We start from the raw sequence: 288,358 nt of genomic DNA on the forward strand, positions 1-288,358 counted from the left end.
TCATTAGTGATGTCATCAGTGATGTCACTGACCATGTCGTGAGTGATATAATTTGTGACGTCATCAGCAGTGCATTGCAGGGGCGCGAGTTATAGTTAGCTGATCTAACTATAAAAGCGGAATTTCTAGGGTTTTGTAAGAGGGAAATGTCCAGCTAACTATAACGCCCCTGAAACCTTTGGTTTTTTCAGTGAATTTCTAAGGTTTTTTAAATGCCAATTCCTAACTATAACGCCCCTGAAACCTATGGTTTTTTCAGTGAATTTCAAAGGTTTTTTAAATGCTAATTCCTATCTATAACGTATCTCTGAAGATATCATGAAAAGCATTCTTTTTTAGAAGTTGGGTGCACATTAGTTTTGTGGAAAAGCATCTTTGTGATTGGTTAAGAAAAAGCAGTTTCAACGTGGAGTACATATCAAAGGATAAAATTTGCTCAGATCAACCACACCTGCTACTTGCATTTGAAAGGCACTGTTCGAACTTCAATCGTCAACTTTTAACCTGCACGTGTCGTTAAATATTCAAGAAAATGTTACCAAAAAATATATTTAAGTTCTAAAAAATGGATGAACTTTTAACCTGCACGTGTTGTAGAATATTCTAGAAAGTGTGTTGATAGAATACGTTGCACTTCTGACTTCTATGTGTTGTTCAATATTAAAAAAACTGTTCACATGGAAAATTAAAAAGAAACCAATAGAGAAGTTTTGAAACCTAAAAGAACCAAGGAACTATTCTAATTTATTCTTTACATGTATTTATGTGTGCAGCAACAAAATTATAGACACAACAGCACTAGGAAGAGGAAGAAGCAGGGAGTTGGGGGAGGGGGGGTGATGGGCAGAATAGCACACATGCACAATTAAGTACAACACACATATAGACTAACAATGACCAGAATGAAACACACCAACAAGTAGCACAAGTCACACAACCCGCCAATATCACACCACTGAACGAGCATAGAAGTGAAAACCACGCTGCATTCATACAGGATGTGTACAAAGGCCAGTCGTTGGTGTTGTGGGATGTGTGCGACCGTGGTCATCATGGATGAGATGCCCAGCATGTGGCACATGGTCGAGTTCACTGTGTGTTATGTTGCCAAACGGCTGCACCTCCCTCCCAAGAGCCAGCACACTTTTGTACGGTGCGCTGTTGTATCTCGTGCACTCGTACAGCACACCATTGTAATGCCTATTTGCGCATGTCCTGCTACATTCCAACTACAACATCACAGTGCTGTTTGGAGGTGGTGCATGCCAGTTTACAACATCAACTGCTGCGGCTCTTGTAGCAGGCCACACCAGAACACAGAGACACACGTACCGCACTTCCTGTACACGGACATGTCCGAGACACCCCGTTCCCCTTGCCAGATAAGCACACCCCTGCACTGACCTGTGAACCCCAGACCAGCACACGCCAGTTGTGCATGCAGGAGGATGCGTGCGTAGCTACACATCCAGGCTCACTGCCAACGCTGAGGTGACAGCACACTGAGATGTTGCAGGGCTCGTGCCTATCATGCTAAGACAATGACCACAGGGACACACTTACTAAGATGTGGGTTTGGGGGGCATTGGCGGTCCTGGAGTTGTTGAGATGAGTCTTCTGGCCCTCATGGGTATCCCTGTATCATGCTCATTGACTCTATGGTACCTGTGGGTGTTCTGGTGTGGTTCTTGGCTGTGTTCCCTTTCATGGTGCAGGTAGTTGTCCTGCTTAACACCAGCAGAAAGCAGGTGTAAAATCCCTGGTGCTAACGTTTCTTATCGCCGGAATTTGTTTTGCATTGCAATTGGTGTGAAAGTTGTGATGTGATTTTTTTCGTGTGCAGAACAATATACGAACTGAGCAGTGTATCTTATCAAGATCCAGCACCTGACGCACTATTCCCAATCAATATAAATACAATGAGATTTCCTAATAGATTTTGTGTGTACACTGTAAGTGCAGCCAATACCTCAGTGCAATTCAATACAGGATTTTAGTATTTAAAATAAATCGGAAAGGTGCACCTCGTGTTTTTTTGCACGGGAACGGCTACTCTCCATTTCATTATCAGCACTTTAACGGAACTAAAGTTGAGATAAATCTAACACACTATTCAGAAGTTGGTACAAACTGCAGATATCACCAGTATTCCAGCGATAAGTCCCCCAAAATTTAACACCATGGTGGACTCCATCAAATAACAGTAATAAGAACAAGAAAGAGTCACACAGCAGTTAAGAGAACAACCAAAAACGTTGTTATTTTTGTTTTCAAACTTTATTTTTTAAAATAATAAATATATAAACGAAAAACTATTTTCAAACTTTATTTTTTTATTAACATATATATGAACAATAAACTAATAAACAAAATGTAACAACAATAATAAAAAACAACAAGGCGGAACACTACTGTGGGGACAATGGATGTCGACGACAGACCTGGAAAATAAGAAACATTGTTAAAAAAAACAACATGGTATTCTCAACAAAATACCACAAGAAACAAATCACAGATATATAAAATGCATACAGCTAACAAAATTTTATTAGTTTAACTTACAAAAACTGTAAATGTTGCCGCTTTAAAATATTTACCGACTCTGAAGAAAATGTTTTGCAGAAGGCACCACACAAACAAAGTTTTTCTTCAGTGGTGAGGACATTTTTTACTTTTTCCAAGGTGCAAACAAAGACCAATGCCACCTTCGTCACTCGCAAGATTTGCCAAAGATTTCTATTACGAGGAGATCCTAACAAAAAATACTCGTGCCGCACAGCAAGTATGATGAAACACCTAAGGACCCTTCATCCAAACAATCTTGCACGAGAAGAGTGCAAACAGATGAGAAACACTCCTGTTCTGTATCTGTAAAAAAGAATCACAAATAAATGTATATTAATAACTTTCAAATTTATACTATTCCATTACTGTACAAACACATTTTATATAAAAACTGACTATGAAACTATAGCCCTGAACCACAAGTGTGACGATCGTTAAAACACTACATGCATAGTGCATACTACTTTGAAGCAGTTCATGCCCTAAAGCCTACCTCACTAAAAGACTACATGCTAACTGACTAAATGATTACAGTACTATAAGGAGACACACTGGGTGAGTAACAGGGTGTTTGCTAGAAGAGTATGAATACTAACTAGGGAATAGAAGGTGTGAAACACAACTGTGTAGGTGATTAGAGGACTGCATCCATACTGCATAGGCATTTAAAGCAGTCCATGTGCTAAGGCCTGGCTCACTGCATGACTACTTGGGTACTGACTGAATGATTATCGTACAGCAAGGAGAGTGCCTAGCTGAATTTATAAGTGCTAGGCATTTCGCACAGGGAATAGATTAGTACTTGGTACTGAATGGGTCACTACAGGAGTGCAAAGGCAGTGACAAGTGCTGGACTGTATGGATACTGACTAGGAAATTGAAAGTGTGAAAGACAAGTGTCTAGGTGGTTAGAATACTGCATGCATAGTGCATAGGGGTTTGAAGCAGTCCATGTGCTAAGGCCTGGCTCAGTGTATGAATACTTAGACACGGACTGAATGATTAGAGTACTGCAAATATAGTATCTTGGTGAATTTATAAGTGTTTGGGTTTTAGCACAGTGAATGGATTAGTACATGGTGCTGAATGGGTCACTAGAGGACTGCAAAGAGAGTCACAGGGTATTTCCTGGAAGTGCATGGATACTGACTAGGGAATTGAAGGTGTGAAAGACAATTGTGTAGGTGGTTAGAGGACTGCATACATAGAGGATAAGGGTTTGAAGCAGTCCATATACTAAGGCCTGGGTCACTGGATGAGTACTTGGGTACTGACTGAATGATTAGAGTACTGCAAGGAGAGTGCCTGGGTGAATTTATTAGGGTTTGGCGCTGTGAATGGATTAGTACATGATGCTGAATGGGTCACTAGAGGAGTGCAACGGCAGTGACAGGGTGTTTGCTGGAAGTGAATGGATACTGACTGGGGAATTGAAGGTGTGAAAGACAAGTGTGTAGGTGGTTAGAGGACTGCATGCATAGTGGATATGGGTTTGATGTAGTCCATGTGCTAAGACCTGGCTCAGTGCATGAATACTTAGGCAGTGACTGAATCATTAGAGCACTGGAAAGAGAGTGTCTAGGTGAATTTATAAGTGTTTGAGTTTTGGCACAGTCAATGGATTAGTACATGCTGTTGAATGGGTCTCTAGAGGACTGCAAAGGAAGTGACAGGATGTTTCCTGGAAGTGTATGGATACTGACTAGGGAATTGAAGGTGTAAAAGACAAGTGTATAGTATGTCAGAACACTTATTTGAAGCAATCTATTTGGTACTTAGAAACTGACTAAATAATCAGACTACTTCTAGGACAGTGCTTAGGTAAATCTTTTAAATTTTCAGTTCTGCCACAGTGAACTGAATAGTACATGGTACTGCACCTTAGTGTCAAACCCTGACTCATTTTATCAATGCATAAGCAAAGACTAGCTTCTAATGCTACTAAAACTTGGACAACATGAGAGGTTTTAAATTAGTTATCTGTCAGCAAATACACGATGTTACCAAATGCTTCTCTCACAGTGGTTCTCAAATGCACACAGACTCACAGTGTAATTCTAGACAACAACCACTATACCTAGGAGTTTACCAAAAATCATTCACTACTGTGGAAGTGGTAAGCGAACTGCACACAATCTTCATATTTCAGGACTGCCCTTTTGTGTCAAAGACTGACTCATTTAATCAAAGCATAAGGAAAGACTGGCTTCTAATGCTACTAAAACTTGACAACATGACAGGTTTTAAAACAGTTATCTGTCAGAAAATACACGATGTTACCCAAATGCTTCTCTCACAATTCTTACCCAAATGCACACAGACTCACAGTGTGATTTTAGACAAGCAACACTATCCTAGGAGTTTACCAAAACTCATTCACTAGTCTGGAAGAGTTAATGGTACTGCACACAATCTACATATTTAAGTACAGCACATCAGTGTCAAAGCATGACTCATTTAATCAACATATAAGCAAAGACTGGATTCTAATGCTACTAAAACTTCTCAACATGACAGATGTTAAAACAGTTATCTGTCAGCAAATACATGATGTTACCAAATGATTCTCTCACAGTGATCCCAAATACACACTAACTCACAGTATGATTCTAGACAAGCACCACTATCCCTATGAGCTTACCAAAACTCATTCACTACAGTGCAAGTGGTAAGGGAACTGCACACAATCTACATATTTCACAACTGCAATTTACTGTCAATGCCTGACTCATAATGAAAGCATAAGCCATAACTGTCTTCTAATGCTACTAAAACTTGACAACATGACATGTTTTACAACACTTATCAGTCAGCAAATACACGATATTACCAAATGCTTCTCTCACAGTGGTTTCCAAATACACACAGACTCACTGTGTGATTCTAGACAAACAACACTATCCCTTGCACTATATCAAAACACATTTCTTCATCTAGAAGTAGTACTACATTTTAGTATAGAAACATAACATAACTCATTTCACAAATTCATAAACAATGACTGGTTTCTAATTCTACCAAAATATAAAAACTGCACAGTTATCTGTCTACACACATGAAAAACACAAATGCCAATCACAGAATGGTTTCTACATGCACACACATTGTAGAGAAAAAAAGTACTCCCTACACTTTAGCAGGAAAAATGCATTAGTCTGATTAAAATCAAAATAGTCCACATACAACCCCTCACAATTAAATAACTCATCTTTCAAGTTCTTTTGTAGATTAAGAAGTATATCAATCACTCACCATATTTTCTTTCACACAATCTCTGCACTGTGCACCTCTCAGCAAAAGCAAAGAATGAAAAAGTTTCCCTTTCATTTTCCACACATATACATGTAAACATCAAGTCACAATCCTTCGCACATCAACTCAAAAGTAAACACACATTTCTATTGGTTAAACATTTCAACCCTTTCCAACTGAAATACATTTCAACCCTTCCCCCAATCTGCCTTATGCCTGTTACCATAGAAACAGGTCATGGAACACTGCACTGAGCTCACAGGTCACAAGTTCAGCACACAATGTTCCTACACAAGACAGGAAGTGTGCTTGAATTTTCAACATATCAGCTTATCATATATAATGTTCCTTACAATCTGTTTTTGTTAACCAATAACAATCATACCTTTAACCCGTTCCCCGCTCATGACGGAACCACTCCGTCAAGAGCCGTGTGCTCATGACGGAGTGGTTCCGTCATGCTGCGGCCGTTGGCGGCCGCTCCTCCCACGCGGCGCTAATTCCCCGCCTGTGCGGGCGACTAGCGCAAGTGGGTGGAGTCATGACGGAACCACTCCGTCATGAGCACAGCTCGCCCGTGACTCATGACAGCGTGGTTCCGTCATGAGCATAGCGGCGCCGCAAACCCCCCAAACCCCCGCAGCGCTGCGGCGGAATTTGCGCCGCAGCGAAGGGGTTAAAAAACAAAAATATACACCCTACCTTTCAGTGTAGAAAGTTGTTATACAACCAATGATTTCTTTTTGTTTTCAAAAAACGTTGCCGTGGATCCGCGCACCCATCGCGAGAGAATCCGTGCATCCAACGCGATAGGATGAGCGCACCGTGCATGCATTTTTTTAAAAGGGGGCCACAGGGGGTCCTTCTGGGACCCCCTAAGCAGATCTAGAGGGTCAGAGTATTTCCACTCTGCCCCCTTTATATCTTTTACACACTTTTTCCCCTTCCATCTTCAGCCTCGCTTCTACCGAGGCAGAAAATGGCAGCCAACAGTTCCTGGTTTTGAATGTAGAGAGACGCTCAACAGCCAATTAGCATTCAGCGCGTGATCGGGAGGGTGCGCTCTCCGTTCGGGGAGGGTGCGCTTACGGTGCGGGTACGGTCCGCGGATCCTCCCCGGCCATAGATATCACTAACTTTTTTACCCTAATTTTCTCAGGTACTACTGAACAGATTCACAACAAATATGCATAAGGCATGAGTCCGAACTGAGGACTACCTCTTTGCCAAATTTGGTGTCATTCCGTTCAGCTGTTCGGGCTGTAGCTGCGACAACAGATCCTATGGGAAATTGCATGGGGAAAACGCGTTTTGGGACCCCCCTTTTTTCTCGGCCCCCGCTTCACGAATCACCACAAAACTTTCAGGGTAGGAGCGGAGCGGAGCTGGCCAAAAGTTTGGAGAATTTCACAAAGATTCGTCATTTGGCGCCAAAGATATTCCCAATAGAATGTTGCGGATTACCTATGGAAAATAGGTCCTAACTATAACTATCTACTGGCGACCGCCAGTAGATAATATATATATATCAAAAACCATCACTGAGATAAGACCAATAAAAATCAAATCTTCTTAGTTCATTTCTTTTTGTTGTTATTTATTTTTCTTAAGCTGTCAAAACATAGCTGCAATCTGTACAAAGCCAACACGTGTTTTGCGCTCCACTGCGCTTCTTCAGGGCTTTTATAGTCTCTTGATTTTGCTATTCTTTATTCATCTTCTAAAGTTAGCACTTGTACTTCCACAAAAAGAATTCTTATAACGATTTTAATCTCCAAGTTCTAAGTTCATCATTGTCAGTATTTCTTAATTTATTAAGTTCCCCTTAATAAGGTCTCCATTCAGGCTGGAAGCCTTCCCGTCCTTCTCCTTCGAAATCCTAGCGCGTTTTGACTGCTTAAGAAAAATAAATAACAACAAAAAGAAATGAACTAAGAAGATTTGATTTTTATTGATGTCTTATCTCAGTGATGGTTTTTGATAACTAATATAAAAAATACTGGTGGGGACCAGTATCTGAGATACGTGAAGCACCGGGCAATTTTCTTGTTACCCACAGTGTGCTGTGTATATATATATATATATATTCACTGAAAAAAACATAGGTTTCAAGGGCGTTATAGTTAGCTGTACATTTCGCTCGTACAAAACCATAGAAATTCCCCCGTTATAGTTAGTTCAGCTAACTATAACTCATGCGCCCGCAATCTACTGCTGATGACGTCACATATTACATCACTCATGACATGGTCAGTGACATCACTCATGACATCACTCATGACATCTCAAATGACATCACTGATGACATCATCCAGTGAATGTGTTTTTTTCTGAAAATTAAATATGTTTTATATATGTATATCTGAAGGTCGATGGAAGAATAAATGGGTATATAAGTGTCTAAATTGATTGTTTTTTATGAAAAATCGATTGTATAACTGACTGATTAAGTGTATCTTAGTGAATACATGGGTTAGTGAGTAATGGTTTTATATATAAATATCTATCAGTCTCTCAATTTGTGTATAAGTGGCTGCATGGGTTGGTGAGTAGCTACATGTGTGTCTAAATGGGTTATTATTTGTTTTTTCGAGTATCAGTATCAGTGTCTGAGTGTCTGTATGGTTCAGTGGAGGGTATTACTCAGAGCATACATGCATGAATGAGTGAGTCACTATTTGTATGTGTTGAAGACTGTATGAGTGCAGGACTGTAAGGGTGGATGAGTGTGTGTATGGGTGTGTTAGTGAGTGAATGTTTCAATAGTGTCTATATTAGTAACTACATATATTTTAAACTAGTATATGTGAGTATTGGTGTATATAAGTGAGTATATGTGAGAGTTAGAGATTGCAAGAGGTCCTGTATAAATAAGTATGTGTTTCTATAGGTGATTGTTTAAAATAGTAAGTATGTGTACGTTTCTGCAGAAGTAAGTGCGGTGGTGTGTGTATAACTGTATTTCAAGTAAATGTTTGTTTGATTCTTTATTAGCATGGGTGACTATGTGTGTGAGTAAATCTATGGATGAGTGGCGTGGTATACCAGGATGTATAGGTGTACGAGTACATATGATGAGTGAGTACATATATGAGTGAATATATAGGACTGTTGGTGAATGAGTGCATGTGTATGTAGATCTTAGAATTACTGAACTGGTTGTTGTAACTGGTTTTGGTATGTCCATTGTTTTGAAGATTTTAGTTTCTATTTTTGTATGTGTGTATCAAAGGTTATATTAGGGTAAGAGGAGGTCTGCCACTCTATCACAAGGATGATGTCATCAGTGATGTCATTTGAGATGTCATCAGTGATATCATGAGTGATGTCACTGACCATGTCATGAGTTATGTAATATGTGAAGTCATCAGCAGTGGATTGCGGGCGCGCGAGTTGAACTAACTATAAACAGGGGAATTTCTATGGTTTTGTACGAGCAAAATGTCCAGCTAACTATAACGCCCCTGAAACCTATGGTTTTTTCATTGAATTTCTAAGGATTTTTAAATGATAATTCCTAACTATAACGTGCCATGAATACGTATTTACCTGCGCGATTGCTATGCGATCCATACGCGACTTCAAGCGCACACATGATGCATACGTTGTACATTACGTCACGCTTGCGTGCTTCCACGTGACATCATATAAGTATTTGACGCGGTGGGTGTGCGATTCCCGTGAAATAGTTTAATGTCAAAAAAGATATATATGTATTTAATATAAATATTAAGGCAAGACATAATCTAAGCTACTCATAAAAATAATGTATTTTTACTATTAATAAACTTATATTTCTTTTAAATGCAATTTAGCGACGTCGCGCTCGGTGCGTGCTGCCTATGCGCACGGTGCGCGGATCCTATGTGACCTGAAAAAAAGAGATTTGATTGGTTCATTAGACTTCCTGTTCTAACTATTGAAAGACCCCATTCATTTCAATCATTCTTCTCAGACCTTCTTTGGAGGAGCATCTCTGTGCTTAGAAGAACTTTTTCTTGGCTGAGTGGACACTTAGTTCAAACTTTTTGACACAAACAATGGCTTCAGGGCAGCAGTCATCACCCCCATCTCAACATTCATCAGAAGATGAATTTTTGGCTGAACCACCACGCCCAGAAAGGTATACTTCTGTTGTGTGGACATTTTTTACGTTCCCAGAGGGACAAACTAAGACAAATGCCACCAAAGTGACATGTAAAATCTGTCAGAGAGTACTGTCACGTGGTGATCCCACAAAGAAGTACTCATGTGGTACAGCCAGTATGATGAAGCATCTCAAAACTTTGCATCCGGTGAACCTGGCATGTGAAGAGTGCCAAAGAATCTGAGTTCTACCTGGACCTTCACAACCAAGTATTTCTAGGACGACTCCCTCAGAAGTACACCTGGATATACGTCCCAAATTCGCAACACTGAAAGTGCACTGCATAAAGTGCAACAAAAAGTGCTATGGAGAGAATTCTATTGATTTAATTTGCCGGTTGCAAGAGAACCATCGGTGTCAGAGGTTTTTTTTATTGTTTTGTTCCTCCAGTTCTGTTTTTTTCATTTTTGAAGAAAAAACAAAAAAATCTAAAAATTGTACAGAAAATCAAAAAAAAAATATAAAACAAAAAAGAAGAAAAAAAATTCTTGTCAGAACCAACCTCTCTGGTTTAAAAAAAGAGCTATATTTGTATGATAGTGTGTGAAAGTTTAGATGAATGTATGTGTAGTGCATAATTGACTGAACGAATGCATTAGTAGTGTATGGTGAATGTATAAGTGCAGAACTATGAGGAAGTGCTGCAGCATCACACAGTAAGCTCTTTAATTGCAGTGTGCTGTGGTACTTCCAAAGCACAGGGATGCAACATATGCACATAAATATGTTGCAAGTCTATGCTTCTCTCTGCACAGCTACTTAAACTGCAGGCATGTGGTGACACAGGAACCCTTGCACCATGGTGCAAGGATATCTGTGTCATGTGGAGTTTGTTTTTGTGCCGAAAGACACACCTTCCTGCACAAAAACTTTCAGTAAAGGCATTTTTCTCCATCAATGTATGGTGAGCAATGTAGTATGTATTGAAAGATAAAAAATGAGGAGAAACTAAAACAATTCTCCTTGTTGTGCCTTGCTACACCAATTGGAGGATGGTGCAGCATTCACACACATGTCCAGATTTATGATTTCTGATAAATCTGGAGATGTGTCTTGTTCTATGAGTGTTCTGTGCAATCACGCACAGCAACACCTATAGAACGCCCTTTCAACGCAAAGTGGTGTGTATGATGAGGTCGTATTTACATGGAGAAGAAAAGGTACACAGAGTACCTTTTCCTCTCTTTGTAAATATGAAAGAGTGTCTTGCGCTATAACTATGTTACAAAAAGTGACATATTTCTGTTTGGAAAATTGCTTGCGAATGATAGGAGGTAAGCACAGAGTTTTGTCTGCAAAGATGCTCAAAGAAGAATGATTGCGGTCCTTCAATAGGTACAATGGGAAATATTATGAACCAATCAAATCTGTTTTTTTGCAGGTCACATGATATCCTATGACAGGGAGATTCCAAAACTACATAGGTATGAACAGGGTGTTTTGAAAAATGTATTCAAAAGTTGTAGCTTCTAGCAGATCTGCTTGCATAGTATATAAATAAATTAACTTGTACTCGGGTTAATGACTAGGCCAATTCTTACCTATGTGACTTACAAATAGAGTAATTTCAATACTGCAAAGAGAGAAGAAGATACATTTATAAGTACTTAGGTTTTGGCAAAGTTATAGGACATGTTTATAGAGTGGTAAAGGGAAGGGATGGGGCCTGATGAGACTTGTGCAAACTCACTCTTTGACGTTGTTGGAGGGAGGACCACCGGGGAGTCGGAGGGACTACTCCGGCACCTTCCTACCGCTAAGTTATAGCCGAGCGCCGCTGAGAAGCCTCCTCAGAGAGGTCCTTCTCCTATAATCGTACTAGGCTCAGTAACACCACCACACAGGACTCTGTATCAGTTGCTTATCTTGGTTCTTTATATAAACAAGGAGCACGGTCAATCTGTACAGTGGGATCGAGAGATCCAGTAAGAGTCTCAATGTCTCGAAAGGAATAGGGTAGCGGGACAGTCTCAGTACCAACCAGGTACGGGGGAGGGGTCTCTGCGCCAGACCTTGGATGCTGTCTCAGAGCAGCTCGGACGTGGAGAGCCGCGACGGCGTCAGCAGGGCTCGGGTGGTAGTTCCGCTTGGGACGAGCCGCGACACAGTCAGCAGGGCTCCGGTGGTAGGTCCGCTTCGGTCGAGCCGCGACGAGGTCAGCTGGGCTCTGATGGCAAGTTCAACAAGGTCGGGCCGCGACGGTGTCAGCAGGGCCCCAAAGGTTCGTGAAGGTCTTGTAAGCCTGATGGAGCCGCGACGTCGTCAGCAGGGCTCAGCCGGTAGTTTCAGGCAGAGTCTTTCTCTGTAGGGTCAGCCGCGATCCGATCAGCAGGGCTCTTGACTCCAGGATACAACTGTCCTCTTGTTGTCGAGTCGCCCCAGATATAGGTCGTGAGCCCCTTTGATGTCCGGACCCTTGCGCCCAGGAGGGTGGAGAGGCCGGGTAGGGCGCGGCCAGACGCCCAGCAGGAGAGGCGCCAGGCCCCAGAGAGCTGTGGGGCGGTCGCACCTAGGTGTGGAAGGACGGTTGGGGGTCCCATCGATACTGCCCTCCGCCGGGAGTGGAAAGGGCTCACGTGGTATTCCCCGGGCCAGGGGTGGGCGCCTCGATGTCGGGCCTCGCTGGGACCGAGGTCGGGTAGAGCAGGGTCACGGAGGTGGTCACGTGGAGTGACGTGTAGTCCAAGATGGAGGAGCCCCGAGGTGCATGGGACCTCGTGCAGCTGAGCGAGGGGGAACAGGACCGCGCCACGAGGCCGGCTCCAACACACGTCCCCCCCAGCTGAAGGCAGGGAGAGTCACCCATCTCCTTGGGTGTTCTCCTCGCCGAGTCGGAAGAATCGGGACAGGCCGTCAGCATTGGCGTGGTCGTTGCCGGGCCGGTGCTCCACGGTGAAGTCCATCCCTTGCAACGAGATGGACCATCGCAACAGTTTGGGGTTCTCGCCCCGCATTTGCATGAGCCACCGCAAGGGCCGGTGGTCAGTCTGGACCCTGAAGTGGGTGCCGAAGAGGTAGGGCCGGAGCTTCTTGAGAGCCCATACCACAGCGAAGGCCTCCCGCTCGATGGTGCTCCACCTCTGTTCTCGTGGCAGCAGTCGGCGGCTGATAAAGGCCACAGGTCGGTCGAGGCCCTCGGTGTCCATCTGGGAGAGGACCGCCCCGACCCTGTACTCGGATGCGTCGGTCTGCACCACAAATTCCTTGCTGTAGTCAGGGGCCTGTAGCACCGGGGCAGCACACATGGCCGCCTTGAGGGCTTCAAAAGCGGTCTGGCAGCGGGGCGTCCAGTGCACCTCCTTGGGCTGTTTCTTGGAAGTGAGCTCCGTAAGGGGGCCCACAATGCTGCCATAATCCTTAATGAATCGCCGGTAGTAGCCTGTGAGGCCTAAGAAGGCCCGGACAGCGGTCTGTGTTGCGGGGGGCTCCCATTCAACTGGAGGGGCGCTACCTGGCCACTCCCCACCTGGTGGCCCAGATAGGTCACAGATCCTTGACCGATCTGGCATTTGCTGGCCTTAATTGTGAGCCCGGCTCTTTGGAGAGCGGCCAGGACTTTGCCGAGGTGTCCCAAGTGCGCGGCCCAATGGTCGCTGAAGACTGCAATGTCGTCGAGATAGGCCGCGCTGATGGTCTCTAGTCCGGCCAGGACCTTGTTTACCAGCCTCTGAAAGGTTGCTGGGGCGTTCTTCATACCGAAGGGCATCACCCGAAAGTGGTAGTGCCCATCGGGGGTGGAAAAGGCGGATCGTTCCTGGGCGCCGGGAGTGAGCTTGATCTGCCAGTACCCAGCGGTGAGATCAAAGGTGCTTAGGTAGCGGGCGGCCCCTAAGCGATCGATCAGCTCATCTGCCCGGGGCAGTGGGTGGGCGTCGGTCTTGGTGACTGCGTTCAGGCCCCAGTAGTCTACACAAAATCGGAGTTCCGGAGAAGTACCGGGGGCGGCGGCCTTCGGCACCAAGACCACCGGGCTGGCCCACGGGCTGTCGGAGGGCTCAATGACTCCGAGGGCGAGCATCTTGGCGACCTCGGTCTGTATGCAGGCCCGGACTCGGTCGGGTACCCTGTAGGCGCGATGTCGCACAGGGGGGCTGTCCCCGGTATCCACGTCGTGTACGCACCAGGGGGTCACCCCGGGCGTGAGAGAGAAGAGGGCAGCGAAGGGTTGCAGCAGCCTCCGGCAGTCATGGCACTGTTCCGGGGTCAGCGTGTCGGAGAGGTGGACTCCCTCTAAGGAACCGTCTTGGCTCGAGGACCCCAGGAGGTCGGGCAGGGGCTCAGAGTCGCTTTCGCCCCCATCATCAGTAGCCAGCAGCAGGCTTAGTTCAGTTCGGGCAAAGTGGGGCTTGAGCCGGTTGGCGTGCAGGACCCGGAGGGGGTTCCTCGGGGACACCATGTCGACTAGGTAGGTGACGGGGCTCTTCCTCTCAACCACCTTGAAGGGCCCGGTACACTTGTCCTGCAGGGCGCAGGGGTCCACGGGTGACATGACCCAGACTTGCTGGCCTGGCTCAAACTCGATGGTCGAGGCGTTTGCGTCATACCAGCGCTTCATGTCTTCTTGGCTGGCTTCAAGGTTGGCTTCTGCCAGGGCCCGGAAATTCCGAGTCTGGTTCCGCAAGGTCAGGAGGTACCGGTAGACGTCGGGAGGGGCATCTTGGACTTGCGCCTCCCAGACCTCCTTGACCAGGCTGAGGGGCCTTTGGACGGGGTGCCCATACAATAGTTCGAAGGGGCTGAAGCCCAGGGATTTCTGTGGTACCTCTCGATAGGCGAACAGGAGGCAGGGCAGCAGGACATCCCACCTCCTCCGCAGGGGCTCTTCCAGACCTTGGATCATTCCTTTTAGGGTCCTGTTGAACCGCTCGACCAGTCCGTTCCCCTGGGGGTGGTAAGGGGTAGTGAATCTGTAGGTGACCCCACATTGTTGCCAGAGGGATTTCATGTACTTTGAAATAAAGTTCGTACCCCTGTCGCTCACCACTTCTTGGGGGAACCCCACCCTGGAGAAGATGCCCATCAGGGCCCGGCCCACCACTGGAGCTGTCACAGTGCGGAGTGGGATGGCCTCGGGGTATCGGGTGGCGTGGTCGACCAGTACCAGGATGAAGCGGTGTCCTAGGGCGGTTCGGGGGTCGAGGGGCCCCACGATGTCGATCCCCACTCGTTCGAATGGGGTGTGGACGGCTGGAAATGGTTGGAGGGGTGCTTTAACTCGACCCCTAGACTTCCCGCTAGCCTGGCAGGTCTGGCAGGACCGGCAGTGGTGGTCCACGTCTCTCCGCATTCGTGGCCAATAGAAATGGGTCACTAGACGGCTGTAAGTCTTGTCCCTCCCGAGGTGTCCGGCGAGGGGCACGTCATGCGCCAGGTTCAGGAGGAACTCCCGGAACCGGAGGGGAACCACCAACACCCGGCCGGCTCCCAGCTCGGCGACTTTCTGCTCGCTGTATAGTAAGTCATTGTCCCAATAGACCCAGTGGGTTCCCGTGGGGTCCCCCGAGGCCTGGGCGGCCGCTTGCTGTCGGGCCCCCTCGAGGGACGGGCAGGCCTTCTGTTCCTGCTGTAACTGTTCACGGGTGGGGCCCCCATCGTGGCGCCACTGAGCAAGCTCGGGGATCTCGCTGAGGGAGGCGGCCTCGTCGGGAGACAGTTCGGACGGCCCGGCCTCATCGTCGGGTTCCTCCGTGCTGGAGGGGGGTGATAGTTCTGGGCCCGTAGGCTGGTCGGTGGCCGCGGCAGCAGCGGGTTGGGCGGTCATGGACTGGGTGGTGGCGCAGGCCCACTCAGGCAGCCCTAGCATCCCCAGATGCTCTCGGCATTCCACTTGGGCCCAGGGGGAGCTCTCGAGGTCATTCCCCAGGAGGCAGTCCACGGGGGCGTCGTCACGGACAGTCACTTTTAGGGTGCCGGACACCCCTCCCCACTCAAAGGGGATCCTGGCCATCTGGCACATACTTTCGGTGTTGTCCGCGGTCCGGACAGGGCATAGGACATGTGGCAGGATTTGTTCGGGGGTCACTAGGTGGCAGCGGACGGAGGTCACGCTAGCCCCAGTGTCCCGGAGGGCTTCGGCCCGTCGTCCGTTGATGGTGACCCACTGCTGGTACTTCTGGGTGTTGCTTGGGATGCCCGCTCGGGGCACCATTTCTCGGGAGCCCAGGCAGACGAGCAACATGGCAGCTGGTTCCCACTCGGGGGACCCGTCCTCGCGGTTTTCCTCCTCTTCTTCTCCTTCCCCCAGGGCAGCGGCGGCTATTTGTCGGGAAGGGGGCGCAGCGGTCCCGTTTCGTCGGTTCACGGGGCAGGCCGGGTCGCTCGCATAGTGGTCGGTCTGCTGGCAGCCGAAGCAGGTCACTGGTGGTCGGGGTCCTGGCCGGGCGATGGGGGTCCCCCTTCGGCCCAGGGTCGGGGACGTGTGGTTGGAGGCTTGGCCTCGTGGCGGGCTTCTGGGCGGTCCGGTCGGGAAGTCTCGGCTGCGGTGGGACCCCCCTCCTCCGCCCCGCTGGCGAGAGGGTCCCATGGTACTCCGTTGGTAGTCCCCCACGGGGTTCCGCGGGACCCTGGTGTTGACCCATCGGTCTGCTTCGGCGGCGAGCTTCCGGGGCTCGGTCAACTTACTGTCCAGGAGGTGTTGCCTTAGTTCTACAAAGCAGTTGTTGGCGAGGTGCTCCCAGACAATGAGGTCGAACAGCTCATTGTACGAGGTGACCTTGCTCCCTTTTATCCACCCTTCAAAAGCCCGGCTGAAGAAGTCCACGTACTCGACCCAGGTGGTACCGGGGAGCTTCTTGCAGTCCCGGAAGCGCTGCCGGTACATCTCGGCTGATAGTCCGTAGCGGGTGAGTAGGGCTTCCTTCATGTGATCGTAGGAGGTCATCACTGTGTCGGGGAGCTGCAGCAGGGTATCACGGCCCTCGCTGAGGAACCTCCCCCATAGACCGGCACCCCAATCCTTCCGGGGTACCCGATGGGAGATCATGGCTACCTCGTAGGCTCGGAACCACTGCTGGATGTCGTCGTTCTTGTAGTACTCTTTGACGACATCCTTGGGGATATGAACCTTTGGCTCGGTTAGTGGCAGGGCGTCCCGGGCCCCGGGGGTGCTGGTCTCCCCCGTTTTGGATTTCAGTTCGATTTCTTTGAGGCTCCTCTCGTGCTCGAGGGTTAGCTGTCTCTCTTCGAGCTCTCGATGCCGTTTCTTCTCCTCGATTTCCTCTTGCAGCCGTAGTTGCTCCAGGGCTATCTTCTTCTCCGCTAGCTGGAGCTCGCCATCCAGCCGGAGTCGTGCGAGGTCCATTTCGTGTGCCCGGACCCTCTCCCATTCTCGTATTTCTTCGTGGGATAGGCGGGCTTCGGGGATGCCTTGCCCCCATCTGTCGGGGTCGTGGTCGGCAGGTTTTCGTCCCGGGCCGAGGTCCCTTCGGTGCGGGGTGGAGTGGCCTCGGCTTCGTCCCAGGCTTTCTGCATTTCTTCCTTGGTGCCCAATCCTGTGGTTGGGATCCCTTTGTCTTTGCAGAATTGTTTTAGTTCTTTGTGGGAGTATTCCTCCAGTTTTTCCAGCTGGAAGGTTGCGGCCACGGTTGCTTCTTGTCCGTCCATGGTTAGGTAGTGGGTGCGTTACTTGCTTGTACGATTGCGTCTGGCTCGGATCCCGTCGCTGGCCACCAAATGTTGGAGGGAGGACCACCGGGGAGTCGGAGGGACTACTCCGGCACCTTCCTACCGCTAAGTTATAGCCGAGCACCGCTGAGAAGCCTCATCAGAGAGGTCCTTCTCCTATAATAGTACTAGGCTCAGTAACACCACCACACAGGACTCTGTATCAGTTGCTTATCTTGGTTCTTTATATAAACAAGGAGCACGGTCAATCTGTACAGTGGGATCGAGAGATCCAGTAAGAGTCTCAATGTCTCGAAAGGAATAGGGTAGCGGGACAGTCTCAGTACCAACCAGGTACAGGGGAGGGGTCTCTGCGCCAGACCTTGGATGCTGTCTCAGAGCAGCTCGGACGTGGAGAGCCGCGACGGCGTCAGCAGGGCTCGGGTGGTAGTTCCGCTTGGGTCGAGCCGCGACACAGTCAGCAGGGCTCCGGTGGTAGGTCCGCTTCGGTCGAGCCGCGACGAGGTCAGCTGGGCTCTGATGGCAAGTTCAACAAGGTCGGGCCGCGACGGCGTCAGCAGGGCCCCAAAGGTTCGTGAAGGTCTTGTAAGCACGATGGAGCCGCGACGTCGTCAGCAGGGCTCAGCAGGTAGTTTCAGGCAGAGTCTTTCTCCGTAGGGTCAGCCGCGATCCGATCAGCAGGGCTCTTGACTCCAGGATACAACTGTCCTCTTGTTGTCGAGTCGCCCCAGATATAGGTCGTGAGCCCCTTTGATGTCCGGTCCCTTGCGCCCGGGAGAGCGGAGAGGCCGGGTAGGGCACGGCCAGACGCCCAGCAGGAGAGGCGCCAGGCCCCAGAGAGCTGTGGGGCGGTCGCACCTAGGTGTGGAAGGACGGTTGGGGGTCCCATCGATACTGCCCTCCGCCGGGAGTGGAAAGGGCTCACGTGGTATCCCCCGGGCCAGGGGTGGGCGCCTCAATGTCGGGCCTCGCTGGGACCGAGGTCGGGTAGAGCAGGGTCACGGAGGTGGTCACGTGGAGTGACGTGTAGTCCAAGATGGAGGAGCCCCGAGGTGCATGGGACCTCGTGCAGCTGACGAGGGGGAACAGGACCACGCCACGAGGCCGGCTCCAACAGACGTGTTTTAAGTTGTGGAATTTAGTTTCTTTTAATCATGATATTCCCTTGGCCCTACTAACCCACCATGTCTCTGTATTGAACACCATACAGCTGCATTGCACAGAGGTGCTCTGAAACCATGTCCCATTTTATACCTCTCTGCAATGCAAGTCTTTGGCATTTTCTGTGCATATCTGGTGGGTTAGTTGGCCCCAGGGACACACAGTATTCATGTTAACTTTATCCTGTAATGTAAAACACCCACAGAGCATCTTTCCACACATATCTACTCCGTCCATCCCCCCCTTCTTCACTAGTGTGCAAACACAGCCCATTGTGCATAGTAATACTTAGTTCAACTTACCTTCACAGTAATAGAAATAAAAAATGGTACACATTTTTTTCAGTTGTTTTTTATAATGTGAATTGTGCTAAATTGCTTATTTTAGAATTAGGGTCTGTGAAAGAAAATAAAAAATAGTTATAACATGTATTAATACATTTTTAACAACACAGCATCATTTAAACATTTTACAAAGTAATTTGTTTACCTTTTTTTGCTGTTCTCAGAATATATTCAATTTCACTAGAAATAGTGATTTCAATCGTACTCATCACATAACAGCGGGTAAAAAAACCAATCAAAAAGATTGTTTAAAAAAAAAAACAACAATCTATCCTCCATAAAATACCAGAAAATACCAATCACACATATATAAAATGCTTACTGCTAAGAAAATTGTATAACTTAACTTTATAAACACTGTAAATGTTGTCGCTTTAAGACAATGTGTAAGAAAAAGTCCATTATTCAAACATTTACCTTTCATGAGGCCAAATGGTATTTTTACACTCCTTTTTATGTAAATTGTCCAATGGTAATCCTATTAAATTATAATATTAAATTTCTCAGAGGCTGAATTATCTTCCTAAAACTTTGACTTTAAAAATATTAGGTAGGAATTTGGTAATTCACTAGGCAAACGTTGTTTGAAAATCAACTGGGCATCATTACAAAGTGTCCAGCCTTTGTCACATTTTAGATAGGCAGTGTAATGTCCAGTTGTTGTGGAAGGACCATCATGGCAAATTATAGCCGCTGCTACAAAAGTCCTTCCTGATATTGATAGTTGAGTTGCTACAAAATGTTTTATTAAAGTGTCCAATATTCTTCCATCAGCTGTACAACGTTGCATCATTAAAATGATATATTGTCCATATCTTTGTAAAAATAATGTTGATAACATTTCTGATTTACATTGGCTACACTCCATGTTTTGATTTACAGCTTTAATTTATTGAAAGACACTGATTTACAGTCCGGTAATGTTAAATATCGAATTCTTTCAGTGTCTACATTAGAGCTAGATGTCTTCATACAATTTTCACAATGATGTTCCCATTTATAACAAGGGCCAAAAATATTTTCTATTTCTATACCTTCATTTTCTAAAACAGTAAGCATATACATTAGAAATTCCTGAGCATCTTGTTGGATATTTTGCGTAAATTGTGTAGAACCAGAACATACATCCAAAAGACTCCGAACATCAGAAACAGTTTGTATCAGTTCTCAATTTTTCATAAACAGAATGCAACAAGGAACAAAATCTTTTTTCCCGATTCTCCATAATTTCCTGTTGCAAACCTTCAAGAAAAAAACAACATTGACCACTACATTAGCATAGCAATTGACACCTGAACTACTTTCAAACTGATAACCAACAATCTCTTCAACAGTGTCCATTTTCTTTTTGCTTGCAATGACAACATTATCTTGTTTTTTTCCCTTCTCTACACCATCAGTACAGATATTGTCATACCTTCTTTTTCGACCAACCACACGCTTTTCAAATACAGGATATTGACCTAAATTGGGAGCATACGCTCTTCTTAAGATACTCTTTTACACAGTTTGCATCTGCAGTAACCTTTGTGTCATCAAAATCAATCAAAAACAAACCAGATAATGTTCTGACTCGCGACAAAGCAACATATGCCATACCCTCTTTAAACACGGTAGATCCAATGTTCACCAATGCACTGTCTACACTTAATCCTTGAGATTTATGAAGAGTCACAACGTATGCCAGAGAAAATTGAAATTGTTTCCTATGGACATATAAATCTTTAACATGCAAAAAACAAACTGAATAACTTCTTCAATCTGATCAAATTTAATTTTTAAAAATTCAAATCCATCTTTTTTCTGATAATTAAAAAAATCCACAACTTTCACCATTGCTCCATCAACTAAACCTTTTTCTACATCCAAATTATGCCTTAAAATTACCCGACAGTTTATACATGCATATAGATTCTTTTTTAAACCAGCCATTCTAGATATGTTTTTTTCTAAAGAATCCAATTTTGTTTTCAATTTTCCCGTCAAAATAATAGTGATTCCTTCATGCTCTATTTTATTGATGGCTTCCATTTTTATAATTTCTTCATTTCCAGTTTCAAAAGTTGTTAGTTGAATATAGAACATTCGCGCAGTGTTGGCATTAAGCAGATTACAGATTTATTTTCTGCAATTTTCATGTATATTTTCTCAGGAACTACATTTTCATTTTGAAACAAATTGGAAAGTAATCGACTCTGCAAAGCTTGTTTGCCATGTCAGTAGTCCAATTCCTATATCTTGAAGAATACTTCCATATTCAGCATCATTTGCCTGTCGCATCTTTTTCGTCAGTTCTTTGTATTCAAAATATGACCAAATGTTCACATTTCCAACACTACCCAGAGACTTTCTGGTGTCTTCATGCACAAGTGTTTTAAATACTGGTTGTCCTTTTCAGTTGCAGTAGATCTCCAAAAACTATGATGTGTTTTCCTCCAAATAATACGTCATACTCTGTTTTAAGAATTTGCTGCATTCTTAAATGCACAAAGGCAAGCTTTACGTTTGAGACCATGCTTACCTCATCAATAATGAGAAGTTTAATTTTCTTCAGGATTCTTGAAACTTCACAACAAGCTTCTCCAGATAGCTTGTGGTATTCCAATTTGTTCTCATGCTCTACTGGTAGCATTAGTAAACGATGTAAAGTAATTCCTTTAATGTTATGTGCTGCCAACCCAGTTGGAGCAGTGACAACACAAGACAAATGTGAATACAGTTGTTTTCTGTAGATAACTTGTAATTACTTTAATTAGGAAACTTTTTCCTATTCCAGCATAACCACTCACATACATTCGGATCAGTTGAAATGATGTGCATGAGCACTCTTTCTTTTCATGAAGTAATCCATGGTCAATCTGTTGCGTCACTTGCTGATATATTTGTTTCTGTTCAACATTTAGTTATTCTTCCAAGTTTGCTAAGTCCATTACATCTTCTTGAGCTTGATGCATTGCTGTTTCCACCTCATTCGTGGCAATTGCTGCTTCATTTTCAACAATTGGTTGTCCTAGGGATCTTGACTCAGCGCAGCAGAACTTTGACTGTCTTGAGAACTGTCTCTAGCAATCTCAGCTGCAATTGTAGCTCCTTGATCAATTGCATCATTCAACATTTTCACATAATTTGCAAAAGCACTGCATTGTATGCTATCTTTACAAGCATTAAATGAATCTTCATAGCTCTGAAAATCTCCAAGAAATTCCATTTCTGAACGCCATGGTTTGAACAGTTGCAAAAGGGCTAAATAGTAAAATTCCCTTTTATCAGCAGTGTCGCAACTTAGCTTCCTGTGAATAATCAAATTTCCATTCCTTTGTTTCACCAAACATCCTTCGTAACCAATGACTTATTATTTTCCATCATTGATGTTCTCTGTAGTATTCCGTTTAAAAGTGTAGTTTTGCAGCACTTCATAGAGACACATGTTCTCAAGAAGATGACTTCTGTTTGGGTAATATGTGTACTTTCTGGTTCTTTTTCTGCTAAATATTCAATTTCTTGAACAGATTTCAGTACCCAATTTTGCATTGCTGCAAGACCTAGACTCACCCAAATGATTTTTCTACTTTTGGAGTATAGACTTTCAGATGATAACCGACTAGAGCATTCATATGCTCCAATTTCTCGATAAGATAACATCTTCAAACTGAAACTGTATAATTTTTAACTTAGAGTCTCCACGTGAGAAATCTCTTCCCACATTTCTTTCAATTCTGTCTTTTCTGATTTAGTAATGTAGGACCTTACATATCGAGTAACAGCAATGGAATTGTTCGCAACATACTGAATATCCATGTTAGCATTCCACATGGATAAAATAACTGGATTGTAGTCATTTATGTATTTTGACTCTTCGCTTCTTCTTAAGTTGTAGGTATTTTTCGGAGACTTTCTTGTGATGGTATGTCGCATAGCTGACATAAAACTGTTCATTCTTCCTTTGGATAATACAGGACGTTGTACTGCTCGATTTTCCCGGCCTTCCGGTGTTGCAGAGCAATCCATATGACTTCAGTCTCTTTCCATCCGAGTCTAAGGACTGGAGTAGTGAGTAGGGCCTATCTATTAGACACTTGTGACACCATCCCGTGCTCCTACCCTTAGCTCAGGGCCTATATACATAGCCTAGGGAATAGATTCGTTAGCCTTGAGGATAATTTGCCCTATAGTGAGGTTGTTTCATGGAGCTGTGTTGAATTCAGGCCTGGTAGGCCTCAAACGGGAGAGACTCCATCTTTCTTTCTGCTCCGGCAGCCCGGGACCTTTCCAGAGGGAGGGGGATGTTTTAGTTATGAGGTGTTATTCGCTTGGAGAGAACCGGTTCAGGCCGGCCCTTATCGAAGGATTGTATTTTTCTTCATGCCGAAGACACTACATCAGGCCGGCCGGCTGGGAAAGTGTCCTTGGTACGGGGAGGTACAGGAATTTGGTGGGCGGCAGGTTTCGAGCTGGAAATTTCCATGAGGGAATGCACTTCTATATTAGTGAAAGTCTGAGTGAGATAAGAGCACTTGCTTCTAGACCATAGGCGGCATCTGGCCGTTAGCAGAAGAGCTATTACTTATTCCAGGGAAGACTGATGATGAACTTGAATCCAAAGAGGAGAGGGTAGCCGATAAGGACGAGGTTCCAGTGACTCGGAGAGGGAGAAGGGAGCAGACCCACAACTGCAGAGGGGTGACTTCCAGGCTAAGCCGAGGCATAGACGAGAAGGGAACCTAGATGACCATTGAGTACAGGCGACGTACCCTCAAGGTGAAGTCGATCCCTTTTTCTTTGAAGTGTATAACTTAATCTTTTACTTTCCTTGCAGGTTATATATGTATGATGTGTTCCGTAAATGTGCATGTGGCATTTAAATAAAGTATTTAGCTTATTGTACGTTAGCATGTGTTGTGTACTTTTGTATAGGAGGATAGCCTATTCTTTAGTCAGAGTTTCCTTAAAATGAACAGAGGTTAATCCTGGTCAGGTAAGTGGTAACTGGATGAGGGGGAAAACAAGCCCCTCAAACTAGAGAACAGGTTGTGCTCAACTAATAGTCTTTGTGTGATCTGATATATGGTAACCCCGATTCCCCTGTTGTGTACCGCAGTAACAATAGGATGAGCTCGTGCTAAGGCTGCCGGGTAGGTAGGAGATTCTGGGTCTGACTAAGGCCGCGAGATCGTGTGTGTCGCTGCCGAATGGGTAGGAGATTCTGGGTCTGACTGAGACCGCGAGACTTTGTGTGTCGCTGCCGAATGGGTAGGAGATTCTGGACCTGACTGAGGTCGCGAGATCGTGTGTGTGTGTCGCTGCCGAATGGGTAGGAGATTCTGGGTCTGACTGAGACCGCGAGACTTTGTGTGTCGCTGCCGAATGGGTAGGAGATTCTGGGTCTGACTGAGACCGCGAGACTTTGTGTGTCGCTGCCGAATGGGTAGGAGATTCTGGACCTGACTGAGGTCGCGAGATCGTGTGTGTGTGTCGCTGCCGAATGGGTAGGAGATTCTGGGTCTGACTGAGACCGCGAGACTTTGTGTGTCGCTGCCGAATGGGTAGGAGATTCTGGGTCTGCCTAAGGCCGCGAGACTGTGGTTGCTGAGATTGCGAGGCTGTGAGGTATATAATAGGAATTCCCTGTCCTTAGGTGGTACGTATATATGTGGTTATTTGGGTGTAAAAAGACCCTAGGGAGGGGGTAACGTTCTGTTTTGGGTCAGAAGGGCTCTGTAGAGCGGGTTCCACCCGATCCGAAAACCCAAGCAGAACATTTGGCGTCACGAACTGTTTACGTAACCTGTGTGCGTTGTGGTTGTCTTGTGTTTGCTTTCGGCGTGTGCGTGATTTTCTTTTTTTTTTTGTATATTTGCGTGTATACTTTTTCTTTCTCTTTCTTTCTCTCTTCCTTTCTTTTCGCTGCGTTTCTTTTTCTTTCTTTTTCGCGATGTTTTCTAGGAAATCGAAATCTACACTTAAATTGTCCGTTGATATTCCCGGATGGGATTCAACGCCTTATGGTGCCTTGGCCCGAGAGTGGGCTGATTCTACTGGTCTGAGTGAAAATTGGAATTCTTCTTTGGAGTCGGCGGAACCGGCTGACGTGATTACTTGTTTGCAGACGGCACCTGTCTTGAAGGGTGAGGAGGTTCCCGCTTTGGGGCGCAGAGGTTGGGTTATTCTGTCTGCGTATCGGATTCTGCATGAGCGGTTGCTGAAATTGCAGATCTCTCTTAAGGATGTGGAGGCACACTTTGTTGAGATTGAGAATTCTAATACTTTATTGCGGTGTCAAAATAAGTTGCTTTCTGACAAACTTGACACTTACCAAACGGTTGCCGAAAGGGCGGCTGTGCGGATTGCTCGTTATAAGTACAAAAACAGGCGTGGTTGAGTTTCGACGCGTAAGGTGCGTCTGGTCGTGGCGAAAGCTGGACTAGATTGGAACCCTGATGAATGGGATGGTAATATCTGGGACTCGACTACGTCTTGTTCCTCGGGTGAGGAGTCTGTCAAGCACGAGTCTTCTCGTTCCCGTCATGAATGTAAGTCTGCTTCTTGCACCTCTGATGGTGCACCCCGTGATTACGCTCGCTCTTCGGGCGGCATCGATGCTTCTTACACTGATTGTCCCTCTACTAGTACTGCTCGAGCTCCTTGTGATGCTCGTCCCGTGGTCTCTGCGCATACGGTTTTTCGTCGGAAGTTGCAGCAGTCTCCCAATGCTCCGCAGGGTATTTCTTTAGACTGTTTAGAAGATTTTACCCAACAAGAAATTAGTGACATTTTGCTGCGCTTTCGGCAGCGGACTGGTGAGGCTTTGCTCACATGGATGGTGCGCCTTTATGAACTAGGCGCTGCTGGTATTATTTTGGATACTGGCGATTGTTTGAAGTTTTGTTCTTTGAGTTTGGATTCTACTGTACAAGATCATTTTCGTAACTATAATGGTGGTGGTCAGATTTCTTTGCTCCAATTGGCGACTGAGGGTTGTAATTTGAAGTATCCTACTGAATCTGACTGGCCTGTCAATGACAAGCCGTGGTATACCTTGCGTGATGCTGCGCAACGTCTTAAGGAGGAAGTGATGAAAACGGCTATTTTTCTGGGCACTGCTGACAGATTGCTTGATGGGATGTTGACTTCTTCTGTGCGGAATCGTATCATTCGCTCTTCTCCTGTTGCCTACAAGCAGGTCATGATGACTTTGTTGATTAACCAGACTGGTAATGTACTATCTACGGTGTTGGAGTCGGTACGCCAACTCGGTGAGTTGGGTGAGTGGTTTAAACCTGAACGTCAGTCCCGGCCTGACACCCGTACTCCTGGTGAATATAAATTTACTAGACGTGATATCTTTACTGGTCTTTTGGCTGATGGTGTGCGTCGGGAGGACATTGATGGTGAGACTACTGCTCGTTTGTGGGAGATGTTTCGCAAACGGGGCTTAGATCGGAAGGAGGGTGCCCGGCGTGTTCGAACGACTGAGTGTGATCGTGGTTGTTCTGATGATAGCGGTGATGATGATCGCCGTCGGCGCTCTGATCGTCGTGATGATCGGCGTCCTGTACGTGATCTGTCCCCCCGTCGTGAGCGGGACAGGGAGAGAGAGGGGGAAAAGGAAAGGGGGAGAAATGATCATGCTTACAGCGGACGTAGAGATGATAGGGATCAATCCCCTGAGCTGAGAAGGAGGGAGGATAGATATAGTTTGGCCGATCGAAACTCGCAGTGCAATGCAGAGGACAGGAATCCATTTCGTAATAGAGATGGATATGAACAGGAAGTACCGATACCTAAAAAACGTGAGAGTCTTTATCCTGATTTGTCCTGGTACACAGAATGCAGTAAGAATGACTAGGAAATAGGTCAAGCTCCGGTACACAGATGGGCTCACAGAGATAATAGACCCTATGTAGATTTTGATATTTTTTGGAGACATCGTAATATCCAAAGGGCCCGAGCATTAGTTGATACAGGAGCGGAGGCCACTCTTATTCATGGAAAATCAAAGAAATTTGCAGGGCAGCCTTTCACTATTACCGGATTAGGAGCAAAGGAAACCCCTGCAGTTCAAACTTTGCTTGAAATGAGAATAGGTAGAATCCCTAGAAAGGAATATTTTGTATTAGTGGTGCCACTTCTAGAATTCATAATTGGAATTGATATTTTGAAGGGAATGACATTGCATCTTGATGATGGGTGTTACCAATTTGGAACGACGCATTATATCTCGTCCAGACCTATACGGGTTGGTCGTTTAAGGATGCCCCCCATACAAGTTCCCCAGGCGACCAAAGTGGTTTGTCAGAAGCAGTATCGTATTCCGGGTGGTCATGAAGAGATTAGTACCACCATTCAGGAGTTGGTTGATGCAGGCGTTATAACTCCAGTTACTTCTGCTTGGAATAATCCTGTTTGGCCGGTGCGTAAAAGTGATAATTCTTGGCGCATGACTGTTGATTATCGAGAATTGAACAAACACACGCCCTCTTTGACTGCTGCAGTACCGGATGTTATCACCCTGATTGAAAGAATCCAAACACATCCAGGTACATGGTATGCGTCCATCGATATTGCTAATGCTTTCTTTTCTATTCCAATTGCCCCTGAGTGTCAGGAACAGTTCAGTTTTACGTGGAACGGGCGTCAGATGACGTTCAGAAGTCTTCCTCAGGGCTATGTGCATAGCCCTACGATCTGTCACCGGCTGGTGGCAGAACACTTGACTGAGGTACCAGTTCATCCCAAAATTCAGATATGTCATTATATTGATGATGTTTTGATCCAAGGCGAAACACAAGAGGATGTTCAGACACAATTAGATAGAGTCATTGAGTGTCTGCGTGGGAAAGGTTGGGAGATCAATCCGGACAAATTACAAGGTCCGTCCCAAGCTGTAAAATTTTTAGGTATTAATTGGCATGAGGGACACCGCGAGGTGATCCCTCAAGTTAAACAGAAGATTCTTGATTTTTCGGTTCCGAGGAATAGGAAGGAAGCCCAGAGCTTCATTGGTTTATTTGGTTTTTGGTGCCAGCATATTCCTCATTTGAGTCAAATATTGGCCCCGTTGTACCGTGTTACACGTAAAAAGAATGCATTTGAATGGGGTAAGCAACAACAAGATGCATTTAGTCTAGCGAAAGAGGCAATTCAACATGCTATGGATCTTTGGCCTGTACGTGATGGTGATGTGGATTTGAATGTGTCTGTGCAAGGTCCTTATGCAAACTGGAGTCTGTGGCAGAAACAAGGCAGGTGCAAAGTACCATTAGGGTTTTGGACCAAAAAGCTACCTGATGCTGGTGAGCGTTATACACCCTTTGAGAAACAGCTACTTGCTTGTTATTGGGCTTTGGTGGATACCGAGCAATTAACATTGGGACATGACATATTCTTGCGTCCTGAAATTCCTATTATGCAGTGGGTTTTGAGTTCACCAAAAACTCATCGAATTGGGCATGCTCAGGAGGCGAGTGTGATTAAATGGAAATGGTACATACAAGACAGGGCACGTGTGGGTCCGAAAGGAGTTGCGTCTTTACATGAGCAAGTGGCGCAAGCACCATCGACTGAGACTGAGAGTGAGTGTTCTGTACCTTTAGAACAGGAGTCTCCTGTCAAGTGGGGTAAACCTTTTGATGATTTGTCCGTCGAGGACAGGAACCATGTGTGGTTCACAGATGGGTCAGCAAAATTTATTGGAACTACACGGCACTGGAAGGCGGTGTCTTATAATCCGATCACACAGAAACTGTTGAGCACAACTGGTGAAGGGAAGAGTAGTCAGTTCGCAGAGCTCTATGCCGTTTATCAAGTTTTGAAACAGGAGTTACCTGGTGTATGCCATATTTTCACCGACTCCTGGTCCACTGCCAATGGACTGGCCGTTTGGTTACCGACCTGGCACTCCCATAATTGGAGGTTACACTCCAAAGAGTTATGGGGAAAAGAGTTATGGCAAGAGATTTGGGAAATGCTCCCACAGAGTACTGTTACCATCTTCCATGTGGATGCTCACACCCCCATAGATTCTCTTGACAAATTTTTTCATAACATTGCAGATGATAAATCTAAAATTGCTGAGGCAGTGGTGGACAGACAAGATCCTGATATTGCGGGATTGGCGAAATGGGCACACCAGAAGGCAGGACACTTTGGAGAGAAGGCCACTAGCAGGTGGGCTGCTGATAGAGGAATTTATATTCCCCTGGACCTAATCAAAAATGTTATTCTACATTGTCCCGTCTGTCAGCATATCAGACAGCGTAAAGTACCCCAAATTGTTAGAGGTCATTTACATCGCGGGAAATTGCCCGCTCAAATCTGGCAGATTGATTACATCGGACCCCTTCCCATGAGCAGAAATTGTCAATATGTTTGCACAATTGTCGATACATATAGTGGTTTGCTGGTAGCTTTTCCATGTAAGCAAGCCACCCAATTGAATACCATTAAAACATTAGAATTGATTATGATGTATTATGGTGTGCCATTCCAAATTCAATCTGATAATGCATCCCATTTTCGTGGAAGATTGGTACAGGAATTCTGTGTGGAAAACAATATTGAGTGGATCTTTCATATACCTTACTTCCCGCAGGCCTCGGGCTTGGTGGAGAGATTGAATGGCCTGTTAAAGGATCAGCTACGTAAATTAACAGATGACAAGTATAAAAATTGGCGAGACTTTTTACCCCAAGCACTATTAATCCTGAATAATCGTCCTTTTTTAAATGCTGAATCTCCACTTATGCGTTTGTTCCCCCCAAAGGTTGAGACTATGTCTAATGTAATTAATGAAACTGTGATGTATTGGGAAATTACTTCCGGAGCTCTGGCTCCATGCAGAGCGACCCCAGGGTCGGCAGGCTTAGATTTGCATGCTATGGATGACACCGTTCTGGAAAGCAAAAATCGGGTCATCATTGCTACCGGTGTTGGTATTCATATACCACCGGGGAATTTTGGATTGATCGCCCCCAGATCGGGGCTGGCTGTAAAAGGCATCCAGGTACTTGGAGGGGTAATTGACAGCGACTATCAGGGAGAGATTAAGGTACTTCTGCTAAATAGCAGTGAGAATGACTTGCTGATACACCGCACCGACCGAGTGGCTCAATTACTCATTATGCCTGTTTTCAGTGGTGAAATAATGAAAGGCACTGCCCCAACTCTGCTAACTGTACGAGGCCAGAAAGGCTTTGGCTCTACGGATAACCCTGGAGCCAAGATTTGGGTGCAATCGCCTAAGAATCCCCCTGAACAAGCAGAGGTTATTGCCACCGGTCAGGATAACACCATTTTGGTTATGAGGCCAGGGAAAGATAGCTGGGAAGCTGTCCCAGCTGATAAATGTTATTTACGAGAATGATTAATGCCTGTGTTTGGTTCTTTTTCAGATCATTCTTTGGATTGTTGCTGCAGGATGTGTCGGTACTGGACACCGTTCGGTCTACTTCGGAGAGAGAGAAGGGATCCCATTAACCCGGGATGAATTGGGAACCAGAGTGTTGCGTTCCTTCAATGCGTGGGACTCGTCATCGAACTTTTGGACACTGCTGGCGAAAAGAGTAACTGATGCCCCTCACTTCTGTTTGACACCGATGAGATCTGTGCACGATATCTTAGCGACGTGCCTAGTTGCTGTCCCCGCTTCGCTGGAGACGTTAATAAGCATCTTTAACGTTTCAAAGGCTCGTCCGAATATTATTCTGGGTGATTTTGCTACCCATGCATATTGTCCTTTATGTACTGAACTGCCGAATGAGCAACTTCCCATCCAATCCCAAATAACTACGTATAACATTACACAAGGTGATATATGCTTTTTCCTCACATGTAATCCTAATGCAATTTCTGAATGTCTACGTCTCAAGTTAAAAGGCGCCACTGTTCTCACATCTCATGAACGAACTCTGTGTTTCCAGAGGACACCGACCACATGTGTTTCCGTCCAGAACAATATGACTTGCAATAGTTTGGTAGTTACTCCCAGTCACTATCGTGCAATATTGCTACCTGCCGGATGGCTTTTCTCATGTGGTAATACTTCCTGGCCCTATGTCCCTGCGAACATTTCCGGAGGCCCGTGTGCCATTACTAGACTCAGTTTACTTATGTTCTCATCACATCCAAATGCCAACTCTCGTGTGCTCCGAGATACAACTACGTTACAGGAGGATTGTGACTCATCTTTGCATTTATATTCCAAGTCTGAATACCTTAGTCTAGCTGTTTCAATTATTGGTGTCCCTGCTTTGGCGGTTTATAATGCTAAATCCATTGGGAAAATGGCTTGCTGGATGGTCAAATCTATTAATCATACTTCTACAGTCTTGTCTGACTTGCTATTAGACGCCCAGGGTGAACGTAGGGCCATTTTGCAAAATAGAGCAGCCATTGATTATCTTTTGCTTAAACATGGACATGGTTGTTCAGATTTCGAAGGTCTCTGCTGTTTTAACTTATCTGATCATACACAATCCATTCGTGCACACATAGATAAATTGCATGACCTAACTAATGAAGTTAGGAAACACATTGATCAGAGCTGGTTTGACTGGCTCTTTAACTGGTTGCCAGACATGAATATGCTACGCCACACATTAGGTGGCATTTTGATTGCTCTTGTTGTTTTAATTTCTATCTGTTGTTTTATTCAGTGTATCCCTTCACTGCTTCAATTCTGCACATCTGGTACTAGACATAGATCAGTTAGTATTGTTTCATATTATTCTTCCACAGATGTTAGTTCCACTTAGTATATATATATAATAGACTGAAGTCAAGGGTGGAATGTACTGCTCGATTTTCCCGGCCTTCCGGTGTTGCAGAGCAATCCATATGACTTCAGTCTCTTTCCATCCGAGTCTAAGGACTGGAGTAGTGAGTAGGGCCTATCTATTAGACACTTGTGACACCATCCCGTGCTCCTACCCTTAGCTCAGGGCCTATATACATAGCCTAGGGAATAGATTCGTTAGCCTTGAGGATAATTTGCCCTATAGTGAGGTTGTTTCATGGAGCTGTGTTGAATTCAGGCCTGGTAGGCCTCAAACGGGAGAGACTCCATCTTTCTTTCTGCTCCGGCAGCCCGGGACCTTTCCAGAGGGAGGGGGATGTTTTAGTTATGAGGTGTTATTCGCTTGGAGAGAACCGGTTCAGGCCGGCCCTTATCGAAGGATTGTATTTTTCTTCATGCCGAAGACACTACATCAGGCCGGCCGGCTGGGAAAGTGTCCTTGGTACGGGGAGGTACAGGAATTTGGTGGGCGGCAGGTTTCGAGCTGGAAATTTCCATGAGGGAATGCACTTCTATATTAGTGAAAGTCTGAGTGAGATAAGAGCACTTGCTTCTAGACCATAGGCGGCATCTGGCCGTTAGCAGAAGAGCTATTACTTATTCCAGGGAAGACTGATGATGAACTTGAATCCAAAGAGGAGAGGGTAGCCGATAAGGACGAGGTTCCAGTGACTCGGAGAGGGAGAAGGGAGCAGACCCACAACTGCAGAGGGGTGACTTCCAGGCTAAGCCGAGGCATAGACGAGAAGGGAACCTAGATGATCATTGAGTACAGGCGACGTACCCTCAAGGTGAAGTCGATCCCTTTTTCTTTGAAGTGTATAACTTAATCTTTTACTTTCCTTGCAGGTTATATATGTATGATGTGTTCCGTAAATGTGCATGTGGCATTTAAATAAAGTATTTAGCTTATTGTACGTTAGCATGTGTTGTGTACTTTTGTATAGGAGGATAGCCTATTCTTTAGTCAGAGTTTCCTTAAAATGAACAGAGGTTAATCCTGGTCAGGTAAGTGGTAACTGGATGAGGGGGAAAACAAGCCCCTCGAACTAGAGAACAGGTTGTGCTCAACTAATAGTCTTTGTGTGATCTGATATATGGTAACCCCGATTCCCCTGTTGTGTACCGCAGTAACAATAGGATGAGCTCGTGCTAAGGCTGCCGGGTAGGTAGGAGATTCTGGGTCTGACTGAGGCCGCGAGATCGTGTGTGTCGCTGCCGAATGGGTAGGAGATTCTGGGTCTGACTGAGACCGCGAGACTTTGTGTGTCGCTGCCGAATGGGTAGGAGATTCTGGACCTGACTGAGGTCGCGAGATCGTGTGTGTGTGTCGCTGCCGAATGGGTAGGAGATTCTGGGTCTGACTGAGACCGCGAGACTTTGTGTGTCGCTGCCGAATGGGTAGGAGATTCTGGGTCTGACTGAGACCGCGAGACTTTGTGTGTCGCTGCCGAATGGGTAGGAGATTCTGGACCTGACTGAGGTCGCGAGATCGTGTGTGTGTGTCGCTGCCGAATGGGTAGGAGATTCTGGGTCTGACTGAGACCGCGAGACTTTGTGTGTCGCTGCCGAATGGGTAGGAGATTCTGGGTCTGCCTAAGGCCGCGAGACTGTGGTTGCTGAGATTGCGAGGCTGTGAGGTATATAATAGGAATTCCCTGTCCTTAGGTGGTACGTATATATGTGGTTATTTGGGTGTAAAAAGACCCTAGGGAGGGGGTAACGTTCTGTTTTGGGTCAGAAGGGCTCTGTAGAGCGGGTTCCACCCGATCCGAAAACCCAAGCAGAACAGACGTGGAAATGCAAAACGACATTTGGTATAGAACTTATCCTTAGACTTGTACTTTCGTTGACAGTATTTTCCACATCTATGGCTTTGGAATCGTAAGACTTGTTGTTTTAAGTTTTTATCTTCTGTGCTTTTGGGTACAGCACATGTGGCATATTCTTCAATGAAAGAAAAAATAGTATAATCTGAATCTGTTGCAAATTTGGGGGCGTCCTTGATCCATAACAACATATGTATATGAGGAGCACCTCTTGCTTGATACTCCTTTCTCCAAAAGAAATCCACAACTTCTCCAAGATGAGTTTTTTTTATTGTAGATAAAAGACATCATAGCTTCAAATCTATGATTGAAATATCTACATACATTAACAGGATCCAAAGAGCACAATTCTCCAGGTGTCTTGTATTCAATATTTTTTATATTGGAATTTGCCTCTTGAAGAAATTCAAGTAAATCATCCCAAGCATTCTCAGAACAGCTTAGTGTAACAAACCATGTAGGAGTTCCCAAGTTCCGTAGCATACATTTCAGTTCTCCATGACGATGGTACCAATATTCATTAGTCCCACGCTGACATGCCATCAGATTAATCAACTGGGATTCTATATGATCATCTCTCTGATGCACTTTATCCATAAAATCCTTTGCAGATATATTTTGCAGATGCACTCCAGTTTTTAAAATGTGATTTACTGCATATGAAAGTCCAGACAAGTCACTTTCAAACAGAAAATGAAACATATAAGGGATACATTGTCGAAATCTTGGATCTTCTGCATATAATCTTGTTGTCCGATATTCAGATGCAGGAATCTGCACAGGACGTTCATCATATCGTCCACCTTTTCCTGTTGGAAACAACTGCGGGAAACAACGAGCTTCCAAGGTCTCTTCCTATACACTCATGGGACTTCCTTTTGCTTTTTTCATTTGGAATAACTCAATCGTATTCCCCATCGCTTCTTTGGAATGAAGTGGATGTACACTGTAATGTTCATAGATTTCTCCATATCTGGACATGTCCATATTTTCAATTTGTCCACTTGATGTTTCAGTATCTTCTGTTAAATCTATTTCTTCTTCTCCTACAAACACATTTCTATAGTACTCATTATTTGTTATCAGATACAATGTTGCCTTTTGCACTTTTCTAACATCCACTAACTCTTGCCAGATTTTCTTATTCTTAGTAGCAACACCATTAACTATAATAACTAGTGGTTCATTTTCTGCACGGTCTACACCAATAGTTTCAATGTTTTTCTTTAAATCTAACAGTAGGGGAGGAGCCAAGATGGCGACCGGAGCAGACGCTTGAGCGCCCGGCTCCGTCGGCCCTTGGCCTCGGACTATCATCCTGATTCCTATCCTCGCCGATTCTCGAGGTGAAACGTGTGCGACGACGCGCTGTCCACGCCGCCGCTTCCCCGAAGTCTCAGCCCGCCCGGATGCCGGAGTTCTTGGTGCTTTTGTTCTCCGCACTGGACCCCTGCTCCATTGTGGCCTTTGCCGGCCCCCTGGAAGCTCCGCAGTCACCGGACCCGCTAGCGCAAACCCGAGCCCCGCGGTCCCGATCTCACCTCACACCACGGACTGTCGCCAGATGAGCCGGGGGAGGGACGGCCGGACACCTCCTGCACCCTGCGCCTGATGGGCTGGGGCTGTAGGGTAAGCCCCGGTGCGGCGGGTCTCCTGCCCCGATCTGTGGACCGCGCTGTGGGAGGCTGCAGACCCCCTTCTTCTATTGCCTAGTCGGCTGCAAAGAGAACCCGAGGGAAGGGAGGCGACTGTTGGCTTTCCCTGTTGCGGCGCAGACCTGAGGGGAACTGACTCCTTGCTACGACCCCCCCCCTGGCCATTGTACCGTCCGGCGGTAAAACATGGCGTTGTTTGCCTGCTCGCGGCTGGGGGGTGATACTCCGGTCTCGCCCGCTTCGCCCTCCCTCCACCAGACACCAGCTCCACAGTGCCGTCCCGGACTGCTGCCGATGTGGGGGCGCAGCTTCCGCTGACATGCGGCTCCGTTCTGGCTGTCCTGCGGGACTTTCGTCTACAAATGTGTGCTCGCTTGCAGGCGCTGAGTGAGCAGTTTGACTCCATGCTGTCGGCTGCGGGTCGTGAGCGCTCCGTTTGTCATCAACACGGCGTGGGTCTGCCAGTGCTTTTGTCCTCTTGCGGGGACGCAACGGCTGTGTATGATCGTGCTACACTGGTGCCTGCATCTGGCTTTCCCGGCACCCAGGATCAATTGCTCTCCAGCTCAACAGCGGATACTTTGTTTCCCCGTTCATTGCTGCCTGCTTCATTGTTGCCTGCCTCACCGCGTCTGCAAGAGTATCCAGCTGAGCAACACCTAACATCCTCGAGGAATCGTTCACGGTGGCCTACTGCTTCTTTTCTGCCGAACTCCTGTACTTTACATGCCAGGTCTGGACTTTATGTGGTGCACAAAGGGACCTCTATAGATGTTCGGCGGCCATTTTGTGATTCTACTTCACCATCTTCTCCCAAGCGGCCATATTGTCTTTGTCTGCACGGGATGCGGGGCCATCACGTAGGGGCTGGCTTAATCTCAAGCCCGCGATCGGGCCAGGGCTAGACTGATTTATATCGCCATGGTTTCGCGGATGGGCTGGACTGGGACTGGAACTGTATGTATATGTTGTGCGCACTCGTCGCGATCTGTCTTCCTTCATTTACATTGTTGTGACACGTCATTTTCACACGACCGCTTTTGGCGTAGTGGGTTCTCAGTGTGTGGAAGCCATAGCTGGCCGATGGTTTAGGGCGCTCTGATGTTACGTAGGCTCCTCCCCACTTTCTTCTTTTTGGGAGTTTAGATTAGAATGGTCCTATCCTTTTCTCACTCCCTTTATCATAGGTGTACTGTTTTCTTATTTTTCTTTACTCTATTCTTACTCTCTTTCTTGTCTATATTTCGGGTTTATTGGGCGACAGGCACTATGCTGGGGGGGGGGCAGGCCGTAGCCTCCGCATTGGTGTAGGGTGGGGGGGTAATTCACTGTTTCTAATTAGTTCTATGGGCCTTTTTTCTTTTATGTTTCTGCGCTATACTTGTTTCGATTCGGGGTCCGGGTGTGGGGTTGACTGAGTGGGGGCGGCACTGGAGGGGTGCGTAATTGCTCATGTGACTATCCTGTTATATAACTGCATCGCCTCACTGCCTGAGATTTTACTTCCATTGCTGTTTTAATGATGCTGCTGCTCTCCCGTGTGGTGAAGCTATCTTGCGGACTCGAATCTCCTTGGTTCTTATTCTTCACTGACTTTTTCCCTGATAAAATTATTTTGAAAACTTTAAAATTAACCTTCACTTCTCCTCCCCCTGGTGTCAAGGATCTCTCCAGTGTATAATTCATAACTCGTTGCTAATCTTGACCGTTGAAGCACAGGGGCCGTAATGTTTGTATCAGTGCTTAACCGTATCGTGGCCGGCCTGAAGGTTGTAGGCCCGTATTTGTTCTTTTAATATGCACGAATAAAGGTTTTTAAAAAAAAAAAAAAAAAAAAAAATCTAACAGTAAATACACAACTCTTCCTTTTAATCCTCTTTGTAAATCTGATGGAGGCAATTTACCCATTTTAGGCTCCATACGAACAATAGCCTGAAATGGGTGCACTCATTGAATGAGAATAAACTCATAGGTATTTAAATCAATCAGCTCTGGAGGAATAGCAACCAACTCTAGATTATTATTAGGGGTGGGCGGTATTTGCGAAATCCACTTTCGCAAATTATCGCGAAAATGTTAAAAATTATCGCAAACACGCGGAAATATCGCGAAGATGCAGAAGTTTTTTTCCCGCATGTTCGCGAGATTACCCATGTGGTTGCTCGCGGGCGCGGCCATCTTGTTTTCAGTTGTCTCGCGGTGCATGATCACGAGAAGAAAGACGTGATCGCGCGACTCATGACGTCACTGCGGGCGCGAACTGTCGCGAGACAGCGCAAATGGCTAAAAACAATACAACATCTCATGGAGAACGCGACCGGATCAAGTAAACTTGTCGGCGAACGCAGGGAGTCAGGTAAGGCGATCGCGCGCGCGCGAGAATGTATTATTTTACAGCGCAAGCAAGAACCAAATTATCGCTAAGCTGCGGAATGCGGAAATTTTGACATTTTCGCACTTTCCGCGGAACGCGAAAATGTCAAATTATCGCAATTTCCACGAACTGAACGAAATTTTAGCCCAGGCCTAATTATTATGAACAGCTCTAGCAGGCATTTTATTCTCATCTAATTTGTTATAACAATATTTGCAAATACCATGGTCAGAACCCAAATCAAAATCCTCTTCCAACAAATAAGTTACAAATTCCTTCCACTTATCATTATTTTCTGTTCACTTTTTAAATACAGATTGACACTCCTAGTCTGATTTTTATAGTGAGTTCGCCGACAACAAATACAAGAAAAATTTGGTCTTTCACCTGAAATCACCTTAAACTTTGTGATTTGATCTCCAAAAAATGTTGTAATAGTGGGTTCTACATTGTCTTCAACATTTTGTTCTATTAATGTGTCAGTTTCTGCACTCTCTTGTTGAGGACCAAAGTAACAAAACTCAATATCATCACAAACCTTCTTCACATCTGATACTGACCCACGCAAAAGAGCACTGTTCAACTCATTTAACTTAAGTGCTGGACTTTTTGCATAATACAATCTTCTCACTAACTTCCGCATTTGAGTATGATGTACTGCCAACATCCTGAAATGGTGAAAAACACTTTGACAAACTTTCCTCGAAAGACAAGCCAGAGAATGACCTTGCAGACCAGTATTTTTTCTCACTCTGCAAGGGTCTAGTCCTTGCAACACCTCAATCTTTTGTTTAACACTTTTTTTACTATTTGAGCGTAAGAAATCACATAATTTATCAATAGATTCTTGTTGTACACTACAAATACTACTGCAATCCCAAGTGTACACTGGGTCTTTAGGACGTCTCCCTAGAACTTCATCAGCTATCATTTCTTCTGCATTTCTGGGAACCATTTTCTCTTTGTCAATTGGACAACCATTTCTAACCTCATAAGTTCGACCACTGGTATCAACTGCATACAACAAATCATTGGTCTGTAAATAACTCTCTTCATTAAAGAAAGGCTCAGAACTGGAGGGACCATCTCACAGGGATAGCCAGGACGGGTTCCCCAGCGGTCTACAGCGCCAGGACGCCTCAGGGCAGCAGTGCGCTTTACAAGACACATACATTTACATTTACATTTACTTGAACTAGGTTTCCATTCCCCTAAGAAAACATCACAAAAATTACTTCTGTTAATTACTCTTTTCCTTTTCCTTTTTTGCCTTCATTAAATGGATTGGTTTATTTAGTGATCGAATTCTGTTTAATACTAAAATGAATAGTTTCCTTTTTACTTCAAAAGCCTTTTCAACAATGGTTTCAATATGCTTCTTCTTTTTATAAAATAGAGCTCTCTTTTTATATTTCTTCTTAACTTTCAGCAAATTATGTACTACTCTCTTGTAAAATAATTTTTTGCGTATTTCTTTATACTTGTTTTGTCTTTTTTTACCATACTTCGTCTCCTTTGACTGTCCATTTGCTTTTTTTCTTTTCCTATTATTTTGAGTATTTTTTCTAGTTGAAGCATTCTCAGTGGTTTCAGCATTCTGTACATTCTGTCTGGTCCTACAAACATTTTTAATAAATTGCTTTGTGATCTTACCAGAAGATTTTTTTTTTGTAGCCACATTAAGGTGCCGATTCGGATCCTGGAAAAATTTCCCCCGTCCGAATTGAATCTGGACTTTTTACCGTCCGAATCGTACAAGAAGCGTACAAACTGCCAAGTACGATTCGCATGGGAAAAACTCCATACGAATCACATCCGGAAAAGTCCCCCACACGTCCTCGGGTCGGAAATTGTGTCCGACACAACCCCAGACGATTTACCGTACGAATCGGAAAAATGAAGTCCGACCGCGCAAGTACGATCACTCCCGTCCTTTCGATTTCACAACTGTATTAAAAAACACCGTACGGACCGAACTCCCATAGCAAGCATGGAGACACGTGCCCGCATACGCGCCAAACACCCCACCACAGACCCCGCATGTACGCGCAAAACTCCCCCCGGCCGCGGATGTACGCGCCGAACACCCACCAGTGTATGCACGGAGCGTACTCCCACCCATGTATGCATGGAGCGTACCAACTCCCCACCTGTGTATGTACGGACCGTACCCACACCCGTGTATGTACGGACCGTACGCCCACCCGTGTATGTACGGACCGTACCCCCACCCCACCCGTGTATGTACGGACCGTACCCACACCCGTGTATGTACGGACCGTACCCCCACCCCACCCATGTATGTATGGACCGTACCCCCACCCATGTATGTACGGACCGTACCCCCACCCGTGTATGTACAGACCGTACCCCCACCCCACCCGTGTATGTACGGACCATACCCCCACCCTTGTATGTACGGACCGTACCCCTACCCCACCAGTGTAGGTACGGACCGTACCCCCACCCGTGTATGTACGGACCGTACCCCCACCCCACCAGTGTATGTATGGACCGTACCCCCACCCGTGTATGTACAGACCGTACCCCCACCCCACCCGTGTATGTACGGACTGTACCCCCACCCGTGTATGTACGGACCATACCCCCACCCCACCAGTGTAGGTACGGACCGTACCCCCACCCGTGTATGTACGGACCGTACCCCCACCCCACCAGTGTATGTACGGACCGTACCCCCACCCCACCAGTGTATGTACGGACCGTATCCCCACCCCACCAGTGTATGTACGGACCGTACCCCCACCGTGTATGTACGGACCGTACCCCCACCCCACCCGTGTGTGTATGGACCGTACCCCCACCCGTGTAGGTACGGACCGTATCCCCACCCGTGTATGTACGGACTGTACCCCCACCCCACCCGTGTATGTACGGACCGTACCCCCACCCCACCCGTGTATGCATGGAGCGTACCCCCACCCATGTATGCATGGAGCGTACCAACTCCCCACCCGTGTATGTATGGACCGTACCCACACCCGTGTATGTATGGACCGTACCCCCACCCGTGTATGTACGGACCGTACCCCCACCCCACCCGTGTATGTACGGACCGTACCCCCACCCGTGTATATACGGACCGTACCCCCACCCCACCCGTGTATATACGGACCGTACCCCCACCCGTGTATGCATGGAGCGTACCAACACCCCACCCATGTATGTACAGACCGTACCCCCACCCGTGTATGTACGGACCGTACCCCCACCCCACCCGTGTATGTACGGACCGTACCCCCACCCCACCCGTGTATGTACGGACCGTACCCCCACCCCACCCGTGTATGTACGGACCATACCCCTACCCCACCCGTGTATGCATGGAGCGTACCCCCACCCATGTATGCATGGAGCGTAGCAACTCCCCACCCGTGTATGTACGGACCCTACACCCAGCCCCCCTTGTATGTACCGTGCAAAACACCACCACCGATGGACGGTGCGGACCAGCACCCTGCCCGTGTTCGTACGCACCCTACCCCAGGCCCACACACCAGCACCCTCACCCAACATCGGGCATGTACGAGTCGTACTAACTAGCAAAGGACAGCACTGTACAACAACATGGCCCATGTACGCACCGTACAGAGGCTAAAAACACTCCTACTGAACCAGAACTAACCAAAAAAACACAAGGACAGTCAATCCGAGGCACACAACACCACAAAACATATCCAACAAGGCCAAATACAACCTATACACTGACCTGCAACTGACAAACAGAGAAACAGAGGCCCAAACCACTACCACTCCTTATAACACACCCACCCAAAGTTCAAACACAGCCACACCCACAAATAGAGCAATAAAAAGGCCCAACACACACGAACCATGATCCTTTGCAACAGATCCACTGCTGCCAGACCCCAGAGACAACGCACTGCACCATACTTCAACCATCAATACACCTTACACTTGCACTCCTTCACACAACCACCATCACAAACACACCCTCATCACATTCACACACACACACCTGCACACCCACAACCATCCACACCCACACCCATCCACACCCCCACCCCCACAACCATCCACACCCACACCCCACACCATGCCCACCAACAAGAATCCAAAGTTCACAAAGGACGAGCTGGAGTCCTTTGTCGACGAAATCATCAGAGTCGAGCCACAGCTCTTTGGAACATTGGTCAGACGGACCAGCATATCAGAAAAAACTGCCATGTGGGAGAGGATAGTCAATTCCGTGAATGCTGTTGGGGCCACCAGAAGGACCAGGCATGAGTGCCAAGCCAGGTGGTACGATCTGCGTAGGACAGTCCGCCGCAAAATGACGGACGAGCACAACCAGGCCAACATCACTGGAGGAGGGCCGCCCTGCAGACCGGTACACTACCATCCCTGGGAGGAGAAGGTGATGGCCACGCTACCGCCGTTGGTAGTAGACGGACTAGAAGGAGTCCGAGAGCCTGGTGAGTACACAAACAACTCACCTCACATGGGGGGAACGCCATATACAACCCAAATGCCAATCATGCACGCAACCCCTCTAAAGCCAGCACCGGACACAACCACACTCCAAAAACACACACATGCCACTAGCGCCTCCATGCCCCATGCCCCAAGCAAGGCCATGCCAAGTCACAGGCCACACAAAACACCAACACAAGACAGGATGTCCCCGATGCCGGGAGGGTGGGCCTCTAAACTAACATAGAGCAACTCTGAAGCACACAATAATGCCCTCAGCCCATATGGCTTAGGGCACAGCCATACCAACAGTGTGTCCCCACACAGTACTGTTTTGCCAGCTAATGGTGGCCGCGTTGCAGGACGACATGGGTATCAAGGCACAATTTGCACATAACAGCAGCCAATGAAGATGCAGCACACTGAAAGAGTGTCAGCACACACCACCACAGCAGCAGCGCAGACTCAGACACTACGCCCAATGGGTGCCGGCAGAGAAGAAACAAACCCACATGAACAAGCCAATGGTCTTTGCAAGACCTGCAAACTGTGTGTGCCCAGGAAGCTGGACTGAGGTGACAGAGGGTGACACACAGAGGGAGGGAGAGGGGCAGAGAGAGGGACAGAGACAGAGGTGGACACAGGGAGACAGACAGAGGGAGGGAGGAGGCTCACAGAGGGAGGGAGAAGGGGAGACAGAGGGAGACGGACAGTGGGAGGAGGCTCACAGAGGGAGGGAGAAAGGGAGACGGACAGAGGGAGGAGGCTGACAGAGGGAGGGAGATAGAGGGAGACGGACAGTGGGAGGAGGCTGACAGAGGGAGGGAGAAAGGGAGATAGAGGGAGACAGACAGTGGGAGGAGGCTGACAGAGGGAGGGAGAAAGGGAGATAGAGGGAGACGGACAGTGGGAGGAGGCTGACAGAGGGAGGGAGAAAGGGAGACGGACAGAGGGAGGAGGCTGACAGAGGGAGGGAGAAAGGGAGACGGACAGAGGGAGGAGGCTGATAGAGGGAAGGAGAAAGGGAGACAGACAGAGGGAGGAGGCTGATAGAGGGAGGGAGAAAGGGAGACGGACAGAGGGAGGAGGCTGACAGAGGGAGGGAGAAAGGGAGACAGAGGGAGACCAAATCACCCTTGGGTGGTGTGGCCATGTCCGCTCGTCCGCTAGTCTGATTTTTATAGTGAGTTCGCCGACAACAAATACAAGAAAAATTTGGTCTTTCACCTGAAATCACCTTAAACTTTGTGATTTGATCTTCAAAAAATGTTGTAATAGTGGGTTCTACATTGTCTTCAACATTTTGTTCTATTAATGTGTCAGTTTCTGCACTCTCTTGTTGAGGACCAAAGTAACAAAACTCAATATCATCACAAACCTTCTTCACATCTGATACTGACCCACGCAAAAGAGCACTGTTCAACTCATTTAACTTAAGTGCTGGACTTTTTGCATAATACAATCTTCTCACTAACTTCCGCATTTGAGTATGATGTACTGCCAACATCCTGAAATGGTGAAAAACACTTTGACAAACTTTCCTCGAAAGACAAGCCAGAGAATGACCTTGCAGACCAGTATTTTTTCTCACTCTGCAAGGGTCTAGTCCTTGCAACACCTCAATCTTTTGTTTAACACTTTTTTTACTATTTGAGCGTAAGAAATCACATAATTTATCAATAGATTCTTGTTGTACACTACAAATACTACTGCAATCCCAAGTGTACACTGGGTCTTTAGGACGTCTCCCTAGAACTTCATCAGCTATCATTTCTTCTGCATTTCTGGGAACCATTTTCTCTTTGTCAATTGGACAACCATTTCTAACCTCATAAGTTCGACCACTGGTATCAACTGCATACAACAAATCATTGGTCTGTAAATAACTCTCTTCATTAAAGAAAGGCTCAGAACTTGAACTAGGTTTCCATTCCCCTAAGAAAACATCACAAAAATTACTTCTGTTAATTACTCTTTTCCTTTTCCTTTTTTGCCTTCATTAAATGGATTGGTTTATTTAGTGATCGAATTCTGTTTAATACTAAAATGAATAGTTTCCTTTTTACTTCAAAAGCCTTTTCAACAATGGTTTCAATATGCTTCTTCTTTTTATAAAATAGAGCTCTCTTTTTATATTTCTTCTTAACTTTCAGCAAATTATGTACTACTCTCTTGTAAAATAATTTTTTGCGTATTTCTTTATACTTGTTTTGTCTTTTTTTACCATACTTCGTCTCCTTTGACTGTCCATTTGCTTTTTTTCTTTTCCTATTATTTTGAGTATTTTTTCTAGTTGAAGCATTCTCAGTGGTTTCAGCATTCTGTACATTCTGTCTGGTCCTACAAACATTTTTAATAAATTGCTTTGTGATCTTACCAGAAGATTTTTTTTTTGTAGCCACATTAAGGTACCGATTCGGATCCTGGAAAAATTTCCCCCGTCCGAATTGAATCTGGACTTTTTACCGTCCGAATCGTACAAGAAGCGTACAAACTGCCAAGTACGATTCGCATGGGAAAAACTCCATACGAATCACATCCGGAAAAGTCCCCCACACGTCCTCGGGTCGGAAATTGTGTCCGACACAACCCCAGACGATTTACCGTACGAATCGGAAAAATGAAGTCCGACCGCGCAAGTACGATCACTCCCGTCCTTTCGATTTCACAACTGTATTAAAAAACACCGTACGCCGAACTCCCATAGCAAGCATGGAGACACGTGCCCGCATACGCGCCAAACACCCCACCACAGACCCCGCATGTACGCGCAAAACTCCCCCCGGCCGCGGATGTACGCGCCGAACACCCACCAGTGTATGCACGGAGCGTACTCCCACCCATGTATGCATGGAGCGTACCAACTCCCCACCTGTGTATGTACGGACCGTACCCACACCCGTGTATGTACGGACTGTACGCCCACCCGTGTATGTACGGACCGTACCCCCACCCCACCCGTGTATGTACGGACCGTACCCACACCCGTGTATGTACGGACCGTACCCCCACCCCACCCATGTATGTATGGACCGTACCCCCACCCATGTATGTACGGACCGTACCCCCACCCGTGTATGTACAGACCGTACCCCCACCCCACCCGTGTATGTACGGACCATACCCCCACCCTTGTATGTACGGATCGTACCCCTACCCCACCAGTGTAGGTACGGACCGTACCCCCACCCGTGTATGTACGGACCGTACCCCCACCCCACCAGTGTATGTATGGACCGTACCCCCACCCGTGTATGTACAGACCGTACCCCCACCCCACCCGTGTATGTACGGACTGTACCCCCACCCGTGTATGTACGGACCATACCCCCACCCCACCAGTGTAGGTACGGACCGTACCCCCACCCGTGTATGTACGGACCGTACCCCCACCCCACCAGTGTATGTACGGACCGTACCCCCACCCCACCAGTGTATGTACGGACCGTATCCCCACCCCACCAGTGTATGTACGGACCGTACCCCCACCATGTATGTACGGACCGTACCCCCACCCCACCCGTGTGTGTATGGACCGTACCCCCACCCGTGTAGGTACGGACCGTATCCCCACCCGTGTATGTACGGACTGTACCCCCACCCCACCCGTGTATGTACGGACCGTACCCCCACCCCACCCGTGTATGCATGGAGCGTACCCCCACCCATGTATGCATGGAGCGTACCAACTCCCCACCCGTGTATGTACGGACCGTACCCACACCCGTGTATGTACGGACCGTACCCCCACCCGTGTATGTACGGACCGTACCCCCACCCGTGTATGTACGGACCGTACCCCCACCCGTGTATGTACGGACCGTACCCCCACCCCACCCGTGTATGTACGGACCGTACCCCCACCCGTGTATGCATGGAGCGTACCAACACCCCACCCGTGTATGTACAGACCGTACCCCCACCCGTGTATGTACGGACCGTACCCCCACCCCACCCGTGTATGTACGGACCGTACCCCCACCCCACCCGTGTATGTACGGACCGTACCCCCACCCCACCCGTGTATGTACGGACCATACCCCTACCCCACCCGTGTATGCATGGAGCGTACCCCCACCCATGTATGCATGGAGCGTAGCAACTCCCCACCCGTGTATGTACGGACCCTACACCCAGCCCCCCTTGTATGTACCGTGCAAAACACCACCACTGATGGACGGTGCGGACCAGCACCCTGCCCGTGTTCGTACGCACCCTACCCCAGGCCCACACACCAGCACCCTCACCCAACATCGGGCATGTACGAGTCGTACTAACTAGCAAAGGACAGCACTGTACAACAACATGGCCCATGTACGCACCGTACAGAGGCTAAAAACACTCCTACTGAACCAGAACTAACCAAAAAAACACAAGGACAGTCAATCCGAGGCACACAACACCACAAAACATATCCAACAAGGCCAAATACAACCTATACACTGACCTGCAACTGACAAACAGAGAAACAGAGGCCCAAACCACTACCACTCCTTATAACACACCCACCCAAAGTTCAAACACAGCCACACCCACAAATAGAGCAATAAAAAGGCCCAACACACACGAACCATGATCCTTTGCAACAGATCCACTGCTGCCAGACCCCGGAGACAACGCACTGCACCATACTTCAACCATCAATACACCTTACACTTGCACTCCTTCACACAACCACCATCACAAACACACCCTCATCACATTCACACACACACACCTGCACACCCACAACCATCCACACCCACACCCATCCACACCCCCACCCCCACAACCATCCACACCCACACCCCACACCATGCCCACCAACAAGAATCCAAAGTTCACAAAGGACGAGCTGGAGTCCTTTGTCGACGAAATCATCAGAGTCGAGCCACAGCTCTTTGGAACATTGGTCAGACGGACCAGCATATCAGAAAAAACTGCCATGTGGGAGAGGATAGTCAATTCCGTGAATGCTGTTGGGGCCACCAGAAGGACCAGGCATGAGTGCCAAGCCAGGTGGTACGATCTGCGTAGGACGGTCCGCCGCAAAATGACGGACGAGCACAACCAGGCCAACATCACTGGAGGAGGGCCGCCCCGCAGACCGGTACACTACCATCCCTGGGAGGAGAAGGTGATGGCCACGCTACCGCCGTTGGTAGTAGACGGACTAGAAGGAGTCCGAGAGCCTGGTGAGTACACAAACAACTCACCTCACATGGGGGGAACGCCATATACAACCCAAATGCCAATCATGCACGCAACCCCCCTAAAGCCAGCACCGGACACAACCACACTCCAAAAACACACACATGCCACTAGCGCCTCCATGCCCCATGCCCCAAGCAAGGCCATGCCAAGTCACAGGCCACACAAAACACCAACACAAGACAGGATGTCCCCGATGCCGGGAGGGTGGGCCTCTAAACTAACATAGAGCAACTCTGAAGCACACAATAATGCCCTCAGCCCATATGGCTTAGGGCACAGCCATACCAACAGTGTGTCCCCACACAGTACTGTTTTGCCAGCTAATGGTGGCCGCGTTGCAGGACGACATGGGTATCAAGGCACAATTTGCACATAACAGCAGCCAATGAAGATGCAGCACACTGAAAGAGTGTCAGCACACACCACCACAGCAGCAGCGCAGACTCAGACACTACGCCCAATGGGTGCCGGCAGAGAAGAAACAAACCCACATGAACAAGCCAATGGTCTTTGCAAGACCTGCAAACTGTGTGTGCCCAGGAAGCTGGACTGAGGTGACAGAGGGTGACACACAGAGGGAGGGAGAGGGGCAGAGAGAGGGACAGAGACAGAGGTGGACACAGGGAGACAGACAGAGGGAGGGAGGAGGCTCACAGAGGGAGGGAGAAGGGGAGACAGAGGGAGACGGACAGTGGGAGGAGGCTCACAGAGGGAGGGAGAAAGGGAGACGGACAGAGGGAGGAGGCTCACAGAGGGAGGGAGATAGAGGGAGACGGACAGTGGGAGGAGGCTGACAGAGGGAGGGAGAAAGGGAGATAGAGGGAGACAGACAGTGGGAGGAGGCTGACAGAGGGAGGGAGAAAGGGAGATAGAGGGAGACGGACAGTGGGAGGAGGCTGACAGAGGCAGGGAGAAAGGGAGACGGACAGAGGGAGGAGGCTGACAGAGGGAGGGAGAAAGGGAGACAGACAGAGGGAGGAGGCTGATAGAGGGAGGGAGAAAGGGAGACGGACAGAGGGAGGAGGCTGACAGAGGGAGGGAGAAAGGGAGACAGAGGGAGACCAAATCACCCTTGGGTGGTGTGGCCATGTCCGCTCGTTAGCAGGTGGACTGTGTGCATGTAGACAAGGTTTGGCAGTGCCTTAACCCCCCCTTCAACCTTTGATAAACACTAGGCCATGTGTCAATCTGTGCACGAGTACCTCCGTGCTGCAGGCACAAACAGAACCTTACACCCAGTATACCTACCCATTGTGTTCGTCAGAACCCTGTAACAAATTGTTAAGTTACCTACCTGCATTCTCAAATAGCATGGAATAAACACCATTTGGCCACGTACAGTGCAACACGTAAGGCGGCTCTGCATGGCTTGCTACGCCCGCTCACTACACTGCTGACTGCGTTCACAAAAGATGCATCAACTAAGACTGTGTCACACATAGGTAAAGTGTTGAAAGCTGTGGCCAAGGGACATACCCATGCACAAGTGCACTGTGTGAGGAATGCTAGCCAAATCCAACCACCCAGAGGAACTGTGCCAAATCAAAAATTAATGAAACATGGATGTCGCATGTAACACAATTAACACTGTCTCTCTCACACACAGGTCAACGTCATCGATCTCCCCCCAACACTGGGGGGAAGACTCACGGGACCAGGCTCTGTGTGAAGAGGACCCCACCAGCAGCGATGACTCTCACCACTCCGTGGATGACCCAGACCAACCTGGCCCCTCTGGTGTCCAACCACCTGCAGCACCTGCGTCAGGTACAACTGTGCCAACCACCACCCCCATTCCTGCCACATCCCAGGAGACACCCAGGAGCCCTGCCCGCACACAACAACGCAGCCAGTCTGTCCAGGAGGGACAAGGTTCTCCGGGCACCCAGGAGGAGGCAGGCGACACCGCAAATGCCATCCCTCAGGGGTCCCGGAGACCCAATGTGCCCACAACGGCAGGCCAGGTGCAAGTGGGCAGGGGTGGTGGGAGTGGAGGACGGTGGAGGCGCGAACCTGACCAGTTGGCTCAGGACCCGACTATGGCACACGTCAGAACCATCCTGGACGCATACCGGCGTGACTCCAGAGGCATCGCCCGGTAGTGGGGACCCTCAATGAGATGAAGGCCCTGCAGGTTGCGCATCATGCCAGGATGGAGGCAAGACTTGCAGAGCTCTTGGCGGTGCACAGGGACGTGAGCCAATCCCTCCATCAGATCGCCCAAAGCCTGGCAAACCCTCCCTGTGCCACCAGGCGTAGAGCAGCACCAGGCACAAGGAGGGAGGAGGAGGAGGATACATCTGATGGAGCGTCCCTTGCATCGTCAAGGCAGGTGTCTGAGGGTCCCCGCAGGAAGGTGGGTCGTCCACGAAAAAGACCGTGAGAGTCAGCGGAACATCACCATCTCCCAGGTCACCTGGCCTGGCACCTGGCCCAACAGCAGCACAGCAGAAAAGGACATTCTCTGCCACATGGCCTTGCTGGTCACTGTCTGACCAATGTTGACAAAGACTGTGGCACAGACTCTAATGACTGTCAATGGCAAGGACACCAACTCCCCCTGTGAACTTTGGATTCTAAAACTCCCGCCAAGCACCTCTTGTCACCCCCCCAAACACGTACCCCAGCACTAATAAAATTCATCACAATCACAAGATGATGGCGTCATTTAGCATTATTCCACTACATGTCTGTGTTGTAAAGTCAAACCATGCCTGATTACTGAATTAACTCCACACATCCATACCCTGGGGTCTGAGTCTGGCACAGGACACACATGGGTCACAACGTACCATCCAAGACAGACATGGAGCACCATACTCACCCGTGATGGGCCCAACCAGCTGAGGGGGTGCCCGCACAACTGTGCCCACAGACGTATTTAGAAGAGCAACAGTCATGCGCAGAGGTCAGGGATCATGTGGAGTGTCCTGGGGTGGGAGTCCCAGGTATGTGTAGACACATGGCAGAACCATGTCCTGCATGCTTGAGTCAGGTGGATGTGGAGAATGGTGGGCCAGCCAAGGTTGGATGCATGGAGATGGCACAATTGGGTGTTGGATCACAGTGCCACAAGGTTGTGTTGTGGGTGTGGGCTGCATCCTGAGTGTGTGCGTGGATTGAGAAGGTCATCCTGCAGCTGGCAGTGATCCACTCACCCCATCTCTGTTGGACGTTGATGTGGCCTGGTCGCCGGATGTAGTAGCAGAGCTGTGCAGATGCACCCTGGATGTGGACATGGGATTTCTAACGCACATGTCCGTAGAGTGCAGGGTAGGAGTAGACACGGATGTCATAGTTGACCTGGGGGATGGTCTCCCTCTTGCCTTGAGGTGGATGGAACTGGGGATCTTGTGCATAATGCAGAGTGTGCTGCCGCATGAGGCACAGATGCTGCTGATCAGCATAGCACATGTCAGCAAGCAATCCATGATGAACACCAGCTCGTTTGCGTGGACACTGGGTGCCCTTGCAGCAGGGCCTGCAGCAGCATGCGCCATGTCAAGGAAACAATGCCACAAGTAGCACACAAAGACAAGGATCTCAGGAAGGAACCATGCAAAAGGTGTATGTCAAGGAAGGAATGTCTGTTTCAACATGGCACACACACACACAATGGATTCACATGTGGCACAGTGGCCGTCGTGGAGACTGACATGCCACAAAACCTACACAGCCATGGACATCATGCACAATACAGAATCTAATCCCTGACAAACAGCTTGCATCTTGCTACTCTACACATAGACTCATATGCTCCATCTCTGAGAACAATGCCAGACATGCCGCATGCACAGTGGCAACAGACCACCATTGACAGAGATGAGGCACCTTGAAGGCAGAGGGACACCTTTATTACTCATGTGTGTCAGAATGCTAATGCAACTCTGTCAACACATACACAGGTCATGTGGATGAACAGGTGGGACCAACACTGGCACCCCCCTTACCACCACATATGCTGGAAATCCATGGCACTGGCACACAAGTGACGGATTACAGCGAAACACCCCCTGCTGCTCACGGAGAGCCTGCTATACACCATTGAGCCCCTAATGGGGAATTCACACACCATGTCAACCCTGTGCAACCCGTATGTTTCCGAGGCCAGTGTTACACACATTGATGGCTCCATCACAATCCCATTACAGATGACTGTCACCAAGTCTGACCATCAATTCAGGTGAATTCTGCTCCAGGTCATGTGCCCCATGGTGAATCTACATGTATGTGAAGTATCCGAACATGAACAAGAGCAGTGCACACACATTCAAAACAAATACCACTCCCAAAAAGCCGTGCTGCATCCCTTACCCGAAGGAGATTTTCAAACTTGTCCGTGCATGTCACGCTGATTCAGCACATGTTGCTGTGTTCATGAGGAATAGCAGGAGCACAACAATGCCACCAGCAGACAGCATGCGCAAGTACCTGTGGATGGGAGACACACCAGAAGTCAACCAAAAGAAGCACATCCGCATGCATGTGCATGTACTCGACACGTATTAGGTTGTCAACATGCGAGGTGACAATTATGACTCTGGAACAACAATATTCTATTGCACCATCACTCGAGTGACACATCCAAACACCTCAGACTCACTTGGAAGACATGCAGATGGACACACACATTGCAACACATGCCACACACAGCCAAATGCGTGCACACTCAGAGACTGGAACTCACCACTAAGCAAAGAAGTCACGTATGAGCCGACTCCGCATGTCCTCTACCGCCTCCTCCTCCTCCACATCACTTGCCTCGTGCCCAAGCCCTTCATCCTCCACGGTGGATGGTCCTGCACATCTGGATCCAGGATGAGCGGCACAGCTTTCTCCACTGCCATGTTGTGCAGCATGCAGCACACGAGGAATATCTTGCAGACCTTCACCGGTGCATATGGGAGTGCGCCACCGGTCTTGTGGAGGCAACGGAATCGGCTCTTCAGGAGGCCAAACGTCCTCTCTATCACTCGCCTGGTCCGCCCATGGGCGTTGTTGTAGCGGTGATCAGCAGCCGTGCTGGGGTTGCGGAGAGGCGTGATCAGCCATGGCATGTTGGGATAGCCAGCGTCCCCTACATGGAAACATCATGGACAAGAGTGGGTCAGGATAAGCAGTAAGACAGGAAGATGATGTTAAATACAGGACTGCCAGAGTATACCCACCAACAATACATGCCCGTTCGTTGCGCAGCTGCAGCATCATTTCAGGCACCCTGCTACGCCTCATGATGTACGCATCGTGTGCTGATCCTGGGAAACGAGCACAGACATGTGAAATCACCATGTTGGCAAGACACACCGCAAGGGCATTAATGGAGTGGTAAAGCTTGCGGTTACGGAAGGCTACCTCCTGTGCCTGTGGTGGTACCAAAGCCACATGTGTTCCATCTATGGACCCAATGACATGGGGTATCCCTCCCAGGGCATAGAACTCACGCTTGACAGCTGTCAACTGCTCAGGAGTTGGGAATTTAATGAACTCCTCAAGGTGCTCCAACATGGCCTCCAAAAAATCATGCAGAACACGGCTTAACATGGTTTGGGACATCCCACCGACATGGGCAATGGTATGTTGAAAGGTACCCGTGGCCAAGAAATGTAGGGCTGCCATCACCTTCATCTTGGGTGTCAGTGCACCAGGATACCTGTGTAGCGGTTGGAGGTGTGCTGCCAGCCGTGTCGTCAAGTCCACAATCAAACATTGGGGGAAGCGGTAGCGGCGTATACAGTCATTTTCCCGCATGTCAGCCAAGTCCGGAATTGCTCGAGGGAGAGGCGGAGCCCTGCAGTGAATTAGAAGGGACAACGAAGAGTGAGTACAGTACACCACCAATGTCAATGTACTGAGCACATGGTCAACAGGCAATACACATATGCTACATACAGAGTCAGGTCTGTGCAATATGCCCTGGACACGTATTCCAGCCATGTGACACTCCTACCAAGAGACAGCTCCAAACGTTGATTCTCAACCTCATTATGCCATGCCATGAAACTAGCTGTGGGCCAGTGTAAGTGAGCAGGCAGACGCATGACAGGAGTTACAGACAACCAAATATGTGCAGAGGAACGATGTTTATTGTACAGACAGGTTGCGGAACACTAGAGGCACAGGTCACATGTAATAGAAAAAGGACAGACCACACACCTTGCCATGAAGGATTACATGTCTAGAATGATCACACATACATTGAGAGTATGCAGATATGTCCTTGTTTTGAAACTCCGTGTCGATGCATACATACACACCTTACGTCGGATTCCACATGTGGCCTGGTATGCGTAACACTGTGCCATGGCCATCTACACACAGACACATGTTGGTTGCAGCAACTGCAGATGCATTTGACCAAACAGCTACAGCAAGCTAATGGGAACACACGACACATACATGACATAGTCACATCGTGCAACGCGGGTAGTCACATGTCAGGTGTGAAAACCCCTGTAGCTGGCATCAGGGGACAGTTGCGTGTGTTGTTGACTGTGCCATGGCAGTGATGCTTTTCACAAGTGTTCTGTACTACATGCACACATGTCAAAGGAGTGAAGGGGATGTCTGGCACATAGTCCACCATCACACATGACATCTGTACACATATCATCATACATCTATTGCCTTCACAACTCAGGAGTAATGTGCCACATTACAGCCTGACACACCTGTGCCCCACACATGTAGTACTGCACAGACAATGCCTTGATGTCCAGCCTTGGACAAGTATGGCAGCTCTATTCCTTTCTGTGTGCTGCCTGTCACCACTGTCAGGTGTGAAATGCACCGTACATGTGCTCTGAGGGTGTGTGTATGTTCCCCATCACTATGGGAGTGCTGCCGTAGGCCAACCCATAGTGATACGGAGCGTACACGCGTGTGTACGGGGCGTATCACTATGGGTACGCATACGCGAGCAAACCCATAGTGAAACGGCTCGTACACGCGCGTGTACGGGCCGTTTCACTATGGGTTTGCTCGCGTATGCGTACCCATAGTGATACGCCCCGTACACACGAGTGTATGGGCCGTTTCACTATGGGTTTGCTCGCGTATGCGTACCCATAGTGATACGTCCCGTACACACGCGTGTACGGGCCGTTTCACTATGGGTTTGCTCGCGTATGCGTACCCATAGTGATACGCGCCGTACACACACGTGTACGGGCCGTTTCACTATGGGTTTGCTCGTGTATGCGTACTCATAGTGATACGCCTCATACACGCGCGTGTACGGGCCGTTTCTATGCATTTGGGGTGCCCTAGGGCCCTGGAACTCACCGTACCAGTGTGTGAATGTCCAAATTACATAGGGGACACAAGAGGGACAAGTATAAAGCCCTACATGCATGCTGGTTGTCATGGAGACCGAGTTTAAAGTTTGAATTTTTTTCATCAGGTGGCCAGCTAAAGTCGGTTTGAAAGAATCTACTTTGTTGCAAAGTGGTTGTTGAGTTGACATCATGCTCAATAAAAAAAAAGCAAAGCCACTGACTGTGGTAGGTTAAAAGGGATTGGAGGAAACATAGGATGCAAATGTGAGTGACAAATCACTCTTTACTCTTGTGAATGAAACAGGGCAGCAAGGCAGATATAAGGCAGCCAGGTCCCACGAGAGAGCACTTGCCTGCATATCGTTTGATTCCACAATACTGCTGCTGCTCATGAATCCTCTGGCACCATGTCCAGGTCCGTGGAGAGGGCCCAGCCTTTCACCCATGAGGAGAACCAAGCCCTGCTGGATGTGATCCTCTCACAGTACACCATGCTGTATGGTCGACCAGGGGTTCAGGTGAGTGCTGAGTCCACTAGCAAAGACTGTGCCCCTTTTTTGTGACTGTGACTTCTGCCATTGTGTCCAGGTGTAACACACATGCAATGTACTGTAGGGTGGGTCCAGGGTGGGGGAATGCCTAATGTCTCCCAGCCAGAGCATGCTGTGGTGCATGTCTGCTCTCCTCACTTGCATTGTGTGTACTGTGACAATCACTGCATGTGGCATTACACATTCTGCCTGTCTAATCCTCCTGGGAATGTTGTTACTTCAGTCCTTATGTGAATCTGTGGTCCCCCCAGTGTGACAGGTGGCAGTACCCACAGATGTGTGTTTGTTTAGTGTACCTGCGCTGAGAGTGTACAAATGATGTGTTTGTCCCCTGGACATTGGTGTGTGTGTGTAAGTCCCCTGTCATGTGGGTGAGTGCATATGTGGAGTGTAGCACCCCAGCTGCATGAGGGATGGATATACCCTGCCCATCTGATGTGAGCAGGGAGCAGTGCTGTGTGTCTGCTGTGATGGGCCAGCCCCACACCTGTGACACCCCCCAGTCTAGTGGCACATGTGCAGAGTGAGGTGTGTAGCTGCAGTCGGCAATGGCAGGTGATTGTCCTGTGGCTGTATGTGTCTGTGTACTCTGCTGAGGGCGCCTCAGTGGCCTGTGGCATGTGACTGCTTTGAGGTGCTGCACATAATCCTGGTGTCGCTTGTGATGCACAGTGTGAGCCTGGATGATTGATTGTGTCGTACCCCTCATGCCACCTGTGTACTCTACAATGCCACCTAGTGCATTTTGCCTTCCACAGAGGAAAATGTCCCTATGACACAGGTGTAATGAGTTTGATGCATTCTATGCCCTGTTAAAACCAGCCAAATTGTCCTAATGTGTGTCTCTGTGACATGTCGCAGGTGTATTGATGTTGTCTCACTTTTTCATCCTCACAGGTAGGCGCCTGTGCCAAGGAGCAGATCTGGAAGGACGCCGTCCGTGCCGTGAGGAAGATGGAGGGTCGGAAGCGGCGCCTAGCCCAGGTGAGGAAACGCTGGCAGGATATCCGGTGCTGGACGTGGAGGATCACACGGGTCCTGCTGGGGGACTCACCTGTGAGCCAAAAGAACCATGGGCGCTGCCGCCTGACCCACATCCACAAGCGTGTGCTGGCAGTCGTCTTCCCTGACATGGACAGGCGCTTACGGGAAAAGCAGCAGCAGGAAGGGGGTAGGTACATGTGTGTTTGTTGTGTGTCACCAGCATTTGTAAGTGCACAGTTGCATGGATACACTGCCAGGGTTTACATGTGCAGTGCAGTTCCTGGTCCCCAAAGTGTAGCGGTGCTGTCCTTCGTCCCTTCCCGTCCTTGCCATGTGTACCCTGATCTGTGTGTAGTCACACTTGCACAAGGTTATCTAGGCTGCCAGTTTATCGATGTGCCCAATGCTTGCAGCTTCATGTGTGGGGGTGGTGTGTAACAGGTTTTGGGACCTTGCCTGTGCCCTGTCCAGTTCAGTACTTGTGGGGTCCATGTCAGTTGTCACTGATGCTGAGTCCAGACATAGGAGTGTGTCTCAAAAGTGTATTGCTTTACAGCATGCATGTCCTATTTTGTGGCCTGTGACATGATGTGCATGAGTGTGAGATATGCAGAGTGCAGGGATGGTGGCTTGTGTTGCAGTCATTACCATTCAGGACCATGGAGTAGTGTGGCCACTACTGTCCCCTGGGACATCTTTTCCTAGGTATCATGTGTGTAATCCAAAAATGTCGACAATCTGTGTCTACAGCATAGGTTGTGCTCTGTGCCATTGTACCCTGGCACCATTTGTATTTACGTAAACTCTGCTACATGTGTCCACTGTACAGGCTGACCAAATGTCCCTTGTTCATACTCACGGGGGCCAGTGCCTGTGTGTCTTGGTAAAATGATCTGATGATGGCCATTTGTAGATGATGTATTTGTACCGGCGCACCAGGGGTATTTTGTGTCCAATCAGGATTTCTTGCAGGCCATGTGTTTTTATTCCAGACTAAGAGATGTAAGTGCTTCCTTTGTCTCAAAAAATTGTCTCATGTAGGGGGTGGTTGGTGCAGGCAAAGCCTACATGTCTAAACCTGAAGTCTCCTTGCTAGGTCTGGCCAGTGTGTGATGTTTGTCTGGACATACACTCAAGGTGCAGTGACCCATTAATGTTGGGCATATTTTTAAGTATTACCTTTGCAGCATGTGCCTACAGTTAATAGACATGGTTCCTGCTCATCCCTTTTTACGCCAACGCTGTGTGCTGCAGATGCTGTGCTGGATTGTCCCCAGTGCCTGGCTCCTCTGTCCAAATCCATATCATGTTATTTGCTTTTGTGTCATGCTCTCCATAGTTGGTCAGTGGCATGGTGGGTCAACCAACTGTGTGTTGCAGGGCCTACATATGTACCTTGTATTGTAGATGTTACGCATGTTGCTTTTCAGGCTATGCACTGTGACCTATGTGGATTTGACTCATGTGACATATGTATACAGGTGTCTGATTATTTCCTGTCTCTTCACCTTGCCCACAGCATCGTCGGGGGACACCGAGGGAGACACTGGCACGGACCGTGAGGAGGGAGCGAGCACCAGTGCCAGCAGTGCAGAGTTGTCTGGCACATCGAGTGGCACGGAGGCCGACGGGAGTGCAGCGGAGGACCTGTCCAGTCAAACCACCACCGACTATGATGCAGACGGGTCCGAGGCTGAGCACTCCGAGGAGGCGGAGGCTGGTCCCACAGCTGACACCAGCACTCCATCACTACCCGCCCCCTCCATTCCGATCACCGGCCTCCCGCTTGCTCGTGTCCCTTCCTGCCATGCTCGGTCACCACGTGTCTCCTTCTTGCCAGGCACCGCACCCCTTGCCCCTGTCTCCACTGCTGCCACCAATGCCGAGTCTGTGGACATCCTGCGGCAGTTGCGGGTTGGTCAGACTGCGACGCTTAATGTCCTCCATGGCCACAGCCGAGTGCTCAACCAGATGGAGGCATACTTGGAGGGCATTTCAGCCGCGCAGTCTGACCAACGCAACTTGCTGAGGTCCATAGACTCGACACTGACTGCAGCAGTGGGTCTCCTGCAGCGCTACGTCCCACCCCCTACTCCTGCCCCATCCACACTTCGCACTCCCATGCCTGTCCCACATACACCCAGACGTCAGCATGCACGCACCCCACCAGACACAGGCACCACACCAGCAGGGCAGGGCAAGCGCACACCTCCTGGCACGCACACACAGGGTGAGGTAGGCACACCCACTGGGTCGGGGGGCAAACGTAAGTCACGCAGCCAGAGTGGGAGTCCGCATTCCGCCAAATCCACTCCCTCCAAATCCACTCCCCTCAGCTCTCCTGGCTACGAATCCAGCAAAGATTCCTTCATGGCCGCTCTGTCCCTGAGCCCAACAGTGACACCACCCCGCAAGCGGGCAAAGGTGTCCCCGGTCAGGGTAGTTGAGTGCCCCCCCCTGTCCACACCCTCCCCCAGTAGCGCTGCGACCCATCCCTCTGCCCCCCCCTCCTTGGGGCCTGTGGTTCCTTCGGGTGCAGGGGAGATTCTGGGGGACCTTGCTGACGTGTGCAGCGCCATCCTCACCACCTCCTTTGGCGCCGCCCCACCCCCTGTGGTGGAGTCCTCCGTCCCTGCACCCACAACGCCTACCCTTGCCCCTCCTGTCCCTGCGGTGCCTGGTCCTTCCCCCCCACACGATGCCTTCCCCTGTGGAAGACAGGGTGGTCTGAACTGTGCAGGCAAGCTAGGGGACACGCATCCCACTGTGTCCCCCATCCAGCTGTGACTTATGGACTGCCCTATGGGCTTTGTAAATATTGAACTTTATCCAAACAAACATTTTTTGATCATGCTGAATAAAGCAATTTATTTTCCTTAGAACACTACTGCTTTTCTGGTATTGCTGTTGGTGGGGCTGCTACATGATTTTGGGTGGTGATCATGTGTTGGGTGTGTGGGAAATGTAGTAGTGTGCTGGTCATAGGGGGGACCCTGGTATCTGTGTGCCATCACAAGGTGTTAGCTAAGTTTCTTTGTTCATGTAAGCAGTTACTGCATGGTGAAATTGTCCCAAGGTGTGTTCCTTCCTCTGTGTACCCTCACATCTTCCCTGCAGGGTGTTTCCAATATGTTGTGCTGAGCTGTGTCTACATTAGCTGGGTGTGTGACGGACCCCTTCAACTTTGGCCATGCATGCAGAGCGATGTCTCCACCTGCATCATTCGTGGCATCCTTGGTGATCACTGTACTTGTGTATGTAGTCTGTTGACATGACTTCATGTGGACATGTTCCCTTTTAGGCAGTATGCATGTGTGTACTCCCAGCCTTGCACACATGTGTTACATGTACTGCAGGGTCTTTGTGCACCTGACTGACAATTGTGGCCATTGGATCTGTGGGTACTCCACCCTTTTTCTTTCCATGGGCACTGCTGGGGGCCTCTGCACCCACCCCTCCTGTGTCTGGCCACTGCTTGGGGGACTCTGCACCCACCCCTCCTGTGTCTGGGCACTGCTGGGAGGACTCTGCACCCACCCCTCCTGTGTCTGGGAACTGCTGGGGGGACTCTGCACCCACCCCTCCTGTGTCTGGGCACTGCTGGGAGTGATAGGCACCCACCCCTCCTGTGTCTGGGCACTGCTGGGAGGACTCTGCACCCACCCCTCCTGTGTCTGGGCACTGCTGGGAGTGATAGGCACCCACCCCTCCTGTGTCTGGGCACTGCTGAAAGTGATAGGCACCCACCCCTCCTGTGTCTGGGCACTGCTGGGAGTGATAGGCACCCACCCCTGGGCACTGCTGGGAGTGATAGGCACCCACCCCTCCTGTGTCTGGGCACTGCTGGGAGTGATAGGCACCCACCCCTCCTATGTCTGGGCACTGCTGGGAGGACTCTGCACCCACCCCTCCTGTGTCTGGGCACTGCTGGGCGTGATAGGCACCCACCCCTCCTGTGTCTGGGCACTGCTGGGAGTGATAGGCACCCACCCCTCCTATGTCTGGGCACTGCTGGGAGGACTCTGCACCCATCCCTCCTGTATCTGGGCACTGTTGTGGGGACTCTGCACCCACCCCTCCTGTGTCTGGGCACTGCTGGGAGGACTCTGCACCCCGCCCCCTCCTGTGTCTGGGCACTGCTGGGGGGACTCTGCACCCACCCCTCCTGTGTCTGGGCACTGCTGGGAGTGATAGGTACCCACCACTTCTGTGTCTGGGCACTGCTGGGAGGACTCTGCACCCACCCCTCCTGTGTCTGGGCACTGCTGGGAGTGATAGGCACCCACCCCTCCTGTGTCTGGGCACTTCTGGGAGTAATAGGCACCCACCCCTCCTGTGTCTGGGCACTGCTGGGAGTGATAGGCACCCACCCCTCCTATGTCTGGGCACTGCTGGGAGGACTCTGCACCCACCCCTCCTGTGTCTGGGCACTGCTGGGAGTGATAGGCACCCACCCCTCCTGTGTCTGGGCACTGCTGGGAGTGATAGGCACCCACCCCTCCTGTGTCTGGGCACTGCTGGCAGGACTCTGCACCCACCCCTCCTGTGTCTGGGCACTGCTGGGAGGACTCTGCACCCACCCCTCCTGTGTCTGGGCACTGCTGGGGGGACTCTGCACCCACCCCTCCTGTGTCTGGGCACTGCTGGGAGTGATAGGCACCCTCCCCTCCTGTGTCTGGGCACTGCTGGGGGGACTCTGCACCCACCCCTCCTGTGTCTGGGCACTGCTGGGAGTGATAGGCACCCACCCCTCCTGTGTCTGGGAACTGCTGGGAGGACTCTGCACCCACCCCTCCTGTGTCTGGCCATGTACGATCCATTCATACATGGGTGGGGGTACAGTCCGTACATACACTGTTGGGGTGGGGGTGCGCTCCATACATACACTGTTGGGGTGGGGGGTACGCTCCATACATACACTGTTGGGGTGGGGGTACGCTCCATACGTACGCGGGTGTGGGTACGGTCCGTACATACACGGGTGGGGGTATGCTCAGAACATACGTGGGTCTGGGTACGCTCCATGCATACACAGGTGGGGGTATGGTCCGTACATACACTGTTGGGGTGGGGGTATGCTCCATACATACACTGTTGGGGTGGGGGTATGCGTGGGGGTACGCTCCATACATACACTGTTGGGGTGGGGGTACGCTCCATACATACACTGTTGGGGTGGGGGTACGCTCCATACGTACGCGGGTGTGGGTACGGTCTGTACATACACGGGTGGGGGTACGCTCCAAACATACGCGGGTCTGGATACGCTCCATGCATACACGGGTGGGGGTACGGTCCGTACATACACTGTTGGGGTGGGGGTACGCTCCATACATACACTGTTGGGGTGGGGGTACGCTCCATACGTACGCGGGTGTGGGTATGCTCCATGCATACACGGGTGGGGGTACGGTCCGTACATACACTGTTGGGGTAGGGGTACGCTCCATACATACACTGTTGGGGTGGGGGTACGCTCCATATGTACGCGGGTGTGGGTACGGTCCATACATACACTGTTGGGGTGGGGGTACGCTCCATACATACACTGTTGGGGTGGAGGTACGCTCCATACGTACGCGGATGTGGGTACGGTCCATACATACACTGTTGGGGTGGGGGTATGCTCCATACATACACTGTTGGGGTGGGGGTACGCTCCATACGTATGCGGGTGTGGGTACGGTCCGTACATTCACGGGTGGGGTGTTGGTACGTGCCGTACATACATGGGTGGGGGTACGGCCCGTACCCAGGCCTTTAGAACGTGGGTACGGCCCGTATCGCCATTATTGGGGTGACGTAGGGGTGGGCGTGGTACGACTCGTACCCACGCTCTTAAGGCGTGGGTACGGTACATACCGGACTTGTTGTGTTGCCGGTTCGCGTCTACATCCACTTCCGTTGCTGGACACGCCCCCACCCCCTCGAAGTGACCAGGCCCTGAAGGTCAGGTATGTCCAGGGCATGTATGATTTGTGACTTGGGTGGGGGTTTTGTGTCCTGCCCCGGCCCCCCCCTTTGCCCCTGGGTGTTGTTCTGACCTTCTGCGGCATCTGCGTCGGTTCCTGTAGAGCAGGTGGACTGCTATGAGGGCTGGGATGACACGTAGGTTCGGGTCCATGGCTGTCCGTCGCGTACAGGTGGTCCTTGTGCGCGTCGTCCTGATTTCCCGGCAGTTTTTGGCAGTCGGAAAATATAATCCGTGTGGGGTGACGTCGGTGCGGATCGTACTTCCTGGTTCGTGATACGCAGCCTGAATGCATCCCGACGTCACGCCGGCGCTTTCCCGGATCACATTTGTATGGATATTTTCGTCGGTCGGGGTTTTGTACAATTCGTACGGAAATAGTTTTTCCATACGAATCGTACTTGCAATATTGTAATGTTTTCTGACCGGGTACGCGTCGGACGGAGAAAACGCTCCGACCGACGGGTCGTTCCCGGTTTTTCTAGGATCCGAATTGGCACCTATGTTGTTTATCTAATACTTGTGGTTGATTTTTCTTCAAGTAACTGTCCTTTTTCTGTTCTTTTCTTTTTCTTACTTTGTCCGGCATGATTACTTTATTTTAATGGTGATAAACAGTATCTGTAAAAAATAATCATAAACAAATGTGTATTAATATCTTTATAAATTATACTTTTCTATTACTTTTGTCAGTCAAAAAGCTTTATTATCGGTTAAAAACCATAAAAGCGAAAAATACATAATTACATAAGACAACCAATTGATCACCAATGAGCAGCAATACTAAGTGTACATGATTAAACAATACACCTTGAACAATAAATAGTATTTAAAATAATAAAAACAGATAAAAACAGGCCACTCAAAGTAAATGCAGAAGGGTACTGACAGTTAAACAGTTAGTGCAGCTTTCTCCTTAAGTTTGGCTCCTCTAGAGCACCACATACAGAACAAGAATCTGGAGGTCGCAAACACAGTCAACTGGGTAGAGTCATATTTCAGCAATCTAAACACAATCCTGTAATCCCTGAAGCCCCTGGACTTGCATAACTGTAAGATCCATTTGCCTCTAGCCGTGGAGTATGAAGGGGCAGAAGAGCATAACGTGCAGATCTGTCTCTTCATCTTATTCACACCCCGGACATAGGCTAGATGCATAATGAGCCATTGACCACTTGTTTGTTACTGCCCTCACTGGGAGAGATCCATGCCTAAATTGGACATACAATTTCTTCGCCAGTGGGGGCTGAATGTCGTCCAATAGTTTCTCAAATTGGTACCTATCCTTGACTTCGAGAAAGCTACTGGACAACCTACCAAACGATGGTCTCAGTGCCGTCTGTTCCAAACGGAAATAGTTGAGTGCTTTGACCAGCGCCCTCTTGGGAGTCGTAACAGAGTGCGGGGGCAAGCCACAGATCTCCCTTCCCCAGGGCCAGGCATAGATCTTTAACATGCTTTAACCAAGGGATTAGAGTCAATAGATGACTAAGTTCCTCCTGATAACTTAAAAGCTCAGATGTGGACCAGAGTCTCCTCCAGTACAATAGAGGACAGTTAGGGATAACTTCAGGTATGGGGACCAGACCTAAGTCAAGGCGTAGCGGGATCAGCGGTGTGCTCTGTGGGAGTCTCAGCAGACGCCTTATGAAACTATTCTCAGAGATCGAGAGCGAGGAGGCATTGGCGTGGCCCCATAGCTCTACACCGTAGGGCGCCCCACCTCTTGCTTGTGCTTTATAGATTTCTACAGGAGGTTCCCCAATTTTGGATGTGCACTCATTATGTACCTTTAGAATACCTCCCGCTGCTTGGGCCAGCTTCATATTTGCCTTGGCTATATGGGTCCCCCATTCCATCTTGTCATTCAGTGTTACCCCTAAATATTCAAAAGTAGAGACTCTTTCAAGGACTGTGCCATCCATGTAGGGAAGGGGACAGTTGGGCAATTTAGAGTTAAAAACCATAAATTTGGTTTTGGACAGGTTGATCTCCAGGTTTCTTATTCGCAAAAGGAGCAGAAAGCCTCCAATGTTCGCTAAATACCCGTTGAAGATTTTGATAACAAAAGGGTATCGTCAGCCAACATCAGGGCTGGTATCTTTCGGGCTGCCAAGCTGGGAGTCTCTAAATCCCGCCCGTCCCAAAGATGTTTGATCAACCCATTAATAAAAAGCGAGAAGAGCGTGGGTGCCAACACGCACCCCTGCCTCACTCCCTTTTCCACAGGAAAGGCGGCCGAAAGCTCCCCATTCCTCCCGTACCTCACTCTTGCAAAAGTGCCCTGATGTAGACGTTTAAATAATTGGCACAAATAGGCTGGAACACCCATCTCGAGCAGAATGGTCCATAGCTTCTCCCTCTGGACCAGGTCAAATGCAGATCGAAGATCTACAAAGATCAAATACAAACTGCCAGCCCCCAAAGTCACCGTCTTCCAGTATACCATCTGTAATCTAAACAGTTGGTCAATGGTGGAAACTTTGGCACGAAAACCTGCTTGTACGGAGGTCAGGATGTGATGATCGTCTATCCAACACTGCAACCTTGATAGAAGAATGCAGGCCATTAATTTCTGGAAGACGTCAATAAGACTGATGGGGCGGTAGTTGACCGGGTCTAGGGGGGATGCCTTTTTATGGATGGGAATAATCTCCATGCCCAGCCAAGTTAGAGGAATTTCCATACCCAGGAGTATGGTGTTAAAATATAGGCACATGTAAGGGACCCAAACCTTCTGCTCACTCAGAAACAGGTCTCCCGGTATGCGGTCCAGTCCGGGGGCTTTCCCTGTGGCCAGACTTTAAGGGCTCCCTGAGTTTCCTGCAGGGTTACTGGATAGTAATCCGGGTCAGTAGTGACCTTTGTGTCTGGAGCAGGTGTGACTGAGTCTGTTGGGGTCACAGTATTAATATGTGCGAAGAGGGGTTTAAAGTGCGCTATCCACACATCTTTACTCAAATTAGGTGTAATAGCACTCGACCCCTCGGACGAACCCGATCTAACCAGGTTCCAAAATGCCCTGAAATCACGTCCATCTTGGGCATCTTTTATGTTATCCCATCTACGGGCCTCCCATTCGGATTTGGACTCCGCTATAATGCTTTTGTAAGCGAGTCTAGCCCCTCTTATACTCTCAACTGTGCCAGTTTTAACCTCTCTAACAAGGGCGCTTTTTGCCTCCCTACAGGATTTGTTAAACCACTGCTCCTGGATTCTTGTCCGGGCCCTCCCGTGAGCTGGGATATAGAAATAATCAGCTAGGGAGGTGAATAAATTAGAGTGGATGAGCTCAAACGCCCGAAAGTAGGAGCACTCATAAGTAACCAGCAAAAAGGAATCCTCTGCAAAGGACGAGGCAACTAGTTGGTAGAGTTCAGATACTTTATCCGATGCCAATGCAAACTTAGCCCATTTAATACGTCTGCCTCCTGCCACAGTGATTACATTGGGGTTTGGGTAAGGATCGTACTCCCCCACTCCAAGTTTACTGCCCAATGCTGAATGAAGTTCTAGAGACAGGAGATTGTGGTCACTATCCACTCTCTCAATTACAGTGAAGGTCTTAATTTGGGACCACAATTCAACATTGACCATAATATAGTCAATGGTCGTAGTTTTGCCCGCTCTATTGTATTACTATGCAAACACATTTTATATAAATACTGACTAAGAAATTATAGGCCTGAAGCACAAGTGTAAAGGTGAATAGACCACTACATGCATAGTGCATAGCAGCTTGAAGCACTCCATGTCCTAAAGCCTGGTTCACTGCATGAGTACATACATACTGACTGTATGATTACAGTACTATAAGGAGACACACTAGGTGAATTCATAATTGGTTGAGTTTTACTTTAGTGAATGTTTTACTACATGGTATTGAAAGAGTCACTATGGGATTTCAACAGCAGTCACACTGTGTTTGCTGGAGTGTATGTATAGTAACTGGGGAATTGTAGGCCTGAAGCACAAGTGTGACATTGGTTACACCACTACATGCATAGTGCATACTAGTTTGAAGCAGTTCATGCCCTAAAGCCCGCCTCACTGCATGAGTACATGCTTACTGACTGAATGATTACAGTACTATAAGGAGAGACACTGGGTGAATTCATAGTTGGTTGAGTTTTACTTTACTGAATGAATTACTACATGGTACTGAAAGAGTCACTATGGGTTTGCAACAGCAGTCACAGTGTGTTTGCTGGAGTGTATGCATAGTGACTGGGGAATTGTAGGCCTTAAGCACTAGTGTGAAAGTGGTTAGACCACTAAATGCATAGTGGATAGGTATTTGAAGCAGTCTTTGTGCAAAGGCATGGTTCACTGCAAGAGTACCTGGGTACTGACTGAAACATTAGAGTACTGCAAGGAGAATGCCTGGATGAATCTTTTAAGGGTTTCGGTTTTCGCGCAGTGAATAGATTAGTACATGGTGCTGAATGGGTCACTAGAAGAGTACAAGGGGAGTGACAGGGTGTTTGCTGGAAGTGTATGGATACTGACTGGGCAATTGAAGGTGTGAAAGACAATTGTGTAGGTGGTTAGAGGCCTGCATGCATAGTGGATAGGCGTTGGAATCAATCCATGTGGTAAGGCCTGGCTCACCCCATGAGTACTTGGGTACTGATTGAATGATTAGAGTACTGCAAGGAGAGTACCTGGGTGAATTTATAAGTGTTTGGGTTTTGGCGCAGTGAATGGATTACTACATGGTGCTGAATGGGTCACTGGAGGAGTGTAAGGAGAGTGACACGGTGTTTATTGGAGTGTATAGATACTGACTGGGAAATTGAAGGTGTGAAAGACAAGTGTGTAGGTGGTTAGAGGCCTGCATGCATAGTGGATAGACGTTTGAAGCAGTGCATGTGCTAAGGCCTGGTTCACTGCATGAGTACCCAGGTACTGACTGAATCATTAGAGTACTGCAAGGAGAGTGCCTGGATAAATCTTTTAAGTTTTGGGGTTTTGGATCAGTGAATAGATCAGTACATGGTGCTGGATGAGTCACTGGAGGTGTGCAAGGGGAGTGACAGGGTGTTTATTAGAGTATATAGATACTGACTGGGCAATTGAAGGTGTGAAAGACAAGTGTGTAGGTGGTTAGAAGCCTGCATGCATAGTGAATAGGCATTTGAAGCAGTCCTTGTGCAAAGGGCTGGCTCACTGCATGAGTACTTGGGTACTGAGTGAATGATCAGACTAGGGCAAGGGGAGTGCCTCGATGAATTTATAAGTGGTTGGGTTTTGGCGCAGTGAATGGATTAGTACATGGTGCTGAATAGGTCACTAGAGAAGTGCAAGGGGAGTGACAGGATGATTATTGGAGTGTATAGATACTGACTGGGGAATTGAAGGTGTGAAAGACAAGTGTGTAGGTGGTTACAGGACTGCATGCATAGTGGAGAGACGATTGAAGCAGTCCATGTGCTAAGGCCTGGTTCACTGCATGAGTACCTGGGTACTGACTGAATCATTAGAGTACTGCAAGGAGAGAGCATGGATGAATCTTTTAAGTCTTTGGGTTTTGGCGCAGTGAATAGATTAGTACATGGTGCTGGATGAGTCACTGGAGGTGTGCAAGGGGAGTGACAGGGTGTTTATTGGAGTATCTAGATACTGACTGGGCAATTGAAGGTGTGAAAGACAAGTGTGTAGGTGGTTAAAGGCATGCATGCATAGTGGATAGCCATTTGAATCAATCCATGTGCTAAGGCCTGGGTCACTGCATGAGTACTTGGGTACTGACTGAATGATTAGAGTTTTATAAGCAGTTATGTGTATGCAAAGACATAAAGTACCAAAAGTTCCTAAATGCATACAGACTCTCAGTGTGAATCTAGACAACAAACACTATCCCTTGCATATTACCAAAACACATTTTCTTGTCTGGAATGGGTAAACGGAGTGCACACAATCCACATATTGTACTACTGCACATTATTGTAGAACCCTGACTCATTTTACAAATACATAAGCAATGACTGGTTTCTAATTCTACCAAAGTATGAGAACAGGATAGGTTTTTAAGCAGTTATGTGTCTGCAAACACATGAAATACCCAAATCCTTCTCTCAGTACAGTTCCTAAATGCACACAGACTCACAGATTCTAGAAAACAAACAGTATCCCTTGGATTTTACAAAAACACATTTACTATTCTTGAAGAGGTAATGAGACTGCACACATTCCACATATTTTACTACTGCTCATTAGTGTATAAGCCTGACTCATTTTACAAACACATAAACAATAAATGGTTTCTATTTCTACCAAAATGGAAGAACAGAATAGGCTTTTAAGCACGTATGTGTCTGCAAAAACATGAAATACCCAAATGCTTCTCTCACATTGGTTCCCAAATGCACACAGACTCACAGTGTGGTTCTAGACAAACAACACTATTCCTTGTACTTTACCAAAACACATTCACTAGTGTGGAAGGGGTAAAGTAACTGTACAGATTCTACATATTTCAATACTGCACACTACTGTGAAAGCCTAACTCATTTTGTGAATGCATAAGCAATGACTGGCTTCTAATGCTAATAAAACTTGACAACATGATAGATTTTGAAACAGTTACCTCTCCGCAAATACTTGATGTAACCAAATGCTTCTCTCAGAATGTTTGCCCAAATACACACAGACTCACCGTGTGATTCTAGACAAGCAACACTATCCCTTGCATTTTACCAAAACACATTTAGTAGTCTACAAGACGTAAGGTGACTGCACACACTGCACAAAATCTTCTATACACATTAGTACCAAAATGTTTCTCTCAAAATGATTCCTAAATGCACACAGACTCACTGTGTGATTCTATACAAACAACACTATCCCTTGCATTTTACCAAAACACATTTCATAATCTAGGAGGAGTACTCGATTTTAGTGTAGAAACTTGACTCATTTTGCAAATATATAAACAATGACTGGTTTCTAATTCTACCAAAACATGAAAACAGCATAGTTATCTGTCTGCAAACACATGAAAAACACAAATGCTTATCACAGAATGGTTTCTAAATGCACACACACTGACAATAAGATTCTAGACAAAAAAGTTCTCCCTGCACTTTAGCAGGAGAAACACATTAGTCTGATTAAAATCACAATGGACCACATACATCGCCTCAAAATTAAATAACTCACCTTTCAAGTTGTTTTGTAGATTAAGAAGTATGTCAGTCACACACCTGATTTTCTTATACATAATCTCTGCACTGTGCACCTGTCAGCAAAACCAAAGGATAGCAAAGTTTCCCTCTCATTTTGCACACATATACATGTAAACATCAAATCACATTCCTTCCCACATTAATTCAAAAGCTAACACACATTTCTATTGGTTACACATTTCAACCCTTTCCAAATGACATAAATTTGAACCCTACCCCCAATCTGCCTTCTGCCTGTTACCATAGAAACAGTTCATGGAACACTTAACTGAGCACACAGGTCACAAGTTCAGCACACAATGTTGCTAATCAAAACAGCAAGTTTACTTTTCACTATATCAGCTTATCCTATATGATGTTCCTTTCAATCAGTTTTTGTCAACCAATAAGAATCATGCGTTTAAAAAACAGAAACATGCACCCTAGTTTTCAGTGTAGAATGTTGTCAAACAACCAATCATTTCTTTTCTTTTTTCAAAACTGCATCTTATTCACCATTTTAGAAAAATCTTACTTTTCAAACTGCCATTTCATTTACAGAGACCATCTGAGTGCATCCAGACCTCCCTTCAAAATGCTTAGAGTTTGGATTTTGGGACACAGCTATATTTTCTGGAGCCAAAAGGTATGCAGAAAACAAAGGCATTCACAAAGACCTAGGTTTGCCAAATGTAGACATTAAATGGATTGGACAGAGAGGGTTAAAGTGGCACCCACTGATGCCATTAGTAAAATCCTTTTTGCATCTCCAACACCCTGACCTCATAATTGTGCACTGTGGTGGCAATGACCTAGGCACTTTGACTGGGGTAGGTCTGGAAATGCTTATCAAGGACACCTTTGTAGAATTGATTTCACTTTTCCCCCAAACTGCCTTTGTCTATTCTAACATATGCCAAAGGCAGAAATGGAACTGGTCCAATCATTTTTGTCCACAGATTGAGAAAGCTAGGAAACATGTGAATAAATCTGTTTACGCTTTTCTCCGAGACTATAGAATGGGGTCCATTTACAACAAAAATCTGCATTTTAATATGCAAGGCATCTATCTATAGGAGAGATGGTGTACATTTTACTGATGAGGGTAACAGAGTCTTCTTTAACAACTTTAGACTCTGTATAGGTACTTACTTATAAGTACCAAAATCTCTCAATGAACACAACGGCTCTTTTTAGAGCCACTCAAGATCAAAACACATAAGCTTGATGATTATCTCAAAAATATTTCATTTTTTTGCTTGGAGTCGAGTACCCAACGCGTTAGGAATCACGCACCCTACACAAGGGGAATCGTGCACCCAACGCGTACACACCAAGCGGAATCGTGCCCCCAACGCGATAGGAGTCGTGCACCCAATGCCTGCACACCAGGGGGATGTGCTGAGCACGCGCTGGATGCGCAATTTCTAATTCAACTGTAAAAAATAGCACCTATCAGTAATTTCTATTATCCCGGGGACCCCATCCCCCGGGGCGTATAAAATACGTTGTGGACTGTGGGGGGAGCCCCCAAGGTCCCAGCCGGCTCCCCGCGTCCTTCGGGAGCCGGCATTGCTTTTCCACATGGGGAGCAGCTAACATGCAGCTCCCTGTGTGGAAAAGCAATATGCTTTGGATTTTGAAAGAGAGAGCAGGTTTCCCTGCTCTCCCTTTCAAAATCCAAACGAAGTTTGCTATGGGAGGGTGGTAAACTCCCGCCCTCTCATAGCAAACAACAGTGTCCTGGGGTGGGCACCCCAGGACACTGCAGGAGCCGGCCCTGGGGGATGCCGGTCCCCAGGGCCCTCGAGGGCTCCAGGAGGGGGCCACACAGCCCCCCTCCCTCAATACATAAAGCCCCAGCGGGTGGTTGTCCCCGGGGCTTGGGGCGTTGAGCCCCCCCACAAATTATACTGGGAGGGGCTTTCGAGCCCCTCCCAATTATATTGTAACCCCAGGGGGGGGTGGCGGTCCCCGGGGCTGGGGAGCCCCTCTGGCCCCCCTTTAAATTTTAAAATGTTGCCCCGGGATTTGGCCCCCCGGGGGCTAATTATAAACAAAGCTCCGTTTTATTTATTTATTTTATTACGGCAGGATCCGCGCACCCTGCGCGCACTTTGCGATTATTTTAAAAACAAAAAAACAAATTGGGGGCCCTGGGAGTCCTTCTGTGACCCCCCTAAGCAGGACTAGAGGGTCAGGGTATTTCTACCCTGCCCCCTCAATATGTTTTAAACACTTATTCCACAGACTTCTTCAGCCTCGCTTCTACCGAGGCACAAAATGGCTGCCAAAAGTTCCTGGTTTTGAATGTTGACAACCACTTGACAGCCAATTAGCATTCAGCGCGTGATTGGGAGGGTGCGCGCAGGGTGCACAGAGGGTGCGCTCAGGGCGCAGATCCTCCGAGGCCATAGATATATATGTACTTTTAACTGCAATTTTCTCAGGAACTACTCAACAGATTGACACCAGTTAAGCAAAAGACACAAGTCTGTCTACCTCTTTGCCATATTTGGTGTAATTCCGTTCAGCAGTTCGGGCTGTAGCTGTGGCTAAAGGTCCTATGGGAAATTGCATGGGGAAAACATGTTTTGGGACATCCCTTTTTTCTCGGCCCTCGCTTGACGAATCACCCAGAGACTTTAAGGATATGATCGGACCGGAGCTGGGCAAAAGTTATGAAAATTTCGCGAAGATTCGTCATTTGGCGCCAAAGTTATTGGGAAAAAAATGTTGCGGATTTCCTATGGAAAATAGGTCCCAACTATAACTACCTACTGGCAACCGCCAGTAGGTAACATATGTGTGTATATATATATATATATATATATTCCGGCAAGTGACCTCCTCCCACGGTCGCTGTCACGAAATGAGGCACACTCTGGCAACGTAATTTAAATAAATTTAATAGTCATACGTGAAAAATGGACAGACGCGTTTCGGCTGCACGCCTTCCTCAATGTCACATTTTTTGTTTTCAAAACAGTTTTTTTATATAGACAAACAAAATTCAATAAACAATAAAGAAAGAGAGAGGACTGGCAGTTCATGAACACAGAAAAGGGTCAATGCTAACAATACTATGTGATTGCGGTGGCCATGATGGAATGTCAAAAAAACCTTTAACACCTTCGCTGCCAGGCCTTTACCCCTCCTGTGCCAAGCATTTTTTTGTTATTTGGGGTAGTGCGCGCTTAGGCCCCTGTAACTTTTTGACCACATTAGGTATCCACGCCAAATTTGCGTCCTTTTCTTCCAACATCATGGGGATTCTAAAGGTACTCAGGGTTTGTGAATTTCCCTGGAGGGGTCACAGAAATGAGCCAAAATACAGCAACATTTTGTTTTTTTTTCGGAAAAATTGGAAAAACGGGCTGTAAATGAAAGCATCTGGGTTTTTCCCTGCAAATGTTATCAAAAAAGGGTTTGTGGGGTTGAAATCACCATTTTCTCAGCTTTTCGGGGATACCAGACTTTTGTCAGAAACCCAACATTTTTTACACAGTTTTGAACTTTTTCTGGGACATAGCCTATTTTTGCTATTTTTTGTGCTTTTGAACTCCTTCCAGTTAATGGCAGAAATGGGTACAAAAGCAATAATAGATCCTGGAAAGCTATACATTTTCGAGAAGAAGACAAAATTCTGAATTCAGCAAGGGGTCATTTGTGTAGATCCATCAAGGTTTTTTTATAGAAACAAACAGTTAAATATAGGATAAATTGAAAATTAGTTGAAAAAACAGCCTTTTGTGTCAACGTTTTCACCTGTAACTTCCTCTAATTATGACAGCTCTTTGACAGAAATATACCGTTACATCCGCTGGAAATTACTGGTTGTGGGGATATATAGGACTTGTAGGTTCACCAAGAACCCGACGAGCCCAGAGCCAAAAACTGAGCAGCAACTTGCAATGTTTTTTTATTATGTACCGGGTATATAGTAATTATTCTGTAAAAATGTGAACATGGAAAAATCGGTATGAAAGACACCTATGTATTTCTGAAATGGGAACAAAATATAGAGTTTAGAAACAGTAGATATTTGCACATTTCTGAAATTTTTTAGAATGACTTATTTTTTACACAATGTCTTTCATTTGGAAGGCAGAAATGCATTGAAAGTCAATAGATAAAAACAGTTTCTTTACAAATCTGAATTACCCTAAGTCTCCCGATAAAAATGCTACCTCACTTGTGTGGGTAGGCATAGTGCCCGTGACAGGAAAAGGCGCAAAACGCAACGTGGTCACAATTCAATATCGCTGTGAAAATTGACCCTTTTTTAGCAAAGTGCCTAGCTCTAGTTTTTTAACCCTAGCTCTGCGGGCACCTTGGGAAACCTAGCAAACCTATACATTTTTGAAAACTAGACACCCAGGGAAATCCAGGATGGGGTAACTTGACTGCCTCCCACCAGGGTCTGTTACCCAGAATCCCTTGCAAACCTAAAATATTGTCAAAAAAAACACATTTTCCCCACATTTCTGTCGTGGAAAGTTCCGAAATCTGCGTGGATCCACAAATTTCCACCCACCCCGCGTTCCCCAAAGTCTTACGAGAAAAACAGTACCTCACTTGTGTGGGTCAGCCTAGTGCCCGCGACAGGAAACGGCGCAAAACGCAACGTGGTCACATCTCAATTTCGCAGTGAAAAATGACCCTTTTTTGGCAAAATGACTAGCTGTAGTTTTTGAACCCTAGCTCTGTGGGCACCTTGGGAAAGCTAGCAGACCTATACATTTTTGAAAACTAGACACCCAGGGGAATCCAGGATGGGGTGACTTGACTGCCTCCCACCAGGGTCTGTTACCCAGAATCCCTTGCAAACCTAAAAAATTGTCAAAAAAAACCACATTTTCCCCACATTTCTGTAGTGGAAAGTTCCAGAATCTGCGTGGATCCACAAATTTCCACCCCCCCCGTTCCCCAAAGTCTTACGAGAAAAACGGTACCTCACTTGTGTGGGTCGGCCTAGTGCCCGCCACAGGAAACGGCACAAAATGCAACGTGGTCACACCTCAATTTCGCAGTGAAAAATGACCCTTTTTTTGGCAAAATGACTAGCTGTAGGTTCTGTTACCCAGAATCCTTTGCAAACCTAAAAAATTGTCAAAAAAACACATTTTCCCCAAATTTCTGTGGTGGAAAGTTCCGGAATCTGCGTGGATCCACAAATTTCCATGCACCCCGCGTTCCCCAAAGTCTTACGAGAAAAACGGTACCTCACTTGTGTGGTTCGGCCTAGTGCCCGCGACACGTAGCGTCGCAAAACGCATCGTGGTCACACCTCAATTTCGCAGTGAAAAATTACCCTTTTTTGGCAAAATGACTAGCTGTAGTTATTGAACCCTAGCTCTGCGGGCACCTTGGGAAACCTAGCAAACCTATACATTTTTTAAAACTAGACACCCAGGGAAATCCAGGATGGGGTGACTTGACTGCCTCCCACTAGGGTCTGTTACCCAGAATCCCTTGCAAACCTAAAAAATTGTCCAAAAAACATTTTCCCCACATTTCTGTGGTGGAAAGTTCCGGAATCTGCGTAGATCCACAAATTTCCACCCACCCCACGTTCCCCAAAGTCTTACGAGAAAAACGGTATCTCACTTGTGGGGTTCGGCCTAGTGCCCGCGACAGGAAACGTCGCAAAACGCATCGTGGTCACACTTCAATTTCGCAGTGAAAAATGACCCTTTTTTGGCAAAATGACTAGCTGTAGTTTTTTAACCCTAGCTCTGCGGGCACCTTGGGAAACCTAGCAAACCTATACATTTTTGAAAACTAGACACCCAGGGGAATCCAGGATGGGGTGACTTGACTGCCTCCCACCAGGGTCTGTTACCCAGAATCCCTTGCAAACCTAAAAAATTGTCAAAAAAAACCACATTTTCCCCACATTTCTGTAGTGGAAAGTTCCAGAATCTGCGTGGATCCACAAATTTCCACCCCCCCCGTTCCCCAAAGTCTTACGAGAAAAACGGTACCTCACTTGTGTGGGTCGGCCTAGTGCCCGCCACAGGAAACGGCACAAAATGCAACGTGGTCACACCTCAATTTCGCAGTGAAAAATGACCCTTTTTTTGGCAAAATGACTAGCTGTAGGTTCTGTTACCCAGAATCCTTTGCAAACCTAAAAAATTGTCAAAAAAACACATTTTCCCCAAATTTCTGTGGTGGAAAGTTCCGGAATCTGCGTGGATCCACAAATTTCCATGCACCCCGCGTTCCCCAAAGTCTTACGAGAAAAACGGTACCTCACTTGTGTGGTTCGGCCTAGTGCCCGCGACACGTAGCGTCGCAAAACGCATCGTGGTCACACCTCAATTTCGCAGTGAAAAATTACCCTTTTTTGGCAAAATGACTAGCTGTAGTTATTGAACCCTAGCTCTGCGGGCACCTTGGGAAACCTAGCAAACCTATACATTTTTTAAAACTAGACACCCAGGGAAATCCAGGATGGGGTGACTTGACTGCCTCCCACTAGGGTCTGTTACCCAGAATCCCTTGCAAACCTAAAAAATTGTCAAAAAAACATTTTCCCCACATTTCTGTGGTGGAAAGTTCCGGAATCTGCGTAGATCCACAAATTTCCACCCACCCCACGTTCCCCAAAGTCTTACGAGAAAAACGGTATCTCACTTGTGGGGTTCGGCCTAGTGCCCGCGACAGGAAACGTCGCAAAACGCATCGTGGTCACACTTCAATTTCGCAGTGAAAAATGACCCTTTTTTGGCAAAATGACTAGCTGTAGTTTTTTAACCCTAGCTCTGCGGGCACCTTGGGAAACCTAGCAAACCTATACATTTTTGAAAACTAGACACCCAGGGGAATCCAGGATGGGGTGACTTGACTGCCTCCCACCAGGGTCTGTTACCCAGAATCCCTTGCAAACCTAAAAAATTTTCAAAAAAAAGCCCATTTTCCCCAAATTTCTGTGGTGGAAAGTTCCGGAATCTGCGTGGATCCACAAATTTCCACCCACCCCGCGATCCCCAAGTCTTACGAGAAAAACTGTACCTCACTTGTGTGGGTCAGCCTAGTGCCCACGACAGGAAATGTCGCAAACGCATGGTGGTCACACCTCAATTTCGCAGTGAAAAATGACCCTTTTTTGGCAAAATGACTAGCTGTAGTTTTTGAACCCTAGCTCTGCTGGCACCTTGGGAAACCTAGCAAACCTATACATTTTTGAAAACTGGGTAAGGAAACGTTGGGGGATCCACGCAAACCATACCTTCCTGGAAGCCCCCGGGTGTCTAGTTTTCAGAAATGTATGGGTTTGGTAGGTTTCCCTAGATGGCGGCAGAGCACCGGGCCAAAAACCCAGGTGACCCCCCTTGCAAAACCAGGTGGTTTTGAGATAGGCAAATTTGAAGTTACCTCACTACGTTTTGGGCCCTTGCCTGTTGCGGGAACTTGGGCCTCCCACACAAGTGAGGCACCATTTTTACCGGGAGACCCAGGGGAACGCTGGGAGGTGGGAAATTTGAGTGAGCCCGGTGATGCCACAACTTTCCCACACAAAAATGTGTGAAAAAAGTGATTTTTTTCAGCTAAAATTGAGGTTTGCAGGGGATTCTGGGTAAGGAAACGTTGGTGGATCCATGCAAGCCATACCTCCCTGGAAGCCCCCGGGTGTCTAGTTTTCAGAAATGTATGGGTTTTGTAGGTTTCCCTAGATGGCCGCCGAGCACAGGCCAGAAAGACAGTTGACCCCCTTGCAAAACCAGATCATTTTGACATTGTTTGTTTCTACAGAGTGAGAATTTCGGCACAATATTGCAAGGAAAATGTGACAGACATTTTGAGGTTTGCAGGACATTGTGGATAAAGTAACTTTTTGGAATTCAAAAGAGACATCACCATGAACTCCCGTGGGTTTACGACAATATCTACAGTTGGTGGGTTATTCTTACATGGAACATACACCTTGGCAGAGAAACTAAAAAGACAAAGATTCCTGCACAGCCATCTATTCCTCAAACGCACACACATACTGGTTGGATTTGGCACGAGGGTGAGTGATGGTTCAGTATATACAATTGTATTAGCAAGTGATTTCACAAAAATGAAATGCACTATTAATAATTGAAAGGGCGAGAAACTGAACTATTGACTCACAGCTCGTGAGCTGTAAAGCCACGACAAGGCACCAACCTCTTTACAGGCCATTCATACACCTTTCATACGTGTGAGACATACAAAACCATTCACACCGCCAGCCGCGGGCCCATCACATAACAAAACTCACACCAGCACACAGCGCCATTCAAGGGCCCATCACTTTTACACGCCCACATTCCTGACACAGCAACTACACAAGCTGATGGATTGCGTGGAGTGGTACTCAACTAGCAGTGTGTGTAGTGACCAGCAGCAAGTCACTACTCACACACCGCCAGCCATCCATCATTCCACGCACACTGCCAACCAAGTGCCAGTCCACACACACCGCCAACACATTTAGGATTTTTTTTAGACAAAAATAAAAACACAAACAAATCGCAAATCGATATAAATCTACAAACACAAAATCAGAAACTAAATACATTGCACTAACGCCAACCTTGAACAGAATCAAATTTTTCAAAGAATACAGACCAGGCAGTTCACTTTACCACTCATGAATGCTCCCAAAAATTATTTTGCGTGTGGTACGCTCTAAAACAAGCAGGGACACACAGCCCAGGTTTAGAAGGACAGTCGGGGCAGTACATACGAATCTCCTTCCGCGTACCTCTTCGCCAACAGACTCTGCATCTCCTAGTGAGAAAATCTTTTGCCGGTGTGGGAGGGATGAAATCAGGAAAGTGGTGATCTTTCAATCGAACCACATCCTCCACCACTCTAAATCTAGGAACACTTGCATGTTCCACAACAACAAGGCTAGCTATCACAGAGTGCTGAAACTGAAGAAATGTCAAGTTTGACGCAGGAGAACACTCCTTGAACACAATAAAAGCATTGAAATTTGCTAATTCGAAGAAATGGATGGCCAACTTCTTATACCAAACATAAGCCTTCCGAATAGCAGAGTAAGGTTCCAACCTCTGATCTACTCTGTCAACACCACCCTTGTGCTTATTGTAGTCTAGAATGCACACAGGTTTGCGCACTTCAGCAACCTGACCCCAAACAGCCACAGGTGAAGTACTCTCATCATGGATGGTAGTCAGCATGTACACATCCCTCCTGTCCACAAATTTTACAGCTAGTAGTTCATCACTACGCAAGGAACTGCACTGCCCCCTCTGAAGTTTTTTGCAAACAAGCTCTTACGGATAACCTTTACGGTTAGAGCAGATTGTGCCACATGCAAAAGTGTCCACTTTATACAATTCCTTAAATAATTGCACAGCAGTATAGAAGTTATCAAGGTACAAATGGTGGCCTCTGTTAAGCAGTCTTCTAGCAAGATCCCAAACAATTTTCTCTGAAACTCTAAAAGTGGACGGACAACCTGGGGGGTCAATAGTAGAATCTCTACCAGTGTACACACGAAAATTAAAAACATATCCTGTCCTACTCTCAGACAACATATACAGCTTAATTCCATAGCATGCCCTCTTGCTAGGGATGTACTGCCTAAAAACCAAACGGCCCTTGAGCAAGACCACAGACTCATCAATAGATATTTCTTTCCCTGGAGTATAGATCTCAGAAAATCGATCTACAAAGTGATCAAGAACGGGCCGAATCTTAAAAAGACGGTCACAGTCAGGGTGATCTCGTGGCAACGCCATAGAATTATCAACAAAATGCAGCATACGTAGCAAAAGTAAATACCGATTACGAGTCATAACTGCAGGAAATATGGCAGTTGCCAACAATGGGCTAGTAGACCAATATGAAGCCAAGGTTGGCTTCCTTACCACACCCATCAATAAAGTCAAACCCAAAAACTTCTTAACCTCTTCCAGATATGTGGGAGTCCACCGGGTAGCTCTAGACTGGGGCCTCAGTTTGTCGCTGTTGTCCCTCAAAAACTGTTCAGCATACAAATTCATCTGCTCAACAATCTCACCCAAAAATACATCATCCATAAACAACTGAAAAAACTGTATAGGCAAAAAGTGTTCACAATCCACTGTACACCCTGCATCACCGCTAAAGGCAGGCAACACCGGCTGCACCATGTTTGGATCAACCCAAAGTCCAGCACTTCCAGTAGGAAGCCTAGCAGCCTCAGACTGCAATCCAGATGCCTCTTGCACCGTTGGCACAGCAGTTTCCTCCTATAAGACAGGCACTTCATCCGCACTGAGAGTTGCTTCATCCACACCAAGAGTACCTTCATCTGCTCTGAGAGTACCTTCATCATCTGATGATTCCATGTTGAGAGAAAACTCACTGCCAGAATCTTCCCCTCCCTCCTCTCCCTCACACGCACTGTCAGTCTCATAATCATGCTCAGAGGAAGATTCAAGAAGCATACCAACCACCTGTTGAGCAGTCATTCTACAGCTAGCCATATTGCTTACTAATAAAGGTAACTTGTCAAACAAGTCAACAACAACAAACACTTTGTAAGATAAGTAATAAACAAAAATCTCCTTTATCAAAAACTCATATATACTCCAAAACAATACCACTCACTTGCCAGAGGCAGCTAAACTACTCACCACCACCTACTCTGTACAGACACAGTATGGATCAACAATATCCCACTAAAAAAGAAAGAGAAAAGCAATTACACATAAGACTATGTAAAACACATTGCAAAGAATTTCATGCTCAAACCACTAACTAAATATGCCGCCATTATGACATCACTTACAAACAAATTCATTCAGACATTTCAATATTACTCATTTGGAGTAAATACAAAAAAAAAAAATTCTTACCAAAACAATGCAACTACACAAAACTGCAGAACAACCACTGTTGAAACTGGAATCAGGAATCAAAAGCTTTAGACTAGAATAAAAAGGAGAAAAAAACTTTATTGTCACATATGCATATAATGCTCTAGACCATCACATACTGAGCAAAATGTATTACTTGAACCTCCCACTTTCAAGAAGGAAAGATCGATGGCCCAATCCTTTACAAGCAACGCGGCGAGAATCTGGAACTCAGCCTCAGCTCCGAACCACCCCCTCCCTCTTCCCAGTCCTTCAAAAATGACCTCAAAGTTCTCCTCCTGCAAAGACACTTCCAAACTTAATTCACACCCTCTCTATTGTCTGAAGGAAGTCTTTACATTATAGGAAATTCTGTTCTCCATGCCCGTAGAAGTGCCTTCCCAGTGTGTTCCTGTGTTTTGAGTGTCTGCCATTTATTGCACTTTTATACCTCTACTTGTACTTTGTACTCTTTTGTAACTTGCACACATGTCACTTTTCCTCTTGTAATGTATTGTTTGCTACCTCTTGTATTTTGTTTGCTTTTGATATATGCACAATTACCACCATTGCCTCATGTAACATAACGTTTGCTCTTGTTTTCAGAGTGTCTGCCATTTATTGCAGTATTTTACCTCATGTGACATCCATCAGAGAGCTGCGTGAATAATTACCTGGTAATCCCCTCAGCACAATGCAAACACCCACCCAAAATAGGTACCCAGTGAGGTCACACCGTTCGCATCGCCCTAACCTGCTCAAGGTTCATGTGACCTCAGTGACAGTCACAGCGACTGGATCACTGTTGCTCTAGGGTGTGCTGCTTCGTAGGCCTGCCCGCAAGACTGGAGATGAACTTCAGTATGGCTTGTGGTGGACAGGCCTTCAAGGTTAACCCACAATTGACACCACTAGGGTACACCTGCTTGTGCTAAGACATCAAGCCTTCTAAGGTCTAGTGGGGCCTTCTACGGTCTAGCATGGGAATGTGCTCCCTCAGTACAGTGGTGTGGTGGACTGGTCATGAATGCGGAACACGGTTCCCCAGTTCCAAATTCCACAGCTCTGGCCATAGTGCCACATCCCACTGAACACCATACTTGCCCACTGAGAGAAACTCACACTGCCTTCAGCTATAACCTAATTGTGCCCGCTATAAACACTTGGATGTGGCTCAATTCAAATTATGCTCTTGATAAGAGTAATATGCTGCCTAAAAAAAAACAACCACTCATAGGGAATGCAAAGCATGTGAAATGTAAGCAGAAACAACATGGTTACCTAAACGATCTCTCACTAACTATTCAGAAATCAGCGAGTGGTTTCACCTGAAAAGTTATGGACATGACTAGAGGGCCCTGAAGGGAACCGTTTCACTGTCCATTGCTTACATCCTTACAAAACCTAAGCAGTATGGTATACAAAGACCACATCCATAAACACAGAGCCATGGTACACATTGTGTTTTCCAATCCACCCATCAACCAGGTATTGCAGTACCTCCAGGAATGGTATACTCTCCCAACCTGGAAACAACAATGCTCTTCAAAGAAAGACGAGAAAATGAAAGTAGCACTTCACTGGCAAACCCTCTGTCTTGCTATTATTTAGGTATTTAATTCTCATATAAGATATTCTATTTCTCTACATGCTGCTGCACTTTGGATTTGAAAAATGAAAAAGAAGGGCATTCCTCGGCATTTTTGGATCCATTTCACAGGGAAGCAACTAGAAAGACGAGCGTTTTTCAAATTTGGATCCATTTCACAGGGAAGCAACAACAGGCACACACGAACGAAGCCGAGCCTCTGGCATGCCTGGGCCTTCCATAGTGCCCCCACCCTAACACAAACCCACCGATGCAAAAATCCCCCCTCCCCAGCCCCAAAACTCACCTTTACTCTCCGACACGCAGGAAGCAAATGGCTTCCTGCGCCTCGGAGAGCAAAGGGGAAACCTCCAATGACGCAGGGGGGCGGGGGGAGGCAGGGGAAGGTCTTCCCCTGCCTTCCCAGTAAAAAAAAAAAAGATCGACCACTCACGGGGCTTCCCCCGTGGGTGGGTGCTATGACAAGCTGGACTCGTCATGGGCACAGCGCGACTGTGCTCCATGACGAGTCCAGCTCGTCATGGGCACAGAAGGGGTTAAGACATGTGAACTGCATAATATATCAATAATGTTTGTTTTACCATAATTCATATTTCATGATGCGTTCATCAATCTTAGGTAAATAATCTCAAAACATCTATATACAAATCAATTAATTGTAACTTCATCAATTGTTTTGTTCTCAATATCTAATTCATAATGTCTACAATCATGCCCTTGATGGGCTTCTCATTCATCAAGGTACTTAATAATCATCATTGTTCAATTAATTATGCCCTGAATGGGCCCCATCGCCAGATAATTCTCTCTTATCTATCTTCCTTATTCTTCATTCTATGTGGAGCCAGAGCTCTTCCTCATTATTTAACCCTTTCGGGGTCTTAGTTAGCAACTCTACAATGTATCGCAATTCGAGTTTTCTTAGTTTCTTGGTTCTGTTCCCCCCACTTTCACTCTTGGGAACGTGATCTAGACAAAAGAATCGCAGCAAATTGGCATTAGACTCATGTTTCTCCTCAAAATGCCGTGCAACAGGGTATGCTGCATCATGATTTTGTAATAGCACGCATGTGCTCAGGGATCCTTTTTTTAGTAGGATGAATCGTACTTCCTACATATCTCCTGTTGCACGGACATAGCAAACAATAAACTGTATAGTCAGAATTACAGTTCATGAGTTTGCCAATCTTTCGTCTAGTCTTCCTTCCTGGTATGCTGTAATCTTTCACTTTGGGACTATTCTTGCATGCCTTGCAATTCATGCATTGAAAAAATCCCGTAATCAAATCCTTTCTCTTGGGGGCTTTCGTAAAATGGCTCCTTACTAGCTGATCTTTCAATGCTGGCCCTCTCCTGTATGTTATCAATGGGGTCTGTGGAATGATTGGTCCTATAACATGATCTGATTTCAAAATCTTACAGTTTCTCCTGAAGATTTGAAACATTTCTGTGGATCCTGTTGTGTATTCGGTTATCATCGTCACATTCCCCTGGGGTTCTAAAACAGGAACTTTACTCCCCCCAATTTCTAACAGGAGATGATTCCTTTCTACCTCTCTGATCTTCTTATTGGCATTAATGAGGGTCTCTTTTCTGTATCCTCTTTTTAGGAACCTATTGAAAGCATTGCTACTTTCCTTATTCAAGTCCTCATCAAGTGAGCAATTACGTTTCAATCTTACAAGCTCCCCATACGGTACTCCACTGATGACACTTTTGGGATGAAAACTATTGGCGTGTAGTTTGTTCTACAAGCCCTTTGTTCCCTTTTACATATACCATTAAGTCAAGATAAGGTACACTGGTTTGGCTCATAAATTCTGTGAATCTCAGATTCATATCATTCTTGTTGAGCTCTTCTATGTATGCTATGGCCTCTTCCATTGACCCTCTCCAAATGATGAAGAGGTCGTCAATGTACCGAGACCAGAGAACCACTTTTTCCAGTCAAACTTCATTTTTGCCTGCCCAGGCCACGTGCTTCTCCCACCAGCCAACGAATAAATTCGCATAACTGGGGGCGAAGCACGTGCCCATCGCAGTTCCCTGTTGGTGGTGGTATATTTCTCCTGAAATAGAAAGAAGTTATTATAGAGACAATATGCAATCAATTCTTTAAGCATGATGTTATGTTAAAGATATTTCACATTTCTCTTTTTTAGAAAGAACGCCACTGCTTTGAGTCCCTTCTGAAGCTGTATACTCGTATAAAGACACGTTATATCGAGAGTTACCAATAACATATCCGGTTCCCAATCGATATTTGCAATAATAAGTCCTTTGTGTCTCTTACATAAGAGCTAAGATCAGTTACCAAAGGTTTTAAAAAAACAGTCAATATATATTGAAGTGTTTTCCAATAGACTGTTTTTTGAAGAGACAATTGGTCTCCCTGGCGGATTTGTAGTACTCTTATGAACTTTAGGGAGAAAATAAAGCGTAGGTAACTCTGGTGATTCACAGAAAATAAATTTGAAATCTTCTTCACCCAATGTTCCCTTTTCCGTCCATTTCTTGGCAAGTTGATGAAAGTCTTGTATGCTTTTCTCATACATCGTATATGTTGAGATCTTATAACAGCTTGTGTCCGAGAGTAATCTTCTTGCTTCCTTGAGGTAGATTGATTAGTCCATTATTATGACATTTCCCCCTTTGTCAGAGGATTTGATTATAAGATTGTTATCTTCACTTAGATTAGTTATTAGTTTTCTGTGATAGCTTGTTAAATTGTCCTTAGTCAGATTGGGAACCCTAGCTTGTAATTTCTTCAGGTCCTCTATTACCAGGTCGTGAATTGTGTCTATTGCATCATGGGATGACTGTGGGATGAAGCGTGATTTTTTTCTGAGGGTGATTACAGCACCTTTTTGTGTAATCCCCATTTCTTCCAGGAAATCGATAGTCTCACTAGGATCATCCTGATAGCTACTCATTCCTGTTTCCGCATCCCTCAATACCTGGAGGGCACTTAGTTCCATTCCTGTAAGTGATTCTCTTTCTTTCAAAGTGCCAGTTGTTTCCTTTTACTTCTGTGGATGTAAAGTATGTATTTTCAAAAGTTTTAATTTGCGTATATATTTATACAGGTCAATCCGCACATTTGGGTATTCAAATTGTGTCGTTGGGCAGAAGCTAAGACGTAGCTCTAAGATTTTGGTTTCTTCTTTAGTGATTTGCCTGCTGGAAATATTAATCACTGTTTTCTTCTCTGGTATTATTTCTGATTCCGTTTCCCCCCTCCCCCCACTTGCTCCTTGTTCTCCGTCCAATCAGTGAGGTGTCTTTTCCCCTTCCTTCCCCGTCGGGTTTTTCGTTTCTTCTCTCTGGGGGGTGGGTTCTTGCTGGTGGGCGCTGTCTTGCTTCTCTCATTAACTGGTACTCGTGAAAAAAAGTGGTTGTAGATGTTGTTTCAATATTACTCTCCTTTCTTCTTGTTACTTGCTCACCTTCAGAAGCTTCAATTACAGACTCAGATGTATCGCGTGATGACACTTCACTAATTTTTTGCTGTAACAGTTGTTTTCTGGGGGCATCGTATTTCCTAGCAAATGTTAGGATTCTCCCAGACTCGTAGTCATTTTCATCTCTCAAAATTTTTTTTGTTTACGATGTCTAATAATGCTCTCATAATCTATTTGCCGTTTTTTCATTCGTTGTTGCTGTTCCTCTCTTAGTTTTCCATCTTTGTCTAGTGTAATCAATGCTTCCAGTTCCTTAATTTCATCCAGTAATTTTTGTCCATCACTCCAGGCGTATTTTATTAAAATTTTAACCCTGCCCTTTGCTGACTCGGCCGTGTATTCAGCCCATTCCTGTAGTAGCAATGGGTCCGGATGTTCATAGGATGGTGTTGTGTATATACGCAGGCCCATAGGAATGCGATCACAGTCAAGATACCTCTGCAAAGAGGTAGCCTCCCACCATTTTCTTGTTTCCTTTTTGTACGTCTTGTCTAATTTATTGAAGAGGGTTTTAAGATTGCTACTTGTCGCTCCACCTCCCGATGTTCCTTTCGGATCGGGATCCAAATTCCATTTATTTCTCGTGAGGAGCCCTTCTGCTGCCTCTTCCCTCTCTCGATCTGTAAACATTCCTATATTGTCATCAAAACCGTGTGACTGTCTATTACATATGTATCCTTTTGCCTACGTGCCTGCCGCTTTTGCGTTTAGATTCAGGAAAGTCACCGACTGCTTTAGGACTCGCGCACTCTACGCGAGGGGAATCATGCACCCAATGCGTACACACCAGGCACTTCAAGCGGAATCGTGCAACCAACGCGATAGGAGCCGTGCACCCAACGCGTGCATACCAGGAGGGGCGCGCTGAGCACCGCGCTGGATGCGCAACTCCTAATTTTACCTTAAAAAAATAAAAAGCACCTATCACTAATTTCTATTATCCCGGGGGCTTATAAAATACGTTGTGGACCGTGGGGGGATCCCCAATGCCCCCATGGTCCCAGTCGGCGCCCCGCATCCTTCGGGAGCCAGAATTGCTTTTCCACATGGGGAGCAGCTAACATGCAGCGCCCCGTGTGGAAAAGCAATATGCTTTGGATTTTGAAAGAGAGAGCAGGTTTCCCTGCTCTCTCTTTCAAAATCCAAACAAAGTTTGCTATGGGAGGGCAGGAGACTCCCGCCCTCTCATAGCAAACAACAGTGTCCCTGGGCACCCCAGGACACTGCAGGAGCCGGCCCTTGGGGGGTGGCGGTCCCCAGGGCCCTCGAGGGCTCCAGGAGGGGGGCCACACAGCCCCCCTCCCTCAATACATAAAGCCCCAGGGGGTGGTGGTCCCCGGGGCCTGGGGGGGCCATCGAACCCCCCTCATATTATACTGGGAGGGGCTTTCGAGCCCCTCCCTATTTATATTGTAACCCCAGGGGGTGGTGGTCCCCAGGTCTGGGGAGCCCCTCTGGCCCCCCTTTAAATTTTAAAATTTTGCCCCCGGGGGCTAATTATAAACAAAGCTCCATTTTATTTTTTAATTTTTTTTTTTATGTCAGGATCCGCGCACCCTGCGCGCACTTTGCGATTATTTTAAACACAAAAAACAAATTGGGGGGCCCTGGGAGTCCTTCTGTGATCCCCCATAGCAGGTCTAGAGGGTCAGGGTATTTCTACCCTGCCCCCTTTATATGTTTTAAACACTTATTCCACAGACTTCTTCAGCCTCGCTTCTACCGAGGCAAAAAATGGCTGCCAACAGTTTCTGGTTTTGAATGTTGACAACCACTTGACAGCCAATTAGCATTCAGCGCGTGATCGGGAGTGTGCGTGCAGGGTGCACAGAGGGTGCGCTCAGGGTGCGCATAGGGTGCGCGGATCCTTCGAGGCCATAGATATATATGTACTTTTAACTGTAATTTTCTCAGGAACTACTCAACAGATTGACACCATTTAAGCAAAAGACACGAGTCTGAACTGAGGACTACCTGTTTGCCAAATTGCGTGTAATTCCGTTCAGCAGTTCGGGCTGAAGCTGCGGCTAAATGTCCTATGGGAAATTGCATGGGGAAAACACGTTTTGGGACACCCCTTTTTTCTCGGCCCTCGCTTGACGAATCACCCCGAGACTTTAAGGATAGGAACGGACCGGAGCTGACCAAAAGTTTTGAAAATTTCGCGAAGGTTCGTGAATCGGCGCCAAAGTTATTGGGAATAAAATGTTGCGGATTTCCTATGGAAAATAGGTCCTAACTATAACTACCTACTGGCGACCACCAGTAGGTAATATATGTGTGTGTATATATATTACCTACTGGCGGTCGCCAGTAGGTAGATATAGTTAGGACCTATTATCCATAGGATATCTGCAACATTCTCTTTGGAATAACGTTGGTGCCGATTGACGAATCTTCGCGAAATTTTCCAAACTTTTGGCCAGCTCTGGTCCGCTCTTATCCTGAAATTTTCACGGTGATTGGTCAAGCGGGGGCCGAGAAAAAAGGGGGGTCCCAAAACGCATTTTCCCCATGCATTTTCCCATAGGACCGGTTGACGCAGCTACAGCCCAAACTGCTTAACGGAATTACACAAAATTTGGCAAAGAGGTAGTGCTCAGTTCAGACTCGTGCATTTTGCTTAAATGGTGTAAATCCGTTCAGTAGTTCCTGAGAAAATTAGAGTTTAAAAGATAGATATGGCCTGGGAGGATCCGTGCACCCCCCCTGCACCCAGCGCGCACCCTGCCGTGCATGAGCTGTATTCTAATTGCCTGTCAACACTCCAGATCAGGAAGTGTAGGCAGCCATCTTGTGCCTCGGTAGAACCGAGGCACAAGAAACCTAAGAACCACCCTGACACCCTACACCTGATCAGGGGGTCCCACATGGATTTTAAAAAACAATCGGTGAGATTCGCTCACCCAGCGCGAATTTCGGCTAAATCCCGGGGGCATAATTAAAACACTGCCCGGGGACCGCCACCCCCCGGGGCTCCAAGATTGTATATGCGGGGGGGCTCATGGCCCACTGCAGCCCCGGGGACCACCACCCTCCGGGGCTTCGTTATCATAGGTGGGGGGCTCGCAGCTCCCACCCTGTCATTGCAAACTGCTTTGCTTCATTGAAGCGAGAGCAGGTGCATTTGCAGAGGGGGAAATAATTTCCCTTGGATACTGGGGGTGTCTGAGGGCCAACTAGCCCACCAGAAACCTCCAGTATGCGCCAGGGGGCTGAGTTGCAGAGAGGTGTAATGAGGCCACGCCCCTATTTACACCTCTCTGCAATGCAGCTCCGTGGCGCTTACTGGAGGTCAGAAAAACCAGTTTAAGAAAGGGTCTGAGGGATCACACAACCAACCTGGACAAGTCCCCCTACTGACAATGTCTCAACACGAAAGTCCAGAGGTAGAAAACTACACAAACACAAAACAAAACCAAATGGGCTCAAAGTGCCTGAATGTAACTAAACTAAAGCCAAGCTAACAAAGTCCTTACAAAGAGGACATAATCCCATCACCCACCGTGGTGGTATGCTTCATCATATGGGATCTCCTCTCAACCAAACCTGGTTTGTCTGAGGAGCTACTACTCCCAGTGTAAAGCTACGGGAGGAGCTTGCGGATGTTTTAATCTACGCTGATGGAATGTGATCTCCTAAAGATCGATGAAGCTGTCCTAAGTGAGGTGAATATAAGCAGTGCAGTGTAAAGAAAGTGAGTTAAAATTGACTACAGGAACACAAAGGACTTTAATAAGGAATATCCCTGTGCCAACGTTAAAAACAAGGTAATAGCGCGGACTGGCCCAATGACCAAATGCACTAACAAAAACCAGAAGACGGTCTACATGTTTCAGCCTATACCGATCAAAAATTTTGGATCTAGGCTTTCATCAGGACCATTATAACAAAAACTACTGCACCTACACCGAAGCGCAAGAAGCAACAACTTGTACTAGTGTTTAAATGGAAACAGGCCGATACACCAACCTTGTACTGCAGGATCAAGTTCAATAGTTTAAAGTATCCTGCCAGTCACAGAGGTAAGTACCTGTGTAAATAAAACAAAAAACAAACAAATCAATCAATGGCTAAGCAGTGTAATACAAACAAGGCACAGGCCCACATGAACTCATCAAGTCGGACTGTAATGTCTCAGTCTTACCCGTAATTAAATCGGGACTACGCCTGCCGCTCCTGGTAACAACTCAGGGCGTGAGACAACGCTCTGTGAAAAAAATGGATAAAAACAGCGTACAGTATAGTGAGCAAAAGCCAACAAACATATACCACACCAATAGGCCAGTGGTTATTAATGCTTAAGAAAGATCTAATGGATGGTGTGTCCATCTCCTTTCAGCCGGAAAAGATTATTAATGATTTTGCAGGTTAGATCCCACTGTAAGAGGCCAAAGAATAAAGCCCTTAACAAACAATCATCTGGATATCGGCAGGACCTATCATGCCTGTACTCAGGAGCCACTCTCAAAAAGAGCGTATTACCCAGGCCTTAAAATTTCGTCAATGTGTACTCATCCCATTGACATATTGCAAAGTAAAGCAAAATGTACCTATCGTTTGCTAGAGAGGGATGTCAACGCACTGTGGGAGCAACCTGATGGCTTCCAAATTGCATCAAAGGTGAAAACTTGCAGACCCCGAAATAGTAGTGATCATCCGGGCAAAGTACGAGTAATGCCAATGCTACAACAGTTAAGGTGTGTGTTACTATTAATACGACAGGGGATGCGTTGCCGTAATCCTCGTGTACAAATTACCCACGAGACAATTTTTTTTTTGACAAACGGACCGCCACCCCAACAAAGGAACGGTAACCCTAAGAGCGGTACAAGGGGATTATCCAATCAAAACAAGGTTCATTGTGGGGGTCAGTTCGCTACTGCGCATGGAACCTACGAAAACTGACCACGGCAAGGAATGCAGGAGCAAGCATCAATAGAGAGTCTCCTACCTTTCCGGCGCTGCCCCGGGCCTCCTTCCTGAATGCTAGTGGCGGCCCCGGACGACTGCCGCTTCTGTGTTTAAAAACAGCAGCTCGGACTCGACGCGTCAATGCGCGCTGTCACGTGTCGACCAAAGGTGTATGAATGATGACGTAGCTGCCTGACCTAGCAGTCTGGGTAATGTAGTTCTGTGTCCAAAAACGCGATGTGGAGAGTCCGGTAGTGACTCCGATGCAGAGGAAAAAGTAAACATCGTGTCCCCACATAAAGAATGGTCAACAAAACATCACCAAACCTTGCAAAGGCATAATTCGACAACACCCCGAATGTGGGCACTTGAACATAATGCTCAAAATAAATTACAAAACGGTGTCATAAAATGGAAAATGCAAAGACACACGACAACTCATGGCCAATGGATCACTGCATCCAAAATACTGGTCCGATCCACACATACCACAAAGTAATGTAAAGGAGACCCCTGCTTTTGGCTCCAGAAAAATGGGCAGTGTAAAGCAGACGCGATGTGGAGAGTTCAGCAGTGACTACAATGCTGCTCGCAGAATAAATATCGTGCCCCTACAAGAAAGTTGCCGGCAAGATATAGTCAAACCCCATAAAGGCACAATGCGACAACATCTCAAATGTAGGCAGACGAACATCATGCTCAAAATAAATTGCAATCCGGTGTCAGAAAAAGAAAATGTAAAGACACACGACAGCTCATGGCTGATGGATCACTGTATCCAATACACACAAATCACAAACCCGTGCAAAGGAGACCACAGCTTACGGCTCCAACAAATGGGCAGTGTGAAACATGAGTGAACCATCTAGGCGGACACAGGCCATATAGCCACCATCATTCTACAGAGCCGACCAAGGTATAGAGTCATTGAGGCCATGACGGTCAGTCTGAAGCTTGAACACCCACCGTTGCTCTATCTTAAAAATAAATTTCGCCACATCTACAACGTGCGTGGGAATAAAGGGTTGTTCTAGAACAGTCCAGAAAAGCTGATCAGGGCCATGGTTGTTATCAAGAAAATGGTTGGTCAGTCTCGTAGAGGCTTTCTTACAGCGAATGGTACTTTTATGTTCCATAATACGCTGTTTGACTTTGCGTGTAGTCATCCCTACATATTGCTTCTTACAGGGGCAAGTAATCAAATAGACCACCTTCTCACTGTTGCAATTGGTGTGGCGGAGCTGTTTCCACGGTTTCGGAAGTCCAATGTCAATCTCATTGGTGTGTTTGGTCTGGCACACACCACACAGCCCCCACAGGGATAGTGTCCCTTAACCGGTGGGAGGCCCCATAGAGATCCTGACAGAGTTGGTGGTGTACTACGTGGTCTGGTATGAACCACGGCATCGCGTAAGTTAGTGCCTCTTTTAAATGAAAACAGAGGAAAAGGTAATTTTCCATCACCACTGTGCAGAATCCGCCAGTGCTTCCGCACAATATTCTGAATGCGATTGGAGGATGTACTAAAGGTGTTCACAAATGTCAATCTGTCCTGAGGTGTTTTAGGAACAGAGACCTCCAACAGAGCGTCACGATTATTATTGACCGCTCGTTTGTAGGATTGCTTGATTAGCCTAGTGGGATAATTCCTAAACTTCAAGTTCTGCGAAAGAACTTTGGCATGTTTGGTAAAGGCTTCGTTTGTGGAACAATTGCGTCTCAGTCGCAGAAACTGGCCAAAAGGCAGGCCAGTCCTCAATCCCTTGGGATGGAAACTATCGAATTTCAGTAAGGAATTCCTTGCCATGGGCTTGGTATACAATTCACTGGCTAAGCCCCCTCCTGTAGGAAAAATCCACAGATCCAAAAAGGCCAAGCCCAATTTACTGAATTCTACAGTAAAATTCAAAAAGACGTTTTGGTCATTGAGCCAGTTGTGAAAAGCTGTGAGGGAGACCTCATCTCCGCTCCATATGACCAAAACGTCGTCAATGTATCGTTTCCATACTTTGATGGAATCCAAAAAAGGGTTGGTAGGTGAGAGAACATGGTTCTGTTCAAACAAATGGACATACAAGTTGGCCAGGCTGGGGGCAAAAACACTGCCCATCGAAGTACCGAATATTTGCAGGTAGAACCGGTCTTCGAACTTAAAAAAGTTCTCTGTCATTGCCAGCCTGGCACACTCCATTATGAAAGGAACCGGGGAACTCAATGGCTCCGTGATGTTGTCCAACAATACTCTAATTGCTTCGAGAGTATCCACTTGAGGAATACATGTGTATAATGACTCTACGTCAAAACTGACTAGATAGTCAGTCTCATTGTTGAAATCAATGCCAGGGAGGATATCCTTAGTATCTTGCAAAAACGTGGGCATAGTTCTCACCAAAGGTCTTAAAAACACATCAACAAAGGTGGACAAGGGCTCCAACAGTGAACCAGTACCCGAAATAATGGGTCTGCCAGGTGGTGGACGCTGTTCTTTATGCACCTTAGGCAAGGTGTAAAAATAAGGAGTGACAGGGTGAGTAGTCACCAAATAGTCAGCCTCTCGATTAGAAATCCAACCTTCGAGTTTGGCTTCAGAAGCCAACTCACCAATTTCTCTTTGGAGTCTCTCTGTAGGGTCAGAACTTAACAGTCTATAGAAGCTTTCATTGTTAAGCTGTCGTAAACATTCTGCCCGATAATCTATCGTGTTGAGGATGATGATAGCACCGCCTTTATCGGCGGGCTTGATGATAATAGACGGATTTTTAGATAGAGAATCAACCGCCTTTTTATCGATGTTAGAAAGATTGTGATAGTAGTTATTTGCACTCATGTCAATCTTAGAGACTTCTGAAGAAACTGCTGCCTCAAACGCTAGGACCAATGGGGGTACAGAATTAGCAGGTGGCAAAAAAGTAGATTTATTCCGTAACCCGCCGTCAGCACTCTCTTCCAATTGAGAGACAGTGTCTCAGATCATGTCTTTGAAAAAGAACCGTAGTTTAATCTTACGGAAAAATCTGGCTAATTCGCACTGAATTAGAAAAGGATCACCTGAGTTAGTAGGTACAAAACCAAGCCCCTTATTTAAAACATTAGTCTCAGGGGGGGGTCAGAGCATAAGAGCTCCAGTTAACAATCAGTTGTTGCTGGGTCCTGCTTCTTGCGGTCCCTTCGTCATACTGCGAAGGCTCCGCGGAGAGGGCGGTGGGCTGAAGTGGACTCGTGTTTGACCCTGCTGTCATTTCCTTCTGCCCCTGGTTCTGCCGCGACCCTGTCCTAAAAAAGGCTGTTGTTGGAACAATTGGGGGGACGGGTTGAAGGGCATCATTTGTGGATGGAATGGAACATTAGGGAATTGCCACAGAGCTGGATTCCACCATTGTGTATGTGGATTTCCCTGCCAATTTCGTCGATAGCCATGTCTGCCGCTCCCTCGATTATGTACTGTTGGATGTTCAGTGATATCGGAGTCACTGGACCAATCATCCTACCCAGATGTGGAATAATTAGAGCCATACTTCCTGCCCTTTCTTTATATTCAGGGGCGACATAATTTTCTTGAGTATATGGATAAATTCTCTCAAGAGAAAATTTCACCAAATCCTTTTTAAACTTCTCAATTTTAGAAGCCAAGATGGAATCTTTCAGATCTTTGTTGGTTTTGTTGGTTTCGTCTAGATTCTTTTTGTAGACTGAGTTGGAGAGGGTAGTTTTGATCTGACCTTTTAACAGTTGAATCTCGATCAAGACATTGTCAGCTATGCGCTTCGCCGTGCTGATGATCAAAATCAACCAGTCCCGCGTACAGCGCCAGGCTATGAGGGACCAGTCTTTGAGGAACACTTTGTCCTGTAGAAAAAGGAGCGGGGTATTGGTCACTATAAGCCCAGTGGGTGCACAGTTAGCCCGAAGATACTCCGTCATTATGGCGCCATGAATCCCTGTGCGAATCCATGATTTTTTCAGGATGAGGAGTTTAGTCCACTCATCCGTCCCTCCACTTATTACAGAGCTGTTAGAATCAAGAATGGAGGGAGTATTCGACAGAATAAGTCTTGCCGTTTCCTCGTCAAAGGCCAAGCCCGTAAACTCAGCCATGGTGTGGAATACGAACACTACACCAACGCACAATTAACAATACAAATACAATAATCACTAAAGCGTAAGGAAAACACAGCAACACTTTTGCGTGTCAGAAAAATATGTATGTGCTACGACCCGCAGCCACAAAGCTGCTCAAAACATCAGAAAAACCAGTTTAAGAAAGGGTCTGAGGGATCACACAACCAACCTGGACAAGTCCCCCTACTGACAATGTCTCAACACGAAAGTCCAGAGGTAGAAAACTACACAAACACAAAACAAAACCAAATGGGCTCAAAGTGCCTGAATGTAACTAAACTAAAGCCAAGCTAACAAAGTCCTTACAAAGAGGACATAATCCCATCACCCACCGTGGTGGCATGCTTCATCATATGGGATGTCCTCTCAACCAAATCTGGTTTGGCTGAGGTACCTGGTGGCCTAGTAGGCCGCTAGGGGACCTCAGGATTCAAGGGGAATTAATCCTCCAACTTAAAACATGCCACGGGGTGCGTTTGCACAGTAGTGAAGATAGGGGGTAGGGCCTGAGGTGATACTGTGCAAACACGCCCTGTGGCGCGTTTTAAGTTGGGGAATTCATTCCTCTTCAATCGAGAGGTCCCCTAGGGGCCAACTAGCCCACCAGGTACCTACAGTAAGCGCCACGGAGTTGCGTTGCAGAGTGTTGTAAAAAGGGGTGTGGCCTCTGAACACCTCTCTGCAATGCAGCTCCCTGGCGTATACTGGAGGTACCTGGTGGACAAGTTGGCTGCCAGGAGACCTCAGGATTCAAGGGGACTTAATTCCCCAACTTAAAACACGCCACAGGGCGTGTTGTTTGCACATGTCACCTCAGGCCCGGCCTCCTTCCTTTACCATTGTACAAATATTCCTCTAAAATCAGCCGAACTACGAATTCCGATTTACTGACCTGTTATCAGGAGAGAATCCAGGGCTGCATCTTTTAGACCAGCACTGAACCTGAAAAGTAATTCTAAGCGTACTTACCAGTAACTTGTATTTCCTTCCATAGGAATCCATTGTGCGGTTTTCAGCAGAAAAGTTTCTAAGTGTCCATTTTTGAAACGTACAAATATTCCTCTAAAATCAGCCGAACTACGAATTCCGATTTACTCACCTGTTATCAGGAGAGAACCCAGGGCTGCATCTTTTAGCCCAGCACTGACCCTGAAAAGTACTTCTAAGCGTACTTACCAGTAACTTGTATTTCTTTCCATAGGAATCCATTGTGTGGTTTTGAGCAGAAAAGTTTCTAAGTGTCCATTTTTGAAACGTACAAATATTCCTCTAAAATCAGCAGAACTACGAATTCAGATTTACTCACCTGTTATCAGGAGAGAATCCAGGGCTGCATCTTTTAGACCAGCACTGACCCTGAAAAGTAATTCTAAGCATACTTACCAGTAACTTGTATTCCTTCCATAGGAATCCATTGTGTGCTTTTAAGTAGAAAAGTTTCTATCTATTTTCACAAACTAAAAATATTCCTAAAAAATCGTCTGTATGACTTAAATACATTCTTTCAACTGTTTACAGGAGATTCACCTGTGCTGGATCCAGGATCCACCACTGAGTAAGGAAAAGTAACGATAACACTACTTACCTGCTAAGTGAATTTTCTGCCATAGGATAACATTGGTGATTCTTTGTGAAACATCTTCTAAGTGTCAACTTTTAAAATACAATAATAATCCTTAAAAATCACTACTGTAACCAAAACGCTTTTACTCAACTGTTTACAGGAGATGTCCAAGGACTGAATCTAGCATCCAGTCCTCTGGTTAGAAAAGTAATCCATAAAGTAACTAATTGCATTTGACTAGAAATTCACATTGAGCTCAATGTTGCTTTGTGTTTGAAATTGTGTTGCCCATTGCAACAACTGTAACTACTGTACTTAAAAGTCTATTTCCTATTTTCAAAGCATTTAAACTAAAGTAATTCATTCTGAGAAAGTATATTTTGTATTGTAATGTATAATGTAATTTAAAAAAGAAAATATCTAAAAATAAACTGTTTAAACAATGTAGTAAATCAGTATCAGTATAACAATTAATACATTAAAAATTGTCATTTACAAAACCTTTGAAATTCACTGAAAAAAACATAGGTTTCAGGCCTGATATAGTTAGGAATTAGCATTTAAAAAACCTTTGAAATTCACTGAAAAAAACAATAGGTTTTAGGGGTGTTATAGTTAGCTGGACATTTCACTCGAACAAAACCATTGAAATTCCTCCGATATAGTTAGTTGTACTAACTAGATCTCGCGCGCCCGCAATCCACTGCTGATGATGTCACATATTACATCATTCAAGACATGGTCAGTGACATCACTGATGACATCTCAAATGACATCACTGATGACATCATCCATGTGACAATCAGATACACCTCATCATACACTAGTATAACCTTTCATCACTCACTATAAAATAGAGAGTGCCAGATTTAAAACCATTGACACACCAATACAAGTTTCTCAACACCCACTCAGTCATTCCTAGATCTATACACACATCTAATCACTTTCCTATAGTTTCACTCATACAGGCTGTCAATGATCAATAGAACACTATCAAATATACTTATACACCTATATCGACATTACACACCAGCACACATCATAATCACTTGTGAAGTCATCCTACTCACTTATGCAAACAATGGATCATACTTACTTTTACTTAGCTATACACTTATAAAAACACCACTTCATCTATTCATATAGATAATAGCTCATACTTGGTGTGATCACTATTACAACTATACAGTTATCCATACAGTCACTCATACAATCACTGTGTCTTCTGTATACTTATTTATATACAACAACTGACACATACACTAGCTTTTATTTTTCTAGTTTGTTGGACATGTACCTTTGAGACATATATATGCTCATCGCACACCCATAAAGATATTCACTCACCCAAACAACTGTTATAACATGTAGTTTTAACTTCATATACCTACTGAATCAACTATTCACACATCTATGGGCAGTCACACCCTCCCCACCGAACCACACACTCATTCACTCTCCCATACAAATAGTCAGTTAACTAATCAATAAATGATATAGACTTTCACGTAGCTAGTAACCAACTAGTGCAGCAGTTTACATAACAACTGACAAAGTGATACAGATATTCCCACAGTTTCGTCGCTATCCAATATATTTAGTGAGACACTATAAATTAGTCAAGTAAACAGTCAATCGCACTGCTACTAAATCCTCCATCCAGATATTTATGTATCCACTCATTCTTCAATGCAAATTGCTATATATATATCTATATATATATATATATATATATATATATATATATATATATATATATCTATATATATATATTATCTACTGGCGGTCGCCAGTAGATAGTTATAGTTAGGATCGTGTTTCCATAGGAAATCCGCAACATTCTATTTTGAATAACTTTGGCGCCGATTGACGAATCCTCGCGAAATTTTCAAAATAGGTGGGGCGCTCCGCTCCGCTCCTTCCATGAAAGTCTCGGGGGGATTCGTCAAGCGGGGGCTGAGAAAAAGGGGGAGTCCCAAAACACGTTTTCCCCATGCATTTTTCCATAGGACCTTTAGTCCAAGCTACAGCCCGAACGGCTGAACAGAATTACTTGAAATTTGGCAGAGAGGTAGTCCTGAGGTCAGGGATGTGCCTTTTGCAGGTGTAAATCTGTTCAGTATTTCCTGAGAAAATAGCATTTCAATCAATATATATATCTAAAGGCGCGCACCGTGCGCGTACGGTAATCCTTACCGTACGCGCACGCTGACGTCCGCGAGCGCGATTCTGATTGGTTGTTAGATCTTAGTAAACATTTGAATTGGTCGAAACCAGGAAGTGTCGGCCGCCATTTTGTCTCTCGCAGTCTAAGGGGGTGAAAAACAAAGGTGGAGAACGTGAAAAGGGAGCCGGGTGGACAGTTCTTGACCCCCTAGCCTTGGTCAGGGGGTCCCAGAAGGACCCCCAAGGGCAAAAAGTTATTTTAATTTTTTGTACGAAAAATCGCGGAGTGCGCGTAGCGTACGCGCACGGTAGAAATGGAAAAATTCCACGAACTACGTAACGAGGGCACGCGGTGCGCATAGCGCACCGCGCGCCCACCGTAGGGGCACGGTTAAAAACCTTAAAAAAAATAAATGAATAAATAAATACATAACTTAGCATTTAAAAAAACGTACAAATTCACAGAAAATACCATAGGTTTCACACACGTTATAGTTAGGAATTAGCATTTAAAAAACCTTGCAAATAAATTCACTTAAAAAACCTTAGGTTTCACACATGTTATAGTTAGCTGGGCATTTCACTCATGAAAAACCATTGAAATTCCCCCATTATAGTTAGTGCAGGCAACTATAACTCACGCGACCGCAATCCTCTGCTGATGACGTCAGATATTACATCACTGATGACATATGTGTCTTTATGAAAAAAAAATATTTGTAATATATGTATAGCTAAAAATTAATGGAAGAAGACATGGGTAAATAAGTGTCTAAATACAGTATTAGCATCAGCAGAGGATTGCGGTCACGTGAGTTATAGTTGCCTGCACTAACTATAACGGGGGAATTTCAATGGTTTTTCACGAGTGAAATGCCCAGCTAACTATAACATGTGTGAAACCTATGGTTTTTAAGTGAATTTGCAAGGTTTTTTAAATGCTAATTCCTAACTATAACGTGTGTGAAACCTATGGTTTTTTCAGTGAATATATATATATATATATATATATATATATATATATATATATATATATATATATATATATATATATATATTATCTACTGGCGGTCGCCAGTAGATAGTTATAGTTAGGACCACGTTTCCATAGGAAATCCGCAACATTCTATTTGGAATAACTTTGGCGCCGGTCGACGAATCCTCGCAAAATTTTCAAAATAGTTGGGGCGCTATGCTCCGCTCCTACCCTGAAAGTCTTGGGGCGATTCGTCAAGCGGGGGCTGAGAAAAAAGGGGGGTCCCAAAACGCGTTTTTCCCATGCATTTTTCCATAGGACCTTTAGACACAGCTACAGACCGAACGGCTGAACAGAGTTACTTGAAATTTGGCAGAGAGGTAGTCTACAGGTCAAGGAAGTGCCTTTTGTAGGTTTGGTGTAAATCTGTTCAGTAGATCCTGAGAAAATGGCCTTTAAATTAATATATATATCTGTGGCAGCTTACTGTGCGCTTACCGTGCGCTTACGGTAAGCTAACCGTACGCATACGGTGATGTGCGCGAGGGCGATTCTGATTGGCTGTTACATCTTAGTAAACATTCGAATCGGTCGAAACCAGGAAGCGGCGGCCGCCATTTTCTATCTCGCACTCTGAGGGGGAGGAGGAAAAACAAAGGCAAAAAATATATAAAGGGGCTGTTAAGACTGCTCCCAACCACCTAGCCATGATGAAGGTGTCCCCTATGAACCCCCAAGGAAAAAAATTCAATTTTAAATTTTTTTAGAAAAATCGCCGATTACGCTTACCGTACGCGTACGGTAAAAAAATATATAAAAAAAAAAATTATCCACACTCTCCACACCCCGTGTACAAATGTTGCCCGAATGGCAACATTTGTGCATGGCATATAATAATCGTTAAAAAATCAAACCTTTCACAACGATGCGCATAATATGTCCTCCATGTGCGCACGGTGCGCGAAGCGCATCGTGCGTACATGGCCCATCCAGCGTAACGTGGGCACGCTGTTGAAAGCTTGAAATAAACACTGCTCTTTAGATGGGCTCTACACATATTTGTAGTGGTCAATAAAGACGAGCCAGAGGTGATTTGTACTCGTTGTCCAAGAAGGCCCGTTTTCCATAGATAAACAAAGATATGTTCATCAGCACTGAACCTCATATGTGGCATAGTGTGTTTAAGACAGCAGCAATTTGGATGTCTGCAGGAATAGAGATTTTTTACAAGTTGAAAATCTCGGATAACTCATTTAGTCCAACCACTGATAAAATATCAGACAAATATCTTGGACAACGAGTACAAATCACCTCTGGCTCGTCTTTATTGACCACTACAAATATGTGTAGAGCCCATCTAAAGAGCAGTGTTTATTTCAAGCTTTCAACATCATAAAGCTGTGCGCATCGTCAACCATTGGCGCTCAATAAAGCTTCTTTGGTTGTTTTCAAAATACTAAATACTATTGTTTAAAGGAAAGAACACAGGCAAATTCGGCGCTCTTATAATCACCTGCGCCAGTTTCAAAAGACCGGCCCGATTTTCAAAAGTAAATCCAACCCGGGTTTTTCCACCGCCACAAACGATAAAAAACGTGGCCAAACTACATGTCCCATAAACCCCTCTAGAACCGCCCTGTAATAGTTTGCCTCGATATGATTATAAAATGGCCGCTACCATCGTACACAAACACCCGTCATGGTGCACGGTTCACGTCGGCTCCAAGGGCGCTCACTTTACGAGATTGATCAGGTATTCTGGCATTAGAGACTGTGCAGGAGAGTACGAGTGAGCGTGTGTTTATAGCATCAAATGACACGGACTACAATGGTTTAATGTCTGTGTTCTTAATTGTTGTGCAGATTTCGGCTGGTGAATTATTTCGACTTGCAACTCCTGACTTGAGCTTTCCTACATCGCCCAGGATAAAATAAGGGGCCACAGACGTTTAAATAAGACAACACATACACCTGCTAGTAAGTTTGTTTTATTCTTTAGCCACCAGATACCGGGGTAGAAGTAGGTTTCCCTTCTCTACTCCTTGTTCTAAAAAACGGTTTTTTCTACTCTGCTGTTCACAGATTCTTGTATTGGACGTTCTTCTACCATCCAATCAGAGCCTTTTTTGCGTCATTTCAAATTCTAGGTAAGGCTCGTTTTTGAAGTTTAGCGGCCTGTAAATAGTTTGTTTGAGGGGTCACTTGGTCCAACTCAGCGCTGTTTGTTTCTTTGTCTCCCAGATAGCTTTGGTCCTGATGAGAATCCCCGGTGAAGGGATTCGAAACGCGTTGACCTACTCTGACCTGTCTTCGCCTTCAGTCAAATAACTGCCAAACAAATCTAAAAAATAGATGCTTTTGAAATAGTGCAAATGTTTTTCACTTATGGTTTTTTGTACATATAAGTGTAAATTGACTGTTGTCCATTGTCTGAATGTCTGAGGTATGCTAGCTGTGTGGTGATTCGTATGTGTATATGTAATGTTATGTAAATATTTGAAATGCTTCTTAATGTTTGTTCTTATTGTTGTAGATATGGTTGAATTATTCTAAATATTACCGTGCAAAATAATAAGAAAAATTGCATAAAATTTCTTTTGATTAAAATCAACCAATAAATGGTTAAAATGGATTTGATTTAATCGGTTCATTTGTCAAAACTTTTTCCAAGTCTAATACTGTATTTAGACACTTATTTGCCCATGTCTTCTTCCATTAAATTTTAGCTATACATATATTACAAATATTTTTTTTTCATAAAGACACATATGTCATCAGCAGAGGATTGCGGTCGCGTGAGTTATAGTTGCCTGCACTAACTATAACGGGGGAATTTCATTGGTTTTTTATCAGTAAAATGTCCAGCTAACTATAACATGTGTGAAACCTATGGTTTTTTCAGTGAATATATATATATATATATATATATATATATTCCCCCGTTATAGTTAGTGCAGGCAACTATAACTCACGCGACCGCAATCCTCTGCTGATGCTAATACTGTATTTAGACACTTATTTGCCCATGTCTTCTTCCATAAATTTTTAGCTATACATATATTACAAATATTTTTTTTTCATAAAGACACATATGTCATCAGCAGAAGATTGCGGTCGCGTGAGTTATAGTTGCCTGCACTAACTATAACGGGGGAATTTCATTGGTTTTTATCAGTAAAATTTCCGCTAACTATAACATGTGTGAAACCTATGGTTTTTTCAGTGAATTTGCAAGGTTTTTTAAATGCTAATTCCTAACTATAACGTGTGTGAAACCTATGGTTTTTTCAGTGAATTTGTACGTTTTTTTAAATGCTAAGTTACTTTACGCCATTCGTGGCGTGCGCGCCCACTTAACGCAGTTCGTTCCATGCGTGCACAGTGAGCACGCGGTGCGCTTCGCGCACCGCGCGCCCACTTTACGCAGTTAGTGCCGTGCACGCACGGTGGGCACGCGGTGCGCTACGTGCACCGCGTGCCCACGTTACGCTAGATGGGCCATGTACGCACGATGCGCTTCGCGCACCGTGCGCACATGGAGGAAATATGATGCACTTCATTTTGAAAGGTAATATTTTAATTTTTCATAACTGTAATAAGCCATGCACAAATGGTGCGCTTCGGGCACCATTTGCACATGGGGTGGGGAGAGTGTGGATACATTTTTTTTAAAAATATTTTTTAACCGTACGCGTATGGTAAGCGTAATCGGCGAAATTATCGAAAAAATTGAAATTCCGTTTTTGGCCTTGGGGGATCTTTGGGGACTCCCTCAACATGGCTAGGTGCTTTGGAGCTGTCCAAACAGCCCCTTTACATGTTTTTGTCCTTTGTTTTTTAATCCACACTCTGAGTGTGAGAGAGAAAATGGCGGCCGCCGCTTCCTGGTTTCGGCCAATTCGAATGTTTACTAAGATCTAAGAGCCAATCAGAATCGCGCTTGCGCACGTCACCGTACGCGTACGGTAAGGGCACCGTAAGCGCACCGTAAGCTGGCTCAGATATATATATTGATTTAAAGGCTATTTTCTCAGAATCTACTGAACAGATTTACACCAAACCTACAAAAGGCACTTCCTTGACCTGAGGACTACCTCTCTGCCAAATTTCAAGTAATTCTGTTCAGCCGTTCGGGCTGTAGCTGTGTCTAAAGGTCCTATGGAAAAATGCATGGGAAAAACGCGTTTTGGGACCCCCCTTTTATCTCAGCCCCCGCTTGACGAATCCCCCCGAGACTTTTAGGGTAGGAGCGGAGCGTAGCGCCCCACCTATTTTGAAAAATTCGCGAGGATTCCCTGACCGGCGCAAAAGTTATTCAAAATAGAATGTTGCGGATTTCCTATGGAAACGTGGTCCTAACTATAACTACCTACTGGCGACCGCCAGTAGGTAATATATATATATATATCATACATATTTAAATAACGAACCAAACCACATTCTCGGGATGATGTCATCAGTGATGTCATCAGTGATGTCATTTGAGATGTCATCAGTGATGTCACTGACCATGTCATGAATGATGTAATATGTGACATCATCAGCAGTGGATTGCGGGCGCGCGAGATGTAGTTAGTACAACTAACTATATCGGAGGAATTTCAATGATTTTGTTTGAGTGAAATGTTCAGCTAACTATAACACCCCTAAAACCTATTATTTTTTCCGTGAATTTCTAAGGTTTTTTAAATGCTAATTCCCAACTATATCAGGCCTGAAACCTATTGTTTTTTCAGTTAATATATATATATATATATATATATATATATATATATATATATATTAATTTAAAAAACCATAGGTTTCACACATGTTATGGTTAGGTGGACATTTCACTCGTAGAAAAACAATGAAATTCCCCTGTTATAGTTAGTTCAGATAACTATAACTCACGCGCCCACAATCCACTGCTCATGACGTCACATATTACATCACTCATGACATGGTCATTGGCATCACTCATGACATCACTGATGACATCATCCTTGTGATAGAGTGGTGGTCGCGCGAGTTATAGTTATGTGAACTAACTATAAAGGGGGAATTTCATTGGTTTTTTACGAGTGAAATGTCCACCTAACTATAACATGTGTGAAACCTATGTTTTTTTAAGTGAATTTGCAAGGTTTTTTAAATGCTAATTCCTAACTATAACATGTGTGAAACCTATGTTTTTTTTAAGTGAATTTGTACGGTTTTTTAAATGCTAAGTTATGTATGTATTATTTATTTATTTATTTAAAGTTTTTTCACCGTGCCCGCACTGTGCGCGCACCTCGCGATTTAAACAGAAAAAAAAAAAGTTTTTTCACCCTTCGGGGTCCTTTAGGGACCCCCTGACAAAGGCTAGGGGGTCAGGAACTCTCTACCCTGCCCCCTTTTCACGTTTGCCACCTCTCTTTTTCACTCTCGCACCCAAAACAAACAAAATGGCGGCCGACACTTCCTGATTTCGACCGATTCGAATGTTGACTGACATGTAACCACCAATCAGAATTACGCTTGCGCATGTTAGGGTGCGCGGCTTTAGATATTTATGTGCTTTTATCTGCAATTTTCTCAGGAAATACTCAACAGATTGACTCCATACATGCAAAAGGCACATGCCTGACCTGAGGACTACCTCTCTGCCAAATTTCAGGTAATTCTGTTCAGCCGTTCGGGCTGTACCTTCGACTAAAGGTCCTATGGGAAAATGCATGGGGAAAACGTGTTTTGGGACCCCCCTTTTTTCTCAGCCCCCGCTTGACGAATCACCCCCGAGACTTTCAGGGTAGGAGCTGAGCGGAGTGCCCCATTAGTTTTGAAAATTTTGCAAGGATTCGTCAACCGGCGCCAAAGTTATTCAAAATAGAATTTTCAGATTTCCTATGGAAACACGGTCCTAACTATAACTATCTACTGGCGACCGCCAGTAGATAATATATATATATTCTTCACCAAACGCCCGAAAGCATTGAGAACACACTCAACAGTAAATGACAATCTGGTTTACTCTTGCAACAACCAACTACAGCACTCCAGAAGTTACTTTCTTTATTTGCCTGACGCGTTTCGAGGCAAACGCCTCTTACTCATAGGCTGCTTCAGTCACATATGAATCATAGAGGGCTCTTTTTTATCCATTTCCAGTATGCCGACCCCCAGTGGGCCTCACTTCATGCTTGTTAGTCCTTCACTGCATTCTGGGACTTGTAGTCAGGAAAGAGCAAGAAATCAAACTTTAGCAGGGTCCATGGAAACATCCGCATATCTTAAGAAATGTTTTGCTCCCTTGGTAGTGTCCAGTGTGCTGAGGCGGGAAGACTAATGCTGCTTACTGTGCTGCACCACCGGCCTGAACACAGTTCCAAGCCACGGCCTCTCCTAACTGCGGTGATGGTGCCCTCCTCCATGGCAGGGCAGCTTTGTCCATCAATTCTTCACCAAATGCCCGAAAGCATTGAGGACACACTCAACAGTAAACCACCATCCGGTTTATTCTTGCAACAACCCACTACAGCACACCAGAAGTTACTTTCTTTATTCGCCTGACACGTTTTGAGGTCAACTCCTCTTACTCATAGGCTGCTTCAGTCACAGATGAATCATGGAGGGCTCTTTTTTATCCATTTCCGGCATGCCGACCCCCAGTGGGTCTCGCTTCATGCTTGTTAGTCCTTCACTGCATGCTGGGACTTGTAGTCCTGAAAGACTAAGAAATCAAACCTTTAGCAGGTTCCATGGAAACATCTGCATATATTAAGAAATGTTTTGCTCCCTTGGTCGGGTCCAGAGTGCTGAGGCGGGCAGACTAATGCCACTTACTGTTAGGCACCACCGGCCTGGACACAGTTTCAAGCCGCAGCCTCTCCTCACTGCGGAGATGGTGCGACCTCCACGGCAGGGCAGTCGTGTCCATCAATTCTTCACCAAACGCCCAGAAGCATTGAGGACACACTCAATAGTAAACCACCATCCTGTTTGTTCTTACAGCAGACCACTACTGCACTACAGAAGTTACTTTCTTTATTCACCTGACGCATTTCAAGGCCAACTCCTCTTACTCATAGGCTGCTTCAGTCACAGATGAATCATAGAGGGCTCTTTTTTATCCATTTCCGGCATGCCGACCCCCAGTGGGTCTCGGTTCGTGCTTGTTAGTCCTTCACTGCATGCCGGGACTTGTAGTACTGAATATATTATATTTTTATATTTACAGGTATTATGAACTTGTAATGGGTGGCTTTCCTGACGAAGGCACTTCTGTGCCGAAATGCACTCAGATACAATTAGGTTCATAGCCACTGATTGTTGCCAAAAGAAATTTGTTTGTCAGCCTCTTATTGTTGCTAGCCATTTATGATTATATCATTGCCATGTAGACAGATCTGATTCTTAGGATGAAATATGCATTATAAATAAGAAAACAGAAGATATTTTCCTGTTTTTTTGTAACTGTCTATGTCCATGCAAGTGTTGTCTTGATTGCACAGCATGATGTTAGAGTGAATGTCGATACGACTGTAGTACGCATGTGGATTTTTTTACCATCAACTTTTATTGTATCGCTTTAATAAAACGTATATTTGTATTTGTTTGAAGTATGGTGTTTCGTCACTTCACCCTTATTTATGAATTATTGTCATGTTCTGATGATATTTGAGTTGCCCAAGGTTTTAGCAATTTCATGCTAGAGGGAAGTACGCCAGCTATGCATAAATGCAACAAAACTGTTCTAAATCTCATGCCTATCTTGAGCTCTTTCTTTAATTCAATACAGTGGGCCCGATTCACAGAACAAACTTAAGACAAAATCCTAAACTTAGTACCATTTTGGTATTCACAGAATGCACTTACTACTTCTGGTATTCACAGAATGAACTTACTACTTTTGCGATTCACAGAATAAACGTACTACTTTTGCTATTCACAGAATGGATTTAAGACTACTAACTTTACGTCCGCACTCGGGCCGGAAATTCCGGCCCGGAGGCGGAGCTTCCGGCCCAGAGGTGGAGATTTTAAATCTCCGCCACTGGCCGGAATCCCCACCTCGGGGCCGGAAGCTCCGCCTCCGGCCCGGAAGCCCCGCCTCTGGGCCGGAAGCTCCGCCTCCGGGCCGGAATTTCTGGCCCGAGTGCGGACGTAAAGTTAGTAGTCTTAAATCCATTCTGTGAATAGCAAAAGTAGTAAGTTTATTCTGTGAATCGCAAAAGTAGTCAGTTCATTCTGTGAATACCAGAAGTAGTAAGTGCATTCTGTGAATACCAAAATGGTACTAAGTTTAGGATTTTGTCTTAAGTTTGTTCTGTGAATCGGGCCCAGTATCTTTAATTTAAGCAAGTATTTGCTTCTGAAAGTGCCTCCACTTGTCAGCACTCATAAGTCACTTATGTACCATACAGAAACTGGAGTCAATGCATGTTAAATTAATGGAATGGTATATAACCAATGGACAGGTACTGTTCTACTCGCTGTAAAATGTTTCAATGCTTTGTCAGTGGTCAGTGAGACCTATATCAATGCAATTTCAATTTCAATGTTATAACAAGACTGATTTTCATAGTTATCTCTGAGCAGCGAGACAGATTTTTGAGAACTATTTTGATATGTGGTTTTAAATATAATTGTAATCTGTATTTGTTTATTGAACTGCTTTCCTAGGTGAAGAATTTTTTTAGCAAGGGAACCAAAGAAGCAGAATCCAAGGTAGGAGATAATTGTGATATTTAAAGGATTAGGAAACACCATGCCTATTTTGCACATTATTTGCACAAAAAGGGCTTGATAGGAGGATTGTCTGAATATGTAATGTAAAACGGATGTCATGTCATACAAGTATTAATGAAATTCAAGTCATAGATTTACAACTACACCTCTCCAACTCCTGGAAGCACATGATCGTCAGTACAAAAAGCAGCAACTTCTTAGGAGAACCAAAGCAAGGACTAACAGCCTCCCCTAAAACAGCAATACACAAAAACATGCATCCCTCCCACAACCCTCTGATGAAAACCTCATCCCATGTTCCAAAAGGGTTCAATCATATGATGTAGCCCATAGTCAGGGATAAGTAAAGAATGTAAGAGCCCTGGTCAAGATAGAGCTCACCTGCAGCATCTCCCCAGCACGACACCGGTCCCCATTAGTTGTCCTATCACCCAATCAAAGGGTTATACTAGTTTCAGGTGCCCCCGGTATCTCTGTCAGTATCAACATGCAAAGGTAGGAGTGTGGCTCACAGACATTGGGTTGATAGTCTCACTTCTTCTGTCCCCAATGTCCATGGTAGGGACCTCTTAGACCTGACCCTCCGGTCATCAGAACTATTCCCATATTGTGTCATAGAGTTCAATCTGGCCATTTTGTCTCTAAATTATGCATTTGCGATCTGTGTTTTTCACCTGTTCCACAAGTCATTCCATCTCAGTAGGAAGGACTGGCTGCCTCCATTGGTAATACACCATTTAGCTTCTGCCAATCCAGTAGAAAGCCAAAGCTCCCTGTCATTGGATGGAATGACAGAGCTGTCCCTGTCATGTAGGAGGACAGGACAAGCAGACTGGCGGACCGCTACATCTTCTGATCTAGTCAAGAGAATCCAGTAGCTCTATAGTTGTGGGCATTCCCAAAGGATATGCACCATCACAAAAACCCTCCCCACATCACCAGCAGGTGTCAGACGGTAGCAGTCCAGCCCTGTATGATTTAGCAGGGGACCAATGCCAGTTATGTAAAGGTTTGAAACACACAAATATCAGTCTGACTTCACAGAGTAGGGTGCCATGGTCACGCATTGGGCAAATCTCAAGCCTTAGGAGATTAAGGGCCACATTTATCAAAAATCCATTTTACACTTTCAAAATAGCAAATTTTAGGTAAGTGCTGTTTAAGAAATACAAAGTGGTATGTAAGAAAATAGCGATTACCTATTAACGATTCCTACAGAGTCGCAATCCAAATTAGGCAATCACTATTAGGTAATACCACTCCATTTATTCCTAATGACCTAAAGGTTTATAGGTGTGAATGGTTTTGCATTACCTAATTTGCGATTGCCTAATTGGTAAACGCAAATTAGGTAATGCAAAAGCAAGGGAGCCTGGAAGACTGAGGCTCCCCTGAAGCAACCTCCCTCCGAAAAATGAAATGTGTACATGTAAAGCAAACACAGCTAGATGTATATGAGGCAAGTAAGGTGCTCTGCTCAGTTGATCTGTGACTTTGGAGATTTATAGAGCCACTGTATCTTGTGGATTAACTCTGGCTGCAGGCCTAAACTGGACATGACTTTAAAAGGTAAGGGGCACTCAACACTGTCAATGCAAGGCCTTTTCATGACATGTCAACTATCTCCAAATCTGAGTCCTTGGAGTCCAAAAGAAGGTAAGCCAGGTGGAGCAGGATTTTGGTGGAGGCGACAGAACAGCTACAGTCCTCCCTCATAGGCCCTGCCAAAATCTAAATTCTGAGGGCAACCTGCCAAGCCACCTGCTTGGAAGACCGCCAAAAAACGATGATGAGACTAGTATCGCCAAGACGTAAATCAGGCCCTAAGGGTCAACAAGTGTGACATCATGTCAGGTTCCGTTTAGAACCTCACTGTAAATTCTATGTGGAACCTCTTCATTACTGTGTTCTATGTTTGCCAGTTTATGATTTGCTGTTGATGGCTGAGGTGAATAAACCTGACCTGCCTCCTACCTCATTGTTCCTGTGAAGTTCATTTATACAGTAGACACCACATTTATTTGGCGACGAGGGAGGACCTCGTCTCACCTCAACATCCAGCGGTGGATGCCATCTCCCCCTCTTTTCATCGTTTTCATCGTGCGGTGATTATCCTCCTCCTCCAATGGCTGTCTATTGAGAAGAAGAGAAGGTGCCTATACTTTTCCCGCGCCTGTCTTTGGATTCTTCGATTTTCGTTTTTCGGCTCCGTATTATCTGGTGAGGAGGTTTGAGGGGAGAGTGGTGGAACTCATTTGCGTTCCACCGGCATCGTAATTCAAAGGCCTGGTTGAGGCCTGGTGCGCATCTGCGTTCCAGAGAGGGAGAACTCGATGTGCCCGCTTGTGTCATTACGTTCAGGCGCCATCTTGTACGGTTGGGAAGCTGCCTTGCTGCGTCTAGATGTGTGGAGGCCATTTTGTCTCTTTGGGTAGGATTTAATTCCCGTTTGTAGTCCTCGCGATATTCTACTGAACTGTCCTGTGTCTATGGCTTGTTCCTCATTCTCTGCAAAATATTTCCTCAAACCAGTATATTCGGTGACTGGCACAACAGTGGTTTTCGCCAGCATTGGAGGGTTAGCATTACGACGGTGACTGGCACACATTTGAGTACATTTTATTTTACGGTCAATTTTGTGCCAGCAATAGTTCATCGGTGATTGGCACACCTTAATGATTTCTTTTGCGTAGTAAGTTTTCTTCTTCATTGTGTGCTTTGAGGAGTCCTTCTTTTCTTCAGTGTGACATAGTTCGTCATTTATCAAGGGTGAAAAGACAAAACTAGTATCTCATTTGTTATCCTTGCTTCATAATAACATATTATAGTTTAGCTGAAGTTTACTTTGATTGAACCCACTGTTTTTATCCATCATTTCTTTTGGTGAAAAAGGGCACTTACTTGTCTGGGGTTGATGTTGTAATACCATGCAGAACGTATTTCAACCACCTTTCTTTCTTGACAAGTCCAGGCTAACCAAATATGCAACGGCAAAAGTGGAAGAAGATATTTGTGAATTATGCAAGAGTCTGTGGGACAAATCTAAGTGCTGAACAGAAACATTCCTTACTCTTACACTGTCTTGGGGGAGCATTTACCTGAGCTCAGTGCTGTTGACCAGAGAACTTTAAATGAATGCGAAATCAGTATACTACAGCTGGATCGGTACTATCTCCCTCGTTTGAGCACAATAATGGAGAGATATCATTTTGGTCATCATGAGCAAAAGAAGGATGAATCTGTCGAGGAGGTTGTCTTAGCCTTAAGAAAGCTTGCCTCTTCTTGCAAGTTTGGCGGTGCTGTGGAGGAAAGAATCAGGGATCAATTTGTTTTGAAATGTGCTTATGACAAAATTAGAAAGGAATTGTGGTTGAAAGATGAGCCTCCTTTAGATGAAGTTTTAATGATTGGCAAACAGGTTGAACACATGATGAAATGTGTTGAGTTCTGTTAAAAGTAAATGTAATGCTACAAGCACGAGTGTTGAAGAGGTTGTATGTCTGGTTAAAAACCAAACTCCTGTGGTCAGAGATAGAGACAAATCTTCGCTTGTTGCTGTGGGTGCCCCTTCTCTTGACAAAAAACCCACCTGTTTTAGATGTGGCAGGATAGGACATGTGGCAAATGCTTCTTTCTGCCCAGCTTTACGTGTCATTTGCAGTACCTGTGGTAGGAGGGGTCACTTTGCTAGATGTTGCAAAAGCAAAGAGGGTAGATCAACCTTTGGCCAAAGACCAACCTATAGTTAAGGAAATAATCTGTCAGGTTGATGAGTAGAAGTCTATACTGTATTAGATGTGCATCTCCTACAGAGCCTGCAATGGCACCCTGTGGAGAGGAGAATTTCGTTCAAAGCCTTGTGCCTGGTGCATAAGGCACTTCATGGTACTGGCCCTCTTTACTTTCAAGAACTATTTACCTGGTACACCCCCAGTAGAACACTGAGGTCCAGCACAGAACACAAGGATCAGATCCCGAGAATTAAGCAATTAAAATGGGGCGGGAGAACTGTGAGATTTCAAGGGGGAAAGTTATGGAATTCCCTCCCTCCGGCCCTTCGCTCCCAACAAAAGCTGCAGCTGTTCAGAAAGCAGCTGAAGACCGGTTGTTCTAGCCCTAACGCCTGATGGCTCACTTTCCTGGTTGCTGTTCTGCCATGTAGATTTTGTCCGCCCAGCGCTAAGACACCCTCGGGTATTGCGCGCTTTACAAACTCAATTCAATTCAATTCACATCCTTTTCATGTAGTTGCTATTGAGGGTGTCCAACTTAAGTTAAAGTTGGATTTATGCTCACACCTCACCATGATTAGCGAAGACATTTTACGACAGTATTTTAGTGCAAAAGTCACGCTTATGAGAAATGATGTTTCTCCTCTGGGTTATGGTGGGGTACCCATTAGAATACTGGGATACTTTTTGGCTTCCATTGAATTGTGTGGACGTATGACTGCTGGCAAAGTTTATGTGGCCAAGCGTGGGGATGCACTCTTAGGGTGGCCCCATCAACGTTTGCTTGGTGTTCGTCTCAATCCCAATGCGGTTCCACAAGTTCAAGTTCAAGAGGTGGATGACTCTGTCTCTTTCTTAGCTGAACAATTTGCTGATGTTTTTGGTGACAAACTTGGATGTCTCAAGGGGTACAAACATCACATTAGATTGAGAGAAGGTGCTGTCCATGTGGTTGTGAAAGTCCGAAGAATTCCATTGAATGAACAGGCAGGTGTTCAGAAAGAGATTGAGCGGTTAGTCGATATGGGGGTCATTGAGCCTGTTGAAGAAACAGAATGGTTGGCTTCCATAGTCATTGCCAAGAAGGCTAGTGGTGAATTATGCCTCTGCATTGATTTACGCTTGCTCAATAAAGAAGTAATTGTGGACAGATTACCCCTGCCCAATATCGATGAGATGGTTAGCACCCTGATAGGTGCTAGGTACTTCACTACCCTTGATCCGACATTAGCTTATCATCAGGTGGAGCTGGATGAACCTTCGCAGGATTTGACAGGTTTTGTGACTCCTATGGGAACTTATAAGTTTCTTAGGATGCCATTTGGGATTGTCTCCGATACGTCGGTTTTTCAACGTATAATGTAAAAAATTCTTAAAGAGGTTTCAGGTGTGAGGTGCTACCAAGATGATTTATTGATCTACGGCAGCACCAAGGCTGAACACTATTCTAGAGTATGTGCAGAATTGAAACATCTCAGAAAGGCTGGTTTGACTCTCAAAAAGGAGAAATGCAAATTTGCTGTAGAACAAGTGAATTATTTAGGACTTTGTATCTCTGGACAGGGTGTCTTTACTAAGAAGGAACTAGTTGATTCCATTGTGAAAATCAGTGAGCTCGCCAATAAAAAGGAGTTGTGGTCTTTCTCAGGAATGGTCGAATTTACAGTAAGTTCATACCAGGGTATGCGGACAAGACTCAAAATCGTAGGAGACTCACCGGTAATAGTGTGGTGTTTGATTGGTGTTGTGAGTGTGCAAGAGAGTTTGTATCCATTAAGGAGGAATTAAAGAAAGCGCCCTTCTTACAAGCATTTGTGCCTGGTGAGATGACTCAAATATTGACTGATACAAGTGCAAAGGGCTTAGGTGCAGTATTATTTCAAAAAAATGGTGGTGTTGAATGCTTGATTGCTTGTGCGTCCAGGTGTCTGAGGGGCTCGGAACTTAATTAGTCAGTTATTGAGTAAAGAGTCTTTGCCCATCTTTTGGGCACTCAGGAAGTTTAGAAACTTGATATGGGGTACCAAAGTGAAGGTTTTATCAGACCATAAACCCCTCAAGGAGGTGTTCTCTAAAAAAGGTCTTGATTCCATTTCTTCTAGAATTAAGAAGTGGGTCATTTCTCTTCAGGAATTTGATTTCGAGGTTGATTATATTCCTGGAGTTGTCAATAAATCTGCCGATTGTCTTTCCCGGTTAGTTGATGTTAAGTAGCTTGACACAGATGAAGACATTTTGGATGATGATGTTTTCATTGTTTGTGAAATCACTTCTGGTGCAATTGGTGAGTCTGTGTGGAAAGATGAAATTGAGAATGATCAGGAAATTAAAAAAGTTATGGATATGCTTTTAAATAACAAGCGTCTCGATAAGCCTTGGTCTCTGATTTGTGAGGAATTGTCTGTTGTTGATGGTGTGCTTGTCCGGGGCACTAAACTCGTCCCTCCGCTAGGTATACAGAGCAAACTTCTGAGTCTTGCCCACACAGGTCACCTTGGTATAGTTAAGTCTAATGAGTACGTGAAACTGCAATTTTGGTGGCCTGGCATGGATTTGGAGATTGAGAGGATGATCCTTGATTGTGTGGAGTGTTGTGTCAGTGATAAAAGTTTGAAAACAAAGCAGATACCTATGGTCTGTAGAAAATGACCTGTTCATCGCTGGGATGAAATAGCTATTGACATTGTTGGTCCTTTGCATGGTGTGAGTGATACTCCCTATTTGATAGTTGTTTTGGATCTGTACTCCAGGTGGATTGAAGTGAGTGCTGTCAGAGACATTTTGACTGGTTGTGTCATTAAGTTCTTAGAGGAAATATTTAAGCGAGAAAGTTTTCCTAAAAGTATTCTCTCTGATAATGGGCCACAGTTTTGTTCTAACGTGTTTCAGTGTTTTTAAAAAGACTTTGGCATTACTCATAAGAGATGTGCTGTGTACCACCCAGAAACTAACGGAGCTGTGGAAAGGGTGAATAAGACCCTCAAAGAGAGCTTACAATTAGCCAGGGTTAATGGCTTGTACTGGAAAGTTGTTCTTCAAGACAGGATTGCTGTTTATCGCATGTTCCCACACTTGACTACGGGAAGAACTTCCTTTGAGTTGTTCAAGGGTAGGACATTTAACTCAAAACTGTGCCCAGGGTGGACGAGGTTAAACAAAGGTTTGGTTGACAATCAGATAGGTCATTGGAGAAGCTGAGAGCTTGATAAGCAGTTTAATAGAAAAGTGTACTTTGATGTGAAGAAATGTGCTAAAAAAAATTATGTGAGGGTGGGTGACCATGTGAAGATCATAACTCTAAGACTGAAGATGGAAGGATTTGGAATAAGAGCCGGGTGGTTTTTGGTTTATCCCAATTTCTCTCAAGCTGAGAGCCTCAGAGGTAGTACTGGCTCTTATCCCTCATCGCCAGGTGCTGTTCCCTCTCTCACAAGGTCTTCTATTTGCCTTCCAATGTTAGAGAGGAGTCAGAGGGTGCGTAGACTTCCTGTGTATATGAAAGATTATGTCTGACAAGCTTAATTCTATGCTCTGTTCTCTCTGGTTCTTTAAGTTTTCTTTTTCTTTTTGCCTCTATTTACTCTTTTCTTCTTTTTCTTCTTCATTTCCACGCTTTTGTTGTAAAGAGAGAAGATGTGTGACATCATGTCAGGTTCTGTGTAGAACCTCACTGTAAATTCTATGTGGAACCTCTTCATTACTGTGTTCTATGTTTGCCAGTTGATGATTTGCTGTTGATGGATGAGGTGAATAAACTTGACCTGCCTCCTACCTTATTGCTCCTGTGATGTTCATTTACACAGAAGACACCACAACAAGCATCTGCTGGCTACTGCTATGTGTGTGTTCTGTAGCGTTTGGTGTTATTTTCTTGTCACACACCCCATCCTCGGGCGCATTCTGGATGCGAGTGTGCATTTTGAACTAAGAAAATAGCACAAAATGCTGTATTTGCGTCTCATGTAACTGCACATATTTATGAGTCATTTTACAGTAATTAAAAGTAATCAGGGCTAGAGAGAAGTACTCCAGTAATGCCCACTCGCAATAAAAACTACTTTTCGTCTCATGCCGGTCTGTCTTGAGTCTCTTTTAGATTTTTACTAAAATATTGATTAATTTCAGCAAGTATTTGCTTCTGAAAGAGCACCCTCTAGTCATCACACATAAGACACTAATGCACCAAGAAGAAACTGGAGTGAATGTATGGAAAATGCATGGAATGGCTTCTTTTAGCATGCTAGACTATATAACCAAAGGACAGGTAAAGTGCTACTTGTCGTAAAGTGCTTCAATGCCTTGTCAGTGATAGTAAGACCTATTTGAATGCAATTTCAATTTCAATGATTATACATTGATAACAAGACTGATTTTTGGTAGTTATCTCTCAGCAAGGAGACATATTTTTGAGAAGTATTTTGATATGTGCTTTTAAATATAATTTTAATCTGTTTGTTTATTGAACTGCTCACCTAGGAACCAGAATCCTTGAACAAGGTAGCCAATGTAGCAGTAGCCAAGGTAAGACATCTTTGTGATCTTTAAAGGATTCTGAAAGACTGTGCATATTTTGCGCAATATTTGCCAAGGAGGACTTGATAGGAGGATTGTCTGGATACATAATGTAAAATGGATGTGGTGTCATACAAGTAGTAATGAAATCCTAGGCATAGAATTACAGCTCAGCCTTCCCAACTCCTGGAAGCACATGATGGTCAGTACAAAAGACAGCAACTTCTTAGGAGAACCAAAGAAACGACAAACAGCCTCTCCTAAATCAGAAATACAGAAAAACAGGCCTCCCTGTCACAACCCCATAATGTAACCCTCATCTCATGTTTCAACAGGGTTTAATCATATGATGTAGCCTGTAATTAGGGATAAGTAAAGTATGTAACATTCTCAGTCAATATAGAGCTCACTTTCAGCATCATAGGTGGCATACAATGATTACAGGTCACATCAAGGTCTCCTATTGCCCAATCTAAGGGTCAGACAATGTACCAGTGCCCTTGGTATCCCTGTCAGTATGAAAAAGCAAAGGTAGGTATGCGGCTCACCGACATTGGGTTGATTTTTCCACTTCTTGTGTCCCAAAGGTTGATGGTGGGGACCTCCTAGACCTGACCCTCTGTTTATCAGAAGTGAGCCCATCTTGTTTCATAGAGGTCCATCTGGTCATTCAGTCTAAAGTATGCACTTGCGATCTGCGTTTTTCGCCAGATCCTCAAGTCTTCCAATCTCAGTAGGAAGGACTGGCTGCCTCCACTGGTATACAATGCACTGTTTAGCTGCTGCCAATCCAATAAAAAGCCAATGCTCCCTGTGGTTGGACGGGACAACGGAGATGGCGGACCACTACATCTTATGATCTTGTCAGGACGATTCAGACCTCTTTCCAGTAGTCGGACAGTTGTGGGCATTCGCCAAGGATGTGCACGGTCACAACAATCCTCCACTCATCACCAGCAGATGCCAGACGGTAACAGTCCAGCCCTGTATGATTTAGCAGGGGACTAATGCCAGTTTTGTAAAGATTTTAAATACACAAATAACAGTCTGACTTCACAGAGTTGGGTGCTATGGTCAGGCATTAGCAAATCTCAAGCCTTAGGAGAGTAAGGGCCACATTTATCAAAAATCCATTTTGCAAATCCAAAATAGCAAATTTTAGGTAAGTGCTGTTTAAGGAATGCAAAATGGCATGTAAGAAAATAGCGTGTACCTATTAACGATTCCTACAGAGTCGTAATCCGAATCAGGTAATCACTATTAGGTAATACCACTCCATTCGTTCCTATTGGCTTAAAGGCTCATAGGTGTGCATGGTTTTGCATTACCTAATTTACGATTGCCTAATTGGTAAATGCAAACTAGGTAATGCAAAAGCAAGGGTGCCTGGAAGTCTGTGGCCCCCGTGAAGCACCCCGCAAAACAAATGTGTACATATAAAGCAAACACATTCAGATGTACATAAGGCAAGTAAGGTGCTCTGCTCAGTTGATCTGTGCCTTTGGAGATTTATATATCCACTGTATCGTGTGGATTAACTCTGCTCCCAGGGCGAAACTGGACATGACTTTAAAAAGTAAGGGGCACTCAACGCTGTCAATACAAGGCCTCTTCTTGACATGTCAACTGTCTCCAAATCAGAGTCCTTGGAATCCAAGAGAAGATAAGCCAGGTGGAGCAAGATTTTGGTGGAGGCGGCAGAACAGCTACAGTCCTCCCTCGTAGGCCCCGCCAAAATCCTAAATACAGAGGGCAGACTGCCAAGCCACCTGCTTGGAAGACCGGCCAAAAAACGATGATGAGACTAGTATCGCCAAGACCTAAATCAGGCCCTGAGGGTCAACAAGTGTTAGACCTGGCACCATTGGTGTGAGTCTCCCTTCCATTTTTTTCGCTGTGCCTCCTCTGTTGGCAACATTGTTGCACCCTTGACTGAGCTGACTTCCAAGAAGCAGCCAAAGATTGTGAACTGGACTGACACCTGTCAAAAAGCTTTGGTTGCCCTCAAGACTGCCATGTGTACAGCGCCCGTACTCCAGGCACCCAACTTTGCTAAAGATTTTATTGTCCAGACAGACGCTCCAGAGCATGGGGTGGGGGCTGTTCTGTCAAAGATCAATGAGGAGGGACTAGACCAACCTTTAGCCTTCATCAGTAGGAGGCTACTGCCACAGGAACAGAGGTGGTGTGCAATTGAGCGGGAAGCATTTGCTGTGGTCTGGGCGTTGAATTAGCTGAGACCATACCTGTTTGGGACTCACTTCCAGGTTCAGACAGACCACAGGCCCCTCAGATGGTTGATGCAAATGAGGGGGGAGAATCCCAAGTTGTTGAGGTGGTCCATTTCCCTACAGGGTTTGGACTTTACGGTGGAACACCGCCCTGGTACAGAGCACACCAATGCGGAGGGTCTGTCCAGGTTTTTCCACCTTAGTGATGAGAACTTCGCAGGAGATGGGTAGTTCTCCCCACATTTCAGCTGGGGAGGACAAGTGTTAGACCTGGCACCATTGGCGTGAGTCTCCCTTCCATTTTTTCCGCTTTGCCTCCTCTGTTTTTATGGAGGTAGATGCTCTGGGCGCTGCGATACTGCCATTCAGTGCCGCAGCGCGGATGCTCTCTGTATAAAGATGACATATGAATTGGTGTACCTCTGATTGGCTTATTTGGTCTACCTGTTTGTCCCTAGTAATGTGGCCTGTGTGTGCCCAGGGCTGGTAAACCAAATGCTGCTGGTGGGCCTGCAGCGCTGATTTGCGCCACCCACAGAGGCAGCCTGTAAAGTATGTCTCAGACCTGCCACTGCAGTGTCTGTGTGCAGTCTAGAACTGCCATCTTGGCTGTGAAGTGCACCCACTTCCCAGCCCCTGAACCTTCCCTTGGCATCATGTAAGCCACCCCTATGGTAGGGTGAATTGTATGTGTAAGGTAGGACATGCTCTAATGTGTGTAACATGTCCTGGTAGTGAATTACACCCAATTTCGTTTTTCACTACTGTAAGGCAACCTGTTCTCGATAGGCCGGAATGGGAGGTTTGGATATTACATTTTATATTCCTAACTGACCCATAGAACATGGTAGAAAAACGAATTTAGTATGCCTGAGCTCAGAATATTAAAATACATTTTAGTGAAGTTTATTTTTATATTCTGTGTTTGGAAATACCACTTTTAAAAAATAGGTATTTTCTTGCCTAAGCCTTCCAGTGTGCTCTGCTGTTATGTGTATTGGCTGTCTGGTTTTGGAGGGACAGGCCAGGCTGAGTCAGACCTGGGTTGAATAGAGAGATCTGCCTTGGAGTGAGGGGAGGGGTAGCTACTGCACTTGAATAGGGCTGTGCCTGGCAAGGTGAATGCTGGCTCCACCTCCCACTGTGCGTCTGATGGCAGACCCCCTCTTTCTGAAAGGAAGGATGCAGCCTGGTACACAAAGTGCTCCAGGGCTGGGCAGAACTGGTTCTGGCTGGGTTCAGTGACTTGTCGCTTCTGAGAACAAAGACTTTTGGGGTATAAATATCCGTGCTGAAACCCCTACAAAAGGGAATTGCCACTGGATCTCAAGACCAACTTCCCTTCATGGAACTGGAGAAAGCTGCAGGAGAGGACTGTCCTGGTGTTGTCTGCTGTTCCCTGGATTGGCCTGCAGTAGTTTTTATTGGACTGGAAAAAGGGGGGAAAAGGAGCTGTAAGAGGACTTTTTAATCTTGAACCTGCAATCACCCAAGGGCTAGAGAGAGAACTAACCCCCTGACTGAAGTCTCCGGACCAGTAGACTTCATTTTTGTCGCTAAGGCCTGTTAGCGAGCCGCCGCAGCCGAGGAGCGTCAGGAAAATCATCGCATCGCTGCCGCGGAGAGCTCGCTAGCCTGATCATCTCCCCGCACATTTGCGGGCCTAAAAATCATCGCTACAGCCGCGGAGCGTCAGGAAAATCGTCGCCTCGCTGACGCTGAGGGCTCGCAGGCATGATCATCGCCCTGCCCGGTTGGAGTCCCAAAATTGTCACTAACCCCCGTTAGTGAGCAGCCGCGACCAAGTGCGTGAGGAAAAACATCGCTAACCCGCCAGAGCGGCATTTTTTGTGGATTATTTGACAACATCTCAGAACTGTGAGTAAAAAGGGTCGCAGAGACCATTGCCCTGAACTGAGCTTTGCATTCCCCATTGGATCTATTTTTGCAGCGTCCAGAGAGAATTATTTTTGTACAGTATTGCGGTATCCTCGTTATTTGGTTTTGTGATAAGCCTCTATATAAAGATAACTATTTTCGATACCTACCTGGGATGTGTCCCTTTGTAGTGTTCCTCACTGTATTACTGTGTATGGTCATAAACACTTAACACGCTGCCTCTGAGATTAACCTAACTGCTCATGCTACGTTACCACAGGGTGGAGCAGGGGTTGTCAAAGGGGTGCAGCCCTTCACTCTGACTTAGAAAGCAGGGTCCCTGCTTGGACAGTGGCCATCTACTGCCAACCAGAGACCCCCATTTCTAACAACAAGCATCTGCTGGCTACTGCTATGTGTGTGTTCTGTAGCGTTCGGTGTTATTTTCTGGGCACACACCCCATCCTCGGGCATATTCTGTATGCGAGTATGCATTTTGAACTAAGAAAATAGCACTAAATGCTGTATTTGCTTCTCACGTAACTGCACATATTTACAAATAATTTTACAGCAATTAAAAGTAATCAAGGCTAGAGAGAAGTACTCTACTTATACCCACTCGCAATAAAAACTACTTTTAGTCTCATGCCTGTGTGGCCTGAGCACTTTTTGATTTTCACTACAGTATTGATTAATTTCAGAGAGTAATTGCTTCTGAAAGAGCCCCCTCTAATCATCACACATAAGACACTAATGCACCATAAAGAAACTGAAGTGAATGTATGGAAAATGCGTGGAATGGCTTCTTTTAGCATGCCAGACTATATAACCAAAGGACAGGTACTGTGCTACTTGCCGTAAAGTGTTTCAATGCCGCCTTGTCAGTGATGGTAAGACCTATTTAAATGCAATTTAAATTTCAATGTTTGTATATTTATAACACAACTGATTTTTGGTAGTCATCTCTGAGCAAGGAGACAGATTTTTGAGAAGTATTTTGATGTGTACTTTTAAATATAATTTTAATCTGTTTGTATATTGAACTGCTCCCCTAGAAACCAGAATCATCCGTGAACAAGGTAGCCAATGTATCAGTAGCCAAGGTAAGACATCATTGTGATCTTTAAAGGATTATGAAAGACTGTGAATATTTTGCACAATATTTGCCAAGGAGGGCTTGATAGTAGGATTGTCTGAATACATTATGTAAAATGGATGTGGTGTCATACAAGTAGTAATGAAATCCTAGGCATAGAATGACAGCTCAGCCTTCCCAACCCCTGGAAGCACATGATGGTCAGTACAAAAGACAGCAACTTCTTGGGAGAACCAAAAAAACAACCAACATCCTCTCCTAAATCAGAAATACAGAAAAACATGCCTCCCTCTCACAACCCTGTAATGCAACCCTCATACCATGTTTCAACAGGGTTAAATCATATGATGTAGCCTGTAATTAGGGATAAGTAAAGTATGTAACAGCCCCAGTCAATATAGAGCTAAATTGCAGCATCTTCCCAGCAGTGGCTGGTGTCGTAGGTGGAAAACAATGATTACAGGTCACCACTAGGTCTCCTATCACCCAATATAAGGGTCAGACAAAGTACAAGTACCCTTGGTATCCCTGTCAGTATGAAAGAGCAAATGTAGGTGTGCGGCTCACTGACATTGGGTTGATATTTCCACTTCTTGTGTCCCAAAGGTTGATGGTGGGGACCTCCTAGACCAGACCCTCTGTTTATCGGAAAGGAACCACTCTTGTTTCATAGAGGTCCATCTGGTCATTCAGTCTGTAAAGTATGCACTTGCGATCTCCATTTTTTGCCAGATCCTCAAGTCATCCAATCTCAGTAGGAAGGACTGGCTGCCTCCACTGGTATACGATGCACTGCTTAGCTGCTGCCAATCCAATAAAAAGCCAATGCTCCCTGTGCTTGGACGGGACAATGGAGATGACGGACCACTACATATTTTGATATTGTCAGGATAATCCAGACATCTTTCCAGTAGCCGGACAGTTGTGGGCAGTCCCAAAGGATGTGCATGATCACAACAATCCTCCCCACATCACCAGCAGGTGTCAGACGGTAGCAGTCCAGCCCTGTATGATTTAGCAGGGGACCAATGCCAGTTATGTGAAGGTTTGAAACACACAAATATCAGTCTGACTTCACAGAGTAGGATGCCATGGTCACGCATTGGGCAAATCTCGAGCCTTATGAGAGTAAGGGCCACATTTATCAAAAATCCATTTTGCACTTCCAAAATAGCAAATTTTAGGTAAGCGCTGTTTAATGAATGCAAAATGGTATGTAAGAAAATAGCGATTACCTATTAATGATTCATACAGATTCGCAATCTGAATTAGGCAATCACTATTAGGTAATACCACTCCATTCGTTTCCTATTGGCTTAAAGGCTCATAGGTGTGAATGGTTTTGCATTACATAATTTACGATTGCCTAATTGGTAAATGCAAATTAGAAAATGCAAAAGCAAGGGTGCCTGAGTCTGTTGCCCCTGTGAAGCACCCCGCAAAAAAAATGTGTACATGTAAAGCAAACACATGCAGATGTACATAAGGCAAGTAATGTGCTCTGCTCAGTTGATCTGTTCCTTTGGAGATTTATAGAGCCACTGTATCTTGTGGATTAACTTTGGCCCCAGGGCGAAACTGGACATGACTTTAAAAAATAAGGGTCACTCAACGCTGTCAATGCAAAGCCTGTTCTTGACATGTCAACTGTCTCCAAATCTGAGTCCTTGGAATTCAAGAGAAGGTAAGCCAGGCGGAGCAAGATTTTGGTGGAGTCGGCAGAACAGCAACAGTCCTCCCTCGTAGGCCCCGCCAAAATCTAAATACAAAGGGCAGACTGCCAAGTCGCCTGCTTGGAAGACCACCAAGCAAACAATGATGAGACTAGTATCCCCAACATCTAAATCAGGCCCGAAGGGTCAAAAAGCATCTGCTGGCTACTGCTATGTGTGTGTTCTGTAGCGTTCGGTGTTATTTTCTGGGAACTCACCCCATCCTCTGGCACATTCTGGATGCGAGTGTGCATTTTAAACTAAGAAAATAGCACTAAATGCTGTATTTGCTTCTCATGTAACTGCACATTATTATGAGTAATTTTACAGTAATTAACAGTAATCAGTGCTAGAGAGAAGTACTCCAGTTATGCCCACTCGCAATAAAACTACTTTTAGTCTCATGCCTGTCTGGCTTGAGCTCTTTTTCATTTTCACTACAGTATCGATTAATTTCAGCAAGTATTTGCTTCTGAAAGAGCCCCCTCTAATCATCACACATAAGACACTAATGCACCCTAAAGAAACTGAAGTGAATGTATGGAAAAAGCGTGGTATGGCTTCTTTTAGCATGCCAGACTATATAACCAAAGGACAGGTACTGTGCTACTTGCCATAAAGTGTTTCAATGCCTTGTCAGTGATGGTAAGACCTATTTGAATGCAATTTCAATTCCAATGTTTGTACATTTATAACAAGACTGATTTTTGGTAGTCATCTCTGAGCAAGGAGACAGATTTTTTAGAAGTATTTTGATATGTGCTTTTAAATAATTTTAATCTGTTTGTTTTTTGAACTGCTCTCCTAGGAACCAGAATCCTTAAACAAGGTAGCCGATGTAGAATTAGTCACGGTAAGACATCATTGTGATCTTTAAAGGATTATGAAAGACTGTGCATATTTTGCACAATATTTGCCAAGGAGGGCTTGATAGTAGGAGTGTCTGAATACATTATGTAAAATGGATGTGGTGTCATACAAGTAGTAATGAAATCCTAGGCATAGAATGACAGCTCAACCTTCCCAACTCCTGGAAGCACATGATGGTCAGTACAAAAGACAGCAACTTCTTAGGAGAACCAAAGAAATGACAAACATCCTCTCCTAAATCAGAAATACAGAAAAACATGCCTCCCTCTCACAACCCTGTAATGCAACCCTTATCCCATGTTTCAACAGGGTTTAATCATATGACGTAGCGTGTAATTAGGGATAAGTAAAATATGTAACAGCCCCAGTCAATACAGAGCTCACTTAAAGCATCTTCCCAGCAGTAGGCTGGTGTCATAGGTGGCAACCAATGATTGCAGGTCACCACTAGGTGTCCTATCACCCAATCTAAGGGTCAGACACAGTACCAGTGCCCTTGGTATCCCTGTCAGTATGATAAAGCAAAGGTAGTTGTGCGGATCACAGACATTGGGTTGATATTTCCACTTTTTGTGTCCCAAAGGTGAACGGTGGGACCTCCTTGACCTGACCCTCTGTTTATCGGAAGGGAGCCCATCTTGTTTCATAGAGGTCCATCTGGTCATTCAGTCTGCAAAGTATGCACTTGCGATATATGATTTTTGCCAGATCCTCAAGTGATCCAATCTCAGTAGGAAGGACTGGCTGCCTCCACTGGTATACAATGCACTGTTTAGCCTCTGCCAGTCTAATAAAAAGCCAATGCTCCCTGTGCTTGGACGGGACGATGAAGATGACGGACCACTACATCTTATGATCTTGTCCGGACAATCCAGACCTCTTTCCAGTAGCCGGACGGTTGTGGGTATTCCCAAAGGATGTGCACGGTCACAACAATCCTCCCCACAACACCAGCAGATGCTAGACGGTAACAGTCCAGCCCTGTATGATTTAGCAGGGGACCAATGCCAGTTATGTAAAGGTTTGAAATACAGAAATATCAGTCTAACTTCACAGAGTAGGATGCCATGGTCACGCATTGGGCAAATCTCGAGCCTTATGAGAGTAAGGGCCACATTTATCAAAAATCCATTTTGCACTTCCAAAATAGCAAATTTTAGTTAAGCGCTGTTTAAGGAATGCAAAATGGTATGTAAGAAAATAGCAATTACCCATTTACTTTTCCAGTCGCAATCCGAATTAGGCAATTACTATTAGGTAATATCACTCCATTTGTTCCTAATGGCCTAAAGGCTCGCTCATAGGTGTGAATGGTTTTGCATTACCTAATTTGCGATTGCCTAATTGGTCAACGCAAATTAGGTAATGCAAAAGCAAGGGTGCCTGGAAGACTGAGGCTCCCCTGAAGCAACCCACCAAACAAATATGCACATGTAAAGCCAAAACATGCAGATGTACATAAGGCAAGTAATGTGCTCTGCTCAGTTGATCTGTGCCTTTGGAGATTTATAGAGCCACTGTATCTTGTAGATTAACTCTGGCCCCAGGCCGAAACTGGACATGACTTTAAAAAGTAAGGGGCGCTCAATGCTGTCAATGCAAGGCCCTTTCGTGACATGTCAACTGTCTCCAAATGTGAGTCCTTGGAATCCCAGAGAAGGTAAGATAGCTGGGGCAAGATTTTGGTGGAGGCGCCAGAACAGCTACAGTCCTGCCTCATAGGCCCTGCCAAAATCCTAACTACAGAGGGCAGACTGCCAAGCCGCCAGTTTGGAATACCGCCAAAAAAGCGACGATGAGACTAGTATCGCCAAGACCTAAATCAGACCCTAAGAGTCAAGAAGCATCTGCTGGCTACTGCTATGTGTGTGCTGTAGCATTTGGTGTTATTGTATGGACACACAATGCATCCTCAGGCACATTCTGGAGGTGAGTGTACATTTTGAACTAAAAAAATAGCGCTAAATGCTGTATTTGCTTTTCATGTAACTGCACATAATTACAAGTAATTTTACAGTAATTAAAAGTATTAGATATAGAGAGAAGTACTCCAGTTATGCCCACACGGAAAAAAAACTACTCTAAATCTCATGCCTGTCTGTCTTGAGCTCTTTTTTGTATTCACTTATGTATCTATTAATTTCGGCAAGTATTTACTTCTGAAAGAGCCCCCTCTAATCATCACACATAAGACACTCAGAGACAAGTGATCCTCCACTTTCTGCCTGACAGACCCGTAGCGCGGCTGTGCTCAGTGGCCACATACCTTGGGGTGCGTATATTGGCTCAGATTGAGCGTATACCTACGCTGAACTATGAGCCCTTGTTAGAAGCCACAGCTAAACGACTTAAGACTTGGCATAAGCTCCCAATCGGAATTGTAGGCAGGTGCAACATCATAAAAATGAAGATACTTCCCAAGTTTTTATGTCTATTCCGATCAATTCCTCTCATTGTCTCTAATGCTTTTTTTTTAGAAAGCTAGAAGTTATGCCAGGCAGCTTTATCTGGGGATACAAAAAAGCCTGAAGGGCATTAAATTTACTGAAACTCCCGTATAATCAAGGTGGACTTGGTTTATGGATTTTAAAACGTATTTTTGAGTTGCATTTCCGGGACGTCTCAGTAGCCTTCTAGATATCGAAAATAAAAAACTTCTCTCACCGGTTACTGTTGGGATCTGAATGTCAAATGTTCTTATACAATACTAATAATCCCAACTACTTCAAAAGGGTTAGGTTTAAGACTATTAGAGATTGCGTATATATGGCGCGCCATGGTTGCTAAATGTTCTCTGTCACTGTTTCACGACAAACTCCCATTATGGGGTAACCCCATGCTGCTGGCTGTATTTCATGACACTGTGGTTAGGCGTTGGGCTAGGCATGGGATTCAACATCTGGGAGATTTGTATGATAGCAAGGGCTTCAGTATATTTGAGAACCTGGAGCTTCTCTTCAATCTCCCTGGCCAAATGCTTTTTAAGTCTCTTCAAATTAGGGACTATTTTGTGAAGCATCTAGCTTCAGCGGCAGTGTTTAGGTCAGAGATAGGGAATTGCTTACACAGAAAAATCTAAGTCAACAGTTAGTGATATGTATCTGTGCCTTAGTAATTGTAGACAGAATGATTGTGAGAAACTGGCTGCACTGCACGATGCACTAGGATTATGGGGATAAATATAACACCCGTAAATATTAATCGGGCATTAGAAACTTTAGATGGGTCAATCCATTCTGTTAATTTAAGATTACAGCAATTTCGAACAATGTGTATGCTCTACTACACCCCAGAGAAGATTGCTAGCTGGGCTCAGCAGGGCCAAAGAGGAGATCGGAAATAATGCCCCAAATGTGGGATACATGCTGCAGGCCTAGTATACATGTATGCTACCTGCCCAGAGCTAGAACCCTTTTGGCAGAAGATAGCTCAGGTGATGAGAGAACGATTAGGGGTAGATTCCCCACCCACAAATATGGAAATTATGCTGGGCTACAATGAAGAGAGACAAGGGCTGAAGAGGCTTCTTGCAGTCTTATTAGTGACTGCCCGACTCACCATCGCCAGGGCTTGGATCTCCTCTAAACCCCCCACTATAAGCGAATGGTGGGTCAATGTAAGGGAAACTTATGAAATGGAGAAAGCTCTGGCTACGGCAACGGGAATTCGCTCTATGATAAAACCGAAGGCCATATGGGGGCAAATAGCATTAGATACATAAATCCAATAGAATAGGCTGAGGGAGTGTGTAATATGTAATTTGAAGATAAACTTTATTGTAATATGGATACAGATTGAAGTTTGTTATAAATATCATCAACGGTATCAGAGGTATGGCAATGTCTTAGGAATGATAACGTTTGTTTTTGGTGGGATGTACTCTTAATGTGATTTTCTGTATTGATGCCATAGGTTATTTGAAAGATAATTAGAAATGTCGTTTCCTTGCTGACAATAAAAACATTTAAAAAGAAAAGGAATGCAAAATTGTATATTAGAAAATAGCAATTACCTATTAATGATTCTTACAGAGTTGCAATCCGAATTTGGCAATCACTATTAGGTAATACCACTCCATTTATTCCTATTGGCCTAATGGTTCATAGGGGTGAATGGTTTTTCATTACCTAATTTATGATTGCCTAATTGGTAAATGCAAATTAGGTAATGTAAAAGCAAGGGTGCCTGGAAGCCTGAGGCCCCCCTGAAGAACCCCCCAAAAAATGTGTACATGTAAAGCAAACACATGCAGATGTATATAAGGCAAGTAAGGTGCTTTGCTCAGTTGATTTGTGCCTTTGGAGATTTATAGACCACTGTATCTTGTGGATTAACTCTGGCCCCAGGCCGAAAATGGACATGACTGACATTAAAAAGTAAGGGGCACTCAACGCTTTCAATGCAAGGCCTTTTCTTGATATGTCAAATGTCTCCAAATCTGAGTCCTTGGAATCCCAGAGAAGGTAAGCCAGCTGGAGCAAGATTTTGGTAAAGGCGGCAGAACAGCTACAGTCCTCCCTTGTAGGCCCTGCCAAAATCTAAATACTAAGGGCGGACTGCCAACCAGCCTGCATGGAAGACCGCCAAAAAAGCGACAATGGGACTAGTATTGCCAAGACCTAATTCAGCCCATAGGATTCACCAAGCATCTGCTGGCTACTGCGATGTGTGTGTTCTGTAGCATTTGGTGTTATATTCTGGCCAGACAGCGCATCCTCAGGCACACTCTGGATGCAAGTGTGCATTTTGAACTAAGAATATAGCTAAATGCTGTATTTCCTTCTCACATAACTGCACATAATTACTAGCAATTTTACAGTAATTAAAATTAATTAGGGCTAGAGAGAAGTACTCCAGTTATGCCCACTGGCAATAAAAACTACTCTAAATCTCATGCCTGTCCGTCATGAGCTCTTTTTTAATTGACTACAGTATCTATTAATTTCAGCAAGTATTTGCTTCTGATTGAACCCCCTCTAATCATCACACATAAGAAACTAATGCACCATAAAGAAACTGGAGTGAATGGATAGAAAATGCATGGAATGGTTTATTTTAGCATGCCAGACTATATAACCAATGAATAGGTAAAGTGCTACTTGCCATAAAGTGTTTCAATGCCTTGTCAGTGATGGTAAGACCTACTTGAATGCAATTTCAATTTCAATGTTTGTGCATCTATAACAATATTGATTTTTGGTAGTCATCTCTGAGCAAGGAGACAGATTTTTGGGAAGTATTTTGTTATCAGATTTTAAATATCATTTTAATCTGTTTCTTTATTGAACTGATTTCCTAGGAATCAGAATCCTTGAGCAACGCAGCCGATGTAGCAGTAGCCAAGGTAAGACATCTTTGTGATCTTTAAAGGCTTATGAAAGACTGGTTATATTTTGCACATTATTTGCCAAGGAGGGCTTGAAAGGAGGAATGTCTGAATACATAATGTAAAATTGATGTTGTGTCATACAAGTAGTAACGAAATCCTAGGCATAGAATTACAGCTCAACCCCCCCTAACTCCTGGAAGCACATGATCAGTACAAAAAGCAACAACTTCTTAGGAGAACCAAAGAAAGGATCAACAGCCTCCCCTAAAACTGAAATACAGAAAAACATGGCTCCCTCTCATAAACCTCTCATGCAACCCTCATCCCATGTTTGAATAGGGTTTAATCATATGATGTAGCCCGTAGTCATGGATAAGTAAAGAATGTAACAGCCCCAGTCAATATAGAGCTCACCTGCAGCATCTTCCCAGCACTAGGCTGGTGTCATAGGTGGCAACCAATGATTACAGGTCACCACTAGTTGTCCTATCGCCAAATCTAAGGGTCTGAAATAGTTCCAGTACCTTCGGTATCCCTGTCAGAAAGATAAAAGCAAAGGTAGGGATGAGGCTCACAGAGATTGGGTTGATATTTTCACTTCTCGTGTCTCAAATGTCGATGGTGGGGACCTCCTAGACCTGACCCACTGTTAATCGGAAAGGAGCCTATAAGGTTTCATAGAGGTCCATCTGGTCATTCAGTCTGCAAAGTATGTACTTGCGATCTCTGTTTTACACCAGATCCTAAATTCATTTAATCTCGGTAGGAAGGACTGGTTGCCTCCACTGGTATGGATGCATTGTTTAGCCACTGCCAATCCACTAAAAAGCCATTGCTCCCTGTGCTTGGACGGAATGATGGAGCTGGCGGACCACTACATCTTCTGATCTTGTCGGGACAATCCAGACCTCTTTCCAGTAGCTGGACAGTTGTGGGAATTTCCAAAGGATGTGCACCATCCCAACCACCCTCCCCACATCACCAGCAGGTGTCAGAGGGTAACTGTATGGCCCTGCATGATTTAGCAGGAGACCAATGCTTGTTATTTAAAGGCTTAAAATATGCTCATATCAGTCTGACTTCAGAGTATGGTGCCATGGACAACTATCAGCAAATCTCAAGCCTTAGGAGAGTAAGGGCCCCATTTATCAAAAATCCATTTTGCATTCCACAAATAGCAAGTTTTAGGTAAGTGCTGTTTAAGGAATGCAAAATAGTATGTAAAAAAAAATCGATTATCTAATAATGATTACTGGAGAGAGTGAAAAAGAATGCAGGACAGACAAGACAGCAAGGAGATATTAAGAAAACCTAGTCAAGTAATTATGAACAGGGCTTCAGAAATCAAGAATAGTAATACTGTGATCAAGAGCAGGCTGTACCAACAGGCACAGACACTATGGCCTGTTAATAGTGGAAAACTGGAATATGATTAAGAAAACGGATTTCAAGAATTTGAGCACCATGTACTGGAATAACTAATACCCTACTGGTAATATAACAAGACAGAAATTAAAAACAGGACAGGAACAGTAAATCAGAACAAACCACTGCCAACTCAGCAAATATGTGGTCAAAATTCCACAGGGAAAAGACAGATTTCAGGTTATGAGGATAGAAAGGATGAGAAGATAATGTGAGACTGTATCAAGGAAAACATGTAAAACACAAAGCAATGTGATACTGTGAATAAAGAAAACATATAAAACACAAAGGTTCACAAGGCAGCTGCCACAGAAAAACAGGACAGTGCAAAAATCTGTAGCAGGGAACAGGACTCCTCTCGGGATTTCAAAGGTTCGGCAGTGGAGATAACTGAAGAACAGAGCAGGAGCTCCCTGTAATGGCAGTTGAAGCTCAGGTTTAAATCCCTTCTTCCATCTCACACACACCACGTAAGGTGATTGGAACACAGAATATGTGCGAGCTAGTTGTAGCACATTGTATGTGAGAGCAGACAAAGTCCCTCCTCCACTTCTTTGTCTGAAGTAGTGCACTGACTTTTCAGGTAACAACCAGTGGGCAGATAAAACGTAGAAGTGGAACATGGATTAAATCATGTTTCAGAATATAGCAGGAATTCATGCAGCATAGCACATGAGCATGCTCGACTTGATAACAAAGAGTTTAAAGAATAATGGGATTCATCAAAAAGCTCCTTACCAGGCCTTCGATCCGGGGTAGGCATGAAAGTTCCATAATTCATTAGAAATTGATAAATACACCCTTGAATCCAAGAGGATTTATAAAGTATGAGAATTAACTTGGAAGTGTAGCACAGGATCCAAACTAGCATTCATGATGGAAACAAACTCAAAGAAGGTCTTCAAGTAGCATTACCCAACAACAGTATCACTTCAGATAAGGTTTAATTCTAACATACTTGCTTTACTTGTGAGTAACGCTTCGGAGAGGGTGAAAGTCAAATGACAGTTGTTCTTTTCTCTAAAAAGTAAATAATTTCTGTTTTCTTTTTTGGAATTCTACAAGGTGTGTTTCAAGACATCTTCAGGTACATGATATTAGCCAATCTATGAAAACCATTGGCTGCTTTCTAGTTTAGGTTAGAGGGCAGAGCATCTCGCCTGCATCCACACCATGTTTCTACAGAGGTGTTTCCTGCCAACACATCACAAATACAGAGGGGCACATTGCACTAGTGCTGTGGGACCGCCTCCCTTTCGGGAGAGATCAAATGTAGGGAGTCATGAGTGGGATTTGCAGTATCCTAGGGCATCCACATGCCGAAGCATGTACTTGGCCTTGATAACAACATAGAAAGGTGGATCTCTAGAATTGCTGTGCAATGGGGCACTTGCTATTTTTTGGCAAAGCAAATATGGGCAAGTTCATGTTGTGTCATCGTCTTGGGAAATTAAGTCTTTAAGCAGAGCACACATGGAAATTCACTGGCCTCTGATGTTTGCAGTTAGGCTGAAAACACAGATCAGGTGACCTGAACATTGAGGGGAAAGTTTCGTAGGAAATCATGCAATGAAGTTTTGCTGTAACACATTGTGTAAAAGAAAGATACAGGTTCAGCGCTCTATCTATTAAAGTTTTTCACTTTTGCTCTCTCCCCCCATCTCTGGCACACTTTAGTGTACCTTGCCTTTCTCATACATGCCTGCATAATGTGTGATGTCTAGCATAGGAATTGCACTAAAAGAGTACCCTTCCAGCACAAAGTCTTACGGACACGCATAGTTTAAAATGTTTATTAAGACACTGCACAGTTTGTGTTACTTTTTGAGACACTCCACGGGTGCACAGCCTTGATAAATCTGGCCCCAAGCATGTGATTTCAATGGTGCCTGCTGCTAAACACTCATGAGATTCCGACAAGTGATATTAGTTGAGGTAGATATTCCATGCAGCATAATCAAGCAGAATAACCCAGGAATTTTGAAAGATTACTCAGAATTATTCGAGAAGATTAATTCTGTGTTTGGGGGGGCGTGGCTTAGCCGGCTGCAAAATGGCCGCACCCTGAGTGGGCTCTGCGGCTAAGCTCAACATCCTTCATAATCCCGCAGGCACTTAACGAATTGTCGCATGAACTCACATCACTGCCACTTACCTGCTCTGGTGGCACTTTTTTAGACCTTTTCTGCCTCCCTGGGCCGCTGCTGGGCCGAGATTTGCTGGCGTGTCGGGTCCGGGCCTGGGCCCTGTGACGCGCGCGGACCACTTGGACCTGCCGGAGCTTGCTGCGGAGCCTTGACCAGGACTGGATCACTATTTGGGGCAGCGCCTTCACCCTGCGGACGACTGAGCCAGTAGGTTTGCGGCTGCGGGAACGACTTGTGGCGGGGTTGGGGGCATGCTCGTCAGACTGCACGGCCCGGCCTCAGCATTCCCGGGCGCCGCTGCTCCCTTTGATCCCCCTACTGCGCGCTGCCCCCTGCCCACTGTGCACCTCAGCGACAGTATCCAGAGACGCCATTCAGCCTAAGGGGATGCCGGTGCCCTTGCTGCGGTGGACCCATGAGGCTCCCCTGTCATTAGCTTGGAGTTGCGGCCCCAATTCCCACCTTCTGCCTCTGAGTTCTGTGCTGGTGATGCTCCCCTGCCTGCCTTCAGCCCAAAACCTGACCAAATCATCTCTGTTCCTGTTGGCCCAGCTGCCTGACAACCGTCCTGTGCTGTTTCCCCTGCTGTGTGGTGGATGGTTGAAATATCCCGGGCTGCACCCACGCTTGCTTCGGCGCTAGCCTCCACCACTGCACCTGCTGTCCGGGGCTAATTGCTGTGACCAGCCCATCCAGGGCCTGACACAACCGCTGGGCCCCACGGTGGCTGGCTGATCGCCCAACTGCGGTGGTCACATGGTACCGGACCAACAGCTAATCGGATCCTTTTTTCCTTCACGTGCAGCCCATCTGGGCCTCCACCAGATGGTCGTATCTTGAACATCCTGGTCTGTCCCCTCTCATTGCAGCCCTCGCTTCTATCGTTAGGCAGCTTCAATCTCCTACGTCACCGGCCATGGGCAGAACTGACCCGAAGCAGCCCAAGATTGCTTTTGACCAACGCCGCAAGACGCGCCAGGAGGGTGCCGGTACGGATGGAGGTGACTCCCTTGCTACAACGAAAATGGCGCAATCCCGCGAGGATGATCTAAAGGCCATCATGCTTGAGGTTAAATCTACGGTCACCAACATAGCAACGCAGCTGGATCAACTGTCGGCCCACCTGGACACGGTGAAAGCCCGGGTTGACTCCCACGATGCTCAACTCCTCCATGTTGAGACCAGGGTGTTTGATGTAGAGGACACCGCCACCCAGGACCACCACAAACTGCTACAGATGGAGAAGCACCTAGTCATTATACGAGATAAGAATGAGGATTTGGAGGCGTGTTCACGTTGAAGTAACCTCCGCATCACGGGGGTGCCTGAATCCACCAACATCTCTAGCATGGAGGACTATGTGGAACAGCTGGCCCGGGAGCTCTTTGGTGATGTTCTCTCGCTGGTCTTCGTCGTTGAGCTCGCCCATCGCTCCCTTGGCCCCCGTCCGGCCCCTGGCTTGCCGGCACGTCCCATCATTGCCAAAATTTTGATTTTCAGGGACTGCAATGCTATCCTCTGGGCGGCCATGGAAAAAGGGGACATCCGTCGCCAAGGTAGCTACCTCTCATTTTACCCAGACTACACCATCACGGTTCAGGCTGCTCGCTGTGAGTTCCCACCGGCCAAACGAATCCTACAGAAACATGAGATCCCCTACACACTAGCGTACCCGGCCAAACTGCGCATCAAACAGGGCACAGAGACTCTCACCTTCCCAGATCCTAGAGAGGCACTGGCGTTTGCTAAAAAAACTCGACAAGTGTCACCGCTCCTCACCTGCAAGCTCCCAGGCTGCTGCTGCTGAAAACCTCGGTGACTCAGTGACAATGACTGACCTATTATTAACCTTTTGCGGTTGTGTATTTAGGTTTGCCTGTTCTCATAGTCGGTAAAACCAATTTAGACTTCTGGTTCCTGCGGCCCCCCGAGGCACCTCTATTTGTCTGCTTATCTTCGATGTTCAGTTCTGTTTTTCTTTAAAGGTCATTCCTAATTCCTGCATAGTCCCGCAGCTTGGACTCCCTGTCTCACTGGCAGGGGTGTATGCCGGGCTTCGTCATGCCCTCAGGGAATAATTCCCATTATGGTCACAAATTCTCCCTCTCCCAGTTGCGGGTCCCTGGCGTGGGTTTGGGTGGTACCTCAGCCTGATTAGGGGGTTGGTGTGCGTGTGGGGTTGGTTGGTGCTCTTGGGTTTTTTTGTTTTTTTGACAGGCTTCAGGGGATGGGATCCTGGGTGTTGGGGTCCCTGGCTCTTTCCCGAAGTCTTGTTGTTTGTTTCTGCACAGTCGATTGCCTCTGATTTCTCCTTAATCAGGATCTTCCGGCCAAAGAGCCAGTATGGTTTGTATTATTGGTGCATTTCAGAGACTGCAAGAAATGTCTGTTCACATTATGTCAAATTGTTTTCTTGATTATTGCCATGCTCCTTCCACGCACATCCCTTTGCATCGCTCATCGTTCATCCACGCAGCTTCTGCCCACTATGTCACTACTCCCTGATATCCCCCCTCGATTATAGCACCATGCCTGACACTGCATTTTGGACTTGGAATGTCTGTGGGCTGAATGACTACTGCAAGGCATGCTTGGTACATGCCCATCTTACTCGTCACAAAGTGGACATATGCTTTTTACAAGAGACCCATCTCATGCATCCCACCGCTACAAGACTCCTCCCCCGACATTGGGGCGAAATCCACTCCTCCTTTTATTTGCTATTGACGCCTTGTTGTTTGTTTTAAAATATTAATGAAATCTGATCACACATTGAATTACTGATGCACTTTCTAAAAACCGAATTGAATTGAATTGTAAATTACCGCGCGTAAAATCACCAAGACGCTGGCCCGACTCACTTCCTGGTAGACATGCCGCCAAGTGCCAATCAGAGAAGAGGGGGGAGGAGCCAAGACTGACTGCGGCTACTAATGCCGACCAGGGCAAGGGGCAAGTCACTATGCCCAAATCACAGCTTACTTTGCGAAAAAACAAAAAATGCTCCACTCTACCGAGCTATCAGTCAATTCCCTCACTTATGATAGGATAAGTAGGAACGGGATAATGGGAAAAAGATCCTCCTTTCCTAAACTCAGTCACTCCACACACCCTATGAAATGCACTGAACCTAAGGTTATACACCAGGAAAAGGCCCTATCTATCATGTATCTAAACACCCGCTCTATGATTAAACACCAACTAGACATATACAATCTGCTGATGACGGAAAAGATAGACATCCTACTACTAACAAAAACCTGGCTAACACAGGACTTCTCCCCTGATATTCTAGCAGCACTACCTAACGAGTTCTACATTCTCCAAGCCAACCGCCCTTAGGGAAAAATGGGAGGGGGGTGGCAGCTATAGTGCACCAAGATTTCAAATTCATGGCACTTATTCCCTTTAGATTTACCAAAAGTAGACAACCTAGTGATTAAACTAGAATCTGACTCTGCCCCATTGGTCTGTGTGCTGCTCTACAGACCACCGAAGAGCATGCCACAGTTCCCAAAATCTCTGATTGAAAAGATGACACACCACATAATAAATTATGAAAAAGTACTGATGGTTGGTGACTTCAACTACTGGGCCAATGACTTAGCAGGTGGTCTGCACTCAGCCGAACTAACAGACCTACTTGCAGGGTTCAACCTCAGTCAGCATATCTCCACCGCCACACACATAAAAGGGCATACACTAGACCAGGTATGGTCTACTAACCTGACCTTGACCAATCTAGATGTCACTCCCTGCTTATGGTCCGACCTCTTTCTCATTAAATTCTCCATAAATAATCTTACCCGACCCAAAACATAATTACCTGAACCTGGATCATTCAGGAGCTGAAGCACGATTGACAAATGTCAATTTTTTGAGACATTGACCAATACAATCCCCAATATTCAATCCTCCATCGGTCAGAGTGAGAAAGACATATCAGACTGGCTTATGATATCAAGCACGTCGCCATGAAGCCCAGAGATGGGTTTCCTCTGATTTAAAGAAATTGAAAGTTGCTCTGCATCAACTTGAAAGGAAGTGGAGAAGTAAATACTTGCCTAATGACAAAAGCACTTACCTAGAAGACCTCAGAACCTACAAAAAGACTATACTGGCTACAAAGGCCGAATATTTCTCGTCCAAAATCATCAGTTCCACAAATCGTTCAAAAGACATCTTCTCCAAAATTAACGAACTATCCAACCCTGACAGAGTGACACCAAAATCCACACTTTCGCAATCTCTATGAAACCCCCTGAACAACATTTTCATTGATTAAATCGAAACCATTAAAGCAAGTATCCCCAGATGCCCGAGTCCTGCATGCCCTATTAAAACACAAGAATTCATACAGGCTGGAACAGTTTTCAGCAATAAATCTAGAAATATTCACTGACCTACTGGCAACAGTAAAATCGGGATCTCCAAGGGACTGCTGTCCCCCTTGGGTCCTAAGGGAAGCCTTTACAGCCTGCCCAAGCCCAGCCATGACCCTTCTAAATGAGTCATTGCTCCAGGGCTATGTACCAGATACCTTTAAGGAGGCCTTTGTCATCCCCCTCCTAAAAAAGTCAGGAGCAGACCCTAAAATCCTAACCAACTACCGACCTATCTCATAGCTCCCCTATCTGGCCAAATTACTCGAAGCCCATGTAGCCAAAAGTCTATCCGTCTTTCTGGAGCAGTCCGATTACCTGGATGCACACAAAGCAGGCTTCCGCCTGGCTAACTCTATAGAATCAGTGATACCAACAGTATTGGATGCGCTGAGAGTAAAGGCAGATAGAGGATCCCCGCAAGCCCTGGTGCTGCTGGATCTATCAGCTGCCTTTGACACGGTCGACCATAACATCTTGCTCAACTGTGTCAGTGATGCGGGAATCCAAGGAACAGCCCTCGAATGGACCAGATCCTTCTTAACAAACCAATCTCAGGCGGTCAGCTTTGGCTGCTTCACGACCCCTAAGATTAAAACTACTTGTGGTGTTCCCCAGGTATCCTCACTCTTCCCTCACTTATACAATCTACACCTTCTGCCCCTGATCCATGCACTGAAAGAAAGGAAAGTTCAAACCTTCAACTACGCAGACGATTTCCAACTGGCACGCCCCATTAATAACTCCCCGGCCACCATTCACAAATTCCAGATGACGATGCTGTTCATTCGTGACTGGATGAACAGCAATCATCTGAAATTAAACCCAGGTAAAACGGAAGTGATTCTCACAGGAGGCTCTCTGAGCCCCTGGAGCCCCTAATTCTGGACTAAAGAGCTAGGACAGCCCCCACTCCAACCACATATGCCAATACCCTGGGAGTCATAATTAATGACAATCTCATCATGAAAACCCAAATAGGATCCGTAGTCTCAACTTGCTTCTTCCAACTAAGAAAAATAGAGAAAATAAGCAGGTTTCTAACACAGGAAGCAAAAATACAGGCAGTTCTTGCCATGGTGATATCCCACATCGACTACGCCAATTCTTTATACTTTGGCATCCCGGCTTACCTCACCCACTGTCTACAACTGGTACAGAATCATGGGGCCAGATTGATTCTCAAGGAAAACATACGCCAGCACGTCACTCCCCTTTGAAGAAACTACACTGGCTACCTATATCTCAGAGATGCACCTTCAAGGTGGGATGCATTATCTTTAAATCTCTCAATGGCAGAAACCCCAAATTCATCAATAGCTTGATCAACAGGTAAACTCCGACCCGCAACCTGAGATCCGCCCATATGCACCTCCTGATAACACCACCCTTTCAACAGAAACACTTTGGTGGTACAAGGTTTTCCACACAAGGTCCCAGATTTTGGAAGTCCCTGCTGCTAGAGATCAGATCCTGCACAGACCTCATGAATTTCCGCAAACTTCTAAAAACATGCCTATTTAGACAGGCATGCAAGTTACATATCACTCTAACACCTCCCAGAGCAGCGCCAAGAAACCAACCTGGTGTACGTGCGTTATATAAATTAAGTATAACATAACATAACATTCCAAATATTTCCGAGGGGTGTCAATACTACTGCGTATGAAGAACCAGAACCTTTTGGGCCAGGCGGCGCAGGGTACGCTTTAATCTCCTGGGTTCTCCTGCTCAGCTGCACAGAGACACGGGACACTCTGTTAGGCGTTAGAAGATCAGGGTTATTAGCTGCAGCTAGAACAGTTATCCCAGAAGTACACAAGGTAGGTTCTCAGGAGACTGCCACTTCACTCTGTGGCGCACAATCTTATACTATATAGGTAACATATACATTAACCAAGTATACACCCAGAACATACAACAAAGAGCCAATAAGGAAAATTGGAAAACAGGACAAACCAATAGGAGAGATTTGAAAACAAAAGTGTCAGGTGACTCGAAGAAACCTCTCCTCCAACTGTGTTTGTCACCCCTCCCTCAAACTAATTCATTAACGGATTCGTAACAAACTTGCAAGTGGCGAGATACGTTTGTGTGTGTTGGAGGACAGTTGTGAAACGAGAGAATGCTAGCAGAGGACAGTGAAGGCCAGACGATAAGATAAAGTCAGAGAAGAATAGTGTTAACCAACAGATAGTTGAGATGGGGATTAGAAAAACCAGACAGGGATTAGTGCACTCGGCCAGTCCTAACACCAGCTTTGCAAATAGAGGCAGAAGGGCTATTTCAACATGAAGCTGCAGAAAACAGCAGAATATACTTTGTTCACTGTGCTGCCTGAGTGATGGCAACACAAAAGGGCGGCGGAGCACAAAATGGCGGGTCGATTCGATCGCGATCGGAAATCGAAGTTCCTCACGTAGGGGGTTCCCGTGGCAGACTTCCCAGGTGGTCACCAATCCCGACGGGCATTTTGTACTACTCAGCGGCACCCTGCGGGCCCAGGCCCGGATACTTGTGGCAAAATATGGTCCAAACTGTGACGCCCCGGATTCCTTCGCCCACGTCTGGCACCGCATATCATCTCTTGGCCCTGCTGTCCTTCTTTGGGGGGGGCGATTTCAATGTCACCCTGTCTGCCGCTCTAGACTGTTTCAGCTCCCATTTCTCCCACCCACGCGCGGCCTCCCTTCTTAATTCCATTCTCCTGGACAACTCACGATACGACACGTGGCGCCACTTTCAGCCTGCGGCACGCGAGGGCACATGTGTCAACGGCTCCTGAGGATGTTGGTCCTGGCTAGATTTATTGATCACCTCCCCTGACGCATTGGTCTGGATGACCTCAGTAGACCACATGGCACGCACTCTTTCAGACCACGCTCCCGTCTGTTTATCGCTCCGGTTCCCCCACTCTCCCTGCCGTGCTTTCATATGGCAGCTCCCTTCAAACGCACTTCGCGATACGGTATTCTGCAATGAGATACAGACCGCAATTGCGAATTATTTTGAACTCAATGAGAGGTCGGTGGACTCCCCGTCCACGCTCTGGGAAGGCTTTAAGGTGGTCATTCGCATGGAATGCATTTCCGAGCAATCTGGCATTTTGCGCTCCATCCGTGGTACACTGGACAAGATTGAAAGGAAGATCCAATTGTTGGATGCTTCTTATGCCCAACGCCCAAGCGCTGACACACTCGCCCAGATACGCAAGAAGCTTACTGCTTTTTCCGATGAGGCAGACAGGGAACTGGTTTTTCTCGGAAGAGAGGCGAGGGCACGTCGTTTCGGCGAGGGCGACCACCCCGGTAAAACTCTTGCTAACCTCCTTGGTCGGCCTCACGCGGCATCATATATCACTGCCTTGCAAGATGGTGAGCCATCTCGCACCACCTCTCCTGAAGACATCAAAGTGCGCTTCTGTGCTTTCTACACTCAACTCTATACAACCGGTTCGGTCCCGCCCCACGGTGTTCTCGACCAATATTTCAACACTCTTGAACTCCTCTGGCTCGGAAATGCGCATTGGCAATACTTGGACGAGCCCTTTTCTAAGGAGGAGATTTTCGCTGCCATAAATATTATGCCAGGTAACAAGGCTCCTGGCTCCGACGACCAACCAGCATCTTTTTTCAAGGCATTTGCCCCTCTACTGGTCCCACATCTTCCGGCTGTGCATAACAAATTCTTTGAATCGGGTCAATTCCCCCCATCATTGCACGAGGCACTTTTAACATTACTTCTCAAGTCGGACAAGCCCCCTGTGTTGAGGGATCCTTTCACTTATTAACACGGATAATAAAATCTTTGCCAAGCTGCTTGCCTCCCGCCTACTCCCACTTTTGTCACTCATTGCCCGCCCAGACCAATCCGGTTTCATTCCCGGCCGCGCCACCTCTCATAACCTCCGGACCATCTTCTCCGTCCTGCATCAGATCAACCCGGCACTTCCGGCAATGGCTGCCCTGCTCGATGTCACTAAGGCTTTCAATACCCTGGAGTGGCCTTTTCTATTCTACCTCCTCCCTCGTTTGGGCTTCAGTCAGATCTTTATACGCAAGGTACTACTATTATATACACTTCCCACGGCTCGCCTACGTATTAATGGTCCAATCTCCGAACCCATTTCTGTCGGGCGTGGCACCCGACAGGGTTGCCCACACTCCCCCATGCTCTTTGCTGTCACTATGGAGCCCCTTGCGGCTCGTCTCCGGCAGCATCATACTCAGAGAGGAATTGGCTTCGTGGCGCGGGCTTTACTAGTCTCTATGTATACGGATGATATCACCCTTCATGTTCGTCACCCCCAGGAGAATCTCAGTCCTCTTGTCCGAGAGGTGATACGCTTTGGTGGTTATTCTGGTATCCAGGTTAACTGAAACAAATCTGTATTATTTCCTCTTACGGATGTCACAACCCCTTTTGATTCAGACTATCCTTTTGTGTGGGCCTCGGAGCCAACGAGATATCTGGGCGTTTGGTTGAGCAGAGATGTAGATGAGCTCTGGAGTGCCAACTTCGGCAGCGCGGTTGATTGGTTTGAGTCCAAGATCCCCCTTTGGAATGGACTGCCGTTCTCCCTGGCTGGGTGCATAGCGATCGCGAAGATGGTGGTGCTCCCAAAATTCTTATATCTTTTCGTCAACATCCCCATCCCTCTCACTGCTCATTTTTTCCGCAAGGTCCCCTCACTGCTCATTACTCTGGTTTGGGCAGGACAACAACCCGGGATTGCTTACGAAATTTTGACCCTTCCAATGCTGCATGGCGGGCTGGGATCCCCGAATTTTAAGCTCTATGCTCCTAGCGCTCAGGCCAGTTTTCTTCATTTCTGGCTCCGCCCTACTCCATTCCAACCCCATGTGGTGGTGGAGACTGACATTGCTAGCCCGTGGCCGCTCACAACTGCTTTCTTTGCCCTGGCAAAGCTTCTACGTACTGAGATCGATACGGTCGAGACCTTGCGCTGGGCCTGGGATGGCATTCATAAGGTTTCCGGCACGGATTTGCTTTCGGCATACACTATGCCCATCTCCCTCCACCCCGCTTTCCCTTCGCTCCAATCATCGGGGATAGCTAAACACACTGCTCGTCTCGGCCTCCTCACAATTTCAGATCTGTACCCTGGGGAGACCTTTTTCCCGCTTGCTCCCGATACTGGCCCCATGGACACTCTAATTTTTTACCAGCTCCAGGCGACCTGCTGAAAGCTACATCCTACTTTTCCCCAATCCCCCCATCGTTGGTTCCTCTTAATATGCTCTACACTTCTCCCTCTCCAAAGAAATTGGTCACTAAGATCTATGCTTACACACTTGCGGCTTTCTCCATATCCATCGATCGGGCGCGCATTGCGTGGGGCGAGGACCTGGGAATTGAGATCTCCCAAGCGGATTGGCTGTACTGTTGCACTCAAATCAAGCGCCTTTCCCCCAACTACCATTTGCGTCTGATTCACTTCAAATATATAAACAGACTGTATCGCACCCCTGTCCAGCTCCACAGATTAGGCCTTGTGGCCAGTGACAAATGCCTGCAATGCTCCGTGCCCGCGGCTGATTTTGCTCATCTCGCTTGATTATGCCCCCGAATCTCAGCATATTGGCAGGAGGTCTGTGTAATTATGTCAGAAATCATCTCTTCACCGCTCCAACCTGACCCCACGATCTGCCCTTAGGCTTAGTTAAATTCTGCCCAGAAGCCTCCCGTCGTTTGATGGCCTTGCTGTTGGTTCTGGCGAGGCGCAGGGTCTCCATGTGTTGGGGTCGCAGACTGGCGCCCAGGGTGCCGCTCCGGCTTGAAGATGCATCTCGCTGCCATACCCTACTGTCTGAGTTCTTGGATTTCCTGCCAGCTAAAATCCGTCCACTGGATATATGGGGCCCACTTGTCACCTATATCTCAAGTCATGACTCTCAGCAATCTGCGACCCCTCACGCGCTCCCCTCCAGCTCTCCGCCTGCGGCGGCCGCCGGTGCTGGTCCATAAGCGGATCCCTTTTGTTCCTTGGCCTCCCCCACTCTGCCCACCCCTTTTGTGTTTGGTGTTTCCCCCTAAGCGTTTGCCTTTGCCCCCAATCAATGAGCCCCTGACACCTCTTCATGGCGTTGTCTCTATTGACACATGGACGTGCAAGTATCTCTGTTGTGCTGCAATGTATTGATGTGCCTCATATATATATATATATATATATATATATATATATATATATATATATATATATATATATATATATATATATATATATATATTTTTCTGTGTTTAGCCCTGTCTCTTCTAAGAAATAGTTCTAAATGCAACAGAAGACCAATAGCAAATGCAAGCTGCCACTCGTGCTCCCTAAATGTACTCTTGTGGTTGGACTAACCCTAGTGCTTGAAATGGGAAAATAGAAGTGACGGTGCCCTGTACTAGAGTACCTGCTTGTTTCTGAGAAGTCCTGGCATTTTCCATTTAAATGTATTATGTAACTCTTGAGAAGTGCAGGTACTCTCCCTCTCACAAGAAAAAAGTGTTGGTACTCGATACCAGACAGTACCAGCCCATTTAAAGCACTGATTTACCCCCCAAATTGCTCCCAAAATGTGGTGCTATTTTCTTAGCACAAAATGCACCCTTGCATCTAAAATGGACATGAGGTTGTATTTTGCACTAAGGAATAGAGATAAATACAACAGAATACAATATTAAGAGAGAGCATACACTCACGCTTACTAAATGTGCCACTGGGTTAGGGTTTCCCTTAACTTTCTCGTATCATTTAGTGCGATTTTCTTAACACAAAGTTCACCCTTACATCCAAAATGGATGCAATGATGCATTTTGCTCGAAGAAAAAGCCCTAAATGCAACAGAACAGAAATAGCGAGAGCAGCAAGCCTCTTGTGCAAATGGCCTCCACTCACTAAATGTGTTCTAACAGTAGGATTTTTTGCCCCAAATTGCACTTAATTTTGAGGGAAAGAATGATCGCATAATTATTAGTAATTTAGCTTCAAAGAGTAATGCAGAACAAACAAAATTCCTCTGATTACTTCGGCATAGTCAAAATCCTGCCCAGCCCTAGATATTAGTAGTATTCCATCAGAATATTAACTACAAAATATCATGTGCCAAAATGCCAGCTTGACGGTCGCTTGTAAAGGGGTCTCAACTAGCACCGGGCTTGTTTTTTCCCTTTACGCAACTATTTGCCACATTGTTAAAATTGTCCCCAGCAAACCTGTTAAAAGCCACATTCTGTGCAAGAAGAATTTAAAACTTTCTTTCCACCTGATTGCATCCACCAATAGCATGTGTTAGATCTGGCTCCTTGGCGTGAGTCTCCCTTCCACTTTTTGTCGCCTAGCCTCATGTGTTTTGCTGGTGTTAGCTGCTCAGAGCACTGTGCCACTGCCAACCAGTGCCACAGTGCAAGTGCTCCCTATTTAAAATGTATATGTTGGTTGGATTCCATGATTGGCTTATTTGGTTTACTGTCAGACTCCAGTAAAGTGCACCAGGAGTGCCAGGGCTTGTAAATACAAATGCTGCTGGTGGGCTTCCAGCACTGGTTGTGCCACCCACAGAAGCGGCCTGGTAAAATGTATCTAAGGTCTGCCATTGCAGAACCTGCGTGCAGTCTGGTACTGTCATGCTGACTGGGTAAGTGCACACACTTGCCAGTCCCTAAACCTTCCCTTAACTTCATATCAGTCACCCCTATGGTAGGCCCAAGGGCAGGGTGCATTGTAAACATAAGGTAGGACAAGCCCTGATGTGTGTGGCCTGTCCTAATAGTGAATTACAGCCATTTTCGTTTTTCACTATTGTAAGGCTACCTGTTCTCCATAGGCCAGAATTGGCTGTTAGAATTGTTACATTCTATGATCCTAACAGACCCAGTGAACATAGTAGGAATTCGAGTTTAGTATGCCTGAACTCAGAATAATAAAATACATCTTTTAGTAAAGTTTATTTTAATATTCTGTGTTTGCAAATACCACTTTTAGAAAGTTGGTATTTGCTTGCTTGACCATTTCAGCCCGCCTCTGCTATGATGTGTATCTGCCTGTCTGGATGTGTGAGTGACAGGGCTGGGGAAACCCAGAGGGGCAGGGCTAGGTAGCCTGGTGGGGAATAGGAAGATTGGCAGCCAGATGGGTGGGAGGAGTACACCTGGGCTCTGAATAGGGTTGTGTTCTGCTACCACAATGCTGGCTCCACCTCCTGCGGAGCGGCTGATGTCTCTGCCCTGCAACATGAATAGAAAGGCCGAGTCATGTCAACAGAGTGCTCAAGAACTGGTTTGGACTGGGCAAAGGCCCCTCAACCCCAGAGGAACAAAGGAATTAGGGGTATAAGTATTGGGACCCTGCTCCCAAGAAATTAGATCCTGCTGAAACAAGAAGAACCTCTGCCAGAGGAGAAGGAACTGGGAAAGCTGTAGGAGGAGTAACTGTCCCTTGCCTGGGGGATTGGCCTGCAGTGGTTGCCTTGCTGCTGAAGGAGAGGAGAAAGACTGCTAAAGACTTTGCTTCATCTTGTGCTTTGAAAAGATCTCCAAGGGCTTGAACTGAGCTTGCCCCCTGAACGAAGTCCCAGGACCAGTGGACTTCACCCCCAGCTCCCCAGAGTCTTTTGGAAGTGCCTGCTGCTGTTGTTGGGCCTTCTGAGGGACTGCGTGTCCCAAGGAGCTGGAAGCGCGACGCAAGGAAGAGAAGCGTGCCGCCGTCGGAGCTGTTGCCGTCGTATCTCACAGAGAGTGTCGCCGCTGCAGCATCGCATCGAGCGGAAGCGTCTCGCATCATTCCGGAAGTGTCTCGCCATGCCGAAGAAGCGTGTCGCCATTGCAGCCATCGTAGCTGTCGCATTGCACCGCATCGAGAGAAGAGTCTCGCATCGAGGAGGAAGCGTGTCGCCATCGCAGCCATCGTAGTTGTCGTATTGCACCGCATCCAGAAAAGCACCTCGCATCCACGGAGAAGCGTGCCGCCGTCGGAGCCGCTGTCGTCGCATCTCGCAGAAGGGGTGTCGCCACTGCAGCATCGCATCGAGCGGAAGCGTCTCGCAACGTCGGAGAAGAGTGCCGCTGCCAAGGCCGCTGTCGTCACATCTCGTCAAGGGTGACGCCGCTGTAGCTGACGCATCGAGTCAAGCCTTCTCACAACATCGGAGAAGCGTAACGCATCTGGAAGATGCCGTCTTTATTTCTTTTGCACCAAGAACTTCAGCGCATCTGCATCGCTGCAACACTTTCGTTGCCCTGCGTGTCGCATCTAAGGTGCATTGACTTAAAGTGTCGCATTTAAGAACTTAAGAGAAACTAAGCAATCTTCTACCAACTAAGCAACCGTATTGTGTATTTTTAATCGTTTAATGGTCTTGTGATAATCTTATATAAAGAATCCTTATTTTTAATATAAATACCTGTGTGGTGTCTATTTGTAGTGTTGTCACTTGGTTACTGTATGTGTTCACAAATGCTTAACCTATAACGCTCTGAGATAAGCCTTGTCTGCTCGCGCCAAGCTACCTAGAGGGTGAGCCAGGGGTTGTTTTAGTAGTGTAACCCCTTACCCTGACTAGAGGAAAGGTTCCCTGCTTGTCACAAGTACCTACCTGTGCCAACCAGAGAACCCGGATTCTAACAGCATGTTATCGCAAAAAAAATCTCCTTACAATCCTGCATGAAAAATTTCACTTGAATTAAACTTACTTATACCCTCTCTTGTTTATTTTGAATTCACCTTGGCTTCCCTTCTATATTCTGCATTTCTCTATCAAGCCCATTATCGCCACTTTGGTGGCAGTTTTCTGCCGCTAAAGCGGTGATAATTTTAACGCCGTGCTTGATAATATGCCCCTTAGATCTTAATGAGACTACTGCCATTCCACCACGATGGCGGTCCCAAATACTCCATCGAGCAGACAGCGATCCGCCCACCTATTTAGACATTGCAGCAATAGAAAGGGTCCTGCTGCCCCCTTCTCTGCTGGCTAAGAGTACTCCATTGCCATCAGGTCAGCGGGTTTAGATGTTCCCATTGTGCTGGCGATGTCCTAGCGGTGGAGTCCTGACAGAGTGAGACCCTGCTTGTGTGTATACATAGGCAATGTGTAATGCCCTTTGACACATAGCATTGCACACCACCAACATACACACACTATTGAATGTACACCAACAGGCGCCAAAAGCACAACACCCGCAACCACCACCACTAACAACAATAAAAATGTAAGTGTCATTACAGGTTTTTACATTTTGCCACAATATGTGGATTGATGTACACTGATGCATGACACTTAGAAATATTGCATGTAAGAGCACTATAAAAATGCATAAGGTGATACATAAGTCTACCTAAATTTTGGCGACTTCGGGTGGCTGAGCGACGTGGTCCATTGGTATGAGCACAGGAAGGACCTGGACGATGTGATTCAAGTTGGAAACGGAAGTGGGAACCGAAAAAAGGTAGTTTTCTCCTCCTCTACGATGTTTACGCCAACCTGAGTCTCGCAGTTTCTCCGGCACAGTTGCCTCGACCAGAAGCCACATCATAATAGAGATGGCAGGAATCTTGGAGGGACTCTCCCCAACAGCCTCTTCTGATTCTGATGGCGCCAATGCTGGGGCCAGATTCTGGTGGAGGTGTCGGGACTGCTACGGTCCTCCATCGTAGGACCCGCCAACATCTAAATATAGTGGATGGACTGCCAAGCCGGTAGGTTGTGCACCGCCGAAAAAGCAACGGTGGGACCATTTAACAAGATCTAAATCAGGCCCCAAGAGACAGCAAGCATCTGCTGGCTACTGCTATTCCAGTGCTGTTGCATTTATCGCTATTTTCTTTGCAAAAAATAAATGCATCCTCTCGCCAATTCTGGATGCGAATGTGCATATTGAAATAAGAAAATAGCGGTAAATGCAGGATTTGCTTCCCACATACCTACACATAATTACTAGTACTTACAAGTAAATTACGCTGGAGGGAATTAAGCCACTTATGCCCACATGCAATAAAACTACTCTAAATCTCATGCCTGTCTCTCTTGAGTTCTTTTTTTAAATTCAAAACAGTATCTATTAATTTCAGCAAGTATTTGCTTATGAAAGTGCCCCCTCTAATCAGCACACATAAGTCACTAATGTACCATAAAGAAACTGGAGTGAATCCATAAGAAATTCATGGAACGGTTTCTTTTAGCACGCCAGACTATTTAACCATTGGACAGGTACTGTGCTACTCACTGTAAAATGTTTCAATGTCGTGTCAGTGATAGTAGAACCTATATAAGTGCAATTTCAATGTTTATAGATTTATAACAAGACTGATTTTTGGACGTCATCTCTGAGCAGCGAGACAGATTTTTTAGATGTATTTTAATATGTGGTTTTAAATATAATTTTAATCAGTATTTGTTTATTGAACTGCTCTGTCAAGATAGAGTTTACCGAAAGCATCTTCCCAGCACTAGGCTGGTGTCGTAGGTGGTAGCCCATGATTACAGGTCCCCACTCGTGGTCCTAACACCCAATCTAACTGTCATACAAGGTTCTGGTGCCCTCAGTATCCCTGTCAGAGCTATTCAGCAAGCCGCCATCTTAGATCATGGCAAAGCTACACCCCGAAACCATAAATTCTTCATAAAAACACATAATTGTAATACTTCATGAAAATTCTTTTAAAACGATTAACAAACTTAAAACATATTAAAATAAAATTGCAAAAACATATTTCACAATAATTGCAAGTATTTAATACTTTAAATACATAGTTTTTCAATATATATGTACATTTTGAATTAGAATACAATTAAAGTAAAATAAACCTTTTAAATAAACATTGCTCACTACAAAATAAATCCAATTAAATCAAAAAATAGAATTTGTTAAAAAAACTAATCTTATAAATAATTAACAAATAAATAAATAAAAAAAATAAAAAAATTAGCTCCAATATTTCAAAATGAAAGAATAAACAGAAAGGTCCCAAGAGGAATCAAGGAGACAGGCATGAAACCAAAATAACGTATTATGAAAAGGGCTTCAGAAAAGAAGAGGTGATATATTTACTATTCCCACCCCAATCTATGCCTCATTGGGGAAAGTGTTGGATTTGGAGGGGGCAAATTTACTATTACAAAACCAAACTAAGCTACACTGGCAAAAGTGTTAGACTTTGAGGCAGCACATTTACCATTCCCAATCCAATCTGAGCAACATTGGGGAAAGGTCTGGACTATGAGGGAGTTGATTTACTCTGCCCGCTTCAATGTAAACAGCATTTGGGAAAGTGTTGGAATTTGAAGATTTAGTATTTAGTATTCCCACTTAACTCCAAGCCACATTAGAGAAACAGTTTAACTGGTTTAATAAAAAAATATTGAAAAATAGATAAATATAGATACATATTCATTGGATTGTACATGCTGCCAAGAGGATATAACCAGCACAGGACAGAAGCCCATCATACAACTGGTAATGAAATCCTAAACATGGGACTACAATTCAACCTCTGCAACTGCTGAAAGAGCATGAGGGTCAGTACGAAAAGCAATAACATATTAAGAGAACAAATAAAGGCCCACAGTCTCCCCTAAAACAGTAATAAACAAAAACATACCTCCCTCCGAACACCTTCTCATGCAACCCTCCTTCCATGTTCCAACAATTACTCAATCACACAGGGTAGCCCCTGGTCATGGAAAAGTAAAGAATGTAACAGCCCATGGTCAAGAGAGAGCTCAACTGCATCATCTCTAAACCCGGGCAGAGTTGGCGGAGCGTCACTACTTGGAGTTCCACTGAGTTGGAAAAAAACTCCACTGCCCTCCACCCTCCCTAATTAAAATTTAACATCAATAAAAAACACTTACCTGCTGTGGCATCTCTGGGCTGCCCTTCTCCTAGCCATGGTCTCTCTCTCCTTCTCATCCTCGCCGTCCTCCTTCGTTGTACATTTTGCGAGAACTGCACACACATGTGCGCATGCGCAGTCCTCCCAAGACGTACATCATAGGGGTTTGTGTGGATGAGGAGAGCAAGGAGGAGAGAGAGAGACCACAGTGAGTTAGAGGGCAGCCCGGAGACACCACAGCAGATAATTGCTTTTTTTTTACTGCTTTTGGGTGTGGACAGGGGCCAGATAACTCTACTCAGCTGTGGAGGTGGAGTATTGCCTGAACTCTGCATTCTCAACGGAGTGCAGAGTTGGCAAAACTCCACAAACTCGGCTGGTGGAGCAGAGATCTCTGCCCGGGGTTAACCATCCCCCTGGCACTCGGCTGGTTGCATAGGTTTGCATAGGTATGCATAGGTGTCAGTTTATGATCCCACGTCCCCACTAGTTGTCTAGACCCTGCTCTAAGGGTCAGAGAAGGGCCTGGAGCCCTTAGTGTACCTGTCAGTATGAACAGGCAAAGATAAGGTTGTGGCTCAAAGACATTGGGTTGATATCCACAACTCTCCAGTCCCCATGGTCAATGGTGGAGAACTCATAGATCTCACCCTCCGCTGATCGGGCAAAGCAGGGGGCATAGAGGTCCATCTCATCATTCAGTCTGCAAAGTATGCATTCACAATCTGTGATTTTTGAAAATTCTGCAAGCCATTTCATCCCAGTATGATGCACCAGCTACCTCCAGTGGTGGAAGATACACAGTTTAGCCATCGCCAATCCAGTCTCCAGTGCTTCCTGTGGCATGCCATAAAGTAGGGAAAGACGAGCAGACTGACTTATCACCACATTGTCTAATCTTGACAAGACACTCCAGACGTCTTCCCACTAGGCAATCAGTTACAGACATTTCTATAGGATGTGCACGGTGTCATAACCACCCTCCCCACATCACCAGCATGTGTCAGATGGTAAAAGTTCTGCCCTGCATCATTTAGCGGGGGACCAATGCCAGTTGTGTAAAAGTTTTAAATACACATATCTCTGTCTGACATCTCGGAGTAGGCTGCCCTAGTCACACATCAGTGACTCTCAAGCCTTAGAAGAGTATGTGTGATGCACAGCATGTTGCCTCATGGGCAGGGCTGGAGTGCAACCATTTTTCAACTTTGTATATATCTGTGATAGCAACCCGTTGGCAGTACCCTATGCCTCAATGCAGAAGTGAATCAGGGATGGTATTCATGAGAAGTACCCTCCCTCATCTGAGCACTGAGGCAGTTCCACATCCAGGTATACAGCAACTTGTGTTTGTGATTCAGACCATACTGAAGATATGTCCTCATCCCACAGTTGCAAACCCTCTGGTAGGGAGCTGGTCCAATCTCCATATGCCCTATTCTTTCCACTCAGGCCAGTTTACAGGCTACCCGTCTGATGACATTGTGCCAAAGGGGAGCCCACTTTTGAAGGCATGGGCATATATGTAGTAGTACATGGGCTCTTTTCCAGATATTCAGTGTATGAGGGATCATCGGATTAACTGACTGTTGATGGATAGGCTGCAGGAAATAGAGGGCTCTGAGAGTGTTCTTGCAGGCTAATATCAACTTTTCAATCTGGATCCTGGAGGGTCCTTGATGGCTACAACTAATGCACCATCTGAGACAAATGATTAGCCAGATAATGGGACTCCATGTGAGATAGGTGGAGACCGCCCACTGCAGTACTAGAACAGAATTTAGATATGCGGACACAAGGCCTCACACTGCCCCAAACAATGCCTCTAACTGCTAAGTCAGTCTTTCAGTCGCACCCATGAAATAGCAAAGAGTAGCAAACTCACAATGTAACTAAATCACCATGGCTGTAACAATTTCTACCTCCTGTGCCCTTAATCCGGAGGGAAAGCTACAGGGAAGGCCCTTTGGCAGTTAAGTTCCATGCTATGGGGTAAAGGGCTATTGTTATCACCGACCATGCATCTCAGATCCCCATTTAGGAGTACTCCCAGACATTGTATCCATCCCTCGAACTATTTCAAGCCCAGATCCTCAGAACAGGCACTGGGCATGACCTGGTACATTGGCATCCCTCCTATTTTCCTCAGTTCACCCCATATACAGAAAATGATGAGAAGGTGTCCAGTAGAGAGGGCAGTGAGGTCTGGGTACCAACCACAGCAAGCTGAATATCATCTGCATAAATAAAAGAATTACTTTGGCCTGCTCTTATTGATACTCCCCTGATAAGAGGATGGAACCTAATGGTTGCCGCTAACGGTTCCAAGGCAAACAAGAAAAACCGTGGAGAGAGTGGGCCTACCTGTTGAGTGCTACTGCAGATGCTTGTGAAGCAAGAAAGGTGCCTTTCTCATTTGATGCGTGCCATTTAGGATGTACAGAGCCATTGCATTTTGTGGATAAACTCTCCACAGGACTTGAAAAAGATGGTCAGTAGGTAGGTATAGTTAGGACCTAGGTTCCATAGGAAAAAACATTTTTTGCTTATAATTTTGCTTAGTATGAAATCCCTTGAAGACAACAGAAGACAAGAGGCATTTGGGAAAACAGGAACAGTTTGCCTAATTCAAGTTTTTGGCTGGGAGAATAGTTACATGTATAAAACAATAGGGGTTTGCCCTACTCATCTCACTTTGACCTGGGCAAAAGATAAATGACACAAAAAGAATTGGTCACCTGTCGGTATAGATAGTAAATAATCTTATGAATCGGTCACTGGTCCTGTCCAAACTTACCAAGTATTATTTATTAGCCCTTTTACAAGTGAATCCGCAAACTCCTAGGTAGGGGTGAAGAAAACAGTTTATATACATATAACAATAGCAAAACAAATATCAATTCACAGTATAAATTCATAATACAAAGTGAGGCCTATTTTAACCTCTTCCATGCGGCGCGAATTCCGCCGCGGTGCTGACCGTTGCTTGCGCGGGCGTGGTCATGACGGAACGGGTCCGTCATGAGCACAGCTCAACCGACGCTCATGACGGAACCGTTCCGTCATGAGCACCGAAGGGGTTAACAAAATATACATAACTCCTTGAAAACAACATACACAAACAAATACAATGTCCCTATAACAATAGGAACCCTCTCTCTTCCACATGCATGCTTTTAAAAATATATAGCTGCAACTTCTGAATATCATAGGCAGACCATATTAGATGTAGTTCTTCATGGTGACACCCATGAGGGAACGTTCTGTCCTCAAAAAAAGATGTTGGGTATGTCCCTTGTAAAATGTAACAGGTTTGTTTTTAAATCCGACTCCTCCAGTCAAAAAAGAGATTGACACGCTTCTGCCCTTGTATTTGGGCCTCTTCAGGGCATGGGAAGTAGAGGAAAGTAGTTCCTAATATATAGTACAAGACTTAGCCAAGGGTTTTTAGCAAGCTAGCACACCAGGTATCTAGCTGCATGAAATTGTGTGTTTACTGGTCGCAACAAATAATGGGGAGAACCATCCAATGTGATTGCCTCTCATCTGCTTATGTCTTGCGGTGGGACTGTCTTTATTCATAGACCTCGGTCCAATAATATGCAGGGGTATATTTCTTGTTTCCCTCCTCGTTCGCAGCCATCTCTGGAATCAGGTCAACCACTGTCGGCGACTGGTTCCGGAGAATAGTTACACATGCACAAGGGCTAAGGAGTGTCTCAATTTACATTAAGATGGTTTCATTCTTCAATACAATTTTCAGCAGGTTGTAAACTTCCCCGATAAACCATATATGGTGAGGAATGTTGGTTGATGCCTTTGGAGTCATACATTAATTGTTATTTGGTTACCACAGGTGCTTCTCGACCTTGCTTGGAAACAGTGTGGACAGTGGTAAACGTGTCCAGATTTCCGGCATAGGGATACGTGATCACTATGTGTGCCAGACCCTGATTGGGTATGTGTTCCTAACTTGTGTCGCATCTAACCTTATGGGGGTTTTGGCATGATGCACTGTCAGCATTCCGTCCATCATTTGTTTGTTGTAACGCTTTTGGCCCTAAGTGGGATGGGTATTCCCAGACGTGGGACCCGTGCTCACTACGCCACTGGAGTCAAGCTATCCTGGCTGATGACGGCTGATAGCCAGAACCCGGTCCTAGGATGCTTGATTCCGGTCCAGGGAAGACATGGCTTGGCAGTTCGGGCTGGACTGTTCCCATGAGGCACAGGGTCAAGACTGATTTGCATATGGCCATGTCTGAACTGGGGTGGCGTAGTGGGCAAAAGAACGATGGATTTAACCCAGATCTCTTGACTGGGGGAGAATGTCTGCATTGTCAGCATTCCGTCCATCATTTGTTTGCTGTAACGCTTTTGGCCCTAAGTGGGATGGGTATTCCCAGACGTGGGACCCGTGCTCACTACGCCACTGGAGTCAAGCTATCCTGGCTGATGACGGCTGATAGCCAGAAACCGGTCCTAGGATGCTTGATTCCGGTCCAGGGAAGACATGGCTTGGCAGTTCGGGCTGGACTGTTCCCATGAGGCACAGGGTCAAGAATTATTTGCATATGGCCATGTCTGAACTGGGGTGACGTAGTGGGCAAAAGAACGATGGATTTAACCCAGATCTCTTGACTGGGGGAGAATGTCTGCATTGTCAGCATTCCGTCCATCATTTGTTTGTTGTAACGCTTTTGGCCCTAAGTGGGATGGGTATTCCCAGACGTGGGACCCGTGCTCACTACGCCACTGGAGTCAAGCTATCCTGGCTGATGACGGCTGATAGCCAGAAACCGGTCCTAGGATGCTTGATCCCGGTCCAGGGAAGACATGGCTTGGCAGTTCGGGCTGGACTGTTCCCATGAGGCACAGGGTCAAGACTGATTTGCATATGGCCATGTCTGAACTGGGGTGGCGTAGTGGGCAAAAGAACGATGGATTTAACCCAGATCTCTTGACTGGGGGAGAATGTCTGCATTGTCAGCATTCCGTCCATCATTTGTTTGTTGTAACGCTTTTGGCCCTAAGTGGGATGGGTATTCCCAGACGTGGGACCCGTGCTCACTACGCCACTGGAGACAAGCTATCCTGGCTGATGATGGCTGATAGCCAGAAACCGGTCCTAGGATGCTTGATTCCGGTCCAGGGAAGACATGGCTTGGCAGTTCGGACTGGACTGTTCCCATGAGGCATAGGGTCAAGACTGATTTGCATATGGCCATGTCTGAACTGGGGTGGCGTAGTGGGCAAAAGAACGATGGATTTAACCCAGATCTCTTGACTGGGGGAGAGTGTCTGCATTGTCAGCATTCCGTCCATCATTTGTTTGTTGTATGTGCCTACCCCCTCCAGCCATATGTGCTTTATTGGGGCAATCTCCTTTCAACCTTTGTAAAGTCTCTGCAGATATCTGTGGGATTGATCAAGAGTTTCCTGCCCATGTGTCTGCATGCCAGCTATGCACCCTCCAACCTGTGATCTATCAATCGACAATCCGGGCCTTGGTCTTCATGCAAATGACATCCGATATCATATGAACAATAAGTTTGGAGTTTGATGAATCTTCACAAAATGTTCAAAACTAGTTTGCCACTCACTTCAGTTGCTGTCTGGGAAGTTTAGGGTGATTCGTCGAGCGGGGGCTGAGAAAAAGGAGGTGTCCCAAAATGCGTTTCCCCAATGGAATTTCTTATAGTAGTTTTAGACAACTATAGCCTGAACCACTGAATGGAATTACACCAACTTTGGCAGAACGCTATATCTTGGTCCAGAAATAATGCTTTTTGTATTTTGGTGTAAATCTGTTCAGTAGTTTTAGAGTTATTAAAGAGACACGGCTCCATCGCTGTGATGCCCAGATCCACTCTTCAACAGCAATGTCGTGATTAACTGGCCACAACCTGAGAGAAATGTTATGAATCGGGATACGTTCTTCGGGGGGAAATAAAATATAAATAGGGCATAAGGAGTCAGGACAGAGGTATCCTGATCCCATGGGTCTGATGGAGGTGTCTTTTTGGCACATGAGGAACAGATACACAGATTCACCATGGCACCCAGTGTGGCCCCCCGGGTGACCCCCATGTGTCTGGTTCCATGGATCCAGACACCCAACTAAAAAAACACATGCACCCACTCACAGACCCACTCATATACTTTCTCACGTACCCACACAACCACACACACCCAGTTACATATTCATTTTGTCACTCACACACTCATTCAGATACCCAGAGAGCTACTCACATAGCCACTTACAGACCCACACAGGCACTCTCATATTCCCATACCCCCACAGCCACTCACACACCCATACAGGCACTCACACACCTACTCACAGACCCACAAAAACCACTCACTCACCCACTTACAGACCCACACAATCACGTACACACCCACTCACACACTCCCACAACCACTTACACACTCACGCAACCACTTACACAACCACACAGCCACACACATTCCCATACAGTCACTCACACACCAACTTGCATACCGACTCACATACCCACAAAACCACACACACACCTACTTACACACCCACACAACAAGTAACACCCCTGCTTGCATACCCATATAGCCACTCATACACCCACTCACAGAGCCACACATCCAATCATGTGACCAGTCACTCATACATCTACTCATACACCCATACAACTTCACCCACTTACACACCCACACAGCCACTGACTCACACACACACTCACACACCCATATAGCCATTCACACACCTACATAGAAACTCACACAGCCACTCAGACACCCGCACACTGGCAGTGATACACTTAAATACATCGCAATAGTATATATTTGTATTAAATTTGCTGCTGTTTTAATATTGAATGTGTGCTTTTGGTTGGGAACAGAACCACATTGCATTTACAGAAAGACTACATCTGTTACCTCACCTTAATTTTAAAATGTTTTGTTTTAAAATATATAATAAGAATGAATGTGGCGTGAATTGCACAGCCAAGATGGCGGTACTGTTTCAAACCTGCTCTCATTACCCTACAAATATCTGCTGCCATCCTGCCTAACAGTATGATTTACTGACTCCCTGGGCTTTCCTTGTTGGGGGGGGGGAGACCCCTTGAGTACAACTTTTGCTGATTTGCAACCTGAACAGGTAGAGAGAGGGAATCCGCTGATGGCAGATTTTGCGGGGGTTGGGGCTCCTGCTTCTGCCACCTTTTCTCTATGGTTGTCCTCTCCTGCTCACCATGGAGTAGTATTGGTTGATGGTGGGCCATCTCCTCTTATGAGTGCTGGGCCATAAAACCTCTGACCATGCCCCTATCCTCATATAAAAATGGCCCTATGACCTATGTGACACCTAAATCTTATGGACAAGGATTGTGCTGACTTTGCAGAGGAGGACATCAGGGCCTTTTTTTTTTTTAACTTAATTGCAATTTTATTAGTTCTGCCGGGACCCTGTGGGGATCCAGCAAACCCACTATTAGAGGCTTGAGCAAGTGATACATTAGGGGTAAGAAGGCCTGTCAGCTGACACATGTGATAGATTTAGAGTCCCAGATCCTTTCTTTGGAGAGGCAACTGCTCCAAAATGGATGTAGCCACCGTTGTAGTAATACCCAAGACAGCCGAGCCCACAGACAGATGCTCCTCTTATAGGCTTATAGACCTTATAAATGCTGATATCAAGGTGTTCGCAAAGATGCTTGCATCTTAATTGAGACAAGCCCTATCCAATTTGGTGCTCCTGTATCAATGTGGGTTAATGTCTAATAGGAGTACCCACCACTGCATTTGCAGAGTACAGCCCACCCTCTCTCAGGCACACCGACTTAACAGCCCAATGGCTTTGCTCCTAATTAACTTTTAGAAGGCATTTAATACTGTTGCATCGTCTTTTTTAAAGGTGGTGCTTAAACGGGTGGGCTTTGTGCCCTTCTTCCGAAGTTGGTAGCCTTTTAAACACTACTCCTACAGCTCAGGTCTGGATTAATAGAGTCCTATCCTCACCTTTCCTCATCTGCAGAAGCACCAGACAGGGCTGTCCCCTGTCTTGATTACTCTTTGCCTTGGTAATTGAACCCTTAGCACGCCTTGCCCGATGTGAGGCCCATATACAAGAGTGGTCCTGGGAGGGAGGCCCTGAATAACACATAGCTCATTATGCAGACAATGTCTTACTGTTTCTTGGTGATCCCCAGTCATCGGACCCACAATGCCACGAGATCCTTCACTTCTATGAAGAGGCCTCCGGACTGCAGGTCAACATGAGCAAGTCCCAGTTAGTACAAATTAAAAGTGATGCAAGCAGATACTCTTGGTGCCCTACAATTCGATACGCTGTCTCTCTTTAAGTACTTAGGTGCTTATCTCACCCGCCTCCCAGAACTATTGCGGACTCTTAACTTTCAACCGATTCAGGCTGGATTGACAAGGGTTGTTCAACACAAATGGGGTCGCTCCCAGTGTAGTGACCGAAGGTGCTCAAAGACTAAATTGTGAGTGTGGACATCTCACAAAGAGTAAAGGACTGTCCTCATACAACACCAGGTGTCATGCTTCATCATCGCAGTCCCCGCCCTCTAGAAACTTGGTTTGGTAGAGGGCTGGCATACACCTGACGACAGGGATGCACTTCTAAACTAAGTGAGGGTCCGTAAAAAGTGAGTGAAATTTAAAAACCGTTATAGTTACCAAATTAAATTTTTAATATGGCCTGCTGCTATATGGTATTAAAAAGAGTGAACAGTGAAATGGGGGAATTTTATTGTCCCCCCACTGCAGTAGGTGTTGTCAACATGTTTATGCCGTTTGGCCCAGAAGGGTCCATGGCATTCATCAGGACCAAAAACAAGGGGGCTCCATTTTTACCAACTTGGTGGTGAGAAGGTATCACTTGGTGGGATGACCTGTGTCACACTCCACCGTACAAGGTGGGGCACTCAGTAGGCCCTGGGGACAGACCCTACATGTCCCATGGGAGGTAAAAGGAGGGGAAACTTCTGTAGTCAGACTTGCCTCAAGGTGCGTTTCCTGTGTTTTTGAGCACCTTCGGTCACTACACTGGGAGCGGCCCCATTCCTCAATCTCTTCCCAAATACACCCTGGTGGTCTTGCTTTGTGGGAGAGTGCCACTTCAAATTGTTGGGTGGGTTCACAGACTCATCGGATTGACACCATTGTGGCATTGCACATGGCTACACCAGCTGTCGTGCCTGAGGGGTTTCATGTCCTGGGACAGAATAGGGATTACCTATCTGGGAGATATGTGGAGTGGTGGTGCTGTGATGTCATTCCAAGTCCTTCAAAACAATACCAACTTTCCTGAACACTATTCTACCAATATCTTCAACTACGCCATGACCTATTGGTTCATGTCACTATAGATACCCAGATCCTAGAGAATAACCCTCTTGAAGCGAAGCTCCTACTGGGGAAACTGGGAAAGGGTGCTATTTCTACCACTCATTGATCATTTGTGTTCTGCACCGTTTCTCTGCTTTGCAACAGAGATTGGAGGTGAGAGGTATGGGTGGGAGACATGAATGAGGACGACTAGGCTTGTCTAGCCGCTAGGGATTTTATGATCCCCTCACGCTTCCACATGGTTCAGATTAGCTACCTACATATGGCTTACTTGAACCCCTAGAGACTACAACAAACTGTCTAAACCCTCCCCTAGCTTGCTGTGCTCGATGTTCCCTAATTAGAGCTGACATTTTCAACATGACATGGACCTGTTCATCTTTGACCCCTTTCTGGGAAGAAATGGGGTACCAGTTCTATTTGGGAGATCATTACGATGGCGGAGGGACCGCCAGCTGTGCAGTGGTGGACACTTCGCCAGCTGACAGCAGTATTCCCCCACCAGATTATGATGGCGGGGGAATCCTCAGGGAAGTGTGGCAGATGCAAAGACCATCCGCCATGGTTCCGCAAGGTGGTCGTTTTCCACCTGCCTTACGGAACTAAACTATGGGCCAACATTTCGGCAGTGCCTTAGGAAATATGATATCCCTTTTTGGCTGTCTTTTCGCGGTGGTCATTCCACCGTGAAAAGAGAGGCAGAACAGATTTGGGGGCCTGTAGCGGGCCCCCCTTGTGTTGAGGGTAGGTAGCTGTGCACTGGGGGGTACCCATGGTACTCCCCTATATTTTCCTGCACTGTGTGGCAGGCACCGCAATGTGCCTGCCACGTAATGCAGGGAAATGCACAGAATGACATTTTTACATTGCGTACGGTGCTGCAGCCAGCAGCACCGTCCGCAATGTTATATGCTCTGTATGCGCCCGCCAGTATGGCGGGTGAATCATAATTGCAGTGGTGGGACTGCCACATGTCAGGCAGGTGGTCCCACACACAGAGTCTGCCTGCCATCGTAATCGGCCCCTTGACCCTGAGTTCAGGTAGGTCGCCCCCCCTTCTGCCGCTTCACGGTCCTCCTGTGACGCTGCCTGTGCCTTCTCCACTGCCTGCTTCTGCCGCTTCCTGCCCTCGTGCCACCGGTACACTTATACTGTATTGTGCGTCTCTTTTTGCTTTTTGCTGTATTACTGTAATATTGTGCCTCTTTCTACTGTATTTGTGCCTTTGTTCCTCCACTTGCTGTTGCCCTTCATTGTACCCCTGCCCCCTGTTTTTGCCTTCTGTATCCCCCCTCCCGCTCCCCTCCCTCGCATTCTCCCGCCGCCGCGTCCTTGCGGCCCCGCCCCCCTGCGAGCCCATTCGCCACCCCGCTCCCGCCTCCCAGCTGCTCCTCCCTCCCACTGCCCTTCTTATGGAGGCCGCAAAGCAGCCGCGCGCAGCAGGCGTGCCGCTGGCGTGCCGAAGGCGTGCCAGAGGCAAGCCCGTCTGCGCCCATCTGCGCCTGGACCGCGCCCAGCACCAGAACCCCTGGCCCCCACAGGAACCAGAAGCCCCGCCTGAGATACGACACCGCCGCCCTCCACGCACTCAACACCGGCTGAATACCCGCCTGTCATCAAGCCACCCCGAAACGCACCCAAGGACCCTTCACCTGCCAAGCCTGCAAATTCACCTGCCTCCGAACCTGCACCGTGCCCCCCAGACCAGGCGCCAACAACAAACACCTCAAGTGCATCCTGCTCAACACCCACTCCGTCCACAAGCACGCCGTCGAACTCTGGGACCTCCTCAACACAACAGCGCCAGACGTCACCTTCATCTCACGGAAACCTGGATGAACGCCTCCTCGGCCCCCGACATCGCCACAGCCATCCTGTATGGCTACAAGATCACCCGGAGGGACCGCATCAACCAAACCAGAGGAGGCATCGCCATCGTCTACAAGAACACCATCCGCATCACAACCAACTCCGAGGACACCCTCACCACCGCCGAACACCTTCACTTCCAGATACAAACCGACCCAAAGACCACCCTCCGAGGTACCCTTATCTACAGACCCCCGGGGCCACACACACAATTCAGCGAAGCCATCACAGACTTCATCAGCCCGCATGCCCTCTCCTCCTCAGACTACATCCTCCTAAGGGACCTGAACTTTCACCTGGAGAACAACAACGACAACAACTCCACCACCCTCCTAGACAACCTCGCCAACCTCGGACTCAAGCAACTGGTAGACACCCCCACCCACTATGCCGGCCACACGCTTGACCCCGTCTTCTCCTCCAGCAACCTCGTCACCTACAGACACTCTACCGGACTACACTGGACCGACCACAGCTGCGTCCATTTCAACTACAGAAGGACCACGACTCACCACCACGCGCAACAGGCTACCCGAAGATGCTGGAGCAAGATCACCACCGACCAGCTTACCACTTCCCTCAGCCAAAACCCCCCTACCTATACTTCAGACACCAACGACGCAGCCTGCAACCTTGCACAGTGGATCACCAACTGCGCCGATGACCTGGCACCACTGAAGAACCCTTGAAGCAAACCTGGTAGCAGGAAAGCCCCATGGTTCACCGACGACCTCAAAGGCTCAAAGAAATCATGCCGTACCCTCGAGAAAGCCTGGCGCCACGAACAGACGGCAGATAACCTGACTGCCCTCAAGAACGCCACCCGAAAACACCACCAGCTGATCCGTGCAACCAAAAGGACATCGTTCAGAGAACGACTGGACAACAACACCCACAACAACAAGGAACTCTTCAACATCGTTAAAGAACTCTCCAACCCCAGCACCAGCAGCAATGACATCACGCCTTCGCATGACCTCTGCAACTCACTCGCCACGTTCTTCCACCGCAAGATCGTCGATATACACAACAGCTTCGGCACCAAGCCCACGTACCCCACCAATGCACCAACGCCTCCCACCACCACCCTCTGCGCCTGGACCCCCGTCAGCACTGAAGACACCACCCACGTGATGAACACCATCCACTCTGGCTCCCAAGCCGACCCCTGGCCCCACCACATATTCAACATAGCCGACTCCATCATCGCACCCCAACTCCGGAACATCATCAACAACTCTTTCGCATCCGCCACCTTCCCGGAGAGCTCGAAGCACGCAGAGATCAGCGCCCTCCTGAAAAAACCCACAACGGACCCCACAGACGTCAAGAACTTCCGGCCCATCTCACTCCTCCCGTTCCCCGCAAAAGTCATCGAGAAGACCGTCAACAAGCAACTGACCCCCTTCCTCGATACGAACAACTCCCTCGACCCATCGCAGTCCGGTTTCCGAGTGAACCACAGCACCGAGACCGCCCTCATCGCAGCCACCGACGACATCAGGACCCTGCTCGACAACGGGGAAACTGCCGCCCTCATCCTCCTCGATCTATCGGCCGCATTCGACACAGTCTGCCACGGCACCCTAACAACCTGCCTCCACCACGCCGGAATCCAAGGAAAGGCCCTGGAATGGATCACCTCCTTCCTCTCCGACAGAACCCAGAGAGTCCGTCTCCCGCCCTTCCGCGCCACGGCCACCAAGATCATCTGCGGCGTACCCCAGGTCTCCTCGCTCAGCCCCACCCTCTTCAATGTCTACATGAGCCCCCTCGCAGCCATCGCTCGCAACCACAACCTCAACATCATCTCCTACGCTGACGACACCCAGCTGATCCTCTCCCTCACCAAAGACCCCGCCACCGCCAAAACCAGCCTCCAGGAAGGAATGAAAGACGTCGCGGAATGGATGAAGCTCAGCCGTCTGAAACTGAACTCAGACAATAAGGAGGTCCTGATCCTCGGACCAACCCCCTCCGCCTGGGATGACTCCTGGTGGCCCCCTGCCCTGGGCTCCGCCCCCAAGCCCACGGACCACGCACGCAACCTGGGCTTCATCCTTGACTACTCCCTCATGATGACCAAGCAAGTCAACGCAGTCTCATCCTCATACTTCAACACCCTTCGCATGCTCCGAAAGATCTTCCGGTGGATCCCCACCGAAACCAGAAAGGCTGTCACCCAGGCCCTTGTCACCAGCCGGCTGGACTACGGGAACGCTCTCTACGCTGGAACCACAGCCAAACTATAGAAAAGACTCCAGCGCATACAGAACGCATCCGCGCGACTCATCCTGGACATCCCCCGTCACTCCCACATCTCCGCCCACCTGAGAGACCTGCACTGGCTCCCCTTCAGCAAGAGGATCACGTTCAGGCTCCTCACCCACAAAGCTCTCCACGACAGTGGCCCCGAATACCTCAACAACCGCCTTACATTCTACTCGCTATCCCGCCAGCTCCGCTCCGCCAGCCTCGCCCTCGCCACCGTCCCACGGATTCGAAGAACCACCACTGGAGGAAGATCCTTCTCCTACCTGGCCGCCAAGAGGTGGAACTCCCTCCCCACCCACCTATGACTGACCCAGGACCACCTCTCCTTCAGGAAGCACCTCAAGACCTGGCTCTTCGGGCAGTAGCACCCCCCCCCCCCGCCTTGAGACTCGCTCGGGTGAGTAGCGCGCTCTACAAATTTAGTGATTGATTGATTGATTGATATAGTCATCGGCTGTCATGTAGAACATAACCCCAGGATTGCCTTGTTGGATCTGTTGGATGAGGTTAGAGAGGGCCCTTATTGGGGCAGCTACCCTGGTGGCCAAGAGATACACAGCCTGCAGCTGAAATCACAAGCTCCCCCTTAACTGATGATGTGGCGGAAAGGTGTTGACTAGTATGCTCACCAGGAGGAACTTATTTTTGAGGCAAGAGAGTGCCGCCAGAAGCATGACAAGATTTGGGGCAAGTGGTGGGCATATCATGGGATACATGTGGGATCTTAATAATATTGTAACTATACTGATTGCCTATTTAATGCTGGGTAGTGTGGGTTTTATTTACTGTATGTTGTTGCCATTGAAACTCAATGGAAATTTGATTATCAAAAAAGAGAAAAGAATTTGTGAATAAAATGTATTCATAAACTTGTGAAAAAGTTTATTAGTAAATTGAACTTATGGGTCAAATTGTAGGAAAATTTATATTTTAAAAAAAAGATGAAATTCACTAAAAAAACAAACGTCACAAGGACATAATACTTAGGAAATAGCATTAAAAAACCAATAGAAATTCACTGAACAAAACCAAAAGGTTACAGGGTCATTATAGATAGGAAATCGAATTACAAAAAAACCTTAGAAATTCACTGAAAAAACAAAGGTTATAGGGATGTTATAGTTATAGGTTCAGATTTTAGACATTACCACAAAGAAACTAGATTGAATGCAAGGAATGGTTTCTTTTAGCATGCAAGACTAAGTCTATATAACCAATGGACAAGTGCTATGCTACTCACTATAAAGTGTCTCAATGCCTTGTCACTAGTAGTAAGACCTATATAAATGCAATTCCAATTTCAATGTATGTACATCTATAGAAAGACTGATTTAGAAAGCTCTGAGCAGAGAACCAGATTTTGGACAAGTGTTTTTTTATATGTTATTTTAAATATAATTCTAATCTGTGCTTTTTTTTATTGAACTGCTTTACTAGGTACGAAGGTCCATTGGTGAGGCAGCCAAGGTAGGACATCATTGTGATCTTAAAAGGATTATGAAAGACTGTGTATCTGTTGGACATTATTTGCCCAAGGAGGGATTGATAGGAAGATTTTCTGAATGCATAATGTAAAATTGATGTAGTAGCCTATCAGGCATAATTGGTTTGTGGAAATGGCAAACGAATAATTACCATCTTATGTTGCTTAGTGACTACTGACAATTGGCCCAAATTTAATGGAGAATATTAATATATATATGCTATATATTACCTACTGGCAGTCGCCAGTAGGTAGTTATAGTTACGACCTATTTTCCATAGGAAATCCGCAACATTCTATTCCCAATAACAATGGCGCCGATTGACGAATCTTCGCAAAATTTTCAAAACTTTTGGCCAGCTCCGGTCCGCTCCTATCCTGAAAGTCTCGGGATAATTTGTGTAGCGGGGGCCGAGAAAAAAGAGGGGTCCCAAAGCGTGTTTTCCCGATGCAATTTCCCATAGGACCTTTAGCCATAGCTACAGCCCGAACCGCTGAACGGAATTACACCAAATTTGGCAGAAAGGTAGACCTTGGTTCAGAGTCATGCCTTTTGCTTAAATGGTATAAATCCGTTCAGTAGTTCCTGAGAAAATCAAATGTAAAATCACATATATATCTGGGCGGAGCCTAACCACACATCTCATCGTGAGATCTGATTGGCTGTCAGCACTTCATCCAAGAAGTGTTGGCAGCCATCTTGGGACCAATATACATGATAGCACCTCATTAAAAAGCATTGCAGTTAATAGAAGGTTTTGAGACTTTAGTTACATTATAAATCATTTGTTGATGGTACCATACTCATTTTAGGAATTGTGGTATGTTCTGATTTTACCATGTGAAAAAGCCTTCTGCTGGGATATCATGAATCATATTTGAGAGAAAACTACTTTCTCATGCTTTTCCCACAGAGGTTTGGAAGGTGATCTATAAGCTAAACTGAGAGCATATTTTCTGTAAATTCACATTATTTTTCTCAGGCATGTGAGAATGAAGTCTGACATTCTCAATAAAACATGTACATCTAACAAGGGCAGAGACTGTCAGTTGATTCCTTTGTGTTCTACTGCAGCTTCCCAGAGTGTTCCAAAGAACAACTAGAGCGCTAACAGTCCTACGTATGACAAACGTATGGCACACCTGAAGCCATCTTGATTGAAATAAAGTGGTAAATCTTAAAACATTTAATTCAAAAAGGAACATTTTGCCATAGAAAGTATGATTAGTGCTGCAAAAAGAAAAGTTAGGGCACATTTTGAGTGACTTCTCCAATCCTCTTATATTTCATTAAAAAATTCTGACATGCAGACTGAAACATGCACTTTCAATACCAGCAGCAGACTTCCCTGGTGAGCAGTAGCTTTACTACAGTGATCTAATGAGCAACTAAAGTGCTAACATTCTGAATTTATGGCAAATGTGTGACACATCTGAATGCCTTCTTGATGGAACCAAAGTAAACAAGCACTAAAAATGCGATAGGTCTCGCCCTTGTTTAAGTTAAAGCAATTCTGTTTGTAATTAGGTGTTTTTTTTATCTTTGCTTGTATTAGTGTTTTTCAAACTTTCATGTACATAACATGCATATGTATGCATATATTTATATGTATATGTATGCATGCATTATATTTGTATTTATATAGATATGCGGATTATAAATGTGTATATATATATACACATACATATATATAAATGCATATGCATATATAAGTGCATATGTGTGCTTGTAGAGAGAGGTAGAGGTAGAGAGGTAGAGAGTAGTAGAGAGAGAGGTAGAGAGAGGTAGAGAGGTAGAGAGTGGAGAGTGAGTAATAGAGAGTAGAGAGTGACTAGTAGAGAGTAGTAGAGAGAGTAGCAGAGAGTGAGTAGTAGAGAGTAGTTGAGAGTGAGTATTAGAGAGTGAGTAGTAGAGAGTAGGAGAGAGAGTAGTAGAGAGTAGCAGAGAATGAATAGTAGAGAGTAGTAGAGAGTGAGTAGTAGAGAATAAGTAGTAGAGAGTAGCAGAGAGTGAGTAGCAGAGAGAGTAGTAGAGTGAGTAGTAGAGTGAGTAGTAGAGTGAGTAGTAGAGAGTAGTAGAGATTAGTAGAGAGAGAGAGTAGTAGAAAGTGAGTAGTAGAGAGCAGTAGAGAGTATTAGAGAGTGAGTAGTAGAGAATGAGTAGTAGAGAGAAAGTAGTAGAGAGTAGTAGAGTAGTAGAGAGTGAGTAGTAAAGAGTGAGTAGTAGAGAGTAGTGGAGTAGTAGAGAGTAGTAGAGAGTGAGTAGTAGAGTGAGTAGTAGAGTGAGTAGTAGAGAGTAGAAGAGAGTGAGTAGTATAGTGAGTACCAGAGAGTAGTAGATAGCAAGTAGTAGAGAGCAAGTAGTAGAGAGTGTGTAGTAGAGAGTGAGTAGTAGAGAGTAGTAGAGAGTGAGTAGTGGAGAGAGTAATAGAGAGTAAGACGTAGAGAGAGTAAGAGCGAGTAGTAGAGTAGTAGAGAGTGATTAGTAGAGTGAGTAGTAGAGTAGTTGAGAGCAAGTAGTAGAGAGTGAGTAGTGGAGAGTGAGCAGTAGAGAGTAGTAGAGAATGAGTAGTGGAGAGTCAGTAGTAGAGAGTGAGTAGTAGAGAGTAGTAGAGAGTGAGTAGTAGAGAGAGTAGTAGAGAGTGAGTAGTAGAGAGAAGTAGAGTGAGTAGTAGAGTGAGTAGTAGATAGAGAGTAGTAGAGAGTGAGTAGTAGAGTGAGTAGTAGAGTGAGTAGTAGAGAGAGAATTATAGAGAGAGAGTAGTAGAGTAGTAGAGAGTGAGTGGTAGAGAGTAGTAGAGAGTAGTGGAGTGAGTATTAGAGAAAAGTAGAGAGTGAGTAGTAGAGAGAGTAGTAGAGAGTAGTAGGGTAGTAGAGAGTGAGTAGTAGAGAGTGAGAAGTAGAGAGAGTAGTAGAGAGTAGTAGAGTAGTAGAGAGTGAGTAGTAGAGAGTGACTAGTAGAGAGTAGTAGAGAGCGAGTAGTAGAGAGTGAGTAGTGACGAGTGAGTAGTAGAGAGTAGTAGAGAGCGAGTAGTAGAGAGTGAGTACTAGAGAGTGAGTAGTAGAGAGAGAGTAGTAGAGAGTAGTGGAGAGTGAGTAGTAGAGTAGTAGAGAGTGAGTAGTAGAGAGTAGTAGAGAGTGAGTAGTAGAGAGAGAGTAGTAGAGAGTAGTAGTAGAGAGCAGTAGAGAGTGAGTAGTAGAGAGTAGTAGAGAGTGAGTAGTAGAGTGTAGTAGCGAGTGAGTAGTAGAGAGTAGTAGAGAGTGAGTAGTAGAGAGTAGTAGAGTAGTAGAGAGTGAGTAGTAGAGAGAGAGTAGTAGAGAGTAATAGAGAGTGAGTGGTATAGAGTAGTAAAGAGTAGTAGAGTGAGTAATAGAGTAGTTGAGAGCAAGTAGTGGAGAGTGAGTAGTAGAGAGTGAATAATAGAGAGTAGTAGAGAGTGAGTAGTAGAGAGAGAGTAGTAGAGAGTGAGTAGTAGAGAGTGATAAGATCATAGTAGAGAGTGAGTAGTAGAGAGTAGTAGAGAGTGAGTAGTAGAGTGAGTAGTAGAGTAGTAGAGAGTGAGTAGTAGAGTGTGAGTATTAGAGAGAGAGTAGTAGAGAGTAGTAAAGAGTGAGTAGTAGTCAATCAGTGTCAGCCAGTGTCAGTCACTCAGTGTCAGTCAGTCAGTGTCAGTCAGTCAGTGTCAGTCAATCAGTGTCAGTCAGTGTCAATCAGTCAGTGTCAGTCAGTCAGTGTCAGCTAGAGCAGCTCTGCTGACCTGCTTCTCTGGCTCTAAAGCAGCTCTGCTGACCTGGTTCTCTCCCTCTAAAGCAGCTCTGCTGACCTGGTTTCTCTGGCTCTACAGCAGTACTGCTGACCTGATTCTCTGGCTCTAGAGCAGCTCTGCTGACCCAGTTCTTCAGCTACAGAGCAGCCCTGCTGATCTGGTTCTCTGGCTCTACAACAGCTCTGTTGAGCTGGTTCTCTGGCTCTAAGCAGCTCTGCTGACCCGGTTCTATGGCTCTAAAGCAGTTCTGCTGACATGGTTCTCTGGCTCTAGAGCAGCTCTGCTGACCTGTTTCTCTCCCTCTAGAGCAGCTTTGCTGACCTGGTTTTCTCCCTCTAAAGCAGCTCTGATGACCTGGTTTCTCTGGCTCTACAGCAGCTCTGCTGACCTGGTTCTCTGGCTCTAGAGCAGCTCTGCTGACCTGGTTCTTAGGCTCTAGAGCAGGTCTGCTGACCTGGTTCTCTGGCTCTAACGCAGCTCTGCTGACCTGGTTCTATGGCTCTAAAGCAGCTCTGCTGACTTGGTTATATGGCTCTAGAGGAGCTCTGCTGACCTGGTTCTCTGGCTCTAAAGCAGCTCTGCTGACCTGGTTCTTTGGCTCTAAAGCAGCTCTGCTGACCTGATTCTCTCCCTCTAAAGCAGCTCTGTTGATCTGGTTTCTCTGGCTCTACAGCAGCTCTGCTGACCCGCTTCTCTGGCTCTAGAGCAGCTCTGCTGACCTAGTTCTTAGGCTGTAGAGCAGCTCTGCTGACCTGGTTCTCTGGGTCTACAACAGCTCTGCTAACCTGATTCTCTGGCTTTAAAGCAGCTCCGCTGACCCGGTTCTATGGCTCTAAAGCAGTTCTGCTGACCTGGTTCTCTGGCTCTGGCGCATCTCTGCTGACCTGGTCCCTTGGCTCTAAAGCAGCGCTGCTGACCTGGTTCTCTCCCTCTAAAGCAGCTCTGCTGACCTGGTTTCTCTGGCTCTACAGCAGCTCTGCTGACCTGGTTCTCTCGCTGGAAAGCAGCTCTACTGACCTGGTTTCTCTGGCTCTACAGCAGCTCTGCTGACCTGGTTCTCTGGCTCTAGAGCAGCTCTGCTGACCCGGTTCTTAGGATCTAGAGCAGCTCTGTTGACCTGCCTCTCTGGCTCTAAAGCACCTCTGCTGACCTGGTTCTATGGCTCTAAAGCAGCTCTGCTGACCTGGTTCTCTGGCTCTAGAGCAGATCTGCTGACCTGGTTTTCTGGCTCTAAAGCAGCTCTGCTGACCTGGTTCTCTCCCTCTAAATCAGCTCTACTGACCAGGTTCTCTGCCTCTAGAGCAGCTCTGCTGACCAGGTTCAATGGCTCTAGAGCAGCTCTGCTGACCTGGTTTCCCTGGCTCTACAGCAGGTCTGCTGACCTGATTCTCTGGCTCTAGAGCAGCTCTGCTGACCCAGTTCTTAGGCTACAGAGCAGTTCTGCTGATCTGGTTCTCTGGCTCTACAACAGCTCTGCTGAGCTAGTGCTCTGGCTCTAAAGCAGCTCTGCTGACCCGGTTCTATGGCTCTAAAGCAGTTCTGCTGACATGGTTCTCTGGGTCTAGAGCAGCTCTGCTGACCTGGTTCTCTCCCTCTAGAGCAGCTCTGCTGACCTGCTTTTCTCCCTCTAAAGCAGTTCTGCTGACCTGGTTTCTCTGGCTCTACAGCAGCTCTGCTGTCCTGGTTCTCTGGCTCTAGAGCAGCTCTGCTGACCTGGTTCTTAGGCTCTAGAGCAGCTCTGCTGACCTGGTTCTCTGGCTCTAAAGCAGACCTGCTGACCTGGTTCTATGGCTCTAAAGCAGCTCTGCTGGCCTGGTTCTTTGGCTCTAAAGCAGCTCTGCTGGCCTGGTTCTCTGGCTCTAAAGCAGCTCTGCTGACTTGGTTCTCTCCCGCTAAAGCAGCTCTGTTGACCTGGTTTCTCTGGCTCTACAGCAGCTCTGCTGACCTGGTTCTCTGGCTCTAAAGCAGCTCTGCTGACCTAGTTCTATGGCTCTAAAGCAGCTCTGCTGACTTATTTCTCTTGCTGTAGAGCAGCTCTGCTGACCTGGTTCTCTGGCTCTACAACAGCGCTGCTGACCTGGTTCTCTGGCTCTAAAGCAGCTCTGCTGACCCGGTTCTATGGCTCTAAAGCAGTTCTGCTGACCTGGTTCTCTGGCTCTAGAGCATCTCTACTGACCTGGTCCCTTGGCTCTAAAGCAGCTCTGCTGACCTGGTTCTCTCCCTCTAAAGCAGCTCTGTTGACCTGGTTCTCTCGCTCTAAAGCAGCTCTGCTGACCTGGTTCTCTGGCTCTAAAGCAGACCTGCTGACCTGGTTCTATGGCTCTAAAGCAGCTCTGCTGGCCTGGTTCTTTGGCTCTAAAGCAGCTCTGCTGGCCTGGTTCTCTGGCTCTAAAGCAGCTCTGCTGACCTGGTTCTCTCCCGCTAAAGCACCTCTGTTGACCTGGTTTCTCTGGCTCTACAGCAGCTCTGCTGACCTGGTTCTCTGGCTCTAAAGCAGCTCTGCTGACCTAGTTCTATGGCTCTAAAGCAGCTCTGCTGACTTATTTCTCTTGCTGTAGAGCAGCTCTGCTGACCTGGTTCTCTGGCTCTACAACAGCGCTGCTGACCTGGTTCTCTGGCTCTAAAGCAGCTCTGCTGACCCGGTTCTATGGCTCCACAGCAGCTCTGCTGATCTGGTTCACTGGCTCTAGAGCAGCTCTGCTGACCTGGTTCTCTGGCTCTAAAGCAGCTCTGCTGACCTGGTTCTCTCCCTCTAAATCAGCTCTGCTGACCAGGTTCTCTGCCTCTAGAGCAGCTCTGCTGACCAGGTTCTATGGCTCTAGAGCAGCTCTGCTGGCCTGGTTTCTCTGGCTCTACAGCAGGTCTGCTGACCTGATTCTCTGGCTCTAGAGCAGCTCTGCTGACCCAGTTCACAGGCTACAGAGCAGGTCTGCTGATCTGGTTCTCTGGCTCTACATTAGCTCTGCTGAGCTGGTTCTATGGCTCTAAAGCAGTTCTGCTGACATGGTTCTGTGGCTCTAGAGCAGCTTTGCTGACCTTGTTATCTCCCTCTAGAGCAGCTCTGCTGACCTGGTTTTCTCCCTCTAAAGCAGCTCTGCTGACCTGGTTTCTCTGGTTCTACAACAGCTCTGCTAACCTGATTCTCTGGCTCTAAAGCAGCTCCGCTGACCCGGTTCTATGGCTCTAAAGCAGTTCTGCTGACCTGGTTCTCTGGCTCTGGAGCATCTCTGCTGACCTGGTCCCTTGGCTCTAAAGCAGCTCTGCTGACCTGGTTCTCTTCCTCTAAAGCAGCTCTGCTGACCTGGTTTCTCTGGCTCTACAGCAGCTCTGCTGACCTGGTTCTCTCGCTCCAAAGCAGCTCTACTGACCTGGATTCTCTGGCTCTACAGCAGGTCTGCTGACCTGATTCTCTGGCTCTAGAGCAGCTCTGCTGACCCAGTTCTTAGGCTACAGAGCAGCTCTGCTGATCTGGTTCTCTGGCTCTACAACAGCTCTGCTGAGCTAGTGCTCTGGCTCTACAGCATATCTGCTGACCCGGTTCTATGGCTCTAAAGCAGTTCTGCTGACATGGTTCTCTGGGTCTAGAGCAGCTCTGCTGACCTGGTTCTCTCCCTCTAGAGCAGCTCTGCTGACCTGCTTTTCTCCCTCTAAAGCAGTTCTGCTGACCTGGTTTCTCTGGCTCTACAGCAGCTCTGCTGTCCTGGTTCTCTGGCTCTAGAGCAGCACTGCTGACCTGGTTCTTAGGCTCTAGAGCAGCTCTGCTGACCTGGTTCTCTGGCTCTAAAGCAGATCTGCTGACCTGGTTCTATGGCTCTAAACCAGCTCTGCTGGCCTGGTTCTTTGGCTCTAAAGCAGCTCTGCTGGCCTGGTTCTCTGGCTCTAAAGCAGCTCTGCTGACCTGGTTTCTCTGGCTCTACAGCAGCTCTGCTGACCTGGTTCTCTGGCTCTAGAGCAGCACTGCTGACCTGGTTCTTAGGCTCTAGAGCAGCTCTGCTGACCTGGTTCTCTGGCTCTAAAGCAGATCTGCTGACCTGGTTCTATGGCTCTAAAGCAGCTCTGCTGGCCTGGTTCTTTGGCTCTAAAGCAGCTCTGCTGGCCTGGTTCTCTGGCTCTAAAGCAGCTCTGTTGACCTGGTTTCTCTGGCTCTACAGCAGCTCTGCTGACCTGGTTCTCTGGCTCTAAAGCAGCTCTGCTGACCTGGTTCTATGGCTCTAAAGCAGCTCTGCTGACTTGGTTCTCTTGCTGTAGAGCAGCTCTGCTGACCTGGTTCTATGGCTCTACAACAGCGCTGCTGACCTGGTTCTCTGGCTCTAAAGCAGCTCTGCTGACCCGGTTCTATGGCTCTAAAGCAGTTCTGCTGACCTGGTTCTCTGGCTCTAGAGCATCTCTGCTGACCTGGTCCCTTGGCTCTAAAGCAGCTCTGCTGACCTGGTTCTCTCCCTCTAAAGCAGATCTGTTGACCTGGTTCTCTCGCTCTAAAGCAACTTTACTGACCTGGTTTCTCTGGCTCCACAGCAGCTCTGCTGACCTGGTTTCTCTGGCTCTACAGCAGCTCTGCTGACCTGGTTCTCTCGCTCGAAAGCAGCTCTACTGACCTGGTTTCTCTGGCTCTACAGCAGGTCTGCTGACCTGATTCTCTGGCTCTAGAGCAGCTCTGCTGACCCAATTCTTAGGCTACAGAGCAGCTCTGCTGATCTGGTTCTCTGGCTCTACAACAGCTCTGCTGAGCTAGTGCTCTGGCTCTAAAGCATCTCTGCTGACCCGGTTCTATGGCTCTAAAGCAGTTCTGCTGACATGGTTCTCTGGGTCTAGAGCAGCTCTGCTGACCTGGTTCTCTCCCTCTAGAGCAGCTCTGCTGACCTGCTTTTCTCCCTCTAAAGCAGTTCTGCTGACCTGGTTTCTCTGGCTCTACAGCAGCTCTGCTGTCCTGGTTCTCTGGCTCTAGAGCAGCTCTGCTGACCTGGTTCTTAGGCTCTAAAGCAGCTCTGCTGACCTGGTTCTCTGGCTCTAAAGCAGATCTGCTGACCTGGTTCTATGGCTCTAAAGCAGCTCTGCTGGCCTGGTTCTCTGGCTCTAAAGCAGCTCTGCTGGCCTGGTTCTCTGGCTCTAAAGCAGCTCTGCTGACCCGGATCTATGGCTCTAAAGCAGTTCTGCTGACCTGGTTCTCTGGCTCTAGAGCATCTCTGCTGACCTGGTCCCTTGGCTCTAAAGCAGCTCTGCTGACCTGGTTCTCTCCCTCTAAAGCAGCTCTGTTGACCTGGTTCTCTCGCTCTAAAGCAACTTTACTGACCTGGTTTCTCTGGCTCCACAGCAGCTCTGCTGATCTGGTTCACTGGCTCTAGAGCAGCTCTGCTGACCTGGTTCTATGGCTCTAAAGCAGCTCTGCTGACCAGGTTCTCTGGCTCTAGAGCAGCTCTACTGACCTGGTTCTCTGGCTCTAAAGCAGCTCCGCTGACCTGGTTCTCTGGCTCTAAAGCAGCTCTGCTGACCAGGTTATATGGCTCTAAAGCAGCTCTGCTGACTTGGTTCTCTTGCTGTAGAGCAGCTCTGCTGACCTGGTACTCTGGCTCTACAACAGCGCTGCTGACCTGGTTCTCTGGCTCTAAAGCAGCTCTGCTGACCCGGTTCTATGGCTCTAAAGCAGTTCTGCTGACCTGGTTCTCTGGCTCTAGAGCATCTCTGCTGACCTGGTCCCTTGGCTCTAAAGCAGCTCTACTGACCTGGTTCTCTCCCTCTAAAGCAGCTCTGTTGACCTGGTTCTCTCGCTCTAAAGCAACTTTACTGACCTGGTTTCTCTGGCTCCACAGCAGCTCTGCTGACCTGGTTTCTCTGGCTCTACAGCAGCTCTGCTGACCTGGTTCTCTCGCTCGAAAGCAGCTCTACTGACCTGGTTTCTCTGGCTCTACAGCAGGTCTGCTGACCTGATTCTCTGGCTCTAGAGCAGCTTTGCTGACCCAGTTCTTAGGCTACAGAGCAGCTCTGCTGATCTGGCTCTCTGGCTCTACAACAGCTCTGCTGAGCTAGTGCTCTGGCTCTAAAGCATCTCTGCTGACCCGGTTCTATGGCTCTAAAGCAGTTCTGCAGACATGGTTCTCTGGGTCTAGAGCAGCTCTGCTGACCTGGTTCTCTCCCTCTAGAGCAGCTCTGCTGACCTGCTTTTCTCCCTCTAAAGCAGTTCTGCTGACCTGGTTTATCTGGCTCTACAGCAGCTCTGCTGTCCTGGTTCTCTGGCTCTACAGCAGGTCTGCTGACCTGATTCTCTGGCTCTAGAGCAGCTCTGCTGTCCCAGTTCACAGGCTACAGAGCAGGTCTGCTGATCTGGTTCTCTATCTCTACAACAGCTCTGCTGAGCTGGTTCTATGGCTCTAAAGCAGTTCTGCTGACATGGTTCTGTGGCTCTAGAGCAGCTTTGCTGACCTTGTTCTCTCCCTCTAGAGCAGCTCTGCTGACCTGGTTTTCTCCCTCTAAAGCAGCTCTGCTGACCTGGTTTCTCTGGTTCTACAACAGCTCTGCTAACCTGATTCTCTGGCTCTAAAGCAGCTCCGCTGACCCGGTTCTATGGCTCTAAAGCAGTTCTGCTGACCTGGTTCTCTGGCTCTGGAGCATCTCTGCTGACCTGGTCCCTTGGCTCTAAAGCAGCTCTGCTGACCTGGTTCTCTCCCTCTAAAGCAGCTCTGCTGACCTGGTTTCTCTGGCTCTACAGCAGCTCTGCTGACCTGGTTCTCTCGCTCGAAAGCAGCTCTACTGACCTGGTTTCTCTGGCTCTACAGCAGGTCTGCTGACCTGATTCTCTGGCTCTAGAGCAGCTCTGCTGACCCAGTTCTTAGGCTACAGAGCAGCTCTGCTGATCTGGTTCTCTGGCTCTACAACAGCTCTGCTGAGCTAGTGCTCTGGCTCTACAGCATATCTGCTGACCCGGTTCTATGGCTCTAAAGCAGTTCTGCTGACATGGTTCTCTGGGTCTAGAGCAGCTCTGCTGACCTGGTTCTCTCCCTCTAGAGCAGCTCTGCTGACCTGCTTTTCTCCCTCTAAAGCAGTTCTGCTGACCTGGTTTCTCTGGCTCTACAGCAGCTCTGCTGTCCTGGTTCTCTGGCTCTAGAGCAGCACTGCTGACCTGGTTCTTAGGCTCTAGAGCAGCTCTGCTGACCTGGTTCTCTGGCTCTAAAGCAGATCTGCTGACCTGGTTCTATGGCTCTAAACCAGCTCTGCTGGCCTGGTTCTTTGGCTCTAAAGCAGCTCTGCTGGCCTGGTTCTCTGGCTCTAAAGCAGCTCTGCTGACCTGGTTTCTCTGGCTCTACAGCAGCTCTGCTGACCTGGTTCTCTGGCTCTAGAGCAGCACTGCTGACCTGGTTCTTAGGCTCTAGAGCAGCTCTGCTGACCTGGTTCTCTGGCTCTAAAGCAGATCTGCTGACCTGGTTCTATGGCTCTAAAGCAGCTCTGCTGGCCTGGTTCTTTGGCTCTAAAGCAGCTCTGCTGGCCTGGTTCTCTGGCTCTAAAGCAGCTCTGTTGACCTGGTTTCTCTGGCTCTACAGCAGCTCTGCTGACCTGGTTCTCTGGCTCTAAACAGCTCTGCTGACCTGGTTCTATGGCTGTAAAGCAGCTCTGCTGACTTGGTTCTCTTGCTGTAGAGCAGCTCTGCTGACCTGGTTCTATGGCTCTACAACAGCGCTGCTGACCTGGTTCTCTGGCTCTAAAGCAGCTCTGCTGACCCGGTTCTATGGCTCTAAAGCAGTTCTGCTGACCTGGTTCTCTGGCTCTAGAGCATCTCTGCTGACCTGGTCCCTTGGCTCTAAAGCAGCTCTGCTGACCTGGTTCTCTCCCTCTAAAGCAGCTCTGTTGACCTGGTTCTCTCGCTCTAAAGCAACTTTACTGACCTGGTTTCTCTGGCTCCACAGCAGCTCTGCTGACCTGGTTTCTCTGGCTCTACAGCAGCTCTGCTGACCTGGTTCTCTCGCTCGAAAGCAGCTCTACTGACCTGGTTTCTCTGGCTCTACAGCAGGTCTGCTGACCTGATTCTCTGGCTCTAGAGCAGCTCTGCTGACCCAATTCTTAGGCTACAGAGCAGCTCTGCTGATCTGGTTCTCTGGCTCTACAACAGCTCTGCTGAGCTAGTGCTCTGGCTCTAAAGCATCTCTGCTGACCCGGTTCTATGGCTCTAAAGCAGTTCTGCTGACATGGTTCTCTGGGTCTAGAGCAGCTCTGCTGACCTGGTTCTCTCCCTCTAGAGCAGCTCTGCTGACCTGCTTTTCTCCCTCTAAAGCAGTTCTGCTGACCTGGTTTCTCTGGCTCTACAGCAGCTCTGCTGTCCTGGTTCTCTGGCTCTAGAGCAGCTCTGCTGACCTGGTTCTTAGGCTCTAGAGCAGCTCTGCTGACCTGGTTCTCTGGCTCTAAAGCAGATCTGCTGACCTGGTTCTATGGCTCTAAAGCAGCTCTGCTGGCCTGGTTCTCTGGCTCTAAAGCAGCTCTGCTGGCCTGGTTCTCTGGCTCTAAAGCAGCTCTGCTGACCCGGTTCTATGGCTCTAAAGCAGTTCTGCTGACCTGGTTCTCTGGCTCTAGAGCATCTCTGCTGACCTGGTCCCTTGGCTCTAAAGCAGCTCTGCTGACCTGGTTCTCTCCCTCTAAAGCAGCTCTGTTGACCTGGTTCTCTCGCTCTAAAGCAACTTTACTGACCTGGTTTCTCTGGCTCCACAGCAGCTCTGCTGATCTGGTTCACTGGCTCTAGAGCAGCTCTGCTGACCTGGTTCTATGGCTCTAAAGCAGCTCTGCTGACCAGGTTCTCTGGCTCTAGAGCAGCTCTGCTGACCTGGTTCTCTGGCTCTAAAGCAGCTCTGCTGACCTGGTTCTCTGGCTCTAAAGCAGCTCTGCTGACCAGGTTCTATGGCTCTAAAGCAGCTCTGCTGACTTGGTTCTCTTGCTGTAGAGCAGCTCTGCTGACCTGGTACTCTGGCTCTACAACAGCGCTGCTGACCTGGTTCTCTGGCTCTAAAGCAGCTCTGCTGACCCGGTTCTATGGCTCTAAAGCAGTTCTGCTGACCTGGTTCTCTGGCTCTAGAGCATCTCTGCTGACCTGGTCCCTTGGCTCTAAAGCAGCTCTACTGACCTGGTTCTCTCCCTCTAAAGCAGCTCTGTTGACCTGGTTCTCTCGCTCTAAAGCAACTTTACTGACCTGGTTTCTCTGGCTCCACAGCAGCTCTGCTGACCTGGTTTCTCTGGCTCTACAGCAGCTCTGCTGACCTGGTTCTCTCGCTCGAAAGCAGCTCTACTGACCTGGTTTCTCTGGCTCTACAGCAGGTCTGCTGACCTGATTCTCTGGCTCTAGAGCAGCTTTGCTGACCCAGTTCTTAGGCTACAGAGCAGCTCTGCTGATCTGGTTCTCTGGCTCTAAAACAGCTCTGCTGAGCTAGTGCTCTGGCTCTAAAGCATCTCTGCTGACCCGGTTCTATGGCTCTAAAGCAGTTCTGCAGACATGGTTCTCTGAGTCTAGAGCAGCTCTGCTGACCTGGTTCTCTCCCTCTAGAGCAGCTCTGCTGACCTGCTTTTCTCCCTCTAAAGCAGTTCTGCTGACCTGGTTTATCTGGCTCTACAGCAGCTCTGCTGTCCTGGTTCTCTGGCTCTAGAGCAGCTCTGCTGACCTGGTTCTTAGGCTCTAGAGCAGCTCTGCTGACCTGGTTCTCTGGCTCTAAAGCAGATCTGCTGACCTGGTTCTATGGCTCTAAAGCAGCTGTGCTGGCCTGGTTCTTTGGCTCTAAAGCAGCTCTGCTGGCCTGGTTCTCTGGCTCTAAAGCAGCTCTGCTGACCTGGTTCTCTCCCGCTAAAGCAGCTCTGTTGACCTGGTTTCTCTGGCTCTACAGCAGCTCTGCTGACCTGTTTCTCTGGCTCTAAAGCAGCTCTGCTGACCTGGTTCTATGGATCTAAAGCAGCTCTGCTGACTTGGTTCTCTTACTGTAGAGCAGCTCTGCTGACCTGGTTCTCTGGCTCTACAACAGCGCTGCTGACCTGGTTCTTTGGCTCTAAAGCAGCTCTGCTGACCCGGTTCTATGGCTCTAAAGCAGTTCTGCTGACATGGTTCTCTGGCTCTAGAGCATCTCTGCTGACCTGGTCCCTTGGCTCTAAAGCAGCTCTGCTGACCTGGTTCTCTCCCTCTAAAGCAGCTCTGTTGACCTGGTTCTCTCGCTCTAAAGCATCTCTACTGACCTGGTTTCTCTGGCTCCACAGCAGCTCTGCTGATCTGGTTCACTGGCTCTAGAGCAGCTCTTTTGACCCTGTTCTTAGGCTCTAGAGCAGCTCTGCTGACCTGGTTCTCTGGCTCTAAAGCAGCTCTGCTGACCTGGTTCTATGGCTCTAAAGCAGCTCTGCTGACCTGGTTCTCTGGCTCTAGAGCAGCTCTGCTGACCTGGTTCTCTCCCGCTAAAGCAGCTCTGTTGACCTGGTTTCTCTGGCTCTACAGCAGCTCTGCTGACCTGCTTGTCTGGCTCTAGAGCAGCTCTGCTGACCTAGTTCTTAGGCTGTAGAGCAGATCTGCTGACCTGGTTCTCTGGCTCTACAACAGCTCTGCTGACCTGGTTCTCTGGCTCTAAAGCAGCTCTGCCTACCCGGTCCTATGTCTCTAAAGCAGTTCTGCTGACCTGGTTCTCTGGCTCTAGAGCATCTCTGCTGACCTGGTCCCTTGACTCTAAAGCAGCTCTGCTGACCTGGTTCTCACCCTCTAAAGCAGCTCTGTTGACCTGGTTCTCTCGCTCTAGAGCAGCTCTGCTGACCTGGTTCTCTGGCTCTAAAGCAGCTCTACTGACCTGGTTCTCTGCCTCTAGAGCAGTTCTGCTGACCAGGTTCTGTGGCTCTAGAGCAGCTTTGCTGACCTTGTTCTCTCCCTCTAGAGCAGCTCTGCTGACCTGGTTTTCTCCCTCTAAAGCAGCTCTGCTGACCTGGTTTCTCTGGGTCTACAACAGCTCTGCTAACCTGATTCTCTGGCTCTAAAGCAGCTCTGCTGACCCGGTTCTATGGCTCTAAAGCAGTTCTGCTGACCTGGTTCTCTGGCTCTGGAGCATCTCTGCTGACCTGGTCCCTTGGCTCTAAAGCAGCTCTGCTGACCTGGTTCTCTCCCTCTAAAGCAGCTCTGCTGACCTGGGTTCTCTGGCTCTACAGCAGCTCTGCTGACCTGGTTCTCTCGCTCGAAAGCAGCTCTACTGACCTGGTTTCTCTGGCTCTACAGCAGGTCTGCTGACCTGATTCTCTGGCTCTAGAGCAGCTCTGCTGTCCCAGTTCTTAGGCTACAGAGCAGCTCTGCTGATCTGGTTCTCTGGCTCTACAACAGCTCTGCTGAGCTAGTGCTCTGGCTCTAAAGCATCTCTGCTGACCCGGTTCTATGGCTCTAAAGCAGTTCTGCTGACATGGTTCTCTGGGTCTAGAGCAGCTCTGCTGACCTGGTTCTCTCCCTCTAGAGCAGCTCTGCTGACCTGCTTTTCTCCCTCTAAAGCAGTTCTGCTGACCTGGTTTCTCTGGCTCTACAGCAGCTCTGCTGTCCTGGTTCTCTGGCTCTAGAGCAGCTCTGCTGACCTGGTTCTTAGGCTCTAGAGCAGCTCTGCTGACCTGGTTCTCTGGCTCTAAAGCAGCTCTGCTGACCTGCTTGTCTGGCTCTAGAGCAGCTCTGCTGACCTAGTTCTTAGGCTGTAGAGCAGATCTGCTGACCTTGTTCTCTGGCTCTACAACAGCTCTGCTGACCTGGTTCTCTGGCTCTAAAGCAGCTCTGCCTACCCGGTCCTATGTCTCTAAAGCAGTTCTGCTGACCTGGTTCTCTGGCTCTAGAGCATCTCTGCTGACCTGGTCCCTTGACTCTAAAGCAGCTCTGCTGACCTGGTTCTCACCCTCTAAAGCAGCTCTGTTGACCTGGTTCTCTCGCTCTAGAGCAGCTCTGCTGACCTGGTTCTCTGGCTCTAAAGCAGCTCTACTGACCTGGTTCTCTGCCTCTAGAGCAGTTCTGCTGACCAGGTTCTGTGGCTCTAGAGCAGCTTTGCTGACCTTGTTCTCTCCCTCTAGAGCAGCTCTGCTGACCTGGTTTTCTCCCTCTAAAGCAGCTCTGCTGACCTGGTTTCTCTGGGTCTACAACAGCTCTGCTAACCTGATTCTCTGGCTCTAAAGCAGCTCTGCTGACCCGGTTCTATGGCTCTAAAGCAGTTCTGCTGACCTGGTTCTCTGGCTCTGGAGCATCTCTGCTGACCTGGTCCCTTGGCTCTAAAGCAGCTCTGCTGACCTGGTTCTCTCCCTCTAAAGCAGCTCTGCTGACCTGGTTTCTCTGGCTCTACAGCAGCTCTGCTGACCTGGTTCTCTCGCTCGAAAGCAGCTCTACTGACCTGGTTTCTCTGGCTCTACAGCAGGTCTGCTGACCTGATTCTCTGGCTCTAGAGCAGCTCTGCTGTCCCAGTTCTTATGCTACAGAGCAGCTCTGCTGATCTGGTTCTCTGGCTCTACAACAGCTCTGCTGAGCTAGTGCTCTGGCTCTAAAGCATCTCTGCTGACCCGGTTCTATGGCTCTAAAGCAGTTCTGCTGACATGGTTCTCTGGGTCTAGAGCAGCTCTGCTGACCTGGTTCTCTCCCTCTAGAGCAGCTCTGCTGACCTGCTTTTATCCCTCTAAAGCAGTTCTGCTGACCTGGTTTCTCTGGCTCTACAGCAGCTCTGCTGTCCTGGTTCTCTGGCTCTAGAGCAGCTCTGCTGACCTGGTTCTTAGGCTCTAGAGCGGCTCTGCTGTCCTGGTTCTCTGGCTCTAAAGCAGATCCGCTGACCTGGTTCTATGGCTCTAAAGCAGCTCTGCTGGCCTGGTTCTTTGGCTCTAAAGCAGCTCTGCTGGCCTGGTTCTCTGGCTCTAAAGCAGCTCTGCTGACCTGGTTCTCTCCCGCTAAAGCAGCTCTGTTGACCTGGTTTCTCTGGCTCTACAGCAGCTCTGCTGACCTGGTTCTCTGGCTCTAAAGCAGCTCTGCTGACCTGGTTCTATGGCTCTAAAGCAGCTCTGCTGACTTGGTTCTCTTGCTGTAGAGCAGCTCTGCTGACCTGGTTCTCTGGCTCTACAACAGCGCTGCTGACCTGGTTCTCTGGCTCTAAAGCAGCTCTGCTGACCCGGTTCTATGGCTCTAAAGCAGTTCTGCTGACCTGGTTCTCTGGCTCTAGAGCATCTCTGCTGACCTGGTCCCTTGGCTCTAAAGCAGCTCTGCTGACCTGTTTCTCTCCCTCTAAAGCAGCTCTGTTGACCTGGTTCTCTCGCTCTAAAGCAACTTTACTGACCTGGTTTCTCTGGCTCCACAGCAGCTCTGCTGACCTGGTTTCTCTGGCTCTACAGCAGCTCTGCTGACCTGGTTCTCTCGCTCGAAAGCAGCTCTACTGACCTGGTTTCTCTGGCTCTACAGCAGGTCTGCTGACCTGATTCTCTGGCTCTAGAGCAGCTCTGCTGACCCAGTTCTTAGGCTACAGAGCAGCTCTGCTGATCTGGTTCTCTGGCTCTACAACAGCTCTGCTGAGCTAGTGCTCTGGCTCTAAAGCATCTCTGCTGACCCGGTTCTATGGCTCTAAAGCAGTTCTGCTGACATGGTTCTCTGGGTCTAGAGCAGCTCTGCTGACCTGGTTCTCTCTCTCTAGAGCAGCTCTGCTGACCTGCTTTTCTCCCTCTAAAGCAGTTCTGCTGACCTGGTTTCTCTGGCTCTACAGCAGCTCTGCTGTCCTGGTTCTCTGGCTCTAGAGCAGCTCTGCTGACCTGGTTCTTAGGCTCTAGAGCAGCTCTGCTGACCTGGTTCTCTGGCTCTAAAGCAGATCTGCTGACCTGGTTCTATGGCTCTAAAGCAGCTCTGCTGGCCTGGTTCTTTGGCTCTAAAGCAGCTCTGCTGGCCTGGTTCTCTGCCTCTAAAGCAGCTCTGCTGACCTGGTTCTCTCCCGCTAAAGCAGCTCCGTTGACCTGGTTTCTCTGGCTCTACAGCAGCTCTGCTGACCTGGTTCTCTGGCTCTAAAGCAGCTCTGCTGACCTGGTTCTATGGCTCTAAAGCAGCTCTGCTGACTTGGTTCTCTTGCTGTAGAGCAGCTCTGCTGACCTGGTTCTCTGGCTCTACAACAGCGCTGCTGACCTGGTTCTCTGGCTCTAAAGCAGCTCTGCTGACCCAGTTCTATGGCTCTAAAGCAGTTCTGCTGACCTGGCTCTCTGGATCTAGAGCATTTCTGCTGAGCTGGTCCCTTGGCTCTAAAGCAGCTCTGCTGACCTGGTTCTCTCCCTCTAAAGCAGCTCTGTTGACCTGGTTCTCTCGCTCTAAAGCAACTTTACTGACCTGGTTTCTCTGGCTCCACAGCAGCTCTGCTGATCTGGTTCACTGGCTCTAGAGCAGCTCTGCTGACCTGGTTCTATGGCTCTAAAGCAGCTCTGCTGACCTGGTTCTCTGGCTCTAGAGCAGCTCTGCTGACCTGGTTCTCTGGCTCTAAAGCAGCTCTGCTGACCTGGTTCTCTGGCTCTAAAGCAGCTCTGCTGACCAGGTTCTATGGCTCTAAAGCAGCTCTGCTGACTTGGTTCTCTTGCTGTAGAGCAGCTCTGCTGACCTGGTTCTCTGGCTCTACAACGGCGCTGCTGACCTGGTTCTCATGTTTTAAAGCAGCTCTGCTGACCCGGTTCTATGGCTCTAAAGCAGTTCTGCTGACCTGGTTCTCTGGCTCTAGAGCAGCTTTGCTGACCCAGTTCTTAGGCTACAGAGCAGCTCTGCTGATCTGGTTCTCTGGCTCTAAAACAGCTCTGCTGAGCTAGTGCTCTGGCTCTAAAGCATCTCTGCTGACCCGGTTCTATGGCTCTAAAGCAGTTCTGCAGACATGGTTCTCTGGGTCTAGAGCAGCTCTGCTGACCTGGTTCTCTCCCTCTAGAGCAGCTCTGCTGACCTGCTTTTCTCCCTCTAAAGCAGTTCTGCTGACCTGGTTTATCTGGCTCTACAGCAGCTCTGCTGTCCTGGTTCTCTGGCTCTAGAGCAGCTCTGCTGACCTGGTTCTTAGGCTCTAGAGCAGCTCTGCTGACCTGGTTCTCTGGCTCTAAAGCAGATCTGCTGACCTGGTTCTATGGCTCTAAAGCAGCTCTGCTGGCCTGGTTCTTTGGCTCTAAAGCAGCTCTGCTGGCCTGGTTCTCTGGCTCTAAAGCAGCTCTGCTGACCTGGTTCTCTCCCGCTAAAGCAGCTCTGTTGACCTGGTTTCTCTGGCTCTACAGCAGCTCTGCTGACCTGTTTCTCTGGCTCTAAAGCAGCTCTGCTGACCTGGTTCTATGGATCTAAAGCAGCTCTGCTGACTTGGTTCTCTTACTGTAGAGCAGCTCTGCTGACCTGGTTCTCTGGCTCTACAACAGCGCTGCTGACCTGGTTCTCTGGCTCTAAAGCAGCTCTGCTGACCCGGTTCTATGGCTCTAAAGCAGTTCTGCTGACATGGTTCTCTGGCTCTAGAGCATCTCTGCTGACCTGGTCCCTTGGCTCTAAAGCAGCTCTGCTGACCTGGTTCTCTCCCTCTAAAGCAGCTCTGTTGACCTGGTTCTCTCGCTCTAAAGCATCTCTACTGACCTGGTTTCTCTGGCTCCACAGCAGCTCTGCTGATCTGGTTCACTGGCTCTAGAGCAGCTCTTTTGACCCTGTTCTTAGGCTCTAGAGCAGCTCTGCTGACCTGGTTCTCTGGCTCTAAAGCAGCTCTGCTGACCTGGTTCTATGGCTCTAAAGCAGCTCTGCTGACCTGGTTCTCTGGCTCTAGAGCAGCTCTGCTGACCTGGTTCTCTCCCGCTAAAGCAGCTCTGTTGACCTGGTTTCTCTGGCTGTACAGCAGCTCTGCTGACCTGCTTGTCTGGCTCTAGAGCAGCTCTGCTGACCTAGTTCTTAGGCTGTAGAGCAGATCTGCTGACCTGGTTCTCTGGCTCTACAACAGCTCTGCTGACCTGGTTCTCTGGCTCTAAAGCAGCTCTGCCTACCCGGTCCTATGTCTCTAAAGCAGTTCTGCTGACCTGGTTCTCTGGCTCTAGAGCATCTCTGCTGACCTGGTCCCTTGACTCTAAAGCAGCTCTGCTGACCTGGTTCTCACCCTCTAAAGCAGCTCTGTTGACCTGGTTCTCTCGCTCTAGAGCAGCTCTGCTGACCTGGTTCTCTGGCTCTAAAGCAGCTCTACTGACCTGGTTCTCTGCCTCTAGAGCAGTTCTGCTGACCAGGTTCTGTGGCTCTAGAGCAGCTTTGCTGACCTTGTTCTCTCCCTCTAGAGCAGCTCTGCTGACCTGGTTTTCTCCCTCTAAAGCAGCTCTGCTGACCTGGTTTCTCTGGGTCTACAACAGCTCTGCTAACCTGATTCTCTGGCTCTAAAGCAGCTCTGCTGACCCGGTTCTATGGCTCTAAAGCAGTTCTGCTGACCTGGTTCTCTGGCTCTGGAGCATCTCTGCTGACCTGGTCCCTTGGCTCTAAAGCAGCTCTGCTGACCTGGTTCTCTCCCTCTAAAGCAGCTCTGCTGACCTGGGTTCTCTGGCTCTACAGCAGCTCTGCTGACCTGGTTCTCTCGCTCGAAAGCAGCTCTACTGACCTGGTTTCTCTGGCTCTACAGCAGGTCTGCTGACCTGATTCTCTGGCTCTAGAGCAGCTCTGCTGTCCCAGTTCTTAGGCTACAGAGCAGCTCTGCTGATCTGGTTCTCTGGCTCTACAACAGCTCTGCTGAGCTAGTGCTCTGGCTCTAAAGCATCTCTGCTGACCCGGTTCTATGGCTCTAAAGCAGTTCTGCTGACATGGTTCTCTGGGTCTAGAGCAGCTCTGCTGACCTGGTTCTCTCCCTCTAGAGCAGCTCTGCTGACCTGCTTTTCTCCCTCTAAAGCAGTTCTGCTGACCTGGTTTCTCTGGCTCTACAGCAGCTCTGCTGTCCTGGTTCTCTGGCTCTAGAGCAGCTCTGCTGACCTGGTTCTTAGGCTCTAGAGCAGCTCTGCTGACCTGGTTCTCTGGCTCTAAAGCAGCTCTGCTGACCTGCTTGTCTGGCTCTAGAGCAGCTCTGCTGACCTAGTTCTTAGGCTGTAGAGCAGATCTGCTGACCTTGTTCTCTGGCTCTACAACAGCTCTGCTGACCTGGTTCTCTGGCTCTAAAGCAGCTCTGCCTACCCGGTCCTATGTCTCTAAAGCAGTTCTGCTGACCTGGTTCTCTGGCTCTAGAGCATCTCTGCTGACCTGGTCCCTTGACTCTAAAGCAGCTCTGCTGACCTGGTTCTCACCCTCTAAAGCAGCTCTGTTGACCTGGTTCTCTCGCTCTAGAGCAGCTCTGCTGACCTGGTTCTCTGGCTCTAAAGCAGCTCTACTGACCTGGTTCTCTGCCTCTAGAGCAGTTCTGCTGACCAGGTTCTGTGGCTCTAGAGCAGCTTTGCTGACCTTGTTCTCTCCCTCTAGAGCAGCTCTGCTGACCTGGTTTTCTCCCTCTAAAGCAGCTCTGCTGACCTGGTTTCTCTGGGTCTACAACAGCTCTGCTAACCTGATTCTCTGGCTCTAAAGCAGCTCTGCTGACCCGGTTCTATGGCTCTAAAGCAGTTCTGCTGACCTGGTTCTCTGGCTCTGGAGCATCTCTGCTGACCTGGTCCCTTGGCTCTAAAGCAGCTCTGCTGACCTGGTTCTCTCCCTCTAAAGCAGCTCTGCTGACCTGGTTTCTCTGGCTCTACAGCAGCTCTGCTGACCTGGTTCTCTCGCTCGAAAGCAGCTCTACTGACCTGGTTTCTCTGGCTCTACAGCAGGTCTGCTGACCTGATTCTCTGGCTCTAGAGCAGCTCTGCTGTCCCAGTTCTTATGCTACAGAGCAGCTCTGCTGATCTGGTTCTCTGGCTCTACAACAGCTCTGCTGAGCTAGTGCTCTGGCTCTAAAGCATCTCTGCTGACCCGGTTCTATGGCTCTAAAGCAGTTCTGCTGACATGGTTCTCTGGGTCTAGAGCAGCTCTGCTGACCTGGTTCTCTCCCTCTAGAGCAGCTCTGCTGACCTGCTTTTATCCCTCTAAAGCAGTTCTGCTGACCTGGTTTCTCTGGCTCTACAGCAGCTCTGCTGTCCTGGTTCTCTGGCTCTAGAGCAGCTCTGCTGACCTGGTTCTTAGGCTCTAGAGCGGCTCTGCTGTCCTGGTTCTCTGGCTCTAAAGCAGATCCGCTGACCTGGTTCTATGGCTCTAAAGCAGCTCTGCTGGCCTGGTTCTTTGGCTCTAAAGCAGCTCTGCTGGCCTGGTTCTCTGGCTCTAAAGCAGCTCTGCTGACCTGGTTCTCTCCCGCTAAAGCAGCTCTGTTGACCTGGTTTCTCTGGCTCTACAGCAGCTCTGCTGACCTGGTTCTCTGGCTCTAAAGCAGCTCTGCTGACCTGGTTCTATGGCTCTAAAGCAGCTCTGCTGACTTGGTTCTCTTGCTGTAGAGCAGCTCTGCTGACCTGGTTCTCTGGCTCTACAACAGCGCTGCTGACCTGGTTCTCTGGCTCTAAAGCAGCTCTGCTGACCCGGTTCTATGGCTCTAAAGCAGTTCTGCTGACCTGGTTCTCTGGCTCTAGAGCATCTCTGCTGACCTGGTCCCTTGGCTCTAAAGCAGCTCTGCTGACCTGTTTCTCTCCCTCTAAAGCAGCTCTGTTGACCTGGTTCTCTCGCTCTAAAGCAACTTTACTGACCTGGTTTCTGTGGCTCCACAGCAGCTCTGCTGACCTGGTTTCTCTGGCTCTACAGCAGCTCTGCTGACCTGGTTCTCTCGCTCGAAAGCAGCTCTACTGACCTGGTTTCTCTGGCTCTACAGCAGGTCTGCTGACCTGATTCTCTGGCTCTAGAGCAGCTCTGCTGACCCAGTTCTTAGGCTACAGAGCAGCTCTGCTGATCTGGTTCTCTGGCTCTACAACAGCTCTGCTGAGCTAGTGCTCTGGCTCTAAAGCATCTCTGCTGACCCGGTTCTATGGCTCTAAAGCAGTTCTGCTGACATGGTTCTCTGGGTCTAGAGCAGCTCTGCTGACCTGGTTCTCTCTCTCTAGAGCAGCTCTGCTGACCTGCTTTTCTCCCTCTAAAGCAGTTCTGCTGACCTGGTTTCTCTGGCTCTACAGCAGCTCTGCTGTCCTGGTTCTCTGGCTCTAGAGCAGCTCTGCTGACCTGGTTCTTAGGCTCTAGAGCAGCTCTGCTGACCTGGTTCTCTGGCTCTAAAGCAGATCTGCTGACCTGGTTCTATGGCTCTAAAGCAGCTCTGCTGGCCTGGTTCTTTGGCTCTAAAGCAGCTCTGCTGGCCTGGTTCTCTGCCTCTAAAGCAGCTCTGCTGACCTGGTTCTCTCCCGCTAAAGCAGCTCCGTTGACCTGGTTTCTCTGGCTCTACAGCAGCTCTGCTGACCTGGTTCTCTGGCTCTAAAGCAGCTCTGCTGACCTGGTTCTATGGCTCTAAAGCAGCTCTGCTGACTTGGTTCTCTTGCTGTAGAGCAGCTCTGCTGACCTGGTTCTCTGGCTCTACAACAGCGCTGCTGACCTGGTTCTCTGGCTCTAAAGCAGCTCTGCTGACCCAGTTCTATGGCTCTAAAGCAGTTCTGCTGACCTGGCTCTCTGGATCTAGAGCATTTCTGCTGAGCTGGTCCCTTGGCTCTAAAGCAGCTCTGCTGACCTGGTTCTCTCCCTCTAAAGCAGCTCTGTTGACCTGGTTCTCTCGCTCTAAAGCAACTTTACTGACCTGGTTTCTCTGGCTCCACAGCAGCTCTGCTGATCTGGTTCACTGGCTCTAGAGCAGCTCTGCTGACCTGGTTCTATGGCTCTAAAGCAGCTCTGCTGACCTGGTTCTCTGGCTCTAGAGCAGCTCTGCTGACCTGGTTCTCTGGCTCTAAAGCAGCTCTGCTGACCTGGTTCTCTGGCTCTAAAGCAGCTCTGCTGACCAGGTTCTATGGCTCTAAAGCAGCTCTGCTGACTTGGTTCTCTTGCTGTAGAGCAGCTCTGCTGACCTGGTTCTCTGGCTCTACAACGGCGCTGCTGACCTGGTTCTCTGGTTTTAAAGCAGCTCTGCTGACCCGGTTCTATGGCTCTAAAGCAGTTCTGCTGACCTGGTTCTCTGGCTCTAGAGCATCTCTGCTGACCTGGTCCCTTGGCTCTAAAGCAGCTCTGCTGACCTGGTTCTCTCCCTCTAAAGCAGCTCTGTTGACCTGGTTCTCTTGCTCTAAAGCAACTTTACTGACCTGGTTTCTCTGGCTCCACAGCAGCTCTGCTGACCTGGTTTCTCTGACTCTTCAGCAGCTCTGCTGACCTGGTTCTCTCGCTCGAAAGCAGCTCTACTGACCTGGTTTCTCTGGCTCTACAGGAGGTCTGCTGACCTGATTCTCTGGCTCTAGAGCAGCTCTGCTGACCCAATTCTTAGGCTACAGAGCAGCTCTGCTGATCTGGTTCTCTGGCTCTACAACAGCTCTGCTGAGCTAGTGCTCTGGCTCTAAAGCATCTCTGCTGACCCGGTTCTATGGCTCTAAAGCAGTTCTGCTGACATGGTTCTCTGGGTCTAGAGCAGCTCTGCTGACCTGGTTCTCTCCCTCTAGAGCAGCTCTGCTGACCTGCTTTTCTCCCTCTAAAGCAGTTCTGCTGACCTGGTTTCTCTGGCTCTACAGCAGCTCTGCTGTCCTGGTTCTCTGGCTCTAGAGCAGCTCTGCTGACCTGGTTCTTAGGCTCTAGAGCAGCTCTGCTGACCTGGTTCTCTGGCTCTAAAGCAGATCTGCTGACCTGGTTCTATGGCTCTAAAGCAGCTCTGCTGGCCTGGTTCTCTGGCTCTAAAGCAGCTCTGCTGGCCTGGTTCTCTGGCTCTAAAGCAGCTCTGCTGACCCGGTTCTATGGCTCTAAAGCAGTTCTGCTGACCTGGTTCTCTGGCTCTAGAGCATCTCTGCTGACCTGGTCCCTTGGCTCTAAAGCAGCTCTGCTGACCTGGTTCTCTCCCTCTAAAGCAGCTCTGTTGACCTGGTTCTCTCGCTCTAAAGCAACTTTACTGACCTGGTTTCTCTGGCTCCACAGCAGCTCTGCTGATCTGGTTCACTGGCTCTAGAGCAGCTCTGCTGACCTGGTTCTATGGCTCTAAAGCAGCTCTGCTGACCAGGTTCTCTGGCTCTAGAGCAGCTCTGCTGACCTGGTTCTCTGGCTCTAAAGCAGCTCTGCTGACCTGGTTCTCTTGCTCTAAAGCAGCTCTGCTGACCAGGTTCTATGGCTCTAAAGCAGCTCTGCTGACTTGGTTCTCTTGCTGTAGAGCAGCTCTGCTGACCTGGTACTCTGGCTCTACAACAGCGCTGCTGACCTGGTTCTCTGGCTCTAAAGCAGCTCTGCTGACCCGGTTCTATGGCTCTAAAGCAGTTCTGCTGACCTGGTTCTCTGGCTCTAGAGCATCTCTGCTGACCTGGTCCCTTGGCTCTAAAGCAGCTCTACTGACCTGGTTCTCTCCCTCTAAAGCAGCTCTGTTGACCTGGTTCTCTCGCTCTAAAGCAACTTTACTGACCTGGTTTCTCTGGCTCCACAGCAGCTCTGCTGACCTGGTTTCTCTGGCTCTACAGCAGCTCTGCTGACCTGGTTCTCTCGCTCGAAAGCAGCTCTACTGACCTGGTTTCTCTGGCTCTACAGCAGGTCTGCTGAACTGATTCTCTGGCTCTAGAGCAGCTTTGCTGACCCAGTTCTTAGGCTACAGAGCAGCTCTGCTGATCTGGTTCTCTGGCTCTAAAACAGCTCTGCTGAGCTAGTGCTCTGGCTCTAAAGCATCTCTGCTGACCCGGTTCTATGGCTCTAAAGCAGTTCTGCAGACATGGTTCTCTGGGTCTAGAGCAGCTCTACTGACCTGGTTCTCTCCCTCTAGAGCAGCTCTGCTGACCTGCTTTTCTCCCTCTAAAGCAGTTCTGCTGACCTGGTTTATCTGGCTCTACAGCAGCTCTGCTGTCCTGGTTCTCTGGCTCTAGAGCAGCTCTGCTGACCTGGTTCTTAGGCTCTAGAGCAGCTCTGCTGACCTGGTTCTCTGGCTCTAAAGCAGATCTGCTGACCTGGTTCTATGGCTCTAAAGCAGCTCTGCTGGCCTGGTTCTTTGGCTCTAAAGCAGCTCTGCTGGCCTGGTTCTCTGGCTCTAAAGCAGCTCTGCTGACCTGGTTCTCTCCCGCTAAAGCAGCTCTGTTGACCTGGTTTCTCTGGCTCTACAGCAGCTCTGCTGACCTGTTTCTCTGGCTCTAAAGCAGCTCTGCTGACCTGGTTCTATGGATCTAAAGCAGCTCTGCTGACTTGGTTCTCTTACTGTAGAGCAGCTCTGCTGACCTGGTTCTCTGGCTCTAAAGCAACTTTACTGACCTGGTTTCTCTGGCTCCACAGCAGCTCTGCTGATCTGGTTCACTGGCTCTAGAGCAGCTCTGCTGACCTGGTTCTATGGCTCTAAAGCAGCTCTGCTGACCAGGTTCTCTGGCTCTAGAGCAGCTCTGCTGACCTGGTTCTCTGGCTCTAAAGCAGCTCTGCTGACCTGGTTCTCTTGCTCTAAAGCAGCTCTGCTGACCAGGTTCTATGGCTCTAAAGCAGCTCTGCTGACTTGGTTCTCTTGCTGTAGAGCAGCTCTGCTGACCTGGTACTCTGGCTCTACAACAGCGCTGCTGACCTGGTTCTCTGGCTCTAAAGCAGCTCTGCTGACCCGGTTCTATGGCTCTAAAGCAGTTCTGCTGACCTGGTTCTCTGGCTCTAGAGCATCTCTGCTGACCTGGTCCCTTGGCTCTAAAGCAGCTCTACTGACCTGGTTCTCTCCCTCTAAAGCAGCTCTGTTGACCTGGTTCTCTCGCTCTAAAGCAACTTTACTGACCTGGTTTCTCTGGCTCCACAGCAGCTCTGCTGACCTGGTTTCTCTGGCTCTACAGCAGCTCTGCTGACCTGGTTCTCTCGCTCGAAAGCAGCTCTACTGACCTGGTTTCTCTGGCTCTACAGCAGGTCTGCTGAACTGATTCTCTGGCTCTAGAGCAGCTTTGCTGACCCAGTTCTTAGGCTACAGAGCAGCTCTGCTGATCTGGTTCTCTGGCTCTAAAACAGCTCTGCTGAGCTAGTGCTCTGGCTCTAAAGCATCTCTGCTGACCCGGTTCTATGGCTCTAAAGCAGTTCTGCAGACATGGTTCTCTGGGTCTAGAGCAGCTCTACTGACCTGGTTCTCTCCCTCTAGAGCAGCTCTGCTGACCTGCTTTTCTCCCTCTAAAGCAGTTCTGCTGACCTGGTTTATCTGGCTCTACAGCAGCTCTGCTGTCCTGGTTCTCTGGCTCTAGAGCAGCTCTGCTGACCTGGTTCTTAGGCTCTAGAGCAGCTCTGCTGACCTGGTTCTCTGGCTCTAAAGCAGATCTGCTGACCTGGTTCTATGGCTCTAAAGCAGCTCTGCTGGCCTGGTTCTTTGGCTCTAAAGCAGCTCTGCTGGCCTGGTTCTCTGGCTCTAAAGCAGCTCTGCTGACCTGGTTCTCTCCCGCTAAAGCAGCTCTGTTGACCTGGTTTCTCTGGCTCTACAGCAGCTCTGCTGACCTGTTTCTCTGGCTCTAAAGCAGCTCTGCTGACCTGGTTCTATGGATCTAAAGCAGCTCTGCTGACTTGGTTCTCTTACTGTAGAGCAGCTCTGCTGACCTGGTTCTCTGGCTCTACAACAGCGCTGCTGACCTGGTTCTCTGGCTCTAAAGCAGCTCTGCTGACCCGGTTCTATGGCTCTAAAGCAGTTCTGCTGACCTGGTTCTCTGGCTCTAGAGCATCTCTGCTGACCTGGTCCCTTGGCTCTAAAGCAGCTCTGCTGACCTGGTTCTCTCCCTCTAAAGCAGCTCTGTTGACCTGGTTCTCTCGCTCTAAAGCATATCTACTGACCTGGTTTCTCTGGCTCCACAGCAGCTCTGCTGATCTGGTTCACTGGCTCTAGAGCAGCTCTTTTGACCCTGTTCTTAGGCTCTAGAGCAGCTCTGCTGACCTGGTTCTCTGGCTCTAAAGCAGCTCTGCTGACCTGGTTCTATGGCTCTAAAGCAGCTCTGCTGACCTGGTTCTCTGGCTCTAGAGCAGCTCTGCTGACCTGGTTCTCTCCCGCTAAAGCAGCTCTGTTGACCTGGTTTCTCTGGCTCTACAGCAGCTCTGCTGACCTGCTTGTCTGGCTCTAGAGCAGCTCTGCTGACCTAGTTCTTAGGCTGTAGAGCAGATCTGCTGACCTGGTTCTCTGGCTCTACAACAGCTCTGCTGACCTGGTTCTCTGGCTCTAAAGCAGCTCTGCCTACCCGGTCCTATGTCTCTAAAGCAGTTCTGCTGACCTGGTTCTCTGGCTCTAGAGCATCTCTGCTGACCTGGTCCCTTGACTCTAAAGCAGCTCTGCTGACCTGGTTCTCACCCTCTAAAGCAGCTCTGTTGACCTGGTTCTCTCGCTCTAGAGCAGCTCTGCTGACCTGGTTCTCTGGCTCTAAAGCAGCTCTACTGACCTGGTTCTCTGCCTCTAGAGCAGTTCTGCTGACCAGGTTCTGTGGCTCTAGAGCAGCTTTGCTGACCTTGTTCTCTCCCTCTAGAGCAGCTCTGCTGACCTGGTTTTCTCCCTCTAAAGCAGCTCTGCTGACCTGGTTTCTCTGGGTCTACAACAGCTCTGCTAACCTGATTCTCTGGCTCTAAAGCAGCTCTGCTGACCCGGTTCTATGGCTCTAAAGCAGTTCTGCTGACCTGGTTCTCTGGCTCTGGAGCATCTCTGCTGACCTGGTCCCTTGGCTCTAAAGCAGCTCTGCTGACCTGGTTCTCTCCCTCTAAAGCAGCTCTGCTGACCTGGTTTCTCTGGCTCTACAGCAGCTCTGCTGACCTGGTTCTCTCGCTCGAAAGCAGCTCTACTGACCTGGTTTCTCTGGCTCTACAGCAGGTCTGCTGACCTGATTCTCTGGCTCTAGAGCAGCTCTGCTGTCCCAGTTCTTAGGCTACAGAGCAGCTCTGCTGATCTGGTTCTCTGGCTCTACAACAGCTCTGCTGAGCTAGTGCTCTGGCTCTAAAGCATCTCTGCTGACCCGGTTCTATGGCTCTAAAGCAGTTCTGCTGACATGGTTCTCTGGGTCTAGAGCAGCTCTGCTGACCTGGTTCTCTCCCTCTAGAGCAGCTCTGCTGACCTGCTTTTCTCCCTCTAAAGCAGTTCTGCTGACCTGGTTTCTCTGGCTCTACAGCAGCTCTGCTGTCCTGGTTCTCTGGCTCTAGAGCAGCTCTGCTGACCTGGTTCTTAGGCTCTAGAGCAGCTCTGCTGACCTGGTTCTCTGGCTCTAAAGCAGATCTGCTGACCTGGTTCTATGGCTCTAAAGCAGCTCTGCTGGCCTGGTTCTTTGGCTCTAAAGCAGCTCTGCTGGCCTGGTTCTCTGGCTCTAAAGCAGCTCTGCTGACCTGGTTCTCTCCCGCTAAAGCAGCTCTGTTGACCTGGTTTCTCTGGCTCTACAGCAGCTCTGCTGACCTGGTTCTCTGGCTCTAAAGCAGCTCTGCTGACCTGGTTCTATGGCTCTAAAGCAGCTCTGCTGACTTGGTTCTCTTGCTGTAGAGCAGCTCTGCTGACCTGGTTCTCTGGCTCTACAACAGCGCTGCTGACCTGGTTCTCTGGCTCTAAAGCAGCTCTGCTGACCCGGTTCTATGGCTCTAAAGCAGTTCTGCTGACCTGGTTCTCTGGCTCTAGAGCATCTCTGCTGACCTGGTCCCTTGGCTCTAAAGCAGCTCTGCTGACCTGTTTCTCTCCCTCTAAAGCAGCTCTGTTGACCTGGTTCTCTCGCTCTAAAGCAACTTTACTGACCTGGTTTCTCTGGCTCCACAGCAGCTCTGCTGACCTGGTTTCTCTGGCTCTACAGCAGCTCTGCTGACCTGGTTCTCTCGCTCGAAAGCAGCTCTACTTGAAGTATTTCGGGGTTCCCAAGGCCTACACGCTCCAGAGATTACCCACATACACAAAAGAACTGTTGGCACGGAAGCTGTAAAAGGCAAAGAACAAGTTTATTAAGACCCCATGGGGTGGTGGTACACTCAAACAGCACCCTTCGGTATTGCAAAAGGTATCACACCGAACACCGGTGTGACCCCGTTTATATACAATTTTGGGGCAATAAAAGATAGGCGGCACAAGTTAAGACGCAGTTTTAGAGACATACATAGTCATGTTTTGGAATACTGCCAGCTCATTGGAGGGTTTCAAACCCGCTGGTCAGTTAGCGGCACATTCCTGAAGGTATACGGGTCAGTGAGAACTGCGCATGTGTGGCTTGACCAGTACTAAAAATATCCTGTTGCTGGGCAGATGTGAGTGATCAGTGGAATGGACAAAGGACTAAAGGGCACGTCGGCCACGAGGCCGCTCAGGATCTAAGATGGCCGCCACAGTATTCAAAATGGCGTTTATCATATACAGCCAAGTTAAGGAGGACAACGTGTAGGTTCAGCTAATCGCTAACACGGACGGGCCAATTACGACAGACGACCCTTTTAGCGTTTAGCTGAATCTACCTCATAATGAACATAGTCTGGATGTTCGTCCTCGATGTCAATTAACATAATTTGTGTCACCTCCTTATGTAGCATCATTTTATCGTGGACAAGAGCTCGTCTTGATGGCAAACAGGCCGATAGGCACATTGAACATAATGCAGGACCACATTGGATACACAAACAGATAAAAAACATTGCTCCCACAAGTATACAGAAAATTGTCAATAGTTTCCAGCCCCAAGTTGCAATCATGGACCAGAACCATCCAGAAAGTGTCCAAGTTCCATTGTCCGGTTGTATTTCGGCAGCTATTTTATGCAGCTTTGAAATCGCATCATACACAGATGGAGAATTATCAGGCACGTAAACGCAACAGCTGCTTCCAATGATCCTACATGCCCCCCCACGATCAGCCAAAACAACATCCAGCACCATCCGGTTTTGGAGGGTGACAATTCTGGAAATCTGCAGTTCTTCGGTAATATTCCCCAGGGCAATAGCAGTGTCATTTGCAACAGCCTCAACAACACGTGTCAGGCGTCTGATCTTCCGACTGTTCAGTGCGGCCCCCACAAAGGAGAATAGTCCCAGATTGAAATCCACATATTGTTGCAACGCAGTGTCCGTTTGATCAATGTCCTCTAGTGCAACAGTTCGCTTAACCCTGTTTAAAACAAAGTCATGGTACAGAGTATAGTCGTTGTGATACATCGGTGGGGCAATGAATACAGGAGGTAGCACAAACGATACATAACATGTGCCCAACCACCCCACTGGAAGCTGATGGTACCCCTTCGTTCCACAGATGAAGTAGGTGTTTCTGGATGCAACAAATGAAATGCCATTCGGGCTATCGAACGTGAGAGTAACGTTACATTCACTTTTCCCCACTGCAATCGTGCCCTTATTTCGGATACATAAATCAGCTTTCGTAGCAATGACATTTATAACATGAGCACTTGATACATTCACATTTCTCTGATTGCTGTATATTCGTGGAGCAGACACATTGTCGGGCTTATACTCTTCCCATTCAAAACGTGTACCCTCAGCCCGTGGAAACCCATCCTTGTCATGGGGACATTCTTTATTTAGGCGGAAAAGCACCCCCCCTTTGGTTGGCCATCTCAAGGTAAAGAGGAGGGTGTACCAGGCATTGCAAGACCCATTATGCGAAAACGGGAGTGGAATAAGTGGGGTGCCCCCTCTCTTCTGGTGCCCAGGCAACATTCCACACACCCAGCAATTAGAGGTATTGGTCATGTTATGTGTGTGGTGAAGAATCTGAATGAAGCTGTTATTTAAATACGTTTGACGGTGACGTTCTTCATGAAAAGGCAAGGTAAAGTGAAAATGTTCAGACGGTGCCGGGGTAGTCGGCAGCAAATGTTCACGTACAGGCACCACAAGTTCGACTACCCAGGCAATAACAGCTATCACCACAATCGTGAAAACAAAAAGAAAGGCACCCAGTATTTTCTTATCTCGCGATGCCATCGATGCCATAGTTCAAGAAAGTTTTGTGCAAAGTCTCAAAGAAAACAAATCGTTCACAGTTTCTCACAAATAATCTCTGATACACGTACGTGTATACCTGAAAAAAAAGAAAAATGCGGTGCTGAACTCCGAGGTAGCCGTTGTTTTCTTCTCCGGGCCAAGACGGGTGTCGCTACTCTGGCAGAACTGATCCCCCCCCCTTGGAATTCCCGGTTTCCGTTTCACAAACCTGGAGCGGTTACCAACCAGTTCAAAAAGGGAAAAATCTTCTTTATCGCGGTCGTAGATTGTAGCGCTCTCTTCCAGCAGCAGCTTGGTCCGGGAAGGCTCCCTCTACTTCGGCCGACGTCACAGCTGGGCTCTTTTCTTTCTCCAAGATCTCTTTATAATCAGTAAGCACAGCAGGAGTCACCAGATCCGGAGAGACTCGGCGACAGTGAGTCGAATGCACCCACCGCTTCCTATTGGTCACTCGTACTGCGGTGCGGGTTGCCAGAAGGACCTGCTCGGGGCCCTTCCACCTGGGCTCCAGACTGCTTGCTCTTTCAAACGAACGGATCATCACACGATCCCCAGGACGAAGATCGTGGCCCTCTCCAGTAGAGTTATCAGGGAGCGCTTCTCGAACCTGTTGGTGAATGGAGAGCAAATCATTTGTTAATCGTGCCAAATAATCATTCATCATAACACAAGGCACATCATGTATTAATCGCGGCTTGGGCACTCCCCAAATATTCATGGGGCGGCCAAACACCACCTCATAAGGTGTAAGGCCAGTTCGTGAATGGGGCACTGATCTAAGAGACAGTAGTGCTAGCGGCAACGCATCTGGCCACTTCAATGATGTAGACGCCACAATTTTGGCCAGCTTAAGCTTCAACGTCGCATTATACCGCTCGACCAAACCTGCTGACTGAGGGTGGAATACAGCGTGGAACTTTTGCTGAATCCCCAACCCCTTCAGTACATACTCCACAATCTTTCCGACAAAATGGGGCCCATTATCGCTCCACAAAAATTTGCAAACTCCAAAGCGAGGAAAGAATTCCTTAAGCAACACCTTAGCTGTTGTCAAAGCCGTATTGTCTTTCGTGGGGTAGGCCTCAACCCATTTGCTAAAGGCACACACCACCACTAAAACGTACTTCAGGTTATTGCAGCGCTCGAGTTGGATGTAATCCATTTGAAGGACTTCAAACGGTGCAGAAGGTGGAACGAACCCTCCTTTCGGAGTATAGGCCCCCTTTCCAGGATTGTGTTGCAAACATACCAGGCAGGTCTGCACTACTCTCTTTGCAGTGTTCGCAATCTCGGGATGTTCCCAAACTCGTGTTAAAAGCTGAGTTATTGCAAGAGCTCCGACATGCGCCAGTCCATGCGTCATCTGGACCATCGCCTGTAAGTAAGCCGCAGGCAATTTCCACTTCTCCATGTCTTTGCTTCTCCAACATCCCTCATCATCTAGCACCCCATCTACTGCCCAAGCCGCAAGTTCAGATTCTGTAGCTGAATTTTGTATATCCCGTATCTCTACTCTAGCATCACTCCATCGTTCAGCCTGCGATTGTACCACGTACATGGGGGAGCTAGTTTGGGACATAGCCGTTTGCCTTGCTATGCTGTCTGCAAAGGCATTTCCTTGGCCCACCTTATCCGTAATTTTCTTATGGGCACTGCACTTCACTATCGCTACTTTTTTAGGGCCAAGCAGCGCATTTAGGAGATCACGCACTAACTCTCCGTGCATAATGTGCTCCCCATGTGACGTCAGAAACCCGCGTTCCCTCCAAAGAAGCCCGAAGTCATGGGCCACTCCAAAGGCGTACCGGCTGTCTGTGTATATGTTCACACATAGGCCAGCACTCAATTCGCAGGCTCTTGTTAAAGCTATCAGCTCTGCTGCCTGAGCCGATTTTTGTGGTATTCTAGCTGTTTCTACCACCGTCTTAAGAGTCGTGATCGCATATGCTGCGGAAGTCGTGCCATCTGGCAGCCTCAAACACGATCCATCAACCCACAGTTCCCCATCCACATCCGGAAGTGGCACATCCTGTAAGTCAACCCGACCCTTTGTCTGTTCCTCAGTCAGGAAAACACAATCATGATGTTTTTCTTCCTGACCCTCCTCGCCCGGATAGGGCAATAAAGTCGCAGGGTTCAAAGTAGCGCATCTCTTCAATGTTATGTGCGGCGCTAAAAGTGTCAGCTCATATCCTGTAAGTCGTGCACTCGTGAGGTATTGGGTCTTTGTTTGATTTAACAGGGCGTCTACCGCGTGAGGAACCAACACCAGCAATTTGTGTGATAACACTATGCCCTCACTCTGTCGTACGGCTACTGCTGTTGCCGCTACTGCTCGAAAACACCCAGGCAGCCCTCGTGCTACAGGATCCAAGATGGCAGAGAAGTATGCACATGGTCTCTGCTTATCCCCGTGTAACTGCACTAACACTGACAACGCGCACCCATCATTCTCATGCACGTACAATGTGAAAAGTTTCGTGTAGTCTGGTGTTCCTAACACGGGTGCAGAACAAAGGGCCTGTCTCAACTGTTCAAAGGCTTTCTGACATTCGTCTGTCCATTCAAGAGGCATTGGTGTAGGTTTGGACAATAATGCTAGCAGAGGTTTTATGATATGTGAGAAACCCATGATCCATTGTCTACAAAAAGATGTCAACCCTATAAAGGCACGCACATCTCTCTGCGTGCGGGGGACTGGTGTATCTAAAATCGCCTGAATTCGATCAGATGTTAATGCCCTCCCCTCCTTAGACAACAGATGACCGAGGTAGGTCACCTGGGGTCTACAGTATTGAAGCTTTTTCTTAGAGACCTTGTGGTTGTTTTGTGCCAAAAAGGACAGCAACGCAAGCGTGCTCTGTTCACATTGTGTATAGGAGTCAGCAGCAAGCAAAAGGTCATCCACATACTGGATGAGCGCAACGCCAGACTGCAATTCGAAGGAATCTAGTTGTCGTTTCAAAGCCTGGCTGTAGATGCTAGGGCTCTCAGTATAACCTTGGGGAACACGACAAAATCTATACGATTTATTATTGAGCGTAAAACCAAACAGATATCTGCTATCTGGGTGAACAGGGATAGAAAAGAACGCATTCTTTAGATCGATAACGCTAAAAGTGGTGGCTGTCGGTGGAACCAAAGTAAGCAAAGTCGTGATATCAGACACCACTGGGTATTGGGGAATGACAATTTTATTTATTTCACGCAAATCAATAATAAATCGATAGATCCTGCCATCTGAATCTCTCTTAAGAATTGGTAGAATAGGGCTGTTACAGACATTATAAGGGACCTCCTCCACTACCCTCGCAGAAATCAAATCCTGAACAATATGTGTTAGTGCAATTTCACCTTCCTTCGAGATCTTATACTGTGGCACTCGTGGTAGAGGGGCCCCCTCCTTAACAGTGATATGTATTGGTGGAATACGCATCTCTCCCACATCCGTATCTGATGTCGCCCACAACGTGTGCGGCAGAGAGGCCAAAGCGGGAATATCTAAAATGACACAAAATCTGTCACGTGTAGGGCAGTCATCAGGATCAGGGTAGTTGTCATTCAGAATAACCCGCACTCCTTCTGGAGCGCAGCGTATTGTTGCTCGAAAATATTTGAGTAAATCAATGCCCAAGATATTATCTGGGGTATGGGGCGATAACAAAAATTGGCCAAAACTAAAGTACTTGTCAATACATAGTGCAAGGGGCTTGGACAATGGGCTGGGGGAGGGTGTGCCATCAAACCCTACACACGTAACCATTTCGCCAGACAGGGGAGCCCTCGGAACCAAGTTTTTCGACAAAGCGCTACGAGTAGCTCCTGTGTCGACTAGAAACTGATCAGTAGAACCCAAAATACCCGCTGTTACATATGGACCTTGCTGATCTACTGGCACTTCGACTGATTCCTTACCCCATCCTACGCGATCCTATGCATGCACATAATCCTGATGTTCCACATTCTCTCCTTCCAAAATCTGATATTGATTCCGTCTATCAAACGTATTTCGTTCGTCCTGACCACGGCCCCTCTCCTCAACCTGTCTACGATCACCTCCGCCACCTCTCGCTCCAGTATAACCTCCTCTTGACCTTCCACTGCCTCGACCACGCTGACTACGCTGTTCACGAAGTACCGGACAATCATCGGCCCAATGCCCAAACTCCTTACAATAAGCACACTGATCCTCCGCAATGTCCGTACGGCCATACGACACATTTCCTCCACCTCGTCTACCTCTATCATTCCCTCTACTCTGTGTTCCCCGAACCTGTGCCAACATCACCTTCGTTTTCAATTCCTTCGTCTTTTTCTCTACATTTTCTTTAGCCTCCACTTCCTGCCGCTCATAGTACTGAGCCATAGTTAATAAGGACGCAGGGGTCGCCGTGGCCCAGGAACTCTCACTCGACTTCAATCGCTTTGCAATCTCTGGTAGGAGATTAGCCACATACTTATCTACAAACAAATGCCGACCCGTATCGTCAGTTAAAGATTGACCACTGTAATCATGAAATGCCTCCTCAAAGCGTGTAAAGAAATCTGAGACTGTTTCATCTGGTTTCTGCTTACACGACGTTAACATGGTCCAATCTATCTTTTTAGCAGGAACAAGCGTTTTCAATTTATGCAAAATAGCTGCCGGAAGATCTAGAATTAACTGACAAGGCTTACATGCTGGTTCTCTATCTAAATCTGCAGCATTTATCTCTTTCCAGGTCCCCCCCAAAATCGTTTCATCATTAGTTTTACGAATTTGCCTCCACATATCAGGTGGTAAAATTAACCCAAAAAACAAATCCATATCTACAAGAGTCATCACACAAGACGATATAGCCCCCTCTACCCCCTCATAGAATGCCGCTGGGTTCTTTCGGAGATCAGGCAAAGAGTTTTTAAGTGCCATGACATCTGCTCTATTCCATGGTGTATACACCCAATTGTACACAAAATATCCCTTCGCATCCTTTGACAATTTATCATCATCCGTACCTTCCCCTTTTGGTGGAACATACAAAGGCGCGGCTTCACGCATAGGCATAACATGCAACGCAGAGCTCTTATCTGAACCACGAAGAGAACACTCCTTAACCGCCCCGTCGTTTCCCGGCTCGGATTCCTTTTTCCTCCGTTTCAGTTCCTGGCGCAAATACGTCGTCTCATCCCGCAGCGCGATCAAATGTTTGAACAGGTCATCCACATCTGTAAGATCAAAATCACCTTTAGCTAAATTCTCACGATATACCGACAAAGCTTTAGGTTCTAACGTTTCAGAAACTTCACGATATGCATTTACAACTTCATCCGCTAAAATGGACAAGAAATACATTAATTCAAGATCCGACCACCCCTGTTTCTCCGCTACCACCTGTTCCTGAGTAACACAATGCTTATTCACTTTACGAGCCCAACTGCGCAAATGAGCGGACCTCTCCGCAGTAAACCTGAGAGCCGATACCCCTTTCTGGCTCACTTGAATCTGCCCATCATCCTCGGAGTCCGCAGCCGGAGCCGTCGGTGAAACGTACGGAGGCGGTGACCGATCTAACAAAGAAAAATCATCAATTTCATTATTAAGGACAGGATAAAGCGGTCGGCGAATAGGAAACTGCCCAGTCATTTGCAATTTACGTTCCCGTTCCTCCCTCTCTTTCTTCTCCTGCGCCTCCTTCTCCTCGAGCTGTAAAGCCTTATCCCGAGCAGCCTTACGCTGCTCTTTATCCGCCAAGGCAACCTCACGCTTCATTCGTTCACGCGCCGCTTTCTCCCACATTCGTACACAATCAAACATATTTTGTCTAGACCTACGTTGAAACATACATTGCTCGACAAATTGGATTTTACTCAAATCGTATGACCCGTGTAGGGGCCATTGCAATTCGGAATCGGCCTTAGTGTACTTATGCCATAATTTACTGTACATAATAGGTGGAAGGCCGTGCTTGATATACATGTCCCTATTTGGTGTTCCCTCTGGGGGAGCCGGCTGTGATTCCGCTAACCTAATTGATGCATCATCTCCTAAGCAACACATTCCCCGGAGCTTGCTGAAAACAGGCATGTTCGAAAAGTATCACAAAAGCGTGACACCAGACCAAATGGCACTTACAGTTCTTCACACGATTGTGCCGCTCAAATGAAAAAACAAGGTTAGAGAAACATCTCTACATGCCTGCCTATGTGAAGTGCACTACACATATAAGTTCAAAAATCACAAATCCAAAATGTTAGCTAACTCAGATCAAAGTTCACAAAATTCGGCGAGCGTCCGAAGACTGCCTCACCGATCACAAATCTCAAGACTTCAGTAAGCGCCCGAAGACTACCTTACCGAACACAAAGCTTACCAATTCTCAAAAGTCCAGATTCCAACTGCCAAGGTCTTGTAAGCCAAATCAGCCAAACGGCACTTTCTCAGTGAAGCGGACACTCGAAAACTCAGTCGGAGACCGGCGCCACCTGGAAGGTCAGATCGGAAGGAAAGGAAAAAACACCTTGGCAGCCAAGACTCGGGTCACTCGTGGCAGTGCGCGTCCATGGCGAGTTTCCAAGCCTTCGTCACGACCTCTCCTTCGGGCATCCGAGTCGCCGATGAGTCCCTTCGTGGTCGCCAATTGAAGTATTTCGGGGTTCCCAAGGCCTACACGCTCCAGAGATTACCCACATACACAAAAGAACTGTTGGCACGGAAGCTGTAAAAGGCAAAGAACAAGTTTATTAAGACCCCATGGGGTGGTGGTACACTCAAACAGCACCCTTCGGTATTGCAAAAGGTATCACACCGAACACCGGTGTGACCCCGTTTATATACAATTTTGGGGCAATAAAAGATAGGCGGCACAAGTTAAGACGCAGTTTTAGAGACATACATAGTCATGTTTTGGAATACTGCCAGCTCATTGGAGGGTTTCAAACCCGCTGGTCAGTTAGCGGCACATTCCTGAAGGTATACGGGTCAGTGAGAACTGCGCATGTGTGGCTTGACCAGTACTAAAAATATCCTGTTGCTGGGCAGATGTGAGTGATCAGTGGAATGGACAAAGGACTAAAGGGCACGTCGGCCACGAGGCCGCTCAGGATCTAAGATGGCCGCCACAGTATTCAAAATGGCGTTTATCATATACAGCCAAGTTAAGGAGGACAACGTGTAGGTTCAGCTAATCGCTAACACGGACGGGCCAATTACGACATACTGACCTGGTTTCTCTGGCTCTACAGCAGGTCTGCTGACCTGATTCTCTGGCTCTAGAGCAGCTCTGCTGACCCAGTTCTTAGGCTACAGAGCAGCTCTGCTGATCTGGTTCTCTGGCTCTACAACAGCTCTGCTGAGCTAGTGCTCTGGCTCTAAAGCATCTCTGCTGACCCGGTTCTATGGCTCTAAAGCAGTTCTGCTGACATGGTTCTCTGGGTCTAGAGCAGCTCTGCTGACCTGGTTCTCTCCCTCTAGAGCAGCTCTGCTGACCTGCTTTTCTCCCTCTAAAGCAGTTCTGCTGACCTGGTTTCTCTGGCTCTACAGCAGCTCTGCTGTCCTGGTTCTCTGGCTCTAGAGCAGCTCTGCTGACCTGGTTCTTAGGCTCTAGAGCAGCTCTGCTGACCTGGTTCTCTGGCTCTAAAGCAGATCTGCTGACCTGGTTCTATGGCTCTAAAGCAGCTCTGCTGGCCTGGTTCTTTGGCTCTAAAGCAGCTCTGCTGGCCTGGTTCTCTGCCTCTAAAGCAGCTCTGCTGACCTGGTTCTCTCCCGCTAAAGCAGCTCCGTTGACCTGGTTTCTCTGGCTCTACAGCAGCTCTGCTGACCTGGTTCTCTTAGCTCTAAAGCAGCTCTGCTGACCTGGTTCTATGGCTCTAAAGCAGCTCTGCTGACTTGGTTCTCTTGCTGTAGAGCAGCTCTGCTGACCTGGTTCTCTGGCTCTACAACAGCGCTGCTGACCTGGTTCTCTGGCTCTAAAGCAGCTCTGCTGACCCAGTTCTATGGCTCTAAAGCAGTTCTGCTGACCTGGCTCTCTGGCTCTAGAGCATCTCTGCTGAGCTGGTCCCTTGGCTCTAAAGCAGCTCTGCTGACCTGGTTCTCTCCCTCTAAAGCAGCTCTGTTGACCTGGTTCTCTCGCTCTAAAGCAACTTTACTGACATGGTTTCTCTGGCTCCACAGCAGCTCTGCTGATCTGGTTCACTGGCTCTAGAGCAGCTCTGCTGACCTGGTTCTATGGCTCTAAAGCAGCTCTGCTGACCTGGTTCTCTGGCTCTAGAGCAGCTCTGCTGACCTGGTTCTCTGGCTCTAAAGCAGCTCTGCTGACCTGGTTCTCTGGCTCTAAAGCAGCTCTGCTGACCAGGTTCTATGGCTCTAAAGCAGCTCTGCTGACTTGGTTCTCTTGCTGTAGAGCAGCTCTGCTGACCTGGTTCTCTGGCTCTACAACAGCGCTGCTGACCTGGTTCTCTGGTTTTAAAGCAGCTCTGCTGACCCGGTTCTATGGCTCTAAAGCAGTTCTGCTGACCTGGTTCTCTGGCTCTAGAGCATCTCTACTGACCTGGTCCCTTGGCTCTAAAGCAGCTCTGCTGACCTGGTTCTCTCCCTCTAAAGCAGCTCTGTTGACCTGGTTCTCTTGCTCTAAAGCAACTTTACTGACCTGGTTTCTCTGGCTCCACAGCAGCTCTGCTGACCTGGTTTCTCTGACTCTTCAGCAGCTCTGCTGACCTGGTTCTCTCGCTCGAAAGCAGCTCTACTGACCTGGTTTCTCTGGCTCTACAGGAGGTCTGCTGACCTGATTCTCTGGCTCTAGAGCAGCTCTGCTGACCCAGTTCTTAGGCTACAGAGTAGCTCTGCTGATCTGGTTCTCTGGCTCTACAACAGCTCTGCTGAGCTAGTGCTCTGGCTCTAAAGCATCTCTGCTGACCCGGTCCAAGCCCTCTAAAGCAGTTCTGCTGACATGGTTCTCTCGGTCTAGATCAGCTCTGCTGACCTGGTTCTCTCCCTCTAGAGCAGCTCTGCTGACCTGCTTTTCTCCCTCTAAAGCAGTTCTGCTGACCTGGTTTATCTGGCTCTACAGCAGCTCTGCTGTCCTGGTTCTCTGGCTCTAGAGCAGCTCTGCTGACCTGGTTCTTAGGCTCTAGAGCAGCTCTGCTGACCTGGTTCTCTGGCTCTAAAGCAGATCTGCTGACCTGGTTCTATGGCTCTAAAGCAGCTCTGCTGGCCTGGTTCTTTGGCTCTAAAGCAGCTCTGCTGGCCTGGTTCTCTGGCTCTAAAGCAGCTCTGCTGACCTGGTTCTCTCCCGCTAAAGCAGCTCTGTTGACCTGGTTTCTCTGGCTCTACAGCAGCTCTGCTGACCTGTTTCTCTGGCTCTAAAGCAGCTCTGCTGACCTGGTTCGATGGCTCTAAAGCAGCTCTGCTGACTTGGTTCTCTTGCTGTAGAGCAGCTCTGCTGACCTGGTTCTCTGGCTCTACAACAGCGCTGCTGACCTGGTTCTCTGGCTCTAAAGCAGCTCTGCTGACCCGGTTCTATGGCTCTAAAGCATTCTGCTGACCTGGTTCTCTGGCTCTAGAGCATCTCTGCTGACCTGGTCCCTTGGCTCTAAAGCAGCTCTGCTGACCTGGTTCTCTCCCTCTAAAGCAGCTCTGTTGACCTGGTTCTCTCGCTCTAAAGCAACTTTACTGACCTGGTTTCTCTGGCTCCACAGCAGCTCTGCTGATCTGGTTCACTGGCTCTGGAGCAGCTCTGCTGACCTGGTTCTATGGCTCTAAAGCAGCTCTGCTGACCTGGTTCTCTGGCTCTAGAGCAGCTCTGCTGACCTGGTTCTCTGGCTCTAAAGCAGCCCTGCTGACCTGGTTCTCTCCCTCTAAATCAGCTCTGCTGACCAGGTTCTCTGCCTCTAGAGCAGCTCTGCTGACCAGGTTCTATGGCTCTAGAGCAGCTCTGCTGACCTGGTTTCTCTGGCTCTACAGCAGGTCTGCTGACCTGATTCTCTGGCTCTAGAGCAGCTCTGCTGACCCAGTTCACAGGCTACAGAGCAGGTCTGCTGATCTGGTTCTCTGGCTCTACAACAGCTCTGCTGAGCTGGTTCTCTTGCTCTAAAGCAGCTCTGCTGACCCAGTTCTATGGCTCTAAAGCAGTTCTGCTGACATGGTTCTGTGGCTCTAGAGCAGCTTTGCTGACCTTGTTCTCTCCCTCTAGAGCAGCTCTGCTGACCTGGTTTTCTCCCTCTAAAGCAGCTCTGCTGACCTGGTTTCTCTGGCTCTACAGCAGCTCTGCTGACCTGGTTCTCTGGCTCTAGAGCAGCTCTGCTGACCTGGTTCTTAGGCTCTAGAGCAGCCCTGCTGACCTGTTTCTCTGGCTCTAAAGCAGCTCTGCTGACCTGGTTCTATGGCTCTAAAGTAGCTCGGCTGACTTGGTTCTCTGGCTCTAGAGCAGTTCTTCTGACCTGGTTCTCTGGCTCTAAAGCAGCTCTGCTGGCCTGGTTCTTTGGCTCTAAAGCAGCTGTGCTGGCCTGGTTCTCTGGCTCTAAAGCAGCTCTGCTGACCTGGTTCTCTCCTGCTAAAGCAGCTCTGTTGACCTGGTTTCTCTGGCTCTACAGCAGCTCTGCTGACCTGGTTCTCTGGCTCTAAAGCAGCTCTGCTGACCTGGTTCTATGGCTCTAAAGCAGTTCTGCTGACCTGGTTCTTTGGCTCTAGAGCATCTCTGCTGACCTGGTCCCTTGACTCTAAAGCAGCTCTGCTGACCTGGTTCTCTCTCTCTAAAGCAGCTCTGCTGACCTGGTTCTCTGGCTCTAAAGCAGCTCTGCTGACCTGGTTCTCTGGCTCTAAAGCAGCTCTGCTGACCTGGTTCTCTGGCTCTAAAGCAGCTCTGCTGACCTGGTTCTCTGGCTCTAGAGCAGCTCTGCTGACCTGGTTCTCTCCCGCTAAAGCAGCTCTGTTGACCTGGTTTCTCTGGCTCTACAGCAGCTCTGCTGACCTGCTTGTCTGGCTCTAGAGCAGCTCTGCTGACCTAGTTCTTAGGCTGTAGAGCAGATCTGCTGACCTGGTTCTCTGGCTCTACAACAGCTCTGCTGACCTGGTTCTCTGGCTCTAAAGCAGCTCTGCCTACCCGGTCCTATGTCTCTAAAGCAGTTCTGCTGACCTGGTTCTCTAGCTCTAAAGCAGCTCTGTTGACCTGGTTCTCTCGCTCTAGAGCAGCTCTGCTGACCTGGTTCTCTGGCTCTAAAGCAGCTCTACTGACCTGGTTCTCTGCCTCTAGAGCAGTTCTGCTGACCAGGTTCTATGGCTCTAAAGCAGCTCTGCTGACCTGGTTCTCTGCCTCTAGAGCAGCTCTGCTGACCTGGTTCTCTGGCTCTAAAGCAGCTCTGCTGACCTGGTTCTATGGCTCTAAAGCAGCTCTGCTGACCTGGTTCTCTGGCTCTGAAGCAGCTCTGCTGACCTGGTTTCTCTGGCTCTAGAGCAGCTCTGCTGACCTGGTTCTCTGGCTCTAAAGCAGCTCTGCTGACCTGGTTCTCTGGCTCTGCATGAAGCTCTGCTGACCTGGTTTCTCTGGCTCTACAGCAGCTCTGCTGACCTGGTTCTCTGCACTCACGTTGCACGCAGCAAACTTCGCGAAAATATATCTAAAAATAATATAAGTTTATTATAGGTACAAATATATTATTTTTATGAATATCTTAGATAATCTCTTGCCCTAATATGTATATTAAAGACACATACATATCATTTTGGAACATAATTTTTTTTTGCGGGAGTCGCGCACACAGCATTCCCCAGCACGTATATGACGTCACGTGGGACCCGCAACTGCGCAAGCATCTCGTACCGTAATGCGCATGTGTCGTGAATGCGCAGGAGCAGGAGTCGCGGACTGGTCGCAATCCAATCACACACATCACGTAATATTAAATGTATATGATGTAACTAAAAAACACGCAGCCGTCGCACACCATACGCGGATCCTTCACGACTTTTCTAAAATGGCGGCTAGAATGCGCGCACCCACCGTGATGTGTACCCTTCGAGTGTGCGACTTTAAAGAACATAATATAAATGTATTAAAATAAAAAATTAAAAAAAGAAAATTAATCAATATTTCAATTTGAATTTTTGTGTGCAATTTTCAGAAAAATATATAATATTATTTAATTAATAAAATATTTATAAATAAACAGTTAAAAACTGTTGAAAAATCAGTACAAAAAATAGGTATAACTACTATCACACTTAAAAATTAGCATTTAAAAAACGTTTGAAATTCACTGAAAAAAAACATAGGTTTCAGAGACGTTATAGTTAGAAATTAGCATTTAAAAAAGCTTTGAAATTCACAGAAAAAACCATAAGTTTCAGAGACGTTATAGTTAGAAATTAGCATTTAAAAAACCTTAGAAATTCACAGAAAGAACCATAGGTTTCAGGGGTGTTATAGTTAGCTGGCCATTTCACTCGTACAAAACCGTAGAAATTCCTCCGTTATAGTTAGTTCTGCTAACTATAACTCGCGCGCCCGCAATGCACTGCTGATGATGTCACATACTGCATCATTCATGACATGGTCAGTGACCGCACTGATGACATCTCAAATGACATCACTGATGACATCATTCATGTGACAATCTGATACACTATATAAGTATTGAGATAACCTGCACTCCTGAATCAAACATTCAAACAAAGTAATCTACTTTTTCATAAGTAATCCTGAATTAAACAATGGTGCTGTCCCTGACTTAACCTGGCTAGCCCCAGCCAGGAACTCAAAACATTCAAAAGGAAAACAGAACCTGTTTGGCTGTCGGGACGCACTGTTCACATGCCCAATGGTGCTCAATAATTTTTTTAAAAATGCATAAATAACAATATTGTACGAAACTTTGACGAAATCAAAAGGAATTAGTGCATTTTAGTTATGAATAGTTGCTTAGTTTCTTATAACCAAGAAAGATTTCATCCAACACTAATGAAAAGAAGCAATGCTCAATAATAAGTGCATATCACAATGATGACATTTCAAAACGCTGTATGCTTCTTTATTTTCTTTTTCATATTTTCATTTCTTGATTGTTCCAAATGGCATCAACACAATTCCCAATGCATTTCGGTGCTGGCACCTTATTCAGGGGAATACTAGAAAAATATATATACAATCTATCTGTTTTCAACATTCTCATTACAGAAGAAAATACTATCATTGCAATAAAGTTAAACGAGAGCAAAATTAGACCATTGCACCGGTCCCCATACAACATGAGGGTGTTATATGCAAATGTAATCATTTAAATAAAATGAATACGTAAGTTCAACCAAACATACCCTAGCAACACGCAGAATAAACTGTGTAGAAACACCCTGTGTCACCAAATGAAATCCAATTTCAGATAGGGAAATGTAAGCCATCACCCAAACTCCTGACAAAGCATGCTAAGTGTTTTATTGCCGTGCACAGGGAAACTCACCTACGCGAATGCCAAAGACAATGTACGGATCAGAATCCGGCCCTACACAGGCTGATGACCGTGATGCTCTGAAAGGAGAATCATGGAAACAATATGTATAGCCAAACCTGAATTATCACAAAAACAGTGTAGATGACATTACTCATGAGACACCTACTTCCAACACACCTACTTCCAACTTCTGAAATAAAACAGTCGTAGTCTCCCTCTCCTCCACCGATTGTGTAAATGCCTCCAATGTCCGTAAAACTGAAACGGCAAAATAACTATGTCACCGACAGCTTCCAAAGATAGTTCAAAATCCCAACGGTATTCGTGAAGCCCTGGGCCCTGGCTCTTCCCTCTGTGGTCATGGTGTCTCGGCAAATTACGCTTCTCAGTGTTTAACTTCCCGCGTATGCGTGACGGCGAGCGTCATAAAAAAATAGAAGACAGACTTGCCACTAGTGCGCGCGAAGGACAAACTCTAAACGGCCGAATACACAACAACAATAGTGTTTAAAAAATATAAAAAATAAATAGTATTTGAAAAGAAATATAAAAGTGCAACCTTAGAATGCACGTGAGAAAAATAGTAAAAATGAATAATCATAAGTAGTGAAAGAGTAACGATGTCAAGAAACTATGTCAGGGAAAATATCGAGATGAGGAAAGATAATAAAAATGTGTCGCTCTGAAAGCGCAACTCAATCATCATGTAAGTGCATCGTTATAATGCACAAAAACAATATATAGAATGTTAGAATGTTAGAAGTGACACTTAACATATGCTCAAGATTTTCTGCGTGTTGATAGAGATAGTAAATGAAAAGACTTACAAATAAAAGATATGGTATGCTCACATGATTACATATGCTGAATCAAACAGTAATGCAATTAAATTCCCAAGAAACAAGTACATTTAATTTTATCATTCAATCCCCAAGGACTCAAGGTTTTTAGAAAGTGAATCCAAAATGTTTCCCTTTGTGCCAAATGTCTAACAATATCAACATGCGGCAAGACCGACACCTGTTCCAGTATGGTGAAACGTAGTTGGGCCAGTCCCTCTCCTCAGACTACTGGGAAACACAAATCTTCTGAGAGAGGGGTCTGAAAGGTAGGGCAAGTCCCTCCCCACACCCTACTATGCACACCCATCATTACAGATAGAGGTCTCAGCAGAGAGGCCAGTCCATTCACACACCCGACTATGTACATTCGTCATGTAAGAGAGAGGCCTTAGGGTAGAGGCCAGTTCCACACCCTACTACATCCACTTGTCAATGGTGAAAGAGCTCACAAAGGAGCCTTAATTCAATGCATGCCCCCTTCTCCAGGCTAATTTTGGTCCCAGAGACTACATCCCCTGGGGTGAGGTCATAAACATATGAGTGAGGGGAGCGATGCAGGTCCCCTCCCCGGTCCAATTTCAGCCCTGAGGAACCCATCCCTTGGGGCCAAGCCTTAATTCAATGGGGGAAGAGACTGCCCTGCCCCCTCCCTGGGCTGATTTTGGCCCTAGAGACACCATCCCCTGGGGCCGAGCCTTAACCCCTTCTCTGCCACTCCCTTTCCCCCTCCTGTGCCGGGCGTTTAATTAGTGGGTGGGGTTCATGACGAGATAGTCTCGTCATGGGCACAGCGCGACCGTGCTCCATGACGAGACTATCTCGTCATGGGCACAGAAGAGGTTAAACCAATGGGGGAGGGGGCATCCGGGCCCCCTCTCCAGGCTGATTTAAGGCCTGGAGCCCAGCCTCAAATGTATTTATTCTTAATAGGGAATGGGGCTGTGAGTACCCCTCCCCGGGTCAAATTTGGCCTCAGGGACCCCATTCCCCATGGCATGGTCATATGTGCTGGGTGCCCCAGGGTGCCCAGTGTGCTATGGAACCACAGGGGGAGCCTCATGGCCCTGCAGTCCCAGCTGGCTATCGACTTCAGTGGGAGCCAGCATTGCCCCTTCATGCAGGGAGCTGCTTTGAATAGCATTTCCCTGCTGGCGGGAACAATGTTTACTGCTTTCAGCTATTTGGCGCCTCCAGCTTGCAGAAAGTAGAGTTATGTTTGCTTTTGCTTGGTGGAAGCCGTAAGCTCCCACATAGGCAAAATCAAACAGCTACCGCCAGAGGGTGGGCACCTCAGGAGGAAGCAGGAACCAGGACCATCTATGGCTCCAAAGGGGGGCCATGTGGGCCCCTCCAGCATTTATTTTAGCCCCAGAGAAGTGGTGGTCCATGGTGCTAGAGGGCTGTAATGGACCCCCTTTATTATTTTATTTCAGCTCCGGGAGGTGGCGGTCCCCGGGTCACAGGGGGCTGTGTGCCCCTCTACATAATCTAAGAATTGCCCCACGGAGGTGTCGGTCCCGGGGCTATGACGGGGTTGTGCAGGCCCCCTGGATTCATTTATTACCTTTTATTACCTTTTGCCCCAGGGAGATAATGGTTCCCAGGGCACTGGGGAGCAGTGAGCCCCTATACACTCTTATGATTTCCCCCGGAGGTGGCAGTTCCTAGGACTGTGGGGAGTATGCAGACCCCCCTGTATTCAATTATTAACTTTTGCCACAGGAAAGTGGTGATCCCCGGGGCACGTGGGAAGCCATGCGGCCCCTGCATAATTTCTTTATTCAGCCCCAGGGAGGTATATAAAAAAGAGATTACCCCTCTCATGGAGCCTACCTTTTGAACAAATTTGTCAAAGGTAGTTCTCTCGTGTGGCAGCATCTCGGATCTGAGGGGTGAGCGCCCAGTGTTTAAGTTGAAGATAGTGGAAGTGTTCGCCTGGGTTCAGGTGGGACTCCCGCCGGCAATTTTCAAATGTCAATATATCATAGTTGTGGAAGTGATCTGACAGCATGAGGTAACCACCCTTTCTCCACGGGTCTAAGGGGCCTTCTCAAAGTGCCGGCGGAAAGGCATGGTTGAAGTGTATTGATGTGTGTGTGATGGGAACGTAGACCATTCCTCTCTCCTAGCTATTGAGTCCCATACCTTCAGAGTAGTGCGTGTAGGGATGTTAATGTAGGCTTTGGCTAGTCTATCCTGTTTTGGCTTCTATATGAGATCCCAAATCGTCCTCCCTACAATAGCCCTATCCATATGGAGCCAATGCTTCTCTGATTCCCTTTTGGACCATTCCGCTACTATCCTGAATTGGGCTGCCTTGTAATAGAGGCCAAAATCCGGTAGTCCCACCCTTCCTGCGTCTCTCGGTCATTGTAAAATGTGAAATGGCAGCAGCGCCCTGCCAGATAAAGTGATTAGTGATCTGATTTTAGGGAGGAGGTCCCTATCAAACTCTATGGGCAGTGCTTGGAAGAGATATAAGAATTTGGGGAGCACTGTCATTTTAATCGTGTGTATGCGGCCTAGCCAGGAGATGAACAGTGGTTTCCAGCATTTCAGGTCGAACTGAAGTTGGTTAAATGATGGGTGGGGAGTAAGCCTTATAGAGTACCTCTACATGTGGTGTCAGTTAAATACCCAGCTACTGGAGGGAGTGTTTAGCACAATGAAAAGAGGTGCATTCCTGCAGTCTACCAGCCTCTGCCTCTTGGATCGTGAGATTAAGTATAAAGGATTTATCCAGATTAATTTTAAAACCTGCAACTTCCTCGAATCTGGCCAATTCTGTCTGTAGCGTAGGTATCAAGAGCGAAGGCTCAGTAAGAGACAAAAGGATATCATCCGCAAAAAGGGATATTTTGTGGTAATCTCCTCCAAAAGGAAACCCCTTTTTCTCTTGGTTGTCCTGGAAATACATCGCCAGTGGTTCAAAGCTTAGAGCAGACAACAGGGGTGACAATCGACAACCCTGTCTCGTCCCTCTAGTTAGAGGAAAGGAGGCAGACACCGAAGATCATTGTAAGTCCATCCATGCCTGTTGACTGTCTGCTTGGCTGAGAGTTCCCCTTGGAAAGAGGTGACGTGTCAAGATCATTAAAAGATGTTAGGTCTACCTGAGTGGGCCTGTGTGACCACTCAGTCAATGGCAGCCAGTAGGGGTAATCAAGAGGACCTGGTGCCTGAAACAGTGGCCCAGGTGCCTACCAGAAAAAGAAGGGGCAGGGGGCATGGGAAAACTGTCCCAGAATTTCCCACAGTCCAGGAGGAGGCAGACCCTGTGGGGGATGACCTGGAACCTACCGAGGAGCAAGAGGCCCACCTGGGAGACCTGCCTGAGCTGACCAATTGGCAGCAGGAAGGAGGTACCTCCAGGGAGGAGTTCTGCTAGGTGCAGATAGAGTGCTCTACTCTTGTTGTTCTGTGGCAACAGGCTGTAGACTAGGCAGCAGGTGGTCAGTCTGGATCACATTTGATTTATTGGGAGAATGGTCTCTTATATAGTAAGCCTAAGGTTGCTGAGCCTGGGCCAGCCTGTGTGCTGTGTGAGGTTGGCCTCCAGTTGCTGCTTCTGCCAAGGATAGGGCAAAGACTGGAACTTTCCTGTGAACCTGCTTGATGAACAATCTCCAAGGGCCTCTGTGTGCTGGCCTCCTGTTCTGAAATCTCAGGTCCACAAATACTTCACCCCCGGCTCCCCTGAACACTATTGCAGAGAGTTCTGACCTGCCAGGAGGTGCCTATTCCAGTTTTGGGCCTCTAGACTTTGTTGGGAGCTGGCCGCAACTTGAAAGAAGAAAGAAAGCCTGTCTCCAATGCCGTCAGCGGCACCGCTGTGATGCTGCAACATGTACTGAGTCCAGGGGCACAGCTCGTGAAGTGCATGATGCAGCGCCCATCATTGCCAGGGCCTGCATCCTGTTATCACGGCACCGATAACCGCCGGGGTGACTCCTCGACTCTCCGACTTCGCTCCATCATCAGAACCGATGCCTCACCGCCGATGCAACCAACTTCCCCTGTCCTAGATTCAACATGCCGCCTCCTCGTGGACACAACTCCTCACCTCCCCTGACAGCCAGGGAGGCGGCATTGACCTTGGCACCGACATCTCACCTCCACAACGCTGTGCATGGTCATAGACTTCGTTATTCAAAGGTACTGCTTGTTTGGGGGTCCATGTAACTCCATGCCCGATGCTTTGCACCTCGTGGTAGGCACCATACTTTGGATTTATTGCTGTCATGACATTGTGATATCCCCAGGTTGAGCTATTTGTTTTCTACATGCTTTATTTTGAAAATAACTGTTTTGAAATGCTATTGTACTACCTGCATGTGGGATTTTTGTCATTTTGGTCTTGTTGAGTTTAAATAAGATACTTTATTTTTCTAAACTGGTGCGGTGTCCATTTGTGGTTTTATCTCTGTATTATTGTATGTTTTGAGTACAAATACTTTACCCATTGCCTTTGGGATCAGCCTTTCTCTCTTGTCAAGCTACCAAGGGGGTGAGCAGGGGTTATCTAAAGTGTGTATCCCCCTTACCCTGATTAGAAGCGAGGGTCCCTATTTGGACAAAGGTACCTACCTCTGCCAACAAGAGACCCACATTACTAACAAGTACCTGTCATCTAATTATTCATTTTTGCAATTTTATAAAGTGTGGCATGGCCCGAAGGCACCAGAGTGCTTTACAACAATCAGTATACAGGGTTACAGCAGGTTACAATACAAGTAATTCAACTTGGGCCAGAGGCATGCCAAAACTAGTAGGCCCACCTGCAAAGTGCATAGAGGGGCACCCCTTTGCTCCAGACTCAGTCAGGAGCTCTCAGGCCTGCCTGTGCACAGTGCTGCAGAAGGCCCCCTAGAGCAAAGCCTATTGTTGTGACACTGATTCAGACGTTTACATCTTTATGTGTGTGCAGGAGTTATCAAACTAAACAATTACAGCAAATGAGCGAGGTAAGTACACAGTTAAAGCACCAGTTTAGGTGGTGGGGTTGTATAACCAGGGAAGGGCAGATCACAGTGGTGAGAATACATAAGTCAGATAGAGGGTGAAATAACCAAGATGTCTGTCAAAAAGGGCGAGCTTGAGTTCCTTTTTGAAGGTTACTAGGCTGGTCGTGATATGGAGGGAGGGAGGCAGAGAGATCCAGATTCTAGTGGCACTATCCCGAGAAAGACTGGTTCTTGTATAATTCTCGACTGAAGCTGGGGGTTTCCAGTAGCAGGGATTGGGCATTTTGGGAGACCCTATTTGCTCCAGAGATTTTCAGTTTCTCATTTAGATAGAAAAGTGTGGAGGAATGCAGCACTCTGTGGGTAATGCAAGAACATTTGAATTGGGACAACACTTCAATCGGGAGCCAATGGAGGGCTAGCAGGGCAAGGAAATGTGGTCACATTTCTTGAGACCTAAAACGAAGTGTGCTCAAGAAAACATGTAGTGTTGCTCTCATTGGGCCTACATGACCCTTGGAAATGCATGAGAGAATGGCAATTCTGGAGAGAACGAAAGACTGCACCACTCTTTTGAGGTCTTGCTCTGCAATCAATTGTCTGATACCCTAAAACTTCTTTATTTGGTGTTGTGCACTGTTGGCCATGGCTGCAATGTGGCTGTGAAGATTGAGGTGATTATTCAGGGTGATGCCGAGTGATCTTGCATGGCGGGGCGACCATTCAGACAGGGGAATTTGGCCATCCATTCTTGTATTGGTGTTTTTGCTTTTGGACGTGAGTTCAAAATAAATTCAGTTTTAGTTGGTTTGAGTTTGAAATGGTGGTTGGACAACCAATTTTGAATCTGTAAGAGGGTTTTTTGAAAGCAGGGCCACGTCCTCCAGGGATGAGATTTTCAAGTATATTTGATATCGTCAGCATAAAGGTGGAAGAGAATCCCAGAGTTTCTAAGAATCACACAAAGTGTTTCTAGGTAGAGGTTGAAGTGGGTTGGGGAGAGGATCGAGCCTTTAGGGACACCCTTGGTGACTGGCCTTGACAGTGAGATGCCTGATTTCACATTTTGTGAGTGACTGGATAGGTATAAGGAGAACCAGTTGAGGACAGTGCTTCTACATCTCATGGAAAGTTCAAGAGTGCGAATGAGGACCAGATGCTTGACAGTGTTGAATGCAGTGGATACATCCAGGAGGACCAGGAGGTAGGAGCTACTGAAGTTGAGGATTCATCGACTGTTTGGAGGATTGCAGTTTTGTACTGTGACGCTGGTGGAAACCTGATTTGAAAGAGTCTAGGAGGTTGTTTGTTAGAATGTGTGAGGCTAGCTGTGGGTATATAAATTCAGCTGTTATTACCGGTCAAAGGGAGAAAAGGTAGATATTCTCTTTATTATAAAAATATTGGCCCCAAAGTAGCAAATCCGCAAAATCCCAGTACATCGTCATTGCAACATTGCTAGGCCATGCAGCCTCACTTGTGAAGGCGGAGGAAGAGGCAATACCACAAAGTGACCCAGGGCAGAAATAGACATTTATGAAGAGCAGTTTGTGGCTATGGTGTACTAGTTGCGAGTCAATCCTGTAGGTGGAGTGGTTTTGATAGATAACCTGCCAATTGACAAACACGCACATTCTTGAAAATGGTGAGTATTGTTGCTGGTGTGAGAAGTTGGCCTGGCATATGCTATCCACTAGTTATAGTGGGCACCTTACACCAGTCCAAACAACCCCTAATTGATGATAGGTTAAAGACAACCTCTATTGAAAGCTATCCTAGTGGTAACTATGGAGAACAGCCTTCAGGCTAAGTCTTGAAGGAATGTAAAGCAGCTTGTTTTACCAGTCTATAATCTCTGGAGTGGCTAAATGAAAGGAGACGACACCAGGTATATATATATATATATATATATATATATATATATATATATATATATATATATATATATATATATATATAAAATATATGTATTTATTCCTAAACACACCCTACTAGTCTCTTTATGAGGCTAGAGGTAAAAGCACATATGTTACACTTCAAATATCACAGTAAATTAGCACAATATACGATAGGCCATAGGGGCGAACCAAACCATATATTAAGAAAGTGGTATAAGAACCACGACTTGACTAGACACAAGGCCTAGAGCCTGTAGAATCACTGGGACCCCAAGGAACCACCCAAGATAGTGACAAAGGGGACCCACGGGGGACGTGTGCAGTGTGAGAACACAGCCGCGAGCTCCTGTTAGCTTCTATGGGGAAAGTCGCAGTTGAAATTTTAAAGTTTAAGGACACTTAGGAGTGGACTAGGAACAAACCCTTTTGGACTTAGATGGTTCTAGGGCCAACACCCAGGAAATCACCGGAGTACCCAGGGACGCCGGGTGCATAGGTGTCAGATGGTGTCGGGTCGCGTTGTCGTTTTCAATTGCAGCTTGCTGAAAGTGCTGCTGCCGGGAAGATGAGAAGTGTCCGAAGGGGTCCAAGCCTGGATCAAAGATGTGAAGAACCTGAAAGCAGAGGGGACAGAGTCTGGGTTACTTGCCAGTTACCAGGGGCACGATAGACGAATGCCCACGGAGGTCGGGTGCTTCAGGTGAGAAGAGGGGAAGCTTGACTCTTCAGCCACGAGGACCAGGAGGCGTTGAGGATGATCAGGAGCTAGATTCAAGCTGTCCCACGAACGATGTTGAGTGTGCAGCGTCGGTGCCTGGTTTGGACACAACAAGCCTTGGCATCAGCAACCCATACAGGAAGAGGAAAGATGCTTCGGTGCGGACCAGCAAGGTCCTGGGGATTCCCCAAGCAATGGAGAGTCAGGGCACGACTGGAGCAACCAGAGAAGCCCAAGTAAAGTAAGAGTTGCCTTCACACGGACCCACCAGTTGACGGACCAGGGATCGCAAAGGAGCCTCGAGCGAACACACAAAGGGCGGGCTCACGGAACACTCATGGAGTGTAGGCCATCAATCTTCAGTGGAAAAGCTTTGTGGGGTCTTGGCTACAAGTAACCCAATGCACAGCCTCAAAGGACGTCGAGAAGCTGATGCACTTGCAAATGTGCATGGTGTCCAGGGGTTCCGGTTCCACGTTACCCACGAGGGCTACGGGTCTCAGCTTTGCTGGGGACTCGGGTCAGCCTCTGGGAAGTCTGGAAACTCAGCGCCTGTGCTGCAAAGTCTTCGGTGTCCGGCGAGAGCTTCAGAGATGCAGATCGGACAGATGCGTCTTTGGTGCCTGCCAAGCAGGGGAGTAACTCCTTTACTACAAGGGAGATTCTTCAGTCATCTAGTCGTGTAGATCGTCGAAGTTTCAGGATTTCTGTAGCTGAGTTTCGTCCATATGTAATCTAAAGTCCTGTAGTCAGAGGTTCATTCTTTATACCCAAGGAAGGGGTTGGACTAACTCTGGGGACCCACCTATGGGAGGGTTTGGAAAGAGGGGTGTCTACACCCATTTCCTTTATCGAGTTTAGTGCCAGAGCAGGGGCTGGTAGCCCCTGTAACCGGTTTGAACTGGACAGGGACACCAAATGTGCTCCCAGTGCAGGACTTCAAAGCACTCTTGCACCCACCCAGCCCCAATCCACTAAGGCCTGTCTGGGAGGTGGTAACACCTCCCTGTGACAGGAAACCTATTGTCCAGGCCTCCCCTGCCGGAGTTTCGGTCAGCAGCAGGAGGCCAGAATCGTGTCTGTGGCTGGCAGCATCTATTTTGTGATGCCAGGGCTCTGTTAGCTGTTAATAGGTATACCGGCCCTGTCATGTTTCTCCCTCTATAAGGGTGGGATCATACTCCCACACCAGTTACTGGTGTGGGGTATGATCCCAAGGTGTTTGACACCAAACATGACATGTTTCTGTCCAGCCAGTCCAAAGTTAGCATTTACCATTTGTTTATAATGCACTATATGGTCAGGCTGCATCACAGACAACTCCAGAAAAGAGATTCTGATGGCTGCAGAGGGGCTCTGATCATGCATGGGCACCCCCTCACACAAAACCAAGCACCCTGCCTTCAGGATTGATAAGGCCTGCCATAGGGCTGACTGATAGGTTTATATGTGCAGTGATAGGGTGAGATATAGTGAACCTATATCTCAGTAAGGGTTGCATGCACCAACTTAGCCAGCCTGCAGTAGCAGACCTATGGTGTCATTTTGAAGGGCTTCCCAGGGGTGGCATAAAACAGGCTGCAGTACCTGGTAGGCCTCTGGGGTACGTATGCCCTTGGTACATAGTATGAAATATACTAGGGACTTATAAGGGCACCCCAGAATCCAATCTGTGGAGTACCTAAGGTACTAGGAATCAATTTAGAGAGGAAGCAGCTAGGCTGGGGTCCTGAATAGCGGGGCCCCAGACAGGCTAAAGTCGAAACACAGTGAAACATCAGCAAAAAGTGGGGGTAACCATAAGAAGCAGATCCTGCTCTCCTACAGCCGGCAAGCCACTGAGTGGGGGAGTGAGCAAGGAAAAGGTGGTTCAGCGTATTCTTGATGGAAACTTTTTATGGTGTGGTTTGGCGTGTGGGGATTCTTAGCAATTGGGTGCTGCCTGTGAGGAATGATTTATTCCATAGTTCTAGTGTAAAGGGGCTCTTGCTGTATTGGTATTGTCGGATGTGTAGTGAACCACTGCACTTGAAACGGCCATTGGCAGCGTAATGGTTACGGTACAGCAGAATCCTTTATGCTATTGTTAGTTACACTGGTGGGCACTGGGCTTACCTGGTTGACTGGGAACCCAAAGCAGCCCTGGCAATTTTCTCGGACCTGCCCCCCTGCCTGGCCTCGGGAGGCTAGAAATGCTTACTTGCTGCTTTTGTTACTGGGGGTCAATAGTGCAGTTCTACTACAAAACCAGCACCCACCGCTACAAAACCAGCCCCCGCCCTTCCATTCTCCCAGAGAAATGCGGTACGGTACTGCCAGTCGGGCACTGTCGTGTAGGTATGCAGCAGATTGCTGTTGAGGTATTTATTCAAGACTGAATGCGCGCTTGCTAACTTCTTTGTGGAGTGTGGCTCTACTGAGAACAGGGTACAGCCGTTGTGTTGTGCACAGAGTTGCTGTTGTGTACACTGCGACTAACATCGAGCTCTAGCATCCACCAGCAGATAACGAGCCACCGTACTGTGACTCGGGGATGCTTCTTGAAAGCTCCAGCATGGTTCGATGAGGGTTAACTTGGAACATTGGGCTCGTCGTGGTGCAGTGCCGGTGTGTCCATCCCTTCTCATTAGGATGCAGACCAATTGGTCACACACTTTGTGCTTTACTCATGCGCTTGTGTGCCTGCTCAGAGTACAGTAGTGACACTTCCCCTAAAGGAGAGTGAGTGGTGGGGACTGTCACACTAAAATGTCAAGTACCTAACTCCAGATCCTACATGCTTACATGGTCAAGTAACTGCACCCAGCGTCATATAAAATGGAGTTTTATTTGAAAATCTTAATGTTTAGGCTTTTTTTTATGTTACAGAAGCACTTAAATATGTTTTCCAACTGCCACACTAGGGTAACAATATAAGGTTTCGGCAATGGTGGAATATATATTCTTGATGATCGCAGACTTTTTTCTTGAAGACTATGTGAAATCTACACGATTCCTATTTCTCGCCTCAAAATGACCATGGGGAAATAAGTTTAGTTAAGCACGAGTTGCTTCTATTTTAAATGTCATTTTCCTGAAATTGTATGTCTCTTACCGCAAAGATAAATTGGTTTTAGTTAAGCCGTTTCGTGGCAGATCACTTGAAAAAAACACAACTATTGCCTTTGGGCTCTCTCCTTGTACCCGCTAGCTTGTTGGTGTTGTGATGCATGATTTGATTAGTCTACCTCTGAGGTGGGATAATACTGCTCTTAAAGCTCAGTCATTAGTTGAATATCACCCTACCTAATAGGTTCATGCTCTAAAGTAGTCTGCTTGGTACTCCAGCATGAGAGCAGTGTCAATATTGTCCTGAGCACCCTGGATTTGCGCCTCCAGTGAGACTGGGAGCCTGTGCCTGCTGTCTCCAACCCGGCAACGCAACTCGGGTTAGAGACATCACAGTGTGCATGTAATTTGGCCATCCTAAGAAGTCCCGCCAAAGCGACATGTGAACTGACAGCCGTGTCCACCACTCCCCCTCTGTGACTCATTGATTGTTATCATGATAGCCCCCCCCCCCTCAAATACTCAGCCGGGAAAGAAAAAAAAACGATGATGAATCTGCTTTATTATTGTTTTATTTTTTGAGGTTTTGAGGCTACTGGCAGGGGTGGCGATGCTCGTCCACTATAGCGGAAGAGCCGCTGCTGGATTTCAGGCCATGCTATAAAAAACACCCAAACTAGGCCTCAACAATAGTTTTAAACAAGAAAATATAAGGGTGATAAGTTCAAGTGGTGCAGATCAGAGCTTCCGAATCCCCTCTACTTCCACGGACGGAATGATTTCACAGTCACCCACGCATACACACATCATACGCTGGTGGGGCCCATTACACCAACATTCACCCTAAATCACACTATCCGTGCCCTGTAAAGGAGAAACACCTTTCACATATGCTCTATCTAATCTGCCTGTACTTTGAGGTCAATTCGACCAGCTAGTTGCTTGTGGATCTAGCAAAATACATTTCAAAGAATACACAATAAAATCAATAAACATGACCAGAAATAACCACCCGAGACAGGAGTTCAAACAGATTGTTCATTTATCTAAAATTTCAAGAAAAGCCAATTAAATGCAAATTTCATTTTTCTCATATTTACCTATTCTGTCTAAATGTCAGATCCTAAGTCAGAACCGGTCCTCTGTAGAAGAATTAAAGTCTTCTGTCGTCATGTAGAGTCATCGTCCTCTCCGTCAGCATAGGGACCTCGCATCATCAGCTCGGGAAGAAGTGGCGCTAGACCTCTCTAGTCTACTATTATTTATACTAAAATTTACATTCTATAAAGTAACATTTCTTTATTCAGAACGGATGAATGGCGGAAATAATGTCATCTTGGTACTTTTTCGATATTCTACGGGTTGTTCTCACGCATAGATTGTCCCAAATAATGAATAGCAAAATTGAACGTCCATGACTAATTCGCTACTTTTACGGATGTCTCTACTAGGTGAATTTGTTTCAAAAGTGGATTCACATTGAGTTCGTATCAACTTTTCCGTCTTTCAGGGGCTTTTGGCAGATGTCCCAGACTTGGTATCATGCTTATGGCTTTTCAGTTCATCGGAGGTGCAAGGTCACAGGCAGAGCGAAGCCTTTACGAAAAATTTCCAGCAACTCCAATGCAGGCTGCGGGTGGTGGCCATTTTATGGCAGGCCACAATGGACAACTTTAAGCAAAATAGACATAAAACAGAATTACTGCATAGAAATGATTATACAGTGTTATTCCCCTGCTAATACCCTTATGTGTGTGTATTTATCTAGCCATTTGCGACATTAAAAGCCATTAATGCATATTAATTATAAGCGCAAAACACCATAACATCACATAAGCAACATCGTTTTCTGTCAGTTTGCTCACCAACTTAGTTCACTTATTATTTAGCCATGCAATAGCATTCCCACGTGTAATTCTCTTGTTAATAAGGTTAATTAGATGACATTTGACAAAATTTTAATACTTAATGATTAATCAGTAGTACTTTTAGTTATAACATGCGAAAATGAAACAGGTATTCGGTTTTAGAGTAAAAAACCCTGCTCCATCAATCCCCCCTTTGGTGATATATAATCACCACAAAAATCAAAACCCCAAAAATCAACTTAGTTTCCCCTTTTGAAAGAATTTGAAATATCTTCTTGTTCTTGTTTTTAGACCCTAGTTTCCATCTCATCTTCCTTTTTAGTTTCTATATACATGCTTTCTCTTAGCTCTTCTAGTTCTATTTCTTGTGGATCTCTTTCTGATTTCTTTTGTCTCTTTTTAACATTTTCTTTTGTGATTTTCTTTTTATTTCTTCTATATCTACAACACATACATCCTAATCTAATGATCAATAATGCAACTATTACACAAGTTAATGGAAATAATATCTTATCAAATACTGTACTACCTATCTTAGCTACAAAGTTCTTAATAGCAATCATCTTGTTAGCCATTTTAGTCCAGATACTTTCAGCTTCCAGTGGTACTAATTCTTCATGCAAATCAGTAATATTTTTTATGTAAACTTTTAGATCTTTACTTTCGTCAGGAATGTAAGTGCAACAATGTTGAACTTTCAGCATTCCACAGACTCCACCCTCTTTTGCCAAAAGAATGTCAAGGGCAAGTCGATTTTGCATCACCATAGCACGCAAAGCAACCATTTCTGTATTAACCAAAAGAAAGCCTCCAGCGGTGCTTGTTGACAAGGGATCTACCACTGTGGACAGCTTCCGAATGCCAAATGCATTCAAAGAAATTCCCACTGCTGGAATTAAAGCTCCAAAAATATCTCCTACAATTTCTGTCCATGTTTCTCTTCTATAACGTGTTAATGTGTTAGAATGTTCAGCATCATCTACTCTATCCATGTGAAAAATCTTTGGAAAGACCAGGCCAACATAACACGTACCAAACCAATGGTCAGGCAAACGGTAATAAGCCTTGTTCCCACAAATATAATAAACTCCCGGGAAAACTGGATCTTCTCCTCCTCTAAATCCTCATCCGGTTGCAATAAAGTATGTATCATGGCACTCACTAGTCCCTATGAAATATTAATCATATTGGGATCTCTTCCTGGTAATGCACAGTTTCCCTTTCTGTGGGGTATCTATAGCCATAGTTGGACTGGCTCCATTTTTCAACTCCTTTTCCTTCTCAATATCCCACATTGTGTCACTCATTTTATGCCCTTCTGCTTACTTGTGCATGTTCAACCTTCTTCTCTCAACCATGTCTAGAAAATTCTTCTCTTCTCCCTTCAAACTGCAAGTTAAATTATTTCTAAAAACATAGTCTAAGGTTAATTCTTTCGTTTCTAGAAAAATCTCACCTAAAGTGTTAGCATCCTTTGCAGGATTCAGTGCTTTATTCATAGGCAATTGCCCAAGAATATTATCTACATTAGACATATTGTAATCTAATTTCCCTAACTGATAAAATATACTAATCAACACACTACAGGAAATTCCATACGTAGCCGAAAGATGATGATAAGTCACTCCTTCCGAAACAGAGGCAGGTAACTGCATGCAGACGTAGCAATCCCTTACTTCCATTGTCTTTACGTATTCATACAACAATTTAGAAAAAACATTGCTAGAAAAATCGTTAATTGACCTATCTTTATGTATATGTATATTACTAGTACTAGTTGGAACTACCTTTAATGGACTCTTCCGTATATTAGTCTTATTTTCAATATGACCTTCTAAAGTGTCTATAGTGACTCTAAATGAAATCAATAGAGCAAGCACGCTCCAAAGCAGCATTAATAAACCTGTACAGCAGCAGCACATTTTGCACCATCTTTTCAGAAAGGTACATCTACTTTTATTCTCAGTGTTAGCCATTTTGTTAATTTGACCGTCTCTTTTGACTTAGCCTCTTCTACTCCTCTACTGAACTTTTAAGGGCAGCAAGTACCCACCAGATTATTAAACTCTACTAATTTTAGTATTACTTCTTCTTCTCTTCTCCAAGTGATTTTTCTTGGATTCACTCAATTTGGATTTTCATCACTTTTCACTGTCTCTTCATCATCATCAAACTGTATCAGGTCCTGAACATCCGTCTCTTCTCCAATGTCAGACAAGATAACTCTCAGGATTCCCACAGCTTCTTCTTCAGCAACCTCCTTCAGTAAAGCTTCCTCTGGACTTCCTTGGCTGTCCGCCTCTTCTCCTTCTTCAGGCAGTGCCACATACGTCCATTCCGGTGACTTGTACCTCTGGTTTGGTTTTCTTACTCTTTTAGTTCTCTCAGGTATCTTTACTTCTTCTTCCTTGGTAGGATTCTGACTTGACACTTCGTTCATTTGTTCAGCTTTCGAAGAGTTAACTCGTGTCAGTCTGTACCTTAGTCTCTTTATCTTATTTGGCCAAAGATCTCTTTTAGCATTTCTCTTTTGCTTTCCTTTTTTATTGTTTCTTTCTCCAAGCCAAGTTCTCTTTCTCAGAACTCGTCCTCCATGAATCTCATTGTCACTTTCATCAGAGTCTGTTTCAGTTGCTACTGGTTCATTAACAGCTTTCTTTTCTTTAACAACTTCTTTTTCTCCAACAGTCTCTTTTTCCACCAATTGAGATTTCCCTACTTCTGTCCCTCCTCGAGTCTCCGACACGCAATCTTCTTGCTGTCTACTTGTCCCTTCACCTAGCTTGTTGTAGATATTCCCTACACCTCCTCGGGGTTTTTCCGCAATCTGTCCCTCTCTGTCTTTGTCTGTCCCTTTTTCTTCAATATTTATCTCAGGTGGAACTTGTCCAATTTCCTCATGCGATTCAGGTGTCTCTTCCGTTGGAATGTTCTTTTCTTTTCTTTCTTTCTTTTTGTGTTGGTCACTGTCAATTGGAACCTCAGGCAATTCTTCTGAGTCTGAGCTCGCTTCTTCAGTTTGCACTGTTCTCTTCAAAACCTCTTCTGGTGGGATGAAAGCTTCTCCTGACTCACTTTCCCCACTTTCAGGATTATTTTTCCAGTACCATCTCTTGGATTTGGAACTCTCGGTGTGTGGCTTGCATGTATCCAATTTTTCACACCAGCGCACTTCACAGCAGTCGTTGTGGTCAAGATGACTTGTCTTGGCCTTCCCCACCTTGGAACCAGGCAATTCCTTCTTCTGTGGACTTTTATCCGTACCCAGTCCCCTGGGCTCAGATCATGGGCTGGTTTCTTTTCAAGTGTGGTGGCGTCTTCTCCAACCTGGTGAAACACAGAATGAACTGCGTCAGCCAGGCCTTTGCAGTAATCCAAAATCATGTCATCAGTTATAGTCATCAGCTTGTTCACTGGTACATATGCATGCCTCATAGCACGTCCCATGATAATTTCATGTGGACTCAAACCTGTTGTTCTGTCTGGAGTAGACCTAATGGTCATCAGGACTAGAGGCAAGACATCGGGCCATTTCATTCCTGTGGCTAAGCACATTTTGCCAATTCTGTTTTTGATAGTACAGTTCATCTGCTCAACTACCCCAGAAGCTTCTGGTCGGTAGGCACAATGCAACTTCTGCTGTACACTCAATGCTTCACAAATTAGACCCATGATTTCATTATAAAAATGTCCTCCTCTGTCTGATTCAATGGTTACTGGGAACCCGTACCTTGGGATGAACTCTCTTAACAGTAATTTGGCCACTGTTATTCCATCGTTTCTTCTTGTTGGGTACGCCTCCACCCACCTTGAGAAAAAACCACCACCAGGACATACCTAAACCTGTTGACTGGGGGCATTTCAATGAAGTCTATCTGCATTCTTGTGAAGGGTCCTCCCTCCCTGCCTATTGTTCCTAGGCTCACCACTGTTTTCTTTCCAGGATTGAATTACTGACATATCAGACATCTCTGGCAGAGGCTTTCTGCTATCAGTCTGAACTTTGGACTGTACCAGGTTTGCTTAAAGGCTCTTATCATAGCATCCCTTCCCAAGTGTCCTTGGCCATGATACATCCTTGCCATTGTTGATAGCATGCTGTTTGGCATGACTGGTCTTCCATCCCTATAGACCCACACATGATCTTTTTCTCTAGGTGCACAACCTGCCTTCACCCAATCTCTCCTTTCATCATCTTCTGCCTCATCCTGCAGCTGTTCTACTTCCTCCCATGTCCCCACTTCATTAGTAAACATTAATGAACAAGAAGACATTTCCCGTTCTTTGCTCCTGTTAATTGAGTGATTGTTCCTTGCACAATATTGTGCTATGTCATTGGCAAACTTGTTACCAACTGTTACAAAATCGTCACCATGACCATGAGCAGCACATTTTACAACTGCTAGTTCTTTAGGCAGCTGTATCGCCTCTAGCAGTTTTCCAACCACTTCAGCATTCTTTATGGGAGTTCCACTTGAGGTCAGGAAACCTCTTTGTAGCCATAGCTGGCCAAAATCATGGACAACCCCGAAGCCATACTGGCTGTCAGTCATCACAGTCACTCTCACACTTCTGCCAATCTTGCATGCCCTTGTCAGTGCCACCAGTTCTGCCACCTGAGCGGATTTAACTCCTTTCAAGGGTGATGCTTCCACAACTTCCGAGACTTTGCACACAGCATATGCAGCACTCAACACTCCTTCCTCTGTTCTCAGACATGATCCATCCACAAACAACACATGATCACTTTCAGGCAGTGGCAGATCTCTTATGTCTGGCCTTGGCTTTGTGCAGTAATCAAGTACATCCAGGCAATCATGATCAACATCATTTCTCACTCCCACACATTCATCATCAGGCAACAGTGTTGCTGGATTCACATTCACACATCTTTCCAGACTTACATTGGTTGCACCAAGAATGACTTTCTCATATTTAGTCAGCCGACTATGAGACATGAACTGTGTCCGGCTCCTTGTTAAAAGGATTGCCACATCATGAGGTACAAATACCTGTACAGGGTATCCCATTATGATTCCCTCACTTTGTTCCAAACTTTTGCAGGTAGAAGCTACTGCTTTCAGGCAACCTGGCAAACCCACAGCTACTGGGTCAAGAGTTGCTGAGAAATAGGCAATTGGCCTTCTCAGACGTCCGTGTTTCTGGATTGACACTGAAAGTGCACATCCATTTCTCTCACTACAGTACAGCTCAAATTCCTTTTCATAATCAGGCATCCCTGGGGCAGGAGCTTTACAAAGTATGTCTTTCTGCTCTCTGAATGCAGCCATTTCTTCTGGGTTTAGTTCTAATGGGTCTTTCACCTCACTTTTGGTCAATTTAATCAATGGTTTGGCAATCAGGGAAAAATTACTTATCCACTGACGACAGTAACCCACCATTCCCAGGAACATTCTCACCTCTCTTTGTGTCATTGGGGCTCTCATTCCCCCAATGATTTTGATTCTGTCAATAGTCACTTTTCTCAGGCCTTTCTCAATATTGTGTCCCAGATACTGGACTTCTTTCTTACAGAACTGCAATTTGGCTGGTGACACCTTTAATCCTCCATCTGCCAAGTGATTCAGTAATGCAATGGTATCTACTTCACAAGCTTCTCGTGTTTTTGATGCCACAAGTAGGTCATCAATATTTTGGACCAAGACTGAATTTTCAGGCATTGTCAGACTTTCCAGAGATTTCTTTAGCAATTGATTAAATATTGAGGGGCTCTCTGTATACCCCTGTGGAATTCGGCACCATCCCAAAATCCGCTCTCCAAATCTAAAAGAAAATATTGGCTGGCTGTCATGATGCAATGGGATTGAAAAGAAAGCATGACACAAATCAATTACCGTGTACCATTCTGCATCATGGGGAATCTGATACAAAATCACTGATGGATTTGGCACAATAGGACAACATGGCACAACAATCTTGTTAATCTTTCTCAAATCTTGTACTATTCTGAACTTTCCATTAGGTTTCTTTAGTCCCATTATCGGTGAATTACATGGGCTGCTCAATATTTCTCTTAACACCCCTTGCTGGATCATTTTCTCAATTAAAGGTGTTATTCCTTCAATTATTTCAGGTGTCAATCTGTATTGCGGTATATTCGGGTAAACCACTCCCTCTTTTACAGTAATATTTACTGGATCTACATTTCTCATCAGACCCACATCTTCTCCAGTAAAATCCCAAACTGTTGCTTTCACTGTCTGTTTCAACTCTGAGGGTAATGCATCAGGATTAAATATTGCATATGTTCCCAAAGCCTCCCATTCTCTGTTATCCATGGTCATTCTGTATAGCACATCCTCATCAGGTGTCTCAAAGGTTATACCATCTGGAGTACAGAAAATAGTGCAATTCATTTTGCACAGCAGATCCCTGCCTAACAGGTTCACTGGACTGGTGTCACACACCACGAATCGGTGCATGTCTGAAAATTTCCCTATTCTAACCTGTACTGGTTCAGTAAGTAGTGTTTTGATCTGTGTGTTGGACACACCAACCACTTGGATCGCTTCGTCCGAGAGAGGAAGATTCTTTATATCAGCTGACCTGACAGTTGATCTCGTGGCCCCAGTATCAACTAGGAAAGTGATGCTTTCACCATTAATTTTCCCATCTACAAAAGGTCCTGCCTGGTCTATTTCCAGAGTTGCGCCAAGTACGCACTCCTCCTCCTCTCTTCGGCACCGTCAGAAGTCTCCATCAGAGTCACTTCCCTCATTTTTCAGCCAGTACTGAGATACAGCGCTTGCGCGTTTTGGTTTGATTACCTGCTCTTCATCATAGAACCACGATTCTTGGCTGTACTTCTGGGACCCTTTTCTCTGTGGCAAGGGTGGTTTTGGCACCTGATTTTGCTGCTTATCAGCCTTCTGCTGTTGCCGATGCTGACCACACCCCTCACTCTGCACCTGCGAATTCAATGATGAATTATCATCGTTAGTGGACGGTGGATTCTTACACTCGGATTTCCAGTGCCCCAATTTTCCACAGTTGTGATAGGGGAACTTTTTCTTTGCTTCTTCTATATTCCCTTTTCCTTTTCCTGAACCAAACCTAGGTTTATTTCCTGGGTTATTAGCCTGTTCAACCAGCTGAGCTTCCTGTCTTTCTGCAACTTTCACCTGTGCCCCCATTGCCTTTTCTTTTAGCTTTCTCTGCTTTGCCTCAATCTCATCACTGAAGTATTTTGCATGTCTCAAAATCTCATCAATCTTCTTACTCTGCCAATCCACGGTGTGCTGCCGTATCATTTCACTGATTTCAGGCCGCAAACCGTACACAAATCTATACACAAAATGACTCAGATCCTTGTCACCCAGATGTTCATCTCCACTGAACTGCTTAAAAGCTAGTATCAGTCTTTCATAGTAAGCATGAACTGATTCTTTCAATTCCTGATGTGTTCGGTCTATTTTAACCCAGTCTGTCTCCTTGGGGGTACTTTATTTTTCAAGAAGGCCATAACCTGCTCGTACTTTTTCATTACCTCCGGGTCTTGAGCTCCTGTTTTTTGATCTCTCGGGTATTCCTTAGTGGGCCAGTCTATGACTATTTTACATTCTGCCCACAGGTCTGCTGGTACAATTATATCAAACAGACTATTCAGGTCAATCCACAGTACTTTCGACAGCTTTACAAATCTGTCAACTTGTCTGTACCACTCAACAGGCTTTTCCCTTAGTCGAGGGAAATCATTCGTAAATGATAAAATATCCTGTCTTGTCCATGGGACATGTACGTACCCACCTCCTGGAATCTCTCTCATGGGGTAAGCTGTCACTGCCTTCTCTTTTTCAGTCAGGGGAAATGCTGAGTAAGTTCTATCTACTCCATCCTCTCGCTTTCGATACCATCTGTCTTTCCATCTTTCTACATCTCCCCATTTCTTCAACAAGGCAATCATTTCTTTAATCTGTCCTGTTCGGCCTGCATTGTTCAGATTCTCAATATCCTTGTCCGAAAAATCCACTCGGTATGTTTTCTGTAAAGCTTTCACCTTATGCATGTCAATTCCCACTTCACTGGCTATTCCTTTCAACCTGACGTGTATGTTCTTTGCTCTCCATGTGATGCTTTTACATAAGAAGAGGATCTCCCCTTCCTGATAATTCTTCAGTGTTTCTGTAGGTATGGTTCCTACTATCAATTCTTCCATTTCCATACGTAGGCTAGCTACATCCATTCCCTGTGACTCCTTCTCCTTTTTCTGTAATGTTTTCAGCCAATCATTCAAATCTTCAGCAGTTATCACAGATTTTTCCGCACACCCTGGTTCTGTCACCCTTTGCGGTTCCATAATTGATCCTCTGTTCCCTTCCATACATCCAGAATTCAAACTTGAGTTAGTCTGCACACTCATTTCCCCTCCACATACGGTATGTCTCCACTGATTTTCTCCTGTTCTCCACTGTGTTTCTCCCGTTCTCATTTCTGCCTGCTCCGGAGGTACAATCAACCTATTGCCCACATATGGCACCGTCAAACCATTTTCACCCGTCCTCTGCTTATCAAAAATCGGCATAACCGGGCCTATTGTCACAGGCACTGTAACAGCCTCAAGATTCTTAGTCAGCTCCCTGATTTTCTCTGTTAGTTCAGATGTAGTTCTTGCTAGTTCTCTGGTCTTTTCATTTTCAAGTTCATTCTCTCTTTCTATCTCTCTTTCTCTCTCTCTCTCTCTCTCTCTCTCTCTCTCTCTCTATCTCCCTTTTTCTCTCTCTCTCTCTCTCTCTCTCTCTCTCTATTTCTCTCTCTATCTCTCTCTCTCTCTCTCTATCTCTCTCTCTATCTCTCTCTCTCTCTCTCTATCTCTCTCTCTCTCTCTCTCTTTCTCTTTCCGCCAGAGAACATCCGCTTTTCAACTCAGGGGCTGTAGCCTCTGTCTTTATAATCCGCAGGGTGTTTCTCATTGGGGTAACTGCTGTTCCTACCTCCGGTTCTCTTCTATACGGGGGTGGTCTTTTGTAGAGCATGTCCTCTAAGACATCATCATCAGACTCGTTTGCCCCATATCTTCTAGTCTCTACATTATGTTCTTTCTCTGTACATTTTCTCCCTCCTGTTTCCTCTGCTGTTCTTACAGGATATAATCCCTCGGTCATACTGGCATCTCGCCACCTTCTCATTCTGTCATGATGGGTTTCACGATCATACTTTCGCCCAAACATGTATCTATAGCTACCCCCACCCCTCTGCTTTTCTCGTTCATGCATTTCGTCTTCCCATTCAGTTAATTCCTCAAATTGCGTCGGCCGAGGCTCTAGGTTCATCATCTGCTCTCGTAAGTTCCTCAGTATGGCCAGATTAAATGAACCATGTTCTGGGAACGCTAACACTCCGTCATCTTTAGTGTATTTTACCCAGTTATCTAACCAAATACAGGTATGATACCCATACTTCGCAACCATGAAGGATGCCGGGGTTCTTATCGGGGGCAATAACTGTCCTTCCCTTGTCACTATGTCTTTATCCTTGTCAAACCAGGTTTTAACCTTACTAAGCAAGGATTTTTTCTTCTTTTCCTCAGCATGGTAATACATCTTTCTTATTTTCCACTAGCTGTTTACTCTTACTACAGCTGTATGATCTTTTGTCCAATTGCAGCGCGACTCACACCAACGCACCAATCCTGGAGCGTCTACGTCACTTACTCAGTCCACGAATCCCAGCGCGACTCACACTTACGCACCAATCCTGGAGCGTCTACGTCACCCTGTATGTCTCCCAATCCTAGCGCGGCGTACACTAGGACACCAATCTCTGCGCTTCCACCGTTCTAACCCACTGTCCAATCACAGCGCGGTCTCCCTGATGTCAGCAGTCGCTGCAGTCGCTTCTGCTCCTGTCTCCTGTCTCTTCCGTCTACCCCTCCTTTACAAGACTACTTGGTAGACTTTGTTTCAACTTCTACGAGTCTGTTAGTTACAACATACAAACATCTCCATTGTCTGCTTCGCTAGCCACAGAACAGCAAAAGACCTTTCCCACGAGAATTCTGCCTTTCCCGAGAACAGCGCTTACCTCTGCCCTACTACAGAATCGTTACTTCCGTTGATAAAGTAGCACATCCCTCTACTTTACCCTTCTAACAAGCATCAATTGACTGTTTCCCTCCGGAATGCTCCTAAGAGTTTCACAATTAACCAGAATGCCTTCTCATTCACGCACTTACACACCAGAAAATGTAGTACATTCACACAGAATTCTGTCTTTCCCGAGAACAGAGAACAGTCTGTCCTACTACAGAATTATATCATACGTTAACAAAGCAGTGCTTACCTCTGCCCTGTCCTTCTAACAAGCTCCGAGAATACCTATTACTTCTCCAGCGGTAAGCTTTAACGGAATACCTTACGGATCCCTGGGACTTAAGACCAGAGTTTCACAGATAACCTTTGCTATAATATACACTTCTCTCACACAGAAATAAGTTTCTAATGGCAACACACGGCGATGCTACCTTGTCGAACCCAGACAATGCGACACGCAACTTCAATTGTCACACGTTTTTCCCTGTCTGCATACAGGGCCAACAATCCCGCCTTTTTCCGAGAGCAACACTCCCTCTGCTCTACTACGGAACTGTCACCGACTCCCTACATCCCAGAAGCCGTTCACAATACATAGAACTCAACACGACTTCAACATATAGTGTTAGTACAAATATCAATCAATAATCAACAAGCCTATATACACGCAATTTCGCCAGATCAAGACAATAGCTAACCATCATTCTGCTACCAAGAAACTGGTGCAGATCAGAGCTCCTGAATCCCCTCTACTTCCACGGACGGAATGATTTCACAGTCACACACGCATACACACATCATACGCTGGTGGGGCCCATTACACCAACATTCACCCTAAATCACACTATCCGTGCCCTGTAAAGGAGAAACACCTTTCACATATGCTCTATCTAATCTGCCTGTACTTTGAGGTCAATGCGACCAGCTAGTTGCTTGTGGATCTAGCAAAATACATTTCAAAGAATACACAATAAAATCAATAAACATGACCAGAAATAACCACCCGAGACAGGAATTCAAACAGATTGTTCATTTATCTAAAATTTCAAGAAAAGCCAATTAAATGCAAATTTCATTTTTCTCATATTTACCTATTCTGTCTAAATGTCAGATCCTAAGTCAGAACCGGTCCTCTGTAAAAGAATTAAAGTCTTCTGTCGTCATGTAGAGTCATCGTCCTCTCCGTCAGCATAGGGACCTCTCATCATCAGCTCGGGAAGAAGTGGCGCTAGACCTCTCTAGTCTACTATTATTTATACTAAAATTTACATTCTATAAAGTAACATTTCTTTATTCAGAACGGATGAATGGCGGAAATAATGTCATCTTGGTACTTTTTCGATATTCTACGGGTTGTTCTCACGCATAGATTGTCCCAAATAATGAATAGCACAATTGAACGTCCATGACTAATTCGCTACTTTTACGGATGTCTCTACTAGGTGAATTTGTTTCAAAAGTGGGTTCACATTGAGTTCGTATCAACTTTTCCGTCTTTCAGGGGCTTTTGGCAGATGTCCCAGACTTGTCATCATGCTTATGGCTTTTCAGTTCATCTCCAATGCAGGCTGTGGGTGGTGGCCATTTTATGGCAGGCCACAATGGACAACTTTAAGCAAAATAGACATAAAACAGAATTACTGCATAGAAATGATTATACAGTGTTATTCCCCTGCTAATACCCTTATGTGTGTGTATTTATCTAGCCATTTGCGACATTAAAAGCCATTAATGCACATTAATTATAAGCGCAAAACACCATAACATCACATAAGCAACATCGTTTTCTGTCAGTTTGCTCACCAACTTAGTTCACTTATTATTTAGCCATGCAATAGCATTCCCACGTGTAATTTTCTCGTTAATAAGGTTGATTAGATGACATTTGACAAACTTTTAATACTTAATGATTAATCAGTAGTACTTTTAGTTATAACATGCGAAAATGAAACAGGTATTCCGTTTTAGAGTAAAAAACCCTGCTCCATCACAAGAAATGCTTCGAAAAAACACTTTGGCAACTAAAGTGATTTTGGTTTCTTTATTCCACCATTCTTAATTAGATACTTTTGAAAAAACACGACCAACATTTACGTAATTTCAAACATGGAAAAACAGTCAATTAGCAAGTAAAAAAAAAATGAAAAACAGAAAAACATTCGACAATTAACATGTACAGAACCAATAAAATGACAATACATGTGTAACAAACATTGACCAGTCCAAGTTTGAAAACAGGTGGCGGCAAAAATTATTTACTGTATTTCAGAAATGCATCCTGCCACAAAGAAGCTAGCCTTAGGTGGAAACAGTGCAACAGGCTGATTGCCTTCTTTGCACACAGGATTACTCTGTGTATTCAATGGGTATTTCGACTAGCTGGTAAAGGTTGACCTGTTTCTGAACCCTTAATCTCTTTGAGGTTCTCCTCAGTACCGGGACTTGGTCAGACTCTAAAACATATATAAAGACAAAAAATCAGATTCAATGTCCCTCTAGTGTATCAGCCCTACTGACTTATTTTTCCAACTAGGTAAATCCTTACCATTCGAATGTTAGGAGGAGCACAAGGGCGGTTACCAAGTGGTAGAGTCAAGGCCCACATGTGTGTTCAATTGTGCTACAAGAAATGAAGAAAAAGGTTGGGATTATAGAGAAACCGAGGACCGACAGGTCTATTTTTGAGGTGTACTCTATTGTACAGCAGCAGATGATTTTCAGAGCGTGGGTGTGCACGCATTTAACTGAATTATTTAAAAAGACTTGCCTTGGTCGAGAAGGAATGGAATTCTGACAAGCGTGATTTATTTCTTGGTCTGTGAAGACCTACAGATTTAAAAATGGTGTCAGTGGCTGGCTGTGCTTAAATTCAATGATCAACACTTGAAACAGTAATCGACATGACTCACATTAATTTATGTCAGTGCTGAACTGTTGGAGCGGCTGGGGGCAAGTCGTGTCTTGTACTGTGTCTGGAATGATTACAGCACGAAGGTGAATGTATCACAAGCTGGATCCTGCTACAGAAAGTACAATGAGATGAACGTTTGTGACTTAGCATTCAAGTGCAGTGCGATTCCAAGCTCGCATTGGAAACTTGCCTGTGTTTAGCAGCTTTCAGAGTTTCAGCATCCTGCGCAGTCTTGGCTTTCACAGCATTTCTGCAATGGCGGAAGTGCCTCACAGTGGAAGGCAGACATTACTTTTAGACTCTGTCGATTTCAAGTCCAGTGCATTCTGGACCATAGAGGCTGAAAGCCCGCGATGATTGAATAGTTTCATGTGGGTTTTCGAGTTCAGGTTCTTAAAGTTTGGTGATTCCAGACATTTCGCTAAGGCCATGTAAGACAGTATTGAATCTCATAATTAAGTACTCTTCACGTCGAAGCAGTGCTATTTCCAAATCACCCCCTCTGGGGTTGATTCTGATGGCCCTAAGTACAGTCCAGTGCAGGTCTCTCTCAGTCTGCTCAAGTTCTTGAAAATGCGCTACAAGGGGCGCATTCAATACTTTATTTTTTATCCTGGACCGATGTTGGGATATTCGCTGCGATGTTTTCCCAATGTAAATCAGCGAGCAGGGGCAGGTGGTGGCATAAAGCACGTTTTTGGTTTTGCACGTGGTGAATTCTTGGTGTTTCCACTTCTCAGCGCTGCTACTGAATTCAGTGCCTTCAATGGTTCAGCTGCACGCTTGACAATTTCCACATTTATTGTGGCCAAGAATGGATGGCATATTCAAGAAAGGTAAAGGGAATCGGGTTTTTTAGGGGATCATCCGATACCCGAATGATACGTTAGCCATTGCTCACATTCTTGATGAGGGCAAAGCGTGGTATTTGTAGATCTTTATCCAAGTGCCAATTCTGGCAAATGGTTTTCTTAAACAGGTTGGTGTAGGGACCAAATGTAGAGATGCACACCATGCGTGTCATGGGTTTCTCTGACTTTTTCTCCAGCAGTATTTCCCGTGGTGTGAACCCCGCACGTTTACGAGACTACCTCATAAAAAAACATCCATGGACGCCTGTGATTTACTTTCTACTGAAAGTTCATAAACATGCCAAGATTCCACCTGGCCGCCTGATAGTTTTGGGATGCGACTCAGTATTGGGACCTATTTCCAAATATGTGGATCTCTTCCTAAAGGAATTATTGAAAGATGTCCGTACTATCTGAGGGACACGATGGATTTTATTAACAGAGTCGAAGGTTTCCAGTTTAACCCAGACAACCATAGATTGGTTACTCTTGATGTTGTGTCATTATACACCCAGATTCCTCAAGATGAAGCCCTGGAGGTCCTGGAATCTTACTTAGACAGCAGAGAATGCCCACATCGAGTTTCCACCCAATTAATCTTGAGTTTAGCTTCACTGGCTTTGAAGCGCAACTACTTTAGGTTTGAGAATGACTTCATTTTCCAAATTAAAGGCGCCGCGATGGGATATCCCTTCATGCCAGAGATGTGTGTGTTGTATATGGCAAGATATGAAGAATGATATATTGATAACAACAATACCTTTGGCAACCACATTGTACAGTGGTTTTGCTATATTGCTGTTGTGTGGTATATATGCACCTGTAATGAAGAAGAACTGCTAAATTTCCATCGTTGGTTAAATGACAGTAACCCTGACATTCACTTCAGTTTAGCGTACAGTACACAGAACCTAACATTTCTGGATGTGGAGGTACGGTTGACTATGATGGGCCTAATCACAACACTATACACCAAACCCACAGTCAAAAATACAGCATTGAACTTTAAAAGTTTCCATCCAAAAAGCCTGAAGCATAATTTGCCTTATGGTCAGCTTTTAAGGGTGCAGCGCTATTGCACCCGCAGGGAAGATAATGAAATCCATGCACAAGCGTTGACTTAGAAACTGAAAGAAAAAGGATACCACTCGAAACTACACAGGCATTTTCGTAATCTTGCGTGGTTCTCACCATGGGAAATACTGCTAGAGAAAAAGTCAGTGAAACCCATGAAGCGCATGGCGTGCGTCTCTACATTTGGTCCCTAAACCAACCTATTTAAGAAAACCATTCACCAGAATTGACACTTGATCACAGATGTCAATAAAGATCTACAAATACCACTCTTTGCTCTCAAGAAGAATGTGAGCATTGGCCAATGTATTATTCGGGCATCGGATGATCCCCCTAAAAACCTGATTTGCATCGCCGTTTCTTGAATCTGCCACCCATTCTCGGCCACCATAAATGTGGGAATTGCCAAGCGTGCTGCTCAACCATTGAAGGCACTGAGTTCAGTAGCGACGCTGAGAAGTGGAAACACCAAGAATTCACCGCGTGCAAAACCAAAAACGTGGTTTATGTCATCACCTGCCCCTGCTCACTGATTTACATTGGCAAAACATTGCAAGAAATTAGGCAGAGAATATCCCAACAGTGGTCCAGGATAAAAAATAAAGTATTGAATGAACCCCTTGTAGCGCATTTTCAAGAACTTGAGCACACTGAGAGCGAACTGCGCTGGACTGTACTTAGGGCCATCAGACCCAACCCCAGAGGGGGTGATTTGGAAACAGCACTGCTTTGACGTGAAGCATACTTAATTATGAGATTCAATACTGTCTTACATGGCCTAAGCAAAATGTCTGCAATCACCAAACTTTAAGACCCTTAACGCGAAAACCCACATGAAACTATTCAATCATCGCGGGCTTCAGCCTCTACGCCTGACTCTAAGGTCCAGAACACACTGGACTTGAAATCGACAGAGTCTACAAGTAATGTCTGCCTTCCACTGTGAGGCACTTCCGCCATTGCAGAAATGCTGTGAATGCCAAGACTGCGCAGGATGCTGAAACTCTGACAGCTGCTAAACACAGGCAAGCTTGGAATCGCTCTGCACTTAAATGCTAAGTCACGAACGTTCATCTCATTGTACTTTCTGTGGCATGATCCAGCTCGTGATACATTCACCTTCGTGCTGTAATCAATCCAGACACCGAATAAGACCCGACTTGCCCCCAGCCACTCCAACAGTTCAGCACTGACATAAATTAAAGTGAGTCATATTGATTACTGTCTCAAGTGTTGATCATTTAATTTAAGCACATCCAGCCACTGACACCATGTTTAAATTTGTAGGTCTTCACAGACCAAGAAATAAATCACGCTTGTCAGAATTCCATTCCTTCTCGACCAAGGCAAGTCTTTTTAAATAATTCAGTTAAATGCGTGCACACCCACGCTGTGAAAATCATCTGCTGCTGTACAAAAGAGTGCACCTCAAAAATAGACCTGTCGGTCCTCGGTTTCTCTATAATTCCAACCTTTTTCTTCATTTCTTGTAGCATAATTAAAGACACTTATGGGCCTTGACTCTACCACTTGGTAACCGCCCTTGTGCTCCTCCTAACATTCGAATGGTAAGGATTTACTTAATTGAAAAAATAAGTCAGTAGGGCTGATATACTAGAGGGACATTGAATCTGATTGTTTGTCTATATATATGTTTTAGAGTCTGACCAAGTCCCGGTCCTGAGGAGAACCCCAAAGAGATTAAGGGTTCAGTAACGCGTCGACCTTTACCAGCTAGTTGCAATACCCATTGAATACATAGAGTAATCCTGTGTGCAAAAAAGGCATCAGTCTGTTGCACTGTTTCCACCTTAGGTTAGCTTGTTGTGGCAGGCTGCATTTCTGAAATACTGTAAATAATTTTTGCGGCCACCTGTTTTCAAACTTGGACTGGTCATTGTGTGTTACACATGTATTGTTATTTTATTGGTTTTGTACCTGTTAATTGTTGAATGTTTTTCAGTTTTTCACGTTTTTTAAAAACTTTCTAATTGAGTGTTTTTCCATGTTTGAACTGACGTAAATGTTGATCGTGTTTTTTCAAAAGTATCTAATTAAGAATGTTGGAATACAGACACCAAATTCACTTTAGTTGCTAAAGTGTTTTTCCTATACATTTCTTGAACTCAAACACCCTTATATTTTCTTGAATAAAGTTATTTTAAGCATATTGCTTGTGACAACAGCACCAGAGGAAAATGCAAGGTGGTTGTCAGGCTTAAACAATTGGCAATTCATAACTAGAGTGAATAAAACTCACTTTTCTGTGTAACAATATGTGTAAGATTTCCATTAAAGTTATCTGACAGTGGACTGCAGTTATGTCGGCATGCATTTAAGATAGTACCAGACGTTTGTACAGGTTATCTGAACATTTACTTGTAGCATAATTAGTGAGTTAGTATAAGGTTTTTTCAACAATCTCTTGCTGCACCCCTCGAATTTTCAGTTGATTATGGCATGACTTGTCTGAATGTTACTTGTTTGTTAATAACCCCAACTTGCAGCACACTTTTGGCTATTCTCTATGGCCTGAGATAGTTTCACTGTGCATTAGCAGCAGGGAGGTTGTGGGATGTCCAGCAATAAAGTAGTAGTTGTGCCATAAGAAGGGGCACATCTGAAAGATGAATATGGATCCTTTTTCAGCTTCAGAGTGGTGTTAAAAATATATTATGCACTTTTATTTTGAACTCTTGAAGTGTCATGTTTTTAAGAAGGGTATTTGGACCTTGCATTTAAGCCAAGTAATATATAGTTACATTAGGATGGGACTATGGGATCAACATAGATCTCATAAGCATGTTGGTTGCAATTTCATTGTTCCACTCTGAAAAATTAAGCAATCATTAAGAAATTAAAATTTCTCTCAAACTGGTGTTGATGGTACACTGCATAAGGGTAGTGTTTAGTAACTACGTCAGTGACAAGGTGTCCATTCACTGTTAGTTATTAACTAGAAGAGAAGTTAATGAGATCTGGAATCTCCTATTGCAAAATTTGAGACCCTTATAATGGATGCTCGGCATCTTGAGTATTTCTTGCATTCACACTACTATAGGCCTAATGGTTGTGGGTTGGTGACATAACTAGACAGACATTTTTATGCACTTCACAATTGAACTTAAAATTATTAAGTGAAGTAGAGACTAGTTCAATTGGATTCTTGGGTTCTCGTTTACATAACAGGCTAGCATCTATCATGCTGAAAGCCAAATGATGTACCAGTAGTTATTGGTAAGACTTTTCTTAAAAATTACTCAGGTTTGCTTTTTTGTTGCATCTTAGAATCATTTTAATGCCCCATGATTCTTGGTCGAGATATCATGCAAGCTCATGATCAAATATCTCTGAATTAATAGGATAATTAATCCTACTTCAATCAGACCACCTGGTTTGACGGAAAAATCAGTTTTTTTCAGTTTAAAGAAGCTTTATTAAAATAATGTCAGTAAATGCGACTTTATAATAAACATGTCTATAATAAAATAAGTACAACAAAAATATGTAATAGAAGCCAAAGGAGAAAAGTCAAAAAAGTATTGTACAGTATAACTGTTAAACCAAATAACCAAAGCTATACAAAAGAGTACCTTATGAAAACAGCAATTTGTATTTTTTGTTTTGAGGGAAATAGAAGAGGAAGAGGAAAAAAGGAGAGAGATAAGAAGAGGAAGAGAACAAGAGAAGAAAGGGAAGAAAGGATATTATAACCTTACAAGTATAGTAATTATTACATCTGTCAAGTACTTAGTAACATTGTACTAAATTACAGTGCTGGAAGTAATAAAAGAAAACTTTATGGCGGCTAAAAAATAGTACTACTGTCCTGGATCCAAGCGGAGTTTCTAGATAGATATGTGGCTTCCAAAATGTATCCTTCTGAAGAAGTTGTTGTGTGGAGGTAACGAATATTCATTCATGTCTATTGTGATTCCAGAACGAATTCCACTAAACAGCAAAAGTAACCTTAGTAGGATCTTTCCAGTTGGGTGTGAATATTTCAAAAGCAATGTAAGTAAGTCTATAAATGTCTCCTATTTGCGTAGCCCAATCCAAACAGGAGAAGAGCTTCCACAGAAAATAGATTTGCTATCAAAACAAAAGGTAATAGAAAACATTGATATAATTAGTTTGGATATCATTATCCAATAATAATTAATGATTGGGCAATGAAAAAACATGTGCTTATATGTGCCCTGAGTATTTTTACAGGTCCAACATATATTTTGTGTGCTTAAGTCTTATTTACAGAGAAAGGCTGGGGTTAAAAACAGCTCATTATAAAAATAATATAACGTTTGTTTGGTGCTCGCATTACAAGAGGTGTGATGGATTTTTGACCAAATTAAGTTTCAGATTTTTAAGGAAAATTAGTGTTGTAGTTCTGTTTCCCATGCTAGTTCTATTTTAGATTTGGTATTATTTGGAAGTGTATAATAGATATTTGCATTGATAGGAGGATTTGATATGTGAGGAGGAGTTTAATTGTTCCAGAAGCAAAATGGAAATGGAAGAAGATTCCTGTGAGGGGGTGGATGTATGTTGTAAGAGAACTTTTTTTCTAAGAGACATATTTGAGAGTGAAAGCAAAGGAAAGGTCAAATTTGTTTTAAACTTCGGATGAAGAAAGGAATTGCGAACCCCTCCGGAGCTGTTTGACCAGAATTATTCCCTTGATTACCCAATCTCTTCATAGAATCTAACGATTAGCTAGCTTGATGTATTTATCATGCCAAATCAAGGATTCAAGAAAACCCTGCAGTGGCGACATTGGGATGGTTAAGGACTGGAAATACTAGTGATATAAAAGGTTGAATTTTGGGATCACAAAAGTAAAGGGTGAGATGTACCTGTTAAGAGCCAGGTCTTCAGAGCCTTGCAGAAGAGTGAGTGAGACATTTGCCCAGAAATATCAACAGGGAGGGAATTACAGAGCCTAGCAGCAGCGCTGGAGAAGGCTCTGCCTCCCCATCCGGGTCTCTTAAACCTGGGGACTGCCAGCAGATTTTTACTGGCTGATCTAAGATGTTTAGTGGGAACATAGCACTGGAAAAGCCCTTTAATACCATCGGAGCCTAGGTCTTAGAAGGTCTTGTGAGTAAGACAAAGACCCTTGAACAGAAATCTTCAGTTTGAAGGGAGCCAATGCAGCTTGCTGAGAGAAACCGAGACTGAGTGGTATTTAGGGAGATCCATCACCAGCCTTGCTGCTGCATTCTGCACTAGGTGCAAATGATGAATAAGGCCCTTGTTAATGCCCAAATAGAGGGCATTACAGTAGTCCAATCTGGACAGCACTAAGGCAATAACTGCCTGCTTTCAGGAGGCAAAAGAAAGCAATGGAAGATTTTCCCAAGAATCCTAATAATCTCAAAGCAGGTGGAAACCATTCTAATAATCTGAGGGCTCAGAGAGAGAGAATTGTCCACTATGACCTCTAGATTTTTTCCATTGGATACAGGGCAAGGACAAGTACCAAGCGTATCTGGCCATCAATCATTGGACCAGACATTCAGTTGGTTTCCAAAGATCAGGACCTCTGTTTTGTCCCACTTGAGTTCAAGATAATTCTCAACCATCCAAGAGGAGACTGCCTGCATACAGCTTTTGAAATTAGTGGTAGATTCCCCAATGCCGTGGGTAATAGACACCATGATCTGTGTGTCGTCGGCATAGAACAACATCTCCAATCCAAAGGATCTGACAACCCTGGCCAGTGGGGCGACATAAATATTGAAAAGAGTCGGGCTCAGGGAGGAGCCCTGCGGGACTCCACATAACAGATGGTTAGGAGCCGAGTGAAATTGACCAATTTTCACTATTTGTGCCCGATCACTAAGGAGGGAGGTAAGTAGCTTGAGGACTGTGCCCCCAACCCGTATCTCCCTGAGCCATTCCACCAGTCTCATGGGAGATAGATTATCAAAGGCTTTGGTAAGGTCAAGAAGAATCAACAGCGTGGTGTGCCCTGCATCAACCTGAACATAAATATAATTGATTACTGAGGTTAGTGCTGTCTCCATGCTCTGATCACTTCTAAAACCATGCTGCAAGCCATAAAGCAGCCGGTGCTTCCCTAAATAGGAGCTGAGGTGAGAGTTCAGATGTTCTCCTGAATTTTAGCTGGAACTGGTAACAGGGAAGTGGAGCGATAGTTCTTTAGTTCAGCTGGATCCAGAGAGGTTTTTTTAAAAGAGGTTTGACCACCGCAGTCTTCTAAGGGATGGGGTACTGCCCCACTGAGATAGCTACATTAAGTACTGAAATAAGGTGGAGAACAATAGCCTCTCTTCCTATTTTCAAGATCTTCAAAGGCCATGGCTCCATCGGGGAGCCAGATGTAATTCCCCCTAACAGGATGTCAGTAAGCTCTAGAGACGGGGGGAAGGTGAGTAACTTAGGTACCTCCGCCGGGGTTATGGACTTGTTAAGATTGAGTTGGGAGGGGTTGGGAGGGACTGATAGGGGGATCTCAGCATTAAAAGTTTCCAATGAGGAATGAATATCCATAATTTTTTAACTGAAAAAACCTGCCATTCTGTCACAGAGCTCCTGGGAGAAATCCGCCAATTTAGGGACTGAGGTGGAGGAGAGCAAATTAATAACATTAAAATGCTCTCTGGAAGATCTAAAGGATTCTGTGAACTTTGAGTAAAATTATACTTTTTCCTCAATAATGGCAGCTTTATATTCCCTCAGGCATTGTTTATGTTACTTTCTTCCCGCAGGGTTAAGATCTGAACGCCAGATCCTTTCCTGCATGCGACAGGTTTGCCTCAAGGCAAAGGAAAATACAACTAATTATGCTGCTGACAGCCATTTTAAGACTTCTTCAGATTATTTGTTCAGAATCTGTATTTTGATCTTTTAGATGTACTCTTGCTGGTATACTCTCATTGCACATCGGGCCATAAGCTTTCACTTTACCGCTGGTGGTGGCTAAATAGCTACTTTAAAGGCAGGCTCTGTCTTGATTTCCTCTGGCTAAGGGGGTAGGCTTATTACTCCATAAACGTTTTCACATGAAACATGATCTGTTAACAATGGCATGACAATCTTTAATAAATGCAGTGTAGGTTATTTTCCAGCAACAGGAGCTGTAAGCATTAAACCTTTACTTGACAGTAATACATCTTCAGGTGCGAACTCTCATGAACAAAGAAGTGTAAAGTACTGTCTTTAAAGATTAGTTTGAAAATGCTTATTCTGAATAGGAGTTCTCACTGGATATATAGAAGAGATTCTGAGTAGGCTAGCCTCTTGCAATGCAAAGTCTCTCGATTTTGATGGTTTAAATTTGGAATTACAGGAAGATGGCTGTCCGTTAATTGAGTGAATAGGTAAATTATTGGAAAAGCTTTGACTAAAGAGGATTCTCCTTGTGCTTGAGAATAATTTCAAGCAAATAGGTATAAAAGATTAAATGCTGAATAGCAGGAAATTCGTAAATGAGCAAGTCATGACATGGGAAAAAGTATTAAATCGGAGAAGTTGGAGCTTAAGCAAGCAGGAGTGTCTTCAAGCATCTTTTAAAGATCAGGCTTGAAAGTCAGTTGAAGTTCATGATGTTATGAATTGGAGAACCATACTAGACAGATTGGTTCAAAGTGAGCATTTTACCACTATCGAAGCCTAGAATCTGACCAGTTTGTGCTCCAGGTAGCTGTTAGTGCAAGAGAAATTTGTGAACCAAGTAGGCTGCCAGTTTACACATTGCTCAGCCTTTGTGACCAAGCTACTGTGTTTGTTTGCAATGGCTTTTCAATATCCTTCAAACAAAGTGGAGAGCTGACCCTGCTACAGGACATAGATGGATAGAAAAGGGATTAGGAAAATTATTCTTAGGGCCCGATTCCGACTTTGGTGGTGCGGCGCCAGGTCCGCCCTGCTACCGCACAGCCAAAGCTGTGGTCAGACCAACCACCAGATCAGGAGTTTCCTCCTGTCTGCCGGGCTTTGTTTTTTACGTTTCCACTCTGGTTCCCTGAAAATGGGCACCACAATGGGAACACCGACAAGAGTTCCTATACAGCATGGACTGAAAAGTACAAGCCATGCAGGAACTGATGTGCATGCACACAGGGGGCACATGGTGTGCTTCCACGTGCGCATCCCCAGTACATGATGAACCAGGGGCCCTGTAGGGCCTCCTTTGTTTCCTCTCTGCCATGAAAACCGTGGTGGAAAGGAGACTGTGTTTAGCTTAGCGGGACAGCAGCAGTCACAGCAAGCATATTACTGCCTCCTTATTGTTTCAATACTGACAGGGAATGGCGATTCCCTGACGGCTTCAACGAACTGTGGTGGCCCCACCGCCCATATCGTAATAGGGCGGTCAGGAGACAGTCACCGCTGCTCTCCTGTGAGTCTGGGAGTCCGTGGATCAGCAGACTCGTAATCGGGGCCTCAGTGTCTACCCTTCCTAGTCAATGCAACCGTTCTTTCCTTTAGTTTTGGTTATGGCTGTATCTGGTAGAAATCTGTGAGTTAAGGCTTTTACCAGAAAAGCCTAAATTTGATATTTGTAGCCATCTTTCTACTTGAAACTTTTTTGTGTGTCCTTTCTTTGGTTCTATAGCATAATCACTAGTTGGGTTGTATGTTGATTGCCGGACTCAAGTACTGAGGAACCGGTCCTGATATCCAGGGCAGGTATTTTCAGGCTTTAGTAGCAAGGTAGAAGGCACGACCTGTCTATCTAGTTTTCCATAAGTCGGGGTTGTGGGATGAGGAAGTATGAGTTTGGCTGAGCAGAAGTGTCTGGTAGGTTTGTGGAAGTTTGTGGTTGAGGTATGTGGGGGGCAATGTTATATAGGGCTTTGTATGTGTGCATGAGGAGTTTAAAGAGTGCTACTTCGTGGATTGGGAGTCAGTAGGGTGGAAGGTTGAGTGGGAGCCATGATGCTGAGATCATGTTTAATGGTGTAGAGTCTTCTGGTCAATTGGGCATCGATTTGAGCATAGTGCGTTACTGAAGGCTAGCTTGCTGTTCATGAGGCTTGGGTAACTGTTCTCAAAGTATGTGTGGAGAAACATGCAGTATGAAATGGCTGGAGACGGACTGCATTCCCTTGGCTATTGTTAGTGAGTTGGTTGTCTATTACTATTGTGAGGTTGTTTTCATGGCTGGCAAGGATATGAGTGGGTCAAGGTTTGGAAGGCCACCATGTGGAGTCCCAGAGCAAGATTATTACTTCTGTCTTGTTCCATGTTGAGTGTGAGGCAGTTCATTCTCATCCATCTGGCAACTTTTCTCATGCTTGTGGAGAAATTGGTCATGGTTTTTGTAATCTTGTTTTTGGAGAGGGGAGAGTGAGCTGGGTGTCATCAGTGTAGGATACAATTCTGTGGCCAGGGATAATTCTGGTCATGTAGGTGTTGAACAGGGGCTAAATGAGGATCCTTGTTGAACTCCGAAGAGGCGTTTGATTGCGTCTGAGGTGAAGGGGACCAGGCTGACCGGCCGGGTCCGGCCTGTCAGTAAGGAGTAATTCCATTGAAGTGCTGATCCTTGGACACTGGCTTTGTGCAGTTGTTGGATAATGATGGGGTGAGAGATGGGGATGAAACCTATGGAAAGTTTGAGGAAAAGGACAGTAATGTCACCTCTGTCCGATATCATCTGCGATGGCAAGGCCAGTCTCTGTGATGCTGTTAGTTCCTCAATCAAACAATCAGTATCAATCAGTAATTTATAGAGCGTGCTACTCACCCGTGAGGGTGTCAAGGCACTGGGGGGGGAGCAGCTCCGGGTCAGTCGAAGAGCCAGGTCTTGAGGTCCTTCGTGAAAGTGTGGAAGGTTGGGGAAAGTCTGATGTTGACCGGGAGCTCATTCCAGGATTTGGCTGCTATGTTGGAAAAAGCTCTCCCGCCGGTTCTGTTTCTGTGGATGCGGGGGACCTCTGCCAGGGCGAGGTTAGCGGATCGGAGGTTCTTCTTGGGTGCGTGGAAACAAACTCGGTCGTTGAGGTATTTGGGTCCGATGTTTTTGAGGGATTTGTAGGCATGGGCGAGGAGTTTGAAAGTGATTCTCTTCTCGATGAGGAGCCAGTGGAGGCTTCGGAGGTGTTGGGTCATATGTTCATGGCTTGGAGTCCCTAGGATGCACCTGGCAGCAGCGTTCTGGTTGGTTTGAAGTTTGTTTAGAAGAGTTTTGTTTATTCCTGCGTAGAGGGCGTTGTTGTAGTCTAGTCTGCTGGTTATGAAAGCGTGGGTGACGGTCTTTCTGCAGTCGGGTGGGATCCATTTGAAGGTCTTACGGAGGATGTGGAGGCAGTTAAAGCTGGTGGACGCGACGGCGTTGATCTGGCGGTTCATGGAGAGGGAGGAGTCAAGGATTATGCTGAGGTTCCGAGCGTGGTCTGTAGGGGTGGGTGGGCTCCCGAGGGTAGAGGGCCACCAGGTGTTGTCCTAGGCAGAAGTGCAGGGTCCGAGGATGAGGACCTCGGTCTTCTCGGAGTTGAGCTTTAGGCAGCTGCCGCTCATCCAGGTGGCTACCTTTCTCATTCCTTCCTGGAAGCAGAGTCTGTTGATTTCTGGGTTTTTGGTGAGGCAGAGGATGAGCTGTGTGTCGTCGGCGTAGGATACGATGCTGAGCCTGTGTTGTCTGACGATGGCGGCGATGGGGGCCATGTAGATGTTGAAGAGCATCGGGCTTAGTGAAGATCCCTGAGGTACTCCGCAGATGATGGTAGTGTGGTCGGAGAGGAAGGGGGGAGTCCGATCCTCTGGGTTCTGCCAGAGAGGAAGGATTGGATCCAGTCGAGGGCGGACCCCTGTATTCCTGCGTTGTGGAGTCTGGCGGCTAGCGTGCGATGTGAGACTGTGTTGAAGGCTGCGGAGAGGTCTAGGAGGATGAGGGCTGCGGTGTGTCCCTGGTCAAGCAGCATGCGGATGTCGTCGGTGGCGACGAGGAGGGCAGTCTTGGTGCTGTGGTTGCTGCGGAAGCCAGACTGGGATGCGTCTAAGATGGAGTTTTCTTCGATGAAGGCGGTCAGCTGGACATTCACAAGTCTTTCAGTTACTTTGGCTGCGAAGGGGAGTAGAGAGATGGGCCGGTAGTTTTTCAGGTCCTGATTGAGTGGTGTTTAGGAGCTGGATGTAAATGAATTAGGTGGCTAGGCTTTTATCATCTTTTTCATGACTTGCCAGGTAGGGTAGCAGTGTGATGGGCCTGAGAGATGATTAGCATCTTAAGGTCTGAGGGTTGCTTGAGGAGTACTGTGGTGTATTTATAGGCATCCATGTAGGTGGTTGTAACAGTTGTTCAGAATCGGGGTGATGACTGGGTTAATGGGTTCCAGTCCTTTGAAGACTCAGTGAGGGTACGGGTCTGAGGATGTTCTGTAGTGTATGGACTGCATGGTCATTGCTGTTGAGTGGTGTTAGTGAGCAAGGTGGTCCTCGTGGTGTTAATGCAGATTTTTAGCCATCTTGTGTCCTTAAATACCACTTGCTTACCAATGTCAATATCTTGGAATGGCAATAATGGTAAGAGTCTGACTTCTCTTGATGTCATGTTCTTGAAACCAAGCGACATGCGTTCAGTAAACTTGTTGCAGTGGATGTTGGTGGCAGCTAGATTTAAGCCACTATAGTGAGTTCTGATAGTACTAGACTATCCTTAAGACCATCCTTCCAGAATCCCGCTGTCTCTTCCTTTTTTATTTCGGTGAGTAAACTGTGAATCACAATAGTAATTTGTTTTTGGACTTGCCACAGCTAATTTCTCTGCCACATCTATCCTTCTTGCTGTAATGTGCAGATGTAACAAATGCTATGGCTGAGTAGGATAGCTGAAGGTGGCAGGAACTGGAGCAGGCATATTTGTGCTGTGACTTCAGGTGCTGACCAACTTAACAGCTTGTGTCCCATCAGTGGTACAGCCCATAATGCTTGCTCCAAATATTTTCGTCATTCGATAGTTCGCTATTGTGCATATTACACAAGCAGCGCACATTGGGCAACGTTTTTAAAAGCTGTTCAAAGCTTTTAGAACTGGATCAGGAAATCAGTAGGCAGAGTAAATTAAAACCAACAATTTATGAAGGTACCAATACTTGCTTGAGCATGTGGGAATTTATTGAATGGTTTGCTTAAATATGTAGGCTGCACATGTCACTAGAAGTTAATTGAAGTGACCTTTTGCATTTGTTGGTAACCTCTTGTTTTTTTACGTTTTTTGTGCAGTGATATTTCATTAAGTGAACTTGATGTGTTTTGCTTTCCATACTGTAATACTGTCTACTTTTGAGCATCTAGTTTAGCATGTAGAAATGTAATCCTAAATCTTGTTGTCTATACGCGAACCTACTATTAAATACCTAACTTTTGTATATTTATGCAGCCCGATCAACTGACTGTGGAACAGATTGCAGGTAAGAGCTTTACTAAGATTTGTTAAATTAATATATACATTTCCGAAGTCAAAAAGTAACCATAGACCATCTTGTATTTGGTGCCTGAAGTGCCCCCAAAAATGTGTATCCAATTTAAATGGTTTGAAGCAGATTACCTTTGCTGCATACCTCGCAGAATATAATTATTACCAGCTCAAAGGTTCACAGATAAACTTGCTGCCCGTGGAAGAATGTTTCCTTGCACTTGCAAACTTTAACTGAGAATCTTTCAGAGCATGTTGCACATAGAAGTGACAGTTTTGTCGACCTATTGCTCCCAGCCACTATGTGGTTTGCTGCTGAAACTTTCAGCAGAAACATATTCAGTCTCATACGCTAGTAGCCCTTGCTGCTGAAGTGTTCATATTGAACATGATATGTTGGCAGTTATGGAGGAGGGGGATGGAGGCAGGGTCCAAAGCAATTTATCCGAGGCAACTAGACGTCACTTTAAATGTATGCTATTTTAAAATATGCTGTTTTCAGGGCTGGAATTTGTATTCATAAAATTGCTACAGGCGTTCACTTGCCACATGATCATGGTATTTTCTGTACCTCATACTTTCTTAAAACCTGTTATTGGTCTCACAGAGCTGAGAGAAGGGCTTCCCTTGTTCGATAAAGATGGCGATGGTAAGATAACAGCCAATGAATTGGCGGCGGTAATGCGGGCACTTGGACAAAGTCCCACAGACGCAGAACTCCATGATATGGTCCAACAAATAGATGCTGCTGGTAAATGGGATACTGAAAACTGCTCACTTCTCATTTGAATGACTGTTTACATCTCATGCGAATGAGATATAGAGTGCTGCTAACACTGATCGTTACCTTCTGGTAAATGGTGTGATGATGCCCAGGAAAACAAGAAATCAGGATAGTGAGGACGAAATAAGAGCAGCATTCCGTGTATAAGATGAGGCACACAATTCTGTGTATTTAAGTGCCATTGTTTTAAAAAATGGGCCAGCCATCTTTCCTACCTACTTTCGCTAGTTTGACTTAAGTTTTTCTTTATTTGACTAGTATTTTACCTATAAGGTGAAGACTTTATTTCACTAATTTCAAGTTGCATCTTTTGCAAAACCATACCCAGTTTGATATAAGTGATCAATGACCGAAAAAGGTTACTTTAATAAGACAGGTATATAGCATGAACTTCATTGATACAAACAATGTAAACAACTCAACCTCACTAATACATGAAAAATTCTAACCATTCCCTCCACCCTTAAAGTCGCCAAATAGCTCAACATTCCTACAATATAAAAACACCATGGTCTTCCACCTTCTCCCATTCTTCCTTCCTTCCCCGCCTTTTACTTGCATACCCAAATCTCACTATCAACCCCATCAAGCATCCTCAAGCGATCTGCTTTAGTGTTGTCCAAAGCCACATCATTTACTCTTCACCTCCCCTGTCCTCCTCCCCGAGGGGTAGATAAGCCCGTTCCAGACTGTCCAGCCCCCAAAAAACTACCAAGCTAAATTCAAAAGCTACAACCTGTCGTACAGTGGCAGAATAACCTTACTCCATCGACTATCGAAGAATCATGCCTGCATAAAATAGCCAGCTCACTTAAAATTGAAGAGGAAAAAAGAATTCCTAAGTAACTTAAAAGGAAAAAGGGGGTGGGTGGGTGATTTACCATACTTCCTAACCACCCTGGCACTGCCTCAGCGATTGCCTTCCTGCCCAAAACGATGCCTTATATAACCTACTACTAAGCCCCCCCACACTACCTACCTAACCATTCTCAATCTGTGCCCATTTCTATGGTGGGAAGTTACCCAGGGGGAGACCAGTTTGTGCCTCACTCCCTCTGGGTCCCCACAGCGCACAATAAGTCACATACTGCTACTCCCGTTATTTAGCAAAAAAGGACACTTTATTAAAACAGGTATATAGCATGAATTTCATTGATACAAACAATGTAAACAACTCAACCTTACTAATACATGAAAAGTTCTAACCACTTCCTCGACCCTTAAACTCCCCAAATAGCTCAACATTGCTTCAATAAAAAACCCCATGGTCTTCCTGTGGCATAGAGCCTTGTAGAATGAATCTGTCTCTCCCGGAATGTTCTGAGGTCAGAGTGGATTGTTATGGGATAGAGCCCTGTTGGGGCGACGGCAGTTGGATTGACATCATTGGTGAAGGTGCATGAATAAACGTTATCTCACTTACCGCTTTATGTCTTCTGGTTAATATTATTGAAGACACCACAATTTGGCATCTAGGATGGGATAAAGATCCAGGAACTGGGCATGCACCTTAACAAGGCGACTCCAAAGAGGAAATTAAGTTTCTGATCTTCCGTAACTGGCGTGAGGAGCTGAGCAGTCATCTTGTTTCCAGTTGGGGTCTTAAGTGTGACCAGCTATCAGCACTTATCAATCAATAAATCAGGGAATTGTAAGCGCACTACTTACCTGTGAGGGTCTCAAGGCGCTGGGGGTGTCAGCAGTTCTGTTCAGTCGAAGAGCCAGGTCTTGGGGGCCTTTCTGAAGGTGTTCAGGGAGGAGGCGTGTCTGATGTCGATCGGGAGCTTGTTCCAGGTCTTGGTCGCGGTATAGGAGAAGGATCTTCCCCCTGTCCGGGCTCTGCGGATGTGAGGGGTTTCAGCGAGGGCAAGGTTGGAGGATCAGAGGTTTCTTTTGGGTATATGGAATGCAATTCATTTGTTGAGGTATTGGGGCCCGGTGGAGGCATTTGTAAGCAGCATGGGTGAGTATCTTTAAAGTGACGCTTTTCTCGATGGGGAGCCAGTGGAGGTTTTGTAGGTGTTGGCTGATGTACTCGTGTCGAGGGATGCCAAGGACGAATCTGGCAGAGATGTTCTTTATCATCTGAAGCTTGCGGAGTAGAGACTTGTTGATGCCGGACTAGAGGGTGTTCCCGTAGCCCAATCTGCTAGTTATGAGTGTGGGGGTGGTGGTCTTCCTAGACTCGGGGAAGAGACATTTGAAGGTCTTTCGGATGATGCGGAGGGTGTTGAAACAGCTGGAGGTGATGGCGTTGACCTGTCTAATCATGGAGAGGGAAGAATCGAGTATGATGCCAAGGTTATGGGCTTGGTCCATTTGGGTTGGGGGGCTGCCGAGGGCGGTGGGTCACCAGCTGTTGTCCCATGCTGACGGGGATTTTCCTAGGATGAGGACTTCTGTGTTCGCCAAGATGAGCTTTAGGTTACTCATCCAGTATGTGTCGTCCTGCATTCCTTCCTGGAAGTTGAGTCTGGTGGTGGTGGGGTCCTTGGTGAGGGAGAGGATGAGCTGGGTGTCATCGGCGTAGGACACTATGCTGAGGATGTGCTGTCTGATAATGGCGGTGAGGGGGGCTATGTTGATGTTGAAGAGGGTTGGACTGAGCGGGGATCCCTGGGGTACTCTGCCGTTGATTTCCATGGGTTCGGAGAGGAAGGGTTGCAGTCTGATTCTTTGGGTTCTATTAGTGAGCAAAGAGCGGATCCAGTCAAGGGCGGTTCCTTGTATACTGGCTTGGTGGAGTCTGGCAGTGAGTGTGCGATGGGAGAAATTGTGGAAGGCTGCTGAGAGGTCGAGTAGGATCAGGGCCGCTGTGGGTCCTTGGTTGAAGAGGGTGTGGATGTCATCTCTGGCAGTGAGAAGGGCGGTCTCGGTGCTGTGACTGCTGTGGAATACAGATTGGGAGAGGTCGAGGACAGAGTTGTCTTCGGTGAACCATGTTATTTGTGCGTTGATGATCTTCTCTGCGACTTTTGCTGCGAAGGGGAAGAGAGAGATTGGGCGGTATTTTTTTAGGTCCATGGGGGCTGCTGAGGGCTTCTTGAGCAGGGGTCTGACTTCTGCGCATTTCCAGTAGTCTGGGAAAGTGCTTGTCATGGAGGTGGTGTTTATGGTGTGGCATAGTTCTGGTGCGATGGCGGCAGTGGCTCTTCGGTAGATGTGCGGTGAGCAGGGGTCTGTGGGGGAACCCAATTGTACGTTTTTTATGGTCGAGGTGGTTTCTCTGGTTGTGACTGGGGTCCAGGAGGAGGAGGAGATGGTGGGCTGGATTTTGTTGTCGGCGGCTGGGGTGGTGGTGGTGTCCGGTTTCAGGTGAAAATGCAACCCGAGCTTGTCGCAGAGGTCTTAGGACTGGGTGATGTCCGTTGTTTCGCTGGGGGGATTGGTGAATTCCTGGATGACACTGAAGAGTTCCTTGGAGTTGCTGGAGTTGGCGAGGATTTTGTTGTGGATGAAGGTACTTTTGGTGGGTCTGATGCTTTGGTGGTATTCCGTAATGGCATTCTTGTAGGTGGTGTGGTCCTTGGGCGTTTTGCTGTTTCTCCGGTTCTTTTCAAGACATCTGCAGATGTGTTGGGCTTCTTGGAGTTTGGTATTGAACCAGGTGGCCTTTCCGGGGTGCATTCTGTTGGGGTTGCATAGGGGTGCGAGCTTGCCTGTGCAGTTGGAGATCAGTTTGTGCAGTTCTCTGGCTGCGAGGTTGGCATCATTCGAGTTGGTGGCGGGGTTGTGCTTGAGGGTGGAGTTGAGCTGATCTTCCGTGACTTTGCTCTAGTTTCTTCGTGGGAGGCAAGGGCTAGGTCTCGGTGGCTTGGGTTTGTTGACAAGGAAGTGTACGCAGCGATGGTCCTTCCATGGGGGTTGCGTGGTGTGGCTGAAGCAGTTGGTGTTCCCTCCTGCAAAGATGGGGTCGAGAGTGTGTCCAGCCTTGCGTGTAGGCATGGTGATGAGCCGTTTCAGTCTGATGTTGGTGAGGTTGTCTAGGAGGGTGGCGGAGTTGGGGTCACTGGGGTTGTCGAGGTGGAAGTTCAGGTCTCCGATGAGTATGTAATCCATGGAGGCAATGTCGTAGGGTGCAATGAGGTCGGTGATGGTGGTGGTGAATGGAGTGTGGGCCTGGAGGTTTGTAGGCGAGGGTACCGGGGAGGGTGGTTCTAGGGCTGGTCTGAACCTGGAAGTGAAGGTTTCCAGCAGCGGGGAAGGCGTCACGGAGGTGGAGAGGTGAAGGTAATTTTTCTGTGCAGTGGCAAGTCCTCCTCCTGGGTGGTTGGGGAGGTCCTTCCTCTGGATCTTGTATCCGTCAGGGATGGCGAGGGCCGGGGCGGACAACAGCAGCCTCGAACACCCACCAGGTGGAGGTGAAGGGAGTAAGCGGTGAGGCACGTATGGTGGAGCTGTTGGGGAGAGAGCAGGACTCAGGAATCGGCATGGGGGAAGGGCTGCAGAGGCAGCAGCGGCACAGGGAACAATACAATAAAGTATAGGGCAAAACAAGGTAACAGGCAGCAATTAGGTAAAGAGAAGACGAGTGACAGATGAACAAAAGACTAAATAGACTGAGCCACGAGGGGCAGACTAGGCTACAGTTACTACAGTGAGACAAAGGACAAATTAGACAACGATTACAGCAGAGAAAACAAAGGGCAAAACTAGACAGCAATTACAGCAGAGAAAACGAAATGCAAAACTAGGTTAGTTATCACCAGGACACGCAGCCAGGTTGGGTGAATCTGTGCCCTGGCGGTGTCCGCCATACAACGTTGCAGTGATCCTTGGTAGCACAAAGGGAGAGGCTGTGGTGCTCTGTGTGTCACATGTGGATTTGAGTTCAACTCAAACTCATTACGGAGCACATCAACGCTTAAGGAGGCAGCGGCAAACCCATGTGGTTCGGCACTTGCTGGAAGAATGGTGTGTTGGTGGCGGGAGCTGCCTGTCGATAAGTTTTGGTTCGGGAAGCAGCGGTTGGAAGGTAAATCACAGCGGACGTCTGCCGGATGCAAGCTGTGTTGCCTGGTGAGAGCAGGGAATCCGGCGTCATCTCCATTGGTGGAGTCAGTGCAGAGGAGTCAACACATGCGCACTGTCAGCAATTCTCTGGAGAAGCAGAGAAATAGTGTTGTCTTGCTGAGCATGTACGTAGGAGGTCTGTAAGCAGCAGCACTTGGTGGAGGAGTGTTTATTCTTCATTTGCTGCAAAGGTTCATCAGAGTGTTTTCAGCTTTTGCGTGCTCTTGAAGAGAGGTTTCAGTTACACGCTTGGAGATTCAACGTTCTACTTGAATGTGACAGTTTATGTTTTTGTGATCAGAAGTAAATGAGATACTGCTATTGACTACGTTTTTTTTTCTCTACGTTCAAGTCATCAATCTCGTTCTTACGGGGCAGTTCAGGAGGTTTTATGGCCAGCACATGTTCTTTGCATGCCATACGATGATGTGCACATCTTGAGTCTTGAAATTTTTACGTGTCAAGGTGTTCAACACTGTGTTGCAGCATGTGGTAGTGAATATTGCTGCCAGATTGTTGTTCTCATTGGTTACGCTTCTTTTTTCTTTTCTCTTTACCTCTGTCTTTAAATTCCACACAACAAGAAAGGTGATACAACATGCAGAATGTCACATCACCACCGTTTTTTTACCCTCTCCTGATGAACCTTTGATTGGATGGGCTAAGTGGAAAAAGGTTTTTTTGAACTATGCACATGTATGTGGCACAAACTTGAGTGTGGAGAGAAAACATGTCTTAATATTGCATTGTTTAGGGGCAAAGGGGCAAGATGTTTAAGAAAATTTGCCAGAGCTTCCACAAGCCAATGCGCAACATTTAAATGAATTTGAAAATCTATAGCCAAATTAGATCATCATTACTTACCACACGTAAGTACCATTTTAGAGAGGTATCATTTTGGGCTGAGATGTTAGGGTCAGAATTAGACTGTAGAAGAGTTTGTGATGGCTTTGAGGAAATTGGCTTCAAATTTTGGAGGTGCGGTTGAGGAGAGGATTAGAGACCAGTTTGCATTACGCTTTAACAGCGATAAGATACGTGAAGAGTTATGGATGAAAGGCGAACCCCTACTTGAGGAGGTGCTCGTAGTGGCAAAACAGGTGGCGCATATGATGGAATGTGTAGGGGAACTCAAGCCAGGGAAAGAAAAGGTGACAGAAGTATGTTTTGTAAAGATTCATTGTGCTTCTGGGAAAAAAAGAGAGTCCTGGAGCTAAAGGACCTGGAGAATAGAGCTAAACTTCGAAGGAACATGTTTCAGATGTGGGCTTGAGGGTCATCGGGCCAATGGTAGGTCTTGTCCAGCTTTGTCTCAAGTGTGTAACTCCTGTGGGATCAGGGGACACTTTAGTAAATGTTACAGGAACAAGCACAAAAAAAACTAACAGGAACAAGAGTCAGGACACTCTGTCAAGAGGTGGTTTTGCAGGTTCATTTTTCAAATAAACGATTTCCTTCAGAGTTAGTGCCAGAGTCCCAAAGAGGATTCCCGCTAAATGTCCTATCCTGGCCAGTGTATTTACGAATAAGACTTTAAGACTGGGACAAGCCTCCATGAGAGCAAACAATTAGAGATTGAGCTGGCAGCTCTGGAAATCCAAGATGTCTGCCATCTCAAACTCTCCTTTAGCATTCTCATTCTGAATCTCATTGAAAACCCAAATAGAGCAAACAATAGGAGATTGAGGGGGCAGCTCTGCAAATCCAAGATGTCTGCCTTCTCAAACTCTCCTTTACCATTCTAGTTCTGAATCTCATTGAAAGCCCAAATAGAATGTCAAGCATACGAAACATACCGAAACACACTTCACCTGTGGAGATTGAGGAAGAAGCTGTGATATCCTAGATCTCCGTTGTGTTGGTTATTTAAGGTAGGCAACGGTGGGAGTGTTGTTTTAGCTCCTTTGGTGATACTTTTAAGTCAGTTTCTCCTCCGCACAAGTCAACTAAGAAGTGAGAATGGTGTCTCTCTGTCGCATCTGTGTAAAAATACTTTTTGAGGCAATTGTTTCCAAATTGATTCTGCACACTGTTTCGTTTCCAGAGAGAAGTTTTTCTCTTGCGAGTCTGAATGTAAATACTGTGCTGGGACTCCTTAATGAGCATCGGTTTTGTGTGCATGACTCTCCTCAAGTAGCATCTCGATTCCAATCTGTAAATAAATGGTATGAATCCTTTGAAACCTTGAAAAGGTAAACACCCAAAATATCGAATTTGAAATATCGACTGTCCAGAATATCAAATCAAAAATATAGAGAGGCCAGAATATCGAATTCCCAAAATATAGTTTATAGAATATCGAATTTGAGGTAAGAAATATCGATTTCCATAATATTGAATTTAGAAATATAGTTTTCCATAATATAATTTTTTTTTTAGTGTTATGTATGCTAGTATATGTGTTAAAATTATATATTTTTTTAATGTAGGTTTAATTTTTTTAAGTAATTAGTTTTATGTTATTTAATTTTTGCGTAATTTAATTCCGTAGCGGGTTGTGGGTTTATAGGGGAATAGGGTGGGAAGTAATTTAATTATAGTAAATTAAATATTAATTTTTATGAATTATTAATTATTTTTAATTTAATTTTGCGTTTTAGTTCTGTAGCGGGTTGTGGATTTATGGGGGATTGGGTGGGAAGTAATTTAATTGTAATTAAGTAAATATTTATTTTCATTTATATGTATTGATAAATAATGTATTGTTAATTAATTATTAATTGGTCATTATTTTATTACTTATTACATTTTGGTAATGAAAATTAATTGGTTGCTAATCAATTATTAATAGATAATTACTTTTTAATAAATACTATTTATTGGTATTTATAATTAATTAATTATTAAATATTGTGATTGGTAATTCATTTTAATTCATTTTTAATTGGTATTGATAATTAATTTATTCTTATTTAAATATTAAATCATTACTTTCCCTACTGTTGCACTCTCTGGAGTGGGAATAGTAATTTTTACCCCTACGCTAACCAACGCTTTCTCTACAGTTGCACTCTCTGGAGTGAGAATAGTAATTTTTACCCTCCTGCTATCCATCGCTTTCCCTACTGTTGCACTCACTGGAGTGGGAATAGTATTTTTTACCACTACGCTATCCAACACTTTCCCTACTGTTGCACTCACTGGAGTGGGAATAGTAATTTTTACCCTCCCGCTATCCAACGCTTTTCCTACTATTGCACTGACTGGAGTGGGAATAGCAAATTTTACCCCTACGCTATCCAACGCTTTCCCTACTGTTGCACTCACTGGAGTGGGAATAGTAATTTTTACCCCTACGCTATCCAACGCTTTCCCTGCTGTTGCACTCACTGGAGTGGGAATACTAATTTTTACCCACCCACTATCCAACAAATTCTTTACTTTTGCAATTGTTGGAGTGTGAATACTAATTGTATTCCCTTAGCTATGTAATGTTTTAAATTTTTGTTATATTTATGTGCCGATTCCGATCCGATAAAAAAATTTACCGTCCGATTCTTTTCTGTATTTTTTTACGTACGAATCGTACAAGTCCCGTACAAACGGCAAAGTACGATTCGTACGTGAAAAATACATACGAATGACCTCGGGAAAAGTCTACGAGACGTCCCCGGACAGTTTTACGTACGAGTCGTAAAACTGAAGTCCGAGCGCACAAGTCCAATCCGTATCGGCGTCCCGAATACACAAGTGTATGGAAAACGTCCTGTACGGAGTGAACGTTGCACGACCCCTACCCTGGGTACACTTGTGCCCGGGGTACGAGTCGTACGGCCCCCCCCAGCCTCCCACCCCTCCAGCGTACGTCCGCACCGTACCCCCAACCCCCCCGTATGTACGAGCCGTACCCCCACCCCCGTATGTACGCGCCGTACCCCCAGCCCCGTATGTACACGCCGTACCTACGGGGGGTGGGGGTACAGTACATCTTGCTGCGATACTGAGAGGAGATCAGGACTTCCATGCCAACACACTGACACGAGACGCTGAAGTCCCCTGCATGCAGATAGTCCAGCTTGCAGTTGTCTGACATCCCTTGTGTGGTGTCCAACCCGAGATCAGGATGGGGTCCCACAGTTTCTCACTTCAAGTAATGGGGGTTGACTTTATCCTAGAGTGATTCTTGGATTAACACCTACATACATGCTAGGTACACTTAGGTACATCGAGTTATGATAGCATCGTAGGAGTACTCATTTTATTGTCATGTACTTACCTATATTCATGGTTATAGCAAGATGGTAGAACTATCGATCCTTTTACTTTCCTAGTGCTTCTAATCATCTATATCTGTTACTGTCTAATGATTGTTTCAGCCCACATATTTTACACTAGAGTAACGACTGTTCAATAAATACTTATTAAAAATGTCCCTACTGTTTATTCTGTGTATCTCTCCGAAACTAAGTGAGCATGAGCGGCTGAGCGAAAAGTAGTACATTGTTTCCACGGTCCTGAGGAATCAGGGTTGTCATGTTTGATAATTGCCAAGAACTTTTCTCATCTGGGTAAGAGGGGTTTCTAGTGGCACCTTGTAGGGGTGTCTAGAATCAGTCTGACACCAATCCCGTAATATATGTTGTCCAAACGCATAGATCCTGTAAAGGTTTTATCGGAACTACATAACAGTTGGTGAAGGTGCATGAATAAACATTATCTCATTTACCACTATGGTGCCGAATCCGATCAGGTAAAATTGTTTCCTGTACGACTCGTATCCGTATATTTTTACGTACGAATCGTCCAAGTTCCGTCCCACCGGTGAAGTACGATCCGTACGTGAAAAATACATACAAATCGCTTCGGGAAAAGGTCTACGAGACGTACCCAGGCAGTTTTACATACAAATCGTAAAACTGAAGTCCGAGCGCACAAGTACGATCCGTAACGGCCTTCCGAATATACAAGCGTATGTAAAACGTCCCGTACGGAGCGAACTCTGTACCACTCGTATCCCGGGTAAACTTGTTCCCGGGATACGAGTCGTACAGCCCCCCCATCGCCCCACATATGTCCGCACGTCCCCCCCGTATGTCAGCACCGTACCCACCGTATGTCAGCACCGTATCACCCCCATGTCCGCACCGTACCCCAGCCCCGTACTTGTACGCACCGTACCCCAGCACCCTACCCCAGCCCCGTACTTGTATGCACCGTACCCCAGCCCCGTACTTGGACGCACTGTACCCCAGCACCGTACCTCAGCCCCGTACTTGGATGCACCATACCCCAGCACCGTACCCCAGCACCGTACTTGGACTCACCATACCCCAGCCCCATACATGGATGCACCGTACCCCAGCACCGTACCCCAGCCCCGTACTTGGATGCACTCTGCCCCAGCACCGTACCCCAGCCCAGTACTTGGACGCATCGTACCCCAGCCCTGTACTTGGACGCACCGTACCCCAGCCCCGTACTTGGACGCACCGTACCCCAGCACTATACCCCAGCCCTGTACTTGGACGCACCATACCCCAGCCCCGTACTTGGACGCACCGTACCCCAGCCCCGTACTTGGGCGCACCGTACCCCAGCCCCATACTTGGATGCACCGCATCCCAGCACTGTACCCCAGCCCCGTACTTGGACGCACCGTACCCCAGCCCCGTACATGGATGCACTGTACCCCAGCACCGTACCCCCAGCCCCGTACTTGGATGCACCGTACCCCAGCACTGTCCCCCAGCATCGCGTATGTACGGACCTTACAACAACATTGCGTATGCGAGCACGGTACAGCAACATCGCGTATGGACGCACCTTACATACGCGAAAACGACTCGTACTGAACCAGGACACTGTAAAACAGCACAAGGAGGGTCAATTTGACTCGCAGAACACCACAAAACACGTCTACAGTACAAAAAACATCAAAATGACTGACCTGGCACATCCAAACAGGTAAACAGAGGCCCAAACTCACAACCACCTCTTATAACACACCCACAAAAAATTCAAACTCAGGCCTACCCACAAATGGACCAATAAAAAGGGCCCACACACACACACCATGAGCCTTTGCAACAGACTCACTGTAACTACAGAGCACACCCCAACAACTGCACCCATACACCTTAACATATACACCTTCACACACACTCCTTCACACAAACCCCCTCTCCACATTCCCACACACACCTTCACATTCACTCCCACACACCCACAACCATCCACACCCTCACCCCACACCATGCCCACAGACAAGAATATAAAGTTCACAAGGGAGGAGCTGGACATCCTTGTCAACGAAGTCATCAGAGTCAAGCCACAGCTCTTTGGAACATCGGTCAGACAGACCAGCATAGCCAAAAAATCACGCCAGTGGCAGAGGATCGTCGATAGGGTGAAGGCTGTTGCGCCCATCAGAAGGACCAGGAATGAATGCCAAGCCAGGTGGTACGATCTGCGGAGGGCAGTCAAGCGCAAAATGAACGAGGACTACGCCCAGAGCAACATCACTGGAGGTGGGCTGCCCCGCAGACCGGTACATTACCATCCCTGGGAGGAGAAGGTGATGGCCCTGCTTCCGCCTCTGGGAGTACACGGAGTCGAAGGAGCTGCAGAGCCTGGTGAGTACACAAACAACTTACGTAACATGGGGGTAATGGCATACACACCCCAACTACACCAAATGCACGCAACTACCCCCAAGCCCTCATCGGACACCACCACACTCAAAAACAACGCTCATACCACTAACATGTGTATGCCCCATCCACAAAGCAAGGCCATGCCATGTCCCAGGCTACACGAAGCACAAACCCAAGACTGGATGTCCGGGATGCTGGGAGGGTGTGGCTCACAAAACACATTGTTGAACTCTGAATCAGACACCATTGCCCTCAGCCCATATGGCCCAGGTACATACCCATGCACCATGCTCAATGCACAGGGACTGGCAAAGTACTGACAAGGTAGCTGACACTTGGCCCTGCTTTAGCCAGCACAAGGCCCTCCTGAAACCACTGTAAACTCAAACACCAACACCACAAGCTCAGATATCTAGGACAGGAACTCACACTCACTGTCATGCCAGCATGCACCATGAGGGGACAGATACATCACCTGGGAGACCCACAACCAAATCACACTACACCCACCAGCAGGCCCTGTCACACACAGCCCTTACACAAGCACAAACCCCCGGGGCAGGCAATGGATTTACCCACTCTCACAATGGACATGTGACACAACAAGATCAATCCATAGCCAAAGAAGCATCCAAGCCAAAAATCTACATGTCAAACACTCAGGAGAACATATCAATCTGTCCCCCACAACATACCCATCCACAAGTGAACAGTGAGGGGAATGCTAGGCACATACAACTACCTGGAGGAACTGTGCCAACTTGAATATGTATGAAACATGGATGTCGCATGAAACAGCATTAACATTGTCTCTCTCTCACACACAGGGCAATGTCATGGATCTCCCCCCAACAATGGGGGGAAGAATCACAGTCCCAGGCTCGGGAGGAACCTGATCCCACTGGCAGCGACGCCTCTCAACACTCCACGGATGACCCCAACCCACCTGGACCCTCTGGTGTCCAAGCCCCTGCAGCACCTGCCTCAGGTACATCTGTGCCAACCACCACCCCCATTCCTGCCACATCCCAGGAGACACCCAGGAGCCCTGCCAGCACTGAACAATTGAGCCAGTCGGACCTGGTGGGACAAGATTCGCCGGGCAACAAGGAGGAGGCAGACAACCCCGCAACTGCCATCCCTCAGGGGTCCCGTATACCCGATGTGCCCACAACAGCAGGCCAGGCTCGTGTGGGCAGGGGTGGTAGGAGTGGAGGCAGGCGGAGGTGAGAACCTGACCAGCCAGCTAAAGGGACCGGTATGTCACACATACGCAACATCATGGACGCATACCGGCGTGACACCAGGGCCATCAGCCAGGTAGTGGAGGCCCTCACAGAGATTAAGAATAAGCAGGCCGAGCAACACGCCAGTCAACAACAACACCAAGGACGGATGGAGGCAAGACTGGCTGAGCTCCTGGCGGTGCAAATGGACATAAGCCGTTCACTCCGTCGGATCGCCGACAACATGGGCAACCCTCCCTGTGCCACCAGGCGAAGACCAACACCAGCCACAGGGAGGGAGGAGGAGGAGGATTCGTCCGATGGAGCGTTCCAAACTTCGTCAAGGCCTGCATCTGAGCGTCCCGAGAGGAAGGTGGGTCGTCCACGGAAAAGACCGTGAGAGGCAGCGGACCATCCACATCTCCCAAGTCACCTGGCCTGGCACCTGGCCTTCATGCGCAACAGCAGCACCTCATCCACTGACATTCTCTGCCACATGGACTTGCTGGTCACAGTCTGACCAATGATGACAAACACTGTGTTCTGGACTCTGATGACTTCAAATGCAAAGGATCCCATCTCCCCCTGTGAACTTTGGATTCTAGGCACACTGTATAGCACCTATTTTCACCCACAATAGACACCCCCCCACCGAGAATAAAAGGACATTTCTTTAATTAGATGTTGTAGTCATTATGCATGAGTCCACAACATATGTGTGGGGAAATGTCAAGCTATGCCTGAGTGTTGAACTAACTCCAGCCATCCATACCCTGGGATCTGAGTCCTGTACAGGACACACATGGGTCACAATGTATCATCCAATACAGACATGGAGCACAATACTCACCCGTGATGGCCTCAAGCTGCTGAGGGGGGGCTTGCAATACTGTGCGGACAGACCAATTTGGAAGAGCATCATTGGGGTGTAGAGGTCATGGCTCATATGGAGGTGCCCGGGGAGGGAGTCCGAGATATGTATAGCCAAGTGGGAGAACTATGTCCTGCATGCTGGAGTTCGGTGGATGTGAAGAATGTTGGCCAGGGCAAGGTTGGATGCACGGAGTTGGCCCAACGGAGTCTTGGATGACAGACGTCCAAGGTTGGTTTGGGGTCTGGGGTTGAGGACTGCCTCCTAAGTGTGGGTGAAGAGTCTGAAGGTCATCCTGCAGCAGACAGTGATCCATTGCAGCTATCTCAGGTGGACGGTGATGTGGCTGGGGCGCGGGATGTTGAAGCTGAGGTGTGCAGATGCACCCTGGATGTGGACAAGTTTTCCGGGAGTTTGGCTGTACTTGCTCCGTAGAGGGCGGGGCTGTAGTTGACACGGCTGGTGTCGTGGACCTGGGGGAAGGTCTGTCTTGCCTTGGAGTGGATCTATCTGTGGGTCATGTGCATCATGCGGAGGGTGTTGCAGCATGAGGTACAGATGCTGGTGAGTTGCATGGCAATTGTGAGCGGCGAGTCCATGATGCACACCATCTTGTGTGCGTGGCCACTGGGTGCTGGTGCAGTGCCCTGGCGGGTGGGACACAAGGAGTTGACCCAGCTGTAAGGGGACAATCCTCAGATGATTACCTCAGTCCTGTACAAGTCCAGCCTCAGGTGGCTGATGTTCAGCCATTCATCAATTGACCTCATGCCTTCTTGAAGGTTGGAACTGGCAATGGCTGCGTCTTTGGTGAGGGTGAGGAGCAGCTGGCTGTTAATGGCATACAAGATGATGATGAGGTTGTGTGCGCATGTGATGGTGGAGAGGGGGCTCATGGACACATTGAAGATTAACACGCTGAGAGATGAGCCCTGGGCCATGTGCCAGATGATGCCACTGTACTACATGCTGAAGGCTTGAGTCCCACTCCCATGGCCTTGCTGGTGAGCCACTTGGTGATTTCATCCTGGTCCATCCCCTGGATACCAGATTTGGAGATGTGTGAGCTGACAGTGTGTGACCACATCGTGCATAATGCTGTGGAGAGGTCAAGTGGGGTGGCCTCACCATTGTTGAGCAGGGCAAAGTTGTCGGTGTTGGTGGCAATGATGACGGTTGCATTAGGGTGATTACTGTGGAAGACGGTCTTGTGCAGGTTGCCTGGAGCTATTTGCGTGGAGGAAGTTTGTCAGTTGCCCGTTGACTATCTTCCTGATGACATTTGCTGGCTAGGGAAGCACGTTGAGGTTCCTTGAGAGCCAGCGTTCCTGCCGTCCATTGTCTAAGAAGAGCCTGGGTCACTGCATGCCTCTATCTACCATGGAATGTGGCTAACTCCAAAGATACAAACATGACGTGCTGGACGGGGGCTACAAGGATGGGGAATGATGTGGTTGAGATGTTGTGTGGGAAGGGTCCTGATGGAGATCCCCAGGGGATGTTGCACATGAGCCGGGTGTTGTATCTGCTGATGATGGAAGTCCAAAACCTGAGGGTGGTTGGTCACGCGTATAATAGTGCGTTCTGCCTCTGTGTGCCAAGGCTTGCGTGTATGTCCCTGAGCTTGCAGTGGTAGAAAGTTGCACGGGATCGGCTCACCCTTGCAAAGGTGGGGTGTCTTTTGGATGGAGAGCCGATGTCAGTGCACTCACGATGCTGATGAGCTCCTTGATATCGTCCTGCTTTTTGTCCTCCCCATCTGAAGGATCTCCAATTGTCCTTGCTGATGATATGGTGATGGCTGTGTGTGCCGTTTTCCAGGGTTGTAAGGCCACTGATGGTTATTTGTGTTGCAAGAGTCCTGCGAGACGTGTATGAGTCCAGTAGGTCTGCCTTGTCCCAAGTGGCTTAATTGTTGATGTGCGGCACAGGAAAGTCCGTCAACGTGGCTAGATTGTTGGATCAGTTGCTGATCCAGTGTGTGAGGTTGCAGGGTGTGGCGGTGGTGTTGGTTGCAGTGTCCCACACAGCATGTCTGTGTTGACTTACATCAAGCATCTTTGGGGGATTGGTAGCGGGGTGTGTGGCAGTGCGTTGCCCGTTGGAGACGTGGATGCTAATGTGGAAGGACCAATGATGGATGCTGCTGTTGTTCTCATACAGCCAAAAGTTCCTGGCCCACAGCCACATGTATCCTGTGGATGTGAGGGCGTGCGTGACGATGGACTTGTTGAGGGCTTTGCGGAATTGTGGATGTAGGCCTGGAGATCTGTAGATGAGTGTTACTCTGATGGTTTGCAGGGGGTTTGTGCCAAACCGGATTTGTGACCCTGAGTGCGTACTTGGGAATAGATATCAATTCATCCTCCGGGATTGTTAGTGCCGTCCCTGCGGGTGCTCTTCTATCCGTCTGATATGGCAATGAAGAAGTTGTGTGCTGAGGATGCTTTCATCCAGGTCACTGTCATGATGGTGATGTGTGGGCCTGTTGTGTTGAGGAGGTAACAGAGTCCAATGGCATGCTGTTGGACGGAGCCGGTGTGGAGTAGGAGGGACATGACCTGGTTGGTGTGACAGGGCCTGGAAGGCGGGGCAGCACTGTGTAGGCAGTTGGAGTTGCACACTCAGCATGCGAAGGTGTGGTGTGTGCGCTTAGGGTATGCCTGAGAGCAGGCAGTTGATTTTCGCTTGGACATTGCTTGGAAGGTGGCTGCAACATGAGACTGTTGTGTGATGTGGGTCATGCAAGGACATGAGGGTCATGCAATGTGCATGTTGCATGCGCTTACGTTCCTGCCTTTGGCACCGCCTGGCCGCAACAGTGGCACAGACAAGCTGATGACAGCCTAATGAATGGGTGGAGGAAGGAAGGGAGGAGCTTCTTGGAGGCGTGTGGGTTGCAGAATCCGGGAACTTGATTGGCCCTTGATGCAGGGCCCGCAGCAGCAGGCGGCATGTTGCAAGTAGCAAACAAAGACAAGGATGTCAGAAAGGACAACTGCAACAGGTGCATGTAAAGGAAGGAGTGTCAGGTTACTCATGGCTCACCCAAAGAAAATGGATGAACAATCACCAAAGATGACTGACACAGGATCAGGAAACAGAAGGCCGAGCTGCGCACAGGAGACCCACCCTCAGCAGACGTTGACGGCCCGTTGGTGGGAGCAACCTGCACAAATACATACACAACCATGGACTTCATGCACAATAGAGATTATTATCCATGAAGGACTGCATGCATGTTGTCGAACTACACATACACTCATATGCACAATCTTTGACAACTATGCCAGAGATGACGCATGCAAAGTGGCAAGAGTCCTGCATTGACAGAGATGAGGCACTTCGGAGGGTGAGGAACACCTTTATTACTCAAGCTCACACTGAGGGAAATGCATCAATATGAACAGACTCACAGGTCATTTGACTGAACATGTGGGACCTACGCTGGACACCCCCTTCACAACACGGATGTTGTAAATCCAAATGAACTGGCACACAAGTGAAGGGGATGAGCCAAATACCTCCTGCTGCACAAAGAGAGGCTGCAATTCCCCATTGAGCCTGTTATGGGGATGTCCCACACTATGTCCACCCGTAGCATCCTGTATGTTTCAGAGGGAATTGTTACACACATTGATGCCTTCATCAGAATCCAAAAACCATTACAGATGACTGTTACGAAGGGTGACTGTCAATTCATGGGAGTCATGCTACATGTAATATGCCCCATGGTGAGTCAACATGTATGCATGGTAACACAACATGCACAGAGGCAGTCCCCACACATTCCAAACACATACCACCCGCAAAATGCCTTGCTGCAATCCTTACCCAAAATGAAATTTCCCCATGTCCATGCATGGAACGCTGATTCAGCACATGTTGCAAAACTCATGAGAAATAGAAGAAGGACAACGATGACACGAGCAGACAACATGCGCAAGAACCTGGGAATGACAGAAACACAAGAAGTCAGCTAAAAGATTTTTCTCCGCATACATGGTCATTTACTAAACAGGAACAATGTTGTCCCCATGCTAATTTAAAAGAAAGTGTCCCTGCTAAAATGTCACTTAGCATACAGTCAGCTGGACACACACATTGCAACACATGCCACCCAAGCCTTCAAGCGTGCACACTCAGACCCAGTGACCATTATGAGAAGAAGTTGCGTATGAGCTGACTACGGATATCCTCCTCCTCCTCCTCCTCCTCATCACTTGCCTCGTGACCAAGCCCTTCATCCTCCATGGGTGGATGTTCCTGCTCATCCTGCTCCAGGATGAGTGGCACTGCCTTCTCCACTGCCATGTTGTGCAGGATGCAGCACACAATGAAGATTTTGCAGACCTTTGCCGGTGCAAATGGGAGGGACCCGGCTGTCTTGTGAAGGCACCGGAATTGGCTCTTCAGGAGGCCAAACGTCCTCTCAATCACTCGCCTGGTCTGCCCTGTGCATTGTTGTACCGGTGATCTGCAGCTGATCTTGGGTTGCGGAGAGGCGGCATCAGCCATGGCATGTTGGGATAGCCAGAGTCCCCTACATGGAAACATCATGTTAATTAGTGGGTCAGGAGATGCCGTAAGAGCCAGAGATACCGCAACACACAGGACAAACAGAGTATACCCACCAACAAGACATGCTCGTTCGTTGTGCAGCCGCAGCATCATTTCTGGCACCCTGCTACACCTCATGATGTAGGCATCGTGTGCTGACCCTGGAAAACGTGCACAGACATGGGAAATCAGCATGTTAGCAAGACACACCACAAGGCCATTTATAGAGTGGTAATGTTTACGGTTGCGATAAGCTACCTCCTTTGCCTGTGGTGGTACCAAAGCCAAATGTGTCCCATCAATGGACCCAATGACATGGGGCATCCCTCCCAGGGCATATAAATCACCCTTGACACTTGTCAACTCCTCAGGAGTCGGAAAATGGATGAATTCATCAAGGTGCTCCAACATGGCTGCCAAAACATCACGCAGGACACGGCTGAACATTGTCTGTGACATGCCACCAACATCAGCTATGGTGAATTGAAACGTACCTGTGGCAAAAAAATGTAGGGCTGCCATCACCTTCATCTTGGGGGTCAGCGCAGTGGGATACCTGTGTCGCGGTTGGAGGTGTGGTGCCACCTTGGCGGTCAAGTCCTCAATCAACTGTTGAGTGAATCTGTAACGTCGGATGCAGGCACGTTCCCTCATGGCACCCAAATCTGGCATTGGTCGGGGACAGGCGATGCCCTGCAGACAATTGTGATGAATGACGAAGATTGAGAGCATAACAACATCAATGTCAATGAACAGAGCATGTCATCTCATACAGACATCTGACGGCAAGCTAGACACACAGGTCACATGGAAAGTCAAATGTACAGATCACACACATTGCCATGAAGGGGTACACGTGAAAACAGAAAACACAGACATTGAGACGACGCAGATATGTCCTCATGTGAAAATATCATGTCTGATGCATACAGACCCTGCTTACGTGGGAATCCACATGTGGTATGGTGTGCATAGATGTGTGCCATGCCCATCTCCACACAGACCCATGTTGGATGCAGCAACAGCAGATGTAGTTGACGGAACAGTAACAGCAAGCTCATGGGAACACATGACACACACATGACATAGTCACATCGGGGCACGCTGATTGTGAAATGTCAGTTGTTAGTGTCCCTGTCCCTGGCATCAGGGGACAGTTGCGGGTGGTGGTGACTGTGCCATACCAGTGATGATGTGCTTGACACGTTTGTACTACAGGCACACATGTGCAAAGTGTGAAAGGGAAGTGTGCCACATAGTGCCCCATCACACATGACATGTGTACACAGGTCATCACACATCAATTGTGCAACTACATGAGGAGACATGTGCAATATCACTGCCTGACACACCTAGGCCCTGCACATAAAAGTCTGGAATGACAATGACTTGATGTACAGCCTTGTGCGAGTTGGAGACCTCCATTCCTTTCGTGCGTGCCTCCTATCACCAGTGTAAGCGTGTGAAACGCACCATACATACGCTCTGAGAGCGCGTGTACGGTCTGTATCACTACTGTAGTGGTGCCGTAGGAGTACGCGTGGTACGGACCGTACACACGCTCTGAGAGCGTATGTACGGTCCGTATCACTATAGTAGTGGTGCCGTAGGCGTACGCATGTTACGGACCGTGCACATGTCGTGTGTATGGTCCGTATCACTATAGTAGTGGTGCCGTAGGAGAATGCGTGGTACAGACCGTACACACACGCGTACTCCTACATCACCACTACTATAGTGATACGGACCGTACACACGCTCTCAGAGCGTATGTACGGTCCGTATCACTATAGTAGTGGTGCCGTAGGAGGACACGTGTTATGGACCGTACACACGCTCTGAGAGCATCTGTATGGTCCGTATCACTATAGTAGTGGTGCCGTAGGAGTACGCGCTGTACGGACCATACACACACGTGTACTCCTACGGCACCACTACTATAGTGATACGGACCGTACACAGGCTCTCAGAGCGTGTGTACGGTCCGTATCACTATTGTAGTGGTGCAGTGCATATACGGGTACTTGTGAAACGCACCGTACATGTTTTTTTTAATCAAAAATTACATAGGGGACAAGTATTAGGCCCAAAATGCATGCTGGTTGTCATGGATACAGAGATTTCAGTTCAATGTGGCCATCATGTGGGCTTGAAAAGTCAGTTGTCCCAAAAATTACAATGTTGCAAAGTGGTGTTTGCCTTGCTATGATGCTCAAAATTTGAACCATGCAAATTCGTGTCATTGGTGTATGTTTAAAGGGATTGGAGGAAAAGTAGGATGCAAATGAGTCTGACCAATCACTCTGTACTCCTGTAAATGAAAGCCCCCAGCAAGACAGATATAAGTCATCCAGAACCCATGAGAGGGCACTTGCCTGCACAACTTTCCTGTTGACCACACTGCTGCTGTCTGTGCTTCCTCTGGCACCATGTCGCGGACTGTGGAGAGGGCCCAGACATTCACCATGGAGGAGAATGAGGCCTTGCTGAATGTCCTCCTCCCACAGTACCCCAGCCTGTATGGGAGACCAGGGGAGCAGCTGAGTGCTGACCCCACTACCCATGACTGTGCACCTGTTTCGTGGCTGTCACTTCTGGCATTGTGTCCAGGTGTGACAGACATGCAATGAGGTTTAGAGTGGGTCCCGGGGGGGGGAAGTCTTATGTCTGTCATGCAGAGCATGAAGTAATTCCGGTGTGCACTCCTCACTTGCATTGTGCTTACTGTGACATTCACTGTATAGTGCATGACACATTCAGCCTGGAAAATCCTTGGTGGCATTTTTTGGCTATTGTCCTGAGGTGATTCAGTGGTCCCCCCAGTGTGACAGGTGACTGTACCCACAGATGTGTATGAGTTGAGGGGAGCTGTGGTGAGAGTGTCCAAGTGATGTGTACGCCCTCCTGGACATTGATGTGGTGAAGGTTCCTTGTCATGTGGGTGAGTGTCTATGTGAAGTGTTGCACCACAGCTGCATGGAGGAGGCAACAGCTCTACCCATCTGATGTGAGGAGTAAGCCGTGTTGTGTGTCTGACTTGCTGGGCTAGCCCGACACCTGTGACACCCCACAGGCAAGTGGCACATGTGCAGAGTGAGGTATGCATCCACTGTTGCCAATGGCAGGTGATTGATCTGTGCCTGTGTGTGTCTGTGTACTCTGCTGAGGTTGCATCAGTGGGCTGGGGCATGTAACTGCTTTGAGGTGCTGTCCATCAGCCTGGTGTTGCATGTGATGCACAGTGTGTGCCATGATCAGGGAGTGTGTCGCACCACTCCTGCCACCTGTGTAGTTTCAATGCCATGTAGTGCATTGGGGCTTCCACAGAGGCCAATGTCAATATGAGTAAGATGGGATTCCTTGGCAGCATCCTATGCCCTGTTCAACATATCATCGATGTTCAAATGTGTGTCTCTGTGACATGGAGCAGGTGTAGTGATGTTGTCTCACTTTGTCATCCTCACAGGTAACTGCCTACGAGAAGGGGGGGATCTGGAAGCGAATCGTCAGGGCCGTGAGAGTGGAGGGGGGTCGCAGTCGGCGCCTAGCCCAAGTCAGAAAACGGTGGCAGGACATCCGGTGCTGGACCCGGCGGATCGCCCGGGTCCAGCTGGGGCTCTCACCTCCACGCCCCCACAGCGGGCGCCGACGCCTGACCACCCACATGATGCGTGTCCTGGTGATGGTGGTCCCTGACCTGGATAGGCAGTTACAGGAGGGACGGCAGCAAGGAGGGGGTAGGTACCTGTCTGTTTGTTGTGTTGTGTGTCCCCAGCTTTTGGAAGTGCTCTGTAGCCTGGATACACTGCCAGGGTTTATATGTGCAGTGCATATTCTGTTCCCCAAAGTCAACCGGTGCTCTTATTCGTCCCTTCCCCTGCTTGACATGTGTCCCCTGGTCTGTGTGTAATCACAATTGCACATGGCCATCTAGTCTGCCAGTTGATCCAAGTGCACATTGCTTTCAGCATCATGCGGGAGGGTGGTCTGTGACATGTGTTGTTACCTTGCCTGTGCCCTGTCCTGTTCACTCCGTTGGGGGTACATATTTGTTGGCACTGATGATGAGTCTCAACATGGGAGTGTGAGGTTTCAAATGAACACCCTTGCAGCATGCATGACCAATGTTGTGGCCTCAGACATGATGTGCATGAGTGGGAGATATGCATAGTGCCAGGACGGTTGCTCTTGTTACAGTCAGATCATTCCAGGAACAAGGAGCAGTGTGCTCACTACGGTCCCCTGAGACACGCTTGCCTCGTAATCATCTGTGTCATCCAACACTGTGTCCATGCTCAGTGTGTTCAGCATATGTTTGCCTCTGTGGCATTGTTCCCTGGCCTCATTTGTATTTATCCAAAGTGTGCTACATGTGTCCACTGGACAGGGAGACCCCATTTGGCTTGTGCATACTCACACTGGGCAGTGCCTGTGTGTCTATTCACAACTATCTGTCAATGGTTGTTTGTCACAAATATGTGTTGGCAGCCTCACAAGGTGATGTGGAGTACATTTGAGAAGTCTTGCTGCACATTTTAGTAAAGCCTGATTAAGAGGTGTCACTTCTTGATCTGTCTCAATCACATTGTCTCAGGTATGGGGGATTTGTGTGGGCGAGGCCTACATGGCCAGACCTTATGTCTCCTTGCCAGTTCTGACCTGTGTGTGATAATTGGCTGGACAGAGACTCAACGTGCAGTGTCCCAGTGATGTTGTGCAGGGTTTAATGTTTGTGCTTTGCAGCATGTGTCAATTGTTTAGATACATGATTCCTGCTCATTCATTTTTTGCACCAGTGTGTGGTCAAGATGCTACGTAGTTTGGTCTTTGTGTGCTGACATCTGTGTGGACATTCTGGCTTGCCATGGGGGTGTCTCCTCAGTGCAGGTATGCCTTTTTACAACAAAATAGCAGGCCCATTAGCTCATGCATTGTCCTGGGTTTGGACATGTGTGCCACTCCACATGACAGGCAGTGGGTCAGATGTGTTGGCAACTGTGTCATCAGGTAACCGATGGCCATGTGACAACTGACATAATTCAAGTTGTTAGTCACAAGGTATTGTACCTTGGCACTCACAACACTTGTCAACAGGTCTTCATGTTTTCTATGCTTTAGTTTGATGTTTTGTTGTTAAGAACAATAATGTGCCTGCATGACAGATGTCTCCCAAGGAAGTGCACAACAAACCACCTTTACACTTTTAGGGAACACACTGGCACAATTTGAAAGAAGGCACTGGTCAATTGAGACTGTTTTTCTGATTATACATATACATGTTCCCCCAGTGTTGTGGAAATTGGGTAGGTCCTTGGTTGTTGGTGATACCAACTTACGAGTGTCAAGTCATCAAGCCCTCCGTGGGCCCATGTATATGTACTTTCTGCAACTACATTTCTTTCTAACAGTGGCTTCTTTAAAGAAGGCTGCCAGCTTCTTCAATGACTGGGTACATGTAGTTTTGTGTGCACCTCCTTGGGAGCCATCTGTTATGAAGGCACATGTGTGTTCTGTTCACAAAATGGCACATTCCCACATTCTGACCATGTCGATTGTGTCAAATATTGTGATTCCCAAGGGACCAACTTTTTTTCGTTTTGTGTTCCAAAGTACTTACAGGTCTCTGAGTGTGGGGACACCTTTGGTATTGAGGTGTGTTACTTTGCCTTGGGGGAACCACTACTGTTTCTTTCAGGGTAAACAAGAGGTGGCATGACTTCATTGTATTGCTGTGCTCACCTGTTCCCAGACACTAGCTCCTCAGTGTTTTCTCATTCAGGTTTTGGGCTGGTGTGTCCTATTGTTCCTTGTGTCCAAATGGCATGGTGGGTCTACCAACTGGGGAGTACAGGGCTTACATATGTGCGGAGTAATCTAGCTGTTTCTCATGATGCATTGCCTGATATGCACTGTGACCTATTGTTTTTGTACTCAGGTGACTGATGTTTTTCTGTATCTTCACCTTGCCCACAGCATCATCATTTGAAACCAAGGGAGACACCGGCACAGACACGGATGAGGGACCCAGCACCAGTGCCACCAGTGCTGGCGAGTCTGCGGGAGCCAGTGGCACGGAGGGCGAGGGGAGTCAGTCAGAGGACCTGTCTGGTGGCGAATCCAACTACGTTGCAGACGGGTCCGAGGCTGACCTCATCGAGGGGTCGGTGGCTGCTACAACACCTGGCATCAGCCCAACATCTGTCCCCACCTCCTCCATTCCCAGCACTGCCCTCCCAGTTGCTCCGGTCCCTTCTGTTTGTGCAGGGCACCACCATGTCTCCTTTGGGACAGGCACCGCACCCCCTGCCCCTGTCACCCCTGCTGCCCTCAGTGCAGAGTCTGTGGACATACTGCGGCAGTTGCAGGTTGGGCAGGCATCGGTGCTGACTGTCCTCCATGGCCACACCACACTGCTAACACAGATGGTGTCGTTCATGGAGGGCATGTCAGCATCGATGTCTGAACAACGCAGGTTTCTGCGGTCCATGGACTCTTCACTGACGGCAGCAGTGAGTCCCCTGCAGCACTTCGTCCCCCCCTACCCCAGCTCCATCCACACTTCCCTCTCCCATACCTGTCCCATGCACACCCAGACATTCCCAAGCATGCACCCCACCAGATACAGGCAGCACACCACCTGTCACGCACACTCAGGGGGATGTAGGCACACCCACTGGGTCTGGGGCAAACAGCCACAGTCTGAGTCCGCAGGCCTCACAACCAAGTCCCTCCAAAAGCACTCCCCTTGGCTCCCCACCAAACTGACACCAGAAGAGCTGGCCATCACCCACACTGTGACAGCACCCCGCAAGCGGGCGAGGAAGTCCCCAGCCAGGGTAGTCAAGTCCCTCCCCGTCCACCCCCTCCCCCACGAGTGCTCCACCCCATCCCTCGGCAACCCCCCCCTCGGCCACCCCCCCTCCATTGGCCCTGGGGTTTCTTCCGGTGCCGGGCTTACCCTGGACGCCCTGGCAGCAGTGTGCAGCGACGTGCTAATATCCACCTTTGACGCTGCACCACCCCCTGTGTTGGAGACGTCCACACCTGCACCCACCACACCTGCCCTTCCCCCTCCTTTCCCTGCGGTGCCTGGTCCTTCCCCACATGATGCCCCCCCCCCAGTCGACGAACCTGAGGGTTCCAATGTGCAGGCAAGCTAGGGGAGACGCGTGCCCATGTGTCCTCCCAAGGACTTCTATTGTGGATTGGCCTTTGTATAGAGTGTTGATGTTGGTGCTGAGGCTCCTGGAGTTGGTGTAGTGGTAATGTGTTATGGTTCTGAGAAATGTTCTACTCTGATGGTCATGAGGTAGACCATGGTTTCTGCGTGCCATCACAAGGTCTCTGCAAAGAATCATTGTTAGTGTGTGTTATTTTGGTTTTGAGACATTGTCCCAAGGAGTGTTCCTTCCTCTGTGGCACCTGACGTCTTCCCTGCAAAGAGTTGCACAATTGTTGTGCTGACCTGTGTCTACATTTCCTTTGTTGGTGATGGATCCCTTCAACTATGGCCATGCCTGCTCAGCAATGTCTCCGGCTGCATCGACTGTGCCATCCTTGCTAGTCACTGTACTTGTGTATTGAGTATGTCGAAATGCCTTCATGGAGAAATTCTCCCTTTTCAGCACTATGCATGTGTGTACTCCCAGCCTAGCACACATATGGTACTTTTTCTGCAGGGTATTTGGGCACCTGACTCACAATTGTGGCCATTGTGTCTGTGGGAAGTCCACCCTAGTCCTTCCATGAGAGACAGTATCTTGGTGGCTGGCCCAGCACCTGAACATTCCTATCAGTCCTGGGATGTGCGTGACAGTGTGTGTTCCCTTTGGCTCTCTTAGTTTAGTAGGCAGTGACATGACTATAAAGTCTTGTGGCATGATCTCAGTGTGTGTATTGTGCTGCATCCGCCAGGGATGGGTATGCATGTGTTTTTTGTCCTCACACCCACATGTGGTGTGTCATGCAGTGGGGGAGTGACATCCATCCTCCTGGGAGTGGGACACTGCTGTCACTGATGTGTTGTTATGGCACTATCATCATTGTCCACAGTTAGGGATGCGTGCATACACCCACGGAGTTGTGGTCATCTGATAATGATGTACACCCCTCATGTCTCCACTGCTGGGAGTCCTCTGCACCCACCCCTCACATGTCTGTCCACTGCTGGGAGTGATATGCACCCACCCCTCATGTTGCAGGCCACTGCTGGGAGTCCTCTGCACCCACCCCTCACATGTCTGTCCACTGCTGGGAGTGATATGCACCCACCCCTCATGTTGCAGGCCACTGCTGGGAGTCCTCTGCACCCACCCTTCACATGTCTGTCCACTGCTGGGAGTGATATGCACCCACCCCTCATGTTGCAGGCCACTGCTGGGAGTTCTCTGCCCTCACCCCTCACATGTCTGTCCACTGCTGGGAGTCCTCTGCACCCACCCCTCACATGTCTGTCCACTGCTTGGAGTCCTCTGCACCCACCCCCATGTCTCTGTCCACTGCTGGGACTGATATGCACCCACCCCTCACATGTCTGTCCACTGCTGGGAGTCCTCTGCACCCACCCCTCACATGTCTGTCCACTGCTGGGAGTGATATGCACCCACCCCTCATATTGCAGGCCACTGCTGGGAGTCCTCTGCACCCACCCCCATGTCTGTCCACTGCTGGGAGTCCTCTGCACCCACCCCCATGTCTCTGTCCATTGCTGGGAGTGATTTGTACCCACCCCTCACATGTCTGTCCACTGCTGGGAGTCCTCTGCACCCACCCCTCACATGTCTGTCCACTGCTGGGTGTCCTCTGCACCCACCCACATATGTATGCCCACTGCAGGGAGTCCTCTGCACCCACCCCTCACATGTCTGTCCACTGCTGGTAGTCCTCTGCACCCACCCCTCACATGGCTGTCCACTGCTGGGAGTCCTCTGCACCCACCCCCATGTCTCTGTCCACTGCTGGGAGTGATATGCACCCACCCCTCACATGTCTGTCCACTGCTGGGAGTCCTCTGCACCCACCCCTCACGTGTCTGTCGACTGCTGGGAGTGAAATGCACCTACCCCTCATATTGCAGGCCACTGCTGGGAGTCATCTGCACCCACCCCCCTGTCTGTCCACTGCTGGGTGTCCTCTGCACCCACCCACATATGTATGTCCACTGCTGGGAGTCCTCTGCACCCACCCCCATGTCTCTGTCCACTGCTGGGAGTGATATGCACCCACCCCTCACATGTCTGTCCACTGCTGGGAGTCCTCTGCACCCACCCCTCACATGTCTGTCCACTGCTGGGTGTCCTCTGCACCCACCCACATATGTCTGTCCACTGCTGGGAGTCCTCTGCACCCACCCCTCACATGTCTGTCCACTGCTGGGAGTGATGTGCACCCACCCCTCATATTGTAGGCCACTGCTGGGAGTCCTCTGCACCCACCCCCATGTCTGTCCACTGCTGGGTGTCCTCTGCACCCACCCCTTACATGTCTATCCACTGCTGGGAATCCTATGCAGCCACCCACCCACCCACCCCCTTGGTGCAGTACACTGCTGTCCTGGGCCTACACATACACCAATATAGTGGTAATATGCTGCACCAGGCCGTAGGCCAACATTCGTGGCGTGTGTATGCCTTGTATCCCAAATGTACTGGTGCCGTAGGGGTACGTGTGATACGGACCGTACCCCTGCATTCATGGGGTGTGTACGGTCCGTACCACCCGTACCCCAACGGCACAAATACAATGGTGACATGGCCCGTACCCACGCTATGTATGCGTGGGTGCGGTCCGTATCACAATAGTAGTGGTGCCGTAGGGGTACGCTTGGTACGGCCCATACACACGCCCTGTGAGCGTGTGTACGGTCTGTTCCACGCGTACCCCTACGGCACCACTCCAATGGTGTTATGGACCATACACACGCTCTGAGGGCGTGTGTACGGTCCGTACCATGCGTACCCCTACGGCACCACACCAATGGTGTTATGGACCGTACACACTCTCTAAGGGCGTGTGTACGGTCCGTACCACGCATACCCCTATGGCACCACAACAATGGTGATACAGACCGTACACACGCTATGTATGTGTGAGTACGGTGCGTATCACTATTGTAGTGTTGCCGTAGGGGTAGGCGTACACGTCCACTTCCGTTGTTGCGTGACGCAGGGATTGGTGGACATGCCCCCCGGAGTGACCAGACCCTTGAGGTAATGTATGTCCTCAATATTGTAGGTTTTAATTTGGGTAGGGGGTATGTTTCCTGCCCCTCACCCCCCCTTGGCCCCTGGGTGTTGTTCTCACCTTCTGTGGCGTGTGCGTCGGGTTCGGTGCACCAGGTCGTAGGCTAAGAGGGCCGGGATGACACGTAGGATGGGGTCCATGGCTGTCCGTCGTGTACCGGGGCTCCGTTTTCGCGTCGAACTCAGTTTTCCGGCTTTTTTTGGCTGCCGTAAAAAATAGCTGTGCGGAGTGACATAGGGACGTAGGGACGAATCGTACTTGCTGGTCCGTAAAATGCTGCCTGACTCCGTACGGACATCGCGTATGCGCTGTCCAGGATCAGACTCGTAGGTATTTTTTAGCCGTACGGTGTTTTGTATGATTCGTACGGAAATTGTATTTCTGTACGAATCGTACTTAATGTATGGTACGGTGGATATCCCGGGTACGAGTCGTATGGAGAATACGCTCCATACGACGAATCGTACCCGGGTTTTACAGGATCGGAATCAGCACCTTTATATCTACTTGTCATCGTTATTGAAGACACCACCCTTCCACCTTTTCTCACTCTTCCTTCCCTGCCTTTTCCTTGCATACCTCAATCTCCCCCGATAAAGCATCCTCAAGTGATCTGCTCTAGTGTTGTTCAAAGCCACATCATTTAATCTTCACCTCCCCTGTGTTCTGCCCCCCCCCCCTTGGGATAGAAAAGCCCACGACAGACAGTCCAGCCCCCCAAAAACCACCTTCCAGGAAAACCGAAGAGTTTTCCTGCCACACCCAATGCTGTTTGAAATTCCTCAATTTATAAAACTTTATTAGAGCACCATAGTTTCTCCTTCCATAGCTTTGCAAATAATTCTCTCATTTTTAGCAAATAGTACGCTTGGCCCATTTTGGATAAATGCACCCCATCATCACGAAACATATGAACATCATTCTCTTTTAGATTCCCATGAGATAAAACAGTAATGCCCATATTAGAACACAAAACTCTCATTGCCCTATTCAATTTACATCTTGCCTTTTCAGCAGCTGCATGACTCCTTGCCCGTCTCCATTGTTTCCTTGGTATAAATTCAGTCCAAATTAAACACGTACCCCCCCCAGTTATGTTTTATACCAGACAAATCCATTTTCAAGTGCTTTATTAGAGTCAAACCTGACAGTTGAACTAAACTATTTTCACCTAGATGAACAACTAACATATCCAGACACCCTGTGATGGAGCAAATTTCAATTAAGGTATTCAGTAGATTCCTCCAACGCATTCTGCTTTTCCATTTCCATACCACCTTGTGTCTGATATTTGGAAGTCCAAGAAATCAGCCATAAATGTGTTGCTCTGCATACAAAGCTGCCCATTTGATGAAGGAATGACCCACTATCCAAGTGTTCATTTTTTCAGATAAGGGACCATGAACACAACATAAATAAAGGAAACAGGTATTAACACAAGTTTGCTCATCAAATAAAGCTTATTTACGAACATATCTTTCACAAATTTGATTCCCGTCTCCCAATTTTTCTTATGTCTGACCATGACCAACCCAGACGTGCAGCCTCTGTAACTGCCCTAATACGGAAAGAGTGTGTCCCATACCTCCTAGGGTCCTTCCCCAGACTATGTAATGCTTTTCTTAATAAAAGGTTTGAAATAGTGATCCGATTCCCTTTAGCATGGCAGAAGATTTCATTTATGTTGTTCCCCAACGAGGTCTGAAAATTCCTTTACTCCTCAACTGGGCTACAACCCTCCACTCCACTCTTGTTTTGACATACCCATTTACCTCTACCCAACTGATCTGTTTTAGACATTCATAGCCAAATGTTTATTCTATGGTGGTCCTAAACTATCTCATCCCTTTTAATGCCTGCATGTCCTCCCAAACCCAACAACTTTGATGTTCCAAAGGTGCCAAAAATAACCACAACAATCATCATAACAACAAAAAGTCAGTTGTAATACCAACTGTTGTGACAAATTAAAAGGCACTGATTCTCTTAACAATTCCTTGTTATGCAATTCTTTACTCAATCCCTTTAAAACCTTTCTCACCAAAACACCTTCGATAAGACCATGTCCCCAGCACAGTTGACCATAAAAGGAAACCCCTGCTAATTTCCATGAAATAGTGTTGTGAGTTAGACCTTTTTTAATCAAATGCAGAATAAAACCCAATATAATCTGTTTCTTTTCAGACAAATCCTCATAACATGACTTAATGTTACCTTAACTTAAGAATTTTCTGCAGGCTTGTTGATAACTTCGTCTTGTGGATGAAGCTAATTATTTTCTATGAGCTCGGCCATCCTCAATCTCCCTAGGCCCAAACGTTCTGTGGGATCTGTGTTTTGTTGCTGTCTGTGCCTGGAGCCAAACTGCAAAACTTCTGGCCATGAAATCCAGGTAGAGCGTCCGCTATATTATTGCTTGCTCCAGTAGCATGCCTAGCTTTGAAAATGACATTCAATTGCAAACATTTCAACATAAAGGCTCTTAGTAGGCTCAATACTCTCAGATCTCTCACCTTCTGTTTGTTTACCAATTGCACAACAGCCATGTTAACCACATGAAAAATAACTGATCTATTTCTAAATTCTTCACCCCAAACATACAGCGTGACAACCAACGGGAATAGCTCTAAAAAGGCTATGCTGCGCTCTTGTCTCAACCAGTGATCAGGCCAACTCTCCACATACCAACGACCTTCCCAAAAAAGACCAAATCCTTTGGCACCTGACGCATCCGAAAAAATCTGAATCTGCCAAATCATGTCTTCTTCAATAAAGTACAAAGTCATACAGAAACTTTGACCAAATATGCATGTCACCCTGATGGCCATGGATATCCTTATTCTGTGGTGAGGAAGACAAGCTCCAGACATGGATAAACCCAAACATCTGCAAAAGGTTCTTCTGGCCCTGACTACTCTGCATGTATAATTTAATTAGCCTAGTAATCATTGAACTTTCTTAAGTTCCATTTTCCTTTCATTCATTACTGACAGCAAGAAAGACCTTATCTCTTGAACTTTTTCCGCCGGGAGCCTAGCTAACATTTCTACCATGTCTATTTCAATATCCAGGAATGTCAACCTGGTGCTAGGACCCTCCGTCTTTCCTGGGGCCAATGGTACCCCAAGCTATTTTGCCATTTCTTGAACATTTTGTGCAGCTTTCCCACACTGATCTGTGTTTCTTTCACCAGTAAACATAATGTTATCCAGGTAGTGACAAACTAGAATGTGACCACTGAAATCTATGAAAGCCCATTGCAAAAATAGTGCTCAATGTCTCGAATAAGATGCATGAGATTGAACATCCCATAGAAAGGACCTTCTCTACATAAAAAGCACCTCTAAACTGCATGCCAAGCAATTCAAAATATGTGGGATGAATGGGTAAGAATCGAAATGCTGATTGAATATCACTCTACCCAAGTTCTGCATCTTTACCAGCTGTTCAAACCAATTTCGAAAACATCATCAACTGATGCATAGGATACACTTGCATTCACATGGGAAATAAAATCATTGACAGACTGACCCTCTGGCCATGACAAATAGTGTATAAGTCTGTACTCACTGGGCATTTTCTTCGGCACTACACCTAATGGGGAAACAAAAACATTTTCAAATGGGCACAGTAAAAAGGGGCCTACAACCCTGCCTGCTTGTAACTCTGTACTTAGATTTGTTGTACAACATGCGGTAATTCCTTAGTTGAGTCGAGATTTTCAGCCCATCTACTCTACCTTAGCCCTTGATAACTAAATTTAAAACCATCTTTAAAACCCCAAAATAATTTGGATGCCAAATCTCTATCAGGATAAAACCTTAACCAATTTGATAACACCTCAAAACTTCTACTAAAATTGTTTGAATTCTCCAAAACTGACCACCACGAAGCCTTACCTTTTAGCAATTGTGATGATCTTCTCTGGAAATCCTTGGCCTCGCATGTCCTCTGTTTAAGTTTCTGTCCATCTTGCACAATATACTAAAAATACTTGTTTTTTCCGTTAATCCCCTCTGAGCCCCATCCTTAGCAATCGTACCATTTTCATTTTTTCAACATTCCTATTCTCTCAACTCACCCTACTCTAGCTTCTCACTGTCTTTATTATAATCTAGAATCTCCTCATAATCAGATTGACAATTATTCCCACTTACACCTGGTCTCTTACCATCACCAACACCAACATCATATACCTTCCATTTTGATGCTGACATATGTTCAAACTGCTCCCTCGTGGAAAGCAAATCCTCTAACGATCTTCCTTTTTCTTCAGACCAACGTGTAAGAGCCGATTCCTGCTCTGTTGGTAACCATTTTGCTCTGCCTGATTCTTCAAGTTTTTCTTTAAAAGATTTCTTTGGCAGGCCGCAGCAGCCAGATTGTGCCGCAGTGCCCAGGACCCTAACTGTATTGTCACCCCCTATCCTTTGGTGGAAACAATTCTGAATTCTCCATTCACACCCACTAACATGACTTAACTCCAATATCTGCTTTATCTCTAGACAATGTCTGAGTTTCAACTTTCAAGTCTGGAGAAACATTAAACTTTTCACCACTCTCTTCTACTTTCTGATCAGCCTTCATTCCCATTTCCAAATTCTGAAAATGCTGGCCCAAATCAACAACACCACCTTAGAAAATACTTGGTTTCAATAATGCCTTCTTACTGGATGCTATGACCCTGCTATCATTTTTCAAATCAAGGGACTCAAAAAAACGATGTTTCCCATAGTAGTTGGGAACTTAGATTCAACTGCTGGGTCCTCATTTAAGTTATAATTAACAAGTTCCCCCACACGTGAAACTTGTCCCAATGTATTGATGGGAGGAGCAGATTCCCACTCCGAGCTACTAAATCCTCCTCTGCCCCACCCCTCAATGGAGCGACGTCTGAATTAGAGCATGCCCAATTTTTTCCTCTGGTTCGTGGGTGCCAGAGGAGTCAAGAGCAGGCGGTTCATCATTTCCACCGCTGTCGACTGAAACAAAAGTCTCAACCGGCCCATGTGAAAGGGGGCCCTCCTCTTCCGGTTGACGCACGTTAGAATCTCTGAACACTACGCCCCTTGAAAGCTTTTTTCTTTGTGTATGGCCAACGTTGAAGGCTCTACCCTTTGAGCTCCATCCCTGCACCTTCCTGTTTGTCCTACTGCCCGCTTCGCACACAGAACTAGAACAACGCAACTTTGCTGCTGCATGGTCTCTGTCCTACAAACTTGAATGTCTTTGACCGCCACATCCGAATGCTGACCAGAAGGCATGAGTGGCACACGTACCTTAAAAGGTATTTTTTAAATCTTTACTTTACATTCTATTTGATACCGGCAATCATGCAGCAACTGCTGCCACAACCACCACCAGCCACCCTCCTTTTAGGGCATTCTAAGCCCACCCATGCTTCACCCGGTATGCCCAATTTAAGGAGTTCCTCCCAGCCTGCCTCACATAATACCCTTATGTACATCTTCATTAACGTCCATTACTAAACCAATTAAATAGTTTTATGTTCATACAGGCCTTAACCTTACCTGACTAAAATTATTCTGTCAACAAACTTCCTAACCACCCTAGGCACTGCCTCAGCGAATGCCTTCCCACCCAAAACAACACCTTATATAACCTACCACTAAGCCCTGCCCACACTACCTACCTAACCTATCTAAATCCGTGGCCCATTCCATCGTCCAAAGGTACCCAGGGGTAGACCAGCCCGTGCCTCGCTCCCACTTGGTCGCCGCATTTGTAGTATGTGCATGCTCCTGTCTTCTAGTGGTGGTTTTGCATTAGTCAACTACCCCTGGTCGCTCCTCCATTCCTTCAACACCAGATTGCTTTTCCAAAAATGTTAAAGGAGCAGGCAGATGCAATTTGCTGTGCAGTACCATTTTAATAGCAAATTCACACACCGGTTTCCTTAGTTTGCTGTTTAACATGCATCCTCTATCTTGGAATGGTACTTTAAAAACAAACAGTGGTTAGCTATTAGGTCTCCCTGTGAGGCAACTGGCTTTGGCAATGTTTTGTGGCATTCTGCACAGTTGCATGGCTCCTGTGCAGCCTGCCTAGAACTAATTAACCTCTTTGCTGCTAGGCCTCCCCCGTGCTAAGCCTTTTATTGGCTATTTGGGGTAGTTTGCGCTTAGGCCCCTGTAACTTTTTGACCACATAAGGTATCCCCGCCAAATGTGCGTCCTTTTCTTCCAACATCATGGGGATTCTTAGGGTACCCAGGGTTTGTGTTTTCCCCTGCAGGGGAGTCAGAAATTAGCCAAAATACAGTTACATTTTTTTTTTAAATGGGAAAAAAGTGCTGCAAATGAAAGCATCTGTTTTTTTCCCCTGCAAATGGTATCAGCAAAGGGTTTGTGGGACTAAAATCAGAAATCACCATTTTCCCAGCTGTCAGGGACTGACTGACTTTTGCCAGAAAACCAATATTTTGTACACAGGTTTGGCATTTCACTGGGACATAGCCTATTTTTTCTATTTTTGTGCTTTCAACCTTCTTCCAGTTAATGGTAGAAATGGGTATGAAAGCAATAGTGGATCCTGGAAAGCTATACATTTAAGAAAAGTAGAGAAAATTTTGAATTCAGCAAGGGGTCATTTGTGTAGATCCTTCAGGGTTTCTTTATAGAAACTAACACTTGAAAATAAGAAAAATTGAAAATGAGTTGAAAAAAAAAGCCATTTGTGCCAACGTTTTCACCTGTAACCTCTTCTAATTATGACAGATGATTGAAAGCAATATACTGTTACATCTGCTGGAACCTTCTAGTTGTGGGGATGTGCAGGACTTGTATGTTCACCAAGAACCCGCCGAACCCAGAGCCGATAACTGAGCAGCATCTTGCAAAGGGTTTTATTATGTACTGTGTATATAGCAATCCATTTTGGAAAATATATATAGTGAAAAATGGGATAAAAGACACCTATGTATTCTGAAATCGGAACAAGATATAGAGTTTAGAAACAGTAGCTATTTGCACATTTTCGAAATTGTGAGTACCCATACTAGCATGAAAATTATAGGACATTTTTCAAAGTGACTTCTTTTTTACACATTGTCTTTGATTTGGAAGGCAGGAATGCATCAAAAGTCAATAGGTAATAGCAGTTGTTCTACAATTCTGTGTTACCCTAAGTCTCATGATAAAAGTGGTACCTCACTTGTGTGGGTTGGCCTAGTGCCCGTGACAGGAAATGGCTCAAAACGCAACGTGGACACACTTCATTTTTAAAGTGAATACTGACCCTTTTTTGTGCCTAGTTGTAGATTTTGAACCCTAGCTCTGCCGGCACATAGTGAAACCTAGCAAACCTGTACATTTTTTAAAACTAGACACCCAGGGAAATCAAGGATGGAGTGACTTTTCTGGCTCTCACTAGGTTCTGTTACCCAGAATCACTTGCAACCCTCAAACTTTGTTTAAAAAACATATTTTCCTCACATTTCAGTGGTGGAAAGTTCTGGAATCTGCGTGGATCCACAGAATTCCACACACCCTGCATTCTTCAAAGTCTTCAGAGAAAAATTGTACCTCACTTGTGTAGGTAGGCCTAGTGTCCGCGACAGGAAACAGCCCAAAACGCAACATGGACACCCCACATTTTCACAGTGAAAAGTGATCCTTTTTTGCAAAGTTCCTAGCTTTAGATTTTGAAACCTAGTTCTGCCGGCACCTAGGGAAACCTAGCAAACCTAGACATTTATGAAAACTAGACACCCTAGGGAATCCAGAATGAGGCGACTTGTCTGGCTCTCACCAGGTTCTGTTACCCAGAATCCCTTGCAGACCTCAAACTTTATCAAAAAAACACATTTTCCTCACATTTCTGTGGTGGAAAGTTCTGGAATCTGCGTGTATCCACAAACTGCCCAAAACGTATTGAGGGAAAAAAACGGGGAAATCCCTCTGCTGTTTACAGCAGAGGTATTTTTTTAGTGTGTGCTCATGACGGAATGGTTCTGTCATGAGCACACTGGCACTTATGCTCATGACAGAACCATTCTGTCATGAGCATAGAAGGGGTTTTGAACAAAAGCTTGGACGCTGCCAGCACTAATGCACTTTAAGAAGCACTCTAGCAGTGTCATTGCGCTTTTAATGTTTTTTGCTCTATGTTCCCCTATTTCCTCTCAGATTATCATTCTTCCTGCCTCACCTGAGATGTCTTGTCCCAATCCACCTGCCTGTTTATTTTCTAACCATTTTACAATGTTGCCTAGTAAACAAGGGAGTGCGTTGGGACACAGATGGCGGGAGACATTGACAACGGGGGGCATGAGGTACATGGGGATAGGAACACTGACGGGAGAGAAGTACTCAAGGGAGACAGCTGAAGAACACACACTCTTGTAGAGCAGTCAGTGGAAAGACAATGTCCATGCACCTGGGAAGGCACACACCCTAAGATTAAGGGAGCCTACGGAAGCAGACTAAGAAGCATGCAAATGAGTGACAATGAAGGAAACCAATGGTAAGCAGTGGATGGGCT

Source organism: Triturus cristatus, chromosome 6 (genome assembly GCF_964204655.1).
Source record: "Triturus cristatus chromosome 6, aTriCri1.1, whole genome shotgun sequence".
Taxonomy (NCBI): domain Eukaryota; kingdom Metazoa; phylum Chordata; class Amphibia; order Caudata; family Salamandridae; genus Triturus; species Triturus cristatus.